The following is a 263897-nucleotide window of genomic DNA, read 5'->3' as shown; positions in this document are numbered from 1 at the left end:
TACACGATATGAAGTCAAATATGAAGACCAATCGTCAATACCCTAGATCGACAATTCTTCTCTCAAAATCTGCCGGACCATTGAAATCTGTCAACATCCCCTATAAATTTCAAAAAGCTTTCCAAATACCAGACAATTGTTCCAGTCTGCCCTGGAAAAATTCAACCATTACGCACTTCTAATTTCCTATTAAAACTGAACACTAGCAGATAGCGTATAATTCAGATGTACCACCTGAGTCATTTTAGACAGCTTCAATATACATCCAAAAATAAGATCCAAGAAGGTTGACTTTCTAGCCATATCTTTCTTCAAGATACTACTTAAATTCAAAATCCGTACTAGTTTAAAATATCGTCTGACAATTGACGGTTGCTCCATTATTTCTCTCATTAGTTGATAGATCAGATATATTGCAAAAAAAAAAAATTTAGTTTTCAAATATAAAAATAACAAATTTCTTGTTTTAAATTTTTACCTAATGATGCACTGGGGATGTTGACTTTTCCGTAAAAAAATTACAAAAAATAAAAAATTTAATTAAATTATTTCTATTTTTATTAATTAAAATTAAATTCAAATTTACAATCGAGTTTATTTGGGTGTTTTTTTTTAGAATTATTAATAAATTTTTACAGTCCTACTTTACTACTTACCTACATTATAATAAAATGGCCTTCGGAATGAAGTCATTAAACTCAACTTAAAGTAGACTTTATTGCCTTATAATCCTTAAACATCTATTTTGTTTTTTAATTTTCCTTATTTTTTAAAAGCTTTTTGAATATTTTTTTTCTCTCTCGTTTCTATATTCTTATACAATATAGCTATAAGACTAGAAAATCCAATATTGGCCTAAATGTTTATTACCAATCATTATATTTATTATAATTTTAGGTAATCAGACATATTTTACTTATTCTTCTTCTTTTAAATGAAATTTTATTAAACCGGTAGTATTATTTAAAAAATCTAATAATAGTTATCTTGACGCGGTTTTAGGTATTAATCGCTTTTTCATATAATAATAATAAAAATATCCTTTTTTCATAGAAAATACATACTAAAATACAAATATACTTAAATACCTTCTTATTATAAATGTATGTATGTGTGTATAGATTCTTTTGGTATACCCATTTGTTTCTGTTTCTTCTTTTTTGTGCTTTTCTTTTTAAATTATTGTATAGATATAGAGAATTAGATACCTTTAAGAGTAATCTAGGCGTATACTAAAAAACAAAAAAAAAAATTACAATAATAATTATTAAAATTATTATGTTAAAAAACAACGATTGACGTCGCTGCTTGTTAATAGGTAAGTAGGTAAAAGGAAACATTTTAATTAACTTAGTTAATTAAGCAATTAAAAGTCATATAGCGTATTAAACAAAAAATAATAAAAGTATATATATATATATGTATATGGCTTTGTTTTATTATACGTATTTATTTATTTTAATGTAATATAAAAATATATAAGTATATATTATTTATATAATAAAAATGTTGGAACAATTCTGAAATTTTTATTCAGTTCATAATTTCATTAAACAATATGAAAAATTTCGGAAAAATTTTAATCTATCTACTCAAGAAGCATTTGGTGAATGGTGGGTTTGTGAATTGAAAAATTCTTAGGGAAATTGAGGCTTTTATCAATATTTTCTTAAATTATAACATGTACTGGTGGAATATTCTTGTATAGTTTTTCCAAAATAGTTGCCCATTTGTTTGAGAGTGGATTCGCAAATTTTTAATTTTATATGAAATTTTATAGGGAAAGTCTCGAAAAAGACTGTCTGGTGAAATGACGATTGTGTTGGAGTGTAAGGCAACGAAAATGGGACTAACTATATATATTAAAAGTTTGCCGGTAACTATAAAAATGCGACTAACTATATATTTAATTTATTGATAAAAAATTTTTCATACCTTAGATTTTAGTGCAGGGTATATTAATTTGAATATTTTCTTAAATTATAACATGTACTGGTGGAATATTCTTGTATAGTTTTTCCAAAATAGTTGCCCATTTGTTTGAGAGTGGATTCGCAAATTTTTAATTTTATATGAAATTTTATAGGGAAAGTCTCGAAAAAGACTGTCTGGTGAAATGACGATTGTGTTGGAGTGTAAGGCAACGAAAATGGGACTAACTATATATATTAAAAGTTTGCCGGTAACTATAAAAATGCGACTAACTATATATTTAATTTATTGATAAAAAATTTTTCATACCTTAGATTTTAGTGCAGGGTATATTAATTTGAGTATGGTGTTCGTAACCACTTGAAGAAGTCATTTACGGTATAAATATATTTTATTCTTGTTCAGCCTAAAATGCTGTGTTGATTTAGTAATGTCCGCCCGTTCGTTCATCTATTCGATCGCATGATAACTCAAAAACCAATAATGTAAACACTATTAAACTCTTCACAAATTGTTTCTTTTCCACCATGGACAGCAATTGCTATTAGACCAATTTGAAGAACGGGTTCAGGTAGCTGCAAACAACTCAAAAAGATTATATTTTAAATATTTCAAAACCAATAATAAGAATATTGCTAAAACCAATTTTAGAAGAAAATTTTAATGAAGAGGTTTTTGCTGGTACGGGTAGCTGCCATATCTTTGTCCTATTATAATTCATAATAGATAGGGGTATAGGAATATAATTCAGTTGATTAAGGTTGATTAAATCGTTTTTATATGTTTTAAGTTTCTGTTTTTTGTTTGGTTACAACTTTATCACTATGTGCCAAGTGCCCCACATTAGAAACACACTAAACTAACTCATAAGATATTGCATATGTATCGAAAATAATTCAAACAAAAAATATGGGATTTTATTTCAATAAAATTATTTATTATATAGTCAAATTTATAATTTTTAATTAAAAATTCAACTCTAGAATAATCAGGTGTAATTATTTCATATAAATGAATATATTTTTTACGATATTATTATCATCCAATCGGGATTTTATATATTATATACGCACCCATATAAATTTTGTAAAATATAGAAATTAGATGAAAATTTTATAATCAGGAAGAAAAAGTATTTAATGTTTGAAAAAAGTTTTGTAAATATACAAATTTAATTTTTTGCTTATATGCACACATTCAGGTATGAAATCCTCAATTTCAAACAGTCAGTAATTTGTTGGAAAAAAAATGTTTACTACGTTTCTAAGAACATAAAAAAAATCTTAATCTTATAGAAAATGAATTTTATTTTTTGTTTTATAATATTTGTGCTAAGGCTTGCTTTATTATTTTTCTTTTCTCAAGAAAATCTGAACGCGGTGTTAAAAATAAGATTATAAACAGCGGTAAAACCTAATATTAAATTTAATAACAATAAACCCTCTAACCATGTAATTTATGACCTGCAGGGAATCATCATCCATTCATTTTTAATACTCTTTGGATTATTGTAACACTTAAAAATTCATATGATTATCTCAGTTAATCTTAAATACTTGTCTGTTGATTTGGTGGAGTAAGAGAATTTTTGTTTATATCTATATTTTTCGTTATAAAAGCTGCTGATTTTCAAATATTCGCGTGAATATTAAAGTTGAGTAATACATTTTGAAATATACAGAGAATCTTTTATAAAATAAAATTAAAGGGAAGAATTAAATAAGGCGACAGTCAATGTTCGTTTTAAAGACTATTTTTTTTTTGGAATATTAAAGGCAGTTTAAGCTCTTAAGTAAACGCAAATTCTACAATAACGTTTCCCTATTTGATTATAAAAAAAATCATAAAGAGTAAATACGTGTAGATCAAATTTAACTCGGATCCTTGCTTCAATAAATAAAATTATATAAGAAGAGAAAAATATGAAAACTAAATGAATTAATGGACAAACTATAATCATGAATTTTTCAAAAAATCTTTAATTTAGTTTCTTTTCTCAAGAGCTTTGAAAAAAATTGCAAAAGATTAATTGCATTTGTGCCCACTTTGGGAATATTGTGAATATTTAAAAAATGAAAAATTACTCAAATTAAATGTTAATTATTTTTAATTTAAATTCTAAAATTTAAATTAAATTCTAAAATTTCATGTTGATCTTAAAAATTGTAATTTCGAAGAGAAAAGAACATAATTTTCTATTACGAATAAGCAAAAATAATTGCATACTTTACGGCAAATTTCGTAATTTTTCTTCAATAATGTTATGCAATACAGCCGGTGATATAACTTAAAAATTTTTCACATGTAGTTCAACGCAATTTATAAAATATTGTAAAATTTTCTTAATTCAAGATTAAAATTTAATAAAAATAATTAATTTGTTATTATAATTTCTTATCAAATATTATTAAATTGCTTTTGAAATAGAAAAAAGTTTTTGTTCAAAATATTTTAGTTATAATTATTTTGTTATTGTAATTTTACAAGCAGATCTATTGCATTCAATTATAAGTCTATGTAATAATAATTTATAATATTGTTATTTATGTAAAATGTGAAAAATGCATTCATTCTCTTTATTTTAATGCAACAAATTAAAATTATAAATTTAGATATACTTTATTCTTATTTCATAATATTCGTTAAAAATTTACGATATTAAATTTTTTTTTCTGATTATCTTACAATTCTTATATAAGAAATTCTATATTCAATTAACATAGATTAATATAGAAATTTACACGTATATTTTTATAACATTTTATTGTTAAAAAGTATATATTATATACTGCAGATTATATGCATTATTTCTCAGAAATCCCGTATATTGATTCGTCTATAGAATTTTAAAAAGTTGTTATTGAATAAAAACGAGTTGATAAAAATATGCATACTTTCCATAATTCCATAATATTTTTAAAAAACAAATTTCACATGTTTGTATTTTGTAAGTTTTTTATTACATATATACTCGTATATGTATACATATATACTTATATTATCAATAATATTATAATAAAATGTTAAGTGTTTTTTACTTACATACTATTTTAATAATAATATGCAACATTTTTAAATTTTTTTTTTTGTTATATTCGATTTGTATGTATGTATGTGTATATGAAATAGAAAAACTGTATCTATATATATATATACATATATGTACATGAATTCTTTATATAACAAATTTTTACATAAAGAAGATTTTTCTTTATTTTATTTTATTTCTTTTGTGTATATAGATTTTACTGTTATACATACATACACATAAATAATTAGAGAAAAATCATATTTTTGTTTTTTTTTTTTTTTTTGTTGTGATTCAATTGAACCATGCTTTAATATTGTACGTATAATGTATGAATGTATGTATAACAGATAGTAGAAAGGATATTTTTTTGTAGTACACACAATTTATGTAGACAAGAAAGAGTTTTTTTTTTTCAAAAATTACCTTTATTTTTTTATTTATTTAATTGAACGTATATCAAAAGTTTATTCAATTAATGCGTAACTTTATTTAATTTATACAATATAAATATATGTATATATATATATATAAAATGAACAATGTATATAAAATAAATATTATTTAAATAAATTAAAACACCTAATTAAGCATTATAAATAAAGTCGGATTCGGTTTTGTGCACCATTTTTATGTATACAATCACTTTTTTTTTTTCATCATTTTTATTGTTTTTTCCTTGTAAGTGTTGACTTCTATGAATTCATCGTTTTTATATTTTCTGTTTTTGTATATAGTGGTCTTTGTCATCGTTTCTTCTTTCTGGTTATCGTCGGTTTTTGTATATATTAATATTGTTATCGTAATGTTATAGTTGTTGTTAATTTTTATTAGCTGAATTTGATACATTGCAGAGCATAAAGCATCCCATATAATATATAAATCCAGCGCGCTCATAAAATCACATATTTACATATATACATACATAAACGAATGTATAAATATTATTTCTCTTATATGCGTTTTTGATTTCATCTCTAATACTATATACTTATAATATAGATTATAATATTAATAATAATAATAATGATAATAATAATAATAATAAAAATGTATTTTATCAATTTCAATAAAAATTTGTCACTCATAAGAATAAGAATATATAGTATAATATTATATGCATATGTAACACACATACATACATATAATATGAAGTGGAAGAAGAAATTATATTATATATAAATATATTATGAAAATTATAATATAAAAGCAATATTATTATTTATCATAAGAAATGAAAAATAAAAATCCCTTTTTTTATCTCTCTCACTCTCTCTCTGTCTCTCGATTTTTCTTAATAAAAATTCCTATATTAAAGAAAAACAAAAATTCTCAAATTAAAAATTTCACTATATAGGAATTTCAAATATTAAAAATAAAATTCTCTTTAAAATTTTCTCAATTTCTCTTTAACATTTCGATTCTAATGCTTATATTATTTTATTCTCTTATTTTTAATACTCATGAAATGCGGTGCGATATATGTAAGTATTTTTTCAAGTATATACAATATTAAGTATTATACGAAATGATAATGGTGATGATGATGACAATGATGATGATGATGGGCATATTATATTGATTAGTGATTATTACTGCTGCTGTTGTTCATGTACACAAAAAAAAACAAAAAAAAAAAAACTATAAATTATGACATGCGCTTTTCTATGGAATTTGAGAAAAAAAAATATAAGAAGAGGAAAAAAAAATTTCCCATTATTTTTTTTTTTTCATTTTTTTTTTATTTGTTATTTTTTGTAATATATTTGTACTATACTTTAAAATGATAAAACATTTTGTATATATGGTAGGAATGTAAGTATAAAAAATGAAAAATGGAAAAATGAAAAAAAAAAAAAACAAAAGAGAAACTCATATAAAATATTTTTTTTTTTTTATTATTCTTTTCTTCTGTTTTATTTTATGAATTTTATTGTAGAAACGAAAGATGAAAAAAAAACACACAATACAAAGAGTATATACAACATACAATATGATAAAAGCATGGACGAATAGAAAAATGCGAAAAGTTCACAAAGAGGAACAAAAATAAAAAACGAAAATTTAGGAAGAACAAAAGGAAAAAATTATACGAATAAAAAAAAAAATAATATCATAAAAATATCATAAAATCAGAATTAAAGAAAAAAAGAAGTAAAACATAAAAAATAGAAGAACAAGATGAAGAAGAAGTAGAAGAAGTAGAAAACAACAAGAAGAAGTAAAGAAAGAAAAAGAAGGAATGTAAAAAAAAAAAAATAATAATAAAAAAAAATATGTGTACATTTTTCTCTATGTTTTGTACGTACATTACACTCGAAATCGATAGAAAAAGTGTATTTAACTAGAGAATTTTGTCCTTCAACAAAAAAAAAAAAACAAGAAAAGAAAATAAATGAAAGGAAAAATGTTTAGGAGAAAAAAAAAATCATAATATGAAAAGGAAAGAAATATTTAATTGTGTCGTAGAGTTATATGTTTTATAAAAAAAAAAGAAAACAATAAAAAATAGAAATAAAAATTAAAATAGAAAAAAAAAAATTGAATAAAAATGTAAAGAAAAAATTTCAATATATACATATATAAAAAAATTACATTTACATGTACTTACATTTCATGTATATGTATGTATGTATGTAAAATTTACATTTTGTTTACACATATGCATATATTTCAATCATACATACATACATATGTATATTAATGAAATGTACTTACACATGTTACATACGTAATTTAAGGGAAGCAATTTATTATTGTTATTATTATTTTTTTTTCTAAAATTTAATCATTAAAAATCAAGAAAATTTTATTTCTAAAATAAAATACAATAATAACAACAAAAAAAAATATTTTTTTTTTTTTTATTTATAAGAGAAGAAAAATATTATTGCATTTTCTTAAATAGTCAAATTTATAATCACATGTACATGATACTATGCTACAAACATATATACACAAATTTATTTATTATAGTAACACATTTTTTTTGTTGACACATATGCACATACATAGTGTGTGTAGTGTATATACGAATATAAAAGTACAATATGAGTACATATAGAGGTATGCAATATGAAATTGTAGATAGAATAAAGTTTCCAAAAATAAAGCAACATGAAAAAATTTAAAGAAAAAAAAAAAAACATAAAATGAAAATGGAAAAAAAATGTGAAGGTAAATTCTTTTATATTAAACTTTCAAATATAAGCATAAATACATACATACATACATGCATATAAAATAGTTTATTTCGTACACATATTAAAAAAGTAAGAAAAATAGAAATGATAAGAAAAGAAGAGAAAAGAGAAGAGAAAAAAAAAATTTTACGTTGGTTGTATTCTCTAGTGATTGTCCATTTTTTTCTTTTCTGATTTCATTCTTCTTCTCTTCTTTTTTTTATTTTTTTTTCCAAGAAAAAAATAAAAGTTCGAATTGAAAATTTTCTTGTCCTTACTTTGTTTTGTTTAATTTTTTTTTTCTGTTTTGTTTTTTTGTGTTTCTCTAATGTTCTTTAAAGACAGTATAAAAAAGAAGAAGAAAAAACAAAAAAAAAATACACAAAATTTTCTATTGTCTTCCTTCTTTTTTTCTCAATTTCTTTCTATACATTTATTTCTTCTTTTTGTTTTCGTTTTCTTTTCGAATTGAATTTGTCACAAAAGTTGTTCATATAACCCCAAAAAAAAAAAAATATCCATTCCCTTCTCTTCTCCCAAAAATATGTTTATACCCCAACCCAGTCTTCAATTACAAAGTACACATATATATACATATATAGAGACTACCTTTTTGTATCCCGTAAACAATTTTCTTTCCGAAAAATGTTCATTATTATGTAGATTTTAAATTTTAAAGACATATTTATTTGTAACCGAAATGAAAAGCACAAAAAAACAAAAAAAATGAAAAAAAATCTATCAGTTTATAGGGAATATTTTGTGATCCTTTCTTTCTTTCTATTTTTTTTATTCCTTTATTGTCCTTAACTTTAAATAAAATGAAAACAAAAAAAAAAAAAAAGAAGCAAGAAAAATTTGAAAAGAAAAAATGTAAAAATCATTCGATTTTTTTCTCTTTTTTTTTGTTATTATTATTATTGTTAAAAAAAAAAAGAGAAAAAAAAAATTTTTTTTTTTGTTTTTATTTTTCTTTGTCACATTAAGCTACAAAATTATAAGCCGTTAATTGAAAATGGTACTATCAGGAATTAATGTCAGTCAGTTACATTGTAAAAATGAGGTTTTAATCTTGATGCCGCTCTATTCAACTAATAAAAACAACAGAAAAACACAAAAAAAAAAAAAAAAATGAGCAAAAACAAAGTAGCAATAATAAAACAAGAGCACAAGATATTGGATTCTATATAACATAGAGAGGTTTGTAGCGATTTTATCATTGTTTTTTTTTTTTCGTTTCATTTTCCTACTTTTATTATTATTATTTTAAAATTTTTTTAATATTGAACGTATATCGGTTAAATCCTTCTTTTTCTAATATGTACAAATAGTATTTATATATATAGAATAAAATATATAGAATAAGAGGAATTTTAAGAGGGAACAAAGGAAGGTGGTATATCGCAGTTAAAAATATGAGAAAAATAAAACGAGAATAAAATGTGAGTAAATTATTTAGAGAAGAAAGGGTATGAAGAGAGGAGTGGAGAGGAAAAAAGGGTACGAGAATGGTCGTTCAGGAAATGAAACCATGAGAGGGAGAGGGGGAAGGGGTGGTAGGTAAAAAAGGGAAAAAAATGATGTTTTTATGATATGATACCATTGATAAGGATTTGATTTTTTTTTTGTCTTTTTCTGTAATAATTTTTCAATAAAAAATTGTTATATTTTTTTTTTTTTTTTGTTTTTTAATACTTTGTATTCATCCGATTTTCCTTTTCTAAATTTTCAATTTTTTTTAATGTTCTTTTTCGTTTTATTATTATTATTTTTTTTTTTGTAGTCCGTTAGTTACCTTTTATGTTGTCTTTTATTATTTTATTTCATTTTTATTTTTCTTTTTATAATTTTAATTGTATGTGATGTAAAATGTAGGTTATATTTAATTGTGTATTTTAATTGTTATACATTTATATAGGTTTGTAATCGCGTTATATATATATAAAATATGTGTTTGTTGTGTATGATTGGAATGAAATATGATTTTTATAAAAATTATATTACAAGTAAAATATTAACTGTTATACAAAATTATTATGGATTATACAATATTATAAATGTCTTTGTGCTTGCTTTACTCTTTCATTTATTTTTGTTTCTATTATATATAGGGTACATATTATGTATGATTGAAAAAAATACACCTAAAATATTTTAGAATCTAAAAAAAAACTCAAATAAGGGAGAAAAATATTTTTTTTTTCTTTTCTTTAATCGATATCCTGTATTTTTCTGTTTCTGTACTTTAACATGTAGAGGAAATACTATTATACATAAATTTTTGTTGTTACTCTTTTTATTTTTTCATTTTGTTTTTTTTTTTGTTTTTCGTTATTGTTGTTTTTTTATTCCTTTTCATTGTTTTCTCGTTTTCATTTTCATTTTTCGTATTCTTTTATTATTATTATTTTTGCTTTTTTAATATTTATTCATGAAGTGTGAAATTAAATAAACGTAACGAAAGACATATATACCTATATATATATATGTCCTATATGTCCCATATACCTATGTGTGCATGTATGTAGGCATGTATATATTTATGCATTCTTTAAAAAGAAGGAAATGGAAAGGATTCGTTGACTTTTTAGTATTAAAGTATTTATTTTGTATATACGTATATAATATATATATATATATATATATATATTACGTATGTATGTAGAAAGAAAAATAAAAATAAAGAAAATAGAAAATATAAAAAAAAAAATTTCTACTAAGAAAATTATTTTAAAATTTTCTATTATTATTATGAAATATGATGCGTAATTTGGACTCATTGTAAATCAACAAAAAAAAAACACATATATACATATACATACACATAATATAATATGTATGCATATGCATGTAAGTAGATTTATTTACGTGAATAAATATAGATATTTATATATAGGGAAAATATAGGAGAAAAAATATTGTTTTTGTTTTAAGCAATTAAATATTTTATAAGCTAAAGAACATAGTCATAATGTCATTAATTTATACATATATACGAGTATAAATACAAAATAAGATTATATTGATATATATGTATATATATGCACGTACATATGTTTATATAGGTAAGTATGTATATTTCTATATAAATAATTTAATTATACTGAATGTGATTTGGTTTTTGTTTAAACGCATTTTTATATTTTTTATATACACACATACTTATGTGCGATTTATATTGGTATTAAAATATTTTTAAAATTGCAATAATATTTTTGAAATATAATCAAATACAAGTGTATATACATATGTATGTTTGTGTATAATTTTTATTTGAACTTTGATATATAAACAGTACAAACAATAAAATAATAATTGAGTTAATAAGATTATTAAATTTAAAGTTTTTTTCTTTATAATAAATAAACAAAGAGACAATGGCAATTCATTAACATTCATCATAGCCTCCTCTCCCCACTTTGTTCGGTGATAATATTCTATTTTTAGATTAAATTCATATTAGATGAAATTCATTTAGGTATGAGCAATTTTGCTTTTTGTATAATAAAATTTTAATTTTAAGCAAGTAGTGCTAAAAAACAAATAATAATATACGTAATAATAGATGAAATTCATTGCTAACATGAAATTATAAGAGAAAAAAAAATTTATGCATATTTTTTAACCACTTAAATATTGTGGTATAACAGAATTGTATAATATGGTTTATTTTATATTATATACTTGTATACACTTTTATATTATTTATATTATTAAATTATTGGCGTGTGAATTATATTAATGGTTTATTACAGTTTTAAGCATCAAAAAAAAAAAAATCGTACTTAATATTAAATTTACGTAGTATAATAAAAATTTTATGTATTCTTTTTTATATGAATGCATAAATATAGCATTCTTGAATATAATATACCAGGGGTGGTGAAATTTGTGTCTCATAGAACTACGACAAATAAACAATTATTGAACAGGAAAATTAATATTTAAGTAGAAAATAAGATTTGAAGATTTAAAAAAAATTGAAAAATAATTTTACTTATTTCCTACATCCATTTATATGCAACATTATTGAAGACGGACCAGAAATGTCAGAATACATTAAACTGAAAAAAATCAGGTGTAAAAATGGAAATAAAAGAATATTAAGCTTTGCAAATTATGCACAACACAAGACCAATAATTAAAGTTAGGACAATTTTGCCAGAGTAAAAATATTCTAATTTAAAAAACGGCCGCCTTTACCGTCTGCTTTCTATTTTTACTTATATATTCTTGTAAGGCAATGTAATCTTCCTTAAAATATATGAAATCGTCCTCAATTAACCAACCAGCAACTTACTGAATTATTGCGAACAAATTTAATTAGTTTTACACCGAAATTTAAAGAATTAACTAAGAAATTTTTACGAAAAATAATTAAAAATTATAATTAATTTATGTATGTGTATGCATATATTTTTAGCACTTTTCCAAAAATTTTTTGAAAAAAAGTGCTTATTAGTTTCACTCTGTCCGTCCGTCCGTCCGTCCGTCTGTCCGTGTGTCTGTTTACAAAACTTCTACATTCTTAAAGATAGAAAGCTGAAATTTAATACGTACATAGATCTTTACAAGAAACTTTTTTTTGTAGAACAAAATTTTTACCTATCTCCCCTCCTCTAGAAGTTATACCCCCCAAAGCACTAAAAATGGCCTATTTTAACTATTTGTTGCAATGAAACCATAAGCATTTTTGAAATTTTGCAAACGTAGGAAGGCAGTGGCTTGCTTCCCCTACCGCGGTATACTATAGTTAAACTTTAGAAAAACAAAATGGCCGTTTAAATTTACCGTTATCTACAGTCCTTTTTTTCCAAATTTTTGATGTCGTTTTTCTTCTAGACCCCCGCCTGTAGAAGCTTGAAATTATAGGGGCTTTTAGACATTAACAAGTAGTTCATTTCCTTAGAAGAAAAGTTTTTTCCATCTCCACCCCCTTTCAAGTTATCGCCTCTTGAAATTTGTAAAATTTGCATTTTTGACACCTTATATTTCTGAAACCGCAAGCTTTTTCAAATTTCTATAAACGCAAAAAGTTAACGGTAAATTCCATGACATTAAAAAATATAATTATTTTTCTTAACTCACACAATTAACCCTTAAAATCGAGCATTATGTTAACTCCTGTTTATATTAATTTTTGCTTTATTTCAAAGACTGCATAAATGGTTCATCCTAAATATATGCAATCCTAGAAATAGCTTTGTATATGAATAAAAATAATTTTAATAGTGTGGTGGATATACATTGACTGTTTTTAAAAGCAGTATTTTCACTTGTTGAAGGGAAAAGTGCTACAATACAAACCATTGGTTTGACCCAACTTTATTTATTCTTGTAAATAAAATAAAGTTACATGAAATAAATCAAATTTGTTGTGTATGTGTTAAATTTATAGAAATGTTCTCAAGCTTGAGTAAACTCTCAAAATTTTATGAAGTCATACATAAAATTTTCGTTGTTGTCATAAATAATTGTGTGTGCTTAGTTAATGTGCCTGTCTTGAAAATTTTTAAAAAATCTGGTTGCGGGTCCTATTTAACTTATATGTGGGTAACCCCTGATGTATGCATATACTCATAAATGTTATACGTGTTGTATATAAAATATAATAATGATAATTTGAATAAAAAATTTAAAATTTTTTATATTATTTATAAAACTAGCTTCGTACACATGTTTATATTGTAATTTCATAGACAAATTTTATGATAATGACAAATTAGATTTTTGTTTTTTGATATATGTATAACAAAAGTATATTTAATTATAATTTAAAATAAAACTATAATATGGATAAAACCTTGGTGTGGAAAAATTATAAATCAAGGAAATGATTACATTTTTATTAATGTATATAAACAAAAAGAAAAAGAGAAAAAAATCAAAAGTAATAAGGAAAATAATTTTAACTTCATTTTATATATAATACGAGTGCCTTTATTTGATGAAATTTCCGAAATATTTCAAAAACCGTATTCATTCTTTTTACCGACCGTATTGTGTATAGAATAGGCTATGTGATGGCAACAAATTTTGCAGATCGAGTTTTCGGTGGGAATGCACTTCTCCATAGTAGGGAAGTGTAAGTAAACTATTTTTAGCAACTTATCGGTCCGTCGGTCTGTCGGTCTGTCGGTCTGTATGTGTACGCGTGTATCTCAAGTTCGGCTGAACCGATTTTAATGAAATTTTATATGCAAGTTTATTTCGACCATGGTACGGTTTGATCAACTTTTGGGATATATCAAGCCTCGGGAATTGCACTTTTTAGCGGGCCTGTTGTACATTTTTGACCATTTTGAAGAAAATATTCAACCGATTTACTTAAAATTTCATATATAACCTTTGCTCGACCGTTCGCGCAAATTCCTAACTTTTAGAAGAAATCAGGCATCAGCAACTGGACGTTTACTACGGGGTAAATATACATTTTTGCGTATATAAAGAAAAATAATCGACCGATTTCATTGAAATTTAATATTTAAATTCCTCGTATTAAAACAATGAACATATAAATTTTTTGGAAAGATCAGTTCTCGAAAACTGATCTGCGGGCCGTTTTTACATTTTTCACCATATCTACGGAACAAATTGATGGAATTTCTTGAAATTTGATATTTGAGTTCTGGTTGTGACCGAAACTAACTGGCGATCATTTCAGGGAATTCGGGTAGCACAAAACGAAATTCTACTAAGAGCCAAATTTACATATTTCTAGGTATGTTAACTATAAACTTACTAATGTCCTAAAAATTGGAAAGAAGTATTTAAAAGACATTTTTATAATATTCTGTAACACTTTCACTTAACTAGACAATACACATTACGGTCGGTTATGTGCTGACCACATCAGATTTTTTTTCTTGCTTTTGTTTTTATGTATTTTCTTTGAATATGAAATTATTATATATTGACATGGTTAAATACATGACATGAACTGAGTAAAACTGTAAATGTAATTAAATTTTACTACCACAAATATAACATCTGTCACATTAGACCTTTTATAATATGTAAATATACATACCTATATATAAATATGTACACTAAATGTATAGAGATTTAAAAGAGAAAGCGTATTTACCCAATAAGTATAATTTTTGCTATCATTACTTACCTACGTATATAGATGTATGTACATATGTACATGTAGTGCATAACAATGAGGTTTCGTCGACAAAAATTTATAGATTTAAATATAAAAAATGTACGCTGGACAAAATAGAGCAATATTGAATTTTTTTCTTTTGTTTCTGTATCAAAATAACAATGCTATAAAAATATTTTTTCTAAATATTTTTTTTATGTTTATAAAAAAAAAATTTTATCTGCAGAATTAAAAAACAAAAAATTGTCTTTTTTTTTTGTTTTATTCGTAATGTCATAAAAAAGAAGATATTGGAATTTAATAATTTATGAATTTTTAAAAACTGAAGAAAAAATTTTATAAAAAAGAAATTTGGTTTTGGTTTTGCTATAACTAAAAAATATTGAAAATTTAGTTGCGGACTAATCTCACCTTTTTGATAAGATTTCTCACAATATCTTTATTTACATATATGTATGTAGATATAGTCAAGAACAGATAGCGCAATTTTTTTAAAAAATTTTTCTAAATTGAATTTAAATTTTGTTTTTGGAATAATTACGAAAATTTCAAACCCATTCAATATTATTGAGCGTTGTTTTAAGATTTTTTTTTGTTACAACGCTCAATAATTATTACTCATTGGGAATAATAACATGAATTTTTGTTAATAAGTAGCTCGAATATGTACTTCTTTTTATTAAAAAAAAATTATGTTATAAATTGATAAATAAGTTACTAGTGGTCGGCTCAATGCGACTTTGAGTGACTCTATTTCTTAAGTTTAGGCAAAACGAAGTTTTAAATGTACAAAATTTATAAATTTTTTTAGATTTTTATGTTTGTTGTTGTTTTTCGTTTTTTTTTTTTTTGGCTGTTTCTTTGAATTATTTGTCTGATTCTTTGAATATCATGGCAAAAAGTGTATAAGTAACGAAATTATGAGAGAATTATTTCAATATTGTTATTTTTAGCGTATTTGCAATCAAATTGAAAAAAAAAAATAGGTTTGTTATTGCTCGTTAGTTTCTGAGTGTCATTCCGTCTGTCTTTCCGTTGGTACATTTCAAACAGTTCAAGACAGAAAAATGGAATTTTTTGGCAATATTTTTGAAAAATCTACTGCTTTGCAAGAAAAATTTTACCTTCTTCAAATGTTATAAAATTACAAAAAAAATCCCCTTTTTGATAAATAACGACTTGCTTTTTCTAATTTGAAATATCAAAATGGCCACTAAAATTTATCGTTATTTAAACCGCTTTTCTCTTCAAAATTTTTGACATAATTTTTCTTTTACACTATATTGATATAAATGAAAACATATAAAAAGTGTATTTCAGAAACACAAAATATTTTCCTCTTGTTTTTTCCTTTCGAAGATATCGCCTTCTCAAAATTAGAAAATTTCAATTTCCAATTCCTAATTTTTCAGAAATAATAAGTTTTTTCCTTTTTTCCGAATTTCTACAAAAACTTACGGTAAACGCTTATCATCAAAAAATATAAATTATCGTAATTTACCTTACTAGCCATTGAATTTGACAACTATGTTAACACTCCTTTGAATTTTTGTTTTCACCCTGAAATTATGCAATAATTAAATATTGTGTAACATAATCATAATTAGCACATTAATAAGAAAAATCGTAGTGAAAAATTATTTTTTAATAATTTTTTTAGTCTGAAGTTAATTTGTTCCATTTCTGTTTTAAATTTCCATTTCCACTTTTAAAATTTTAGCAAAATATTAATCAAGCAGACCATTGATTGAATAAAAATATAGATAAATAATAAATATTTTAGTGGTAATATCAATACCAATAAATTTTATATTTTCCTTAAGAGTCTTTAAACTTTTCTTTTCTATTGTAAATTTTATTTTTACCTACATATTCACAATAATTTCATTGACATAATAAATAAATAAATATAAATTTTTTTCAAAAATAATGTTAAACTTTGACAAGAAAATATATTCTTTTCGGAAAATCTTAAAACTTTTTTCTCTAAGAAAAAAATATTAATATTGAACGTGATTGTATTGACAGTTGATTCACAACAGATCTATGAAAGACAATATGCTAAGCATATACGAAAAAATTGCATATTTTAAAATGCAACTCACATAAAATCATTAGTAATAAGTAATATAAGAAAATAAGAATAGTTTTTCGAAATTACGATGAAAAAAGAGACATTTCATTTGTAAGAGGGTACAATGTGCAATGTAAGTGTGTATAATGTTGCTATATGTAAATATTGTAAAATTATAAAAAAAAAACGTTGATATTTTATATTGGGATTGTATAGAAAATTCATTCTTCCCTGATGATATCTTTGATATTTCCAATTTTATTATTTTCCCAATGAATTTTTATTTTCAATATTGAAGGTGATATTCCGTGTTTAATAAACAAATTGCTTAAAATTTCTTTTTGTTTGTTATAAAAGCATTATAGTTCAATTCTTTTAATAAAATTTTTATTATTTTAAAAGATTTTGTTGAAATACATTGCTTGGTTTTTTGTTTTATTCTCGTACAATTTCTTTTGAAATTTTTGAAAGTAATGGTGTACAAAAATATATTATGGTATGACTATGAATTAACAATGATTGACGAATATACAAAATAATATTTTCTATATATTTGCATGTATGTATTCAATTTGTTATGAAAATTTATATAAAAAAAACAAATAGCTTTCGGAAAAATATATAATAAATTTTTCCAGGAAAAATGTTCTTTTTAAAATAGAACGAGATCTGAATAAATTTTTAAGCGAAAAGAGTTTTTTTTTTTTTTTAAATAAAATTGAAATTTAATTTTAAAGTTTTGTCAATTTTGTGTTTTTTTTTTTCTCTTTCAATTCTTTGTTTTTCTTTTTTCTTAATTGTGTTTCTTTTAAATTAATAATCCATAAAAAGTTGGAGTCTTCTTTGAAATTTTTGAATTAAATGAATACAGTTGCCGTTTTCAATAAAATTAAAATATTTACTTATAATTTATGCTATTTAGCACTGAATTCAATTTAGTAAAATAATTTTAGACCGAAATTTTTGATAATTTTTGATGGAATTGTAAATATTAGAACGTCGAATGTGTTAATTAATCTTGAATTAATGTACTCGTACTCATTATATACCGGCATTAATGTACTTGAATCTTGAATACGCATAGCTCGTTTTCAAAGAGAAACGGAACTTTTATACAATAAATTCCTATATTAGATGTTAACAACATATATACAATAAAGGAACATTCCAATGTAGGGAATTCGAAGAATATATAATATTAACGAAATTTATATATATGATATATATCGAAAAATTAACGGGAGCCTATGGAATTTCAAAAAATAATTCAAGATTTACAAACCTTACATTTTTAATGCACTGAATGTATTCATTATTGAACCTTAGACACAAACCTTTTATTTTAATACTTTCCCGAAATCTTTAATATAAAACGTACTAAAATCAACAAATCTGCTTTTTTCTTTTCAAAATTAAATAAAAATAGAAAATTTAAACAAAAAAAAAAAACAAACAATACCAAAATATTGGCAAATTAAATATGCACGGAGAAAAAACATTTGTTACGATTTTAAATTAAAAGCAAATCGTATACACCACCACATCAGAATTCATATGCACTTCTTAAAACAATGCCGAATTTTTATGTATTGTTCTCAAAACATGTATGTATGTATGTCCTGAATTTTAATTCTGTTAATTAATTACACAATCATAAGTAAGGATATACTACTTTTTTTTTTTTCCAATATTTGTTCGCATTGAAAGTTAAATAAAAATTTAGATTGAAAAAAAAATGGAGGAAGAAAACAAAAAAAGAAATCAAATTAAATTGTCGATTTGCATACAGAAAGTATAGAAAAAAAAATTTGTTTTGAATTTATCGTTTTTCAGGAAAAGAGTGTTTTTTTTTTTTCTTTTGTGGAAATTTAAATTCATTGTGTATTAAGCGTTCAATTTAAATAAAAAGGAAGGCAATAGAAAAAAAAACATGCCTTTACATAGAAGTACTCGTATGAACGTATGTGTATTTGAGTAAATATAAGTAGATATATTCGTACATATATGTACAATCCTTTTGGGGACGCAGTATAGGTAAATTTAATTTTTTTTTTTAAATTTCATCAGGAAAAATCTATTTGATTTGTAAAAAATTTTTACCTTTTAGAATTGAAATTTTTGTATGGTTTTCTTAGGAAATCACAATTTTTCTATAAAGTATTATTAAAAAATGTTGGAAACAAGTTCACTATTTACTTCAATATCATTATTTGTATAGATATAGGTAAGGTATAGCTATATTGTAAGGTTCAGTGCTGTATAATATTTGAGTATTTCTATAACAAACTTTTTTATTACTGCTACCATTTGTTTTATAGCTATTATTTCATTCGAATTAACATTTACTGTGACATTGTTATGCTTAATTCGTTAAGATATTTGAGAAAAATTTCCTTTAAAAATGTGCATAAATTTTTCATAAAAATTGTTATACTCAAATAGTTCTCATTATTATTACGAAATTTTAATCATATTCTCTTATATCATATTAATAATATTCTATCATATGGCATACGTTTAGGATGAGAGCATTACTTAAAAGAGGTATTAACGTAATAATTAATAAATGTGTTAAATGGCTTAAATCAGGATAGTTACTCAAATGACTAATTAGGAGTTTGTTAGGAAGATTATATTACTCACTGTTACTTCTTTTCTTTTACAGGAATTGGAGAAGGTTACAATGGCGAAAAATTAAATGTTTTTGCTAAATTATGTTTGTCAACAAGACGTCACATTTTACCGCAAAACGCAACGTTTACTTAACTAATGTCGGATATTATTTGCTATTTCTCGATGATAAAATCATTTGTTTGTGAAATTTAATTTTTTCTTTTAATTATTTCAGTAAGTTGTCAAAAATTTGGATTTTTGGGGCTTTTAAGAACAACCATTTTAAAAATTAAGAATAAGCATAATGTGATATCTACGTTCTATAAGAACATGACTAAAGTGAAAACAAAGTTAATAGACTTTTATGGTTTTATAAAAAAATTTTTCAACATTTTTAGTAATATAAAATTTTTTGTCTTTATGATCTAGACTGCAAAGCAATTATAGTTCAAATTGTCTAAATTTTTTATTGAAAAAATTTCAAGCAACACAAACCCATATATACACTCCACATATTATAGTATACCCTGCATATAGGTCTAAAACTTGTATAACATAATAAACTAATGCATATAAACAGATTTTCTAATTGTATACCACAAAATAATTATACACTATAAAACTTATATATAACTTTTAATCTATAATATTATGAACTTATGGAAAATTAAAAGATAGGTCAAGTACACTAAATTAACCTATTAACACATATATATATATGTACATACATTCATATAATATTTATAAATTTTTGGTAAACTTTTTTGGTTTTATAAAAAAATTTTTTACCTTTAGTTATTGAAAAATAAATGAAAATAAACACAATGATGTGCACAAATACATAATATGAGTATATATATTTCATATATATATACATAATATATACATAATATATATATATATGGTATATATGATTCACTTTATTTTATTGTATACAATGAGAACAATGAGAGCATACGTGCTTATTGTAATTCACTTTAAATATGCATATATATATATATACATATACAAATGTATAAGTAGAATAAAAAAAAAGGAAAACAAGGAAACAATAAGACACCTGTTTGAGCAGATGCAAAAATAAAATTTTGTTTTCCGAAAGTTCATACACTCATACTGTGTTTTTTTTTTGTTTTTAATTAAAATCATTTTCTTAGAATCTTACAGGTAAAAAATTTTTAAAAAGTTTATTAAGTATAAATTATATGGAAATCCGACAAAAAAACATTGCCTTTTTATAAATCTATTTGTACTTTTTGTTTTCTTGGCAATTAATTAACATTATAATTATGCGTTTATAAGCATATGGAAGCAAAAATCTATCTTATTGTATTTGTTAAATTATTAGAGTATGGAAATATAATTTAAGTAACTCACATTTTCTATACAGAAATACCATTTTGGGTAGAAAAATTGATCGCCCACAAGTCACGCTTCACAGCTAGATAAGTGTTGCTTATACTAATAGAAAATCCAATAGGAAACTGGCGGTTGGTTTGCTATATAAATCACTAAACTTACTAATACAGAAGAATACCCAAAAAATACTAATTATTTGTAAAACTTGAAAACCACATCCTTCTTGCACTTACAATTCAAATACATATATTCCTATATTCATTTAATTAAAGTAAACACAAAAGACTTTTGGCATTTAAGGGCTTTCTTAGTATTAAGTAACTCAAGCCTTATTTCTTGAGTAAAATCTCTGAGTATTTACATGAGAAATAGTGTGTTGAAATATAGAGAAATAGTGAGTAAGGTGATAGTGATCTGGGCAAATCAAGTTTTATCTGCTAATAGTTATTATTTTCCGGATTATTTCCACCAGAAATGGGAACTATATTAATTTTTTACTGAGATGTGGTACAAACTTACACATTTCTTGATTTCTCAAAAATTTTAGCAATTCTTATAAGAAGTCTATTCAACTTTTTCCATAGTGGCGGACGGAAGTTTTTTCATAGTGGCGGCCAATTTGTTAAAGATTTCTTATATAATTTTTAAATTTGCTCTTTATAATGCCAGAATAACAATTAAAGTAGATAAAAGCAGTTAAAATTTCTAATAAATTTTTTTATAAAGGTAAAAAATTACGAAACTACTAAAGTAGTTTTCTGTGCAGTTTTTATATTGACTATTCCATTTATTACAATTTTATTTATTTAATTTTTTTTTTTTGTTTTGAACTTCACTGGGATTAAAAATGTAATTATGTTTTCAATAAAATATTATTAAAACCATTTATTGAAAATTTGTTTTTGGATTAGAAAAGAAAATTTGTTATAGTTTTTCTTTTTTGCTTTTTTTTTAATCTGAAAAAATCAATTTAAAAATTTTTAATCCATTTTTGATATCTATTGATGTATCTGGATGCATATACGTTATATTGTATTAACCCGTTGCTACACCAAATGAATTTGTTTCATATAAAAGTTCAGTTCAGTTGGTTATTGCTAAGTGCGCTTGCATGATGTACGTGAAAATAGTCAATTCATTGACACTCCGAACGACAAGCGACGGGATCATATTTGTCGCTTACTTACTTTTTGTTCTACTTTTTTGAGCCCAGTGAACTTAAAAAAGTTTTTTCGAAAACTTTACTTAACAAAAGAGTACAAACATAAAATGAAATATGATATTTTGAAGATAAGATAAGAAATGTGATATTCATTTGCCAAAATGCTTTAAAAATTTGTTAAAATCCGCCCGCCACTATGGAAAAAGCAGAAACAGTTTGCTTTGGTTATTTTTCAGAATTCAGAATAGTTTATTCAGATTACTCTTGATGAATAATCCAGCACTTGCTTCGAGAATATTTGAAATCGGTCACGAAAGGATCACCCTACAGTGTTGACTTCTTAGTGTTTCATAACTTCAGATTTTTGAAACGGGCTCAGTTGGAGATCGACATAACAAATGATAACACGCCATTTTGATCCATTTTATTTACAAAAAGTTACCTTTGCAAGTGTTCTTTCGAAACTTGGTTTATCAGTTATGTCAAAAATTTTTGAAATTAGTCTCAACTGCTTTAGGGAAGCTTCGACTTCCAAATAGAGGCACGTTTAAAAATTAACTAATAGCGATTCAAAATAATAATAAATTGTAGTTAGTATGTTCTCTTTTATGGATTTTGGCGGAAAATTGGTTAATGTACAAAGCAAAATATTTGAATTAAATGTACCACAATAACTTTTATAACAAAGATTGGTTAAGATTGCATTTTGTTGTACCTTGTATTTTGTTGTACTCACATAAATTCTATAGTTGTGTTAGTATGAATTGAATGTATGTAAATTTACAAATAAAATTTCTGTGAGAATATAATGCTTGTACATGAAATTAACGATTTTGCATCTTTACCAAATCTGAATTTTATATGGTTGAAAAATAGATATCATTTCTCTACCACAGCTTTTCATGTCCACCAACTCGAATTATTTGGAAGGAAACTTAAGATTGAACCTTTATTATTTAATGAATAGTTAAAATTTATCCTTGAAATGAAATAAGAAACATTAGAGCTTTCTTCAAAATATGTTGTGATGTGAGTAATGCTATTCATTCTCCATCTCGATGTACTCTAACACATTTGTATTTATATTGAATGAGGGGGTTTTCAATCATTGGACTTGTGTGATTTTATATGCAAATAATAATTTTACCACACTTTCATTTTCCATACTAACTTAACAGGCATTTGTTCTGTCCAAAAGTATTGCAATTTCAATTACTATTTTGTATTTTTAACTTGTGGTGTTTACGACAGTATGATTTTAAAATCACTTTAGAATTTACAATAAAGAGCTTACGTGCCGTCAAAAATATCAATTTAACGATATCAATTGATGGTCATCATATTATACATATTTACATACAAATTTACATGCATACACGTATGTTTATTAGATACCGTAATTCAATCCTGAATTTGACGCATACGTATGACCTGACAGTAATTTATTTATTTTTGAATTTATTTTCGAGAAAACAAATTCAAAATAGCTATACATAATAATTATTCTGTAATACAATTTAATTTTTTTTTATAAAAAAAATATTTAATTTTAACTTGAAATAAAATACAATAAATTTAAAAAAAAAAAATAACAAAAAATTTGACAAAGGATTTCAATTATTTCAGGAAAATTACCAATATAAAATATAAAATCATTTATCTATATTTTTACTGACCGCATTGCAAACAATATAAGGGAAATTCTATGATAGCATCGAATTTCATATGTCGAGTTTTTAATGGAAATAAATTTCTGCTTTGTGATGCGTAAATGTAAATAAATTATTTTTGGAAGGATAATCTGTCTATATCTGCTTGTCAATGAGCTTTTTTGAAGAAATAAGGTGGTAGCAATTGAACTTTTATCACGACCCAGCTTTATATTTTTCTTATCCTGTATGTATATGGACAAATATTGAACCGATTTCTTTGATATTTCGATTCTGACAGTTCAGAAAATTAACTAACAAATTTTTTATGAAATATACTCGAATACCGAACTCGAATATCGGACTCAAATATCGAACTTTCGTTAAATACCGATTTTACGTTTTTTAAAATTATCTAAAGAACTCATTAGCAAAATCAACAAATTATTAAACTTTAGTATTTAAATTCTGGTTGCCAACGAAACTAACTGATAAACTTTCCTGAGAAATGAGTTCTCATAAAGTGAGCTTTTACTAAGAACCAATATAACATTTTTCTAGTTATATTAATTTAAAAGATTACTAGTGTTATATAAGAAATTTGAAATAAATATTTTAAAAATATTTTCATACACTCTGAAGCAATTCTTTCGGCAACTTATAAAAAGCAAACAGATTAATTGAAATTTATGTTATTCATAAATTGCACGTGCCTATTGGTTATATTATATACACATTATATACATATATTACTATATATATGCATATATATCATAGTATAAGTTTATGTTGAAAAGTAAATGCGATTATTTTCAGATTACAAAATTTACTCAATTTCAATATATAAAATTTAATGAAATTTCATTTTAAAATTTATTTGTATATGTATATATATATGTATATATATCAGTAGATATATATTTTGAATTTTTGTATTATGTGAAAGAAACAATAATTGATTTTACCTAGCTACACAGAAATGAATTGTTTTCGAAATAAACAACTGTTTATATTTACATGCTTTTAGGCGTTATAAGTTAAATAAATTAACTACATAGAAAGTATTCATTATGTTTAACTGTAATTTTTTAAAAATACGGCAATACTTTTATTTATTTATGTCTATACATATTAATGTATATATATATTTACTTATATGTTTGAGTATTCATTAAAATGTAGACATAATATAGAACAATATAAGAAATGCTTAAAAGATATTTGAAAATCCTTATGATATATAAGAATTTTTATGATATATAAGAAATGTTAAAATTTTCAAATGATTTTTGCTTTATTTTTAATTACATGACATTTATTATTTTATTCTTATCGTTTTTTTTTAATTTTCATTTTTTTTTTGTATTTATAGTTTTTCTTTATTAGAAAGAGTTTTGTTAAATGAATTTAAGATTTTTGTGTTTTGAGGTTGAGTTAAAAAAAAAAAAAAATTTTTTCCTTTTTCAACTTTCTTTAGAAATAATAAAAACTATAAAAAAGAAGAAGAAATGAAAAATTATAAAAGACCAACAGAAAATTTCTTTATGCTATTCATGGTTTTTTTTTTTCATTTTTCTCTTGAAAACAACTAGCAAAAAAAAAAAGTATCCTTTGTTACTTTATGTATTATTGAAAGAGAATTCATCATATACTCGTAATAATAATTATTTATATATAGGATTAACAGCATAATTTTATAAAGAAAAATACCTGTATACTTTTGTATATATACAGTAAAATTCCTTTCGAGGCTTTGAATTTGTTTTTTGTTCGCCTTATAACAATTTCAAAGTACTATATATATATATACGTATATATATATATATAGGCTTAAAGGCAAAAATCCTTTGTGAAAAATTTTCAATAATAAAAATGAAAATATTTCAATCGGTCTTATATCTTTACAAGTTTTATTTAGATAAATTGAATCTATGAGTTGAAAGTTTTTTAAAAAATAATTGTAATACAGTGGATTTCTTAAGATTGCTTGTGTTTAATTTATTTAAAATGTTAAGAAATTTCGAAATTGTTTGGATAAATTGGATAACGCTAGGGATAAGAAGTGAGTTATTTAGGACCTGAATTTGCTTTTATTTTTATAAAAAATGCTTAGAGTCACCTACCAAAAGAAATTTGAGAAAATTTTTTTAATCTAAATATTTCATTATATAAGCTAATGTAATTAGAACTGTTATACAAGTGTTATACAATAATTTTTTTTTTCCTCCTGGGTACCAAGGCTCTTAAGCTACATTCACGTCGGTCCTTAGGATCTTTTGTGATTTTATAATGCCATCGGAATGTTGGATGGTTACATTCGGAATGTTATGCCTCTATTATACATTATATGCCGCTAAGTGCGAAGAAAATATTATCAAACCTTGTTCTATTGATTTTACAGTTGAATGCGTTAAAGACGTTTCACATGAAAATTAACACAAAATATCATATGATTTTGACATCATATTGACATAAGATCAAGTAATTGAAAATAATACACATAAATAATTTATATGTATGTATGTATATAATTATGTACATTGTATGGGAGCGTTGTAATAGCATTTGAGATTACTTTATAAAATCAATTTGTGTTAATTTGTGTTGTAGTTCTAAAGAACAGCTAAAAAGTAAAAATTTAATTTCACAATAATACAATGACACAATATCAAAATGAAAACCATAGAAGTTGTCACCAAATTCACCAATTAAATCCAAACTTATACACACATACACATATATTTATTTTCTTATCTTCAATTCATTTTATAAAATATGCAATTTTTAATAGAACAATTTTCACATACAAAAATTTTTTTTTCCGAGGACATGACAATTATTAATGTTCAAACGTAATGTATTTTGTGAGAAAAATCTTCTCAATTTCAATTTCTATTTCATTTTAAAATATAATTTGAAATCTTATATCATCCTGCAGTTTACAATTTTCTTAAAATTTTTTTCAAACACGTAATTAATATTAAAGTTTTTTCATTTTATTTTCTTTTAAATTATTTTTGTGTAATAGAAATTCGGAGTTATAACAAGAAATAATATTAAACTTTTAAACAAGATGGAAAAAAAAAGGATTCTGGACGGATGACATTATTTTTTTAATCCTAGTTCCATATTTTTTCATTTTGTAAAAAATTCAATAATACTTTTGAAGTTCTCTATATTAAAATACATACTAGATTCTATCTTCATAATAATATACTTAAACATTTACTTTTTCAATATTTGCCCATGAAAGTTTATCCATAAAATTTTTCCATAAAATAATTTTCTTCCTGTTCATGTTCGGTACGACCAAAAATATTCTACATTGAAAATTTTTTTAATAAAGAAAAAATTTGACTTTGAGTACCTCCTAAAAAATTTTCTGGTCGGTATAATAATCTTTGTTATGAAACTAAGTAGAAAAAAAAGGAAAATGAAAAAAACAAAAAAACATTTTGAAAAATGGACAAAATATCAAATGTTGTACATTATGTTCCATGGACTATACAATATCTGAGTATTGAAGTATGTGTGTGTGTAAATATACCTGTTACCATTTGAGAAAGAATATATACATCTATACATATAAATAGTTTGACTTTGGTTGAAATTTCAAAATTTTGTAAGAGATATAACATCCGGTTCATAATAATTTTGAAAATATAATTTTTTTTGCTTATGGGTTCAGGAACTTTGTTCTAAAAATATTTTACCGAAAACTCATTGTTTTTAATTATGGGAATGTGTAAAAGTATTATTTATTTAAAGGTTAAGCATTTTGTGATATACAAGTTATTCATTTAAATTGGAAGAGTTATTCAGTGAATTAGAAATTGCTTGCGGTAGCAACATGAATTGTTTTTGACAGGTCCGAGGTTGTAATACAAATTGTTTTCGACATTCCGATTAAAATAGAAGTTTCGCTTTAAGATAACTTTCTTCGACGTTTAAAAACTGAGAATTTCATATCAATGATAGGGTAAGAGCGCTTGAAATATGGACTGATTTTACTATCAGAATTCAGGATTGCTTGCACACGCTCATTATTAGAATTTCATATTTTATCCTATATATATAACCAAGCATTTAGATTTGTTGTGTGTCATGTTAAAAGTATTTTGTTTTTTGTCCAGAGGAAAAGTAATAATTTGTTTATCAGGGTGTATACTCTGTCAGTACAATGCAATCATTTGACTTCCATTCAAAGTAGTAAATGAATTAAATTATAGTAATAAATTGTGCTGCCGTCGTTTAATAGCTGATATATTTATTTCTATTAGATTTTCAGTAAATGATGACGTTTTTATTTGGAAAATTTTTTATTGCGACTAAATGGAAAAATCTCTTTTTTGCGAATAAATTTTTTTTACAAGTGTTAAATACCACCAGCAAACAAAGACAGGCGGACCAAAATCGCTGTCATGCTTGTTAATAGTGGATGTTCTTAACTCAATCGAAAAAGGTATCTGATCTGGTCATTACTTACTAAAACTAGTTAAACTGACTAACCATTAGTTTTGCTCTGTCGTGTTTTTGTGTCTATGCTCCGTGAACGAAGGCAGTTAAGTGGTGTTTTTGCACTTTCGGCTAAATTGAGAAGTTTCGGTCGTTTCAATATTTCTTTCTTCCTTACCCTCTCCTCCATAAGTCGCGAGGACTCAATATTCACATGCTATTCTAAACATACCCTATGTTTCATGGCACAGTTCCTTATTTGTTCACCTACCTCGTGGAAATCAATATGAATGTCAATATTACATACATGCCAGGAACCACCATATTATACGAAGAATCTTGCTCTGGAAAGTTGTATTTGTTTGATATGTCCCTGCTTGCCACAATCCGATAGCTGTACACTATTCTGCCATGTGGGCTTTAATAATTGGTTATATATCAACACTTTAGTTGTATCTAGCCAATTTTTAATCCTAGGAGCCAAATGTTTTCTCTATACTTGTTTTATTGTGATTAATTTATGTTTTATTTTTTTTTTGGATTTGATATGTGACCCAAGTTTTTATAATTTTTTGAAATAACAACCAGTCGGTAATTTGTCTTTCGTTTTAATAGATTAAAATTTTAAATAAAGCAAAAGTTGACAAATAGTTTTTGTTAAATAAAATTTAAAACCAATAGAATTTTTTACTTTGATAATAACATAAAGTTTACAATAGTTAACCAATTTTCTAATATAAAAGTTTTCGACAATGGACTTTATTTAAGTTGTAATTTTTTTGAATAGTATTATAGAGAACATATTTAGAAAGTTTTTCAAAGGACAACAATTTTGTTTTTTCTCTTAAGTTTTATTTATTTATTTATTTGCTTATTTAATTTAACTATATAATGTTAAATGTAATTCAAAAACATATCTTTATAACAAATTGCTTACTTATACTTATACGTGCCTGATCATATACACACACATTAATGTATGAAAATATACTCTTTATTAAGTATTAATCTGTTAAGTACCTAAATGAAAATGTTAAAGTATAAAATTTTTTTAAATCAAATTATCATTATTTGATTTAGTTGAGTTACCAATTTTAATAATTTTATATTTTGTTTATATTTCTATTTGAAATGCATAGTATGTAAACAAAATCCATTTAAGAAAATACAAGAGGTTCAAAAATGAGTGGACCCGTTATTCGTTTAAACTATTCAACAAATGTGGTAATAATCAAATTCGGCGACATTCTCTACTTTAATTTTGGCAGTTTAAGTAATTTTAGATTAGTTGGACTTAGTTGACCGAATTACTCAGTTTGAATTAGCTACCTTAATGAATAAAAAAATATACACACGTATGTTTATGTTTTATATTTGGTACCATGTTTCATATTTATTTTAATAAATTTTTATTACTTTTCTAATTTTATAAAATTCGTGTGGCTTTGAATGGGTTAATATTGCACCAGTAATTCATAATAAAGCCCGGTTTAGAATTTGATTTCAAAAATTTCTTTAGAAATTATTGTTGCTCTCTATTTTTAGCAATATTCGTTATAGAGCAGCCGTTGGTAAACTGTTGTCCATGGGAGGCATGCGACCAATTCAACTTCAATATACGGACCATCATTCTGCTTTCAAGAAAAAAAATATATTTGACTATTAAAATTTTTCAAAAAAAATTTTAAGAACTCAGTCATAGATAACAGATATAATGAAAAATGACAGACATAAAATTCCATACAAATTTATTGTTTGTCAAAACAAAACAATCAACAAAATCAGTTGAAAATGTCGTTTTTTCATACTCATACTTAAATAGTCCATATTCGCTCATAACCCGTAAATGCCGATGGCTGTTTTAACAAAAATTTATGCGAACTAAGGTAACAAAAAATTTATTCCAGTTAAACACAAATATAAAAAAGGTACAAAACGTGTGCGACATTAAATATATAAAAAAAAAAATAATCTATTTTTTACCTGTTTCTGCATAAAATTCTAATTTTAATTCTTAAGAAATTAAAATTTTTTTGTTAAATTTATTTTGACATTTCATTAATTATATTTTTGATGGCAGGCCGAAATGAACGGATGTAAAAAAACCATAATTTGTTTGGTTGCTTAGGATTCAACCAAACTTTTATCTTTAAATCATTTCCTTTATAAATTAAATACTCTTATATATACACAGTATAATATTTTCTAAATATATATTTGAAAATTGTTGGCGGACCACCCCAACTTATCAATTTATCACTTGAAAATAAAAAATTTTCATTATTTTTAACATTGAAGATCTTTGTAAGTGTAAAGTAAGAATTTTTTTTTTTAAATTTCCATTTAAAATATAAAAAGAAATCAAAAAGTAAAAATTCATTTTAAATATCATTATTTTTAGAGTTGAATTAAGGTTCTTAAAATCAGTTAAGAAACTCTCTTGAACAACATGAATATAAGTGTACATACGTATGTGCATAATATGAAATCCATTATTTTGAAAAGCATCATAGTATCAAAATCATTTATCTTATCTCTTTCTTTCATTTTATATTTTTTACTGCTCTTGCTGCTTGCATAAATTGTGTTGTGTGACGCACATTTCATCATTAAGTATGCAATATTTTCTTTGTTTTTTTCTTTTTTTAAATAAGTAAATTTCCTTATATTATACACTTTGTATATGCATGTTTGTATGTGTGAATGTATATAAATACTTCACTTTTCTTCAAGGAATTTACTTGTAAATTTTGTTTTTAAATAAATTTACGACAATTTTAGTATATATAAAGTTTGTTGCAAAAAAAAAAAAAAAATTTTTTTTTCGCATTTTTTTATTTGCATTCGCTATTATTTGTTGTATTTAAAATTCTTTTCGGAGTAGAAAAGAAAAAATGTGCTCAAGTTTGTACAAAATTATATTTAAACTTAATAAAAGAGGAAAAAAAAAATTCTAAATGTCGGAAATTCTCAACAAATTCAACATTGTTATAAAAGTAAAACGGAAAAAAAAAACGTTAATTTTCTTTATATAATTCGTTTTGTTTTCTATTTTCTTTATTACATAACATTTTTAATGTATTCATGTTTATGTTTTATAGTGTGAAGTTTTTCTTTTTGCATTTGAATTCCTGAACTTTATATATAAAGAATCCCCATTTTATTAGCATTAACACTATTGTGATTTTAAGTTTAAAGAAAGTTTTATTATGTTGTGTTTCTTCGTGCATTTTTACCGATCGCATTGCATACAGTAAGGGAGGTTTTGTGATGTTATCAAATTTTGTATTTTGAAAGTAAAATTTAGTACCACAATATGTTGAGTTCATGCTGTTGTGAACGAAATTAACAGGAAAATCTTGCAGTGAAATCGGATCACAGATATTGAAAGTCTGCTATACGAATCAAATTTGTATTTTTCTAAATAAATTAACTAAAGGCTATTTACTGCCTTTGATAGAATTTAATATTAATATTTAAAGGACATTTTAAAAATCTTATGTAACATTTCATTATTGTCGGAATTATGAAAGAGTCACAAAACAGCTCTTTTTGTATTTCGAGAAAAACACATTTGAAAAAAATACACACTTTGCAGATGCGTCAATTTGCAGATACGTGTAAAATTTACAAAGTTATTTTTCCGAAAATACTTACATTATAGTTACATGGGTTTTTTATAAAGTTAGTTTAGAAAATTCTGAATTTTTCTGTATATATAACACAAAACTTAACTCTCGTGACTCTTCCATTAAACCGACGATATTTAATAGTTGGTTATATGGTGTTCACATCAGATTTTTTTTGCATTTCAAATAAAAATGATTTTTTTTTTTGCTTTAATGCTTAAGAGGTGTTTATACGAGTATAAGTTTTACGTTCCTAGATATGTATGAGAAATAACAATGCAAAATGTCGAGTGCAAAATTTTTAATTAATTCATAATATTTTCAAAATATTTATGAAAAACAATTAAAGAAATTCACATATACATAGTAGTGAACATGCATCTTTTCTAAAATTTGATAATTTTAAATTTATTCAAATTTTATTAATTTAATTTGCTATCAAATTATGGTGAAAATTTTATTAATTGCAATATATAAGAAAATTCAATTGATTAAATGCGATTAAATTAAAACAAAAATATTTTTTTTTGTACTAATTTTGTTTATAATCTGCAAAATTTTAATTCAATTAAAAAATATAAATAAATTTTTATTTGAGGTAAAAAATCAATAAATCATTAAAATTCTTTTCATAATCACATCGAACCCCCGAAATAGTTTTCTAGATTTAATCAACAATCAATTAGTTTTCAGGAATCTAAAAATAAATTTTTATTTTTATTTTATAATTGTTTAGACATTGAATGTTTAAATGATTTGATTGATGAGAGATCTAATATACGATCAAAATTGATCAGCAGATTATTGATTATTCTTGACTGTTCTTCATATAGAATTTTATTTTAAGATAAAAGTCTAAAATGATTTTCATTTGAAAACAATCAGTTTATATATTGTTTATTATTAGTATATAAATATTATATGTATATGCATTTGCCTATAATACGAGGCTATTAAAATTTAATAGCTAATTTAATTGCGGTAATACAAACAACAAAGAAAATAATTGAAAAAATATTATCTATAAAATTTTTTTTTTTTTTTCACGCTGTCTGTTCGCCTGATTGTCCGAATAAAAATTTGGAATTTTATATACAAGCAGAGTTTTGCGAGAAACTTATTTCTTTATAAAAAATTTTTTTACCTTTTAGAATTTTTAGGACTTTGAAGAGTCAAGGTTCTATTTCTAAAAGGTAAAAATTTTGACTATTTTCGTTTTCAGTTTTAATATAATATTTAAATTTATAGTAAGAAATATTCGTATGGTTTAAGTATTTAATATAACGTATATAGTCTAAACCAGACTAGGTTTTAGACAGACTAAAATATTTTCTTTTTAAGTCCGCCAGAAAAACAATTTTTTAATCATTCTATATTCTTACAATCTTTTTTATTTTAAAATCGGCATTTAAGCCACATGTCTAAAAGCTTAAATTCAGTAAGATGTTTTATTAAATTCAACATTTAATTTATTAAAAGTCAATACTTTATTTGTTTTTGTAAATGAAAAAATTTTATTATTTATCTTGAAGTATTGCATTACAAGTTACATGGCTTTTCAGTTTCCAAATTTATGTGTAGTTTAAGGGACCTACGACTCGGTATGATATATTTTCAGAAAACGTTTCCCAATAAGTCTTGTCACATGTTAACCGTCAACTTTCAAATGTAGTCTGTCAGCTTCTAACTGTCACCTGTCGACTGTCAACTGTCAAAAGCAAATTTTCAAATGACATCTGTCATCTTTTAACTGTCATCTGTCAAATGTAGTCTGTCAACTGTCAAATGACACCTGTCACCCGTAAAATTTCACCTGTCTAATGTCAAATGTCAGCTGCCCTACAACTTCAACAGTAGTTTGGTCATATCTTAGAAAATATTGAAAACGCAGTGCTGATATTTTGCATAAATTAATATAGTAATACGGCAACCTAAATACATAGTCTGTCTCATAGTGAGCTATGAAATATTTACTCGCACATAGGATAACAAATTCGTATCATTCGAATATAGGTGGCAGCAAACGCGTGATCCTGCTGATAAAACCAAATATAATCATGAATCGCAGCAACTAAGACGCTGTATTAGAAAATACAAAGAGGATTCGGTTGCTGATTATGTTCAAAATTTGACGGCGTGTGAGAAAACCAATTACTCACTGTGGAGGGCAACAAAGAAAATGAAGCAACCTATCAAACATCTCGCTCCTATTAAAAACAAAGATGGAACGTGGGCAAAAACTGACAAGGACAAGGCAAATGCGTTTGCGGATCATTTGGCCGATATATTCTGCCCGCATGACAGCCGGAGCGTGTATGAAAATGAGGAATCTGCTTTTGTTGGGGATAGCGTGACTATTCCAATTGTCAGGGAAAGAGATGTTATAGAAGAAATTAGGGCTCTTAAACCTAGGAAGGCCCCAGGATTTGACCTAATAACGGCCGATATTTTGAAAGAATTACCCAAAAGGGGTATAACGATGCTTACGCGCCTAATAAATGCGTGTATAAGGTTCAATTACGTGCCTGAAATTTGGAAAGTTGCAGAGATAATCATGCACAAACCTGGCAAACCTATAGACAGGGCGACTTCTTATAGACCAATCTCTTTGTTGCCAATGATTTCAAAACTACTAGAGAAACTTTTATTGAGAAGACTCCAGCCTATAATTGAAAGTAAAAGGTTAATCCCGAATCATCAATTTGGTTTTCGCCGCAACCACTCAACCATAGATCAGATTCATAGAATAACTGACCTAATAGAAAATTCACTGAAAGAAAAAGCAGTATGTTCTATCATATTTTTGGACGTCGCCCAGGCCTTCGATAAGGTTTGGCATTGTGGATTAATAAAAGAAATGAGGCGATTACTACCAAGGCAGTATGTTGACCTGCTCGAATATTACCTGACTAATAGGGTATTTCGAGTTAAACAGGAAGAGGAGTACTCTTCGGTTAGGGATATCAAGTCGGGGGTACCACAGGGGAGTATATTGGGCCCGATATTATACTTGCTATACACGTGTGATATTCCTGAATCGGAAGGAGTGACAACAGCTATATTTGCTGATGATACAGCAGTTATCGCAATTGGACGAAATGAAAATGATTCTACACAAAAAGTGCAAAGGGCCAGTGATGAGATCTCAAAATGGACTAGAAAGTGGAATATAAAACTTAACGAGGTGAAATCAGTACAAGTAAATTTCACTAATAGGAAAATTGACAATTCATTTTCGGTTCAAATAAATGGGGTCTTGATTCCGTCCGCAAACAGGGCGAAGTATTTGGGAATGACGTTGGACGCGAAGCTCAGATGGAAGGAGCACATAAAGAAAAAGAGATCTCAATTAGAGGAGGAATACAGAAAGTTTGAATGGCTTTTGGGGAGGCGTTTTAAATTGTAAATATACAACAAAGTTTTGATATATAATCAAATATTTAAGCCTGTCTGGGCTTACGGTATTCAGTTATGGGGCTGCGCTGCGCAGACTCATATCCAATCTATACAAAGATTTCAAAATGGGGTATTACGGGACATTGTAAACGCCCCTTGGTATGTCCGTAATGCCGATATACACAGGGATCTCACGATCCTAAGTGTCACAGACGAAATTAAAAAGCAAGCAGCCAATTATAAAATGCGTTTATCCAATCATGTCAATATCGAGGCGGCTCGATTGGTTGACAATCAAAACTTTGTTAGGAGACTTAAACGTACGAGACCTCTCGAGTTAGTTTAGAGTTTTTTTATGTGGAACAATGAGTACTTAGTACGTTATTGTGCCAGATCAAAAGCTTGTAAATAATCAAAAAAGTTAGAGCAAAATTAATGGTTAGTCGTTCCGACTAGTTTTATAGTTTATTTTGAGGAGGGTGTGTTTTAGTGGATTAAAGTTCCACGCTACTGCTTTTCGTCTGGCAGTATCTTTCGAGATTTTTCACCCTTCCTCTCGGTAAAAAAAAAAAAAAAAAAAAAAAACATTCGTATGAGTATCACAAAGTTGACACGGTCAGCTCCATTTTTTCTCGTTTCATATAAAACTTTACAACTTGTAACTACAAAACTGAAATAATAAATTTGAAAAGTGAAATAACAGAGGAAAAACATTGTCCAGTTTTGTATGCAAAATTAAAACTCAAATTGCTTTTAAAGTAAAAACAATTATTATTATTACAATCTTAAGAAAATTTTATTCTTGGAAAAATTATAAAGTCTTTGTTTGATTTTCTAGATTTAAAATTGTATTTTTTATTATTGTGTTATATTTATTTTTTATTAATTGCACTTTTCAACACTATTAAGTTCATTTCTTTTAAAGTTTTTATCAACGTTACTTACACAAATCAAAAGAAAAAATAAAAATTAAATTAACAAAAATTCTTTTAATGTCAACATGAAAAATTCTTTTATATTTTATCAAATTTTCTTTATTAAAATGTCATGAGAATCACAAAAAAGTAACAAGAAAACAAAAGTAGTACGCAGTTGTCTTAAAAAACACAAACAATTTTTTTAATGGTTCCTTTTGTAAACTTTTAAATTTTATTTTGTTCACTTTCAAGGAAAATAAAACTTACGAGTATAATATACATAGCTGCTGACAAAAGCAAAAATAAAATATGAATAGAGTCACAAGTAATAAAAACTATAAAATTATTAATTTAATTTTTAATGTTTTGGAAATGCGATAAACGCAACACTTTATCTCTACCTTATTCAATTTAAATGTATTGGATGGGTGGGGGGAAAAAAAAGTAAAAGAGATTGGATTGACTTTCATTAAACAAGTTTTTATATTCAAAAATTTCGCCTTTGGGAAAATATTTTGTATATTCGTAAAAATGTTTATTAAAGAAATTTAAATAATTTTCTAGCAAATATTGCGATTTAAGGTAAAATGAAAAATATAATTATTATAGCAAATATAATGAAATTCATTGCTACCAGAAAATTATTGTCGTTCACATATTAGATTCAAAAATAAAAAATAAAGAATGTCAAATTTTATTCAAACAACTCATAAATTTGTTCAACAAAAAAAGAGTTTTTTCAACCAAATCACGGAGAGTTATAACTTGCACAAAAACCTACTGTATACAAAATTTTTTGATTCGGAATATAATTTTTAAAAGAAAGATTGAATTAATTGTCAATCCAATTCGATATTTTTGGATATTCCAAAACAAATTTTATAATATTAATGGAAAATAAATCCAAATCGTCATAAGCTTTAATAAATAATTTACTAAATAAATTCATTTTTCTTTCGGCAGAGAGTAAATTGTGGCACTCAATAAATCGCAACCATTCGTGACTTCTTGTAGAATCCTCACGCTCTAGCTTATAATATCCATGTTCCAAATATAAGATTGGAGATTCGCAATAGCATGAGCTCGGTTCCTTTCCATCCCCAATAACTCCGAGATTAACTTTGCGAGCGTGATGGAAGAAATACCTTCGCATGATAACATCGCTTCGTGACCGGCCAGTGAAGGTTGCATTTCGTCGCAAGCAAGCAGGCCAGCCTAGTCCCAACAGGAAAAGAACTATTGCACAGAATGACAACGGCTACACAAAGTCAGCTCTAAATCCCTTCCAAGCCAGCCCATCGGCAACCTCTCTGACCGCATATCCACTATGATGAGCGTAACTTTGTTTGCCGATACCAATTCTATAAGTACAGTAAGACAGCTCGTGAACAACTTAGATGTAAACTGAGCAGACTGGAGCACCTGCCACGTTGCTGTCCGTCAAACTATTCTACGATTACAATGCATCCAATTTTTCTGGATTATATGGTAAGATTTTTATGCATCCTTTCTAAGTTGACTCTTAGACTGATCTCTATTGCATGCATGTATATACCCAAATCCGCACCCGACTCCGTCGCGGACTCCTCCGAATAAGAAATCTGGAGCTCGACTCAAGTACTGCACCGAAGACTAACAATTAGTTAAATATGGCCATTAGAAAATATGATTATTTTTCTTATTTTAGTTAATTATCTGTCGAAATCGGCATTCTTCATCGGCAACGCTTCATTTTAATTCTAGTATTCATCCAAAATGTATGCAATAATTTATTTACCAGATAATATATTTTCAGTACAATTACTAAGAACAATTTAAATAGATGATTGGCATTAAAAAAAAGATATTTCTGCTTGTTTAGGCGATACTTTTTCTACTCAAAGAGTTGCTCCAAATTTATTATTTATAGTTTTTATTACAAAATAATTATTATATTTATTATATTTTTATTATTAAAATTTTATATATTTATTTTAAAATAATTTTCTTTAAAAAAAACAAGTAGCCATTTTCTCTTTAATATTTTGATATCACGTTGTTAAAATTACATGAAAAATATGATTATTAAAATTACAAGAAAAATTTTCCATAACAACAACTGATTATAATATTATTCTTCTTCATAAATAGGTATATACATATATAATAATATTGTAAATTATATTATATATAAATAGACATTAATAAATATCTTTGAAAACATTTTATATAATTATAATTATAAGTACATCTACACTTATACGAGTATATACCAAATTATGTATTATATATAATCATTCTCTCTTATTAGAATTTCAAAAAAGAAAAAGAAAACATATTATCAACCAGGAACCACTTAATAAATTTCAAAGAAAAAGAAAACCAAAATAAATAAGCGCCATCTACAACCCATAATATTATTTACTACCCAATTAAGTATTCTTAGGCGGAAACTACCTTAAAGTATGCAATAATTTCAAAACTGAAACGGAAATATGATAGGACATGACACAATTTTTCTTTACGTATACCTAGTTATATATATTTACAGAGTATACAGTAAGGGTATAACATGTACATAAATTTGTGTGTATTTTGTAAATATGCATACATAAATATATAAAAATTTATAATATTGCAAAATATTTTTAATTAACTATAAAAAATGTTGTGTAAATTTTGGTAATATTTTTTCTTGATTTTTGTTCCCCCACGTTTCTAATGATATCGAAATAATATTAAAGGTGTACCTACATATATATTGTAAGAAATTGAAGTGAAAAATAAAAGGAGGCAGAGTAAAATTAAAGAAGACGCTATAAAAGAAATCAAATTCATGCCATAACCATTTTGGGGGAAACCCAAAACATCATAATTTTCCTTAACGTATAATCGATTAACCACGCATACATGTGCTACTTTTTTTGTTTATTAAAAAATAATTCATATTTGTATTACACTGCCATTTTTATTTTATTTTCTATTTCAAGGACTCTCTCTTTTTTTTCGTATATGTTAAAAAAAAGGTCACAATAAAACGATTACATGTATGTAAATTCTCATTTTTTTTTCTTTTGCAATATCTCTAAACAATAATTATTGCAAATGTTTTAGGCAAAAAAAAAATAAAAATTTAATAAATAAAATTTTTATTTATTCAAGTTTTCATTCAATATGTATTTGAAAATGAAAACCGCTGCGTCATTTATTCGTATCAAATTTAAGTAGTTTTTATTCAACTCGGGTAACAAAGACAACATTTTTTTTTTTCCCATTTTTTTCATATTTTGTTTCTTATCATCTGTATTGCGTACAAAAAGGAAGGTATTGTTTTCGCAAAAAAATTTCACATATCGAAAGTTTTGCAGGATTGAATTTCTTTGTGTTGAAGAATCGGTGGAAAATAGGAGCTTTAGATGGGTGTTGACAATTTTCCGGCCTATTGATCTATATTATTCTAATAATCTCGATTACAACGCAGCTGTTTTTCACTAAAATTTATTCATGTTTGAATTTATGTTAAAAATTTGATAAATTGAAAAATGTCTGAGTTATATATTGTTCCAGAAATTGAATTTTCATCCCAGCCTAATCTTTACGATAGAATTATTAAAAAAAGTTGAAATAATGTTTTATGGCGGCACATAATATGAGAATAGAATTAAACAATTATATATAGATTTTTTTTCTTTTTCACTTCTAAAAGAAATGTAGTTTTGTTGCTTATAGCATTATGGGAGGTATGTCTGAGTTTTATGTAGTGATTGGGTTTCTATAGGAGTCACATACTATATAGTTTTCTTTAATATTAAATATATAATTTTTAAAAACGAAAAATTAATTTTTGTTGATTCAAAATGAAATATTATGGGTATTTTGTAATTTTTATAGTGTCCTAACTAGGGTTGGAGCCCAGTTAAATGACAGGTACCGTAACCACTGCAACATTGATCAAATTAAGCATTTATGTAAGGCAATAATTATCACATCATGATAAAGATAATTAATAATATTTTCGAGAAGAAATGGGATTACAAAAACTGTCCTTTACACGGCTAAGTAATTAATGCTTTTTTGAAATTTCAAATAAGAATGCCGAAAATAATTTAAAAATTTTGTGTCCCAGTCTTTATTTCTCAACTAGTAACAATGCATATTAAGTATTTTCCGAAAATTACACATTGCGGTCGGTTATGTACTGATCACTTTAGAATTTTTTAAATATTTTGTTGTTATTTTTACCTTTTATACAGAAATTAACTATATATAGTTTACTAAGAGAATAAATATATTTGTATATATTTATGTACTATGTAAATGATGATGATACAAATACTTTTAATATGTATACATTATGAATACATATTAAAAAATCAAAAAGAAAATAAAAAAAAATAAAAGGAAAAATTAAAATATGCTGGGTGTGTTCAAAATATAGTAAAACTAGGTCTTTTTTTTATTATAAAAAGTACAAGTAAAAAATTTGAATAAAGTGTGGTTAACAAAAAAGGATGAACAATATTTTAACTGTTTTAAAATAATGCGATTTCATATTTTGTCTTTTTTCTTTTTCTTTTTTATTTTTTTGAATAATATAAAATGTAAATTTGGTTTTGCTGTTCTTTATGTTTTTTGATTTATGTAAAAATTATGTTTACATATTGTATAAGAATATAATAAAGTGAATATAAATTAAAATTCAAAAAAAAAAACTATAACAATTTTAATTTAAATTAATTTAATAAATGTACCTACATTAACCATTAATTACTGGTGAAGGGGAAGGGGGGTGCGAACAAAGAAAGTTTTAAATATTATTTTAAATTATGTTAATTTCAAAATGAAAAATTAAAGTTAAATAAAATTAAATAGAAAATAATAAAATTTTGTATAATTTATTTAATTGTTAACTAAACATTTCTATACTTATATTTCATTAGAATTTTAAATTACGCTCTTCTTTTTCGTTTTACAATTTTCTAACATTCTATTAAATAAAATAGTTTAGCGGGAGCTGATGTATAACAATAATAACCCATTATTATGGATAGTTAAAATTTTTGAATGCATTTAGAGGAGAATTAAACATAGGAAAATTTTACTTGATTTATTTTAAATGTTAAATTTTATTGAGATGGCAATTATTAGAGGACCCCGTGGTTTACTGATAAATAGAAAGTTTTACTTTCAACGTTCTTTTACATGTTATGTTTTGCGTTACCTTGCGTGTTACGAAATATGTATTTTTTTGCATGTGTTTTAAATCCATTTAACGCGTTTTAAAGGCAAATTTTTGGGAGATAGAGGAAAATATTGCATGTGTTAACTTTCAGATATCATTGTAGCGCATAAAAAAAAAAAAAAATTTATAACACAAATTTTCGAGAAATTTTAATATTTTTTTTAAATTTCAAAAAAAAAAAAAAACAAAAATTCTGACTTTGGCTTACTTTATCTCGAAAACTATGGCTCAAATCAAATTAATTGTAAGATCGAAAATCAAAAACACTGAATCGTCTGTAAAAGCAACACCCAATGCTTACCTTCTTTAATAATTTACTGTTATAACTTTAATCGATCAAAGAATCATCCCTGAAATTATTTGCCACTTTATGCGAAACACTCTGAATGTCCACATGGGGCTGAAGTTATTTTTATTTTTGGATTAATTGGAATGGGGAAAATCCGTGACTGCGAAATTAATTTTTCTTAACTAGGAAAGGAAGAGAAAATAACGTAATGGTTACATAACTACCAAATAGTCTTGTAGGTTCTGAAGAAAAGTTAAGAAAATATTATAAAAACCAAACAAATACATGAAGTATTTTTGATACTAAAGGCACGCCGTTGTGGAGTGTCAGTTCTGGAAAATTACCTAGATTAATAAAAGTTATCTCTATGAAGTTTTTCTCTAGGCCACCGAAAATGATTTTCGGCCTATTGCTGAGTGTATCCTCTGCTGATTGAAGTCGATCTATATTGGATAGTCGAGTTAATTCAAAATCTATTATTCGAATTTTGTACAAAATATCATATGTTTAGTTATTGAAGCTGCTCATAAGTGTAAAACATACGTTTACAGGTTTAACAGCTTTCTACATTTAGTCGTAATTACATTATTACAGCCAATCAAAAAGTGTAGAAAAAAGTCAGACAAACATACAACACTAGGCTTTTATTATAATAAATAAAATTTTTTAGGCGTCTTAGAGACAAGACAATGAACAATTTTATATTCTAGTCACACACAATTCACAAGTGATAAAATATTCATTTTTACATTTTTGATAAAAACTATTCTGTTAAACTTAAAATTTAATTTTAAATAATTTCACATAAGCTGTTTTTAGATGTACACAATTTTATATTTGAAAAAATATACAAGAACCTCTAGAAATAAGGAAGAATATATTTACTTAAAATTAGTACTTGTTTTATAACTTGATAAAAAAAAATTTCAGTTCCACATAGTTTTGTTAATTTATTCGAAATTTATTCGTTCTTCATATACAACTTCACTCTCTATTTTGCTTCTAATTTTATGGGTTAAGAAAATTCTTCTTACAATTATAAGTTTAATAACTTTCAGGAAATAACTGCTGTATACAATTAATAAAATTTAACTTTTGCTCACTATAGCTGTACATAAAAAAATTACGATTTATTAAAAAATTTTGTTAACTCAATTTTATTTGACTTTTAATTATTTAAAGTCAACCCAATCAACTTTTCCCCTTTATGTAGCTGGTAACTGTGTGTATATATAGTTAAAATTTATAATATTTATATAATGTGAATGTACCGGGAATAGTGGTATTGTTAACTACAATTTTAATAATCCAAAAGGTATTTCATTTTCAATCAACATACAAATTTATGTATATATAAAAATTTTTTGGTGCAAATAGTTTTTACCAAAAAAAAAATATGCAAATATTTTGTAGGAGCCAATGAGAAAAAAAAAGGATAATAATCAAAATTATATTCAAGGTTTCTTTGTATATTTTGTTAAAATGTTTAACATGCATGTCTATTTACGTTTATACATACAAAATTTACGTAAATGTAAATTGAGTTGTTTAAAATGTATATTGATATATACGCATGGGTATACATATATATATATATATTTGATTTAAATATTGTGTCGTTTAAGGATTGCATAAAAATCCTCTTAAAAAATTTTTTTCAACTACATACATATATAACAGTTTCAGTGCTAAGACACGCGTACACAAAAATATGAAATGAAAAAAAAAAAAAATTGTTTTTTAAAGTTGTAAAAAAGCCCCCTCAAAAAATGAAGAAAAAAAAAGGTATAAAAAAATAAGAAATAAAAAAGCAAATGAAGAAAAAAAAATTTTTAAACTTAGGAAAATTTTTGTTTAGTTAATCGACTTTTACACTGTTCTGAATAAAAAACTTAAAAAAACAGAGAAGAAAGATTTTTTTGTTTTGGCAAGTAAACAAAATTGTTTATTTACTTTTTAAAGTTTATAGTATTTTAAACATTTGCTTTACATACATACATACATACATATAAGGACCCTTGATGCAAAAATCATTTCTAAAAGTAACTTCAAGTAGAAAAATTTGAAATCTTAATTAAACCTTTTAAATATTTGCTAAATTTCAGTTGGTATTCATAAGAAAATGGTTAGAAAAAAATTATGTACCCATGATAATGGAAGTGGTTTAGTTGTTTTTTAAGGTATAATTAAATTTCTCACATACATATGCAGAAATTCAATATATCACAGCAAATTTCAAAAATTCTTATCTTCTTATTCTTTCTTTTTCTGCTTGCACATTGTTAGACGTATGCGGTCACATGATGTTTGATATTAATTCGTGGTAGGTGTTTCTGTTGCAAGCTGTATGAAATCGTTCTTCAATATTTTTAATTCCAGTCCAATTTTTTATGTTACGAAACCACGATAGTTATTTTCTTCCTACTTGTCTTCTTCCCTCTATTTTACCTTGTATTATGAGTTTTAGCAGGTCGTATTTATCACCTCGTACGTCATGACCAAAGTGGGACAATTTTTGAGATTTAATGGTCCCAAAAAATTTCCCTCTTGTGTTTGCTCGTCGGAGAACTTCTTCGTTCGTAATGTGATCTATTCACAATATTTTTAATATTTTTCGGTAGGTCCACAATTTAAAAGCTGTCTCTTATTTTCATAGTCGATGCCTCTGCACAATTACAGACCACAGATAGCATTTCGAGAATCTTAATAGAAGATTTATGTTGATATCTCTACAGCAGAATATTTGTTTGAATTTCATGAAGGTATTTCTTGCCATTTTAATCCGGCATTTGATTTCTTTTTCGCTATTCCAATCTTTATGCAAGCAGTATCTTAGGTATTTGAATGAGAATACCCTTTTAATTGGACGTCAACTTGAGGAACTGTTTATGTCTATGAGTAGAATTCGGCTCTTGCTAACTACCATAACTTTTGTTTTGGACACATTCATTTTTAATCCAAATATTTTATTTTTTTAATATCCTTATAAAGCTTTTGAATTAGTTTTACACTTCTCTTCTGATTGTAAAAACTAGGCTTTCAAATATTTAATTAAATTAACATTAGAATTGTGTATATCAGCTACCAGAACCCGTTATTCAATTTTTTTCAATAACAATAGAAGCCATCTAAGGTAGAAAAGAGACAATTTGTGAAAATTGAGTGGTGTTTGTTTTATTCATTTGTAAGTTATCAGACTATGAGAGGAAATGTCGGACGGTCGAATAGACATGTATGAGTACGTATAATGGTTAAAAATTCAATACCAATTAGTTAATATACTCTTCATTAATGATTTCAGCGAAATTCGTTTCTGTTCTTTTAATAATATTTTTTCTTATCACTTCAACATAAATTTTCTTGAAGGTTTACTGTTTACTATTAAACTCAAATTTTAAAAATTGTCACAAACTTGTATATCTTACATACTCTTTCAAATTTTAATTATGCAAAAAAAAAATCTTTAAAAACCCCTCAAAGATTTTGTAAAATATTGTTTGAGCTTAAAACAAAATTGTTAAAATTTATGTAAAAAAAAAATTATATATAGTATGTAATTTTTCAAAAAAAAAAAAACAACAAAAGACAAGAAAAAAAGAAGTTAAAGCAAACACTGAATTTTAAATTTAATTTTTAATGGAGACTGATGAGAGTTAAGGACATACTTTTATGCTAAATTGTTAAAAATAAAAAGTTTTGAAAGAAGTAGATTTCCTTTTTGTAAAATGAGTTGAACTTAACTTTGAAAATATATTTAATGGATTTGTTGGAGAGTTGTTGTAGAACAATATCATAAAAAATTAGATTTTAAACTTGAAGAGTTTAAGTAAGTAAGATATTTGGGATGCACAATTGATTTTGTTAAAATATTAAGAATAAAATTCTTTTTCCGATATTTTTGCCTTTTTGCGGGATTTTAAAAACCATTAACTTAATTTCACCTTGACATTTTTAACTCATTTACTTGTCATTTTCAAGTAGTTATTAAAGAAGCGCGTTGAGAGGTAATTTTTTTTTTTTTTTGGAAAATATTGAAATGCCTTTAAAATCTTTCTCCCCTAATTGGTTCAGATTTAAAATTTATTGGGTAGCGACAAGAATTTATTCTTGAATGATGCTAAAATTACTAATTCTATCCGGTTACTAAAAATATAAAAAAATTATTGAATTATTGCATTTGCAAGAAAGGGAAAACTTTGAGAACGTATTTTTAATATTTTAAAATGTCAAATTTTCTGGATTATATTTGTCGGCAGAGCTACCAAAAGTTAAGTTTTATCTTCAAAATGAAGGTTTTTTTGGTCATATTTTTTGTACAAAACTTCAAAAATAAGATTTTTAAAATTTTTTAATTTTACATACAAAAACATCTTGAAAAGGTTTTTTAATGTTAATGAAGTTTTTCAGAATTGTAATTTTTTTACACTTTTCTTCATATTTTACAATGTTTACAGGAAAACATTTTCACTAGAAAGTAAATTTAACAGGCAACGCACTGTAATGTTATTTCCATGACAGAAAATTCTTGATATTCTATACTGCAATTAATTCAGTACTTATCAAGTTGCCATAATAACTAAATGCGTCTACGACTCATGAAATTATAATGTCATTGTGCATGTCATTTATAATTTGTTTTTGATGTCTAATTCAGTTCAAATTAAAATCGTGATATTTTGGCTTCCTACTTTTTTTTTTTCAATTTAACATCAATTTAAAAAATATCGAAGGGTTGGTGAAGATTTTTGTTTTTGATTGAATCTTCAAAATGAAGATCGACTGATATATTTGGCAGCACTGTGTTCTGAATAGTACATATATTGGTTTGGTTCAATATTTTATTTACTTTATCGTAAATTATTCTGTAAAATTCTTATTTTTTTTTTAATTTGAATTCGTGTTGAATTTCAATTTGTAAAAGAATTTTCAATTACTCATAAAAAATTTTATTCTTTTAGGAAAATATTTAATAAATTAATTTCATTATCATTTTATATTTCAGTTATTTCCGATACAAAAATTTAGATAACAAAGCTGTTAAGGTAAAAAGATTCCTTTAAAGCAAAAAAAAACAAAAAACGAAGAAAAAAAGAAGAACAAAACTCATTGCCTGAAACATTTTAGCTTTAAGACAAGAATTTTTTATTTAATTATGGTAAAAATTCAATTGACCAAAAAATATAAATTATTTTTATTTCAATAATAATTAGCTAATAAACATTATTTTCTCTTTCGAAAATTTCTGTAATGTAAAAAAGAATAGAAATTTATGTAAAGTGAAATTTTTCAGATGTTAAAAGCGTTTTACGTTTTACGTTTTTTTTTTGTGTCTTTCTTTTTTAAATAAAGATTTTTATCATATTCAATTGTTAAAATTACAGACTTTTTCCTCTAGGCTATACCGAATCTTGGAAATTTTATTTTTCATTTGTTATTTTCTTATTTTTCTTTCGTTTTTTTGTATTTTTTGTATTTTTTCTTTATAATGTACAATAAGATTATTTCTTTATATATAAAAATGAAATGAGATGAAAATATAAAAAAAAAGAGAATTTGAAATCTTCTTCATATAAGAGGTTTATATAATACTTAAAAGTGTACTTAAGGCTCTTTAATGAACTTTATTGTATACGTAATACATAAAATATTATAAAGAAATAGTTATTCTAGAGGGTGTTGCCTTTAAGAGGTTTTCGTATTTTTTTTTGTTCTTCATTATATTGTCTTTTTAAGCGGGTTGCATTTAAATGATTTCTACTGTATTTCTACTTAATAAAAATGTATATATTTTATGTATGTTATAATATGTACATGTATGTATGTATGTATGTATGCCTACATGTAAAAGACATTAATTCATTTTATATTTAAATATACATATTATATTATATAATAAATTTAAATTAAAACCAATGGTTGGTAAAGTAGCACATTTCCTTTAAACAAATCAAAATACTATATTAAAAATATTGCATACATTTAGGATCAGAACAAAAATTAAAAAATTCGCGACTGTTCATATAAACTGGTAAAATTAATTATTTCATATGTCGTTTCATTTGATGACACATTTACAGTTAATTTTTCAAAATTTACTGAAGTTTTGAAAACGTTTAGCATTTCGGAAAAAAAAAATTTGATGTAGCTTTCTTTCTTTTTAAGTATTGTATTGCTTATATGACGACGCTATTAGGATTACATTCGGGTTGAACGGACGAAAAGGGAAGTAGAAAATTTTCTTTCAGTAAATTAAATTATTTATTAATGTCTGCAAACTGTTAAAATTTCGATTTACAAGCTTACTGTATAAAAGAGAAAAGCTGCTGAAATCTGCAAAAATAAAAATTGAATTGAAAACAAAAAAAGGAATTTAGGACAACAGTTAACAATTTTAAAATTTGACTACGTATTCTGTTTTTGAGCAGATAAGAAGCAAGTTGCAATTTTTTTCATATTCCAAAAATTTAAAAATCATTTACATTCCTGACGCATTAATTTCTCATCTAGAAGTTTGAGAGACTATAATTTTCCTACGCAAAGAAAAATAGTAAAAATTTCCTAGCACGAAGACGAACGTACGAATGAACACATTGGAATTATTAAGAATAAATTTTTTCCTAAGTTTCTTGGAAACACGCTATAAAAAGATTTCGCTTCATTTTTTTTTTTCAAAAATATTATGTTAAACAAAAAAAAAGTTTATGTTTATTTAAATTTAAACACATTAAGTAAGCAAAATGTGTTTATATAACTTGTTAGTACGGGTCTTTATTTATACCAATAAAATTTTATGCCATTCATTTTTACAGCTCAAAATGTGGTGTTGAATATTATGTATTTGTCGAATAATATACAGACAGTGATTGTAAATTTAAAAATATAAAATAAACTAAGTACCCACGGTTTTATTATGTTAATAAAATGATAGTGAAGAACTAAGGAAATGGTTTTAAAATTTTAATTAATATTTTATACTATTAATAAAACTAGGTGTTTTGGAGAAAGTGTGTTAGATAGATTTTATTAGTAGTGCACGTTATCACTTTAGAGAATAAATTATTTTGTATATACTTAAAATTAAACTTAAAATTTTTAGAGAAACGCAGCTCTTGAAGCGCAATTCTTTTTACTCATATGAAATTATCTTGTTCCGCAAATAATGAAAAAATAAAGTTTGTAGAATAGCACGTTTTCCTTCAGAGCTTAGAGCTCATATTGAGCCCTTGGAAACTTGAGTTTTTACATTAAATAAATCTTCTTATTGCATACTTTCAGGGGAAAATAAAAAATTAAAACAAATATTAACCCTAAAAATAAGGCTAATTAATTAAATCAAAATAATTTTATTATCACAGATAGCTCACATAGTTACACTGATATAAAAATACATTTTTGTATATATAAGAAGGAATTCGCAATCTTTCTCAGCTTCTGCATTCTTAAAAGTTCTACGCTATTATTTAACAAATCATGGTTTCACCTTTACATATTGCTCGAAACGAAAAAAAATATCAAATATGATTTTTTCTAATTAGCACTCAAAGTTAAGTTCAATTATGTTCCTCCAGACAAAAATTTTATTGACTAAGACAGTAGCAAATATCATCGCCGTCACAATAATTATGAAATTTTTTTTGTGATTTCAATCAGAAAGTTTTTCTCGTTGATTTTCTCTTAATAAAATTTAGAATAATTTTCGGTTATATGTGGATATTGAAATGATTTTGGCAGGACGTATTAATAAAATAAAGTAATCGTTTCATTCCTCTTGTCAATAATCTTCTTCATATATTTGTATATTTATGAAATAAAATATTTTCTAAGAAAAGCAGTAAAGTATTTACGTGTATATTTATATTAGACGCAAATGTGTGGAATGGTAAGAAAGAGTAAATTTCAATAAAATATCAATGATTTTCTAGAGAAATCTAAGGTGTTAAATTTTTATGAAATAAGAATCGAAAATTGTTTAATTGTTAGAATTTTATGTTACTATAATGCCTATAGTTGGTATATGTCAGAAAATATTAGAGAAATATGCAATGAGTAATTTTAGTAATAGGAAATGCAAAATATTTATTGAAGGTTAACAAATAATGATGCTTCTCTCATAAATTTTTACTTGTCTCCAAAATTTTTAGCCACTTAAAGCCGTAAAAATGTTATTTTTTGACTATTAGTTCCGTAAACTGGTTTTTCTACTGCTATACAGCACAATTGAAAATTAAAAAAAAAAACAAAATAGCCTTTAAAATTTTTACCTAAATTATTTTATTTAATTACCTAAAACATGTTTTCTTCAAATATTTGACGTCGTTTTTCTTCTAGACCGCAACATGTAGAGGCATGAAATTTTAGCATCTTCGTAAAATGAAAATTTTTCTCCATTTTCCTCTTTCCCTCTTCATAAAATCAAAATATAATTATTTTTCTTGATTCACGCAATTAATCCTTGAATTCTACCATTCTGTTAACGCTTCTTTTAATTTTTTTTCTCATCCTATATGTATGCAACATTTTGATAAATATTGATATTTTAATGAAAGTAATTAAAACAGCTAGTAGATTGTTTTTTAACAAAAAAAAATTTTTTTTTCAATTGTTCAAGGAAAAAGAGCTACTTTACAAAAAATTGATTTCTCCCAAATTTATTTAAGCAAAAATCTATTACACATTTTTATGTGAAAATTGACTTCAAATATCAACTATTCAAAAATGGAAAAATTCAATATTAACTTAAGACTTTCATAAAATCAAATCGAAATATTGTTAAAAGGCTAGAAAATTTGAAATTTGTTTATTTCAAATATGAATTTATTAAAATCTTGGCAATTTAATCAAAGTAGTCGAACTCATGTGACTTGATTTTAAAATTTGATGCACCCTTATTTCATGGTTATATGATTTATGTTTGATATATCGGAATCAAATCGTATAGATTAATACAAAAAATCCAAAATAATATTTTATAAAACACAATTTACAATTTTTTTTTTTTATAACACTCTAATTAAAATTCTGTAAAATTATTTATTAAGCAAAAACAAGAAAATTAATATTAGAATTTTCACTTTCATTTTCTTTTAAAAATTACAAAATGTGTCAGAAAAAAATGTTATCAAAATCATTTAGAAAAAAATACAATTATTTATACTATAATGAATAATTTACATTTCTTTCTCATTTAACAATATAACAGTTTTATTTCTGAAAAGATTCTTTGTGTTCTTAACATTTAATCTGTTAAAAAGAGCATTTTTAGCAAATTAAATGTTAAAAAATAACATTTTTTTCTTTTCTTATTTTTTTTCAAGTAAAATATCGATTTGACTGAAAAACTGGGTACTATATATGTATATACATATATATATATATGTATATAATTTATATTTTCTTATTTCTATTCAGTTATACTAACATTAAAATGTTTTATTGTATTAAAAATATACAACTATTTTCGAATAGCTTTCATGCCATAAATTTTCTTTAATTTTTTATTTGAATTTTTTTTTTTTTGTTTTGCTTCTTCTATTAAAGTCAATCATGTAAAACAAAATTAATGGTAAATTCTTACCATATACCCATATACTTACAATAAAAATTTATTCTTACATAATTGACTTAACGAATTTCAAAGAAAAAAATACAAGTACATTCGTGTGTGTGTACTTAAATTGATTCAAGTATTTTTGTAGAAAAAATCAAAAAAAAAATGAAAGCATTCCTGATAAATTTTTTTTTTATTTTCTCGAATTTTAAAACAAAAAAAAAAAAGTGAGATGTGAAATGAACGAATCATTTTGTCTGATTAACTCTCCAAGCATAATATATGAAAATCACCCCCCTCCCACTCCCCAACTTCCATTATTAAAACGTGAATTCAATTATAAATATTTAATATTCTTTTTTTCAATTTTGTTGTTTTTTTTATAATTGATCTTTATTGGGATTATTTTACAATAAAAATACTATGTAAAATAAAACAAAAGAAAAAATTTTAAAATTCTATGCTATTAAACAATTTAATTTACATTGGAATCTTTTACGTTTACTTGTTTGCTTGTTCGTTTGTTTGTTTTATTTTCCTATAATGCGCTATGTCTTAAAATTGTTTTCTGGAAAATTTTCAAAGAATCGTTGTATATTTTAACAGGAATATGACATTTACATTTTTTTTGTTTTTATTTTTATTTCGAATATATTTACAAAAAAAAAAAATATCATTGAATTTCATTAATACTTTATATAAATAAATTTTATGTATGTAAATCAAAACATTTTTAATGTTCCCTAAATAGTAGTATATATTATGTAAATGTGTATATATATTTGTATGTACATAATTTAGAAGGATTATTTTATTTACCTATGTAATATGTACACATACATATACATATAGATGCGGGTATATTGAAAGGAAGAAAGTTTACTATAGAAACTGAATTTGTTTTTTTTTGGTTTTTTTCTTTAATAATTTATTTTGCTAGCATTAAATGTTTAAAAAGACGAATATATTATCATAAAAAGGTATTTGAATATAAATAAATACATAAGTATTTATATATAATATGTACTTATACACACTGTGAAAAAATTACTTGAAAATATATGAGACAAAAAGTCGATTCTCGAGAAATCGAGAAAAATACGAAAATATGCAGTCAAACACGCTTAATATCAAACTTGTTTAATATTACAACTCGATTAAATTTATAAAATTTTTGACAAGAAACATCTTCATATACTTTTACATATATTCGAACTCGGTTAATAGAAAACTTGCTTAATAAAGAAACTCTCTTAAAATCACGTAATTCTTGACATTAAAATTTCAAACTTCATTCAATTTCGCCGGCTTAGAATCACAAATTCTTGAACATTTTTCATTGTGATGTAAAACGTGTTTGACCGTATTGATTATTGAAATTTCTTCTGCTATATGAATTTTTTTTTGTATTATAAGTAATTTGTGCTGTTTTGCAGTAGTTTTTTGTAGAAATTTAATTTATTTTTGGTTTGTTGTATAAGATTCTACAAGAAACAAAAAGATTTTTAATTAATTCTGTTTAAGATTACTTTTATGGAAGAATTACTGCAAAAATAATAATAATATTTTAGACAATTCATTGTGAATTTTTGATTGTGAATTTCTATATTTTTAACAAATATTTTTTTAAGCTATCTGACATTGTTAATTTTATTAGTTTTAATTACAAATAGTAAAGTCGGCTACGTAATAAATAAAATAATTCGCAATACGTTTATTTTATAATATTCAGTAAGAGTGGATTAAAACCTGATTTTAAAGGAATTTTTCTGTTAAATAAAGAGTAAATTTACTGCAAAATTGAAAAAAATTAAATTTATTTTTCTTCGAAAAAAATACTATTAGTCTAACATTTAAATTACTTATTGTAAAATCATTGGATTTGAGAGTGAAAATTACTCTTTTGAGGTGAAAACTATTCTTTTAAGATGCGCTGAAGACATTGGCTTTTCGTAGAGTACACTTTTGACTAATGAATGATAATTTTAAAAGTAATTTTATAATTTTGTGTTTACTTCATTTTACAATATATTAGAATATATCCAAAGTCTAATATATTTTTAATTATTTAATCGAGTAAACATTCTAAATTCGTTGAATTTTTCATTTAATTATTGACGGCAAATAAATTCTTCTAATAAAATATTGAAGTAATTGCAAACCAAAAATTTTTTTCAGTGTATATACATTTATAATGTGTAATTAAATGTTTTATTAAATACTATACTTATTAAGAATATAAATGTATAAAATTTTTTACTTATATCTGGTGATTCTCTTTTAAGGCGAATTAAATGGGAAATAAAATATTTTTGAGTAATAATATACTTTCTTATATATTTGACGTACGTATTCATGAATATAAATTAATATACATATTAGATGTATAAATACATAAATATATTTAGATTATATAAACATAAAAAGAAAATCCGTTTCCATAAAATACCACTCAATAACCATTTCAACAATAACAACAATAAGAACAAGAAAACATAAAGAAAATAAGAAAAATTTGCTACCTCATTTGATACCATTGCAATTACAAAAATAAAATTAAATTGTTAAATTTACCATTCAAAGTTCATTTTTCAGATTTAATATATACATATGTACGTATGTAAACATATGTATAGATATGTAAAAGAATATTATTACAAAAAAAAACAAATGTTTTTTATTCAGTTCGTATCTATAGCAATGTTACAAATAGCATTCGAATAAAGTTCTCATTAATTTTCAGGATTAAAAAAACTATGAGCAACACAATTTTGATAAGTACCTTTTTTGTTACCAAAATATTAAAAAAAAATTAAGAAATTTTTCATACCATAAAAACTGCATAATTAATTTGTTCCAATTTCATTTTTTTTAAACAGAATTTTAAATAAATTACAATTTTTCCATAATACTAGAATAAAATATAAAAAAACGCTTACTATCCAGGGATATTGGACAAGAATTTTTGATTGTGTAATCAGTTTGTTATTTATTTAATTCTAATTAATCAAGAAAACGAAATTTTGATATTCCTTCTTCCCTTTGAATCTCTAGTGTTTAATTTGTAACAGGTATTGATCATTTCATCAATTTTCCAAGAAATTTTTAAAATAAAAATTTGCATTTGAAATTAAATTTATTATAAAGTGTGTTGATTAAGTTGTATTGTATATCTTGACTTTAATTATTGAACGATATCGCGCCGAAACATATGCAATTTTTTCGGTTTTTTTAATAACAAGGAATTTTATAAAAACATTGGTAGCTACACTTTCTCTACTATAAAAAAATTAATTTGATTTGAATTTTTGCTGAATTTATATTAATAATCACCCTTACTCGTAACACTAAAATACTCGGAAATACTACAAATTTCATATTGTGAATTCCAAAGTAGTAGAATTTTATACCGAAATTCGTTATAGAGTAATTATGAATCACACTCGTAATGAAAATAAATGTCAAAATTCTACCAATGAAATTTTCAAATGTAGTAAGCCAGTATTCAAGAGTGGTCGGTTAATTTTGTTAAGTTTTTGTTTATTTGTTTCAAATTTCCGTTTATCATCCAAATTAAATGGATTATAAGACACTTTCTTTCCAATTGCAGATTTCTTTCACGGTTTTCTTCTTCTTCTAGAACAATTACAGCGAAGCAAATGTGCGTATTTTAAAGTTTTTTTTTTTTGATTGTCTATTGTTTTGAAATGCCTTGTCTTTTTTGACGCTTAATAGTAATATTGACACTTGACAGCTGTTATAATAATATCGATTTTGACACTCCGAAAAATAATGTTGCCATTGCAGATACATAATCTCTACGAGTAAGATTTATAATTACTCAAAAGTCTACGAGCGTAACTTAATTTTAAATTCGTAGCGAGTGAGATTCAAAACAAGAATGAATTTCATTTTCAAATATGAGTTAATATGCCCGTGTATCAAATCAAATAGAATATTGAATTGAATATTGTAATAAAAGGTTGAATTTAAAAAATATGATTTAATTTTAATGCAACTCTAGCTCCTACATAGATTAGACAGAATGAAACGTTCTTATATATTTTGTATGTTTATCCAATTTTTAATAATCAATCTAAAAATGGTTTTCTTCTAAGACATTAGCCATTAAAATTCTACTATGAATAAAGTTTCAATAATATTTCATTCGATTTTAACAATTCCACATTAAGAGTTTGTGGAATTGTTAAAATCGAAACTATTAAAACTTTGTATTGACCAAAAGTCTCTACAGAATTTCTTCGTACATATATATAATAACCTTTTCATGAATTAGATTTGCACAACAATTTCAAAAAAAATAACCCTTTTAAAAAATTCAATTGCTTTTAATATTTAAATGCATAATGTTGTTCTCCCTATTAATATTTTATAAACAACAATTGAAATTTTCGGACATTCAAAGTACATTATTTTATTTAGAAATCATATTATACTCTTATACTTTCTAAACAGCATTTAAAAGATATTCGTAACAGTAAAGTACCAATTAAATCAACCTGCAAAGTATACAGAACGCTTTGCATAATAATTGATATATGATTTATTTAAAAATATAATTACTCGTATGTCGTATTAAATACATTGTTTTGTATAGGATTAAGCAACCGAATTCTAATTTGAATATAATCCTAATTTTTGGAAACGAAAACTTAAGCTTAATCTTGAAAATATCAAAAACAATAAAATTTGACGATTTTTACATGCAGTTCTTTAACTTTGGCGTAAATGTGAATTTACATTGGAAATGTAGTGTGTTGTCTTTTTGTTCTTAGCTCTAAAAAACATTTATAAGAGGTTAAAATTAAAAGCCTCACAATTATGTACTGCATCATTAAGGAACCTTATAATTACTCTAAATGTGTTTGTTGCTACGAAATTTGAACCCCTGGGTTTCTATCATATTTTCACGATGTTTTGCTCTAAAAATTAAAAAAAAAACATTTTCAAATAAGAAACACGTAAACTTTTCCAAATTTTTATTAACCCTTCATACAATTTTTTAGGGCAAATGTAAACAAAATCCGGCAATTGGGAAAATCAAATATAAAATGTTCCATTAAGTGTCAATATATTTTGTATGATAAATAAAAGGCAAACGCAATTAATTTTGAAAATAAGTGCAACAGACACCTTCGATTTATTGAACAATGTTTAGATTCACTATAATTTTCATTTACCCCACACTTTGCTCTAACAGTTCATATAAATGAGAATGTACTGTATAAAACAAAATTATAAACAATTCTTTATTAAATACAATAATAATGAGTAAATCAAATGTTTTATTTTTTAAAAATAAAATAGCACTGTAGTAAATGTAACAATAAACGAACACATTCTATTGCCAAATATTATTACGTTTTCATGTATTCTCTTATGTGTTTGATTTAAGTAATTATTTTGTAATCCATAATGACGCTGTTGTGAACTTAAGTACTTGTTCATGATATTAAATTTCTCAAGAATAATAATTATTATAATATTATAGAGAAATTTTTGCTACACACTCAATTTCTCTGTACAATGAGAAATTCTTATTGCACAAAATATAGCAAAGAATGATTATTATAAAAAAAATATATGAAAATAATATTGTATCCTTTGTATATGTATATGTATAACATAAAATTACAGAACAAAATGAATATCTATATATGTATGTATATATGTAAATATTGAGGATGTATAATATGTACTTTTCATAAATGATGAAATACTAGAATACTAAATTTTCAAGCCGCACTTCATTAAAGAGGAAACAAGAAAATGAAAATGAAAAAAATAAAAAAACAAAAAAATAAAAAATGAAAAATACCAGTTGAACAAGTTAACTCTTGGATATTGTAAGGCAGAAAGGTAAAAAATTATATACACACATACATAATATATAAGTTAATTGCTAGTATTCAAATTACATTATACATAGTAATTAGGATTTGAATAAAGAAGAAGAAGAAATAGAAGAAGAAAAAAAAAAAAGGACGTAACGTAATTATTTAGAAACAAATAGCACAAAAATCTAATTAAATCTCAGGTTATCTAAATGCTTCGTATTGCAAAATATAATATTTTATATGGTTTTAAAATTGTATATTGAAAAAACTGAAAGAACTCTAGAGACGTCATGTAAAATGTTTCAAAATATTTTGTACAAAAAGTATAAAGAGGAAAAAATTCAATTAATTTACGTAAGTACATCAATTATAGCATTTCAGGACTTAAATGAAAATGTTTATTTTTATGAAGGAAGGCAAAACAAAAAAGAAAAGAATATTTTATAAATTAAGATTTGAAATAATAAGAATTTGAATAAGAAAATCTATTTTTATAAACGTATACACTCAATTTTGTTTTAAACTCGTATACAATTAGAATTCCTAACAATTTGGAAGCAATAATTGCTATTAAATTGTCCTCTTCTCTACATTGTAACAACTGTAGAAATAAATTTTATAACAATTTTAAGGTAGCATTGGCTATTGGAATAAAATTTTTCTTATACTCTTAAAGAGTATTTACCTTTATTATATAGATCGAAAACAGCAGTCAAAGCAAGTGTCTTAGAACTTTACTTTTAATCTTTCTGAAAATTATGCTATATTTTGGCCTTTTTTAGTGATTTTCGAGAAGTTTTTTTAGAGATAAAGTAAGTTCGAAATGCCTACGTTACATACCTTCAGTTTTTCGACGAGTAATAACTTTGACTTTATTTTCGATTTTAAATTTTTCTGTTGACTCAGTCCTCTCTGAATTACAAGATTGCTTTCTTGAATTTTAGATCCCATAACACTTGTCTTGTGTATAGATAACATGGAAGCGCATTTTTTATTAGTGCACTGTAACAATAAAGTGACAAAATTAGTATTGGTATTTTGTAACAACATGGGGACAGGATAACACGTACTTAGAACCATTTTTAGCTGGATTTATTATGTCCTAGATTAAATACAAGCATACATATCCTTGAGACTATCCTTTCAAAAAATTCGAGAACTTTGCGAGGATAAATTCTTCGTAGTCCCTGCGCTGCCAGAATAAAGTCCCCCAGAAACTTTTTTCTATCATAGAATAAAGCTCAACATTGCAGGAATTCTGTAAGTAATCTAACCTACCCATGGTGAAAAAACACATCATCATGATCTTCCCATAAAGTTCCTGGTTATAGTTGCACAGAAACTCTTTGGACTACCGCATCCACAACACCTAAAGCCGGAAATGCTGCCAGTACTTCTACCTTCTTATGGTGAAAAAAGACATCCCCATGACCCTCCAGTAATGGTTTTTATTATAGTCGCCCAGAAGCTCTTTGGATATGTAAAATAGACCGCAAACGATTCCCCCACAGTTCCAATCTACCACTTTCAATAGCTTTTCTAAGTTCCTTCACGACCATTTGCGGGTCTATTTTCTATTCAAATTTCCTTATTTTCTATTTAATTGAATGCATCGTTCTATATTTTGTTATCAAATAAAATAACCTGACATTGACACATGAAACTTCCATCAAATTTTATTCAAATCAAACGAAATTCATGCAAAATATTTTATTTACAAACCCCCACTGAAATTTAAATATTTTAGTTCAACTGAGCTCACACCACAATATAAAAATTCAACTTTTTCAATGAATAGTTTTTAAACATGTAGACTTTTACAACAATTAAAGGGATAATTAGTATTGACTAAAAATAGAGAGAGAGCGAAGATGAAGAAAAATATTCTATAGAAGAGTTAGAAAACTTAATATTTAAAAGGCACGTTTTAATAAGCACAATATAAAAAAAAAATTTTTTTAATACAAAACCAAATATGAAAGTATCAGGTTAGAAATGAAAGAATTAAAAAAGCTACACAATTTTCAATAAAAGTTTGTCTTGAATATCCTCTCTCTCTAAAAACAGAAACAAAAATTACTTTCTTCTCTATTTTTTCTACTTCTTCTTATTTTAACCTAATTTCAACCATTTAAGAAAAGTAGACAAATTCTTTTTAATTCAAATCTATATAACCTTTGTTCTGTTTAAGATCTGTGTAATCATTCGGGAAAACAAATACACATACATAATATGGAATAAATACAAAATATTATAATAATGGTGTGTAGAGAGAGAGAAAGAGAGAGAGTGGGAGAGGGAGAGGGGGGGGGGGGGTTAAGAAAAAATTACAATACTACATTTTATTTCAATACAAATTCTTATCGCAATTATTTGTAATAAGGAATGTTTCTTGAGACAAGAGAAAGAGAAAAAACAAAATTCCTTCTTTCTTTCTTTCTTTCGTTCTTCTTCTATTTTTTTGATTTTTGTTTTTGAAATTCTTCTTTATTGAAGTTTAAAGTTTGACGGCAGATAGGGAAATGATGAAGTATTGAAAAACTTTTTTGTTATAAAAGTTTCACTAACACTATAGAGTTTTTTTTTTATTTATTTAAGGAGTTTCATGAAAACCAAACTTTACACTACAATTTTATTAAAAAAAAAAAAAAAACAGAACAAAAAATCTAGTACTCTTTTAATTAGTTAGAATTTATTTTTTCTCGCCAAACTTTTTTTTAATTTTCCTGTAATGGTACTTTGACCTTTTTATTAGCTATTCTCACAATTTCCATCAAAATTTTGTAAAAAAAATAAAATTTTTAAGCTTGAAAATTGAAAATTTTTTAGGAATCATAAATTTTATCCTCTCATTTCCTCTCGTTCTTCCTCAAAAACAAATTTTTAACCAAATTGAAAAATTTAATACCACATAGTGCGGTACAAAGTATTTTCCTCCTTTTCAATTTCATATTTGGTTTTCTTAAAGTTAAGCTTAGTCTCTTTGTGGTTTACGAGTAACATAATGAAAAATGGTCTTTTAAAGGTCTCTCATTTCTATTCAAAATGAAAAATTCCGGTTTTTTTTCCATTTCTAAAAATTCTCTACAATTTTTAAAATCGATAGTTTCAGTTTCGATTAAACTACTTTAAAATTACGCAATCCAACATACCATATGTGCACATATACAGAATTTCTAATAAAGGGGAGACCACATAAAAACTATTTTTTTAAGCTTTGACTATTGCAAAAGCAAAAACAGGATATTTGTAATCGATTATGTCATCTAAATACAACGTTGAATACACAAACAAAAAAAAAAATGTTTGTATGTAAAATTTTAGTTAAAATATTCTAGGCTGCCTGTTTTAGTTAAAGCCTACAAAAAAAATAAACAAATTTTGTTTTATTAAAGCAGAAAAAAACAGTACAAACATATTTATTCACATTTCTACAAATATTTTTAATATATGCATATATGTTTGTATAATAATATAGTGTTTTGTCTATTACGTCTATAACTTCAATTGACAGGGTCGTAATAATAAAAATAAAAGAACGGGATTTATAATTTATATGGGCTGGTGTGAGGAAAAAAAAAATTTAACACGCAACACAAAAACATTAGATGGGGTAAATACATTTATCATAATTTGAACAAAGAAGGAATTGGAATGGTCTTCTTACCAGTAAAATTTTAATCAAAATATACAAATGCAAGAGATACACAAATTTTGTGAAAGTGTATGGGTTAATACATAATAAATAACATTAATTAGAAAAATGTCTTTTAAATACAATCGACAACACAGCTTAATTCTAAAACTACATTTAAAATTTTTTAAGATTAGCATTAAAATCAAACCTATATAGAAAATGATCACAATGTAAGATTAATTAGTTATCAAATTGTCAAGTAAAATGTTAGTGAAATTTTTGTTATTGAACCCTTACGTTTACGAGTAAAACTTAAAAGTTTTTTAAGTTTTATTAAAATTTTAATAATATTTTAATAGAGCTTTGCCTCTTACACCATATAACAAACTGTTTTACAACCTGATTATGTATCTCGCCTTTTCTAATGGCATTATATGTCATTTTACGATCCAATAAGATCATTTATTTTTATTATTCAACTTATTTTTCAATATTTTTTCTTAAAATGGATATAAATTAATATTGTATGTGGATTTTGTGAAAAACTAAGCACGGAATACGAAAAAATTCTTCCTACTTGAAAATTACATTAGGCGAACATATACTATAATCACTCACATTCTTCTTGCTCAGCAATTTAAAAAACGAAATGCAATAGTCAAGTCCTTAATAAGTACTCGTATTTTTCAATATTGTATTAAGTAATTATTACAAAAGTAGAAATATTTTTGCCATGTGAAAATTAAAATCAATTCTTTTTAATAAAATACGAATACTTGTCTTATCACAAACACTTAAACGAATAACACTTCTTATTAATTTGGTATTAGCTATCATATTTTAAGAATAAATTATTCTACATGCCGAAATAGAAAAAAATCCTTAACACGCCACTGAGTTTAAGAATAACACTATCAAAGAAACAAAAACAAATCTTAGATATTTATAATTGTATGTGTGTATGTATGCAGTAGATAAAAGAAATATAAAAATCTTAATTAATCTATTAGGAACGATAAATAAAATCTATAATATCTTTTGAAATTCCTTTTCTTTTTTCTTCTTTCATTTTCAATATAAAACCAAGAATTATCAAAGATTATCATACAATCCTTGGTTTCTTTAGTGATCATAGAGAGAATTTAAGGCCAAAATAATAAAGGAGAAGACATATTCAAAAAACATACAAAAACAAAAAAAAAAGAGAGACGAGAAGAAAACAACAAGAAAACGAAAAAATAATAACAATAATAAACAAAAGTGAATTTATAATATAGATTATGTTGCTAGTCTACTGACATACATTAAAGTATGTAAGTATATGTGTTAGCACACTGTTCTATACTTGTTAAACACATCAAAAAAATATGCTGATGTTTAAATGCTTATGTAAAAATAAAAAAAAAACAAAAAAAAAGAATAAAATACAAAAAACGAAAGAAAAAAAAAAAAAAAATGAAATAGAAAAAAAAATTTGTATTTCTTGTATATTTTATTAAACTCTTAGGAAATATAAATAGGAACAAAAGAATTTTCAAACTAATTCTGAATAACAGGAAAAAAAAAATTTTGAAGGAAACAGAAATGCGAAAATAACAAAAAAAAAAAAATAAATTTTCAAGGATAAATTCGAATATTATTGATTTCACTTTTGATTTTAATTCAAATAAAATGCAATAATTTCCAAATACAAACAAAATGAAAAACCTAATCAATATGCCCGATTTTTTGACATTCTCGAATAGTTGTTAACAATTTAAAAATAAAATAGAAAGGCACAATAAAATCGAAAACGATTTCATCTACATTGTTTGTTAATAATAAAATGTTTGGTTTTATTGTAGATGAATTTCCAAAGTGAAACAAGAATTCTCTATTGGAAAATCAAAAAATTGAAAAATTTAATAATGTGTTTTATTTAAGATTGTATTTAGATTTATTAAATTTGAAAATTATGAACTAATTTTTCAATTAAATGATTTTCCTATTTTAAAAATAAAAATTTGATGAGATTTAGAGGCAATTAACATTTTGTGTGACATTCGAAAAGATGAAGCTTTCGATATGGTCGGTATGAAAATTCGTGTCGTAAATGCATTATAGTAAATGGAAACAGGTTGGTAAGAAGAGGTAGTCGTAGAGTAGGGAGGGGGGGAGAGAGGGGCGGTTGAAGTCGTATCGAAATCAATAGGAATATTCAAATAGATAAAAAGTCGCTAATTTAATTATTACGTGATAATCTTACCCAACAATTTCAAATTTGAAGACAACAAAAAATTTCGATTTTGATGAAGATTCTTTAGACAAGAAACCAAGATTTCTGAATTAATGTATAAAAGTTAATGAATAAAAGTTGAACAGGCCATTGAAATCTTCTAAGAAATGATAAATTTTAAATGTTGTCGCCTTCTCCTTCTTAGTTATGGCCTCTCAAAATTAGCATAATTTAATTTTCAACGGCAAATATTTCCGAAACAGTTAGCTATTCGAAATTTTTATAATAGAAAAAATCTAGCGGTTATCAAAAAAAAAAAAATGTAGTTAATTATCTTGGCTCACCTAGTTAGTCATTAAAAACGGCCATTATATTGATACTTCTATTTTTCTTTTCATTTCGTCTTAAAAGTATGCAAAAATCATAAAATATATTTTGCTTTATTAATGAAAATATTTATTTTTGTTATAAAAAATGGTGTTTTTTAAAATGTTTTCGCGTGTTGAAGGAAATGTGCTCTTCGATAAACTAATTATTTGATTCGAATATATTTTTTTTACAGCACAGGAAGTTATTCTATGTTATTCTAAGTTATGTACAGAAGCCACTCCTGGACTTAATTCTAATATTTATTATCTTCGGGTTTGTTTTTCAGGAAAAAAATATATTCATATTGTAGGAACTTCATGACCGAATTCTGTTAAATTTTAACAACCCATTTTATTTGAACTTACCTTTGGCTGATAATTTTTCCAAAAGCGACATCTACAAACCATAACTTTCGCAATTTCTTAATTCGCGAATATTATATACGAATATCTTTTATACCTTTTGTATTAAAAATAAAGATTCAAAAAAATTAATTTCAAAAAAAATTTTTACTAAAAATTTCCATATTAGTAAACAGGATCTATAGAATTATAAAAAATATTTTTTATAAAGAACTTCATTGTGAATTGAATTTAAAATGAAAAAAAAGTTTAATCTTATTCAACCAAACAAACAAAACCAAAAAAAAAAAAAATTTCATAAATATTTTTTTGCTAATGCATTTTTTTTTTTGCGGTCTTGAAAAGTTTGAAAATATTTTCTGCGAAAAAAAAAATTCTATAGTGTATTTTTGTGTAAAGAAGAGGAGAGAAAGTGTCACTAATTCAATAACGAAAATTGGAACTAAATTGGCTGAATAACAAAGAAAGGTTATGATAACCGTCAGACAACTGATAATAAATTAAAGTAATGGAATGAAAGGTTAAAGGTTAGGTTCAATACTTTAATTTATTATCAGTTATGACTTTATTCTGAAAGCTTTTCTTAAGTAAGAGTGAGACGGCCATTTTCACAATTATTTTGAAATTGTTTTAATACAAATTATTTTTCTGATTAAAATTTTAATTTTCACTGTTGGAAATGGTAAAGTTTTCAAGTTGTCTGTATAACCTTATAATGTAACGTAAGACATAATCATAAAGATAGTAGACTCGAAGTAAGATAAATTTGTACAGAGTACTTTTAATGATTCAACTTGTTTGAAAAATCAAACCTTCTTTCACAACTCACGGGTCGATTTTATGTCAGAAATTAAAATTTTATTTTATTTCTAAAATAAAATTTTCTGCTAATCCTTATTACCGATATTCAAATTACTTTCTAGTTAAAAACTTTCTATATATATTAATTGGCAGTCGCGAACTCTAAAACAAAAATCTATTTAATTTACTTTTTCCTATTTGTTATTCTATGTTATTTTATCCAAGTATATTGAAAACTAAAATTTTGAAAGTTAAATGATTATTATTTATTTTGGGATATGGTTTTTATGATGTTTCTCTATATTCACATATGTACGTACATATGTAATATGTTTCATATTCGGCGTGGTAAAATAGAAATACCGCAAAAACATCCGAAAATTTAAATAAATAGAAAAAAAAAACAAATAATATATGAATGGTTATGTTGAGATAAAAACAACTTTATTTAAACGTAATATCCGGGAAAATAGAACACACGTTATGTAAGAGAGAAGCCGCAACATACATAATATTAAAAAGAATAGTTTTGAAAACAATAGGGCGGCGTCTATAAAAGAACAGCGAAAATTTTTAAAACAAATTTTTTTTTTTCAACCATTGAAATTTTATATAGGTACAAGGCTAATTTAAATAGCAAAAAAACTAAAATAATATAAAAAGGGTAAAAAGGATGAAAATAACAGAAAATTTAAAATATTAAAAAAATAAAAAACTTTTTTATACGGTTTTAAACTTTAAGTTGTTTATTTTTTTTTTAATCACTCAATTTGTTAGTCACACGGTCGTCCAATAATCTCATTATCAGAAAGTAATATTTTCAATATTTTACTGTGGGGCCCTGTAATTTAGAAAATTTTCTAGTAGTTTTATTGTTATATTGATTTTTTTTCATTATTAATTTCAACCGTATTGTGTTCTATATCACCTTTACTCATTAATTTATTTAACAATTTGTCATCAAGTCACTTGAATTTAATTAACACCAAATCTAATTTTTCAACACATTTTCACTCTACCACAACTTCTATATTTTCTTTAAATGGACGAATTTCAATTAATTTAATTTTTTTTTTTCAAAATTAATTTAATGGTTAATTTTTAAATGTTTACTCTTACTCTTATTCCTCCATTTAATCACCACAGTTTACTAACAATACTGCCATTTGTAAAAATGACACTTGAAATTGAAATGCGCTTTTTAATAAACAATTAATTTTATTCTAATTTGCTGTACTGAAAAGAGAAAGAAAATATTGCATTTAATAGCTGTTATATATAAAAAAAAAACAAAATTTGTGGAAAAAAACAAGTGATGAAATACAATTGAATAATTTTATGAAAAAAAAAAATCCATTAAAAGTTATTGTTGTTTTCCAAAGTTTTTTTTTTCCACCATTATGTCAAAGTAGTTAACGACAAAAATATAAAGGTAAGTGAGATAATTAACGATAAATATTATAAACTTTTTCTTCTCTTATTTCATTTTCCTAGAAATATTATGGAAATCTTTCATTTCGTAAATGCTTTAAACGATATGAACATTTAAAATACGGGAAAGAATAGCAAAAAAAAAAAAAAAACTCAATTTGAATTATTTTAATAAATTATTTTTATTTTTTATTTTTATTTGTACATAATGGTAATCGGGAATATCAATGTGATAGCTAGGTAAGATGCGTAAGATTATGTTAAAAAGCCCATAAGGAATATTTTAAAAAAATTCATCAAAAAAATGTTAGAGAATATTGGGAAGAAGAAGATATGAAATACGGGGCAAATTTGTTACACTTACGAGTATGACATGTAAATGTAAAAAATTGTATTTTCGTAATATAAACGAAAAATATAAGGTGCGCTGTCGCGAATAATGTCAAAATGACTAGTTTACATTTAGTTGAAATTGAAAATTTTCAACAATCGGTGTCGGTTGAAATACGTGACACCAAATTTTATTAATTAAATGTAAATTATGCATTTCAGAATTAATATATTTACTGAAATTCTTGATGTTATGTAATTGATATCTATGACATGTTTGGATTTCATTGTAAATTTCTCAAAGCTAACAAATAGTATAGTCTTATTTAAATAGCATTAATATAAAAAACAAAAGCTACTTAAGTCTCAATATTAAGTTATTTTACAGGTAGATATATTAGAGTAATTTATTATTTAACATAGGTTTGAATTTTAATTTTAATTATTAATGGAAATATTCCGATTTAGAGTTTGTTTTTGACGTATAAGAAGTGTACGTTTCTATATTACAAAAACAAGCTCAGCTCAATATTATTTGAGCTGTGCTTGTTGTAAAATGCGGTAATTACCGTAAAATTTTGTAAAATCTGAAATAAAGTTTTTGTAATCTTATTCAGCATGACAGCATATCATTTTTTTACTCACGTGAGAATAATATAAATGAAATGTATTTTGATAATATAATTTTCGATTAATCAAAAATGTGAAATTTAGCCAACCCTGTTTTGAAAATGAACTAAATTTTGAAAAGGATTAATCTAATAGAGAACATCAATCTCAAATCTAATTAGTATAGCATGACAATTTGAGCTTGAAAAGTGATGCAATCATGTAAAGTGTTAAATTTAATTTAGAAATTATAATTAAAATTTCTACTATTATATTGCGGAATGTAATTCACTTTCTTTACTCACTTTTGTATCATAATTAATTTTATTTTTCATTCAAGAGTTACTCATTTTTCAGTTATACCCTTTTCATCTATTTTATAATATATCAAGCAATAATTTTTAGAAAGCCTGTAAACTAGTTGCAAAACAAAGCGATTTAATAGAAGTGAAAATTAGATCATTCAAATGCTCACTTATACTTATCTTTCGCCAAGCCATTAATACAAATACATGATCCAGAATGAGACAAAGACCTGAATAAACTGAAGAAAAATAAAATGTTAAAAAATGCTCTTCTCTACAATACGAAAAATTTAATACGTAAAGAATAAAGCAAAATCATTAATGCATTTAATTAAATTAAATCAAATAAAATAAAATTCAATAAAATAAAAAAAAAAAAAAATCACCACAATTATGACATGATAATTTAAATTTAATCTTGTTGATAATCTGACATTGATAAAAAATATACAAAGTTATAAATTTCATTAATTTTAATGTTGACCGGAAATAATATTATCAGATAAGTTAATAAAATTAATAAGAACTTGAATAATTGTTATTTGGAAATAAAATTTCACTGTTACGGTTCACCCACCATTTATCACTTTTCGAAATTGTTCAAAATTTGCATACGTGTTCATTGATATTTAATTATATTATTTTTGAAATTTATTTAACCTGTGTGGAATCAAATTTACCTGAATTTCAAAAATTTTTTATGTAAAGTTGTACGTGGGCCAAACCGTATTTTATAAAAAATTTGCTCTTGTATGGCATGGGTCAAAGTTCGATATTGCTTTGTACGGAAAGTATAACACCTGAGAGGGTTTTAAAGTCTTAAATTATAAAGCACTAAAATTGAGTGTTAAATTAAAAAAAATTATTATAATAAAATGTAAGCTCTGTAAAATGCAAAAATAAAATGTAAACTCTATATTTGTACATTATGTATGTTAGTGCAAGTGGAGGTAGGAAATTTTCTTACCATTCTGTTATAAAAAAAGTCGAAATTTGTGCATTTTTCGAAGTGTTCATTGGCGGATCCGAATGTATATATGTATTATATAGCTTTACACTTAAACAATATATAAACTTACGTTAATATTATATTTCCTGAAGTAGAAGGCGACGACATGACGTGCATTGATCTTCAGTAAACGAAGTTTAAAGACTAACTAATTGCAGTATTTTTTTTTGTTTTTTTTACAACAACATCAACCAAGTACATATTTTGCAAATTCAATCTGGCAATGGTCAACATGTATAACAGAATTGTTATATACGTGGAGCATTACAATTTTCAAAAAAAGTGATAATATTTTGCACGGAGATTAAAACTTTATTGAACAAAAAAAATGTAAGTTTTTCCATAGAGAAACTTCTACATAATACTTAAAATTTGTTATATGGGTCATCCTAATAATTAAAAATTAAATCAAAGTGTTATATGGGGCAAACTCAATAATAAAAATCTCGATCTCCAAAACTATAACACATAGGTCAAATTCGATTAGAGCATACAATTAAAGAGTATAAGATTACAATGCGTAACTCCAAAATCACCAAAGTGGCGGGTGGCCAAAATATGATTGGGGCGACGATATACGCATAGAGTAATAAATAATAACAACAAGTTAAAATCAATTTTTTATCACCAAAATTTATACATGATGACAACAATAAAAAAAAAAATTTTTTTTTCCCAGTTCCCCCTCTTTTTTTAAAAGTTTTCCATAAAATTTTCGTGTGTTTGTGCCCGTTTTTTTTTTTTTTTTTTATAAATAAATAATATCGACTATTAATAATATTATTGAAATTCATACGGTGTATACAACTTTTGGTTTATTATTTCATAAAGAGTAAAATCACGTTTTATCATCACAACATAATATGGTCGATATCCGTATATTCCATTCCATTCTCAGATATATACTCTTACCTACATTTATATATATGTTTAGTATAACAGTTTGACTAAATTTTTTAGGTACAAATTATATTGTGTGTATCTTTTGTTATGGTTACATTGGTCACATAAACATATGTACATACAAAATGTGTGTTATATTATAAATAAGTATGTATGAGAGAGTATATTTTTGATTTGTCTCATTATATTATTTACAATTTTTGACATAAAATATTTTAGTTGTTTCTCTCTCATTCTAAACTTATTTTAACAATAATATTAACCACATATGTAAGTCTATATGTACCTCCGTAAAAAAAGAAGTATAGACTCTCTCAAGAGCCTTATTTATCGTTATTAAAATTTCATTTTTGTTATAATAAAATTCGAAATATAATTTTTTTTTTTTTTGAGAGAAATAACTTTGTAAATATGACTGTGTCCAAAAAAAAAAAAAATTTCTTGTTCTTTTTAATTTTACCAAAAAAAAAAAAAAACAAGGCTCACTCATACGGTATATATGGCATATTTCTGGGGAGTATAAAAAGAAATTTAAAATAAAATAAAAGTTTGAAAAAGTTTTCTTCTATTTTTTTTCCTATATGTTGTTAAGAGGAATAACAACAACAACAAGACGAAAAAACGAAAATCATTGCTGTCTACTATACTTTATTGGTTTCTCTCATATATGGGGATACTCAGAAAACTTTAACCTTGATACAATCCTTTAGGATTTTGATGATATTATAATTTTATTAGTGTAAATCAATTCAGGAAACAAATAAAAGAAGAATTATTGAACACATTATTAAAAGTTTTGATAAGTTTTAGAGTGTAGGAGTTCCTAGAGAAAAAAAAAAAAATTTTTTTTTTTATTTTCCTTGACATTTTTCCTATTAAAATCAATTTACCATATTGGATTTGAGGTTAAAGTTATATTACTTATGAAAATATATGCCATCATTAGGGAATAAGTACTTTTTTTTTTTTGAATTTTGTTTCATATAAGTAGGTAAATAATATAGGTACGTAGAATGAAAAATATGGCTGAATTTTTTTGGAGGATCTTCAAAATATTTTAATAAATTTTAATATTTTTTGGAAATTTTTGTAAAAAAATATTTTATAAGTGTTAATTTTTTAATATTACTCGTAACTTCAATTATTTTTTTAGACTCTTCTAGAATATAATCAGAAATAAGCTGGCCATTTACAATTAGTACAATTATTATTAATTCAAAATGGCTTAATGTCCTTAAGAAAATTTTCTCATAATTAATTAATAAATTGCAAATTCTACTCATTAAAAAATACATAAAGAATATAAAACACACATTTCATATCATTATACTCGTATAACAAAATCTTATATAACATTAAAAAAATCCGGTATTGATCGGACAATAAAATATAAAAACAAAATTTAATTACATTTTTACTCGAATTTTTTTCGAAATTTAATTTTTTTTTCTTTTCCAATATTTGCAAAAAATCTTTAAAGAAAATAAAAAAAAAACAAAAACAAACCTGTCAACTCGTATTACTTAAAGTCATTTCAAGACATACACATACATATACGAATACTCTCTGTACTTCCAATGAATTTCAATTTTACAGACATATTCAAGAAATAATTGAAATATTTTTCTACTGAAAATTTTTCAACACTTTCTATTCTTAGTGTAATGTGTACGTATATACAATAATGTTCCTTATAAAGAAGTATATATACTTGTTTTTCTTGGTGATTTTCTTTTTAACTTATTACATGTGTTTTTTATATAGCATATAAATTTATTATATGCTTGTATATAATAGAAATATATAAGTATATAGAGAAGAAGCCATTCACATGAAATGAATATTAAAAAAAAAAAATGAATAGAGAAAAAAAATTTGAAATTGAAAGCATTGATATTTCACCTATAGGGTAACAATTGTATGAATATCAAAAAAAAATTCGATTATTAGATTTTTAAAGTCTTCGGTTAAGTATTTTTATGATACTAGAAAATATATTATTTGTGTTTAGTATGGGTATGCTGTATTAAAATTTATGCATGCAATAAAAATTGCATATTTCTAAGGGATATATAAAAAAATTTGTGAAATCGTTAATACTATTATGAAATTTGACTGTTAATTGAGTGTGTTTTAAAAAAAATAATTATGTGATAGCAAAACACTTACTGTTACAATTTTACTTTTGTAGACATTTCGAGTCCTCAAAATTGAATAGATATTTGGGAGGGAAAATGAAGTGGAAAAAAAAATTTCTTTTGATACAATAAATTATTTGTTAATTTCCAGAAGCTTTTTAAATTTTGAACTAAAAGCTACTTTTCATGCTTATTTTGTCAACTGCTCCCTTACTTTTGCGAAATTTTAAAAATGTGTGTAGTTCCGACACAATTAATTATTAAAAAATTTTAATTTTAAGTTTTAGAGAGTATGCAACTTATGCAAGTGGGGGAGGTAAGGAAAAATTTACTTCTAATAAAGAAATATTTGCATATAAAATTTCAACTTATTACCTTCAAGGGCGTAGAAGTTTTGTATACAGATACTGGGACGAACAATTATACGAACGGATGGCATAAAACCTTTTATTTTCAGGAAATGCTAAAAATATGGATTTCTTGAAATTATAATTAAGTAAAATGAAAAGTGTTATAGCTCAAAATTAGTTAAAATTTTTTTAATAAATAATAGTTTTCCTAGCAGACTACGTAATTACGGAATTTCTAAATATTCTAATTGGCCGTGTTTAATAAATTTCAAGAATATTATCGTAAAGGTATTCTTGAATATTGTGAGGCAAAAGTTTATGCTGTTAAGTAAGTAATTAAATATTTTTTCAAAAAATAAACTTTATAAGAATAATGGTAATTACGGGCTCATTAGAGCTCGTTGCAAAACCAAGTTTTCAAACTTTTATATTTCGTCTTTAATAAACCTTCAAAAATTTAATATTTTAAGAAAAACAAGAATTTAAATGTTATACAAAATTTTCTATATAAGACTTGAACATATTTATAGCACAGCACACTACCCACAGTTATGACGTCACACTATAAGCTAAAACATCACAAAATCTGAACCACTAATTTGCACCTATATACAATCTGCATACATATTAAATACTTATATATAAAAACTCTGTGATTTTACTATTTTTATTTATTTAAGTATGTGTACATCAAAGATTAAAAACTATATGAGGAAGAATTGAATTTCAAGTATATGAAAGAAAAAGTTTTATTTGAAATCAACTTATTTCATTTTATATCCTTTTTATATTATGAACAATTTTTAATAACTCTTAATGTCAAAGATAAAGGAATAAATTAACTTTAATTTAAATTAAATGCTGTACACAAACACATATAATTATAAATATATACTGACATACATGTGTATATTTTCTGATATTCTTATATGATTTTTCTTTACTTCTCATAATATTAACTAAAGGCAATTTTCAATTAATACAGAAGTATGTTTGTATATGTATAGTAGAATCACTACATGTTATACAGTATGTACCTTAATATAATATAGATACTTGTATATACTAAAAGAGAATCCAGAAAAAATACAAAAAAAAAAACGAGAAAAAATAAAGTTGACCGTGTCAACTCTGTGATACCCATAAGAATTTGTTATCCTATGTGCGAATAAATATTCAAAAACTGACTTTGGGACAGACTATGATTTTAAGTTGCCGTATTATTATATTAATTTATGGAAAATTTCAGTACTGTGTTTTCAATATTTTCAAAGATATGGCCAAATTACTATTGAAGTTGTATGGCAGCTACCAGAAAGAGCAAAGCAATTGCAACAAATTTTATCAAACACATTGGCCCTACTAATATATTATTTATTTGTGCTAAATTTCAACATCCCAGATTTTATAGTTTCCAAGATATAATCAAATAAATTTTGAAGTTGTATGGCAGCTAAACGAACCAGTACCCCGATCATATCCAATTTAAAAAGAGTTCTGCTATTTACTATAATAAATCATTTGTAAAAATTTGGGACAATTTAGCTCAATTAGTTTTTGAGTTATCGTTGGAACGGACGGACAGACAAAGCTAAATCAACTCAGAATTCGACGCTGATCGAAAACATACACTTGATTCTGTATCTGAGAGCATTCTCACTTGATTTCTTATCGTTACAAAGGGTAAGCCAAATTTAGTATACCCTTCGAACATACGTTCATACGTGTATAAAAAAATAATTATATAGTTAATTTATATATTTTTATCTTTTATTTTATATATATTTTATATAAATTTCTAAATTTCAGACACATCATTAACAGAATTGTATATGTAGGTACTATGAAATTTTATTAAAGTATCCCGTAAGGTGAATTCGATTATAGTTTTAATTTTAAAATTTTCTAAATGGTAGCTAAGAATATACGAGTATAGGCAGTATAGGTTCATATATAAATTACATAATTAATGCATATTTACTAATATGATATTAATTGGATTTTTGGGTCCCTAGAATAAACATTTGTTTTTTTATTTAAAATATTCTAAAAATTTAAATTTATTTATTGACAAAATTTTCGTAGTTTTGTTTTTTTTTAACAAGTACACAGCAAAATACTTTGAACCTTATTAAATACTTGGATTTTTTTTTAATTCCTTTGAAGAATTTTGCAAATGGCGATTCCATAAATTTAATACCTATATAGATAAAATTAAAATTTATAATTTATATGTATACAAATATAATATTTTAAAATTTACGCGTATAATTAATATGCAATAAATTCTTTTCAAAAGAAATGAATAAATTACAATGAATTACGGGCATTTTTTTGTGTCTTTTGTTATAAATTGTTATAATATTTCTGTTAATATATTCTTATATGTATGTATGTATGTAAGTTTTATTATATTTTATATAAAAATGTAAGTACACATATATTTATAGGAGAACGCTAGTAAAAATAATAATTACCAATGAAAATCAAGTTTTGGGGCTTTTAACAAAAATGAATGAAAGAAAAAAAAATAAAAAAAATTTGTGCATTTCCATAAAAAAACAATATCTGATGTGTTCAGCACATAACCGACCGAAATGTATTAGGTCTAGTTTAGTGAAATTGTTACAGAAGACTTTTAGCATACTAATAAGTTTTAAATTGATTTAACTAGAAAAATGTGAATTTGCGTCTTAGTAGAGTTTCGCTTTGTGCCCTTCAAATTCTCTAAAAAGTTCAATATCAAATTTCAAGAAAGTCCATCAATCTGTTCCGTACATATGATAAAAAACGTAAAATCGACCTCAAGGTTGGCTTACGAATCCTGACCTTTCAAGGAAATTTTAAGGAAATGGGTTGATTATTTCTCTTTTCCTCCCGGAAAATGGTCCACTTCCCGAAACCTGAACATATTCCAAAATTAATCCTTGATAATCAGTTAAGCTGAATTTGAGATACGCACCAAAAATTCGACATTCAAAATTTGGTGTTATTACAAAGCCTCCCTTAGGCAAATGTTTGTAACCACATTTCCTAATAATCCATTTTTATATTATTTTAGAATAAACATGTTCATGTGTCGATAATCGGTTACTATCCTTATAACCATCTCGCAATTGGCTCTATTGAAAGATAACGAATGGGTCTACAACGAACTCTTATGATTTAGATAGAAGCTTTTTTGAGACTTAGAAATTTGTCTGTACAAAAACTTCCAAAGAGTGAATATAACTCCTGAAACGGAAACTCTCGTCAGTGATCGTGCATTCTGAACCGCGACAATACATAGCAGACATGAGAAATGCTAAATATAAGAATGAGCTCTTCGTTATTCTGGAGCAATCTCTGAATCTAGTATAGTAGAAAAATGTGACATAGAACCCACTCAATTGGCCAATTTTCGTTTCAGGAATTCACTCCCTGTAATTTGTATATTTTATGTTAAATTTTATAAAAATTCAACGCGCATAAGAAAATAAAAACATTCCACCTTTTGTCGATTTGTCTGTCCGTCAGTTTTTCTATTTCAATTTAACTTCTTGGTTTCAATTATTGTGGTACACATCTCTTATACAGTAATAGTATATTTCGGTATCTTGCATTATAGCCAGTCTATACAAACAATTGAGTTTTTATAAAATTTTCATTCTTTTCTGCAACTCTTTTAATCGAGTCTACAATTCAAGCAAATTTTATACACATATACTAATATATACGAACTGTTAAGTATAACTTATACCACAGTCGGAAATTTCGTCATACCTTTGTATCTCACTTGGTAGAGCGTCCACCTAGAAAGTAGTTGGTCACTAGTTCAAGTCCAATATGGGGCGAAAAATTTTTTAATTTTTTCTGCCTGTAACTCGTTCCGTTGATTACGTCATCCATCTGTTCTGTAGTTTTATGAAGAAATTTCCATTGAGTTAATATTACACCAAAGTTTTTTTTAGGCGGTAACACTGATTAAAAATCTAATTGAAATCGGAAATACGATATACATATTATATTCTGCTCTTGTCTTATATACATTCATACATATATATCGTTATATGCATTACACCGAGTATAATAAAATAATAAATGAATTTTATACAAAAAAAAAAGTCTTATTAAAATATTTATGCTTTATCATTTTCATAAAATAATAGCTGCTTATATAATAGAAAAATTAAAAAAAAAATGACTAAAATTATAATTTTTACCCCTACAGCTATAACAATACTATAATAATAATGATGCCGAAAATATAAAAATAATAAAAATGAATTTTATATAATAAAAATTTATGCTATTCTGAACGAGCAATTCATTAAAGAACAATTAAGAAATCGATATAATAAATTTATTTTTTGACAATACACACATACACACAGACTTTTTTTTTCGTTCATTCGATATTATGCTTGCTATTATATATACTATGTATTATATAGCTCCGGTACATTTTGAATTACATCCGTTTCCTAGCTCATTTCCTGTCAAATAAAAAAAAAAAGGAAAAATTTTCAGTGTCAATTTTTAACTTAATTTAAGTGCTTTTTATTATTTTTATGCATTATAAAAAATAATAATAATGTATATGTATGTATGTATATGATAATATTAAAAAACGATTGTATTCTAATGTTTCTGCATATATGTATGTATGTGAAATATCAGTTTACATTATTATTTGTGAAATGTAGATGAAATGTGTAGATTTATAAAATAAATAAAGGATAACATTGATATTATAGAATTTGTAATTTCAAAACATGTTTTTTTAAGAGTTTCGGATATCGCACAGATGTATTAAATTTGTAAATATTTTAATATGCATATGCATATATATACACACATAAGTAAAGTTGACAATATAAAAATTTTTAATAAAATTTAATAGATTTTTGTCTGATAATGATTTACTTTAATATATAAATCAAAAAAAAACTATTTATATTTTGATCTTTAGTGTATATTGTACATTAAAATTGTAAACAGGGTGATTTTTTAAAAAGTTTGGAAAATTGGAAATTAATAAAGCTTTTGTTTAGAAGTAGATGTTAAATGGTTTCCGAATTAGCGGGTTTTTAATAAAATTTTTTTGTAATTATGCCCTTATTCACAACATATATTATGCCCTAAAGCGGATCTGGACTATAAAGAAATCAATGTGAAAGCGTCTTGAAAGCCTTACTTAATTATGGGTCTCAATTAGTATAATATTAACAATTTACTCGTCTCAAGTAACAAAAAGAATAAATTTAAAAAAAAAATTAATTTATTTTTTTTTAAATTTCCGGAATCTCATTTTATGTATAATTTGTTATTGTGCATTCCGAAATCTTATTCGAAAAACAAATCAATAAAAAGTAACTAATATGTCTTGCGATTCAGGTATAGTGAGATCATATAGATATTCCTTAATAAACTATTTTTGTTTCTCTAAACTATAAACTTTTTATACTTATGGCCCTATTTTTTTTTATACTTGATCAGATTTACTTTAAATATTAATAATTTTAATCAAGTTTTTACCGCCAAATTATTATTTATTTACCAATTTTTGTATTTAATTGATATCAATTCTTTTTTCCAAAGCAGGAGGTTCCAATAGAAGAAATTTTAATAAAAAAGCAATAATTGTTAATTACAACATTTTTTATACGTGATTCTTTTATAATAATCTGTAGACATTCCTTTTCTATGCTAACAATCCAATACAGTTTTCCGTAACATAAAAAATAAATTTATCATCAATTAATATCCGAATTTGTGTTATTTCGGCATTTTTAAATTGAAACAAACATAGCTTCTTCAAAATTCTTTATTTTCCTTTAACAAAATTATATATGTACTTCAGGTTGCCCCTCTATTGCGTTTTAACGCCCTTCTCTTCAAATATATATACAAAATATTTACGAAAATAAAATTTATTAGAAAATTTTTATTTATTTAATGAAAAATTTGAAATAATTGAGTCAAATTAATCGAGAAATTTTTAATTGTTAACTTTGATTAAAAAATCTCTGTCTTAAACGTTATTCTCTTTACAGAATCACCCTATACATACACATGTTCAGTTGAATCAAACATATTTATTTTATGTTTTTCTTATAACGAATTACACATTAATAATATTATTCCAAAGTATTCCAAAAAAATATGAAAAAAAAAATTTTTATTCAATTTGTTTCGGTTGGTAAGGGATTCTTGGAAGTATTTTTTGTATCCATATTTAAAGGAGTGCGTATAAATGTGTTTGTGTACTTTTATACCATCTATTTATTATAACGGTAAGAGTTACAGTTATCTAACATATTTGTTTTTTTTTTTTTTGCATACAATTTAAAAAAGTATACATAGAATGTCCTTTTTTTTCTCTGAGAGTATCCTTTATTTGAAATTATCCTTTTACCTAACCATTTGATACAGTTGTAAAGAATGAAAAAAAAAACCTTAAATTAAACGAACTAAAAATGTTGTTTTTTTTTTTTAATTTTTTTTTTTTTTTTTTGTGTAGTAGTAGTCTTTTTTATCTTTTTTATTTTTAACTTTATTTACTGAAAAATAATCTGGGTTTTAGTTTTAAACTTTAAAATATCCTTAAAACATATTATGTTGGGGATGATAAAAAAATAAATAAAAAAAAGATCAAAATTCTGGAGAAAAAAGAGAACATTTAGGCTCTTATATAATACGTTTAGTTATTACAAGGGTTTCTTTTTTTTTTTTTTTGTTAAGTACAATATTGTTATTCAACTTTTATGGCATAGATTTTTAAGACACATTTAAAATTTTACATTTCATTCAAGCAATTATTATTCTTATTACTGAAATTTTTATTATGTGGTTTGAAAAATAGGCAAGCAAAAAAAAAATACAAAAAGCAGAGCTATTAAACATTTTGGCATTTAAAACAAAAATATAATTACATAGATACATTTACTTTGCAGCTTAGCTTAGACTATTCACTTTTATGTGTAAGGATTAAGAATAGAGACCGAAATTTATGAAGAAAATAACACTGATAAAATGTATTTAAAGTGTGAACGGCAAAATATTGTGCAGAGTGGGAATTCAATAGAAAATTGTTTGAAGAAAATGTTGGTTATCAACTTTTGAGGTCGATCAGATCTTAGCGGCTACATTTTAATATAGTGGGCCGATTTTATGTTTTCAACTACTTTTGGAAGAAAATAATTAGTAGATTTTTATGAAATTTTATGTTTTATCTCTCTATGACTAGAAATTTTCTTACCGACCAAATTTGAATATAGCGAATAGATACGAGTATATAGTGAACATGTATGTATATATAGAGAAGAATAAAATAAACAATACATAGATAAACTTTTAGGCGTATTAGCAATACCCAGAAAATTTTCACAAAACACGAGGCCTTAGAACCAAAACTTTTACTTCTAGCTCATTTTGCTTTTTAGACATGATCTAAGAATAAATTAACAGAATTTCTTGTCAACAAAACAAATTGAGAAATATTCTAGTTTTTATAGAATTGGAAACAAATAGAAAATAGACCTTTGCTAAAAACCAACTTAATACTTTTCGAAGTATAATTTAACTAGAAGATTGCCGGTTTTCATCAAATTTAAAATAAGTGTTTAAAGGATATTTTCACTTTGTTTTGTTGTTCTTCCGTCCAACTAATTAGAAATAATTGGAAGTTATTTCTTAAAATTATTACAATTTGCAATAAGTAGTGTTCCGAACTGATCCGATTTTTTATTCCATGCACCTTCAGGAAAGGTATATTAACTTTAGTATGGAGTTTATTTAGTACTTAAAAGAGTCGTCTCCGACATGGACAATTATATATATTAGTGTTCAGAGCACGTCATTATGAATACATTTATGTAAGTTTCTACAACCATTTCCGATAATTAAGACGAGGGTAGTGCATTTTTCTTAAAATATCGAAATATAAAGTTTGGAGCGAACACAATACCTATAATATGCTATTCACTTTTTCAAGTTCTCACAATAAAAGTATTTCTAAAGCAAAAATTTTTTTTTACTCATCATTAGGTTTCATGTGTATTATTTAAGGGAATAAATTCTGTTCCCATTAAAACACAACCTAATGTAAGTTTTTCTTCATTTTTGTGTATTTTCGAGCTTATCAAGCGCAAACCGCGTAAGCGACAATAGAATTACTTTTGTTAGGTTGTTGAATTTTTCACAATTTTGTCCTTTTTATATTCTGACTGAAAACTTTTATACTGAGACTTTTAAAATAGCGAATTTCACAACAAAATTAATACAAAACCGCAATGTAACTGGAACAATGTATTTAAAAAAAAATCCGCAAAATAGTTAATCTTTTCATTTTTTTTTGTTCTGAAACAGATTTTTATAAAATGGTGAACCTTTTAAGTATTTGGTGGTTAAGAGAAAATATTTTAATTCCAATTCTTGTTGATCATTTGTGTAAATGATGAAAAATTTTGTAAATCGAACGAGAAAACATTAAAAAAAAAATTAACTTCAGAAAAAGAAGAAAAAAGTCACAATGTGCTGGTGGTGCATAAAGAGCTTTACTATTTTTTCCTCACATTTTTTAAGTCCTTTGCTCAGTATAAGCTATTTTCAGGAAATGCTCTCAAAGAGGAATTCTTATTGAACATATTTAAATTTAAAATTTAAATTTCTTATTTAAAAGTAGTGAAACTGGCAAATTGAGTTCTCAATTTTAGTGTTCACTTCCCATTTACGTTTCGGTTTTAAATTTAATTAATTTTAGACTTAATCTTAAACACCTTTAGTGAAAGTTTTCTTTTATTTTTCATTATTAGAGACAATAAATGAAATTTTAAAAAGATTATTGAAATCAAAACTGACTTACATGGCTTCATCAATGAAAGACACCATATGATATTCATTGATATTTGTAAATGTAAGGGAAACTCGGTTTTTAAGTGGAATAATTGCATAATTTGAAGAGAGACATGATTTTAAACGATTTTTAGACATATTTCTAAGTTATTTAATAAAAAAATTTCGTATAAAATAACATTTCCAGTTCTCTATCTTTTTCAATAATTGGTAAACCAGAACATGGTTGACCTAACCAAATCACAGTTAGAAATCGCAGTAGACAAAGTTGCCATCTATTTTAAAATTGGAAAAAGATCCAATGTTACGTCACTTAAAAAATTAACGTTTCTCAAAAATGAAAAGTTAAAATTTTTTCATTTTCAAAAAGTCACGTGATTCCAAAATCTGAACAGATTATAGGTAATGTAGACATACATACGAAAGCCCTAGTTTTTAAATTATATTTAATAATGTGCCTGACTTTCACAGGCAAGGTGTTATACTTAAAATTCCAAAAATTAAAAAAAGTAATCGAAATTTGCTTTAAGCCTCTGTAACTCTGAACCTGTTGAGCTTTAAACGTCATTTTCGTATAAAAGTTTTGTCTATTCATGAGTACCTATATAATGGTATATAGATTTGTAGATTTGTATAACGGGAGCAACAATGCACCGCGACCAAGCGTAAAGATCTATTGCGCGTCCTCACCCGAGTGCGGGGTATGCCCTACAACACACACTCGAGACCCACCCTCCTGATGAACTCAAGCAACTTGTGAGGACCAGAAGACCGTAACTCCGCCTCCGTTAGAGCAAAGCTTCCCAGCACCTCCCCCCTCCTATGAGCAAGAGCATCACACTCCCCCAGGAGGTGCACCGAGATCTCTCCATACTCCCCACAGAATTTGCAAGTATCCTCATTTTCCAGGCCCAGCCGACTGAGGTATCCCCTAAGCCTGCAGTGACCCGTCAAAATGCCGGTGAGGACTCTCACCTGGTTCTTGCTCATCTCTATAATTTTCTTAAATCGCTTCTGGTCATAATCTCCCAGGAGCTCCTTGGCTTGCCGAAGCCGCGGAAGACTTCTCCAGCGCTCCGACCCCCTTTTTTTCTGATTCCTTCCTTAATTCCCAACGAATAGTATGTGGTCCGCTTCCGCAGAAGGGCTCCGGCCCAAGAGGAGGTGTGTTTTCCCCCTTCCTTAGAAGCGCATCAGCGACCTCATTTCCTTCCACGCCCACATGGCCCGGCACCCAACACAGTGTGACCTGGTTGCATCTGCCTAACTCATTGAGCTTCCCAAGACAGCCCCATACTGCCGCGGAGGATACTGAAAACGAGTTCAGCGCTCCGATCGCAGCCCGGCTATGCAATGGTATATAACAATGTGCTTTGATACGAGACTCTGTATATACAATAACAAGATTGTTTTAGCGGTCATACCTTCTGAGTCATAAGAAAAATGTAAAAATCGGGCTGTGTCCATATTACGAAGACTCACAGCTCGAGAAGGAGTGGAAAATAAAGGAAATGCACTGAATTTTTAATTCTTTAAAAATTTAAATTCATCTACATATCTGTTCCACCGTCTATTCTTGTAATAATTCAAAAAAAAACATTATATCATACCTAATTTTTTAGAATAATTTATGAAAATAAATTCCACAGCACAATTTAATTGAAGCACAAATTCACAACAACTTTAAAACTAACTTGCCTTACATTTGAGTCAAATGTCAACAAAATATTGTCAAGCTGCAATTGCTGAATACAACATGAACTCTATTTCATATCTAAAGCAAGAACAGAATGAACTAAATAAAAAAACTGTTCTCAATAAAGTTGTGTTAATTTACATAACATTTTTGAATGGCAATTAATTGAAAAATGTTAAAATTAAAGGTATTAAAACAGACTGCACGGTTCAAGTTTCTCACATTTATTTAACCCGAAATATTTTGATAAAAATGAAAATAGTAGCAATATTAAAATACTGCATGAGCTTGTCGACAAAATGCCGGAAAATTTATATGAATTTTAAACTTAGCATACTAAATTTAAAAATCTTTTCATATAAAAGTGAAGCAAATAGAAACCATGTAAGAAAACCTCAATAAGGCTTTTCTGTTTTATTTTCTGCTAAAATGAGCTAAACAAAAAAAAAATGTATTAAAAATGTTGAATAGTAACAAAAGATTATTTTTGCATTTTTTTTGTTTTTTTTTTTTTTGCTTTCTAAACAATTTTTTTTCTTCTTCTGTAATTTCTATTCAGTTTTTTTTTGAACATCTGTAAACGTTATGTAAATGTTTTTTAATAATTTATTCTTATAAATGTACACATTCTATCTCTCTCTCTCTCTCCATATATACATATACATATATGTATATACAACATTCGATATAATTACATGAATACTTATTTACTTACCTAAACAGTTTTAAAAATAATTTAAGCGAATCTTTCGAGTTCATGGCCATATGTTAGTCATTATTGCGCTAAAATGAATAAATAGACTGACAATGTAGTCTAAACAGAGAGAGAGAGAGAGAGAAGAAAAAAAACAGAAACAGAACAAAATTAAAATTAAAAATAAAGATAAATATGACGCAATGTCTACAATAGATACAATAAAAATTAGGTACATATTTATATTGAATAACACGCCTAAAAGTATACTTTTATTTGAACAAAATATTCATTTACATAAACATATATGTATGTATGTATATTGTATAAATACATTTATGTACGCTTGAGGACACACTAATAAAAAATGGATTAAGGAGTTTTTTTTTTTTTTTTTTTTTAATTCTTCCTTTTATTGTTAGATAAGTAGAACATTATTCTTATTCGATACCACAAACTCAAAAATGGAAATAAGGAATAATTTTTTACACCAAAATTTAAAAATGAAAAAAAAAATTATTCACCATAAAATACCAGGCATATGAGGCATACTAACATTTAATTTTTTTTTTCGTACCTTGATTATAAGAAATCTTCACTTTGAATAAAAAAAAACTTAAGAAATTCAAAAGTCTTTTGATTTTATTTCCCTCATGGATTTATACATATAAATTTCATAAGTTATTTTTTCATGATATACTCGTAGATTAGTAAGGATTAAGATGAGTTGAAAAGAGGAAGAAAATAAAAATATGCATCGACAATTGGGATTTTGTCATACTCGGCATAATATAGATTTCCACAACAATAAAAAACAATAAAAATGTTAAAAAGATGACAAAGTCATAAGAATTCAAATTTTTGGAAAGAAGAGCTTATTTCAGCAGAATAAGCTTGATTTGTTTAATCTTTTCATTAAACTAAATTATATAGGCGCTTGGAAAGCAGATACCCTCGAAAAAAATTCACATCCATGATTAATATTCAAAGACGTCATTTTATATACTTATTTGACATAAGGAACTCAAAACAAATAAAATTATCAATGACCCGAATTGCTTAATTTAAACAGATAAAGATAGGGACTTTGTATTCGTCCTTTTTACAAGTGCTTTTTACAAACTTTGCAATTATTCTGAAACTTTTACCTTTTGGTAAATAATTTTTTTATGTTAATTGTCAAAGAACAAATATAAGGGATCTGAGTAGCCTTGCAAAGATTACATTTGTATAAATACAGTATAAATTATTGAGACGGTTGCTTCGTAGCACTTATTGTGATTTAATGATAATTATTTGAATTGTCCCAATAGAAACTCCTCTTAATAATGTACGTATTTTTTATTACATGGCTGTAAATAACTTTTTTATGTGCAAATTTTTTAATAGATTTTGTGGTTATGTCAAAGGTATGAATATTTTCGGTTGGATACGCTTAATCTATTCAAAGTTACACATCATTACATCTCATGTCATACGACAATTTGTAATGCGCACAAAAGACGATTAGACCTAGGTCTTTTCGCATATTTCACTATTAAATCACAAACTTATATGAATTTAAGTAAAAATCTCGGATCCGTTCTCTTTTGATTACTTTTCATAAAAATAACCGTAATTTTTACTGTATTAAATATTGTGTGTATTAAGCAATCACTTTATATATACTTTACATATTTGCATACATGTATGCGTTATGAAAAGCTTAAATGAACAATATATCAGAATTTATTATATTTTTTGACTAAAACCACCACATTTAACAAATAAACATATAGGTATTTAATATAATTTTATTTTATTTTTAGTTTTATTTTTATTTTTGCCTAAAAGTATGCAATATTTTTAAATCATATTAATTTTTCTTAAAATTCGAATAAAATTTAGCTATTTCACAAGAATCACAAACAGCTAGCTTTAATTCAAACCAACAATATTCTTAACAATTTTGCTTCCTTTTTCAAAGCTTTGAAACCGCAAAAAGAAAAATGGGACATTTCTTTAAAAAAAATTTGTAACTATACTTACATATTAAACACATATTAAAGCTACTTGGGAAATTTAATTTTTTAAAATTCAAACATTTTTCGTAAAAATATAAAATTCTTATTTTAAACGTAAAAAATACAAAATTCAAATACCCTACGTAAATATTCATTAGTTTCCATATACATACTCCTAAATACGTGCACATACATATGTACGTGGATACATTGTACATTTATAAAATAATAATAAATGACCAAACAATATGAATTTGGCATAATGATCGAAATAAACGTGAAAATATACATGTTATACAATAAATGTAACTCAATTGATTTAAAAAGAAAATATATGTAACTGAATATGCAAGTATAAAAACATGTAAATTAAATGTATGTACATTTAATCACATATGTATGCACATCATATGTCCACCTACAAAACAAAAACAAAAAAACAACTTCTCTTATATTTTTATCAGTCTTATATATAAAAATAACCAAAAGTATTTATATATATATATATATATATAAAATTATTTATAAAAATTTCTGTTATACTTTAATTTAATCTCTTGGAGATATCCCATTTTATAAATAAAAGGCAGACATATTATACTTAAGTTCCTTTATACAAAAACCAATTTACATACAATACAATTTATTGTATATATACATACTTATATATGTATGTATAGTATAAAACTTAAAGATTATAATATTACAAGTGGTAAGTATATGTATATAATATATAGAAATTATTATGTACATACACATATTTGATGTATATTTGAATAAGATTATATAAAAATAAAGAAAAATAAGAAACGAACAACAATAACACCATTCTTCATATTATATATATGGATGTATGTGTATATATGTATATATATCATATTGTATATATATATATATATATATATAATTAGTACGGTTCTTTCATTGTTAATTTTTTTTTTTTAAAGCACATTAATGTGCCATAATTATACATAATTATTAAATATGCTTTTGTGCAACACATGGTAAGATATAAGATTTTCTTTTTTCTTTGTTTTCATTATTATTATTTTTCTCTTTCTATACAATTATTATTATTATTGAGTCTTTTACTTTTTCTTTCATTTTAATTTACAACATAAAGAGAACAAAAAAAAAAAATATATAAGATCATTATTAAAATCACCAAGAACACTCAACAAGTAGTTTTTTTTTCAAGTTTTTTAAATTGCAAAACTGTTCAGTTTAAGACCAATATATATATGTTTGTATATACCAATATATATATATATATATATATATAAACATAATATAAAATGATGTAATAACATTCTCATAATTGTATAAATTTTGTCTAGAAAATATAAAAATAAAACTATAAAAGAAAAAAAAAATTTAATTTTAAATTTAAAAAAATTAAAATAATATGAAATTGAATGATAGAAAGAGAGAGAGAGATATATATATATAAATGGAGAGAAAGAGAGAGTAGAAAAGAATTGAGATATATGAAATTAGTTGCAAGCGGGATATTTATTACATTCGCTGTTAGAATTTATATTATATTTAATAAATTTTATTTGAAAAATTGAGTACATTATATTATATGTATACTTATATATCATATATAGTATATATACTATAAGAATATACCATTCATACAAACACGTAATTTTAACAAATTCTTTTTTTTTGTTGCCTTTTTTATTTTCTTAATCTCAACCTCTTCCACTCTCTGTATGTGTTCTTCTATATATATATATATATATATTCAAGTAAGACATATTATATACCAAATATAATGTAGGTTATATTCAACTTGGGTTATTTATTTTGAATTCATAAATTTTCATCAAAAAAAAAAAAAAAAAATCAACATACTCGCACTTACTCATTCACTCAATTTCGTGTATATATATATATATATATATATATATATATATATATCTATATATATATATATAGATTAAAATAATATATAAAGTTCATATCATACTCGTAGAAATATAATATAAGCTATTATAATTTTTTATTAAAAAATACTTGGGGTAGTCTGGTAGTATACCTTAGGTTTTTTTTTTTTTTTTTATATAATCAATATAAATGTTTGCATGTTTTATACTTAAGTTATTTTATTTTTATTATTTTTATTACTATTTTCATTTATATTTTTTCTCTATATTTTTCTTATCGTTTTCATTACAATTTTATTACTTCTTTTTTTTTTTTTTGTTTTTAAGTGTTGTTGTTTGTAGCCGTTTTGTTAGTGTTTACATAGAATGTACATTAGAATGATTTACGTAGTTGTATGTACTTGTTAGATATATATATATATATATTCATATATATCAATATATATCTATATATATATGTTAAGTAATATAAAATAGCATTACTATGTATATGAATTTATTCAGAATTACATTATTATACGTATATAAAATTATAATATTGTAATAATGTATATATATATATATATATATAATTTTCGTATATTAAATATATGATATAAAGTAAGAAAAATGATAACTATGCGATAATAAAAGAAATTTTGAAAAACAGAACAAAAAAAAAACGAAAACGAATATTAATATTATTAATAATACGCAGGATTCTCTTTATAAAGGACAAAAAACAAAACCGAAAAAAAAAAAACATAAAATAAAATAAAAAATAAAATAAAGCAATAATAAAGATAAAAACCGAAAACAACAAAGCAAAAAAAAAAATATACTAAACATTCAAATACTTCATTTGGAAAAATCAAGAGAGGAAATTATTTTAAGAGAAAATTTCTATATTTTTTACTTGTTCTTCTTCTTTTTTTATTATGCTAAAAAAACTATGCGTATTCTTTTTCAAAAAAAAAAAAATACTCGTATAACCGACTAAATAAATCTCATATAAAAAAAAATATTGTAAAGTAATTAATATAAAAATTGTGTGCTTTTACATATAGTTATACTCGTATAACACTATACAATCATTTTTTATTATCAATATTATTGTATTTTCGAAAATATTAAAAAAAAAAATAGTGAAGGTATTTGAACGATTTATGTTCTGTTAACAAATTTATATTTATTATTTTTCACAATATTATTTATACATATGATTGTGCGAATGTGTGTGTGTGTGTGTGTCCGTGTGCACTTTATATACAATATGAAATAGCCATAATACATTGTTATCATTCTCATATATGTATATATACAGTAATAAATATGTATAACATAAGAGTTAATGTATAGAAAAGTAGATGTTAATGCAATTGAAATGAAATTTGATAAGTGATATAAAAAGATTCTGTTATACTTTATTAAATTTTCGAATTTTTTGTTTTCTTACTTTTTGTTCTCTCTTTCAATAGAAAATTAAGATGATATTATGCAAGTAATAAACAAATAAACAAACAAAAAGAAAAGAAAAATTAAATCTAACTGTAATGTTTTTTCGATGCATTATTGGTTTTATTGTTGTTGTGTAATGAGACGAACTGTTCTAATATTTTCAAGAATTATCTAAATTTTTTTTTTTTATTTTAAAAATATATTTATAAAATTTTATCATTGAATATTATTATAATCAGAAAAATGTCCAATTTATTTATAATAGTTTTTGTTTTTTGTCTTAATTTTACTATTTTTAAATTGTGATTCTCTATTTATTTATTTAAATTCGAAAATAAGCATCGAGAAAATTAGTAATAAAATTGAATATCTTCTATAATATAATGGTATAATTTTGTCATTTTTGTATATTATAATAGTATAATAGTATAATAAAGAAAACATTGAACTTGATTTAATATTTCGTAAATGGGTGTAGTCTTTAAGTAATAAGATAAATTGTTTACAATATTATATACCGTAAAAAAGAGCAAAGGCATTGATCAAATATGGTAATTGTGTCATTGAACATAAGTTAATTATGTGGTAAAAATATTCGATATTTACAAATCTAGTACGCAGAACTCTGATATTTATTTTAAAATCTTTAAAATTTGTTGAACAATTTTGAATACTTTTATTATTAAAGATGTACCCTTGCTTGTTTTGAGCCCATATTAAAATTTTATAAACAATTTACTTTTTTATCTTTATGGAAATTCGGAAAGTTTTGCAGTTTCGGAAAAATAAGAAGTCGAATGTATAAATTTTGATAATATAGTAAAGTCAACAATAAAATTTATGTTAAAAATTTTGATTCGAAGAAATCATTCATTCTTTAATTAGTTTTATAAATGTTAAAATTATAGACTTATAGAATGAAGCTTGTATTTTTGTGCGTTTGTGTAATTAAAAAATGCTTGTGGTCTCACCTTTAAAGAGGCAAATAGATTTTTCGCAAAGATATAAAATTTGCTTATAAAATTTCAGCTTTCTATTCTAAAGGGTGTAAAAGTTTTGATCTGTAAACAGACCAATAAATCGACATATTAACAAATGGACAGAGTTAAGCCATTAAGCATTCATTTTTCTTATTTTGTTGTAAAGGTGCTCAAAATTTTTAAATTATCTTAGCTCAATGAAAATAACACAACGAAACAGACGGATTTTCTAATTATACCTGCATCAATGGCGTGTTTTTAGAGTTTCATAAATAAGATAAAATTGGATAGTTTCACATACTAGTCCTGCCGCAATGATTTGCTTGCAGTAATTAATTTTCCTCCAACAGCTTAAATTATTTAAAAATACTTTAAAAAAAATTAAACATATTCTATTTACTTTATCCTCTTTCAATGTTGCATACTTTTAGGAGAAAAAAAAATTAGCATGCTGCTGTACTTAGTAAATTGACATGTTATGAAAACGTCAGAATTTAATATCTTACCGTACAAATGAAAAAAAATAACAAAGAAACTAATTTAAAATCATTTCAACAAGTAAAGGCTTTTTGGACTCTAAAATTTTTTCCTGTTTTGACACAGTAAGTTACCAAAAACTATTATTTTAAAGTCTTTGAAATGCTTCAACTTTTAGAGGAAATAAGAAAATTTTTAAATTAATAAGTTTTACTAAATTTAATAGCATTTAGTCATAATAAAATAATGAAAGTAACCGTAACAAATTTTTAATGCTCGTAATGAATACTTGATACTTAATAGCATATTTCATTTATAATGAATTTTAACTAAACTGCATTAAAATAATTAAAATTTTGTCTCGTAATATTAATTTCAAAATATACTTGTATACAAATATTCATTATTTTTAAATATTATATGTTAAAATAATATCTAAATAATATAACAACAAAAATAAAATTTTATATATAATTACATAAGCTTCTCTATTATAAAAGTTCATATAATTTCATTTATTTAATGTCCTTATAGTTTATTATAATAATTATTATTTATATATATAATGAATTACAATATTAAGAGTATTAAAATTTTATTTTACTAATATATATATATATATATATATATATATAAACATACATTATTTAAAATATAAATAATATGCAATAATATTAAAAATAGATTTATTAATTAAAATACTTAAAACCCATAATATAATAACAAAATAAATATATTGTAGTTATTATAGTATATAAAGATAATATGTAAATATATTTTGAAAATTTTTCTAAAATAATAGAAATATAATAGTATTTTCTATATATATATATACATAATATATATATACTATTATTAATTGTCATAATCTCTTGTACTACTACTATTATTTTTATTATAAATATAAATATGTAATAATAATAATAATATTTTAATAAATATTTCTTTCAATATACATACGTGCATTTATGTATATATATATATATATATATTAATTATATAATTCAATATTGATATATATGCATAATTATTTCAAACTAATATATTGTATGTATTTATATATGTACACATAATATATAATGTGAATATCCTTTTTTTCCAATAATAAAAAATTCGATTATTCTCGATTCTATATATATATATATATATATATATATATATGTACGTATCATAAAACTTTAATTTTGAATTTAAACACATATTATATTAAACATTAATTTCAATTCGAATATCGGTAAATCGTTTTATATCTTTTATGTATGTATATATATTATATATGTATTATAAAATTTTGTATTCATACAATGTTATACTATATAATAACATGATATAGATATAATATGACATTCTTATATATTAAAATGTTATACAATATTTTATATTATAATATTGTATATTGTAAAATTACTATACTATAATATTCAAATATTTATTATCTTATATTTCCGGTAGAGTATTATTATTATTACAGTTTGTATATGATTTGTTAAAAGGAAAAAATTAAATCATATGAATCGAAAAATATTAACTTAAGAAATTGATCTCAATTTATTATTGGTTACAAAAATCATTTCAATAATAGAATATTAATATTATAACAGTACACACACTTGCATATACATAATATACTATTAACAATAATAGTACAAATTTTTTTAGAATACAAAAAAAAAATATTTTGTCTTTTTTTTTCCGATATTATTTAAATACCAGAAAATTTATTAACATTATTTAATTTGTACTGAAAAAAGATAACAAAAAACCAAAAACCAAAAAAAAAAAAAAAAAAACAAATTCTTTATTTTAATAAAAATCTCAACAAAAAAAAACAAAATAACAACAAACAAGTTGAGAAAATCAAAAAATCAGAAAAAAAAAACAAAAGCGTACAAATTTCAGATTCAATTTAAGATAAATTTAATTTTCTTCAAATCTAAGATAAAAAACGAGAAAAAAAGAAAATCGATATTTTTCATATATATCTATATATATATATATATACATGTACCGTTAGAAAATAAGAAGATAATCGAAAAGAGTATAAAAACCGAAATTCTTTTTATCTCAATATTCTCGCATGTTTTTTATATTCAAATAAATAAAATTGAGAAAAATTGTTAAGAGAGAATTTTATTATTATTTTCGCTCTTCTTTTTTTTTATTCTTTCTTTGTATAACAAAAATTTTCTCTTTAACTCATTTACTCATTTAAAAATTTTTTGAAAATTTCCCAATGTAGCATGAGGAATTTTTTCTGTTTTTTTTTTTTTTTTATTTTTTTTTTCTCTCTTACATGAAAATGTTTGTATGTCAAATGGAAAAATGAGAAAAAAAGAAATTTTCTTTTTGTTTTTTTTTCTTTCTTATTTTATTGTTGTTGTTTTTGTATTTAATACACAAATTCCATAATACTATTATATACAATTTTTGTTTTTTTTTTTGTTTGTTCTTGTTTTTCTTATTATTTTGCGAAATATCCGAATAATATACAAAATATTTTCTCTGAAGAAAAACTTTTTTTTTTTTTCAAAGTTAGTTATTTTGTGAAATTCGTTCAGATAAAATAATTTTTGTGTATGGTCTTCGGTTATGTTTACATTTAAAAAAAAATTCAAAACAAAAAAAAAAAAAAAATTTTAAGTGTTATTAGTTTGCTATACAATTATTCCATGTACATATATAAAAAAAAAATAAATAAATAAATAAAATATAAAAAAAATAATAATATTAAAATTAATGAAAAATTATTTTTAAATTAAAATTGCAAAGTAAATATAATATAATTAAAATATAAAATATTTATTAATGCAAAACGGCATATAAAAGCAACAATTTTTAAAGCATTTAATGATGAATTTTTGCATATTCAACTGCCCCCCGCCCCCTCTCCCTTCTTTAATTTCATATCCTTTTTAATTAATTTTTATTTTTATTCCTATATTGTATTTAATTTTTATTATTTTTAATATTTTTGTGAAAAAAACATATATATATATTTTGTCGGTCACAAAATAAGCAAAACCAAGAAGAATAAAAATTTGTAAAACAAAAAAAAAATTTCAACATTTATTAAACTTAAAAAAAAAAAAAATAATTAAATAATTTTTTTTTTCTGTTTTCCACTTACCCCCATATATTCTTGTATATTTTCCCCCCCCCACTTTACACTATACAAAAAAGAAAATAAAAAAAAAATAATCCGAAAGCACAAAAATTATGAAAAATTTGAATGAAAAAAAAAAAATAATGTAAAAAAAATATTTTGTAAATTCATTAAATACTAAATAAATATTTACTCAAAATTAAATAAAGAAAAAATTAAACAAAAAAAAGAAATTGAATAAAATTATTGTAGTATTTTTAATTATTAAAAAGTTCATACATTCAAAATGAAAAATTAAAAAAAGAAGGAAAAAAAAAATAGCAAATGAGAAAAAAATAAATGCATTCAATTTAAAATAAGGAAAAAAGAGAAAGAAAATTATTCAAAAAAAAAAAAAAATTCTTTTATTTCATTAAGTAAATAAAAAAAAATAAATGAATAAAATTGAAAATAATTTTTAATTTCATGCACTACAATTCTATAATTAAATATTATTAATAAAACATTTAAAAGAGGAAAAAAATAAAAACAAAACAACAAAAAAATAAAAAATTAAATAAAAACCAAATACAAAAGTAAAACCAAATTAATAATTCAAAAAAAAAAAAAAAATATAAACAAATAAAAAAGAAAAATTATTTTTAAAAATCTACAACAACAATAACAACAAAATTACTGAAAATAATAATAACAGTAATTATTATTTAACGTGCCAGAAAGTAAAAAATCAAAAAATAATAATAATAATAATATAAAAACCGGATTGTCAGACAAAAAAAAACAAGAAAAATAAAAATATTTTATTCGAAATATGGGCCACTGTAAGTGGCACTAATAATAATAAAACCCATATGTAAAATTATTATAACTCTTCTATAACCCTTCTATTATAACTCTTCCATCTGTAATAATAAAAATAATAACAGTATTGAAAATCAAATAACAAATAAATAGAGTAAAATAATAAGTAAAAATAATAATAAAATAAAATAAAATGCAAAAATAATGAAGAAAAAAAAAATTCGATATTAAAATTCAAGAATAATTCAAGAAAAAAATAGGATTCTTATATAGGATAATCAAAAACATACAAATTGAATATGTTTGAATTTATATATGTTTTATATACATATAGTTATACAAAATAGAGGAAGAGATAATAATATGGAGAATTATAACCATCATAGGATTATTATGTTTTATGAATAAAATTTTTGAAAAAAAAAAAAATTTTTACAACCAAGTAGGTAAAACCATACACTTCATTTTTTTAATATTCTAATTTTTTTTTTTTTAAATATATCTATTTACATAAATATTATTACTATATAGGCATATATATGCACATGATTAATATTAAAAGAAAATTTTACATACATATATTTTATATAATACGTTATGTATGGAGAAACACGCATAGTTTTCCTCTTTTTCTCATTTTTTCTCATTTTTTTCGTCATTATACTATCAAAACATGTACATAATATAAGTACGTGATTGTATATATACATATATATTTCATAAATAATATATCCGTCATATATCTACGATTTTCACTTAATATATATGTACATGTGAAATGTTTTGTTATATTATTAAAACATGTTTGCATATAGTCACATATGTATGTACGAGTACATGCTTAAGGATATTATTTTATGGTATGCAATATATTTACAATTTTCTATACGAAATAATTACAAACATATATATGTGTGAATAAAATATGCATATGTTATATTTAGTATAAAAATTCTAATATATGAGAAAAAAAAATTAAAATAATATAAAAAATTTAAGAAAATAAAAAAAAAAAAAATAAAATTACTATTATACGTGTATGTATAAAAGAAATGGAAATAAAAAAAAAAACACGTACTATATTTAAATGTACATATATATACATGTGGTGCATGTATATATGCACATTGATAACAATAATAATTATAATATAATATTTGAGTATATTTTGTATGTGCAATATTATAAGATTACACGAGAACAAAATAATAAGAATGACAAAAAAAAAGAGCATAAGGTGGACATTTTCATTTCAATTTTCTGTTATATTATTTTTCTTTTCCTGATGCATTTATAATATAATAAATTAAATATATATATATATATATACATACATATAATAATGGGATATTCACAATCACATTTTTTGAAAAAAAAAAAAAATAAAACAAAAAAAATTGAAAAAATTTTCTCTTATAAATTTATCTAAAATATCACAATAGAATATAACACAATATTATATATGAGTAGAATAAGATAGAAAACAATAGAACAAAAAAAAAAATTGAAAAAGTGTACTCATAGTAGCCTTATACTTTAAATACATGCGCTTTATTATTAAAAAAAAAAAAATTTGTATTTTTTTTTTTTTTTTGTAGCCTGATCGTGTACAAATTTTCATAAATCTTACACACAAACATTTCTCATTTATACGATATTATTGTGTACAGAACATATTTTTAAAATGTTAAAAAAAAAAAAAAAAAGTAAATTGTTTTATTTTTTTTCTATTTTTTTTTTATGTTGTTTGCTTCAATCTCTTCTAATTCAATTCTTTTTTTTATTTTTTTATATGAAAAATTCTTCTCTTCTCTGAAACATCATTTTGTCTTAACATTTTTTGTGTGTTTGTAGAAAAAAAATGGAAAAATATTATATTTTTTAATAATAATAACAATAATAATAATAATAAGTAAAAAAATGAAGAAGAAACAAAAAAAAACATAAAAACACGAGCACATAAATTTCATTTTTTCGTTTTTGTTTTCGGTTTTTTTTTTTTGTTAGCCCAAAATATAATAACCTGTTTGTTTGTATATATAAGTAGTATGTCTGTTAAAAAACAAAAAAAAAAACAAAAATGTTTATAAACCATTTAAGATGAAAAGATGAAAATTTTTCTATTGAATTTAAAATATATATATATATATATATATATATATATATGTATACCTATATGTAAAGGGAAAATATGTGTTATCGATATAACAACAATAACAATAAACCACGCGCTCTTTCCTCTTTCAATATAAAATAGAGTAAAACAACCGATAGCACATACAAACGAAAAAAAAACGAAACAAAACAAAAATATAAAAAAAAAATTGAAAATTTAATTTAATAGAACAAAAACAGAAAAACAGAAAAAAAACAAAAACAATAAATAAACAAGAAAAATTTGATTTTTTTTTTTTGTTCTTCTTCCTCTTTTCTCTTCTCTTGTTGTTTGCTTATTTATTCGTTTGTTTGTTTGTTCGCTTGTTTGCTAGTTTGTTTGTTTGTTTGTTTCTATGTTGCCTATCCTTTTCTCATTCCTTTCTCATTGACATTCGGAATTATTGTTTGGCAACCTTATAATATTTTCGGTTGATTGAAATTTTTGCTAACTTTTTGACAGTTTTTCTAACTTTGGTATTTTAAGAAATTTATAACACAAAACAAAAAAAAAAAATATTATACACACACTTTTTATTCTATACACACACGCACATAATATACACTCTTTTTTTTTTCAATTCAATAACGAAAAAAAAATAAAAAAAATAATAAAATAATATTTTTTATGTAAATGAAGAAAAACATTAGTAAAATATTTATTTTATATTAAAAAGAAATATGTTATTCTTTTATTGAAAATATTTGAAAAATATTTGAATGAATAGAAAAAAAAAAAAAAAGAATGATTGTTTGTTGGGTTGTGATGGGTTGGTTATTTGATTGGTTGCTGTTATTATTATTCTTTTGCGATGATGCCTGAGATGCCTTTTTTTTTTCGTCTAATTTTTTATTTTTTATTTGACTGAATTAAACGGAATGAATCCTTTTATATATTTTATATTTATTGTTGTTGTTTTTATTATCTTTAAATTTTCTTCAATTTTCTTCTTCTTCTTATTATTATTATTATTATTTTAATATCAAAATATATTTATACATGTATTTTGTGTGTACATAAAAAAAAAATTTTGTTAAAAATGTCAAACAACATCTGTTAATACTTACTTATGTCGATTAATTTTTCGAGAAGAAGAAAAATATACAATAATAATGGAAAAATATCGAAACAACAAAACAATAGAAGAAATTCGATTAAATCAAAAATATTCTCAAAATTAAGGTATATTGGCTGTAATGAGAGAATTATTAGAGAAAAATTGTTTGAAATAGAAAATTTCTATTTCTCTTCCATCAAAAACATGTTAATTTAGTAATTAATTTTCAAAAACATTAGATATTTAGAATTTCTGTTATACAAAATATTTTAATAAAAATAATGAAAATTTTTAACATTTTTTCTCTCAAAATATTTTTAAAATTCTCAAAATTTTATTTATTCTTTAAAATTTTTAAAATTAAAAATTAACTTCTATATATGTAAGGGCTAGAACAGTGTTCATAAATAATATAAATAATATTTTAAGTGATACATTCGCCCTCTATATCAAAAATGTTCTTTTCTTCTCTTAAGATTCTCTTCATATTCATATACATAAACGAGTATATAATAAATTATGATGTAAAATTAAAATATTTTTTTATTACAATGTTATATACATATTATATATATCTAAATATAATATTTACCTGTTCAATTCCAATAGCATTTCCAATAACAAATCAATATTCAAAATCATTTCCAGTTCATTTACATTATAAAGCAAAAGTCATTAAAATTTTCAAAATCATTACGTTGTAAAATAAGTGATTTTAGAAAAAAAAAACAAAATATGTACGTACACCTTTGTAATATTAGTACACTTCCTTTTGAGTACATACACATTTATTTCATATTTATGAATATATATGTATGTATATATGTATATACAAATATGTACAAGAAAATTTGAATTCAAATCAATTGCGAATCAAAAAGATGTAAAATTAAAATTTAATGTCAAATTTTTCGGGTTGAATTTTAATTATCGTGATAAAAATTGAGAAAGAAGAATTTTTATTTCAATTTTTTTTTTTTTGCAATGTAAACAGAAAATGATTTAAAAATTTAAATTAAATTCAGTAGAAATTTAAGAAGTAAGTAATAGCTATAATATTTAAGAATAGGCGAACGGATTAACACACGACCTATTGTTTTGTAATATAGTATAGTGGCCCGGTTATTAATATAAATCGCATTCTAGTTGTTGCAGTTATATATGAAAATTTTTATAATTAAAATGTGATCCCAACTATTTTTCATGATATTAAATGCCCTATTATTGCACTTGTTTCTTATATGTGCAGTTTTAAGTATTGTAACTTCAATAGTTTCTAAGATATGAAAATATATATATGCCGGATCTAATATACAAAGTAAAATTTTTTCCAACTCTTTCTGTTACATGTTTTCCAAAAAATTTTTCCATTCTATTTGCAACGAAATTGTTCCTGAATATACAAATATTGCGAAATAAAAAGTTGAAAGTTCAATTTCAGGCTTTAATTTTATTCTTGCAAATAGATTAGATTCTTACATTCTGCATGATAAAGTTACACGATTCTATGACTTACTATGCGCAATTTATTAGGTACCGGGCACACTGTTTGATAACGACGTAGAGTGCAAAGTAATTCAGAATCCCGCCCCTTATGTATTTATAAGTTTTGAAAACGTATGGCACCTTCCAAAGCCATTGCTTTACATTGAAATGAAGAAGGGTTTTGAAATTTACTATTATAAACAATTTACGATTATTTTATGAAATTGGTTCAATTATTTTTTGAGTTATAGGACCGAACAAACGGACGGAGACATGGCTTAATTCGCTTAAAACTCTGTTTTTATAGACAAATGACGTAACTGCCAGGCCTATATATCATTATTACTGAGTTTGCAGCATTATAAAACCAAACAGTAAATTTAGAATTACAATACAATTCCATTTTAATTCTCATTTTAATCAAACCCCCTAAAAATATGCAATTTTCATTAATTATTGTAAATTAACAATTGTTACTTATTAAAGATCGTAAATTAATTAAAGCAATTCAAATTAATAAAAATGTTGATTTTAAAAACAAAAATTAAAAATTCTAAAAATTCATTATTAATTAATATTACAAAAGAATATCAATAATTAAGTTGTGTATTATAGTAATCAATATGAAATATTTTCATTTACATTAAATTTAAAACCTATATACATAATATACATATATTGTATTAACAACTAACGATTTATAATTTATTTGTCATTTAAAATAATATTTAATTTCTCTCATTTAATTTTTACATTCATTTTATTTTTATATTATTGCGGGAATTGTTTTTATATAATAACAATATAAATATAATTTCATTTTAAATTCGAAATGATTAAATTGGAAAATTATAAAGAATTTTATTCAATGTTTTCAATCAACCGAACATTTATTTTTTAATTAAAATTCATATGTAAATATATATGTATATATACACATTTGTGCATTATACAAATATTAAGAGTAAATATATACACATATTTATAAATGCATTCATGCAAAATAATCGGATTTTTTAATACATTACTCTGTTTCATCCCCACCATAAAATCCTATTAAAAAAATATATATTGAAATATAACAATATATAAGTAATTAAATAACTTAAATACACATAATACGGAATTAAATTACACGTTATGGCAATTCTTGATAAATATATTTTATTAAGATGCAATTTTAATACGCATACATGCACATAAAATACATATACATGTATGTGTTGTATAAAGAGAAAGATTTACGAATATAAAAATGTTGTTAACAGTTTCTCTTATACAAGATTATTATTATTTTTTTTTTTTGCTGATTTACTTGAAAATATTGATAAATGTTAAAATTACAAATTAAATATTATAATTTCTTCACATCCTCTCTCTCTCTCTCTCTCCCTTAAATATTTTTATTTGAATAAAAAATTTAATTTTATAATATGCAAAAATAAAAAGTAAATTTAATGTCAACAAGGTTATGTAATTTAAATTTAAATTAAAATATTTTACATTTTATTACAATAAAAAATTTTTTTTTATTAAAACAATTTTTCTCTTTTGACCTTGAATTACCAAAAATAGTAAAAATGTAAATTAACACAGCAGCGCTTGTATCCCAAAAATGTTAAACAGAAAAATATTAATGTAAATTTTTAGTTTTACACCATGAGTTTAGGATTTTGTCGCTAGGAAATTTTCTAAAATTGTTTTGGTAAAGAAAATATTTTGCTTTATTTTTAGGGTATAACAATCCGATTTTTCCTCAATGGAAATTTGAAAACAAAAAAGTTTTTTTATCATCTTTACTCTCTTAATGACATAGAAATGTCAGTGTCAAATATGTAAAAAAATATGTAACACTATATGATTTATAGAAATTTGGAATTTATTGTGGTGTATGAATTATGAGGTCAGAGGTCCGAGGTCCTATTCATTTTTCCCCAAAAAGTCAACTATACAGTGTATTTTATACAGTACTGCCTTGACATAATGTAATACCTATGTGTAGATTTTTATGTGTATGAAAAAAAAATTTTCCGCACTAACCGCTCTCAGAACCGGTTTAAGAGCTAGAGGCTCTAAAAGGGAAAACGTTTTTTTTTCTGGCTTTATCCAAAATAGGCTTTAACTTCAGCTGTGTGAGACATAACACTTCTTCAAACATTCGCTGGAAAGCCTTTAAAATACAACATCCAGCAAACACACAATCATACAACGAACTTAACTGTCAAACGCGGGCAACTGTTTAAAAAGTGAATTTTTGAAAAGTTTTTCAATTTTTTTTAAACAACGGCCCTTTTTAAAGTCATGTAATATTATAGCTTTTTAAAATTTCCTTTGAAATGAATTGCCCATTTTCCAAGATTTCTGCCTACATGCCAACCGTAGTCGTAACTTTGCTAATGAAAAAGAAATTGCTTTTTGATTCTTGCAGAATCTTCATAAAGAAATTTATTAATTTGTAAAAGTTCAAAACGTGAAAAAAAAATTTCTAGGTTTCGAGTTCTCGGCTAATTCAAATTTTTTGGATGGGGTCCATTCTCATTACATGAAAACCACATCATCTTTCACACTTCATTACTTTTATTCTTACGCCTATACCAAATTTCTTTTTTTCGGAATTCGGCACTGATTTCTTATAAAGTTTCTGCTAATACAATTGTAAAACTGGAAGAAACCTTCTAAAGGATACTCTTCGCATAACATTCGTTAGGTTTTTGAAAGAAAAATGGCTTGGTAGGGAAATCCTTCTTCTTATTTCTTCCATTTCAGTTACAGAATAAATACAAAAGAAAAGATTGCAGTTCCTATTAAGTAGATTGTCCATCAATGAGCTTCCATAATAATTTCCTAATTTATGGCAACACACACACACATTTTAATTTTAATATATAAAATTAATTATACAATCTATTTTTACTTTAACGTGCTTCACAAAATTATTGTGGTAATTCTAATACACAAGAAAACCAGCCCAAAACCACATTGAATAATTGAAAAAAATTTCAAATTTCCCCCAAAAATATTTCATAAAAATTCAGCATTATTTCAATTACTAGGTGTGTAGTTAATTAACTGACTAAGAAGAATGAACAAAATAATAAAGAATTTTGTAATTGACAATTTTATTAACCATAACAAGATTTTGATGAATTTTCAGTGATTTTGTACCAAAAATACATGGCTCTTAACATTTAATTACATTAAAAAGGACATAAAAATATTGTGATTTCATATTTTTTTTTTATATTGCTGACCAAAAACGCGTACCTCCTACAAATATTTAATTTACTTGAATATTTTTTTAATATAACTTACAAATTGTTTTAATTTTTTTAATTGCTATATGCTTGGATCGTAAGCAGGAATATTGGAGCTTTGATATAGTCACAATAAAAACATGGACAAAGAATGAGATTAAAAAAAAAACTTTATAAAAAACACTTTCAAAAGTTTAAAAAATGGTGATAGTAAGATATTTTGCAATTTGATGAAAGCTCCTAATAGCAGTTTTTACTGATTTTATTAAGAATTGGAATGGAAAAACGCAATTTGTAAAATTTAGATTTCATTTAGTTTTTCATGTGATATTAAATTTTGCTTACGAACCTTGTTAAGTTTAGTTAATTTTAACTAAAATGGATTAAATTTCAAAGATATTTTCTATACTAATTTGATCACTTAAGAATTTCTCCAATTTGAAGCAATATTTTGCCGAATTATAACAGATTTCAATGCAAAAAATTCAAATATTTTAACATCTAAGTTTTAGACAAAGTTGAACTAGCAAGACCTGTTGACATTATATTTTATTATATTCACTAAAGTTAATTCCATATATAGAATTTTTTTATTACAATATTTCCATATTCACAAACAATTGTTAATTGGACACAATTTACAACAAAAATGATTTATATACGAGTGTAGTACAATAAAATAAATTTGGATCAAACCAAAGTTTTGGTAATGTAGCACTTTTCCCTTCAACAAGTGAAACTACTGCTCTTAAAAAAAATCTAGTTTTGTACTACAATCTTACATTATTAAAATTACCTTCATTCATATTTCAATATATTTCAAATATTGCATAAATTTAGGATGAGTGCTGTTTGTAATCTTTTCAATAAAACTACAAAAAATTTAAAGAGACCTTAACATAATGCTTGAGTTAAAAAAAATAATTATATTTTTAATGGCATAGCATTTACCGTTAGCTTTCTGCCTTTACAGAAATTCGGAAAAGCATGCAGTTACGGGAATATAAGGTGCTAAAAATTCAAATTTTAGAATTTTCGAGAGGTGATAACTTGATAGAGGCTGGAGGTAGAAAAAAATTTTCTTCTAACGAAATCAACTATTTATGAATATCTAAAAGCCATAAAATTTCAGACTCCCATAACCTCACGTTTTAAAGAAAAACGACATCAGAAATTTGTAAAAAACGGATTAACGGCATATGGTTAACAGCCATTTTGTTTATGTAAAGTTTAAATATCATATGCCGTGATAGTAGAAGCCAGCCACTGCTTTTCTACGCTTGCAGAATATAAAATATGTTTCTGGTTGTGCTACAATAATTATTAAAAAAATGGCATTTTTAGAGTTTTGGAAGGGGCACAACTTTTAAAGGGAGGGGGGAGGTAGGTAAAAACTTTCTTCTACAGAAATAAGTTTCTTGTAAAGGTTTATGTACATATGAAGATTTAGGTTTCAATCTTCCAGGGTTTAAAAGTTTTGTTAATACGTCCATGGACACACGGACTAATAAGCATTGTTTTTCAAAAATTTTTTTGGAAAAGTTTTAAGAAAGAAACAAAAATTATAAATTGAAAATAATCACTATATAAAACCAAAAAAAAATCTTACATGCATACATACTCGTACTAGCACACAAATTTTAAATGACAATATAAAATTCATTTTGAAGAAAGAAAAACTGAAATGGCTATTGTGTATTTTATGACATTTTATGTTACTCTCCTAAATTTTTCTTTTAGATAGAATGAAAACCGACAATAAAAAAAAAAACAAAAAAAAAATCTAACCATTAATATTTTCAAAAATTTATTTAAAAAAAAAAAAAAAAAATTCTCAATTTTTTATTACACCCTTCAACATCACTCTATTTTTGTATTCATTGTAAAGGATTCATAATAATATTATGTCTGTCCTTTATGTATATATACAAAATATATATGATGTACTTACACGCGCAAGGATGAGAATCCTGTATATCGTATATATATATATAGATATATATATATATATATATATATATATATATATATATATATATATATATATATATATATAAAATGTAAGAGAAACTTAATTTATATTGTACACATGACATATTTATATAAAAACATAAAACATATTATGTTTGTGAATTTGTGCATTATAAAATGTTTTTAGTGAACACTAAAAAATTTTTTAATTTCGAATAGTTACCAACCAGTTTATTCTTTATTTTATTGCAAAAGATATGAGATATCCTTTTATACAAAGACAAATTATATTTTTACTTTTTTTTTTCGATTTTTTTTTTTTGTGGTAAAATAATTTATATGTGACATATAACATTTTACCAATGGATGACAGTATTAATTCTGATCCTTTTATTTAATTTTAGTGTCTCCTTTTGTATAAAAAATTTTTTTTCTTTGCCCTTCTTCTACTTTTTTTTTTTCGTTTATTTTTTTTCTCTCTGTTTTTTTCTTTTTATATTTTTGTTATTTTTAATTATTTTACTTTATTGACTACTACAATCGACCTGGTATCCTTATAAATTTAATAAATTTCCTTTCCTTTTTTTTTTGTTATTTTGTTTTGTGTTGTTATGAAATAAAATTCTTTCAGATGGAACAAGATAATTTATATTAAGTAAAGTATTAAAGTTATAGATGTAGTGTTATACGTATACGGTACGTATGTATGTTTGTATTCATACATGCATTAGAGAATTAAATAAGAAAAAAGAAAATAAAATAAAAAGTAAAATTTTTTTTTTTCAAAAATATTTTAAAATTGTATTTGTAATTGCAAAAAAAAAATCTTTATTAAATATTTTTTGCCATTTTTATCTTTAGCTCCTGCTTTTTACTTTAATTTTATAAATTGTTAGTTGTACCTATGTATATAAGGACTCCTCCTTATATACGAATTAAGAGTAATACGCTAGTACGAGTAGCACACTTAATTTTCAAATGTTCTCTAACAACAAAATATTCTTCTACACAGTTATATAAGTACTCTTTCTTTTTTTTTTTTTGCTCTTTTGTATGTACCTTTTTAATATTTTTCATTAAACTTTTATTATGCACATGAATTTTAAATTATTGATTACTGCTATATAGAGGTATATATGTTTATAGAGAGAGAGAGAGAGGGAGAGAGAATGAGAAAGAGCGGATGAATTGATTTTAATATATTAAATATTTATGATAAAATATGTACGACGTTTGTGTATCTTCTCGTATTTATATAAGAGTATGAGAGAATGAGCGGAACGAATAAATATAGAGGAGCAAAAAAAAAAATATTATAATTTAAAAAAAAAAAAAACAAAAATAAATACGAAAGATTACTTACGGTACTTACGGTACTCAGCAAAGGTTCTCCATTGGAAATATTAAAAAAATTTAATAAGAAAAGATGAAAATTCGATGTAAAGTAAATGATGGGTTTAAAATATTAAAGTATATACATATATATATATATATATAGTGTACCCTTTTTTTCATCTTATTTCTCTCTTTCTCGCTCTCGCTCTGTCACTCTGTTTTCAATTTATGTGTATAAACACTGAAGATCATATTGTACAAAAAAGACCATAGAATAAATCATCCCATTTAATTTCTTGTTGAACCAAGAACCAAAAAATGAAAAAAAAAAAAAAAAACGTGAAAAAAAATAAAAAGAGCGCAAAAAATTAAATCGCATTAGAATTTTATTAAAAGTCTTGGAAAATTTTTAAGTACATACAGTACGGTACCATATAAATTTTACAAAAAAAAAAAATAAAAAAAAAATGTACGAAAACAAAAAAAAAATTAATAATAATGAAGTGCGACACAATTTATCTTGTCCATAATATGGAAAAAAAAACGGGTAAAGTTGGTACAGAAAAAAAAAAAAAAAATAGTGTACATTGAAATTGACATTTCTCTGTTCTTTTTTTCCTCCCTTTTTTTTAATTTTTTTGTTTCTGTGTGCTCTCCTTGTACCAGATTGTAAAAATTATGTTTGGTATGCAAAAACTTTTACGTTGCATGGATCAGTGAACAAGGAAAAAAAAAATTATGTAGATGATTTACAAAAAAAAAATTTTTTTCTTTTTAAAGAAAACTTTTATTTTATTTAAATTTTTTCTTTGTTCCTCTCTCTCTCTCTCTCTCTCTCTGTGTTTCACTTGTTTTGAAATTTTTTCTTAATGAATCATTACATTACTTACATAAAAGAGTACTTGAGTGTTTTTTTTTTTTTGTTTTTTAAGAAATACTTATGTACATTTGGAATATATTATTTAATTTTAAAGTATGTAGTTTTAAAGTGTATTATAAAAAGTTTTTTTTCTTTCGCCTGCCATTTCAGAATTTTTTTCTCTTTTTTGTAATTATTTATAATACTTTTAAAATGTTGTGACTTAATTTTTTTGTTTTTTTTTTTTGCTCTCTTAAAATTTATTTTGTAAATGATCAACTTACTTTGTAAATTTTTGGATAGTAGGTAAGAGTGGAGCAGGAAACAGACTCTACCGGCGACTCGATATTTTCTTAATTAGCACAATTTTATTAAAATTATTTCGTAAGATTCTGATTAATTTGCAAATTATGGTGGTACTTGAGTTCGCTATCATTAATTTCTTTCCATTTTAAATAATCATTTTGAATTTTTGATATTTCTCTTTAAGTCTTGTATACGGTATATCAAAACGATAAATTCTCTCTGAAGATGAAAATGGTCTCAGGCATTGAAAGAGATAACAGAGAGAAATGTTTTGTTTTTTACGAACAACTGCGATTGTGACTAATAATTATATTAATATATTAAAAGTTATATTGTAATATTGTAGCTATGCAGTCAGCGTTTCCATATTACCGCAATTTATTTGATTTTTCAGATTTTTCAACTGGATGACTGGATTTTTTATCTAAAATTTCAGATTTTGTTTTCTCAAGTGAAAAATCTGACAAATCACTTTGAATTTCTTGTTTTGCAAATTATTATCACTCAAATGGTAATTGAGTATTTCAAAAATTAATAATATAAAAAAATTTATTTTATATTAATTGACACCTAAGTGACTTTGAAGCTATGTATAATAATTATTTTATTCTGAATTACACACCAATTGTCTTCTTGTCTAAGCGAATGCTGATTAAAGCTGTTTTTTTTTTGTCAGATTTTATACTAGTTTTGTTGTTCTATCTTGCCAGCCAAATTTTTCAAATTTTTTAGCAAAATTTTCCAAAATTTCTCTAAAATCAATATGGTAACACTGGCGGCAGTATATCAAATTAAAAAAAAAATAAAATTGTTGATTAAATTGTAGAGAAAATTATTTGTTATACAGTAAAAAAAATTCTGTTGATTTATTCAGGTCAGGATACTGAAAACTTTACACTTTAATTTCACGCTTTCTTTCTCTTTCTCTTTAAGTTTATATTATAATTGAGAGGATACACAATTAATTGTATATATAGTTTTTAACAAAAGTTAAACAGAGTATAACAGTGAATTTGAACTTAAATTATTCTAAAACTCAATTAAATATTTTACTTTTGTATAAATTTAAATTTCTACTTAATTCTTCATCTTAAAATTTATTAATTCTTAATTTAAAATATTGTCCTTGATCAAATGCAGTTTTTTTTCTTCGAACTTCCCAAATATTCCCCCTACTATAATTTTGTTTTCTTCCTTAAATGACATTCAGTACCAACATAAAGACAAAAATCAATAGCTTAAACTTTGTTTTCTTTTCTAAAATAAATTTCCTAAGGTCGAGATTTAAATATAAATGTGTGTGTGTGTAAAAAAAAGACATGCATGTAAAATAACATTTTTAAGAAACATTAATGTTTGCCCTAAATTCTTAAACCTATTGCTATTATAGGGGGCAAATCTATGATTTTATTTCTTTGCTATTTTTTTTTTTTACATATGTAAAAACATTTAATTGATGGTCATAACATTATCAAAAAGGCCATTAAGGTCAATTCAAGTGTTATCTAAATAAAATCAAAAAACATTAAAATACCAAAAAAGAACAAAGGAAAAGAAAAAGGAATAAAAATTTTTTTTTTTACAAAATTTCAGTTGTTAAAAATGTTAATTTTTTTTTCTTGTAATTTTTATTTTCTCTTTTTATTTTTTTATCATTTTTTTACAACATAATTTTTACAATTTTTCTATTATAAGAAAAAACAAAATAAACTTAAAGGCAAATATTATCCTTGAAAACAATATCGGAACGGAACGGAAGAAAAATATATGTTTTGAATAGGTTTCCGTCTTTTTTCTGATTTTTCTGATTTTTTTTGTAAAGTAGAGACATAGCGATAAAAAGCATTCAATTTTCATTGAAGTTCATTTCTTGGTAACACCATCGTTTAATAATAAAAAAAAAATATTTTCTCTTTTTTTTTTGGTATTCATCATTGGAATCGCATTTTAAATTTAAAATATGGCAAAAACCTTAAAGCGATTAAATCAATGAATAAAAATAATATTAAATCGGTTCCTATATATACACACATATGTATATTCGTGTGTATATAAGAATATATTTTAGGCAATGTAATAAATCAAAGAATGTGTTAAATTGATCACATTTTTAACAACTTGTCTTGAATAAGTTAGGATTTTCTTCAGATATAGACGTCATTATAAATTCCGGTAACGCCTATTTATTTTTAACCTAAATATATAAAATTAAATTTTTATATAGAAACTGTTATACGGCGACGAATATAGTATATTATATATAAGGAGTATGCTTAACATAACTATGCGTCTGTATTAAAACACAAAAAATCAAAATTTCTATGAAAGATTACGAGGGAAAATTTAAACAAAAAAAAATTTAATCTAATTTTAAGATTAAATGCAATAAAGTATCCAATATTTCATTCCAAATTTTCATGGATATACCCACACATACACACAAATAAATATTGAATATAGAAATTTGAGAATTTTTTTTTTTTTTTTTTGGAAAAATAATTGATTGTCTTTGGTAATTTTTATAAATTTATTATTAAAATTTTTTTTTGTTTTTAAAACTGCAACCAAATAACATTAAAGAAATTTATTATTTTTATACATTTTTTTTTTGTTATACGTATGTATATAAATAAAGTCAATTATATGTATTATAAATTAAAGTATAATAATAAATTAAAATATCAATGATTATTTATGAGATTCAAATACTTAGTTATGAAATATACAAGATTTATGAATTTCAGCAAAAAATTATATAAAATTTAAAATCTTGGTAAAATAAATCAAAGTTTAAAGTATGAAGGTTATTGACACCAAAAAATAATATTATAGAATTAAAAAAAAATTTATGAAAAAATTTTTTATTCCGCCATTTATTTAATCTTTTGCTCTGCGTTGTTTATTATTGTTAAAGAGTTGATGGAATTATTATGTAAAAATTTTTAAGTACGCAGAGTAGAACAAGAATACAATTTTGAAATTATTTGAAATTATTTTATTATATATATATAATTTTTATTTAATTTAACCCTTTACACTATGAAGTCACCTCTGACGTGACAAAAATATTTTTCTCTAAAACTCTGAAGTCACCTCTGGCGTGACAAAAATATTTTTCTCTAAAACTCTGAAGTCACCTCTGGCGTGAAAAAACAGTTATTCATTCATGCGCAATTCAATTATTGTTAGTATTGAGTGTAATCTCCAAGTAATTATCTTCATACCTAACATATGATATCAAAACCAGAAAAATTAAATCAGAGTTGGCCGAGAACAAATTAGAAAAACAATTATAGTGCAAAGGGTTAAAGTAAATTTGTAGCTAATGAGAAATTAAGAAATTCGCCTGCTTATAATCTCTTCATATTACAAAATATATATTATTTTGGACATTGTAATTATTACGTTATATAATAAATTAAACGACAAAGTATAACACTATACTTAAATTAAATATATGATTTGTTTAAATATTGATTAAATATTTGATTTGTTCTTCAATCGTTATGAAAATTGAGAAAATTGGATCTATCTTAAATTGATTTGAACAAATGCAAATCATATGACTAAATCAAAAAACCCATACGTTTGTTTTACATTCTCTTCGATTCTCATTTTGATTCTCTTTACAAACTACATATTTAAGAAAATTCAGTTTTTCTCTCGAAGTCGCTGACAGAAATGTCAAAAATTTCACTGACAATTGAATTTTATTGTGTTTGATTTTAAAATAATCATTTATTTTAATTAGCATTATTAATTATTTAAATAATTTCAAAAAAATATACTTAATGACTTTCACTAATAATTAATTAATGAAATTAAAATTTAGTTAATGAAATTGTAAATTTCATCAATTTTTGAAGTAATAAAATATTTTGATATGAAGAGTTGACAGTTATACTTAAAGCTTATATTTCTAATTTTTACATTGTTTTTTACAAAGTATTTTTGCTAAAAACTTGAAATTCATCGCTAATCAATCGACTACTAAAGGAATTAAATTTGGTTATTTGAAGCCGAAAGCAATCTAGGAAATTATAAGGCTTAACGTATAAAAAAAGTGTAAAATACACTACAAGAAAAGTAACTCGGATGTTACATAAGTGCATTAGACGCATATATCTGTGTACATATAAAAATTGTAGAAATTCAGAATTTTCCCAGGATATTACTAGGATATCTTAGAGGTCAATGTCCTTAGAAAACAAAAAACTCTTGGCAAAGCTTCTCTTCTTAGCAATTAGCTTTCTTATTTTGATAATTCTTGATTTGTTCTTCAATCGTTATGAAAATTGAGAAAATTGGATCTATCTTAAATTGATTTGAACAAATGCAAATCATATGACTAAATCAAAAAACCCATACGTTTGTTTTACATACACTTTAACCAATTTTTATGCGATAGCAGAATAAATTTTGCTGGCTTGAACTAGAGAGAATCTCTAATTACCATGAACAATGAATCAAATTACAAAATTCAAAATCTACTCCCAATATACAAACGTTCTATTGAACAAAATGCACGAGAAGATGACCAACTAAACTTTGGAAAACCAAATAAAAAATTTTTAGGGGAAAGAAAAATAATTCCAAATTGAAATAAAAATTCCCTTATTCTCCGAATCCAAAAAAAAAATATTTTTTTTTTCCTTTTTTTTTTTATTAAATTATTGAAATACCGATGATATTTTGTCATATGTTCTTTCTAACTCAATTTAATTAAAAAAACAAATGTATATAAAAAGTTATTCCATTTTTTTTTTTGGGTAGACTTGTACATGTATAGGAACATGTATAGGAACATGTACATGGGAATCTATTATATAAAAAATGAAGGAAAATTTAAATTGGACTTAAAGAAATTTAGAGATAAATAAAAAATAAGATATAATTAACTGTTAACTTTTAACCGAGTACGTGACTTATTTTTGCTTTTTTTTTCTGGATAAAATTGACCCTCTTTTTTTTGGTTAACACGTTTCTAACAAAGAAATAAAAAATTATCTTGTGTAAACTGTGAAATTGATAATACTAACTTGTTATTTTGATACTATTAAAAGTAATTTGAACGTATATACAAACATACATCCATATATGGTAGTGTAATGTGGTGTATGTGGTGTTGGTATACTCGTATTAAATAGATATAAAAGATAAATATAATGTTTATTATACTGAGAAAATCATAATAAACTAAAATATTCTTACCGTTGTTAAAATGCCTTAATTGTATATAATGTGGATAATAAGTTAAAGATGGTAGTAATAACTGTAAAAATTTACTTTAATTTACATACACATACTCGTATGTAGTGTGAATATTAATTTTATATTTTCTAGTGTATAACGATTACATTTTATTGACTTGCACCTTTAACTCTTTTCGAATTATATTCTCCATCAATACGTGTGCAGAAATTATTAAAGTAAAAATATTAATTTAGTCGTACATTTTAAGAATTACATAATGATTTTTCTTAAATTTCGATTGGTCTTTAGAATATTCGATGAGGGAATTATGTTAATTTACTCAGACAGTGTTTTAAAAATATGGCAATATTTATTGATTTAATTTGAACCTGGTAATGAAAATTCGAAATGTAAATTGCTTTTTGGCATTTCACTTTATTTCACAGTAAATAATAGTAATTATTAAATGTCGGTCTGTCCGTCCGTCCATCCGTGGACATGTTTACAAAACTTCTACACCCTTGAAGATAGAAAGCTGAAATTTAATACGTACATAGATCTTTACTAGAAACTTATTTCCGTAGAAGAAAATTTTCACGTAACTCTCCCCCTCTAAAAGTTATACCCCAAGCACCCAAAACCCTAAAAATTTTTTGTTTTTTAATTTAGCAGCTTTCAGACAATAATAAATAGTTCATTTCGTTAAAAGAAAATCTTTTTCCATCTCCACCCCTCATCGCCTCTTGAAATTTGTAAAATATGAATTTGTTGGCGTCAGCCTTATATTCCCGGAACCACTTTTTCAAATTTCTATAAACGCAAGAAGCTAACGGCAAATTCCGTAACATTAAAAAATATAATTATTTTTCTTAACTCACGCAATTAATTATTAAAATCGAGCATTATGTTAAGCCCCCCTTAAATTAATTTTTGCTTTATTTCAAAGACTGCATAAATCGTTCATCCTGAATGTATGCAATCTTTAATAAAATAGTTTCGTATATGAATGAAAATAATTTTAATAGTGTGGTAGGTATACATAGACTATATTTAAAAGCAGTATTTTCACTTGTTGAAGGGAAAAGTGCTACAGTACAAACCATTCGTTTGATCCAACTTTATTATTTCTTCCTTTGATCATTCACCTTGGGAACATAGGGCTTCAACAAATCCTTTGATTTGCACTCTGTTTTGGGCTAAATATTTTATTTCAGACCAGCATTTTCCATTTGATTCGACCTCCTTACTAACCCACTTCCAATCTAAAAGCTACCTGGCTACCGTATTAATCGGACTCTATAACGTGTATCCCAACCACGTTATAGAGTCCGAATAGGCTTCTGTCCCAATAGGCTTCTGCTCCATAATTGCTTATAGTTCATTGTTTGTTATTGTTCTGGGCCAAAATATTCCAAATATTCTTAAGCATCTGTTGATATATGCCTGCACTTTGTTGATATACGCCATGTTTGGCAGCCACGTTTCACAGCAGTACAGTAGTACCGATTTTACACATGTTATTTGTTTTAATTATACAAAATTGTAATGATTTACAAAATTGAATAATATTGTATTTTCTTAATTGTAAATAAAATCGAATGACATAAAGTCAAAATGACAGATCCGATCAGATAATTTGAGCCGGAAGTGTGAACAATCATCAAACATTATTGCAGATTTATTCGTATAGATTTTGTTCGACAAAACAACTAACTATTCCTTTTAAAACTAATACACTTATTTGTTATACGTTGTTAAAGTTTTATAATCAAATTCATTTAACAATTTAAAAATAATTTGTTAATGAATTTGATTTGTACGACAGGACAATTTTCTATAATTAAATTACAAAAATAAATTTATTTAAATATGTTTTCCTGATTTTTATATTGAAAAATTTAATTATTCTCATTATGTCCCACTCTGTTTTATCTTTAATTTTCTGTATCACAATAAAAACAAAAAGAGAGAAGATAGAAGAAAAATTCGTGATTACTGATAGTTGAAACTTATTGGTCATGTTCCTTTTTTTTCCTGTTTTCCTCAGATTTTCTGATATCACATAATATTTTAATTATTAGGGGATCGAAGGGACTTCAAATAAATTGTGTTGATTATTGAAAAATCTCTGATGGAAAATGAAATTGAGGGAGAAAAAAAAACTTTAATTTTAAAATTAAGGAACTGAGAAAGAGAAAGAGAGAGAGAGAGTGAGGGAAATTATTATGGAATGTGAAGTATTTTTTTTTAGTAACGCGGAATGAAAAGGTTTTAATGAAGAAGTAGAAGTTTTCTCTTTTTTTTTCGTAATTTTTCTATGTAGATAAAACTTTTTTAAAGGATAGTATAATTTCCTTTAACCTTAATAAGATATTGTCAGATTGTATTTATTTTGGAAAGCAAAATGAGTAAAAATTAGTTTAATGAAAGTGTTGCACGAAAATAATTTTCAGTGGTAAAAAAAATCACTTAAATTTAAAATTAAATTTTAAGTTTAAATTACTGGAAATCGGTTTCATTCGGAGTCATGGCAGTCAGGTTATTGGGCATTCAGTTTAAAACCATTTATACCGCTAGGCTATCATTTAATTGTGAAAATCTCGGAAATCATTACACATTAAGTATACTTATACCTAAGCTATACCCGTTCTTTTGATAAATCTAAATTTGTTCCATGATAATGAACAGGTTCAGCAGTAATTATTGTAATTAACTCAACATTCTTTATCGAATATTTTGGTAGATTTTATTTAAATTTATACATTTTATTTGTGACGACTTAAATGGCGCTGTGTGTCTGCTAATATATTTAATACTTGTGATTTATGAATGATATATATTAATTGGAGGCCGGCTTACAAGAAGCACAAAACAACCTCTTAATCACAGAAAATCTAGAACAGCTACTTGCAAAATTAATAAGCCTGACATGGTTTGAACACATAAACGGCTGGTCTTGAACTAGACACTAGAAAGAGGTATTTTATTTGTATAGAATAAATTCGCAACACGAATCATACTCGTCGCAACATGTTAGAAAACTCGTTACAATTATATTTTGTCGCTGATCTAGAATTTGGCTTATGCTTAATTTTGTTTGTACAATACGTATTACAATTTTACACTAGTTCACATAACAAAATATGGAAAAAAATATTTGACAATTCCGATCTCGTTCACAAAATTACAATGCAATAGAAAAATTTTCTAGATGCTTTGCGTTCTGAATAATTTTGACCATCATCATATTTAAGAAACATATTATTTTAGCCATAAGGACTTCAACACGGACCCTTATAAATATAAAAAAAAATTTTCTCTCGTTGAATTTGAGCTAATGCGGAAAGATTTAAATTATGATTTTTCGGAAAAAGGTAAATTGAATTTTAATGAACACTATGTAATATTGTATACTATGTGGGTAAGTAAATAATGTGTAAAAGCATAAGTAAACAAATTCTTGGAACAAAATCTTATTTATAGAAATTTTCATTTACAATTCACTTGCTTTAATTTTTTTTTTTTAAATTGAGAACTTAAGTACATATACGAGTACATTTTCCTTTCTTTATTTTTTTTTTTGGTATTTCTGACATTCACATTTTTGGCTTTTATACCTGCCCACATTATATTTACATATTTGGTACAAAAAATTTACATATATGTACGTATACCACATGATATCCGATTATTCCAAATATCATTAAAATGTTTCCATATTGAATTAGTTTATCGTGCATGAATATAAAAAAAAAAAAACAGAAAATACTAAAAATTGATAATAAAAAGAACGGAAAATATAAAGTGAAAATAAAATTACAAATACATATACAAACATAAAATATATATATATATATATATAAATTAGTATACTCGATATAAATAGGAATCATCCTCACCAAGGATAAAAAAAAAATATTTTTGAAAGATGAAGTATGAAAGAAAACTAAATGTAAACGAACACAAAAATTAATTTCATCATATCTGAAATATTTGATTAGTTTAAATGTTGATAATAAAGAAATGTTATAAACATACATACAGACACATGACATACGTCAAATTGACTTTTTAAAATTAAAATATGGTAGCTCAATCAAATACATTGTATACAAAGTGCTATTAATTTTATTACAATTCTGGCAACTAATCTATATAAATATTTTGACTTATTCTAATAAATCTTGAAAGACATTGGACGTTCCAACATAAAGAAACTTACCAAATCCTACAGGATATTTATTTGATTTCTTATTAATTATGTCGACTAGTCTAGTGATGTTCTTTGAGTGTTTAACAAATTCTAGATTGTGTAGTGTTGCTTGATGACATCAAAATTAGAATAACGTTGCGCTTCTTATTTAAGACTGTTTGTTGTTAATTTAGACCGATTTAAATAGTTTGAATATGATATGTGAATTCGAATTCATGAGTATTTAGAAATTCTAAATTTAGGAATTTTCTCGAAACATAAATTTTAACTCATTTAACAATATGAATTTAAAAGCATTTAACTATGATTATGCGTCTAGACTCTAAATAGAAGAATTTTTGAATGATTTGAATTATTTTGAAATTTTTTAGTATAATAAATTAATCAATGGCTTGTTCTAACTTGGAATTTGCTATGAGATGCGATTCAGGGAATTTTTTTTTGTCCTTTTTTGAGAAATATTCATATGGTTGTTACGTGAAGCTCATTTTGTATTCCGCATGCGAATTTTATATAAAAAAAATCAAAAAACGGCTTGTGCGCTTTGATGTACAAATTGTATTGGATCTTGGCTCAGTCCCTATAAACTGCCTTCATATATAAAAATAGGTTGTTGTTGTTCATTTATTTCAAGTCCTTTTATTTTTTGCATAGTAATTGCAGAAAGTTACGATTTTTTCACCAAATCGTCTTGAATTTTATTATCGATACCCCCAATTTTCGACACAATACTCTTCTAAAAACTACATACATATAAGAAATTTAAATTTTATATTATACATTATCTTTTTTATATTTTTTTAAATGGTTTTTGATATTGCAAGGATATCGTACTATGGATTTTTCAGAGTATATACGAAACTTATAAAATCATTATACATAAAGCAATCAATATATATGTACATACATAAATCCCTTATTCTATATTAAATTATTGCACTTTAAAAAAAGATGATGAAGAATAATATATATATGTATATACAGTAGCTATCAATGTATTGATATTTTATTTTAAATTTTCATTAAAAAAGGATGAATTTTTATTAAAAATCTAAAAGCTTTATTTTATTATTTGCATACTTACTGCACAGATGAGAAAAAAAAAATGATAAAGCATCTTTAAATTTTAATATAAATTGAACAAAGAACGTGCAATTCTTCAATATTTTTACTGTAATATATAAATATAGCTATATATACACATACACATACAAAATACTAGTTTATATAAGTTCAAAATTTAAACATTTTAGAATTATTAAATTCATAAATAAAACAAAAATTTCGATGGTAAATCGATTTTCAATATTTTTTAAATAAATTTAATCTAAAATAGTAGTTTTTTTTAAATATTGTGGTTTTAGCTTTGTAGTATTATACGCTCTGAATTATTAAATACATGGAATCTATTTAACTCCCAGATTGCCTAAATTTAATCAAAAACACTTATTGTCATATTATACGCTCATGCAACTCACCCGCCTTTACGTTTAAGTGAAAGTTGTATAGAAAATATTATGTGGAGGTTTTAGAATGAAATAGCCAGAATTTTTTTTGGACTGCATATTTGTAGATATTAATCGATTACGGGCTGATATTCTGTATCAGATTAATTTTAAATTTTTATATTAGAGAATCAATCAATTAAATCTCAGAAATGAACGTTATTGTGAGAATCAAAATTATGGTGGGAAAATCAGTCTCAAACGAAATGAATAGGAGTTTCATTCGGAGTCGATGTCGGATTTGGAAAAGTAACCAGAGCGCAAAGTGTAAATGGAATCGAATTCGGAGTCGGATTTGGAATTTCGAAGTTGGAATTAAAATCGAATCAGAATCTAAAATATTGAATTAAATTTCGTCTCAATTCAACGTTAACTTTTATACAAATTATTTCTCTTCTCTCTCTCTGTAAATTCGAAATTATGCCGTAACGTAACGTAAGCCGTATAATAGTATAACTGTAATAATAAGATATTGTGCTTACATAAATTAATAAAACTAATATACGATAATTTTTGAAGCTTTAATTTTATCGTATTCATATTCATGTACATATATTTCAATTAACCACTATAATTTATTGGTAAAATTTGAGCCCCTATATTTGCACATCAATATACCCTTCTGTATTTTATATTATTGTTACGAGTATTCAATATCTTCATACACAATTTGATTAATATCTATTTACTTATATGCCAATAGCTTTTATTGAAAAATCGTAAATAATTGCAATCAAATTTTTATTGATTATTGTTTTTTTTTTTTTTTTTTTGATGGACTTTTATTTAAAACTATTTTAATCTCAAATACTTTTAAAACATGCCGTTAACAGACTCAAATATTTTATTTAACATTCTTCATGTAGAACTGAATATATACATATACTCAATGATTCAAAAGCATTTTGTACGAATATATTTATGACAATCAATTCGATGTACAAGCATTCATATATCTACGAGTATTGCTATATATATACTCGTATATATATTGGTATATACATACTCGTATATACATACACTTGTTTGTATATGAATAGATTTAAATTCTTTAAAACTTTTGAAAATGATAAAACAATTTTTAAAGTACCTTATATGACATTATTCTGTTAGCAGGGAAGTTTTTTTAATATGCATATATATATATATATATATAAGATAGAGAATATTGGTATATATTGAATAGAAATTAACTCAGCAGGACATCGCCGTAAAATGTGGTTTTATGATAAAATAAATTTATTTTATATAATTTTTATTACCGCATATTTTTGTTATTTTTTTGTTTTTGTTGGTGTCTGCTCTCGTTATTCCTTTGTCATCTTTTAGCATCAAGCACGCATTTATTTAAATCTATAATATTATTTTATTAGCAATATAGACATAAAATATACACAGAAACAAATGTGTAGATAATTTTATAATTTAAAACTTTACAAGAATATAGAATTTGTAATTATTTTTAAATATGGATAAGAACAAAATATCATTATTCTATTATCACTAGGTCTTGTTATCGGGATTGTTTTATATATATATATATAATTTAAAACGATTATAAAAGAATTAATTACAATTTTTTATTCATGAACTTTTTAAGGAAAAATTTATGGCATTATTTCTTTTATACATTTAAGATTTTAAACAATAATTCGCTTAATAGATTAATTAATCATAACAGTCAGCTAGCTTATTATAATTTGCATATTAGTGGAAGCAAAAAAAAAAAATTTACAAGAATTTTTTGTACTTATTCAAAATTTTGATTTGCTCTTCAAAATTTACAAATTTTTAGAATTTTTAATAAGTTCCTTTTCATACAAAATTCGTATGAAATTTTATTTTGACATGAATATATTTTTTTTAGAATGAAAATCCCACATCATCTTTTTCCAAGTATTTATTTGAATTTAGTTGGAAGACAAGTATAAGTGAAAGCAAAAAAATATTAAAAAGAAAAATATTTATTTTGTTTCCATATTTAATCTTTAATATTGATCTAAAATGTTTAAAGCGAAGATTATTGAATAAAAACATGAAATTTTAGTGTAGAGTGAATTTTAAAATTTTAAGAAATAATAACAGAATTTTTAAGATTATATAAGGAGATTATGTACTTAGGCAGAATAGGACTCCCATTAATTCAGAATATAGTTCTAAGGTATTGAGAAACTGATTTTATATAGCATTTTCGAATCATGTTGCTTTACTTCAAAACTCAACAAAATAATTGTACCAAAGTTCTAAATATATTTGACAACCATAAGTGGAAAAATTTATTTGTATATTTTTAATAACACTCTGAATGCTGCGAACCAAAGGTATGTGCGATAGCAATGTCATAGCGACTTTATCAACTGTAAATATGTCCACATTCTATACCCGTACTACCGTATGTTCGAAGAGTTTTAAAAATTTACCATATCGTTTGTAATACTAAAAAATAATGACCTAAGATATACACATAATATGGTCCGTCTATTCCAACGATAATTCACAAAATAATTGAGGTAAGATGCGGTTACCACATGAGATTTTCACAAATGATTTATAAAAATAAATACCGGAGCCTTATTTGAATTGGTAGCTACCCTACAACTTCAACAACTGCCATAAAAAGTTACTTTGCAATATCTTAGAAATTAATGAAGCTCTAATATCAAAAATCTCTACAAACAAATATATTATTAGGACTATTATGATTAGTAAAAATCATTTGCATTTCTTAAATCCTTGTAGTAGCTGTTATACAACTTCAATAGTTATTTTGTCATATCTATTTGAAACTATAGAAATTATTATACTGAAATTTTGCACAAATTAAAATCTTAATACGATAGCCATTAATTCTGTGCGAAAGTGTGTTCGAACGGTATTGCTAATTCATCAATAGGACAGCAAGTTCGTACTGGTATCACAGTTTTTACATAATCAACTCTGTTTTCCTCGTTATACCCGTACGAACGTATGTTCGAAGGGTATACTAAATTTGCCTTACCGTTTGTAACGCTAAGAAATAACGGTCTTAGATATAGACTCAAGTGTATGTTTTTGATCAGCGTCAAATTCTGAGTTGATTTAGCTTTGTCTGTCCGTCCGTCCGTCCGTCCGTCCCAACGATAACTCAAAAACTAATTGAGCTAAGTTCACCAAATTTTCACAAATGATTTATTGTAGTCAGTGCCAGAACCCTATTTAAATTGGACATGATCGGGGTACCGGTTCGGGTAGCTGCCATACAACTTCAAAATTTATTTGGCTATATCTCAGAAACTATAAAAGTTATGGTATTGAAATTTCACACAAACGAAAATATTAGTAGGGCCATTATGCCCCATAAAAGTCGTTGAAATTACTTGGCTCCTTCTGGTACCTGCCATACAACTTCAAAAGTTATTTAACTATATCTCAGAAACTATAAAAGCTGTGATATTGAGATTTCACACAAGTGAATATGTTAGTAGGGCCGATGTGTCTGGTAAAAGTCGATGAAATTACTTGGCTCCTTCTGGTACCTGCCATACAACTTCAAAAGTTATTTGACTATATCTCAGAAACTATAAAAGCTGTGATATTGAGATTTCACACAAGTGAGTATATTAGTAGGGCCGATGTGCTTGATAAAATTCGCTAAAATTTCTTGGCTCTTTCTGGTAGCTGCCATACAACATCAATAGTAGTTTGGCACAACCAGTATTTTGAATAACACATAGTACTGAAATTTTGCATAAATTAATATGGTAATACGGCAACTTAAAGTCATAGTCTGCCCCATAGTTAGTTATGGCACATTAGTTATTCGCACATAGGATAACAAATTCGTACGGGTATCACAGAGTTGACAAGGTCAACTCTATTTTTTTCTCGTTTTTGTCATAAAATTAATATTGGCGCATATACACACACGTAATTTATGTTCTTCAGATTAATGAAAATTTATTCATTTGGAATTTATATATACACATATATATATATATATATATATATATATATATATATATATATATATATATATATAATTTTAAACACGTCATTACTCTATTAAACATTTGTGACAACACTTAAAATCAACTGACTCCTTTAAAAAATATTCATCAAATTAATTTTGTATAACACAATAAAAAAAAGCTAATCTTATATTTTATGTCAAAATATTGTATAATATAAATAGTGGTTACATAACATACAAAAGCCCTATTCTATTGTTATATAACATTTGAAAATCTTTAATAATAAATCATAAAATTCACTACTATTCACTATTATATTATACAATTTTATGTTTATATAATATTTTGGTTTGTTTAAATTTATGTATATAAGTTTTCCAAATTCTAAAAACTATATACAAGGGTACATTAGAATTTTACAAAAGAAAATGTATACCAGATTCTTGATGTTCATATTCCTATATGTATAACAAATAAATGTATTTTATACAAAAATATATACAAAACTATTATATAATATTTGAAAAGGAAAAACTTATCAAACGAAAACCAGTTGTTGCGCCTGAAAACATGCAATTTTTTTGTTTTTTTTTGCTTCAGACAAAAAAAATAAACGAAATATTTTATTATTATTGTTATTATATAGGTACTTTTTGTATATACAAATAACATGCATACATACATACATAAACATTATATTTTATTATACGGATCAAATAATTTTTTTTTTCGCTTTAAGTGAAAAAACGAAAAAAACCGAAACAATAAAATACAAAAAGTTTAAAAGATTCTCTACATGGGGGCGAAAAATATTGCTTTTGGTTTTTTTTTTGCTTTGTCTCCTGCCATTTTGTCATTTTCCTATATAAAAAAAAAATTTACAAACATTTATACTTAAATACAAAAATTTACCGTTAGAATGCAATAAAACTTTAAATATAAAACTACAAAGTATAATTTTGTATGTATAGCCAAAAGTGTATATTGTATATAAATTTTCAATTTTGAAAAAAAAAAGCAAAAAGAAAGAGAGAAATGATTACAAAGAATTTTTGCCATTTAGATTTTTTTTTGTATAAAAAAATTGTTTTTTTTTTTTTTTGTCAATACATTAAAGACCGCTGCATTTGTAATTTTTTCGTTTCAATGGAGATTAATTACAACCTTTTAGTATGACATTTTTTTACAATTTTCATTAAATTTTTTGGCATAAGCTATTATATTTTTTTTTTTTATTGTTATTCTCTCTTTTTTTCGTTCAACTTTTACAAAATGTTAAAAAATATTAACAGTTGAATTTTGAAATGAGCAAAACAACAAGAACATAGAAACAGAGAGAGAGAAAAAAAAAATAATTTTTATTTTCTCATTTTTAATTGAAGTTTTTATTATTCTGTTACTTTCTTTGTGTGACATGTTCTCTCGCGTTGTATATTTTGTGTGACATTTTTCACCGTTTTTTTTGTTCATAAGGGAAAATAATAATATTTTTGCAATAGGTTGCTTGTCAGTTTATTATTTTTATGTCAATATTATTTTAATAATAATTATAATAATTTATTTTTTTTTTTTTTGCCATTTTTTCATTACTTGTGGTATACGCGACGGCATTTCATTTCATTACATTTCATGTCAAAATATTTATTATTATTTTTTTTTTTTTTCGTTTTGGTTTTTTAACTGTTGTTACTGTTATTTTATAATTTTTGTTTACATGTATGTTTTTGTATTTTATAAGGCGTATAATATTTTCAATATATTATGTAGGTATGGATATAAATTTGTGGTTATGAGGTTAATTATTTTCCTTAATAAATTATTAATTATGGGGGAAAAACAAAACAAAAAACAGACAAAAAAAGAGAGGACAAGATATCCCAAAACAATTTTTATTTTTTTTTTTTTTGGTTTTAAAAGTATGAATAAATAAACGTAATATTTAAAAAAAAAAACAAGAAAGCAAACTACGCATTCAACGTGCCCTATGGTGAAGAAAAAAAGTAAAAAAAGAGTAAAAAAAGAGTAAAAGAGAGTAAAAGAAAAAAAAAGTATAAATATAGGGATTTAATTTAAATTTATTATTGTTATTAATTTAAAAGGAAAAGTATATTAATGGGAGATTGATGGGAAATTTTTTATCTGATTCTATCTCCTCTCTCTATCTCTATCTTTCTCTCTCTTTCTTTCCTTCTGTTATGTTCAGTAGTTATAACCGTTTTAAAGCTGCTATTTTTAAGGGTAAAAACAAAAACAAAACAGAAAAAAAAAGTATTAAAGGTACCCTTAAATTTTAATTTTTTATATAAAAGTCTGCGTGTGGTTGATGGTATCGTTTTATTATATTCTACCTCTGGAATATTTAAGAAAATTTACATATATTTCTTTAATTTGAATTGCATATTATGTAGATCCGTATTAAAAAGTAAAATTATTTTATTAAATTTAAAATAGAAGTGGTAAATTTCAATAAGAGAGTAGTCGATTTAAAAAACAATGTAATAAATAAATCAATGATTAAATAATATTAAATGATTCCAAGTTACTAAATGAAAATTAATTGATGTATAACATTAGGTCTTTTAAGTGGGTAAGAGTAGCAAATAATTCTGCTGAGAAAGTAAGATTAGAAATTCTGATATAACAATCAAAAAGAGAGAACACTAAATAGCATTATAGACAGTGTTATGATTGAAAGAAGGTATAGATTATTACTCAAATGACTAAATGTAGTTTCCTTGCTCCCTTTTCATCACTAAATTTCTCCATTGTAGGGAAGCGTAAAAAAACTACTTTTAGCTATTGTGCCAGTCTGTGTTCGGAAACTGAGCATTAAGAGTGAGCCGTATTTATATTTTTATGAAATTATTCAAAAGATTAACTTGCAATTTTATGTAAAAGTGTAGTCTAACAACACCAGAACCAAATTTATATATTTCTAGTTAAGCCAACTAAAAGCTTACAAGCGCTTTTAAATTATGAAACAAGTGCATTTCCATAATCTTGTTCAATACTTCCCAAACCATATAATATACTTCGAAATTATGGTGTATTTGACTTAATTGCAGTGATTTTTAGAATTTAGTTTCAGATCATTTATAATGTATAACAGTTCAGATCAGTGTATAAACGAAAATTTTTGAAAAATTTATTAAATTGATTTAAAAAATCACTTTTGTCACGAGAATCTAATTTATTTATAATCATATAAAATATAACACCTGAGTATGTATGTATTTCAATGCGTATAAAGTGGTTAAATGGGATTGATTCATATACTAAAAATTATGATTTAAAAATTTGTTAAAGTAGACTAACAATCTTCAACAAGAATTGCTTTAAAACAAGGCACTTCACTCTCTTTTGTGAAATTCAATTGATTTTTAAAAATATATCGACTTGCTTTATAGTTATAATATAAAATAATATTCCATATAATAAAAAACTATAACATAAAAATTTTTAAGTAGTTTATATTTCAATTTTATATAGAAAATTATCATTCAGCCGACATTTTTTACAGCCGATATCAGCCAAATATTATTTTTAAGCGCAGACAATAATAAAATTTTACGAAAGAAACGAAAAATACGAGTATCATAAATTATAACATAAATTTTTTATTTATAGTTATAGAATTTCTTAAAAGGATATATGGGTTCTTCTATAAAATATTATAACAGTAACAATAATTCTAAGTATCCCAAAATTTTAAGCGTTTTGTAATAAAAACTAACCACGGTGACCACAAGTAATTTTCTTCTCATATATAGAGAAAACATTAAGATTATTTTAATCTTTTTTTTTAATTTGTAGAAAAAAATTTCTTGTATTTATAAAAATTCAAATTACGTGAACAAATTTTAGGATTACCATTTGTCTTTTTATTCAAGAACTTATTTGCAATTTTAGTTTTCCCTTAAAATTTTTGTTTGTTTTTATCCCAGATTTTAATTGATTTTTACTATATTTTTTAAAAGTAGGCAGTACATAATGTGGACTATAATAGAGAGCAATGTGAAGAGCAATTTGTTGGCAATTTCTTCATTTCTCTGTAGTTCAGTTGGTAGAGCTTCCGCCTAGAAAGCGGAAGATGACTGTTTTGAGTCCAGTTCGAGGTGAAAATTTTTTTTAATTTTTCAGCCTTTAACTCGTTTTTTCTTTCTTTCAAGTCATTTCCATTATTTATTCTTATAAGAATTAATTATTTTAGTTTATATTGTTGTAATAAATTAGCATTATAAATCTTATTCGAAAGACAGGAAAACTACTGTCAGGCATGTTATTTTATGCCCGGACGATAGTTCAAAATATTCATTTTTCAGCAACAATTATGAACGGAAGATAGATAATGTTTCCATACAGGCCTTTGATGAGTAATTTATATGTGTTGCATTTACTTACAATCTATTACAAGATCTTGTATAGAATGTCAGCACGTGTCGATTTTCATTGTTGCACAAAAGACCACACTCGCTAAAAATGTGCTAAATACCACAGCAAAATTTCACTTTTATTTCTGCCATTTTATGAATTTTGTTACTCTGGCCTCACATTTCCAATTGTTAATAGTCAAAAATCAGGCGATTACAAGACTTTTTCTGAAAATTTTCTCTTCTATTTTTTACATTTTCAATAAAAATTTTAATTTTTGTAATTTATTAGTGAAAATAATTGCAATATAAATTCAAGGAAGTACCTAGTTAGAGTGAGACAATGATTTTATGAAGGCACTCGTATTGCCGCAATTTACTAAATTTTTATAATTTTACTTATTAAGATACTGAAGAATTGAAAAACCCTTAATACTCGTAATAGCAACAACAATATTTAATAAGCTCTTGAAATTCTTCTCCTATAGTATTATTAATTTGTTTTAAAAAAAAATTATCAACAAGCAAAATTATTACAGAATAATTGAAACAAATTTTAAATACTTATACAATAAAGAGTTTAACTACTAATTTACTTAAGTATTATTAATAAATATTATAAAAAATATTAAATTTGAAAATTTCTTTTATAAAAATATTTTCTTATATTTTTATTTAAAACAAAAACAAGAAAAAAAAATGAATAATTAAGTAAATTTCCTTGAATGTTATTCGTGCTTAAATATTTTCATCTAACTTGACTGATTTATATATATACATATACTGTTATATATGTGAGTATAACATGAGTCTCTTAGTTTATAAGAGAAAAATCTTACGTGCTCTTATATAAGTATGTATGTGTAGAATAAGTTTATTTGAATTTATGATTAACTATCCCTAATTTCAAGCTTCAGAAAATCTAACATAATATTTATTATTAGAGAAATGAAAAAATTTAATAGCGCTTTTATTGTTATCACAAGAACAGAAATTCTCTCTTTTTCTCTCATATTATTTTATTTTTGTTATTTTTTTGTTTTTAGTATAATGATGTAGAAAATTGTAAATATTTCTTACCGTAAATATTCTTAAAATTATAATGATGGATGAATTTATAAAATATCAGCATGTACTAGAAATTTTATACAGTTACTCAAGCTAATGTTATCGTATATGAATATGTAGTAGTATACATATATCGACGGCTATAACTAAATATACAAGATGATTCGATAATCAGTAGCAAAGCATGTACAATCATTTAGAATGCAACAAGTATGAAAAAATTTCATTAAAGTCTAGGAGTTCTAACATAGGAGTTAAAATTTTAAAAATTTTCATTATTCATTATTTCTCAAAATTCCAACAAAGTAAGAGAAAATTGAAAAAAAAAAAATTATTTTCGAAAATTCATAACGCATACCATTCAAAGAGTCCACGCTTTCAAGAATTATCCACTTTGCTACACCATTTTAAAGGTTACATTTTATTTAAAACCCTTCGAATTCTTAGAGTAAGCAAAGACTTTCTTAAAGCGTTAAGATCTAATGCTCAATTTTTAACAAAAAACAAAAGGAAATTTTACCCATTTTCACAAAATTCATGAGACAATTACTTAATAATGGGTCACTCTGTATTAAAAATTTTTCTAAAAAAAAAACAAAAAAATAAAAAAAAAAAGGTACTTTTCGAAAATTTATTTAGAATTCCTTTTTCATTTTATTTATTTTAAACTTAATGTAGGTAATGTTCTTCAAAAAAGATGTCCTGCAGGGCATTTAAAATTTCATTTAACAAATTATAAGGACAAAAATTTGCTTACTGAAAAATTAAAATGAAAATAAAATATAAAATGCGTAGCCAAAATAATTAAAAAGTTTTCAAAAATTTTAAGGTACACAATATATATGTATATATATATGTATATATATTATGTCTGTGTATTTGTATGTATAATGAAAATACATTTAAAAAAATATCAATTTTAACCTATAATCTACAAATTTTATCCCACCAACAAACCAACCAAACAATATGCGTTATGTACATATATATATATATATAGATATATAAAGGTCTAAATCTAAAAAGATAAAAGAAAATTATTTCACTAAAAAAAAAAAAAAAAAAAAAAAAAAAAAAAAAAAAAAAAAAAAAAAAAAAAAAGAGTCACTTTGTCCTTGTAATAAATTGAATTTTAATTTTAATGAAATACTTATGCCGTAACGGAGAATTTTTTTTTTTTGTTAAGTTTCTTTTATTCTTTTTCTATAAGATTATGTTAGGGTAAGAGAGAAGGCGAAAAATAACCCTTTTTTTTTTCTTCTTTGTTTCTTATCTACAATAATTCAAGGTTTATGTTTTTGCTATGATGTATTAAAGATATTTTGATTACGCGCATATAGTGTTATTATTTTTGTGGAGTGGGGGAGGAAATTATCTAAAATATATTTTATGATTCTTATTGTCATAAAATTATCTGCGGTTATATGCCGAATAAAATGTATGTAATCTGCATAGTATAAGTAGTATAGAGAAATATAACAATAATAATAAAATGTTATAAAATTTTTTATGGTTATTTAGTGAAGAAATTTACTTAAATATAATGAAATTTTTTCAATATTTTATGTAAATATTTTAAAGAGAATTGTAAGATTAATAAAAAAAATAGGTATTCACATATAAAACCTATTATGTAAGAGTAAAACTGGACCCGGGAAGTGTGATAGAAATTTTACACATTTTATTTATTGAAAAAATATAGCGATTTGTATTACTAATTAACGATATAATGTGTATTTGTTTATCTTCATTATTAATTTCTTATTAGAATAAATATTGGATCGTGGCAGAAATATTAAAAAATTTTTCTCCGCGAACTGGAGTCGAACCAGTGACATACCGCCTTTTTAGGCGGACGATCTACCAACTGATCTGCAGAGGTATGAATTACCGACAAATTGTTCTTCCACATTTCTTTATACTGTAATAAACATAGTTACCAAACATTGTTTACATGCAATCTTCTATTTGATACACACAATCCCAAGAACAAATAAATAGATATTGTGCCTATTACACAATTAATATTAAGAATTAGCATTTCTAAAAATTTTTTCTCTGATGGAATTTTTCTTCTCTAATGAAAATTTCTTCTCAGTTGATAGAGCGTTCGTCTTAAAATCTGTATATCACTGATTCGAATCCAGTTCGAGGAGATAAATATTTTTATAAAATTTTTTTGCCTTGACTCGTTTCTTGGATTATTTCATCTATCTGTTCTGTAGTAATATAAGAAAATTTCCATTAGTTATAAAAATTTGAAATTAAAAATTTGCATGCACCTAAAAGTATGCAAATTTAACGAATTGTTACAAAAACATTTAACTTGTTGTCAATTATGCATTGCATGTTCTATTTGAATATCATATTAATTAAATAATTATAAATATGTACAAAAATCCCTGAAAATGAAGAGCTCTAAAAAAAACGTGGAATAGTATATCATATTTGAAAAATGTTCCAAAAAACTCTAGCCAATACGCCTAAATATATGCAATTTTACAATTAATAAGTAAAATTTTTTATCTCATTGCCCCCGATATGTATATTTAGATGTTAATAAACAAAATGGCTACTGCAAATTAAATTATTAAAATCTATGTATAATATTTGGAGTGATTATGAAAAAAAAAAATATATAAAAACTTCCCTGCTAATATGATTTTAAATTATAAAAAAAATTAAGTAATAAAGCTACCACGAATATGAAACAAAAATCCCTATAATATTTAGAATACACAAGGTTTTTTTTTCTATGTTCAACAGAAATACAATTGTAGGCAAAAACCTGAAAAACGAACTAAAAATACCATTTTTTGCGTTTTTTTGTTTGATCATCAGAAATTCTGATTCAAAGGATTTTAAAACCAAATAAACATGCAATTGTATAATTAGTTTCAATAAGAGCCCTACATAGCTTTCTTTTTTTTTGTTTGTTTGTTTCTCAAAATCATATTACAAAATTTATTACCATTTTTACATTGAATTAAAAAGTAACTGAAACATTCGTATGTGAAAGCAAAAAAAAAAAAAATTTTTTTTATAGCAACAAAAAATACTTTTTTTTTACGACTTTGTGTCGCGAATTTTCATAATAAATTAAAAATTATGGTACACGTATAACCCTTAAATATATTGAGTTTGTAGTGTTTTTACTTGTAGATATGTAAATATTCAATTATGTGTGTGCCATTGTATATTTGAATAAATATTGTTCATGTACAAGTATTAAAATTTTTTTCTAATATACGCGAAACGATGAATTTAATAGACCAAATTTCTTTCCAAATTATGAAAAATTGATGAAGGTTGTTTTATTTAATTTTCTTAAGTTAATTAGCTTAGAACTTAGATGGTTAACCTAAATTGCATACATCTTTAAAAAAAAAGCACCTGGTTTGGAACTATTTCCAATAATTATGAAATTATGTCGCCCTTGTATACAAAATTTAACTACAATTCATTACAATTCTTAAAAATCACCTACAAACACAGAAAACGAAAAAAAACTGACCTCAACAATATTTTAACAAAAGATTGAGGTTTAAAAAAAAATTCAAGAAAAATTTTTAATTTTTTTTATAAAAGAAACTTTGCCTAACATTTTTTTATAGTTTAAGAAATTTTTTTTATAGTTCTCTTACAGTAAAACTCCGACCCTTCAGTAATTTTCTCTTCACAAGTTAAAGCGTGCAATTTTAAGTTTTTAATTGACTCAATCACCACGTTTTTTATTTTTTGCAATCAATATATTAAATCCCCAAAATTTCAGGTGTGCTATATAAGATATCTAGTCAATTGATTAAAGTTGAAAAGAGATATATAAAGTAAATAAAGCGCTAGGTGAGTTTTTTGGATAATCTAATGTTTAAAGATGTCCTTGTGACTCTGATTCTGATCTGAGTTGACGGAAAATGGGACGAAGAGAAATTATGATATATGAATAAAAAAGTATGGTGCGATTCCAGAGGAAGGTTTCCCCATCAAATCACTTTATGACACCGTAAACTGTTATAGTTATGTTTACTCTAACACTTTTGAAAATGTGTATATTCTAAAAAGGCAAAAACGAACTTTAATAGTAAAATTTTATGCAATTTTTGTAAGTCATTCAGGGAACGAGGTTCCAAGTAGTTTTTTCAAATGAAAAAAAAAAAACTTTCTTTAATCCCCAAAAAACACTTCAGTTGCGACACTTTATTTATCAAAGCTAATTTTTTTCCGGGCAAGATCTTTTAAGAACAAATGAGAGCTAACAAAAAATAAAATTTCACTTCTCATTTTCTGTATTACACATCGTTTCTCAAAACAAATTGCAAAAACAAATTTTTTTTTCTGAAACTCATACATTTTCTAACTTATTAGCATTATTAGTAAACTCGCTAAGTAATTTTGATGCGATTTTGTTTGAAGCCATTTTGAGCCAATAATATTTTCCGAATTAGCTCAATATTGTCTGCTTTGTGAACATACTGTTCTGCTTTGCCACTACTAATGTACATATCGCAAATTTCCGAGAACAATGTCATAAGTCATAATATAGAGTCGCAAACTTGCTTTTATTACTATTGCAATTTAATATAGGAAGGCTTTCTGTAACAAAATAATACAGAAAATTTGTTCATATACTTGTATAATAGTGTTAGAGCAACGATTTTTTAGCTTTCGATAGTAATTTACACTTTGCATTCTGCAATAAATACTTTAAATTCAGTAAGTCAAAGTTATAATTTCGAGTTGTGTCTCTATTTTTCCTAATGTGCTAAACGTATATGAGATTATTAAGAGAGTCTACTGCATTTCTTTCAATTTGATTCTTATTATACTTTCTAATATAAAAAATAAAATAAAAAATTGAACAAAATAGCAGAAAAAAAAACCAAAACGAAAAATTGATGATGTCACAAACATATGTACAAACAAAAGAACAAAAAAAAAAACAAAATAAAAAATATTAAGAAAACTTAACCTGTCCGTGAACACAGCCATAAAAAGCATATTTTTTGTATTTTTTGTTGAATTTTTTTTAGAAAAAAAAAAAAACTCTTGTTGATTTAACAGATTAAAATATAATTTATTAGTCTAGGAGTTTTTTTTTTGTTTCTTTTCTACAAAATTTAATTATGAGGTTTTTTTGGTTTATTTTTCCCCTTTTATAATTAAATTAAAGTTTTATACTCTATGGCAAAAGTTTGAAAATAAATTAAAAAAAATAAAAAATTTTCTTCGAACTTTTATTAAAAGAAGGAAAAACTTCTTATTCCACTTAATTCATTTATTTAAAATAAATTTGTATTTACTTCTAATTTGAACATAAAATTCTACAAAATGTCCTAGATATTACAGAATAAAAACATTACAGTAATTGACGTGATAATTTAATTTTTTATAAGATTTTGTCCGACAACTAATTTAAAGAACTACGAAATTTAAAAATGTTTTTTTAATAAAATTTTGTAATAAACCAATGAAATTTACCCTATGAATTATAGCGAATTTACAATATTCTGGTCTGGACATGCACAGGTTGAATCAAGAACTTGCTCAATATAGAAAGCAGATATCAAAATATGAAATACAATACAATAAATTTACATTATTGAATTGCTGGTTCAAGTGAGTGCAGGAATATGGAAATTCAGCGGTATTACAATGAGCTTATCTGGCTTATCTCCTTTATAGTTGCGCCAATTTAACCACTGCACCAATGGTCAGATAAATAATTTTACGATTTTCGACATCAAATTTAAGTCACGAATTAGAGTCTCGTATTTTTTTTATTCCGACAATTTCTTCTGAGTGTCGGTCTTCTAGTCTGTGTTCGTCTATGCAGTTCTGTATTTCATTTCTGACTGAGCCATTTTACATATTTATATTACATACATATAAAATAAATAACGAAAAAAACCAGATATTCACAATATTGAGAAAACTTCAAAAACAATTTACTCTAATGAACCGTGTTTACACTTTCGAGGACACTGGATATTTTATTGATATTCAACAATAATACGTTGTCCACTTGATTCCATATAACAAAATTTTATTCATAAAATTTATTTGATCCTTTAAACAGGAGCAATTCAAACGAAATGTGCATTTTGAATAAAAAATATTTTATTAAATAGTGCTGATGTCGAAATGAAAAGAAATTTATGATAACCTATAAATAATTGTAAATTTTACAGTTTTACCACTTTTGCGTTTTCGTTTTAAGCATAAAATGCATTCAACGCTTTTATTTCATAAATATGAATTTAATAACGTTATATAACGTTAACATTTTAATACATTGTAGAGAATTTGAAGTATTTTATTGCTTTAATTAAAATCTTTTCAGCGTTAAATTGAAATTTATTTTTTAATTTTTCATGGAAAACAATTGTAAAAGAAAATCATAAATTTTGTAAATGAAGTATAAAAGTTCGAGAAAAAATTATACTTTGTCGTTAATCGTTATTTTACACCTTAGTGAATTATATATTAACTTTAGTATGGGATTTGGAACTACTTGAAGGAGTCGCGTGCTATGAACAGCATAAAATTCTTCATTGATTAAGGTAGGCCGGCTCTTCCCTCAAATCACACGGAAATTCAAAAACGAATGGAGAAAAATCACTAAACTTCGACAAATTTTTCTTTTTACCATTAACAGCTGCTAGAGTACGAGCAAATTCAACGAAAAGGGGGCAGCTGCCACTGAAATTCAATATATTATTTTAAAGATTTCAATGAAATGACTGCATTAGTTCAGGTAACTGCTGCACTACTCGAATTAATGTAAAGTTAATGTTAAATATTTGAATGTGTTGAATATTTAAATATGGGTATAATTCAGTCGGTAAAGTTCGACCAAAATGTTTTTACTTGTTTTTGATTAAAAAAGTAGGGGCATCAAAAATATTAAAAATGGCGGAACTAAAATTAGTAGAATTAAAACCTTAGCAATTTTCTTTTGTAATAATTGAAACAACTTAAGCAGTAAACTAAATCTATTAAGATCAATTAAACCGGATCTTAAGCGTCTCAACATCTGTATTTTCGGCATTACATGAGCCCCATTTAACTTCTACTGAAAAATTATTCTTTTATCAAAAAATATAACCTTATCATAGCTGAATTAACCAGCATTTCTATTCAAATTTTAATACCAGCATAAATGCCAACAACCTTACAAAATTTCTTCTTTTCTCTTTTACTTTCTGCTCCCCTTTTGTACCCAAATAAACCTATAATCTAAGCATTCAGTCGTTTTTCAATTCAATACAAGCTGTTTGAAAAAAATGTTTAATAATAAATTCGGTAATGAGTGTAACGCACTCATTTTATTTCAAAAACTCCGAGCAAAGTATTTAAATGTATATTTGACTATTTCTCGCCTATTCCTTGGTGGCCTTCGCCAGCGTTAATTTTATATATCAACTGATATATATTCGCTAGGATAATGTTCATTGTAGATTGTAAAGAAGGGGTAATAGTGCACCGCGACAAGAAAAAAAAAGATCTATTGTGTCTCCTCCACCTGGGTGCGGCACAAAGCTCTACAACACCCTCTCGAGACCTCCTCTTGACCAATTCGAGCAACTTCGATGGGCCGGTAGACCGCAGCTCCGCCGGTGTGACCACTTAGTTCTCCAATACCTCCCTTCTCATGCGGGCAAGGGCCCCGCATTTCACCAGAAGCTGCGCCTAGAGCTACTCATCCTGCTCGCAAAACCTGAAAATACCTTCACTTTCTAGGCCAAGCCTTCTAAGGTGAGACGTAATGCAACAATGCTCCGTCAAGATCTCGGTGAGAATTCTCACCTGATAGGATAATGTTCATACTCCGGATTCTATGCTAGAAAAAGTATTCAGTTGGTGGTAATAATATTCGTTTAACAAAATAATTAAAATGGATTTTCGCCATAACTAGTGTGCTCTGTGATGAAATAAAATATTTCATTAACTTACATTGTCGTCCTTTCTTTGAATATCAAAAATTTATCATCTCTTATAAATTATAAGGTAAATTCATTCACGTTTTACCACATTAATTAAACGAAATCCTAAGTTCAAGTCAAATTTCTTATACATCATTTTATACACATACTAAAAATATCCTGAGAATTAACCTTTAAAACGAAAATTTCTTGATTCAAAATCAAACATAAATAAAATATAAACAATTTAAGCAATAAAATCAACCATTGTCATATTATTCCTCAAAGCAACTTACGTTCTCTTATAAACAAAATGAGAATTTCATTTGATGTCACTATAAAAAACAATCAATCGCATCTTTATTATTTTTTATTTGTATACTTTTTCCTTAATGTTGACTTTGAATAAGAACATGAATGATTTTAACATTTTATGTATGGACACAAAAAAAAAAAAACAAAAACATGCAAAATATTTTTACAAGTTTTGTAAGTTCGTGAGTAAGAGTAGATGCCTTTATACAAATAAATAAATAAATAAAAAGAAAAGGAAAACATACGCACGTAAAAGGAAATTTTTCTTTATAAATAATTTATAACATAAAATGATGTAGCGTAACCTCCATCCTCTGCCACATCTCCTTCCTTCAACTACACACACGAGTATTCTTCAATAATTCACTTTTAATTTTACTTTCATTTCATTTTTTTTTTTAACATATTTTCCATTTTAACAGCGATATTTGGCCGATATAAGAAAATTTTGATTTACTAAGTCTTAATACCTTCATCTCAATATATGTGAGTATTTACTTAGTTTATATATACTTTCTCTTAGTCAAGTGACATTGACATAAAGGTACAGTTATATAAAGATTAATTAGGGACAAGATTTTTTTGGTTTTATATAAATTTGTTAAAATTTAAAATAAAAGTAAAATGGTAAATAAAAGCATTTTATTGTGATCAAGAAAAGAAAAAAGAAAGGGAATGAAGTTCTGGCCTCTTAAAAAAACAGACGCTCGAGTAAACGAAAATTTTAAGTTAGAAAATTTAATTTAAGTATGCAAGCCTTTTGAATTTTACATAATGTAATGACAAAAATTTTATAGATTTCTCTTTTTTTTTTATAATTTGAAATATGGGCATTTGAATTTTTGGTTTAATCGACCCACCTCTCTTTTTTTTCACATTTTTAAAATAAAATCAAAAAAATATTTCTTATTTCAATAAGAAAAACTCATCAATTATAGTTTACCTTTTTTTTTAGGTTTCATTTGCAATTCTCTTTAGGATTTATGTAACCAAATTGTATACATGGAAAATTCTAGTACAAACTTAAGAAAAGGAATATTTTAAACAATGAAGCCCATTTGTTAAACATTGGGCCATTATTTAATTAAATGGTAACCGATGAATTGTTTACCATTTTACATAAATTACACGTTTTTGTATATATAAACGGTTTGTGTAGCTTGTATTTACAATCAATATATATGTTTGAATATGTAAAATCAGTATCGCCCATTCCGGAATAAATTAATACTATCTATATAGATTGCACTAAATTAAATAAAAATTAAAATAAATTTGTTATATTAGAACACAAATTGCTTTCCTTAATCATTCAATCAATCAGCCTATAATTCAACGAAACAATTGACTGTTTTCATTATTTATGTAATTTGGTCATAATTTTGTGAAAAAATACTGATTTTAAGGTAGGTACTTGTATTTGGCATGGAGCAAACGGATTGGAAAGATCACAATAAAGAAATCCATAAAAAATATGACATAAATTTTTCGACATCGTGCCGTTTTAACATTTACAAATTTTTCTTGAAAAGCCCTATAACTCTTTTTCCAGAAAATTCTTGGAAGTTAACGTTGTAAAACACCTGATCTTAAATTAATTTTTGAAAGAACAAACCTCAGCTTCCCCTAAAAAATAAATATACATAAATACATACAAATTTGTAATAGAAACATTTCAGACAAATTTTTTTAAACCATAGAATGCAAGCAACAATAAAAGCAGCTCCATAGTAGCTCGCAAGGCAACAACGTGTTACACAAATTTTAAGTTAAATTGTTCAACTAGATTTCTATTTCCTAATAAATTTCCGTTATCATCCGAAATTTTAATAAAAATGGAGATATTCACGAAAAATCTCGAAGTTGTACATAAGTTTTGTAAAATTAACGATTGATTAGAGAAACAAATTTGAAAAATTTAATAAATTTTTGGCAGAATTTACTCATCAAAAATTTTAAAAATTGAAATAGCAGTTTATTTGACAATTGACGCTTTGGTTCCATTAATGGAGAAAAAGCACCTACCACTACTGGTTTCATTTTAAACTTCTAAATGCATTTTTACAAATATTTATCAAATTAAAATTTTATAAAACAAATAATTTGAATAAAATTTTTCAACCCTCGTCAAAAAGAAAAAGAGAAGCATAAGCATTTTTGTACCTGACCTTCTGGACTTCTCATAATTTTAATTGCATATAAAAGAGAACCAATTCAAATTGGACACTGTCTGAAAAGTAAAATGACTACAAAAATACACCAAAAAATTTTTAGCAATTAAATTCATGGCATTTTGTAGAAGACAAAACGTCTGGACAATTTATTTTTTTTGGTTTTAAAATTTTTTTTAATAAATTACGATGTGTGTATGTTTGTTTCTAGTAATAAAATCAAAAAATATTAGTTTTGTAATTATTTCTGTGCCATCAAATTTTAATAATGTTGAACTTTCTTAAAATAGAACTAATAATCTTCGAGAAGAACTGGTATTAAAATTAATCTTTTGTAGTTCATTTTACATAGTCGGCTTCTTATAATGAAAAATATTTCTCTAAAATAAGTTTATTTGCCGGTTAAAATAAGAAACACTCTTTTTTAGTGTCAAGTGTTGCTATTATAGTTGTCATAATATTGAGGCCAATTTTGAGGCCCAACGAGATGATGCAAGTAAGAAGTTTGAAATACCAATAACAATGAGTTAGAATTCTTAAAAGAAAAGTTGAAAAATATTTCCCTACAGGTGGTACGAACCGCGACCGTTTTGGGATTGGCAAAATATCAGAAAAATCAAGAAATTTGATTAAATTTTGTAAAATTAATTTTAAAAATCTTGACAAACCTTATTTACTTGCTTATTAAAGTTTTCAAATTTCAAATTTTGTATTGAAAATAAGCTCAATTTTATCAATTCTCACCAATTCAATTGCATTTGATCTTTTGCGTTAAACACATTCTTTCTTCAAAAACTTTTTTTATATTTGCATAATTGAAATTTGGAAAAAAAGAAAAAACAAAAATTCAATTTCAAATATCTTCAGACTTACGTCACAGAACCTAAAAAAAACAAAAATACAAAAAATATTTAACAGAATTAGAAAATATGAAAAAAAAACTTACTAGAAAATTCTACATAAATTTTATTTGCATATTTTAGTGAAATTTAGTTTTTATAACTTATGACGTTATCTTGCTCAATGTACGCTATGTTAATATCTACCATACAAACACACACAAACAAATTTACGTATCATTTCAATCTTATTTTTTATATGTATGTACTTAAATATGTATAAAATTTGTGAGTTCACTTGAGACTCACGTAGTTATTAAATTTAACAAACTGGAAAATAACTTATAATGATTCAAATAAACATACGTATGTATGTACATGTGTATTTATGAATGTATATGTAAATATGTGTAGTAATTTGAGCATAAGACAGAAATTTTAAAATGCAAAAAAAAAAACATAAAAAGCTTTCAAATACAAATTTCTCTCTTTTATAGTTTTAACATTTTTGAAAGATGAAAGAGCATTGCAGTACATTTATTTTTGCAACTAAAAATTATTTAAAAATTTGAAAATATTTCAATTTTATATAGAATGTTTTTTTAAACACCGTAGAACCTGACATTTTAGAGAATTACAAAAAATGCTCATTTTAATCAATTTTTTTTATTTCCCGATTTCGCCGCATCATTTTATGTTTGAAAATTATTTTGGGTATACAAAAAGGCCACCCTAACTTTCGAGAACTACATTTAATATTAAGATTTTTAATGTATTATTTTGTTACTTACTGTCCAGTGTTACTGGTTTATCAACTGAAATCTAGTGATTTCACATAGGCCTTCAAAAAGTATTGAAAAGATGTGAAGGCACAATACCTATTGAAAGCTGCATTTCTCAAAATCAGCTTATTGAAAAATTTCCGTTTGAAAAAGGAGATGACAATGATGTGCAAAGAAAGACAAACGGAAATTTTCCTAGCTAAAAAAACTCGTTAAGGCAAAAATTGAAAAATAAAAACTTCATCGCCGAAGACGTCTTTCCTCGAATTGGATCATCGAAAAATTCAATAACTATCCGGAAAGAAGCCTCAGATAAAGCTTCATATTTTCCTCCATTATCTGTAGCATAAATAGAAGACTCCGTTCGTAATTGAACAAAAAATTAATTTTTAAAATTATTTCAGATTAAATGAATTCTATATATATACATAATACATACATAAATTTTCAAATATGTACCGCACTTCTTCAACTCAAAAACTTTCCACAAAGTATATAGCAATATATACTCGTACCCATACTTAATCTCAAACCCTCCAAGCAATTTAGTTATATTTAAATTTTCTTAAAAACCGACATATACACTATATATTTTAAAACTTTTTACAAATTTATTACCAAAAATTAAAAAATAACAAGAGTGTAAATAAAGAGGCATTTTTCAGGCCAGGCTGTGTAATTGTCCAGTTAAACAACTTGAAATGAAAATATTGACTTACTATACTTGTATACATAAATAGTCTTTACTTTAAATTAAATTAGTGTACTGTAACGTAATGAGTGAATCAAAATATTTATGATTCTATAATCACTGTAGGAATATATAAGAGTATATATAAATATATATATATATATATGCACGATATATATATACATAATTTTAATAAATAAATACGCTAATCATCAAAGTCCTTAACTCACTATATAGACGATAAAAATTTTTTTATTTTTTTAATAAAGAAATTTTTGCGTTTCAAGTGGAAAACATCTTCAGATTAAGCTTATAAGATTTTCAAGAAATTAGTATTGTACAAACTGTATATATTTATACATAGTTATAATAATAATATGAATTAATATTTATATAACGCCTCTTATGTATATATACACAAACATACATATATATAATTATATTTATTTATTTTATATTGATAAATAAAAAGAAAATCTGGACTGATTTTGTATTTTTTTTTTTCCTATTTATATTTTTGTTTTATATTATTTATGTATTTAAATAAATACAGGATGTTTCACATAATTGAAATTTTTTCAGTGACACTTTATCTCAATCGTAATGTAACTAAACTTGGACTCAATGATGATCTATAAAGGATTTCAATCACAGTGACATTTTATTTATATTATCGACTTTGAAAGTCAACTACTTTTGTCTAGGCTTAAAATTCAAAAACCTATGGGACAAATATCTATTGAGTGACAATATTGAGAATCAATTTATTAAGAACTCAATTTAAAAGTGGTCGACTTCTATAATTGAGCTCTAACTATTTTTCATTTGTAGTTTTAAAAACTTTTCACAAAACAAAATATATCTCATAAGTTAACTAGCGCGTAGTGCTTGTGTCAAAATGTTCTCATACTCACATAATTTGAATCAAGTAATATAAATGAGCTAGACACCTGCGCAACTTACTGGAATTTTGTTTTGACAATGCGTTGGGACATTTTTTTTCCGAATGTCAAATTGATCTGATTATTGTCAATGTATGTAAAGCGCGAACTTTGAATTTAACATTTATAAATAATTTTGACATTAAGTGTCAGATTGCGTCAGATTCGATTACATATCGAACACATAATTTACGCGCGCCACTTGTGGTAGATCCCATTTGGGTAAATTTCTAATTAAAGATTTACGAAGTTATCAATATCTCATTTTATTCAAAATTCTAAAAATGTGTATTAGATAAAATTTTTGTTACCCAGTTTTTATCAACAAACTGTAAGGCGAAAGCGTATCATATTTTTACAACCACATGATTTTTTACTTGAAATTGATTAATATTTCTTGTAAACTTATATGCAAATCACTCTGTATACATACTTAACACACTATGTGAATACAAAACAGACTAGTCGAATAAATTCTTGTAAGCATATATGGATTGTAATTTAGAATTAGATGATATACATTTTCAAAATTTAATATACTCAATTTGAAAGTTGTATCATTATAATGCCAATATAAACAGCCTTATATACAAGTATATATATGTACATACTTCTTGTATATTATATATATATATACAATTATTGTTACTGATGATGTAGATTATTGAGATCTAAAACATATTTTGCTTTCATAACACGAAACGTCAACGTAACACATTATCATAATAATATTAGATTCTAAATCAACCTTAAGATTTTCCAGAGTAGCTACAAAATTTTATGTACATACTATTATATACAATTCGTATATTTGTATAAATAAAATGTAAATTAAGTTTTCTTAAAGTTCTTAAGAAGTTTTCATTTTTATTTTGAATTGTTTTTTTTTTTTTTTTTGTTTAAGAATCATTATAATATACAAAATGAAAATAAGAAAAAAAATAAAAAAAAAAAGGATAAAATTTCTTTCCTTTTTTTTCTATTTATTTTTAACCAAAACAACTTTAAGCATTTGAATATCGTAAAAGGATATGCTTTTACGTGCACACATATCTACATATTATATATACATCTACATATGTATATAAATATAAATATAGATTTTCTTAATAGTTGTATATACTTCATAATAAATTATGTACTTTAGACAAGTACTATACATTAGCAACTGATTACAATTATATCCAACGTTATTACTCGAAGTGATTTTTAATTTCTGCTAATGTAAAAGGAAAAAGTATGAGATTTTAGTTGTATATAATATTATAATTGTACACACACAGAATAGTACACAATAGAGAATAGAGTATGTACATGCACAGGCCCGGTACTTATTGGCGCCCTGTGCGATTTAGCAAACATAGCAAATTGCTCGTAATAATTACTTTCTTGTAGTTCTACTATGTTCAGTGCAAAATTCAGTCGTGAAATTTGGGCTTAGAATTAAAGTTTCAGCTTTTGGTTTTGCAATGCTTGCGTCATGTTACCATGTCATGTTATCAAGTTAATTTCACTGTAAATAGAAAGACCAAAATTTTTAGAAAACTTGTAATAGGAAAAATTTTTATTTTTTATAATTTGTTTTTTTTCTTTTTAAGGACGCCCTTTGCAAATACTTACTTTGCAAATATGGTAGACGCGGTGCTGAACATGCATTATGTACATAAATACATTATTTTATTTTTTAACAAAGATGTAAGTTAACAAAAACAAAATATTTATAACAATTTTTTAATATTTACTCTATGAATATACCCAAAACATTAGCTGCAAGAGATGAAAATTGACTGATACTGAGCACATACTTGATCATACTACACATAGTATGACGTATACTTGAATTATGTGATATTTAGGAAACTGTCAAAAAATTATATTTATGGTTAAAATTTTTCTATTTATAGATTTCATTTAGATGCAAAATGAATGAATTCTGTACAAAAAAAAAAACAAAAACAAACAATTTTTTTTGATTGATTAATGTTGGATTATTGTCGAATGTTAAGGCTTTATTATGTATTAAGAATATATATTTTTTTTTGAAACTCATATGTGTATGTGAGATTTAAAATTCATTCGGTAATAAGATTTGATTTTATAGAAAAAAAAAGCGAATTTTCTATTTTAATTGATTTGCATTATAAGAAAAGCCGAGATTTGTTTGATTACGCGCTCAAATGTCCTCCCAAAATTCGCCCCCGTTCCAATGAAAAAAGTGAATATATTTAAAATATAAAAAGAAGTGAATAAAATGTAAAAAGAAGTGAATATATTTAAAATATTTTTTAAATTACTTTCTTTTGTAAATTGATAATAAATGAATTTTTTAGCAGATTTCGAATAAATCTGAAAAAAATATTGTGCTTATTAGTTTTATTTTTTCCGCCCGTTCTCCCAGATGTCTTTCTAGAAATCTTATGCAAAATTTATCATTTGTACACAATTTGATCTCTCTCATAAATCAAATATTTTTACCTAATTTAACCGCTCCCGTGTATTATATTATACCAGCTTTTAAACGGCATGCTGTAGGAGAAGAAATTTTGAACAGCTTCTAGATATTGATAAATAAAATAATCCTCTCTTAGTAATTAGCAAATTTTCAACATTTGAGAACACAAAGTATGTATGTGCATAAACAAAAAAAAAAAAAACCAAATTTGAAGAAAAAAATAATTTCATTCAAAAATGTTCAAATTTATACGAACAACTGCTTCGTTCCGAATTATATTTTCCTTAAATCTGTACTTAATTCGGATTATTATTGCTTAAAAAAAAAAACAAACTAGAAATTAGGGTTGACGTCCAATAATTGTCAATTCAAAATGTTAGTCAATCGAAAAGTAATTCAGGTTATTAGATAGGAAATGCGCAAGTAATTTTCCCTAAAGATGCCTACAGTGATCTCGGCATTAGTTTTGGGGTTGAAATTGAAAATTCGAAATTGTTTTTTTAATTTTGTATACATTTACTAAGTTAAAGTCTAACATTGGACCTTATGAAAATTAAATTTGAAGGTCGACTTCAGAGTTCGACTGCGCAATTAGATTAAGATTTGAAATTGAATATTTGGTAAAATCTAAATCGGTGTCAAAAGTCACAAAATCTTAAGATAAACATCGCATGTTAAAAAAACAATATTATTTATTCATTCTATGACCTGGTATGAATTTGACACCTGCCAATCTGCAATTTAATATAAAATAATCTATTCATTCACTTACATTTTTCCAAAAATATTCTGTTGAACGCCGTTGGTATAAAAAAAAGCCTGCTCTTGCGTATAGGTACTTTAAAACGCTTCTAATCCAACAATTTCCTAAAATTACAAATAAAGAATATAAAAATCTTAATTAATATTTTCTAAAATTTATCAAAAATGAGGGTCAATTATTTAACGAGAAAGTATGAAAAATATTTTTCACAAGACTACAATAATCACTAACTTGTAATATACCTAAATTTTCTTAACATTACTTAAGCTCAACATTTGAAAACCTTGAGAAGGAATCGAAAAAAAATTTTTATGTAAATTTTAGTATGAGCTTGTATGAGCTTATAAGTTTGTAATTTTCAAAAAAGTTCATAATTAGAAAACCTTAAAATAACACAAACATGCAAACAATTTTAATCATCTTGGGGTAGCAAACATTTACTTGGGAATAAACTAAAACGGTATATGCATAGACTCCCGTACACATACATTTATACATGCATACCTTAAGTATTTGATGAATGATAATTTTACTTTTTAATTTCAAAAAAAAAAAATCAACTTTTCTAAATTATGTACGTATTATTATTATTATGGCAGAGGGAATACATGAGTTATACGTAATCAAAAGCAACACAGAAAGAAAAAACAAAAAACTTTTTAAAACGATTTACGTACTTTTCCATTTTCCTATCTAATTTTCAAAAAATTTTCAATAAAAAAGCAGAAACAAAATACTTATAACTTAACATTGTTTTATAATAATAATTTTTTTTTTTACTTTTCGACATCAGAACTCCCTGTTCCACTTTCATCAGTCTCGTTTGTAATAAGAAGGAGAAAGGAGGAAAAATTCTCTTTCTTCCTCTTGTTATTATTAAAGGAACTAATAGGAAGCATGTAACTGGAAACGAATATGATCAAAAATATTTTATGAAATTGCGTTACAAACAATGGTTGTAAAAACGCGCGTTAAAAGCATCGCATATACGACAAAAAATAATAAAAGAAAAAAAAATCTAACTTTTCTTCCTTTTTTTTTCTTTTTACTTATATTTTTATGGTAGTATTTGTTTTTTTTTTTTTGTGTTCTATATCGTTATGTACTTATCGTAATTTTTTTTTTGGCATACAGATTTGAGTTTTATGTGCAGTAATATCGCGCTAAAATGAACATATAAGACAAAACATAAAGCCATAAAAACTACTCAATAATTTTTGGAAAAAAAAAAAGTCTCAAATCTTTTTTTTCTCTGTGTTTTTTTTTCTCTGTATTTTTGGAATTTCGGAATTTGGATAGGATTATTTGACTATAGACAACTCAGTTGTGATTCTAATTGTAAGATTTAGAAGACTTTTTTCTTTATATGGATTTGTTCAAATGGATATGGAAAAGTTAAGAACAAAAAAAAAAGTATCATTTTAGAATCTATTTTAAATTCAAATAAGCTTATAAAAATATTATTTTTTTTCTACTCTTTTGATAGTATATTATATAAAATTTATATATAATATTGTGTACATTTGAAATAACAGGCTTATATATTTTTTTTATATAAATTGAAATAATATTTAATTTGTTATAGTGATGTAAAAATATTATATATGTCCTGGCTTTGTAAAGGATTCAATTATGAGAAATTGAATTGTAAGATATCGAAGATGTGAAGATGAAATATAATTCACTGCAATATTTGTGAATGTGATTTTAAAACACTGATTGGGTAATATTGTATAATATGGTATTCAATATTATTGGATTGAGAATAATTGAGCGGCATGTTAATGCAATGGGCTTATAAACTTAAAGAAAAAATTACAATTTATTAAATAATTTTCTGCCATTTTCTTATTCTACAATTTTGATTCTAAATATTTATGCAAAAACGTAATATTAAAAAGATTAAAACGATCATACATATTATTGAAATTGGATCAACAAAAATTGTTCTCAAATCTTCAAATAGAACTTTCTAATGAATAACTTACAAATTTAAACATAAACTGCAGGCTTATGTGGGAATGACCAGGTGTAAGAAAAAAATTTGCGACATTTTCGCTAAATCAAATGAAATTACATTTTATAGCAATTTCTCAAGACCAAAGAAAGCCATTAAATTAGATATGGGAGGAACAATGTTGATCTATTTTTCCCTATGATGCCATATTCAAACGAAAATTTTTGTTTAAATTTAAAGAAAAGTTAAAGAAACAATATGTTTTATAGTTTAACAATCCGCTTACCCGTGCATTCGCCAATTCATTTGCCTGTTTACAAGACTTCCACACTCTTTAAGATAAAAGTTTGAATTTTTATACGGGAAATTTATTCACCAGAAACTTATGTCTCCGGAATGAAAATATTTACCCTTTTTCTTTCTTTTTATAAAAATAATTTCTATTTCTTAGTATTAATTGTGTCGAAACCATAAATATTTTCTAAATCCAGTAAACACAGAAAAGTATGCGTTATTAATTTGATGAGTTATTAAGTATAGCAAGCGCCAATTGAAAAAATGTTATGAAAACGTTCTTAATTTTAGTCCAGTAGATGGCGAACAAACAGATAGACAGCATTAAATAAAAAAATTTATTTTTTTTTAAACCAGAACATTAATGACGTATAGAAATTTATGGTTACATCCCTTGTCAACGGTACTGTCACATATATGTCATTTCGATGTCAATCCAATATATTTTTTTTTTGATTATTTTGTATACTCGCATTTCATTTTATTACTGAAAAAGACCTTTTAATAATTTTAATTTATACGTGAATATTTTAACCCAAATATCATGAAATACAATATAGACTTATTAATATAACCAAGTGATTATGAAGGAGAAATTATTGTGTTAATAAAGCTTAAAAACTCGCAAATTCAACGTATTTATGCAAATTTTAACCATTGAATATACAAAAACAATTATATGTGTTTGTGTAATTGTGACAAAAAGTATAATCACGAATGAACGTTCCATACAATCATCATATCCTCTTTAAATTTTATCAAAAAAGAATATAAAAAAAAAAATTATTGCAATATTGAAACGCAATTGGAAATTTTAAACTTAAAATTAAGTGAAAATTTTTAATGAAAATAAGTGAGAAAGTGAAAATCCTCTTAATAAAAGCCATAGTAAAGATTTTCGATAAAAAATTATTTTAATTTTTATTTTTCGTAAAATGTTTATCTTCATTGTTGAAATTGCATATATAAGCCTTTTATTTTAACAGTTTCTCTTTCCTTTCTCACAATGTGACAAATATATGACTGCATTAAATTGTTCATATTTTACAATAACAAAAATTACAATTGCATATTAAGTGTATATGAAAAGAGTGAAAAAAAATTTTTATTTGCAGTAGTTTTCAAGCAAATGCTGCATTATCTTCGAAACATTTTAAAAATTTTTAAATTAATTAACATTGAAAATGTTGAGTACATACTATAAAAGCAAAAATACTCAAAAATGCATTTCAATATTATTCATGCAATTCACATAGTTTCAAATATAAAAAGAATTTCTGAAATTAAATTTTTCTCTAAAGTGTTCACTTTTGTTTCTTATTAAAAATAAATGTGTTTGTGCAGCTTATTTCTTTCTTACGATTATAATTTTTCTATAATGTATAAAATTTAAGGAAACTTAATCTTATATAATTACAATTATATTGTTATACTATATTGTTTAAGTGAGAAATTATTCAGTAAATTCACAAGAAATGCAGAATTTCTGTAAACAAGATTGCTTTGCAATTTGTTTCACTTAAATTATACAATTTTTCCTAAAAAGTTAACAAAATCTTCGAGTAAGAATGCATTATAAATATTATGTTATATAAATAAAAAATTGTAAGTTAACAAACTACTTATCCTAACAATATGAAAGCTCATAAAAACACACACTTCAGTATAAGATCTTTGAAAACACTACTTTACACTAAAACTTCATGCAATTTACATTTTTTTTTTAAAATAATTACTAAGTAATTAGACTAAAACGAATCCAAAAAAACCCCGCAAGAATAAATAAGAAATATTTTTTATTTTCTATTTTTCGTGTTTTCTTTCTAAAACACTTTCCTTGTAAATATATTATTTAAATATGAACAAATAAGAATATATAAATATGAACTTGATTTTTTCATGGTATCCCCCAATAAATATGCAATTTTACTAAAATTCGTAAAACCATTAAAAATCGTTTATTAATTTAAAACAATTAAAATTTGAGGCTATTGTTATCTTAATATATCTCTGTAAGATTCTTAATATCACTTTTTCAGCCGTATCGGACCGAGGCACTTAGGCCCTTCTCATGTCGAGAGGCAGTATCCAATGAGTACACTCATCAGTAGCCTTAAAAATTGGTCGACTACTTTGGCCTGCTCTCGCCTTCTCGGTCCCAGGGGACATATAATTTTTTTGGAAGCACGGATAATATCTGAAATGGTCGCCCCTAGCTCGCTTTCTTTGTCATTCAGGCCGGCAGTATCATCGTCCCTAGAACCATAAAGCATGGTTCGAGCCAAATAAAAAATGTCGCCATTCCCCTCCGGGCAAGACCATTAGCTCTTTCTTTTCCGTCTATGCCGCAAGGTCCTGGAACCCACACTAGGGTGAACTTGTTATATTCAGCTAGGATGCTAAAACATCAATGCATTCCTTTAGCATTTGGATCTAACTACACACTCCAGAGCTCACAATTCAATAGCATGTGTTTTGTGATATTTACGTCCTCACACACAACACTTATCAAAGCAATAAAACTATCTTCATTTTCTTATACGAGTAACAAATCACAGAATATGCTCGATATTCTTTGAGTATAGATAACAAAAATCATATTCCATATGATTACTTTTCAAAACCCGACTTAACATTATTTTCAAATTTCTAGTTTCATTTATATTGATTTTACTGTCTCAAATAATGAGAATACAGAAAGATTAATAAGATTATTATGGTTTGGTACCTATATGGAAGAAAAATACAAAAATTTTCACTTTTTGGTTTAGTTATCAAAAATTTATAATCCATGTTTGTATGTGCTATAAAAAATTGATCTAATAGAAAATAATAAAAGTGAATAAAAGAATAAAAGAATAAAAATCTAAAAAAAAATTTTACATATTTTTTTCATTTAAATAAAAATTTATTTTTACATATGTGTATGAAAAATAAAGCAATTGGCAAACATAAAGTTAAATTATTATTTTGACGTTAACAAATGTTATCAATTTGCAAGCGGTCTCTTGAATTAAAAAGTTGAAACTTCATTTGTCATATTATATGTATATGTCACCTGTACGAAAACAAATTTTATGAGAATTTTATTAAAAGGTAGCAAATAAATTTTTATTAAATGCGCTATTTGAGATTTGAAAAATTGAAGAAATTTTTATGTTTTTTAATTTAATAAAAAAAAAATCTAAAAAAAAGGAAAAAAATCCAGGAATTGGAATAGAAAATTTTGAAATGCATGTGTGTATGTGCTTTTGTATGAAATGGATAATTTTACACTATTTTGAGTCCATATGATAATAGAGTAACATTAGGCAAGTGCTTTTTTAGACAAAACGTTGTAATTTTCTAAAAATGAACAAAATCAAATTGGGATTACCCAAATTATCCTACTTGCAATTCACTTTCTATACGCCTGACTTCTAAAAGAAAATTTCAACAAACCTGTATATTATCATCTTTAGCTCAATTAATTTTATCTGACATTATTATTTTTCCAAATATTTAAAATTAGCTTTTGGAATTGAATGGCAGCTTAACGAAAGGAAGCCTTACTTAATTTGATACGAATATCTCTATTAGTTTTTGAACTAATTAAAACAACCTCTTTGAATTGTATAGCAGATACCCGAACCCGTTATCCGAATTACTTCAATTACAATAGCAGCCGTCCTAGGCAGAAAAGAAACAACTTGTGAAAGTTTGATTTCTTGTATTTTACTCGCCAAGAACAAAGAGAGTAACTATCATATATTTGTATAATGTAATTTTCGAGTGAGAAAAATGATTCCGTATTACATATCTCGTTTTTTTTTTTAAATATATATACTAAATTTATTCAATTTGTCTTTGAAAATACGACGTTCTGTCGATGATTCGGGAAAAATTCAAAATCCTATTGAAAAAATGCGTAATCTTGTTGGAAAAATTAAATATCAATTTGAAAAACGGAGAATTCTAATTTGAATTAGGCTGCAAATTTTAAATTAAAATATTTTTTAAATTTTAATTATTTCTTAATTCTATCAAAATTTTTACTTTCAATAAGTTTCTTAAATTATTAAAGTAAATTTATATGAAAAATTTTTAACAGTGTAAAATTTGCAATAAAACAAATACACGTACGAGAATTAAACATTCATAAAATATTCATATACGCGGTAATTATTCATAATACAAATACTTATACCTGTACATATATTTAATACTGAGAAAGTACAACAGTGTCATATATAGCTGCTTGAACTTTTTGTAAATAATTACTTTAGAAAAAACACTTATTTGGCAAGAAAAGATTAATTAAGTATAAAGACCTCAACAAAAAATTTTTACTATTTTATCTCTAAAGGTTATACGACGCAAGCTATCTTCAACTTTATTTTATATTTAGTATATGTACATACATATACGAGTATACATAAATATTCCAACGCCTTATTTTTGGCAAAAAATTTACAACAATATTATTTTAACGTTCAGAGTATTTTGTGTATTTTGTAAAAGAAAAATAAATGTTATAATATACACACATACATACGTATACATACAAAGTTAATAGAATGATACAAAATTTACTTTTGCCAACTTTTTGGTTTTAATAAACTGCAATATCATGCAACAATGAATATCTTCTTCTTCATATTCTCCTCACCATAAAAATCGTTTCATTTATAACAATATAAAAAAATATTATCCTAGTATATGTACGAGCATTATAAAAAAGTAAGAAATATTATAGAGATTAACTGCACACAGAAAATGCAACACTAATAAAGCATAGTTTCGAAATAATTTTATTTCGCGACCCGATTTTCAACTAAAGAAAAATTTTAAAATTTTCTTTGTTTATGAATAAATTTTAAAATTTTAGAATTTTCATAAGAATTATCATGCCATAAAAATATATTTAGTAACGTTGCTCATTAAATGATCACACACTGCAATTGAAGTAGAAACACAATCGATTGTTTAAGCATTTCTTTATAAAAACACAATAAAAGAAAATTTTCATTGAACCGAAAAAAATCTTTAGTAAAATTCAGATCACGGAAACTATGAAAAATTTTCGTACCATTTACTCATTTACTGCTATGAATTTGAATTTTATACGAACAAAATCACAGATTAACTGCATAGTAAGTTCGCAATAATAATGAAAAATATTGCATTCAAATACCTCATCACACTAAATTAAAATTTTCCTAGTAATTAATGACAATTAAACTTTATTTATTTTAATTTTTATAGTAATAAATAATTATCACTTTACACACTTTACGCGAGAGTTTCTATATAGGCAATGAAAATCTAAAACATTTCTGCAGTGTTGCAGAGAGCTTCTGAGTGAACAACGAAAATTGTACACTGGTGGATGAAGTAAAAGTTCTTTACATAATATAGGATATGGCTAAACGTTGTATACTTGTGCTTAAAAAGCATATGACGCCAAACATTTCGACATTTCAGAACCACTGCCATATACTGTTTAATTTAGCACTTTTCCAAAAAAAAAGTTGAAAAAAAGTTCTCATTAGTTTTACTCTGTCCGTCTGTGAGTTCTATTTACAAAAACTTCTAGACCCTCAACCTAGAACAAAAATTTTACCTAATTCCCCTTTTAAAAGTAATAGCCCTTTAAAGTTTCAAACAATAAATATTTCTCAAAATCTACAAACGCAAGAAATTTGCAACTAACTTCTTCCATCGCGCCACTTCATAATTGAATATTAAAAAGACAAAATGACTGCTAAAATTTACCGTTATCTAAAGCGCTTTTTTCAAATTTTTGATATCCATTTTCTTTCAGACCGTAGATTAGAAAAGTCCGAAATTTTAGGAGCTTTTAGATATACTTATTTCATTAGAAGAAAATTTTTTGTACTTCCACCTCCTCTCAAAATATCGCCGCTCAAAATTTGTAAAATTCAAGTTTTCGACACCTTATACGTTCGAAACGGTAACTTTTCCCAAATTTCTATAAATGCAGAAAGTTAGTAGTAAAATGTCATGCCATGAAAAAATATAATCACCTTCATCCTAAATATATGCAATCTTTGAAATATTTTGGTCACAAGTAAAAGTAATTTATATAATACTCGTAGATTGTGTAATTGTGAAGGGAAAAGTGCTACTTTACAAACAATTATTTTCATCCAACTTTATTTATACATGTGCTAATGTTAAAATGAACGCAACAACTGCTCTAATGCATATTTTTGATTGTGCTTAATTGTTTAGGCAAAAGTAGCTATACATAAACATTATATACGTGCATATGTATATATAAACGTATGTGAATAAATAATAAATAAATAAATTGCTCTTTACTTAACATGATTTTCAAATACTGTTAAAATGTTAATACCGTATATACACACTAACTTCTAAATGTACATATCATGTGAACTATATATGTATATGCTTTCAAAATATGCAATTTAACATGTTTATACATGAGTCAAATCGATAAAAATATTATAAAAAAAAACCAAAAGAAGATTTTTCTTGTTTTTTTGTTTTCTTTTATTGACGTAACAGTTTGCTTGGCACTATATACGATTATGGCTTGTATATTCTTATACAGATATTATTCATACATATTAAATATAACAGACAAATGTATATATATATATGTATGTATATGGAAATTCAAACATAAAATTAATAGTGGTAATATATCTGAATTACTCAAAAATGCGCCAAATATAGAATATTTTTGCTATTTTATTTTTTTACATACTGTTAACGTAGTAATTTGCACAAAAAGGGAAGAAAAATTATCCGCTATTACACACTATATAACATACAATACAAATAAATGCATACATGTTCATGTATATTTTTAGTATAACTTACCATACATACATTTATACATTTATTTTAGAAAATAGTGAAAATTTTTCTTCATTACAAAAACACATACGTTTATTATGACACAAGAAAAAAGAGAAATAGCACCGTGAAAAATGGTAAATTCTAAAGTATTTTTCTGCAAAATATTATTAAGTTCAGAATATACAAATACGAGTTCTATATATATTTGTATATACTTATGAATATGCATATTATATTAATATGCAAGAATAATATTTCAACACGAAATACATTTATATGTACATACGTATATAATATTATATGAACCTTAAAACGCGATGGAGCTAACGAAATTCTTACGTTATAATAAATATATATAACATTATCATACTATATATAATAATATAATACTTTCATTTCAAACAAATAGAAATTCATATAACACTTCTTCATTTTGGTTTTATGTTTGTATATACATATGTATAAGTGTATAACATATTAAGGGAAGATGTGAATTCGAGATGTGAAAATTTCCACGTGAGTAGTAATAAATTAATAACGTAAATGTTATACGTATATGTATGTATAAAGATGAATGATATTTTTAACAGGTTTCCTCTAAAATCTAAAATTATTATTGACAATTAATTAAAGTAAATTTTTATTATCGAAAATTTAAAAAAAAAAAAAAAAAAAGTAACACAAGAAAAATTTGAAAAGGAAACCGTTTTATTTGAACATTTCAACATTATTATTACTCGTACCCTTACATTATATAACATGTATAATAGCAACCATAAATATTTATATTTTGTATATATATTTGAGAACAATTCACATATATACAAACTTATACATGTATGTCTTTTATTGATAAATCGATTGTTATATTGACAGAGAATGAAATTCAATAATGAAAAATTATTTTAGTAATCAAAACTCTAAATTTGGATTGTATAACAGAATTTGATTGTTCTAATGTGTGGTTATAAAGAGAAAAAGAGACTTCGAAAGAAAAAATATTAAAATTGATTTATGAGAGTTAGCGGTACATAATTTATTCGAATGTAAAATTGTTTTATATTTTTTCTAATAAAATAAAAGAATATATATGTATATACATATGTAATTGAATCATAAAAAATATGTATTTTCTGTATAGGTACTTACATATAGTTTTATTATATATTACACACTCAATAATTGTTAATATTTTTGCAATTTTCTATAAATATTTTTGGGTACCTACTTAAAAAAAACTTTATTATTTCTCATAATATAAGATGTTATAAAAGATTTTAGTATAGATTTCTCTATAAAAAATTATAGAATTCTATAAAATAGTTGATTTTGTTATATTTTAATTAAATAATAATTTTTATTATATTAATCAATAAACTATAATCGAATTCATATTGAATATTTCATTGATTATTTAAAGAATGTTAGGGATAAAATATTTTTTTATGTAATTCATCATTTGATGAGTCTTAATAATAAAGTCTTAATAACTTAGGGCAGGGAAAACTTTATTTAAGTACATTCTTACTTGTTTTATTTATATATAGATTTTTCAATTTTCTTGCAAAGGGTTTTTTTTTTTGGAAATCGTCTTTTATATATACGTTGTTGTTGTCATCTCGGGACCTATTCTTTCCATTGGCTTCCACTAAAATCAATAGATGTCAAACTTCTCATTCAGTATAAAATTTTTAGGTATAAAAAATTTATAGGATTTTTAAATTTCTGCCAGATTTATATGGTTTTCGCTTTCACGCTTTTCATGATTTGAAATCTTTCTGCATAGCTATAGTCGAACAGTAATTAATTACTTCCTCACAGTATTGTTCTAACGAGAGCTTTTCGTGTGGTTCTTCTCTAAAATAATTTTAAAAAATTTAGTAAAATATTATATAATTTTGTTTTGTTTCAGTATTGTATTCTATAACTTTTACTTCCACCTTTTTGAATAAAATTTTAAAACAGAATTATTATTTATTTTTGAGAATTTCATCTACTTGACGCGATCGCTTTATTTCAATTTCGCATTTGGGATCACAACTACCATATAACTGATGTATTCTACCAGTCTCCCAACTTTGTAAATATCAAATATTTAGTTCGATTAATATTAAGATAAATGTCATGTTTTCCTCACTCCATTTATTGAATTTAAATCAAAATATTAAAGTATGCACAGTTCTTAAAACCTAATTCAACTCCCTAATTAAGCTTAGAAACGTTTATGCATCTTTCAATACCAGAAAAACGTTGGTATCTTAACTTTCAACATGAATTCATAATTAATTTGTGATTCAATAACGAATAACCAATGGCTATATTCAAAAAGATGATGTCTTTCACAATGCAACATTAAAACCAATTCAATTTATCCAACATTTGTGAATTTTTCGTTATGAACTATATATAAGTGTATGTATACAGTAAAATAAACTGTGGCACTTTGTTCGTACATACATATACAAAATTTATACAGTGAGTTTCTTTACTGTGGTGTGGTCATTTTGTATATTTTAAGTTAAAATAAAATTTTTCAGATTTTTATGCTTTTCAATTTGCGACACATAAATTGGTAGTATGTCAGCGTGCATTTGCTATAGAATAAAATTCTACTTGTCACATTACATAACCACTTTAAGTGTGAGTTTCAAAACAAAGTCATCACGTATTCAAATTTATCACTATAATATGACTAAGATATATAGATGCAAATAAAACTCTATTTATCAACATGATCAAATCGTGAAATATAACAGTTAAAAATTTAACAGTTAACTAGTTAAAAATTTAATGCACCATTAATATACATTGGAAATAATCCTGTTTGTAAAATTTTAGTTCGATTAGTTATAATGCAATATTTGACAAAATGTGTGATAACACAAACTAACTTCTTTAATGCGAACTTCCTATATTTAAAACCTAAATTTTCGTTTAAATAGAACTTATTTATTTGTGTTACTATAAAATTCCAACATTCTCTTTTTTGCATTAACACTTCAAATATTGTTCATACATTTTGTTTGATCTCATACAAATTGTTCCAAACTGCTGAATGTAAGGTGTTCGTTTGTAAATTATGTTCGATGAAAATAATAGAATGCCAAACTAAAATCCTCACCAAACAAAATCCATGAATAATTAAGTTTGATGATTAAGTGCTGATCAAATGATGAAAATTTTATTGTAGATTATTTGTATACAATATTAACAAATCTATATAATTTTAAATTAGCGTTAAAAATATTAAAAGATCTTTATTAATTTTAAAATAAATATACAACAAAGCCATTATTTATATATGTATGTATAATAATAAGGATTATGCTATAAAATCCACCGCGAATATTATATTTCCTTACATAATATGCATATATCTTATATACTATACATATACATTTAATTATAATGTAAATAAAATTATAAATAAATTAAATATATACTTTCTTCTCATTACATATAATTTATTATAGAATACATAAGTATAATATTATGTAAATTGTAACAAGATCCATGCCATAATATTAGAGGAAGTACACTTCTTAATATGCACAAAATTTTTTATTATAAATTATATATCAATTTATTAATGGGAAAAAATAAAGCATTAAAGAGCGTATGTTGACATTAAATATGAAACAAAATATCAATATGTATACAAGGTGAACCTGTAATGTGGTATAATATCACGGGGGCAGAAAGATGGGACAATTTTATGAAAATAATCGTTTCTGGAGTTAAATCGCAAATGAATATTTAATCTCCAAATTATCCAGTTATAAATTTGTGGGTTCGACAAAAAGGTATATTGATTTAAATGGACACAACTTCCAAAATTAATATGCACATGTAACAAATATTACCCAGGAAATTGTCCGTTTTACAACCGAATTATTTCTGAAACAGGGCATCGTTCAAAAAAAATTTTTAAGAGGTAATTTTAAAACCTTTTCAAAATCCTTGAAATTATTGACGAAAAAAAAAAAAAGACTTCGGTAATTATTCTGAAATTGGCCACTTTCTGAAAAATTCGGTATTCTTGACATTTTTTTGACATTTGTTTGACAATAACGCTTTTTAAGTAAAGCTTCGCACTGCTTTTTAAATAAAGAGCTGTTTTCAGCTTTCCATTAATTTTTTTAAGTCAGTTAATAATTATGGAAGTTATAGCCATTTAAGTCGATACCCCTTTTTCTCGAAACCAAAAATTTTCAACTGGGTTTGGTGGGGGGGGAGGGGTTTAATGTTCATTTACGGCTCAACCCCAGGAACGATTTATTTTCATAAAATTGCCCCACCTTTCTGCTCCCGAGAGATTATACCACGTTACAAGTACACCCTGTATACATAATATTTTACCTTATATAATAAATATTATATAATTAAACTCATTCATTGACTTTAACATAGTATTACATAATATATTATACAAAAGGATACCAAAAACAGGAAAATTTTCTATATGATAAAGAAAAATTTCTATTGCAAAAATTTCAATATAATTTTCATCAGCAATTTATACAATGAATTAGTTAATAAAGTAACTTAATATAACATAATATGTATATATATCTATATGTTAATATATATGTATATATTATATATATATATATAAATTTTATATGTGCAAAGAAATAATTTCCAGGTAAATTTAATTCATTATCTATTGTATATACTGAAAAAATTTGAAAAATTTTCCTTTATATATTTCATAAAATTTCATCAATATTCAAAGAAAAAAGAATCTCCCTTAAGACTTAATTAAATTTGAGTTAAAATTATTAACTTTCGCATGCGTAGACAATAAAAAAATTATTAATAAATCAAAATCCCTTAAAATTTCATAATAATTTTTTTTTTCGTTTTATTGAAATTTCACAAATTTTTCAGAATATAAAGAATTTGAATACAATTCATCCCCATTTATTAACACTTTTCCATTAAAATTTTTGAAAATAAGGGCTTATTAATTTCACTCTGTCCGTCCGTGGACATGTTAACAAAACTTTTACACCTTTCAAGGTAGAAAGCTAAAATTTAACACGTATATAGATCTTTACTATAAACTTATTTCCACAGAACAAAATTTTTACTTATCTCCCTCCCTCCAAAAGTTATAGCCCCTAAAACCCCTAAATAACTATTTATTACAGCGAAACAAAAAGAAATTTTGCATACCATACTTGAACTTTAAAAAAACAAAATGGTTGTTAAAATTTACCGTTATCTAAATACCGTTTTTCCAAAATTTTTGATATCGTTTTTCTACTAGACCGAAAGGTTTTACTAGTTTTTAAACACTGATAACTAGCTCATCAAGTTATCGCCTTTCGAAATTTGTAAATTTCGAATTTTTAGAACCTGTCCGAAACAGTATGCTTTTCCGAATTTCTATAAATGCAGAAAGCTAACGGTAAATACCATGTCATTTAAAAAATATAATTATTTTTCCCTTAAAATCGAGCATTATGTTAACATTTGTTTAAATATACTGCTTTGTTTCAAAGACTGCATAAATTGTTCATCCTAATTGTATGCAATCCTTGAAATAGTTGCGTATATGAATAAAAGTAATTTTTATAGCGTAATAAGTATACATAGATTGTTTTTTAAATTAATATTTTCACATGTTGAACAGAAAATTGTTAAATTACAGACCATTAGTTTGACACAACTCTACTACATTAATACATACAAGGTTTATTAAAATTTAATAAAGTCTAAATACTTCTATGTAATATGATTCTTACAACTAAGGAAACTAAAGTATTAATAAATTTATATAAGACGAATCCAAAACTTGCTTCGAGTTAAGAGAAAAGATGAAGGTACACAAACAATTTTCTTAACTGAAACAAAATTCGGTATACCGACTTTAATGATTTTATTAAAATTTTCCAAATGAGAAATTGAATTCCTTGAAATTTCAAAAAAAAAAACAATTTTTCTTAATCAGGATAATTTTTTGTTTGTTTTTTGTTCTTTGAAAAGAAAATGGAAAAGAAGAGCGAAATCAAACGTTTATTCAATAAATTTTCATAAAAAAAAAAAATTTTAAAATCTTCTCTTGCAAAATTCAACATTTTTATTAAATATTTGCGGTCAGGGTCATTTTCCAAATTTTTTTTAGAAAATCCCATTCAAATTAATGGAAGAAACAAAATTGTAAATATTTTTTACCTTTCATGCAATTTTCTTTTTTTTTTTTTTTGGAAATTTTTCTTTTAAAACTTATTATTGATTTTATGTACAATTTTTTTTTTATTTTCACATTATTATTTTTGCATTATTAAATTCTTAGAAAGCAGACAAAAAATTAATAAATTTTTTGTTAAAAAAAAAAAATGATTTTTTTCTTATTAATTTTCAGCCATTTTCATTTCACATACTTCCTTCCTATATGTATGTATGTTTGTGTGTTTATGAGTGAAAATTAATTTAAACTTTAAAATTTTGAAAATTTTTATAATTGAAAAATGCCAAAAAAAAATTTACAAAAATAAATGTAAAAGTTTTTTTTAAATTGGAATCTTTAAAAGAGAATTCGAGTTAAAATTCGTGATAAGTAAAAGCACTTTACTAAAAAAACAATTTTTTTTTATAATTAAATCAATAGTAATAGTGTATTTTTAAATCAGAAGTGTTTTGTTTATCATAATATGCTTATTTTTAATTTTTATACATAATTATTTCAATTAAGAACACTTGTACTTTAAAAAGTGTGTTCTCGATTTTTTTTATTACACTAATTAATTACCACTACATTGTTCGAGAAATACTATTTTACTTTATTATATTTTTTCCTTTGAATTTATATTTTTAAAATAAAATTAAAAGCAAATCCTTTAATTCTCAAATTAATGGAAATCAAATTTTGCAAGTACCATTTACATGTGTTTTTTGTGAAAAAAACAAAATTAATTTTTCCATTGATCTCTTACATATAGTTTATATGCTGTGACTTCCAAAATGTAGTGAAAGCATATAATTTACAATGTATTTCATTCCAAAATGTACATTAACATTTCTTGATATTGTGCACTATTCTAAAATGTATCGAATACGCAGTCAAAACTTAAAATAAGAGCAGAACGTGGAGCAACAAAATTGAAACTCCTTCTTTTTATACAATACAGTTTTTACGACGGTAATTTAGGACCATATTTAAACTGTATTAAAACTTTTTATACTGCATTTTGGAAGTCACTGATTTTTAATGAAAACTTTCAGTAAATATTGTACATACATATACATATATATGTATATGATCTTACGTATACCTATAATATGAGATATTAGTAAACTTGTTGTGAAATTATGGTTTCTAAAGTAGCACAATTTACCATTAATTATTTATTTGTCACGCAATAACAAAAAATATATTGCGTATGAAAGCAAAAAAACAAGAAATCTGGGTCCAAAAAAAGTGGGAAAAATGAATATAAATAGGACACATTCGAAGACGATCAACAACTTGAACAGTATGCCAAGCCCTCAACTACAGCTTTCAAGTAAGAAAAAATATTTAATGGAAGATCAAAGCAAATTTTATATGAGATAATTCTTACGAGTAAAGTAAAATAACAAACCTTCGAATTGGTTAAATATGGTGAGAAATAAAATGAAAAATAATTAAAATGGAAAATAAAATAGAAAAAGAAAACAAAATCAGCAAACTGTCACCAAATTTGGAGAATTTAACAATTTATCGTTTTGAACGAAAAATAAAATGAAAACTTGAAAGATAGTCGGCGCTCAAAGGGTCGTTGGAAGGAGGGAGAGGGGTTTTCGTTTAGTTGTAATAAAAACAGAAACACAAACGTACGAACAAACTATGTCAAACTATTAAGAAAATTTTTTGCAAATTTTAATAAAAATGTGCCAAAAAAAAAAGAATTCATGGAATTTTCCGTTTCAACTGTACACAATAGTTAAGTTAAAAACACTTAATTTATTAATATTATCTTAAATCTTCAAACTAAAATTTTTTAAATTAAAAAGTAGATTTTTATTAGTTGATGGAAAGACGACAAGAAGTAGGACAAGAAAACAAAAACAAATATGTATTTATTTCGACTTCTTAGTCCATATTTTGTACTCATACCCTACATAAATATTTTAAAATAAAATTGGGTCCGTAATATAGATAAAAAATTTAAAAATATCACATTTTTTTAAGGAGATTTAAAAAAAAATTGTAATTAATATTATATAGAAAAATAAAATGCAAAATCATCTAAGTATATAAATTAGATAAGGTTGAGTGTGTAATTAAATTATTTCGGAATAAATTTCGGAGTTAAGGTAAATTTACGTATTTACCTTAAGCATTCATCCAATTGTTACAAAAAAAAAAATAGTAAAAAATTTTTTGTTTACAAGTATAACAAAATTTTGTATAAAGTTTGACATAAGTCTAACATAAAATTTCCATGTATGACAAAATCTACGATAAACTCTGGTGGTTGTTTACATATCAGGTTGAAATTTCTTCTAAATTTCCAAAGTCACCGTTTTATTTTTGAAAAATCTGACAGTAAATTGAGAATAGAATTATTTCTATTATTTGTCGTCAGAGAAAGTCTGTTGTACATGTAACGTATAATATGTAAACAGTACCTAGCATGCAAACAGTGTTTGACGTAAAACTTTCTTTTGCAAGTAAAGTAGAAATTACACAATTTTAACTGATTTTCTATTAATAAATTATCAATTTTAAGTTGAAAATAGAACAAGAATGATTGTCCGCGGCGAAGTGTAAAATTCGTATAGTATACTGCACATATTTAAATCAAGAATCCCAGATTCAAGCCGGTATTAAAATAACCTAAATTTCCATTGTACCGCCGCCGGTTTTTTTTTTCAACATGATTTGTTTCAATGTACGTGTGACGTTATTTGTAAAATACTGAACAGTTTATTTGGCCTTTCCGCTATTTTCTAGGTTAACAACGAAAATTATCAGCTACCGTGGCCGTTCGCCACTTTGAAGTATATTTACTAAAATGAAATATGTATATCAACATATTATTTATTTTAGTTGCCATGTTTTTAAACAAATTTTTAATGCCAGTTAATAGAACTTCAAGAAGAAAAAAAAATTATAATTAATTCAAAATTTGACAATGTAATTATACGCATGCAAAGTTTTATAGATTTCCTTTGCAAATTTCTTTATTGATTTAATTAAAATCTCATTCAGTACACCTTAAATTTTTATTTAGCACATTGAAAACAAAGTTAAAGAGTGTCATTTAATTTTTGTATTAAATGTAATTTTTCAGTGAAAAGAGAATTTTTCCTATATATGTCAATTTCTTTTGAAAGGTGACAAGTTTGACAAGTTTGAAAAATTATAAATAAAAAAAAAAACATGTTATTGAGAAAATGAGAATTCTAATTTGAAATGTGGGGTATGTATGCACATACAGAATGTGAATTACTTTTTGTGTAAAATATTTTGACATTTAATTGAAAATTATCTCACAAAACATGGTCCAACATACTGCTGTATACGGAATAGAATACGAGTAACATTTTTAAAATAATAGATTGCGTCAGTTTCCCCATCAAATCTATATAATTATTATACCTATCACTTGTATATATAATGTAAAATAAACCCATATATGTATAGTTAATAATATTTTTAAAAAATACTCACCATATATACCTGTATTAAGTTTCCATTTTTGAATTAAATAAGCTTTATGATGGCTTAACCTTTTTCCTTAATACTCTTTTTTTATTTTTGTTCATTCGGTTGAAATAAATATTATTTTATCCTTGAACCTAAAACAAAAAAAATTAAGGTAAATAACATAAAAAGACACAAAAAAAACAATTACCACCACACTAGGGGTGTAATTTTGAAAGATCATCGTTCTATCTTTTAATAAAAAATAATGTAATTGTATAATTTTTAATAAAAAAAAAAAGAATGTATAACACACCACAAATGTGTACATGTTTGTGACAAGTTACTTTTTTTTTTGTTGTACAAAATTACCCCATGTATACATACGTATATGTACATAACATACCTTCACATTATGTCTTGTCCGTTGACCCACCCGAAAATTAATTCTATAAAAATTATTCTTATCTTAAAATAAAACAAAAAATGTAGCCTTGAAAAACTATCAAATAATAATAATTAATTGGTTTATAAATTTATGAATTTTAGTTTTTTACTTTAATTTAATTTTATACTATCTAAATTCCAAACCAATGGCTCTGAAACTAAACTAGTTGTGAAATCGTTTCCACATCAAGTAAAATTGGATTATTTAGTTCGAATCATAATTTCAACTTAATCTAGTCAAACACAAATTAAATAGTCACACAGTCAACTGCAAATCAAAGGGCATAAAACTTCATTGAGTTAAATCAAACCTAAATACCTAAATCAAACTAGTTTTGTTTGAACACATAACATAATCAAACAAAATTGTATGAAAAAACGGAATCTAATCAAATTTGACTTCAGATTTTTCGGTAAATGACAGAAATGACAATTGAAAAACTAAAATTTTTCATATGTTTGAATTGCGATTAGTTAGTTTTTAAAGATACAGAAGTTAATAAAGAAACATTATTTCCTTAAATTAAGTTTGATTTGCAAGTTGTACAAGATTTCTCTGTTTGTAAACACTGGTTATCACTTGATTTAGCATTTTCTTTGTTAACCTTTAAAACTTTGAGAATTTTTTAAAAATTTAATGTCGAAATACAACAATGCTTACATGCCAATACCACAGAACGCCACCCGATTTTTTTGAATCAAGCAGTTCGAATATCTGTTTCAACCAAAATTTAAGAGAAAAATGAAGTTATTTTACTTAAAATGAGATTATTTCGCTTATTAAACTAGTGAATCTCTTTATAAAATCAACATTATACAATCAACTTTTTGTGTTTCCCATCAAGAATTCTTCCAACCAGATTTATTAAAATTCAAATTCCTCAATAATATGCGCATCCTTAGAATCCTTAGAAATTTTACGTTATTTGAAATTAAATTAGTTGAATCAATACTATTCTCTTCAATACATCTTCATGTACAAATACCAAATTTAAAAAAAAAAAACTTAATTAATTTACACATTTATAACATTTTATCAAAAGGCACGTTAAATAAATATTTATATATTAACTTAAAGTGTACATAGAAATTTATTTTAGTTGGAATACACTTTAGATACGTGGACATAACATACCTATACAACCTACATGCAATTTAAATAAAAAAAAAACCTTGCAATCCGCATGTACATGAACAAACAAAACTTAAATGTTTGCATACACACGTAATTCAATAAGGTGAAGTTTACAATAATATATAAACACACATGTACAAACAATATGTAAAAACAAAATTAAATTGTAAGACAAAATGAACTATTCACCACAATACAAACCAATAAAGTAACTAGTATAATGTGTTTTTAACTGTGGTAACAATTAGTGGCCGTGATACGTGAACAAATTTTGTATTTGTTTTGAAAATAATGAACTTTTAATTTAACAAATTCATTGCGAATTATGCATGTGAATTAATGTGAATTCGTTTACTTATGGTAATTCTTTAGTCATACTTGTATGAAACATACCGTAAAACTTATATTTTTCGCCTTTAAAGTTTCTACGATAATTTTTCATTCAAAATTTCTTCTAAATATTAAATTTTTTTTATATACATACATAGTTGTGTGTTGGTTTAATTTAATATTATACAATTTTATATGTTATGAGATTTTTAATTAAATTTTCCAAAAATTTTTTCTTAAATTAATTTTTTATTCTTTCATATATTCATTAATTATATTTTGTGCTTTAATATCAACAACTATAAATGACCTTATGTCGAAGATAATTGTCTAGAGAAAAGTTTTATATTAAATTAGGGAAAATAATATTACAACTATAATTGAAATTCTTTCTTCAATTAAATATTATTGTGTTTGTATATATGTACATATATAAATTTTATTATCAAAATATTGGCTGATTAATCTAATAATATTGGCTTGCTTAAAATGACGCATTGGAAGACATTTTGCATTTTAAATATTTGAGGTTTTTAGATTTATTATAATATTTCCAATTTGAGTTAAGTGGCGACTGAGATATAGTAAATTTGCATTTCAACATAATTTTTATACAGTTTTCCTATATAGACATACTCGGAATGCACAATTCTCTTTTATACACACATCCATTCATTCAAAAACGGCAACATTATTTTCTGTTTATTTTGACATTTTAAACCATGTCACATGATGTACTTAACTGTATATCCTGTCCAGTATTATCAAACATAAGATAAAAGCATCATAAGACACGATACGTAAAATACACTCGTCTAAGTGTACAATTTTTTTTTTTTTTTTTTTTTTGTTAACATTTCAAGGGCCACTTGATTAAAATGTCAACAAATATCATGTTTTTGCTTGTTTACATACATACATATATTCATTATATTCTTAACTTTAGTCTCATATATTATAACAAGTGTGTATACATACATGCATATAACGTATATATATTTCGTTACATAGCGTTTAGAAAATTGTAACTAACTAGCTTTTGTTTTTCATTTTTATAAATCATCCTTCAAACTATACTGACACTTAAAAATTAAACTTTATTTTTCTTCACATATTTTTTTTTTATCAAATGATTTGATTTTACAAGCTTCTCTCCTATATTGTATTGTACTCGTATGTATGTAAGTCAGTATGTTCGTATGTTTATAATTTCTTTAGAATGAAATGGTTGTTTTAATATTATTTACTTCAAAAGATTTGAAGGCTATATTTTAGCTACTTGTGCACATATTGTGATTGAAACTTTTTATTTATAAGAAATTAATCCAAGTAGAAAAACTTTGAAAAAAAAATTCACCCACACTCTGTTCTACTGTATATTGTATAATAAGATTACCTGATGGATCTTTAAAAGAAAAACAAAATAAATTGTTTCATTGCTAATTCAGGTATACAAAATAAATCACCAATAATTTTTAATAGTTCAATTTTAAAAATTTTAAAATTTAACTACAACTTTTTGAAAATTGTAAAATAAATTTATTTTCCATACCAAATTTAAACGTGCATTGAAAACTTTTTTTTTTTTTAAATTTTTTAAACTTATTTCCTTAGTTAATTCAAACGCAACGATGTGAAAAACATCAGGAAATTTTATGACAAAAACTAAAAGCTCTTAAATGTAATCACTGGCTCGAATAATTTGGAATTCTTTTAGAAAAGTTCAAAGTTTGAACGGAATCAATTTCAGGCTTTTAACAACAAAAATTAATTTTTTTTCTTAACCAGCAAGTTTTTAAATTAAATTTGAGGATTTAAATTAAGACAGCCTGGAAAGGGGATATCGGGAGCAGGAGATAATGATTATATCAGATAGCCGGGCTGCGATCGGAGCGCTCAATTCGTTTTCAGTATCCTCCACGGCAGTATGGGGCTGTCTTGAGAAGTTCAACGAGTTGGGCAGACGAAACCAGGTTCCCTTCTGCAGAATCGGGACACATACAACCGTTGACAATTAAGGAAGGAATCAGGAAGAAGGCGGTCAGAGCGCTGGAGAATGTAGGGATGTGCCAATTGTAGGTATGGTCGAGAATCAGGTGAGAGTCCTTACTGACGTCTTGTCGGGTCACTTCAGACTTAAGGGACACCTCAGTCGACTGAGCCTGGAAAGTGAGGATACTTGGAGATTATCTGTAGGGCGAATGAGGAGACCTCGGTGCAACTTTTGGGGGGAGTGTGTTGCTCTTGCTCATCGGAGGGGAGAGGTGCTGGAGGGTTTTGCTTTAACGACAGCTGAGTTACGGTTTTTCGGTCCTCACAAGTTTTTGAGCTCATCAGGGGGGTGGGTCTCGAGCGTTATGTTGTAGGGCATTCTCTGCACTCGACGGGGGCGCACAATAGATCCTTATACGTGGTCGCGGTGCACTGTTACCCCCATTATACAGATCTACAAAATAGTGTACTCGTAAATTAAAAGTTAAAGAACATACAAAGTAATTTTTAAATAGTATTTAATAGAAACAAATTTGATAAGTTTTTTTTGGCGGATGCCTTACACTTTAGATTATACAAACTAGAATTATTGTTACGCTAAGCATTTCGAATAACATCTCCTTGAGAATATGATAAAATCCTTGTTTACCCGTTGTTTAAACGTTGATCTCTCTCCAAATCACTTTACTTATAATATTGTCCGAATTAAACCCGACTTTTCTGGATTATATACTTAAATATTTTAACAAATAAAATATTTGCAAAGCGAAGACTATTGGAAACCCTAAATTTATATTACATATTTATTGCATGTATGTGTATTTATATTTTATTTCATATATATATATATACAAACATAATGTGTACAAACATGTATATAAATTAATAATCAAAGAATAAAAGAAGGGGTAAGGTGCTCTTCACATTTTTTACTTACATACTCGTATATACTAAAATAAAAAAAAAATTCATTTCGTTTAGATCTTGTTGTAAATCTTCAAAAGCAGGAGAAAAAAAAAACATAAAGTAAAATAACAATAAAAAAGAAAGTGAAAATTTTTGAATTAAAAGAAAATAAACTAAGGACACTCATATAAATAACATATAAAGTCAACGACATAATTTCGGTACGAAAAACAAAAACAGAAAATAAAAAATGAGAAAAATTCATAAAAGAACAATAAGAGAAAAAGAGAAAAAAAGCAGCATAGCAAAGAAAAATATTTTAGAAAATTTATTATTCAAGGTAAAGAGCATTTTGAAGTGTTTAATCATATAAGTTTTTCTCCCCAGCATTAATTTATATTTTTCACTTACGTCAGGGAGAAAAATGAAAAACAAAAAAACTTTTTCTTTTTTTTTAATTTTCTTGTGGCCAATGAGGAACAAAAACAACAAAAAAAAATTTTTTATTTGTGAAAAAATTTTCCAAGTGTAAAAAGAAAATCTACAATTTGATCAATTATAAAAATAAATAAATCAATCGATTATTTTTCCAAAAAACAAAAAAAATTATATTTGAAAGGTTATAAATAAAAATTTTTATGCATATAAACGCTCAGCGAATTAGTGGCCTACTTGCAAAAATGAAATTTCGAGTAAATTGCAATTGAAATGATAAAAATTTAATTTTTAAGAAAATTTTTAAAAGGCAAAAGCAAACTAATGTCAAAATAGAGTGAAAAGATGAGTAAACTAAGTATTTTCAAAGTATAAAACAGTTCCTTAGACCATTACAGCTCTATTGAACATAATAACTCATTTTTACAAAAATGTTGAATAGGCCACTAATGCACTGATCGCCTCATATATGAAAATAGAAAAATTATTTTATTTTAAATTTTTTCCTATACAAATTTTCAATATTAAAATCATTCAAATTTTATTAGAAAATGCGGACATCGTGTAGGTACATAAGAATTTCATTGTAAATTTTTTCTGATGATTACACTTTTGAATTTTATAATTACAAAAATATTTTGATTTTATTGTATGTACTTAAATCAAGACAAATTTTTATTTTTATAGTGCGGCAATTCGCTTCATTCGCCCACATTAAATTTATAATGTGTTTATGAAAATTTTATAAATCATTTGTATGATTGTTGCGGTTTATAATATTTGTAAAAGTTTATTTTTATAACATTTTATGTTCTTAATAATGGAATAAGTCAACTATATTTAAATTTTTAAATTAATTACATTAAAAAATATTATTACAATGTGATTATTATTAGTTTATTTGTTATTATTATTGATCTAAGTGCATAATATTAATGATTTTTCAGAATATTGTGAATCACAAATCAATTACTCAAATAATTTGGAAAAAATAAAAATGAGGAACACTTAAGTGAACGCAATAATTTTATAAGTATTAATCGCCTACTAATTTTATTTTATTAATTGAACAAAGGAACTGCATAAGATTCTTAAAACGTTCTTTGAACACTTATATTAAATTTTACAGAAAGTAATAACTTTCAAGATAATCAATTTTTAAAATTGTAAATTTGGTATTTCGAAGGGATTAATTGAATCGATACGCTTAAAAAATCGGCAATTCAATTGCTTTAAAAAATTCTGGTTTTGAACCAAACTAATCCAGTCAGTTTGGGTCACAACCAGAACTGAATTAATTTGGTCCACAATCAAAATTAACCTTCCATTAACAAAACGTTCGCTGGTTCATTGCTAAATTCAAATAAAATCTCAAACTTAAACGAAATCTATTACGATTATTATCTACAGTAGGCAAAAATACAACATCGGTTAGTATATAGTATAAATTTAATTTATAGTTCCTATATTACTTTAAAAAGCTAAGTGGTTCGATAATTTTCTTAAAATTAGTCAAAAATGTTTCATAGTTTAAGTTCATTTGCTGAGGTGGAATATAACCCCAAAGTTTTATCAATCCGTCGCATATGGCCAAATCAAACTTAAATAATATTTTCATTAAGCAAAATTGAGATATACGAGTAAACAGACAGACAGTCTAACTGATAGCCAGACCGTCTAAAAGGTTATTTCGCCGAAAAATTGACATGCAAAATTCGACTCTATCACAATATAACCCCTCCTATTTTCTGAGATTCAAGGATATATATAATATTTGACGGTTTTCAGAAAAACTGAAATAAATTCCCAAAAGATTCAAAGCAATTTTTGAGCACTAGAACAATATCTAAGACCCACTGAATCAATATTGTAATTCAGTAGTCTTAAAATAAGATTGTTTTCTTGGATTGGAAAACAAGTTTTCTCCCGCATATAATGGCACAATTTTTAAAATAATATTCGACATATTTTTTTTCATTTCATTCTCTACCAGCCTTCACATCACACTCACCAAAAATACAATATTGTTCAATTTGTAAATTTTAAAATTTTATATATATGTATATACAAGCCTTCATACATGTCCCAATATATAAAAAAATATTGTTTATATATACATAAACATATGCAATCCTACATTAAATGTAAAATATATTGTTGGCAATTATGTAAAAAAAACAAAATTGAAAAACGATCTCGTTTCATAAATTTACAATTTCCAAACAAACATCAGATAAACTTGCCTTTTTTTTCAGAGGGATTATTTTTCATGTAAAGTACTTATTGTACTCGTACAAGTAGTTGTATATATACAAGTAAAAAATAATGTAGAATTAAAAAGTAAGACATTTTTAGTTCCAGGAGGCAAAAAAAAATTGAAATTGATTTTCAATTTTGTGTAAAATATGCTCTGCCTCCCATAAGAGCATTTCTTATATTGTGTACTATAAAATACCAAAAAAATACATTATATATGTACACATTTATAGATATATTGCTCTTGTGTGTGTTATAGAATTACGTTATCTGTATATCTGTATGTATGTACCTATATAATATCGTAAAGTTCATTTTTATTTCATAGATTTTTGAATTTCTATAGAAAAAAATCATGTTCTTCTGAATGCATTTTTTCAAACAAGTTCTAGTGTCCACCGTTTATATTACATTACACCATATACAAACATTGAGAAGGGTTCACTACATTCACAAGGTTTTAATACAAAAATACATGGAAAGAATAATGAAATAGTTGCAATACAATGTTTATAGTTTGACTATTTCAACTTTAATCTTATAGACCATAAATTAGTAAATTAAAAATTATTTTCATTAAAATTGTAAATTTTCTAAAAATAAAATAAGAAATTAAATATCATCCAGAATTCAAAAACACGTTGTGAATAATAATTAAAAAAAAAAAACAAAAACATGGCGGAAGGCATTTAAAAAATTTTTCTACAATGCAGTTAAAAATATACCATAAGAGGTTGGACTATGTATATAAGAAATATAAATTTTTTCAATAAAATTTCTTACAATGTGATTATAGAGAAAATATAGAAAAATGTTCTCTTATACATATACAGTTCAGGTAGACAAGGATTTTTTAGTTTTGGAACTCTTTTATTTCTTATTTGTATTCCGTATAATGCTCAAGCGGACACACATCAAACTGTATGATTGTATGCAATTAAGCAATTGTCAACAGTTTTCAATTTTTTATTGTGCGCACAGTTAACTTGCAACAAAGATTCGAATCACAATTTTCACTAAAACCCCAAAAGTTAACATGTTTTTAACATATTAAACTAACACTTGCACATTCCTTACGAATAAAATCGATTCTTAACGATAATTTTCTGCTTTACTTATCAACCAAAGCGTATCAAACGTGTTGCATTCAGATTTTAATTTTTTTTATTTCTGTTTTTCTTTTAAACGGCTCCGACCAATAAAAATTAACTCAAATCACTTTCTTTTCTGTTATAGATCCTTTTCAAATTTTGGCCATCTTTAAATCGCATGTCGAAAATTTTGGCACAAAACTCTTATTACTTTAGTAAAGTCCATATTCCATCACAACCGTTCTGCTCCATACTGCTTTATTTAAAATGAATAGAGCATTTTTATTCAAACTAAATCACACCTCTAATTTAATATTATATAGTACATAAAAGAAAAACGTATAACACTTTTTATTACTTTACTTAATATACCATATAAAATGTAAAAAAAAAAAAGTAATTAAAAGAAAAAAAGAAGTAGGAATAAATTTTACGTTAAATTTAATTTTTTTTTGTTCTCTTCATTTCTATTTTTGTGAATTCATACAAATAAAAGTGAAGTTTAAGAAACAAAGTTAACGGAAAAAAGTAATTAATACTTGAATATATAAAATAAAAGTGTAAATTAAAAAATTTGATGGCATATATAAAATAAAAATGGGGCATAGTTTAAGACAATTTAACCATTATAGAACACGAAAAAGCATTAATTTTTGTATAAGAGAACGGATAAAGATTATCCTTGTAAGAAATTATTATGCAAGAAGGATATACATACATATACATACATGTGCATATGTAGGTATTTGTATATTTGTGCTCCCATATAAAATATTTTTTTATATTAGTATGCATATATGTATATATTATATCCACTATATACCCATATATATTTTGTCCTTCAAATTAGTAAAATACCCTTTTGTACAAGTAAGCTAACTTTTTATTTATACAAAACTTTTACATGTATGCATATACATACATACATTATGTGTTATATTAGATGTTCTAATAAAGTAAACGACCAAAAATAGCGGCATTTTTTTTTCTCAAATTATACAATTAGAAAATTATACACAATATATCATAAATAATACCTTAATGTACGTGACAAGAAATAAATAAAATTAATAAGTAATATAAAAAATATATGTACAATATCTGATATACATATAATACTAGTTAATCTGATGAAATTCTACAGTGGGTTTGTAAATTCATAGATAGAATTTATTTTGTATAACAAAAATTTTAAAATTAAATTAAAAAAAAATAATTATAAATTTTGAATAAAAATTAGTATATTGTAAGTCGTTTATATGAAAAAACAATTAAAAAATTCAACTATATGAATTACAATGTAACTTGAAGTCAATAATATTAGTGTTCTATCAAAATTTGACTTTGCAATATTCAATATTTCCCTAACCAAACTGTGTTTGGTTGAATTCATGTTCAGAGTTCTTACCAACTGAGAATTTCACCACGATAGAATTTTAAAAAGTAGTACTACCAATAAAGACGTTTATTTGCAACAAATGTCAAAACAAATATGTCAAAATAAAAGTAAACAACCAGTTTGCGCCAAAGTACATAGCATTAATCTTTTTTTTTCGTGGCAGAGCTTTCGCAGAATTTCAAACTAAAATGAACTGATTTATACAAATTAGTAATACAGCAATACTGCGAGTACAGTTCTAACTTAGAACAGTGGACCTATTTGAAACAGTGTTCAAACTATAACACATTTCAAAAATCTTCCAATTTCTTCATTTTATAGTACTTGCAGCGCCGAATCTGTCATATATGCTAAGTAAGCATATGCAATGAGCGCCAGAAAATAGGGGCGTATTTATTATATGCAATATTCAATGTTTGTTGTATATTGTTCATTGTTTGGAAAGCGGTAGGCCACACTTCTTGAGAACCGCGTAGGGCATCGAACAGCCTGAGTATTTGTAAATCATTTCTTTTAAAGTTTCCGTGAATACATAGAGTAAAATCAAGATAAATTTGGTCAAAAGTATTTAAGGCAAAATTAAGAAAAATTTCAAAAAAGTTGCAGTTATTTCGTTTAAAACATACACTTTTCCCAATATGGTATTCAGAAAATTATCATACCACATTTGTAAAGATTTGTCATCTTTATCAAAATCAATGTAAATGCAAAAGTTTCATACATATACATAATTGACTAAATCTAAAGTTATTGAATTTGTTGAATCTTTATTTAATATCCTTTTTTAATTTTAATATTTTATTTAATACTATATGGTTATCGGTCATCTCTTGATACTTTATACAGTTACTGTAATTCTTCTGTTAACTACATGTACATACATTATATAATATTTATGCACATTAATAGCATAAACAGTAGACTCTCTACAATATGAATTAGAATAAAATAAAAGCGCGTTTATAATATTGTGTGAATGAGAGACTGTACGGACTAAAAACAAAAAGTAGTGTATTTTATTATTAATTTTCACTTCTTGACATTGAAAGTAAATATCGAATGATTTTTCGAATTACCCATTACAAGTGGGTGTAGTTTGTGTATACGGCTCCTAAATGATGCTTGCAAGAAACGTAATTTTTTATTTTATTTCAGCAGATAATCAGCAAAATGTAGATTTAACTAATTATGTTATTTAGGTTTAGTCTCCTATAGTCAAAGTTACGGATTGATTAGTAATCAATAACTAATTTTTTTAATAATGGAATAAATTAAGTTCTAAGAATGGACTAATTTTTAGAAGACGCAGCCCATTTCTTTATTTGAAACTATACTTGGTACTAACATTAAACGAAAGTCATTTTGTTTGATTAACAATTAAATATTTTCAGCACATTTCGAGATCCATACACATATGAAAATGCACCATCTATTGCATTATTTGTTCTTTGCATCCTGAAATTCTTTTGAATAAATTTAAAAATTTTCTGGGTCGCAATATGAGTAAAAATATGATCACGTAACTGAGATTATAAAATAATATTTTTTTCTTTCATTAAACTGAGCGTTCATTATAAATCTAGTCTCAATATTCAAAAGAGAGTATATACGGCAATATAACTGAGAGTCTGCTGTATACGTTATTTTACACAATTCAATCGTACATTAAGATTAAAATAAAAGGAATATAGAAGTTTCATTTTCTGTATTTTAAATGTGAACAAATGGTATTCACTATTAACCTACATAAATATATACACATATACAACACATATACATAAAATATATGTGGGAAGAAAAGTTATTAATTTCACTTTAAATATTATGTAACACATTTCATTATTTAAATAATATTATATATATAAATAATGTAAGAAACTAATAAATAATACTTAACTAAAAATATAAAGAAAATTTTTCTTAATAAAATGTTAAGATGAAGAAAACTATAAATTATCAAATATATATTTACAAGGTACCTACATGTTTTGTTCACCTATAAACTTTCGGTAATTAAAAGAAACTAAAAGTTTCGAATTGTTGTTGAGAAATTTCTTATAAAAATACATAAACGTGAAATACGTAGGTATATAGCTATACATAATGCCTTCAATGCTATCAGAATTTATCTTCAATTTACTATATTTGATTTTTGATGTGCTATAAAGCATCCCTTTGTATAACAGCCCCCATACAAGTTTTGTCAAAAAAATTTTAATAAATTGCCTTTGAAAAAATTACGTAACATTTATATATGTATGCACATACCTATATGTACGTGGTTATGAACGCAACTATCGGATATTTAAGAGCAATCGAACTTAATGAATTGTTTGAAATAAATGCAATTTTTACGTCGAAAATTTTACGGTAATTAATATTACGCCCGCCTTTAGGAGAATTTTCATTTCTATAATGATACTTGGAAAATGATATCAAATTATCTATCGGTCGTCCCCACCGGTACCGATCATGATGCTTGGAAACAAATATCAAATTATCTTACCAATCGCCCTCGCTGTAGGCAATTTTTAAGTAGGATATTCCAAGGCTCTATATTGCATCCGTTGCTTTTCTTTATGAAAATAAATAATCCTTAATTCGTTTACGACATTTTATTTCAAAGGTAAATCCTTTCAACAACTTTCTAATCGAATTGAGTTTTAATAATTTAATAAATTAAATCATTACCATAGTTTATTTTGAAGTTTTAATTGATAGACAATATTTCACCAACACCTTGTACTCACTTATAAAGTTTTAATTGTTATACCTACACATATCGGTAATTATTTAAAATAACTTAGAAACTAACTAAGAAAATTCAATATTTTCATTATTAAAATTATAAAACTTTTATACATATTGTACAATTGATACAATACTATATGTTATACGCATCGGATACAATACTATTAAGTTATACGGGTACAATACTGTATATTTACTGTATGTTTAACGCATCAATAAATTATATACATCGATTATCTAAATATTGCATTAATATTAAAATTAAGTGAACTATTTTTGAACACATTTGCGTATACATAATATTGAATACATACACATAACTTAATTTCCTATTTTGAAATTGGAATACTTAAATTACTTAACAATGTGGAGTGAGAGAAATAATGTGATACTACTTGTACAATGAGTCATTACTATTTATACGATGATTGAATTTAAATAAGTAAATCCCAAGAGAGTAAGAAGTAAAAACCATCTTGACGCATGATTGTTAATATGCATTGCGGACATCAGTTAAATCTTTATAGAAAAACGTAAATAAACTACTTGTCAGTTTGCTAATCTATCATCTGTGTACTTCGATATTTCAATTTTTAACAGATTTTACAGAAATAACAGAGTTTGACTTCGATTTAAAATTTAATATTTGAGTTCGATGTCGAAACGAAACTAAGTAACAAGCTTTTGATTGAAAATCAAAATACAATGCGATCTAGTAAGGACGAAATGCACACTTTCATGGAGGTGTATTAATTAGAAGTTTACAAGTTTTGCATTAAATTGTACATAATATATCCAGCTCGAGTGAATATAATAAAAACACGGATAATTCATTCTATTGAACAAGTTCTTCAAATATTTTTTTCTAATATTGCTCTAAGAGCGACTGAGTCGGTTAACGATGTGTCGTTGTCTGCACCCAATTAGTTTAATTTTATACTTTGTCGGCTAACTTTAGAAAATTTAAGTTTTTTTTCAATATAAAAAGTCCCGTTACAATGAGAAAAAGAAAAAGAATGAAATGAAAAATAAAATAGTTTTATATAATTTTTTCATCATTTTGGGGTCCTATCAAAATTACTGCTCTTACTGTAAGACAGTCAATGGTAAAATTTGTATGTTCATTCGCTTTGAAAATTAATAAAATTGAGTGTTCACTAGAGCAGACTTCTACTGTATTATATGTATATAAAATAAGAGAGGTTATAATATTAATATATAGTAAGTATATCTAAGTATTTTGCACATATTATTCTTCAGGTCAGCTTAATGAAATAAGAGGACTACATACACGTTTACATAATGCACCAAGTAGTCCGGTTGAAATTTATTTAAAATTTAATACGTAATGTATCGAAAAAGCTTATCACTTTATAATCACAAACTTAAAAATAATCTCTTAAAAGTAGTCAATACATACATATAAGTATATAATTATGTATATTCAAAAATAAAACGGATTAAAATATTATAGAACCGAACGGAACATGCATTAAATTTTCTACATTTGCTAATATATAAATTATGTAATAACATAGTCTAAATTAACAATATTAAGTATACATTCAAAATTTCTAAAATATTAATGCTATAATCTACAAAATTTACACACATTCAAAACAAATGTACGCTATAAACAGGTAAAAACATTACGTGTATACATATACATAGAGATATACAGTGCAAACCGCCTATATTCGCACAAAACATTTCGTAAAAATTTGTGAGTATAAGACAATAAAACAAAGTCTGAATAAAACTCAATACCATAAAAAAGCACTTAGGTATATGATAAATTATTATTACAATATTTGCCGCAGAAAATTCGAATTTACAATCTTTGACTATAAATATTGCATATAAACTATTATAACAGCAAAGTTTTATTAAACTACTCGTACTTACCGCTTTGAGAAAAAGTAGTGATCCCGATATACGACTATAAACGACTATACATTCTTCACTAAAAATATGTCGAAATTGTTAAACTTAACTGAATTGTGACTATAAACAGTAATGATCATAAGCGGCCTGCACTGTATATTAAAATTGTTTTATTGATAACCTGTTTTCCTCTTTCAGTTTCATTAAATACCAAATACTTTTGCTCTACATACAAACCACATTAAAAACTTATTTAAACATTGTATATAAATATGTAAATCTAAGAAGATTCTATTATTATTTATCATTCAAAACAATTCATAAAAATTTTAATAAACATAATTTTTTTTCTCTTTCTTTTCAGTTACGATTTTACTCTCAAAAATAGCTATTTGGAATAATATTGGAGAAAAATTGAAAAAAAAAACAAATACTCATAAATTATAGGAAAAAGCAAGAAAATAAAAAATTGAAGAAAAGAAGCTATGGAACTAAACAAAATGGTGATTTATAAAACGATTAATAATAATAAATTTAAAAATTTAACACAACATGGAGAGTATAACATTATGTATACAGGATAAAATATAAAGAATTTGAAAAATTTACTTAAATTAATTCCATAAAAAATAAACAAAAATTTTGGTTAAATACACGAAAAAAAGGAAAAACATTTAAAAAAATTTTAAAAATCAAAGAAAAACAAAACGAAAACAACGTATAAAGCAAACAAAACCAAAAATAATAATTAAAAAATTAATGCTGAAAATTTAACAAGAAAAATTCAAGTATAACACACAATATTCATATATAATCTAAATGTAAATTAGTTTTAAAAAATAATAGTTATAATGTAGTCAAACAAATAAAAGAAAAAGCATAGTTATATTTTCTATTTCAGTAGTGTTAAAAGACATTAAAAAATAAAAAAAAATATATAAGTTCTTTTCATTCTTCTTAATTAAATTTAGCAAAAAAAAAATTTATAATTAAAAAAAAAATGTAAAAAATGTATGAAAATTTTTAAACAAAAATAAAAGTTTTACAGGTCGGAATAAACGGGTAACAAAATAAAAAAAATATTAATAAAAACGATTCCGTAGCGTCACAAATGACACACTGGCGGAGAAAATCAAAACTAAATATATGACAAACACTATAAATATCGCATTTAATTAAATAAATACACAATCTCTTTCTCTCGGTATACAGTTTCATTTGATATTAAAAATAAAAAACACAGAATTTGAGAAAATTTAATGTAAAATTTAATAATTAACAATAAATAAATAATATATAATTTAATTAAATATATATTTAAAATTTAAACTATAATTACAATTTATTTTAATTTAAAAAAAAAAATGTTTTTTGATAATTAAATTTTTTTTAGATAATGTTATTGTGAATAAAAATAATTGTATATAGAATATAAAATTTAAAATTAATTAGCTATTAAATTTATTTAATTATTAATTAAAATAAAATTATTATTAAAATTAAAAATTAAAAAAATTATTAAATTAAATAAATAAAATGTTGATGAAATAATAATATTTACTATATATGTATTTATATATATATATATATTTATAATTCTATCATAAATTATGAAATTATTATATTACATAAGCTATTTACTTTCTAACAGGATAAAATCATAATTTTCGGGACCAAAACTATATATATATATATTTAACAAAAAAAAATAAATAAATAAAAGTAAAATACAAAAAAGAAACTGTTAACAGAAATTAAAAATAATATTTCAACTATTTAAAACAAATTAAATCAAAATTAATAATTATATGTATAAAAACAAATATAAATAAATAAATAATAATTAAAAATATATTAATGAATGTATTAAAATAAACCAATACAAAAAACAAATTATATAGAAAAGAATAGAAATTATAAAAATTTAAATTTAAATATAAAATTTATTTTGAATATTGTGAATTTAAATTTTGAAAACGAAAAAATTACAAAATAAAATTTATTAAAGCAGAAAAAAAAATCTCTATTTCTAAAATCTATTTTAAGAACTTTAAAATTTAATTATTAATTGAATGACTCAATTTATTTTATTCAATTTCGAAAAATCTGAATTGCAAACAGGTATTCTAACATATTGACCCATTTGACAATAAACAAAGGTAAACAAAAATAAAAATAAAATATTTTTATAAAATTATTTTTATAATAATGTGTGTGTGTGTGTGTGCAATAAACAATTACAATAATACAATAATGTCAATTTTAATAAATGTCAATATTATTTTTGTTTTCTTTATTTTTTGTTTTTTTGTCATACCATATAATATGTAAATATTATGAGAAGAATGTAAATAACAGTACATGACAATACTTATAATACGGGTATTTGTGTACATTTACACATGTGAAAGAAAAACTTCCCTATCTTTTAATTGATTTTGTTTACCACATTTCGTAAAAATATATTTTGCCCAGTATAGATTATATAAAGTTAAAAACATATACATATATTTTTTATATTATATACGTTCGAGTATACACCATATAACAATCCATATAAACGGATATAATGTAGTTGTATCAAAAAGAGTATGTAATGTGTATGTGCTACATAAATGTTGAAATTTGACAAATTTATTGCAATTTTCATTTTCATAACAAACACACACACGCATTTACATCATATTATATGAATTTTAAAAGAATTCTCAAATGAAATGTTGAAATGTACTCAATATTATTATATACATATATGGTCTGTATATCATTTTGAACTATTCAACAAGATTCTCACCATATTGTAATGAATATAACATGTATATTGATAAACTTATACTTACATAATATACTGATATACTTGCAAAGAGAATACTTAGAATTTAAACGCAGTTTTTAATTAAAATCACCAACTTATCAAGTTGGTCAAATTGAATTTTGCAAATCAAAAATTTAAAATAAGTGAAGAGGATTTAATGCTTATATGCACTTCAACATTTAGAATTGAAATTAAATTTGAGAATGTCAAGTTTGTATGTATATGTATAGAATTATTGAAATTCTTCAGATTTATACAATAAGACATGTATGTATGTATATGTATGTATTTAATTTTATATAACATATTATAATTGTTATATTAATAATTAAATTTTTAAAGAACATTGTAGGTTCTACAAAGTCTTAAATAAATCCAATATAATAGGGCGCAGACTAGTATGGATACTCAAATGAGAATAAGTTCTCGCTTTTTTAAATTCCTATAATATAGCAAAATCAACCGCTGAATTTTTTGGAGATATCTGAAAACATTAATCTTCTGCATAAATTGGTAAATTATACGCAACACATACCATTTTATTCAGTTTTTTTTTTCTTTCTGAAAATTTCGGTTTTTAGAAATTACTCCTTTAAACGCCCATAATTCCCGACAAAAAAAAAATTTCTGTAAAATACTTTAAAACAAAACTTTTGTCAATAACAATTTTCGTTATTTTGTTGCATAAGTTGAGGATGAGAAAAAAAATAATTAGAATTTGTGGTGTTAAATATTAAAATGTTTTGTTAGGCTCCTGTCTTTAAAGATGACGATTTTTCAAAAATACGTACAGGCAAACGAATTGATGCACTAAACAGACAAAGTAAACTTAGTAAGCATATTTCCTCGAGATGCCCGAAACAGTGATATAGACTATTATATAAAATTATTGAAGTAACCGTTTTTGATTTGATTGTATAACACTTTATAATTTTCTGCATTACTCTGATTTCTATAGAAATATTTTTTTAAAAATTATATTGTATTCATTTTTATAAGCAAAAACTTCAAAAATATTTTAATATCTTTAATTTTTCGCTCGTTCTATATAATAAATATTGTCATTTCCTAAGGTCGCATCATTTCAATACAGGCAATTTATATAATATATAGTATTATTATATATCAGTAAATAGCGACTTATACAAAAAATTCAAATTAATTTTAGCCTATTATGGGGCTAAAAATTGTCTTAAAATAAAAAAAAAAAAATTAAAGTTTTTCAATTCTTATATATAAAGAAAACCCTCATAAATTACAAAAATATTCAATATTAAAATATTTTACAATTTCTAAAAATATATGCAATTAATAAATACATATATATGTATATATATATATATATATATATATATATATATATATATATATATATATATATATATATATATATATATATATATATATATATTGTTGTTAATGTACAATAACATTAAAAATGTTATTAATGTTTGTATATATAGAATTTTCCAAAGAACACAAAATATCGATTAATTACCAGCTATATATTGCTATTATTGTAACAATAACAATATACGTGAACCCTTAGAGCTCTAGAGCATGCTATTATATATATTACAATATAAAAATTCTATAAATATAATTGCTAAAAATTATCACCCGCTAAGAGTAAATTATTTTTTTTTTCTTTTATTTTTACTTTTATTTGATTTTGAAGTATGTATATATATATACATATATATATTGAACGTTGATACTTTTACCAAGAAAATTGGAATTTATCTTAATTTTGATTTTATTGCTTTGATTTAATTAAAAATAATATACGCAATCAAAAAACGTGTCGTGTTCATTTCTCAGTTGATTTCTTCAATATTAAGATTTATAATTGGTTTTTTATATATATATCCAATATTAATATATATATATTAACGTACATAGTTTATGTTATATTCAAATTATTTTCATTAAATGGTAGTATATATAGAATATATATTATAAATTACAATTATTTATAATATCGTTTAATAGATTCTTGAAATTTTCATTATACTTATAATGTATAATGACCCTAAAGTGTTTATTACCTTATTCAAAAATGCATATATAGAGTGAATTGTAATTCATTTCAGTTAAATTTTATAATATATTATTATAAAGAATATATACATATACACGCAATTATATATATTCAATTGAATGTATGTAATAAACAAAATAATAATCTATAGTATGAAAAACAGATTTGTACATAATTTTCACATGTCAATACACACGTACATGTATATATTATGAAATGTTTGAGTTAAACTCGTATATAACTTTAAATATAAATTGCAATGCATAATACGCAATGCAAAATCTTATGTAAAATTGTAAATTGTAATATGGAAATAGAATAAAACTGATTGCAATTTTCTAAGAGAAATAACCCATAGGGTATAAAATCTTTTATGTTCATCAAACAGAGATAACATCCTTTTCATCTTATCACAAGTATACACATATTATTGATAATTGTTTTCAATGACCGTATATATAGCTATAAACAGCGTACTTATAATATTTTTTGAAGGAATTTAATTGATTTGCTTCCAGTCTTTTAATTAATATTATCGACGAAATTTTTGGTATATTGCACATTAAAATACTATACTTTGTGTATATACTTATTTTTATGCATTTGTTTATATAAGAAGGAGTATACTGGGTGATTTATCTAGCATAACGAACGCAATACTATCGTTTAGAGAGAAAAATAAAAAAATTTTGTTCAGAAGTTGCTGTTAAATTTCGACATTTTTCAAGGTACAGAGATTTTGAGAATAATTATTAATCAAATTTTTATTAGCGTTGTGGAGTTTCCAAAGAAAAAATTTAAAATGGTTAATAAAAACAACAATTAATTCGATTTCATATTTTATATAGTCTTGTAATACCAAGCATTCTAATTTTAGAACGTTTTGTATTCCGAAAGTATTTCAGAAATCGATCAAAAATTTTAACCATTTCTTATTTTCTAAACGCACACTTTAATAATATTGCACTTATTATTGAATCACCCTATATATAAATTCTTAAATATTGAGGAAAAAATAATGGTGCCATTCACAATATTAAAAAACTGTGTATAACAAAAACTTTTGTTTCTAATCGAATACTCGTAAACATGATAATTTCCACAATTAAGTTCTAACGTTTATTTGTTTTCCTCAACAAGTGCACTTAATGAATTTATCCGCACACCTGTAAACCGTGTAATATATAAACGTAACCTCTTGCAACTGTAATATGTATAGTTTGTATAGCCTCATAAAGTAAACGTCATCGAAAATATTGTGCTCTAAGTAACTAAAATAAAAAAAAAAATTTTGAATAAACAATTTTAAATTATAGCTTAAAGTAAAAAATGTTTAAAATAATGGTGATTTTATTTTCTTTCTATCATTTGGAATTATTTTAAACCAATCTATATATAGATCCCATTCTAATTTCAAAAACTCTTATGTTATTCTTAAATTTTTTCTTAAATAAACTATTTTCGTTTTTTTCGTACACACATTATTATTGGAATTTGTTCATAAAAATATTCTCAAATTAGAATAAATAAACTTATAAAAAAATTCCATTCCATTTGAATTTATTTATAAAAAAATAAATTTCTTTCCCATAAATTTTATTAAAATGTACACAATAAAATCTTTTTAAATTTTTGATAGTAAAAAAATAAACTAACTTATTAGATCAAAATATTGGTTTGGAAAGCAGCACATTTCAGCTATATCAAAATTGCATACTTTTAGGGGGAACGGCAAATATGTATAAGAAAAGGAGTTTTATGACCGAATTCTTCGCTTATTTATATTAGTTTAACTAAATAATTACCGTAAGTGTTTTACTTGTATAAACACTTGGAAAAGCTTGCGATTTGCGGTGAAATATGCCGAAAATTCAAATTTTGCTAATTTCCAGATTCTGTAAATTTGAACGGAAGGGAAGTGGAAATAGTTTTTGTCCTCACAATAAATTAACTAAAAAACAATTTATTAGTTTTCATAAACCATTTAAATCTCAAACTTCTACAACGTACCACCAGAATGATCGCTGCTTCAACTTTGACTGTCATATTATCATTGCAATGTCGTTTCACAATAAAAGAAATAGGTCAATATTTTTCTACCATTGCGAAACACTTGGGATTTCTTTGCAATAAATTGTCAAAAAATTTAGACTTCTATAGAATGAGATAGATAAAAATTTTCTTATACAGAGAAATAAGTTTCTCCCCAAAGTTTGGCTCTATCTTTATATAAAATTTTAGCTTTCTGTCTTAAAGAGAGTAGAAATTTTGTAGCCACATAGGCAGATGGACGGACAGAGTGTCACCCTAATAACTTTTTTTCAATTTTGTTGAAGAAGTACTGAAAAGACGACAAAATGACGTTTACATGTGTTGACTCCGTGATATAACAAATATTTTCCATAAGATTTTTAAAAATGTTTACAAAAGGATTCACAGATCCTCATGGCTAACATTTTCTTGGCTAACAACTATTAAACATTCTAGCCCTTACGTTAACCCATTGTTCATACAATTCTTATTAAACTTTTCAAATACATGTTATGTATCGAATCAAATTGGGTTTTGAAGGAGTAGATCTTACCGCATTCCAAAATTTCTAATGTAATACTTGTTCATTCCCTAGCATACTATATACCAAATTGATGAATATTACTATATATAATTAATTATAATTAATAATAAAATTAATCATTTTTTAATTAGAAAATTAAAATTTCATTCTTTCATTAAAAAAATGTTAAGCGGATGAGAGTAAAGGAAATATAGTTTTGATTAATAAAAATATTTTTATTTATTAAATCATTTAAAAATCTAAACAAATAATTTATACTGTTAATCAAATAACCTGTTATTATATACTAAAGGTGCTGTACAAACTTTAATCAAAAAAAAATAAAACTTATTTCCTTTGAATTTCATTTTACAAAACTAATATAAATAATAAAACAATCATAACGGAACAATGACAGCACGTGATAAATAAAAAATAAAACACGAACAACAATCGGCTTTTGTTGTTTATTCCGGAAGGTTGTATCACCGCCCAACAATTATTTATGAATTTTTTTTTTTGATTTTGATTTTGTTTTATAAAATTAAAGGAGATTTCAATTTATGTTTAACAATTATTATTAAAATGAAAAAACATTCAATTTTATCGGAAACTAAAAAAAAGAACGAAAATTAAACGAAAATCAAGTTAATAGAAAAAATCAATTAAAAAATTTCGTTTTCCTAGAAAATTCACAAACAAAACTGAAAATGAACATTTTTTTCGAGGAATTCTACAATAATATTTTGACAGAGCGTTATAGACAAGTTAACGTTTGACTATATGAAGGTTTTCTAAAATTAAATTAACAGCAAATATTCATTATTAGGTTAAGTATAATCTGAATAAAGAGATTTTGGTGAACAATGAGAATAAAGTATTTTTAATGAAAAAGCATTTATTCGTAACTGTTAATTGTACGTATTCCTAGAATTATGCAATGAGCTACTGTAAAAAAGGCGAACATTAATTTCAAATTTCATTACCAATGTCGTATTTCAAATAAAATACTTTAATTAAATTAGACTACATCAGTTTAATTTAAAAAAATAATATACCCTGGCCTAGCTCAAGTATATGAACCAACTCTGGTATTTTTGAGCACCATATACTCGACTATGATTCATCCTTGAATACACTGTATTTTATGTAATGAAAAAACCTTGACAAAATCCTTGCTTTTTAAAATTAATATTAATTATTATAAATATTTTTTTTATAAAATTATATAATAATATTGAAATTTTATTAAAAATAAGAATAATGACAGTTGCTCAACCTTATTTTACCTCATTGTTAATTTTATTTTAATTTAAAGTTAACGTCCTTGTCCTTTATCATATTATAGTAAACTAGAAATCGAAAAACAAAAACGTAATTTCTCATACGGGATAATAAAAATTCTTAGCAATCAAATAAATTTCTTCAAAAATAAAATTTATAATTCTATTGCAACAACTTAAGTCGAAATTACTAGTTTCGAATAAATCAACTTAAAAGAATTACAAGCTATATTTTAAAATATTTGAACGACTGTAACTCCTTTCGAGTTTTTTGAATTTCAGTCAACATTTTCCATTAAATATCCCATTTTTGGTTTAATTTGGAGAAACTGGGACGAACGGACGGACAAACAAAGCTAAATCAACTCAGAATTCGACGCTGATCAAAAACATGCACTTGAGTCTATATCTAAGACTGTTATTTCTTAGCGTTACAAACGGTAAGACAAATTTAGTATACCCTTCGAACATACGTTCGTACGGGTTTAACGAGATATGCAACACCGTATAATTCTTGTTACTAGAAAGTAGAAATATATGATAGTTACTCATTTTCTTCCCGAATAAAATAACGAGAAGATCAGGCCCTTAATTGCCAAAGAGTTTTTCTTATTTGTCATAGAAGACTTCTTTTCGAAATTTAATAAATTAAACTGGAGAAGTAATTGTGTCCAAGCCTTGTAAGCCTGTAGGCATGACATAATTAATATATTGAAAAAAACTTACAACTCTACCGTAAACATGCAAAAAAAAATTTAAAACAAAAACAAAATTTTTTAAATAGCTTTACAAAATTTTGCGTAAAATATTTTCCAGATATTGTACATGTAATAACGTAAATTCACCTTAAATACGAAATATCTAATAAAATATTAATATTTATACGTTTCTACATTATACTTACATGCCATGGTTTTTGACACAACATTTTATAATCATACAACTTAATCGTAAACTCTCCAAACCCTCTTAATTAAATATCTTGTAATTATAATATATAAAATGTACAATAAGCAATCGATACTCGATAAAAATTTGAATGTGAAAATTACATGCCTTGTATACATACACGTAGTAAACGTCATGTCAAATAAATGCAAAGATAACAACACTATATTAACGTATATAATAAACATATTTATTTATCCTTTCTGTAGAAAGGTAAGTAAGAAATTTTTTTTTTGTAATAACAGGGTAAGGACATAATAAACATAAAAATACACATATTATGTGGGCATATCTAGCAAAAAAATTTTACCTTATGTATAAAATTAAATACTGGTATATCTACATATATATTTTATAAGAGGTCTACGAATTCCTAATATTATATTTAATTATAGTGTTGAAGAATAAATGGTTATAGAAGAAAAGTGTTGAAAAAAAAAGAAACGTTAAACTGTTATTATCCAAAATGAATAATCTATTGAATTTATAAAAATGTATGTGTGTGTTTATTTAAATATTCATATGAAATTAAAGCCGAGTCACTATATTTAAGTTAATAACTACATACTTGTCTCATACAATATAACATAATCAAAAGTGTTAGACATCACTAAATATTTAATTGTTATCACTGTATATAATAATTTCACATAAATACTAAAACGTGTATAATATAAATCAAATTCACATGTCAAATTTATATTTAAATATAAGGAATTAATCACTTTCCGTTAAGAAAAGCTTTATTGATTGTAATGAAATATCGCCCGACAATTCCTTAATACAGTGTGATTGAGGGTGAATATTAACAATAATACTCGTGGTTGTTCTAGATACTAAGTCGAATGAAAACGATTGTGAAAATCAAATTCAAGTGAATTAGAAACTGGATTTCTGAATTTCATTTTAGAAATTGAGTAATTGAGTAAACCAGTCGTTGGCAAAGTGAGGCTTATGGGTAGCATGCGGCCCATTAAACTTCAAAATATGGCGCATCATATTTATTGGCGCATGCGAAACTCGAGTGGTCCATACTCATACTCACATAGTACATATTTGCCTATAATCCACAAAAAGTTTGCCGACGGCTGGAGTAAACAATTTTTTGACATAAAAATTCATTATAATTGTAATTTGATAAAAACTTTAAACAACTTGAAAAATCAAACAATTTAATATTCAGATTTGGTGTAGTGGTATAAAGCGTACCAGTAATAGGGCGACCGGAGTTCGATTCACCATGAAAGTTAATAATTGTTTTTATAGAACAGAAGTACTGTGAGTTATAAATAAATTATTACATATATGTGTATACATTTAACCCTAAATGAACCCAACTTTATTAAAAAAGTATATTTCACTTTTAATTCACAAAAATCTAAAAATGTGTATTCAATTCATTTTTTTCTATATACGAATTCGGAATGCAGAAGACTTAACTTTCATGTTCGAAATTTGAACTCATGTTTTTTTTTACTCTTGAATAAAATGAGTGAAAATAGAAATTTAATGAGTCAAGTGAAACCTGAAGCAAAGAAGTTTAAATCTTGCAAAACTTTGTGCACACTCAAAATAAGCTGCAAATTTTTACTAAATTGTGCTTTCCATTAATACACCCATAAACACAAAAGAAATGGATGCCCATTACAAATCACATTAGAATTCAGATTGATTTTTCTTTCTTTTGTTCTTCATTTAATTTAAACATTGATAGCCAGCCAAGATAATGCCCCTATAAATATTTTTAAATTTATTTTCGATTTTCATTATATTTTGCAGACTATTTTGATATTTTTAATATATTAAAAATATTTTTATATCTGCCACACCTACTACGGATATTCTTGTATAATTAGAGAACTGAAAAAAAGTTTTAATTATTGCACAAATGTAAACACTTAAGTTATTTAATAATTTCAACCATTTGTTATTTTTAGATCAAATAAAAATGTTAAATATAAACAAACCCAGCCAAGAAAGCAACCACACTTTGTACACCAATGATTAAATTTTCCGTTTTGGTTTTTCATGCGTTTATTTTATCAAATTTTATTTTTTCTTTTTGTTAATTATATTGTGGTATCGGAAGTAATAAAAATTAGTAATTATATATGTGAATAAAATATTATCTTAAATTTAAATGTTAATAGCCTATTCATGTATGGTTATTTTATTAACTGGCATAAAATATTTAACTTACATTTTATATACACGGTTTCTATTTTCTATATACCAAAAATAAATGTGAAAATGATAAAAAAATTTAATGACAAAACCAGGAAATGTACTTAGAATTAAACGCTATTATTCTAGGTCTAATTCATCCGAACAACGAAAAGTTGTTAAATAAAAAATTTTTCTGGAGCTCAAATTGTTATTGTACATATTTCTAAAAAAAACGTCTGTGTCCGAACACTAAAGAAAAATTGAAGAAGAAAATTATTTTTCAAAAACAAAGCTTTTCCCTCTCACTGAATCGACACTCCTGCTGGTTAATGTTGCCTATAATGAGAGAACAAAAAAAAACCAAATTTTGTTTTCATGATTGTATAACTTCAAAAAGATTTCTGGAACTAAGAACATTATAGGCAACATAGTGGGGGTATGAATGTCTGGTTGTATACAGTGATTGCGCGATCAACTTGGTGAGGGTTGCACAGCGCTTGTGTGGTGGCCGGCGATGGAGAAGGCATATAACCGCACCAAGATAAATAGGGTTCAAAGAAGAGCGTGTATTGGTATTACTGGGTCATTGAGTTGGACCCCCACAGATGCCTTGAATATGTTTCTTTATTTGTTTCCGGCGGAATTACATATCGTTAAACAGGCGACCAGCTGTGCCGTAACACTCAGGGAGATTATGTGCTAGAATCCTAGGGTCACGGTAGTATTCTTGAGTTGCTTTTTCCAGGAATAACCTATGTGATTACAGACTATTGTATTCCAATATTGAGCTTCGAAAAAAAAAGGTTTGTTTCGAGCTTCTCTCTCGTGGCTATTGGAAGGGAGTTGACTTCTTTGGCCAGTTTTGAAGTGGCTTCATTCGTCAAATGCTCAAAGAACGAGAACGGGGTGATGATAAAATAAATGAGGGATTTTATCGATGATAAAATTTTCTCCCCGACACATGGTTTGTCTCAATCGTATCGGCCTCCTCATACATCAAGTGTCTTTTAGACCGAAGGTTTCGCCACACTGAGGGCATGCGAGATCTTAGGGGTCTCCCTGTTATAGCTATTAATGTTACAATAGTGACCGATAGCAAATTCTGTGGAGAAGTCTACATATTACACTGGCCGTTGGGGGAGCATGTTTGTAGCATCCATCAATACAAAGTGTAGCAGTTGCCGGAAAATAGAGAAAAGTGAAACTATTTTTCACTTTCACTGGAAGTATCCGGCTCTTCCCGGAACCAGAGAGGTCACGTGTGGCAGAGTAAACGTAACGGAACTGAACGAGATATCGAACATCGATATCGCGAATTCAGATATATTCGGGGATTTAATTATAGCAAAACGGCACATTTGTATTAATTGAAATGCGGGCGGGCCACACGTCAACCAACCAACCAACAATTCGTACATAAATAGTTCTACAAAGCTCTTACAATTCTGTTCAATATAAATTTACGAATGTATTTTTAAAAAACATTACAAAAAAATAAATTTTGAAATAATCCCAGCTCTATCACCGTATACAGGTAAAAAAATACTGAGCACATGCCTGTCTAATTAAAATTATTTTTCTTTTTGGTTCTTTTTCTTTTGTTCCTAAGTGTCTGTTCACATACCCACAGTCTACTATTTTATACATATATAATTACGTTATCTACACATTATCTTACACATTATTTGGAATAATAATACACAAACTAACGTATAGTATGTGGATCAAAGCCAAAAAAAAAAAAAATATTTTTTTTTTTGTTTTCTTTGATCTTATTGAATTATTAATAAATGTAATGGCGCTCTTTTAGACTTTTTCAGACCTTAATCACATATATTATGTGTATTTAGTAAAATTGTGGGCAAAGTTCCATATTACATTAAAAAGGATACAATATATATATATGTATATTTTTATATCCTAAGGATTATAATATTATATACGTATATTAAAACAATGAACCAGTTTCTTACACTCTTATAATTAAATAATTGAAACTTTTTGTGTGTCTTTTTTTTGTTCATCAAAAAAGATAAAAATAAATGAAGGACGAATATTTTCATTTTTTTTTTTTTAATGTAAAATTCTCTCGCCTTAAAATGCAACCAAACAAGAAAAGGGTTTAACAAATTTCTGTTTTTTTGTTTTCTTGTTAATAACAACTTCTAAATTATACCACATATTTACTTATATATTTTAACAGCATAATATTAAACATAATTATAATATGTACCTATGTGTGAAATCTACATAAATATATATATATATACACAACAATAAAATAACTTTTTTTAAGATTTGAAATTTAAAAATTCTCTTAAATTCATTAAAATTATGTGTTGTGTTTTGTTGTGTAAATATTAACAGGAAATTTTACACTGCGCGCTGTTAAAGAATTAAAAGGAATTGCCTTAAGTGATTTGTTTTTTTTTTTTTATAATAAAATTTCCATACTTATATAATTTAATAAATAAATTGCTTTATAATGATTTGCTTAAATTAAACTTAAATCTTCAAATATTGATTTCAAATTGAATAGTAAAATAAAATTGCGGTATTTATATTAAAAGCTGCGAGGCAATAAGAAAATTTTCTTAATTTTCTGAAAGAATTTATAATTTGTATAATAGGAAAATAAATTATTTAATTTGTTTAATTTTTATATATGCATAATGTGTGTTTTTATTTGAACACGCATTTACATTCATTTATTTTGAGAGAAAAAATAAAATTTCAAAAATTTTCTTCAATAATTTCGAAAAATATTTTGATTAAGCAATCTGCTCGATTCTTACACTCAAAAATTTAATAGTCTTACAAAATTTTACATATATTTCGATAAAAGCTAGGCGAATCTTAAATACTTACTTAATTAATTTTAAAATTAATTCTCTCTATTTAAAACATGTAGCCGGGAAAATATGGAAGATTCAACTATTGCTACTATATAAGTAATCCAAAAGATCATATAAAATTATAACATTACATTATTGAAACAAATGCTTAGTACTCCTGTTTTACAAAATATGAGTTTGAGCAATTAAATTTCGATTTAAAAATCCTTACATATCGCAGACTGAATCTATTACATGACGACTCTATATGCAATTGCAGAAGGGCTTATATAATAAACTTACTGTATAGACTTAAAAAACAAGTTACTTATGTACATTCAAAAATAAAAGTAAAAATCTATGAGTGTAGTTGAAAAATTCAAATTTTACAAAATTGTCGCATTAAATAAAGTGTATTGTTTGTTGAATATTTGACATTTAATTTACACAACAGAATAAAAAAATCAAAAACATTGAAATACTGAAAACCGTGAAGGTTATTATAGAAAAGTGAAGGCTTACAGAATAATATAACAATTTTTTGGAAACAGACCTAATTTATGCTACTCATAAAATCGAAAGGAACTCAGAACAATTGATATTTGAATTTTTACAGAAAAAAGCACAACATCCCCTATAAATATGCAATCTAAATTCTTGCACACTTTTCAATTGTTTTTGTTCTTAATTTTAAATATTTTAATCTCTTAAATATTCTATTTTAATTTTGATATTTTCTTTCTTTAACAGATTCATAAAAAAACTAAAGCAATATTACGTTAGACGAGAATTAAAATAGTTACTTAGATACAAACAAAATCGGAAAAATTCAAAATTTTATTACGAAAAAAAAAACCAAATAAAACCAAAAAAAAAGAGAAACCAGAAACAAAAAAAAAAAAACATCAAATATGGACGACTTGAATTATGTATCTTCATTATCGATCACGAATAACAGTGGCATTTATGAAAATGCTAGCATAAAAACAGATGATTTTTTAGCATTATTCACATCGACTGCTAGCAGTATTCCATCCCATCAAACTTTTAGTAGTCTAACAACTACAACTACTAATTATGATATAAATAAAAAAACAAATCGTTTTATTAGTAATTTTACAACTTCAACAGCAACAGCAATACATCAATTATTATCATTTCCAACACCACCATCACCATTAGCATCATCACCATCTTTTACTTCATCATTATCTGCAATATCAGCAGTATCAACATCATCGCATTTAACAACACCATTAGATGAAATTACTGATTTGGGAAATTCTTTAAGTGATATTAATTCAACAGTGTTACCAAATAATGAAACTTTATTTCATTTTAATTTTAAAAATAATACACAAATATTTAATACAAATTATAATTTAATAAATGATTCAAATGTCACAACAATACGATTTAACGGTACTTATCCAAGTGGATATACGTTAACGCACATAATCATAGCATCAATTATAGTTACAATATTAATGATAATAATAGTAGTTGGTAATATGTTAGTAATAATTGCAATTGCAACTGAAAAATCATTGAAAAATATACAAAATTGGTTTATAGCATCATTAGCTGTAGCTGATTTTTTCTTAGGTCTTGTTATAATGCCATTTTCATTAGCTAACGAATTAATGGGCTATTGGATATTTGGTGATTGGTGGTGTGATATACATTCAGCAATGGATGTATTATTATGTACAGCATCAATTATGAATTTATGTTTAATATCATTAGATCGATATTGGAGTATAACAAAAGCTGTCGAATATTTAAAATCAAGAACACCAGCTAGAGCGGCTGTTATGATTGCAGCTGTATGGATTATGTCCGGTTTAATATGTATACCACCATTATTAGGATGGAAAGTTAAACAACCAGAAGGGCAAGATTTACCACAATGTCAGGTAAGAATAAATTGATTTTTTTTTTTTTGTTTTTTCTAAATTTCACTTTTATTTTGATTATATTTTTATACATATAGCAACGAACAAACACTTAACTTAAGTTTGTCACGATTTTTCCTATATACAATAAAATTTCTTTTCAATATTTTATGTGACTCTAATTGCCGCCACTCTTGCCTTATGTGAATAAAAACAAAATTAAACTAATCAATAACTTATCATTCAATATTTTCGAGAACTACTCGTATACTCGTAATAACAAAAGAAAAACGTGCGATAATGGACAAAGGCAATTAATCAATCTTTCAATATTTTATGTGACAATCAAAAACAAACAATAATTTCATTTGCACAAACAATATAACCTCATAATTTATAAAAAATTGTGATCCAGAATGATATTGTTTTATCAATTTACATTTAATTTACCTTAAGTGATTAATGTGCCTATTTTACAACCTTTTGATACAATTGCTATGATTTTCTTAATATTCTGTAGATAAAATTTCATAAATTTGGATTTTATTCAAGAGATTTTTTTTGAAAATAATAGGCTAGTTTGTTAGCAATTTTTTAAAAATTTTATGCAAATTTTTCAAAAAAAAAAAACGTTTGAGAAAGAAATCGGCAGAAAAAATTTGTGGAGAGAAATTTATTGAGTGCCAATTAGAAAAAGCAAAATTCAGTCAAATCAATGATTTGTAAAGTGTGCTACTTTTAAAAAAATATTTTATATTTTAAATTACTTTCATTCATGTACCACATTTTGCAAACTATTGCATACTTTTAGGGTGTACAAAAAAAATCAAAAATGACGTTAACATAATGGTCGAATTCGAGGGTTAATTGCGTGAGTCAAGAAAAATAATTATATTTTTTGAAGGTATGGCATCTATCGTCAGTTTTATTAGCATTTATAAAAATTTGAAAAGGCTCACAGCATTGGAAATATAAGTTGCCTAAAATTCATACATTATTAATTTCGAGCGGTAATAACTTAAAAGGGAATGGAGGGGGGAAAACATATTATTCCAACTAATAAACTTCTTATTAATAACTAAAGGCTGCTAAAATTTAAGATTCCTGCAGCCTACCTTTTCAAAGAAGAAAAACATCAAAAAATTCTAAAACGGGTTTCAGATAACGATTAAATAGCCACATTGTCATTTCTATGTTCAACTATGTTTTGCCGCGATGGAAAAAGCCAGAAACTATTTTGAAAAAAATTTCTGGTTGCGTTACTATAAGTAATGGAAATATGGAATTTTTAGGAATTTATAAGGGTTATAACTTTAAAAGTGAAAGGGAGAAAGACATAGGTAAAAACTTTCTTCTACCGAAATAAATTTCTAGTTCAAAATCTATTTGTATGTAAAATTTCAGCTCTTTTTTTCAAAGGGTGTAGAAGTTTTGTAAATAAATCCATGGATAGACGGGCGGGCGGACAGAATGAAACTAATAAGCGCCTTTTCTATTAAAAAAAAAATTCTTGGAAAAGTGACGATAGCGTTTGTTTTAAAATCTCATGTGATTAAAGTCTTCAGCTGTAAAGATTTACAAAAATTTATTGAAATTTTATTTTCAGTTGTTGTTTATTTTTATTGGCAGGCTTTCTGCTGTCAATTTACTTGAAAGCTTTTTTTGTAAATTATAAACAGCAATAATGCGGCTTTAAAATTTTGTATGAAAAGCGCTTGTGTACGTGTCTAAATTTATTAATAACTGCTTTCCCTTACTATTCTCAAGTTTCAAATGACACGAAATCACCTAACGAATATTATCAAATTATATCGGAATTTTTTAATCCTTTCTTTGTCCTGCCGTTTAAAATTTTTTTAAAAAGACCACATATTTAAATTTAAAAACTACTCAAATTTCATTTTCATATTAACTTTTATTTTATAATAAATTTTATATTAAAAAATTTAATAAAAACATTTAAACTTTCTGAAGACCAGTACTGCCTAAGAATATTTTAAAATGTTTACATAAAAAATAAAGAAAAATTTCAATGATATTTGAAATTTTTCAAATAAATTTTAGCGCAATTTCTGAAGTGTACAACTTTTTCAAGCCAATTTTACTTAAACAAAGTTAATATCCTTTATAGTGTATATATAGAATTTATGAGAAAAAGAAAAAATAGAAAAAAAAGAGATCCTTATAAATTATAGACAGAAAGCATAAATATTAATAATTCTTTAATTTTCTATAAAATTGAATTTGAATAGTACTTTTAATTCGTTCATATTTCAAGAGAAAATTTTAATGGTAAAAGAGAATGCTTCAGTAACAAGTGGATACTTTAGGAATTCTTAACGTTATCTTTGAGTTTTTTTTTCTCTGCCTTATTTTTTTTTTTTTATTCTGTACAATTCAGGATGTTCTCTTCTTTTAGCCCGTTGTATAAATTTAATTGTTTATCGATTTTTGCTTTTTTTTCATCCTTTCTTTTTTTGTATTTTAAACTTTTTCTTGTTTTTAATTTCAATCAATTGAATTACCCTTAGTTTTTTTTTTATTTGTTTGTTTCTAATTTAAAAAACAAAAAAAAAAGGTTCTCTTTATAAGTTAAATTATTCAATTAACATCCAAAAGGAAGATGACATCAATTGATAATCATTTGAATTTAATGTTGAATTTCCATTCAATATTCAAATTGATTTTTAAAGGATTTTTTTTTCCCAACATTTTCATTTTCATTTTTTGTTTTTGTAGTGCGCGCAGATGAGACAATTTTAACTACATTTTTATATTTGATACTATATTTGTGTACATGTACAAATTGAGTTGAATTTTTAGGGTCACATTGGAATAAGAAAAAAAGCAACTTTAGTTTATGTAAAAATTTTATTATAGTTAAGCAAATTTTCATTTGGTTCTCATTTTAATATTCTCCTTAAAAATCAAACTTGCCCGTGTATTTTTAATTATTCATTTTAATTACATTTTAAAACCTAATTGGAATTGGAATCTTTATATTGATTCATATAATATTTAAATAGATAATTAAATAAAATTTTTTGTTGATTTAATGAAATGAGAAATAAATCAGGGCGAATATTTAGGAGAAGTTTAAAAAAAAATTTTGAAATATTAAAATTTATCGAAAATTTTTAAAATTTTTTGTAATTTTAATCTTTTGTGAATGTAGAATAACATAAACTGAATCAGCTTCTTTTTCGAAACAAAGCATATATCATTGTTTTTATTATCCTGCATAAGGACAATGAAAATGCAAATAGATTGTTATAGGACTATCCCCGTATATGCAAAAGCAAAAAAGAAAATAGGAAAAATTACTTTAGCCTAAAATTATTCATGTATATTAAAAGATCGTGAGACAAGAAACTTTGATTTTTGATTGATGATCGTTTTCGTAAGTTAGAAAAGACAAAAAGAACATTTAAACTATACTTTTCTTCTGCACGTTTTTAAAAACTTGAAAGGCTCTTGTAATTTTGGATTATTCATGTTTCGTATAAAAATATCATTTCTGTAAGATCCTAAGCGGAAATACTTAGAGCCGTGAATGCAGAAGCAAAAGTATCATGATCCTATACATAAGCTATGATTATATACATTAGTCATGACATCATAAAATATGAATTTATTTAGAAAAGAAGCCCATTTGAGAAAATTTCCGAAAATATTTTCGTTTTTATATGATTGTAATAATTAAAAAGATAAATTCAAAATATTCGTAAATATGCTCTCCTGTCTCTATCAATACGACAACCAAAATAGTGATGCATTCTCACTAATGAGAAATGTAAGACTTTTATTAATAGAATTTCGAAGCATGTACTGTTTGGTACTCAGTGCAATGACAGTGTGCAATGACAGTGAAATTGGGTTCTTTCAAACATTTCGTCGAAACTCTTGACATAAGAATACAAGCATTGATTGGTTCGGAACAATTAGATAAGAAATTCTTATTACTTATACTGCAAACACAGTCTTATATTTTCTTGAAAAAGAAGTGAGAAGCAAAATTTGTATTGACACTATATAACATCCAGCTTATAGCGATGGTGAAGTACAAAGACACGCTATGTAACAAATGTTTTAAAATGCGTTTCTTTACAATAATACTAATTTCAAATGGTCCTCTCTGTCTGGTATCGACTTCAGTGCCATACGTGTACTCCCCAGTAAATCCTATAACCCCTGTCCCCAATTTTTAATTTATTACTTAGCATATCTTTGCGTTTCACCATCGATATTATCTTTATGTATATAGCGAACAAGACTTTATAACACAAAAATTTATATGTATGTACTCTTCGAAATATTAAATTTATGCACAACATCCTTGAATGGGAACCCAAAATTTTGAAAATTATTCAATTTTGTACACACATTATGTAAATTATATGGTTACATACAAATCACAAAATTATGTTCTACAAAATACCTACATACATATATTTCATGTGTAAGTTCACATATTTTATAAATTAAATATTTAGGTTTATACAATTATTCATATAATGTACATACTTATACATACATAATGTGGTTGTATTCAAAAACCATTTGAGTACAAATGTATGTAACGGAATAATTATCTCATTTATTATAATCAATAATAATCTTATATAGATGACCCTAAAACAAGACAAGTGCAAAGTTACTTAAAATAAAACAAAAAAATATTTTTTATTATATAATTGGGTATGGTAAATTTAAAAGCATAGTGTCTATAATCCCGTTTGAAAAATAGTTTTATGTTGTGTAAAAATATAAGTATAAGAGGAAATTAATATGTATGTATGGGTACGTGTGTGAAAATGTTATAAAATTATACAAATAGTTACCATTTATAAAATATAATTCGGAAAATTTTTAATAAATATTAAAATATTAGGGTAGTAACATGAAAAAGGGGCTAAAAGTAAAGTCGACTTTTTGGAGCCCTTTCATATAGACTCTAGGAGTCCATAAGAGCCAGAATATGATAATTGACAAGATTTCACATGTTAATAGAATGATAGTCCTGTTACTAAACTACTTAACTCTAACTACTTAGGAGTTTCCTGGTAACTATAGTAAGTATATTTTCGTGACCGTAACAAAATTTGATCAGAATAGTTAGACGCTTCATTACCAAACTCCCTTGTGTAAAATTTGAAAGTTATTCATACTTTTCAAAATATAATCAAATTATTATTTGAGTAGTTTGATAGATCTCAAACCAGTTCTAAAATTGTAATCACATAAGTTATGAAAATTTAGATACCCCTTACAACTCAATTTTGGATTGTCGCTGAGACAGAGGGGACGAGCAGGCATTATTAAATTGATTCAGAAATCGACACAGATCAAAAAAGTCTACGTCTTAAATTTTTATTTTTAAGTATGAAAATTAATCTATAAAATACTTCTAAAAGCAAGAGAAGTAACTTAACCCTCCTTAAAACTTTTACTTGTAAAAAGTTTGAGGAGAGCAATCGCTATAATGAATCCAAATCACTTACAAATTGTTTGTTTGAAGTCTTGCATAATGAGCCATTTAAAATGCTATCATCGTCAAACTCTTTACTCAATAGGAAAAGTGTCAATTATTCACCTATTGTATCACCTATCACAAAAATATTCCTGCGTTTTTATTTTCATTTAAAAATCAAACGCTTAACAAATCAGCCATTACCAACTAAGGATAATTTAAAAAGCAGTCTTAAATAATACAACAACGTTTCTGCAATTGTGCTAAAAACATACAAACAATAACAAAAATTCAACAAAAATAAGTTCACAATCAAACTATAAGAATTTTCACTTATCGCAATGTACCCACTTTTACACTTTAAATCTCATAAATTCTTTACTCAATTTTCAAATGAAAGAATAAACTGAATGTAGGCACTTCAACAAACACTTAAGTATACTTTTCATATTCGTATATGTAGAGTACGTATATATATATGTATGTCGTATATGTATATGTTTGGAGTACAAATATTTAAAATACTTTTATAAATGAAAAACTAATCTCCTGTTAAAAATTAAAAGATTTAAAGCACGTTAAAATTGAATTAAAATATGGAAAATTTATAAAATGCATTTTACATTTTGTGTGCTTCATGTGTCTGCATGGATGCATTTCCATTTTAATTAAAAATATTTATTTGAATATTAACCCCAAACAAACTTAACGCTTCTACGTAATTTAATTTAATTTAATAATATCTTTTATATGGAACTAAAACTAATTCACATTATACGGCAGACTTAATATTTAGCATTTAATAATTTAAAATCAATTATAGTAAGAGTTAGAAAAACATTTTAATTTCATTAGGTTTTTTTTTCAGATATTCAAAAAATATTTAATTATACCCGTACGAACGTATGTTCGAAGGGTATACTAAATTTGCCTTACCGTTTGTAACGCTAAGAAATAACGGTCTAAGATATAAACTCAAATGTATGTTTTCGATCAGCGTCGAATTCTGAGTTGATTTAGCTTTGTCTGTCTGTCCGTTCGTCCCAGCGATAACTCAAAAACGAATTGAGCTAAGTGCACCAAATTTTGCCATATAACTTCAAAATTTATTAAGCTATATCTCAGAAACTATAAAAGCTGTGGTATTGAAATTTCACAGAAATGAATACATTAGTAGGGCCAAAGTGTTCAATAAAAGTCGTTGAAATAACTTGGCTCCTTCTGGTAACTGCCATCCAACTTCAAAAGTTATTTGGCTATATCTTAAAAACTATAAAACCTGTGGTATTGTTCACACAAAATTTAAATTTCACACAAGCAAATATATTAGTAGGGCCAATGTGTTTGATAAAATTCAATAAAATTGCTTGGCTCTTTCTGGTAATTGCCATAAAACTTCCATAGTAGTTTGGCACACACAGTACTGAAGTGAACTTAAAGCCATAGTATGTCCCATAGTCAATTAAGGCATATTTATTCGCACATAGGATAACTAATTCGTAAGGGTATCACAGAGTTGACAAGGTCAACTCTATTTTTTCTCGTTTTATTTTAAAAGTTTAGAGGTTTTTTTTATTGTTTGTTATATAAATAGTTTAATTATATGAAAAATATAGAACAGAAATAAAATTAAACAATTGCATTGAAATAAAAATTCTATTGGTTTTAAATGAAATTCACGGAAAATTTTAACAGAAACAAGTAAAATTGAAGTTAAGTGCAAATAAATTCAAGTGAATTTATTTGACTCTAATAAAACCATTATAAAAAAAATTATTAGAAAAACTTTACCCAATCAGTGTGGGTTCACCTGTACCCGCTATTACTCCAAGAACTAATTCAAACTAATCCAAATTTCGAATTTATCAAATTTATCAAAAAGCGAGAAACATTTTGTCCTTAATGGATATATAAGAATTTGTCTAGTCACTGCAGACTTTTCAAAAACATTTCAAAATATATAAATTCATTATATACTTATCACCTTGGTACATAAGTAAGAATGACGTCCATCGAGACCTGAAAGTGGAATCAGTTAAAAGTGAAATTAGGAAATTGGCACGAAGTCACGAAAGAAGGCTACATCAACATGTTAATGTCTCAAATGTATTTGAACTCAAATGTATTTTTGGTACAATATATCTAGTGTTAAAATAAATATTTTTTAGCTTTAGAAAATTCTTTAAAAAATCTGAATCTGGAAATTGAAGACACTTGCAGATGGGGAAACCTCAGTATACCTTCTGGGAGAGTGTATTGCCCTCTTTCGCAGGAGAACGAAAATTACTGGGGGGACTCTGTTATCACGGCGGCGAAATTGTGTCTTCCTGACCTCACAAATTACCCGAGCTCATCAGAGCGGTGAATCTTGTGTGGGTATATACCGCACTCAGGGACGAAGAGGGCATAATAGGTCCTTGAAGGGGGTTGCGGTGCAATTTAAAATTGTATCGATAACACTTTTAAAATCGTGGGATACGAGTGATACAAGTGATGAATTGCACTTTCAACGATATTTAATTTACATTCAACTATATTGTTCAATATACGTTATATGATTCTTCGTAATACGTGAGCATACTGAATACAACTAAGCCCGCTCCTAAAGTACTCCTCACTGAGAGTCACTATTAATTTGTTTCAAATTGTACTAGTACGATTATTATTAAATGCATTGTATCCACTTACTTTTTGCATTTCAGTATATGCGATTTTCAACATCAGCCGACTTATATTATTTTATCTTGGTCTTACCGTAAATAATCGTATACTATTTCATAACAATCGTATACTAATATTCGAATTTATTAAAAACTTATCAATAACATAAATTTTAAACTAATTGAAAATAATGAATAATTATTGTGAAAATTTAATTTTCATTCTTAAACCCAATTACATTCACATTTAAATATTATTATCGTATATATATATAAAATTACGATTTATTCTTTAAAGTATATTTTCTTTAAAAATTAATTTTATTTAAATCTCGCGAATCTTATACACTTTTAAAAATTTAATATTCATTCAAGGCCAATTATAATTCCATAAAATATAATAATAATATAATATACTTTACAAAATATATATTTATTTGACCAACAACACAAAAATATATATATATATATAAGAATTCAAATTCAACACCATTATTGCATATTAAAATTTTAAATTGCTGCAAAATTACTCTATAAGTTTGGAATTTATTTTTTTAGTTTCAAATAAATTATATGGCAATCAGATAAATTGCAAGATTATATTATTTTTCTTGAATTTTTTTATTTTTTCAATTCCACTTAACATATGTCCCAAAAGAATTGTAATATTTTCTTATACAATTTACATATAGGTATGTTTGTATATACCTCTTTAATATTTTAGAGAAATTTTTAAATTTTTCTTACATAGAATAGCTTTCTGATTATTCTATAATTGTATTCTACTCATAAATATTTCTTATATATATATATGTATATGTATATATATTCAAAATAAAGAGACAGATCCTCGCACCATCTTCAGTAAAACAAGAAAAAATAAAATTTTATTTTTCTTTTATTGTTATTTTTTTTTTCGCAAAGGAGGGAAGTCAAATTAAATTATAATGATTCTTATTATTAAGGTGAAACCAAAATATTTTTTTGATTTTCGTCTTTTTTGATTTTCTTTTTTTTTTTTTTGCATTTGTAATAATCTGTATACTACGGGGAGATAGATTATTTTCAACCAACTTTTTAACTTCTTTATAGTCTTGGCAAATTTTCAATTTTTTAAAAAATTATTTAAAAAAAAAATTTAAAGATAGAAAATCTATATAAAGAAATTCTTAATATAGAAAAACCCTATTTCTTCTTTTTCTTTTTGTTTTATAAATCATGCAGTCTTAATACTTTATAATTTTTTTCTAACAGTATATATGCCGCAATTTAATTCCATTTATATTGAAGAGATTGCATTACTTTGCCAAAAAAAAAAAAATAACACATTTTAAACGTCACGAAATTTTGGTCGTTCATGAGAACTTTATAAAAAATTTATTAAATTAAATCTATGGGTTTGATAAACAGCACATTTCCGTCTAATAAAAAAATTTAATACTAGAACTTGTGTTTATAAAACAATTTTGTCTAAAATATGCTCTAAATAATTAAAGTGTTGTAATATTGAAACAATTTTCTTATTAATAGAAGAGCTTCATTCAATCAGTATGTGTTCCAGGTAATTTTGCATACATTTAGGAGAAAATTTTAATTTATAACAACTTTTCTAAAAACTTAGGTACTGATTAATTCAGTTACATAATGATAATACTTAATGATGAATAACCGAGCAATTGTTGCTAAATTTTTTGCTTTTGCAGAAGTTCGTAATTTGTAGGGGTAGGGGAGAAATCGGAGACAGAAATTTGACGTATTTCAAATATTGTAGAATAGTAGCTTGTGGAAGGGTACTAGCCGTCCGGCATCGCAATTATCTTGAGAAAGGGGAGCATTCGGGAACTGCTGTCTTGGGAATATCTCGAGCTTTATAGTATGAACAGGGATATTATAGACGGGAGGTTGGTGGGCTGCATTGCTGGGAAATACCCTCCTGCTCTCTTCAATTTCCTTCGAATCTACGAATTTTCAAACTCATGGAGGTTAAATAAATAAAAATAAATTTCATTTTTCTGAATTAAACTGCTAAAATTTTAGTTTGGCGCTAACATCTTTTGTGTATGTGAAAAACTGCATTGAAATTTAGTAAAAATCCCGTTTTAAGTATAATGATTATTTTGAAAATGAAACAAAACAGTATGATTTTCACCCTTTTGCAGAATTTGCAAATCGTCTGTGACTTGGACACAATAATTTGTCAAAATTTTCATTTGCGTAAATTCAACAAGCCATAATAACATAAAGGAGTCGGAGGGGGGGGAGGGGAGGGGGGGAATTATATAAGAATTTTCATCTGCAACAATAAGTTTTTTCATTAAGTTCTAGCTATTATCAGCTTCCTACCTTCAAATATATAGAAATTTTAGAATGGTAGACAGACGATTAGAATGAAACTGAATAAATTTTTTTTGTGTTAAAGAATTTTAAAAAAATGAGGTTAGATAATTTTGTAATATGAGAAAAAAATCAAGAAATATATTTTTATAATATTAAAATTAAAAAAAAAAATTGAAAAATATGTAAAATGTATTTTTAATATTTATAATTAGCGTTATACACCCTCATCATCTTGAATTAAATATATATTTATATACAACCAAATACACCTACATATATGTCAACAGAAAAACTAAAAACAGGTGGTGTTTTTCGAAGAGTCAAAATACTTGTAAAATTTTCAAAATTTTCATTGAAATCCTTAATTTATTCTTGATTACTACTTTTAAAATTTCCAATGCATTCCATATGTATATTTGTGTATATGTAAAGTATAGTAATTAGAAGCAAGATATAAAAAAACGGAAGGTGGCTTTTATTTTAATGGTGATTATACAAAAAATTCCTTCATTCTTTCAGGAATTTGAAAACACTCGAAATTAAAAAAAATTCTTTAAAATTATTTTTTAGAAGTTTTTCAATAAAATTTGTTTTTTTTTTTTTGTAGTAAAATCTAGAATTTTGGATTGAAAAATATTTTATTGAAAGAAATAATATTTTTACACCTTTTTTGAATCGAACAACTCAATTTCCTTATAAATTTCATTAGCTTGTTCGTTACAATTGCAGTTGTGGCTTTTCATGAAATAGTTGTGAGAAAATTTGTCCATTACCAATACGAGATATGTACATATAAATTCAAACTACTAAATAATATTTTATTTCACTTAATTTGGTACAATCTTCAAGATTGAATCCTAATCGACCATTTTATTTGAATTCTCAACCGAATTCGGCCAAAATTTTCCATTTCGGAACTCTCAATATTAGTAAAGAAAAACTTTACTTACAAATTTGAGAGAAAAATTGTCTGACACTCTTTGAGTTGAGTAAAAATTGTGGTGCATACCTTAAATTGGAACGGAAAATTTGAAATTTGGTCAATTTATTCCCTGTCACATGTATTGTAACTTAGAGACAACTTTATACATTTCTACCATTAATATAGGGGATATAGAATATCCTTACAAAATAGCTTTAAAAATCACGTTTGAGCAATATGCTCTTCGATATTTCGATTACGTTCTACTTTTATGTAAAATAATTGTATACCGAGTTGAATAGTTCAAAGGAAACTTTTATAAACAATATTTAAAAATTTCCAAAGCATATTTGTTTGCCTCTTCTTCATTATTAAAGTGAACATTTTTAACGGGCTCTTTCTATTGTTCTCTAAAATAATTAAATACACAAAAAAATGAATGGAAACGTTAAAAAATTTACTGAAACTCATACAAAAATTAAATAATTAAAATTATGCACTATAAATTTTTTTAAAAAAACAAAAATTCTCAGAATGAACCTAGCCCCTTCAAGAATATTATATACAAAAAATAATGTACAGCTGTTGAAACCCTCCAATATTCCTTCTTTTTTTGTTTTATTTTAATTAAATTAATGTGAACAAGAAAATATTAAAATATTTTACCTGAGTATTTGAACTGTGCCAAAAGTTTTTTACTGTCCCATTTAAAAATTTTTTGTTTTTAATTTTATAAGTAGACACAAGGTCACAATTTAATACAGAAAAACGTAGACATCTCCTTAGAGAAACCTTCTTATTGAAACTTGTTAGTAATTCTTGAATAAAATTTAAGAAGTTGTGTCCCGTCAAAACTTTTTGTGAAACTTAAAATCACTTATGTTTATTAAACATTAAACTTATTTTTTTTTTGTGTATTATTGTCTTAGAATTTAAATTTTATTTTCGCTTCGCCTACTCTAGTTGTTTTTTGTCAAAATACCAAAAAGGATATTATTTATAATAAATAAAATTTTATATAATATTATATTCACCTATACAAATGCTTTATAACGTGTATCACATGAATGTTCATAATGGCTTAAGATTAGGTGGGTACGTTATCTTTTATTGCATTGCTGTCATTATTTTATGAAAAGTTGAGCGATGTACAGAAAAATTCTGAATTCGTAGTTACCTACGAATACAGATATTTTATTTTAAGAAAAATTTTAAGACTTAGGCCGTTTCCCAGTAGATATCTACACGTACAACTGACGTTACTCATGAATTCCTACATAACATGACGTACTCGTCATAAATTCCAATATGCGTTGCCAACGCAACTGAAAATTATTTTAGTTATGTTTTTACATTTCTTTCAAGGCTGATGCATAAGTAATTACCGACCGTATTGTGTATACAATAGGTAGTTTATGTGATGGCAACAAATTTTGCATATCGAGTTTTCGGTGGGAATGCGCTTCTCCATGGTAGGGAAATGTAAATAAACTATTTTTATCAACCTGGCGGTCTGTCGGTCTGTGTGTGCAGTACCTCCAATTCGGCTGAACCGATTTTGATGAAATTTTACATGTAAGTTTATTTTGACCATGACAAGGATAGATCAACTTTTACGATATATCAGGCCTCGGGAACTGAACTTTTTAGCGGGCCTGTTTTACATAATTAACCATTTTGAAAAAAATATTGAACCGATTTAGCAACTAGACGTTTACTACGGGCCAAATATACATTTTTGCGTATATAAAGAGAAATAATAAACCGATTTCATTGAAATTTAATATTTAAATTCTTCGTACTAAAACAATGAACATATAATTTTTTTGGAAAGATCAGAGCTCGAAAACTAATCTGCGGGCCGATTTTACATTTTTCACCATATCTACGGAACGAATCGATGGAATCTCTTGAAATTTGATATTTGAGTTCTGGTTGTTACCGAAACTAACTGGCGTACATTTCAGAGAATTCTGGTAGCTTAAAGCGAAATCCTACTAAGAGCCAAATTTACATTTTTCTAGGTATGTTAACTATAAGCTTACTAATGTCCTAAAAATTGGAAAGAAGTATTTAACAGACATTTTTATAATATTCTGTAACATTTTCACTTAACTAGACAATACACATTGCGGTCGGTTATGTCGGATTTTTTTTTATATGTCGCGTTTACCAAAATACCTAGAGCTAAACGCATTTGATTTTCAACCAAAACCATCATCACCCGAACGACCATATACATTTAAAGAAATTTCAACATGAATACATTAAGCAAACTGAGATACGAAACAAAAATTCCACAGTTCAAAATTTAGACATCTTTAATTCAATGTTGCTCAAAAGAATTTAAACGCTTTTACCATTTTCGTAAATAAAATTACAACTTAAAAATTTTAACGACATTAAATAATATTAAGCATAACAGTTATTTAAAATAAACTTCAAAATAAAATTCAAATGAATTTCAAAATCTAAATTTAGAATTTGAAAATTACCTTAAATTAATTTTTCCTACTTACATACAAACATTAACATTAAAATTTAAATTCCACGAAAAATAATTTTTGAAGGACACCAAATGGAAAAAAAAAAATAGAAATATTAAAAATTTTTTATAATTTGTAATGAACTTAATTTTTAATATGAATTTGAACTTAAAAGTCATAAAATTTTATAATAATAAATTTTTAATATTAAAATTCCATTAAATATTTTATATTACATTTATACGTATAACTTGTAAGGAGTCTAATTTCTAATTCAAACCAAATGTATTTTTAAATGTTGTAAGTGGGTTTTTCTTTGAAATTTATTTTCAATTTTTTTTAATACTGACTACTCAAACGAATGAAAAGGAAAAAAAAATGAAAGATCTTACCTTTTCATAAAAGAAAATTCAATAATGTCTTAATAACATGAAAGTATTTTAATTACTTTTATGGAAGACCCACAAATACCTTTAACAACAAATCTACAGTTTCTCTACGTAACAATTTCATATATAACGAGGCAATTCAAGACATAAAAGAATAACAATAATATTTTTTATCAATTTAATAATCAAAAAATCACTTAAACGTACTGTGTTGGGGTACTAGATACTTAGAAATGTAGCTTATTAAATTTTTCTTGTATTAAAATAGTTTACGTACTCGAAAAATAATTTTACTGCCTTAAGATTTTTACTATATGAAAATTTGGTAGAACTCAAGCGGAACCGAACATTGGCAAATGCGTTTACATAATTTTTAATAATAAATATAAAAAAAATTTTATTTACAACTACATTTATATCAACTCATTTTTAATAAACAAAGTAATATTTTTCCATTCCACAAAAATTTAAAAACAAAAACTCACTAACGGTAACACTTATACCTTAATCTAATAATTATTAATATTACTTAGATATTTTTGTTTATCTATTTAAAACAATTTCTTTCTGTCTTTTTCTGTTATTATTATTACCGCCGACGATCAATGAGAACGGCAATTACAACGTAATCAGCTGATGTCGGTGAAACAATGCTCAATGGAAAAGACAAAAGTCAACGACCTGTTTAAAATAAGCACAGAATATATTGGTGAAAAGCGATTCCACAATATGACTTATTGCTTTGCTACTTCCAATATTTACTTTACCACTTTTGTAACATCAATTAAAGTGAAAAAAAAAATATTTTCAATAACAATTGTTTGTTACACAGAGCAAAAAAACCGATTCGGCAACTTATTTTTATTAATTTGCAAATATACCTATTAAAAACTCATTAATACATTTATTTAATTTAAATACATTCATTTGACACATTTGTTTATATACAAAAGGTCATCTCTGCTTTTGATTCTTTATAATTTGTAAAACAGCTTAACAAACAAATTTGTTCCAGTTTCACTATGTTCCGCTTGTCAAATTTCCAACTAAAACGACTAAATTAAAATATAATTTAATTCAACTGAACCGAAAATTTGTTTTTGTAATACGTAATCGTTATACGTTAGTTGTCGTTCTCACTCAGCGTCGAGGGTTACTCTCACATGTCAAATAATAGAATAATAAAGTATGGACATTAATGCTTTTCCTATTTGTAATTGCAAATTCTAAGTTTGTACTTTATTTTAAAATTTATAAAACTTTAAAAATTTATAAAAGTTTTATAAATTATAAAAGAGAACGTTAAATTAGCTGTCAAATTTGACATTTAAAAATACTACGGTAAAAACTCTAAAATTTTAATTAAAAATTTGTACGGCAAATTTAAAAATGTTAAATTATTCTGACATCCTACTTTCCCAGAACATCATCATGGCTAATGATAACGTCAAACACGCTAATAATTTTTTTTTTGCAAATGACAGTCAGATGGAAACAAAGCATGTTGGTGTTTTACAATTTATAAATAAAAATATCTTTTTTCTTCCCTGCTTTCTTTTTCTACATCAAATTTAGTAATTTTTAACAATTACTTTTTGCAAATGCAGTAGCACATTAATAAATGCTATCAAAGAATGACAATTATTTGAGTTTGAAACAAAAACTAGAATTTATAACGCTATCGTCGAAAAGTATTGTAATTCATATAATTTTTGCAAATTGCGTGTAAACTAAGTTCTGAGAAATGGTCTCATATTATATACAATTTCTCGTTTGATTTTCTAAATTGAAAAATGACATTAAATATGCAATTCTGTCAAGATGCCAAAATCATTTTTCAATTTACTACATAACCTAAAATTATTTTTCCCAAATAATATGCTATTATATAAATACCTATAATTTTTTATTAAATCATTTGACTTAATCATTAAATACATAATTCTATTACTACTCATATGTAATTTTAATTAAAATAAATTGAAAAATTAACAAGACCAAATTCGACTACAAAAACATTAATTATAATGTCAACCATATGCTATACATACTATTTTAATTGGAACAAATTAAACACATAATTTCAATTTAATTGTCAAATCATCCACAATATAAAAATTTATAGTATTTATTTAAAATTATTTTTATTATAGCTATAGTCTAATATAATAAATTTTAAATTTTCATTTAAATTAAGATTTTTTTTTTGTCTTATTATTTGAAGTCATTTGAATTTTCCGAATAATATAAGAAAAAAGTCATTTCGAATATTTTAACACACTCTAATTTTTTCTTGTCCTTTATTTGTATATGTATGAATGTATATGTAGGATCAGAATTATAAGAAATTATTATAGATTGTTAATGGGAATAACTTTTTGAAAATATTCTGTAATAAAATTAATAGTTACAACCATCTTAACAACAAATAATAAGAAAAAGATAAAACAGAAACAGAACAACAAATGAATAACTTTTTCCCTTTGCCTTTTTTTTTTTTCTCTTTGAAATAAAATTTTTCTATACATACATTTATATAAATCTTTGTCAAATATTTCGACATACTCATATCGTCGGCTGAGAAATAAAACAGTGTATAAAAAAAGGTATAGTTTTGAGTAAATCGCGTTTAAAGTTTTTTGCAAAATGAAAATGAAGTTTCGACTGTAAAATCTTCCGGTCGTCATCTTTGACTGTACTGAAAAGTTATGTTAAACATTTTTGGGGGAATAAATAGTTTATTTGCATAAATTTGATTAAATAAATTTTTATAGATCTTAGAAAATTAGAGGTTTGAAATTTCTTGGTACTTCTTACACTATTTTATTTTTGGTAGAAATTGTATGAAAAAAATTATACACTGTTTCATTTTAATATTTTTGTATGGTATACACCATTTCATTTTTATTTATACGTTATTTTATTTTGTAAAAAATTAATATAATTTGAGGAACAAAATTAACATTACATACTTTAACTCAACGTATGAAAATATAAACAGATATTTTTATCGATATTAATGTAACATGAAAAGTCGTAAACAGAAATAAATAATATTAACATAAAAGATAATTCAAATGTACATTATTTCTACTTGAAATTTTGAAACTTAGTTTTAAAAATTAATTATAGCTCTTCAATCTCGTCTTCTGAATAGCTTGGTTCGTTTAATTTAGATAAATTATTTTTAGATGAAGCTTTTTCTGCCAAGTTTTGACAAAATGCTACTGAATGCTTCTAACTAAGATTGATTGATCATGTTCTCATATTGCGCACATAAAACGAGTAATTAAATTTTGTATTAAAGATTCTTTTATAAGTATGCTAGCCAACTTTTATGTGTATTTTATAATGCTAAGTTAAGCTTTTTTGCAAACGCTTTTACCATACAATATATAACAAGGCGTAAAATTTTTCCGAGACATTCGCGGTCGTTTTCTTGTATGTACTTTGTGTGTGAAAGTATGTTTTATAAATAACCTTTTCTTTCCATAATCACCCAGCTTTCAATACGAATTATAACTATTAATTCTTGCATCTTAAGGAAATTTTTCAACGCAATTTTGTTGGCAGTTGCAAATTTCGTTGTAACGTTCTTTTACTTTGAATTCTTTCTTTTTTAATTTTTTTATTGCTTTTTTACATTTTCACTTAGATTAGTACTTTCTAAAATTTTTTCGAGTAGTGTTTCCGGTGGTGTAGATGTAATGGTTTCATTATCAAACGTTTAGTCTATAAAACATTCTGTAAGATTTTCTGGTTCCGCTTCACCCGTTTCAGATGCTGAACTCTTGCTAGGTTCATAATTGTCATCAGAACCAGAAGAAAAGTCTGTAATAGAATTTTCTGGTGACTTCTCGAAAAATGTTACAACTTCTTCATCATTAAAATTTTTATTCATTTTCTTTTTACGTAACACAACAAAATTATTTTAATTATTGTGAGTATAAAATTCTTCCTTAAATTATTAATTATTTGCTTCACTTATTAAAAAAGTTATAACTTTAAGTTCTGTACTGATCAACAGACTCCAACAGAATACTTATTTGTTAAAAATATTTGTCTTATACATGAAGATGCATATAGAATTAAACAAAATTAAACAAGTATAATGTACATATGTACGTTTGTTTTGTACGCTGTTTTATTGCATTGTTAGTCAGGGAAGACGATTAAAAATTCAAAATTAAAGTAGTGTATAAGACAATATGAAACAGTGTATCAAATTCTTACACCGTTTTACTTTTCAATTTATTGCAAAAATTTTTTTTATTAAAATTTAAAAAGCGTGTAAAAGTAACATACACTTTTTTATTTGGTATTGAAATTAACAACTGAATGATAAATTTTCTACCAAAATAGTGTAAGAATTCATTACGTTATTTTAAATTTTGTAAAAAGTTACGGTTTGGCAATAAAACAAAGTAAACGCATTTTACGCTATTTTGTTATTAATTAGTTTCTAAAAATGCTTTATACAATATTTTCGTTTTTATTTAAAAAGTATGTTAGAATGAAAAGATAGAGAAATATAAAGTAACTCAACTTATAGAATCGACTATGGAGAATCCAATGGTGATAAAATCGGATAACGACGTATAAATGTTATACGCTGTTTTCTTTCTCAGCCGACGATATATAAGTTTCTAATATACCTTAACCATTGAAAAGAGAAATTTTCTTTCAACAGAATTCGAATATTAAAATAATTTCAAATTATCTTAGGCCCCCAAAAATATATTTTATATTATGATTGCATTATGTTTGTATTTTTTTTTTTTTTTTGCTTGTACCTATCACACATAATAAACATATGTTAACATGTGTCATTAAATGTATACCCACCATAATATCCCGTACATACATACATATACAAATAAATTATATGAAAAATTTCTGAAAAGAAGAAAAAACTTTCTTATATAATAGGATTCAATTGTAAATTTTAATGTAATCGACAAAAACTACAATCCCTACTGATTAAGGCAAATCAATTTGATGAGAGTTTGGTTGGTTTTCGTTGGTTTGATGTACTGTGGTATGGTGTAGCGTATGTATGGTGTATATGAAAAATTTTCAGCACAAAATTATGTCTTATGTTCCCAAAAATCTTTTCCTTTTTTGTTGTTGTGAATTTTGTTATTTTTGTTTTTACTTTTTTTTGACATATTATTTTCTTTAATATGATATTCATTTCTTTTTATTATTATTTTTTTGTTTTTCTTTCTCTATGATTTTCTTCATAATTTTGATACAATTCTAATTTGTTGAATGGCAACCTTGGTAAACATTAAACTTTTTTCTTTCTTTTTCATTTTTCTCTCTTTTTTTTTTGTTTCTTTTGAGAACCCTTAATGTTATTTCCAAAACTTTATAACATATTATTATAAGTATGGGAATGTATGTATGTATGTATTTAATATATATATTATAAAATAGGACTACAAACATTTATACAAATTCTTATATTTTTTTTTATCCTTTCATGTATAATAGTTCAAGTTCTGTTCTATCTGTATAACAAAAATTTTCTTTTACATTTGCTTTTGCTCCTTAGAAAATTGTACAAAAATTTTTCTCTATTTTTGACTGAGACATTGGAGAAGAGAGGAAAAGAACTGAGGGAAGGCAAGAGTGAAAATTACGAATAGGAAAAAAAAAATTTTTTTTTCTTCTTTTTAGAATTTCATACACATATGTGTATCTTTTGCTCTCTTATATACATATACGTGTGTACCAATGAGTATGTTATATGCATATGTGCATATATTTATATTTTATTAAGAGAATATTGCTGAATTCATAACAATAATTATAAAAGTTTCTTTAAACCACAAGGGTTTCACTTATTTACATCATTTTTTTTTCTATTTCTTTTTTTTGTATAAATTATTATCAACTGTCTTAATTTTCTTAAGCAATTTTTTATTCGAATTTTTTTTTTTTTGTTATATTTTTGCTCTTGATCTTTTTTCTTGTTTTTTCTTTTCTTGTAGTGTGTGTTTTTTATTTCTAATATTTTCTTATTATTTTCTTGTTTTTCTTTTATTGTTACAGTTAAGCGAAGACATCGGTTACGTTTTATATTCTGCTTTAGGATCATTTTACATTCCTAGTTGTATAATGGTATTTGTTTATATTCGAATATATTTCGCTGCCAAAGCACGTGCAAGAAGAGGGATCAAGAAACAACCACGAAAATTACCAAATGAACAAGTAAGTTAAAAACATTTATATATGTATATATACAATTAAAAAAAATATATATATATTTCTATTTTATTTTATTATATAAAATACATTTATTTAAGAATATGTATTTTTTGAAATGAAATTAATTGAAACTATTTATTTTGGACAATAAACAGAAGAAGAAGGAGTACAAGAAAAAGACCTTTTTCTGTTTTAGTAAAAAGAATCATTTAACAAAATAAAATTCAATTCAATTCTATGTACATATAAAAATATAACATTTTTAACAAAACCATATGGCAATAATAAACATGAAAAATAGAAAAATAAAAATTAAAATAAATAAAGTTTTAACAACAGCACGAACATTTTAAAATTCCCCATTAAAATATCCATATTATATACATTTATATATATATATGTATGTACATATGTATATGTTCTATTTTAACCCAACATCCTGTTAACCTTTTAAGAAAAAACAGCTACCCATACATTATATGTGAATATCGGGAAACCAAAATAATACTCGTATACTATACTAATGTACTATGTAAAAATAAATACCCACTTATAGAATAGATCAAAATATTTCATCAGACTATTATATAGAATATAATATAGATAGAAAAAAAAGGATAACTTTACTTCGTATACACAATTTCATAGTTAAAATTTAGATAAACCGTATACCGTAATTTAAAATAGTTAAAGACAATGTCTCGGATCAAATAATCAGATTAGCGGCCATATAATAAAAAAAATTTAAATAATAATATTATAAAAAAAAAACTCTATGAAATTTCGATTTATTTTTCTATTGTATTTTCTGTTTTTCTATTTTAATGGATTCAAAACATTTAATTACTTTTTCACTAATCCTCAAAAACTTAACGTACATAATTTTACACCATGTATTCATATTTATTAGTTGTTTACATAATAAAATTTATGGTGAAGCAAGGTATACAAACAAAATAAGCATTGAGTCATAAAATTCTAGGTTTTTTTTTTACCATAAAATTTTTATTTATTTTAAACTATTAATTTATATTTTGGTGTATTAATTATTATAATATGAGTTATATGTAATAATAATAAAAAAAAATCTGATGTGGTCAGCACATAACCGACCGCAATGTGTATTGTCTAGTTAAGTGAAAGTGTTACAGAATATTATAAAAATGTCTGTTAAATACTTCTTTCCAATTTTTAGGACATTAGTAAGCTTATAGTTAGCATACCTAGAAAAATGTAAATTTGGCTCTTAGTAGAGTTTCGCTTTGTGCTACCCGAATTCCCTGAAATGCTCGCCATTTAGTTTCGGTAACAATCAGAACTCAAATATCAAATTTCAAGAAACTCCATCAATTCGTTCCGTAGATATGGTGAAAAATGTAAAATCGGCCCGCAGATCAGTTTTCGAGCCCTGATCTTTCCAAAAAATTTACATGTTCATTGTTTTAATACAAGGAATTCAAATATTAAATTTCAATGAAATCGGTTGATTATTTCTCTTTATATACACAAAAATGTTTGTTTGTTTGTTTGTTTGTTTATTTGTAATCTCAATGAGCTGATGAGCTCGCATAGAGTTTATAATACATATTTTGTATTATATTTGGCCCGTAGTAAACGTCCAGTTGCTGACGCCTGATTTCTTCCAAAAGTTAGGAGGTTTCATCGCCGGTAGAGCAAAACTTATATATGAAATTTCAAGTAAATCGGTTGAATATGTTCTTCAATATGCTCAAAAATGTAAAACAGGCCCGCTAAAAGGTGCAGTTCCCGAGGCCTGATATATACCAAAAGTTGATCGATCCGTGCCATGGTGGAAATAAACTTACATATAAAATTTCATCAAAATCGGTTCAGCCGAACTTGAAATACACGCGTGCACACACAGACCGACAGACCGACAGACCGACAGACCGACAGACCGACAGGTTGCTAAAAATAGTTTATTTACACTTCCCTACTATGGAGAAGTACGTTCCCACCGAAAACTCGATATGCAAAATTTGTTGCCATCACATAACCTACCTATTGTTTACACAATACGGTCGGTAATTAATGGACTAACAAAATATAAAATTCAGTCATTTTTAAACTAAGTACACTTATACCTCGTAATTAAATTTACATAATTTTGAGAAGCTGTAATGAGTACGGAGCCGCTTTGCTAACGAAAAATTAATAATAGTTTTTATAATTTGGAAATTTTTGCCTATGAAATGTTCACGCGTTCACAGCAGGCAATTTGAGTAAACAATAAATTCAAACAAGTAAAAACGTTTCAGTCGGTATGAACCGATTGAATTATACCCTGCACCTTTCATTGTTGTATAGCAATTACTCAAACCTGTGAAACCATTCTATAGAAACTTCACGGATATGTCTGACCTATTACTGAACACACAACTACCAAGTTTCATGAATCTGACTTTATTTTTTTTTCCAAATATTTAAAATTAGCTTTTGGAGTTGTATGGCAGGTACCCGAACCTGCCAAGCAATTCCACTAAAACTTCAGAAATATCTTTGACCTATAATTGGACACACAACTGCCAAGTTTCATGAACCTGACTTTATTATTTTGCCGATTATAAAAAATTTGCTTTTGGAGTTGTATGGCAGCCACCCGAACCGGTGCAGCTATCTCATTAGAATTTTTAGAGCATATGTAGAATATAATTGGACACATGTATACAAAATTTTATATTTGCACCTTTATTAGTTTTTGAAATAATTAAAATAAACTCTTTCAGTTGTATGGCAGCTTCCCGAACCCGTTGTCCGAATTGGTCCAATAACAATAGGGTTCGTCCTTGGCACAAAAGAAGCAACTTGTGAAAGTGTGGTGTCGATCGCATTATTCGTTTTTGAGTTATCGTGCGATCGGACGGACGGACGGACATGTCTAAATCAACGCAGAATTTTACGCTGAGCAAGAATATATATATATGTCCATACCGCAGATGACTCCTTCAAGTAGTTACAAACTCCATACCAAAGTTAATATGCCCTTCACGAAGTGCAGGGTATAAAAAGAACAGAAATAATAACTGAACATATAATAAACAACTCTCTCTTTCTTAATTGTTTATAAATAAAATTTTTATTAACGTTTATTTTACTTTTGCCGGAATTTTTTATTACAAATTTGAAGCAAAAATATTTATGAAAATTGAAATTGTGTGAGAAATTTTTTTTAATACTATTTGCAAAACGTAACGTAATACATCAGTAAAAAAATGAAACCTTCACACGTCAACAAATCATTACTCAATGTATTACAACTCAATTTTATAATTAATATTATCGAAAAATTTAAAATCAGCTCTATAAACAAATTTTCCAACATAAAGTTTACACTTTCATAATTTGCTTTCCAATTAAATTTTTTTTTAAAACTAGCTAAACCGCTGACGTTTTGTTGCTGTTCAGATGTGGGATTTTTGTTTTTCATTTATTTTTTCGCCGTATACGCATTCCAAGAAGATTTTTCGAAGCTACAATGAGCCGTGTCTGCTCATGTGTGCCACACACTTGCAACAACGTATCGCGACTATGGTAATTTCAAAAGTGATTTCCACCGACAACGAAATCACCGCATAAAACTTTATTGAACACGTTTTTTTTCTTTCACGCCCCTATCTTTCTTTCACAAATCTTCTTCCGGATCTGCGGCCTTACAGGGCTGATTCCTAAATACCTCTCGCATTAATATCCCCCACCCCATATATAAGTACATTTGGCGAATTTCAATTTTTGTCAAAGCTTAAAAGAACTCAAAAATTGATTTTTTTCCTGCATCTTTCATACTGACGAGTTTCTCAAATATTTTTTTTTAGAAACCAACCAGCTTTTTTTCCTATAACAGCTTGTCAAAGTTTCACGGTGATCGAAAGTAATAGTACAAAATAGTGCGTAAAAGACACGTAAATATACTTCTATTAATTTCTGTTTGTACAGGGGATAATTACTTTTTATAAGACCTTAAGTTAAAATTTTTTTGTTTGATTTGCTCCTTCTCCTAAACTATTCAATTGGTCCGCAGTCTTTATACAAACGCAGCAATTTTTTTTTATTTATTCCAAAGATTCTTCGCTCCATGATCAATACAATTAATTGAAACAATATACGAGGAAATTTTTACGTAGGTCAATATAGTGCAATTGATAGCAATATTTTTATTTTCGAAACCTGTCGAGATGAGAAATATCTTCAATAATTTTTTTTATTCAATACCTCCATAATTTATATACGTATACCTAATGCCCCCTTTAAATTCTTATTTATATAAAGTTTTATTTATCGGCCTCAAACCCCCCCCCCCCTCCCGCTTTTTTTGATTAAGTTACAGTTCGACGAAAGAAAAACTATTTGTTTTGTTTGTTTCCTGCGCTATTTTACTTAAAAAAAAAGATACATTTAATATTTACAGGTGAATGGATTTTATATTTTACTTTATCAAGATTACCAAAAAAAAAATAAGTGTACTTAATATTTATGGGGCTTTTTTTTGTGTTATTCCCTATATATTATATTGCCATTATTTTATATACATATGGAAAATTTATGACAAAGGTGTATGTGCGCAATAACCTAGCATTCCAAAATATACCTTAGTATATTATTTACTAAAGTAAACCCCTTATTAATTATGGCCAAGAACCAAAATATTTTTCACCTTAGGGAATAAAGCTTACATGTACAGAAAAAAGTAAGAAAATATTTCAAATTATAAGAAAAGAGCCATAAAACATTAAAGAGAGTATATGGAGATTGTCTACTCCTTTCTCTCTTTTTTCTCTTTTTTCTTGTGGTTTTTTTTGCTAAAACAATTATATAAGTATGATGGCGTAAAAAAAATTAGCTGAGAGCAATAGATTCCCTAAGGCCTGCTCTGTACAAACAGTATGCACATGTATAACTATATGTATGTACGTAGAACATATTTATATATCATATTTACATACATACACACATGTGTTTATAACACAGGAAGGATTTTTTAAAAAGCTATTTGAGTGTTAATATTCCATTTCTTTGTGTGAAAAAAAAAATTTATATTTTTCTGGTTAAAAATAAAAAAATAGCAAAAAAATACGAAAAAGAAAAAGGAAAATTTTTATTTTTTATTTTTCTTGTTTTTGTTTTTTCTTTGCACAAGTAAGGGTTGAAATGGTTTAATGAACTACACTTATACAACATAGGAAAAAAAAGGAAAGCACTTAAATTTGATATGTGTGATTTTTATATCCTATAACGTTATCTGTTTATCAACGCTTAAGGCTTAATAAATATTTTTATACACACATACATTTGAATTTTAATGGTAATGAAAAAAAAAAATATTTTTGTTGTCAGTTTTCAGTGTGTTGTTTGTTGTTGTTGTTTTTGTTTAGAAGAATTAAAAATTCAACTTGTATAAAATTTCATCTAACTTGACTAGACTTAAATATTATACACGAGTATAAGCTCCTGGTAATATTTTCATTATTTAAATTATTAATTTTTAAATTATTATAGTTAATTACTTTTTAATTATACTTGATGATATTAAAAAAAAAATTTTTACACATTAAAACAAAAATTCAACCTACATATCAAATTTCCTTCCATATCGCGTCAAATCTAAAATAATTTAAGAAATTTCATCTATCATAAATTTAAAGTTTTTTCTTATTTCATATACAAATTTAGTTGTATATGAAATAATGTTAGTGCGTAGGGTCATGCGGGGTAAATTTAAAAAAACACGAAAAAATACACTAGCAATACTAGAAAGGGATCGCTTTCATTACTAAAAAATCTGAAATATAATTTATTAGTATATATGTATGTAATTCATTAGAACATGTCTAAACCATAATACTGTAAAATTCGGTAGAACTAAAAGTTTCTTAGGAATAAAGGATAAGAGAATATAACATACATACAGATTGTCTCGTATCTAAGTGAACTGTTATATACCATTGCATAGGCCCTAATGATTAAACAAAATATTTGTTTGGAGACGACGTTCACAACTCAATAGTTTCCGACTTATAGGAGGGGATTTAAACTCAATCCCGTCTGACTTTTTTATAACTCCGTGTCTTGTCAGAAAGGCGTATCACTTAAAATACGAGTATGATTTGGAAACCTCTGAATAGCGACTTTCTCATTGACATGTACACATCTTTAGTTGAAAAAATTGCAATTTTAACTTTTCATTCGAGTTTAATTCTACTTCGATTTCATACCATTTATATGTGAAAATAAACTAATTTAACAGAATTTGAGACTTTTGAGAAGTTTTGAGGTTTTTTAAACTCAGGCAACAACAGAAAATCCTAACTATTAAAACAATTAACACAAAAATCAATAGTCAAAACTTTACATTTAATATAGGTTAAATTTTAGTTTTAAAATATTAATTTTCCAAAATCATTGCATTTGCCCCCCCATTTTCCTACAATGCACATTTTATAATAAAAATATTTGTAATAGAAAATACTTATATCTTGTAGTTTACGTTATCATATTTCCGTTCATATTTTTTAATAAATTTCAAGATTATGATTTTGAAAATTTTAAAATCTTATCTTAATTAAAAATTTATTTTTTAAATATTTTCAAGCATTCTGTAAAATTTTATATTATGTAGATACTTTCATACATATGTACACTATAATTTCTCATTTACTAATGCTTTATGTTTAAATGTATAGTAAACAAATACATACATACGTACAATAATATAGTTAGACAGTCGAAGAAAAATATAGTTCGCGGACCAATTGTAAATTATTGTAACTCTCTTTTATTACATAAAATTTCGCTCTAAACCTATAGTAACTGACAAAGGAGAGTTTTTGAAAAATTAAGAAAAATTTAAAAATTGTTGGGCCACAACTTTTAGCAACAAGCACAGCTACATTTCGAAATTTTATTTTATTTTATTCGAAAATTGTCCCAAAAAAATTCGAAAATTTACGACAATAAAAAGTAGTAATAATGCAATTTAATAGGTTTTTAAATGTGAAAATGTAATTACAAAAGTTCGAAGATTGGAAGTGTGTTTCAAAATGACAGTTGTTCCGTAATATTATAAACAGAGTTATTACTTATAATTGTCATATTTTAACTTGACAGTTACAGTTTTTTTTGCGAATATTATTATTGTGAAAATATTTGACTTCCTTAGTTTGACTTTGTCAACTTAACGCGTTTTTGCTTTAAGCCACATAGCAGTATGTCCCAGTATACTTTGTCCCATTGAATGAAGAGTTAATTTTCGTGATTAATTTAGTAATTAAAGCAGTAGCTGTCATTCAATTCTCAGCAAACTGAAATTCCCTTTAATAATTTGTTTTAGTAATTTTGTAATTAAGATTGTTGAGCTCTGCCATATCATGCAAATGTATGAATAAGACATATAAATCCGAATGTTAACATATATTATGTACGTATGTATGTACAGAATTCAAAAATAAGAATTGTATATACAAACAAAATAATTATTTTGATTTCTCCTTTTTTCATATTTCTTGTTTTTAATTAAACAAAACTTTTCAAAAATTTTGTGATTTCAAAAGTTGAAAAACATGACTTCCAACTTCAATAATTTCTCATAACTTCAAAAAAAAATTTTTAAGTATGTCAATATTATGCTTAAATATACATAAACATTATACATACAAAAATATTATATTTTAGAATTACAATTCGTTCGTATACCGTATTAAGAAAATTTTACTTTTATAGAAAATTTTAAAAAATATTTTGTAGTTGGCAGCGATTTAATATAGAAAACAAACAAAATAAAATACGAACAAAAAATAAACAATAAATTTTATTTCAAAAAATTTTTGCAGTCACTCAAATCCTTCAATTATTTTATATTTTCATATTTATATGCGAAATATTCCAAGAATTCACACTCCACTAAAAACAAAAGCATAAAATTAACTTGAAAAAAAAAAATGTCAAGAAATGATTTTCAAGTTCTCTCAAATGTATAAAAGTTCCTATTGCAAGAGCTTCTTACTGATATCAAGTTAAATATGTAGAAAATAAAATATGTATTGTATATGTTATGGAGCATGATGTCATCATCATACTTTAGAAAATACGCGCTGTTATAAAATAAAGGATAAAGTCCGGGTAAATTGAAAATTTATCTCAATCTGCAATATTGTTAGCAATAGTATGTACATATTATATTATGCTTATATTTGTATTATATGTGTATATACATTTAAGTATTTAATCTACATAAATATTTTAGCTACGAAACAAAATGTTGACGTATAATATTTAAATATGTTCATACACATGTATGCATACCCAGTATTTAGTGTAATAACTAGAGTTTAAATAATATGCTTGTAAGAGTTGTGTATAAGAAAAAAATTTACATGCCGGCACAATAATTGCGATTAAACTAGGACATTTTTTTTAATTCATCATTTTAATAGATTTGTTTTTTATGTAATCACAATTTTTATGAGTCTCCCCATTGAATTCGATTTGAAAATTCTGGACAGTTACCAGCCGCATTGCATATTGTATACATTGTCGTAGTGTTATACTGTTTTACTGTTGTACTATGATGACACTAAATTCGAGATGTTGAATTTTAAACGGAAATACATTTCTTCGTAACAGAGAAGGGTAGAGAAATTATTTTGAGCAAGATGTCGGTCTGTCAATCTGCCTCTACATTCATGTGGCTCAATTTCAACAGAATCGATTGTAATAACAACTATTTAATTCGGCTATGTGACGAAGTATATTCGGCTTTTGAAGTACAGATTGAATTTTCGAGGTTATCAGATCTTAATAACTAGACTGAAACTATATATGGATCAAATTTTCATTTTTTTCTAAAAAATCTAAAGAACTTATATTCTTAAGCATAATTTCTTCACATTTATCACTTGAGTTTTTTTTTCAAACTTTTCATTGAAATTGGAAATCAATCTCTATTTTAAGAACCGAATAAACATTTGCCTAATCTCTATTATCTGAGTAAATTAATTAATTGTTTAACTTTCATAGAATTCGAAAAATATGTTTAAAGGACATTTTCATAATATTGTGTAATACTTTAAGGAAATGGAAGTATATTGTAACTTTTATATTATTCACCTAAAATACAAAATGAAGACTTAATGATGATTTTCAATGCGATATCAAAATTCTGTTTGAAAAATTTTCAAATTGGCCTTATTTTTCCGGCGATCAAACAAAAATTTTAAGATTTTTAAAAATTACATAATCATTTTTGTTATTTAAACAAAAATAATATGAGCCCTCACGAAATTTTTAATATTACAAAAATTTATATATATAGACTAAGGTTAGAAATTAATAATTTTTATTATAACCCATTAATCTTTGATTAATTACAGCATTATTTTGAGAACATTAAATAACTTATGTAATTTATTTTCCTCGATATTTCGTGCTACCGTTTTTTCCTCTTCTTTTCCTAATTTACAAAACTGAATTCGTAGATAGATGAAAAATAACAAATATCTTCTTAAAATTATTTGAGACTTTAAAATTCACCAACATTTTATATATTTTTCTTTAATAATATATAAAAGAGGAAAAGTATGTAGAAGAGAAAAATTTTAAATAGAAAAGCACCTGAAGCAATAAATAAAGCATATAAATAGTTATTCACAATATTAAGATAAAGAAAAATAGACACACACACACACATACATGCTTAAAGGAAATTTTTAAATGCAACTTGTAGTTTATTAATTATAGTTTCACTTTGGGTGCATCTAAAACAAAAAAAATATTAAAAATTAAAAAGAATTTTATTTCAACTGTTTTGTTAAATGAAAAGCAAAGAAAACACGAAATGAAGAAAAACTTTTCAAAAAAATTTTCCTATTCTTTTTTTTTTTGAAATATTAGAAAATTAAAAGAAATAATAATTTATAGACATACACACACACATACAGCATATACGAGCATAAATAGTACCACATGCAAAAGTACAATTTCTTATTCTTTATTTTATAATTGCCTTTTGAATATTGTTTTAAAAATTCAAAAGAAATAAAATTTTCATATGATTTTAAAAATTTAATTTAAAATTATAATTTGAATTTTAAGTAAATAAAATAGAAATGCAGTAGATATACGTTATTGTTTACATTTATATAACAATGCGCAAAATATTAATTTATGCACATAGAAAATTTATTAAAGAAAAAAATTTCTTAGAAAAATTTTTATACATACTAACCCTTATGATTTTTTTTCTGTTCAGAATTTTTCCATTTTCTTGTTTTTGTCTGAATTTTGGAAATTTTATTGTTCAAATTTTAATTACTGATATTGTTGATCTATAATTTCCTTAACTTTAAATTTTTCACTTTTTCCTCAAAATCCTTCTAAATATATTTTGAAATTTATTGTTCTACAATTGATTTTAATAAAAATTTTCAAAGAACTTTGAAAATTTTATGACATTTAATTATTCTTTTTCAATTTTGATTGTCATTTCATTTGATTCAGTAAAATTTTTGATTATAAATTCAAATCTATAGAAAATTAAAAATTCATAGTTGTTTCTACGCAATACAAACATCTGATTCCTATTTTAAAGAGAAGAACAGTTCGTATGAGGTTAATGCTACAACTAGATAATCTGCATTTATTGGTTTGGAGATATTGGCTTTTAAAGATACAAAATTTAGCAACAACAATTATCATGAAGATATCTGGTTTTGAAAATCTCATTTTCAGATATTTAAGAACACTGTTAAGCTTAGATATTGGAGGCAGATGAAAGAACATTCGATTTTTTGATACCTAGATCAATTATTTAAAACTATAAAATTTTCGAGTTATCTAGTTGTAGTATTTACTTCACGAGTTAACTGTTCGTACTCTTTTCTGCCCTTTAATATTAAGAATAATCCACTAATCTCTTCACAAAATTTACTTTAATTTTTTTTTTGTTTACCTTGAGCAATTTGTTTTCAGTTTCTTATATTTAAATTTCTTTCTTGTCATCAGCAATACTCTATTGTATCATTCCATCATACTTGAACTTTATATTTCTCGACAATGTTTCCTATACATCGAACTCCTTTATATAAAGAAATGTTCGTGTTAGATGCTTGTTCCTTTTCTTTAATTGCAATCGACTTTATTAGATTCACATAATTATGAAATTCTAGAACTAGACGTTCAATATAAATTTTATATCCTTTTTTTTTTCTAGTGAGTTTTAATTCAACGTGCATTTAAGACTAATTTTATATTGTTCCTCAAATTTTCGTTGCATTTGTTCTAGCTTAAAGAGATGACTGGAAAGTGTTTATCCATTCGAATAAAACCTGACTTCTTTCTCTGCAATGAATTAATATTCGTTTAGCACTGTTTCAGTATGCTTATATGGGATACTGTTTATATGAGACGTTCACCAACACCCAACACTCAGTTTTTTATTATTCCACTTTGTCATTTTATCCTTTGGTAGTTCTTTAATCGAAAACAATTTTACATTACACAATTTTAACATTCATGTATCCTAGAATATAATTAAAAATCATCTTACTAATTAAAAAATTAGTCATTTTTTAACTTACAGTAACAGAAATTTAACAACAAATTTTAGATCACATCAAAAATGAGGCAAAACATGACTCGGCATTGTTATTTTTTCATTATGCACATATTTTATGTACCTTACCTGTACATTATGTACATACCTCAGGCGTACCTTCATTCAATTGTTTCCAATATATGAAAATTTCAAAATGCAGATTCTGGGTACGTACGTATATTACCTTAAGCAAAGCCATTCAATTATATAATTTTCACGAAAGATAAATATTTTCTTTCAACAAGTTTTCGCTCTTTCGCAGCACGAAATCTTTATTTTTGCTCTTTTCTTTGCTCTTTTTTTTTCTCTTTATTTTGTTTTTGTTTTTTTTTTTTGTTCCTTATAGATCATAATAGAGACATCTTTGAGGCAATAATCAACAATATACCGAACTGCTGCAATTGGAATAAATTATTACTTAATTTTTTTCCAGTTCCCCTACTACACAAAAGAAAATTTCATATATGCATTTCATTTAACAAAAAAAAAAAGAAAACTATATACAAGAGAGAAAGAGTATAGAGTAGAGCAATACTCATATTATATGTACCACTTTGCATATGTATATTTGTTCATATGTTAATACACTTACAGAAATTTTCTTTAAAAAATTTTATTCAATTTTTGTTTTTCCGTTTTTCGCTTTTTTTGTACTCTTTTGTACCTTTTACTAACGTAAATTACATCTTCGGCACAGAATAAATTTAAATATTTACTTATTTAAAAAGGTTTCCTTTTTGGAAATTATCATGTGGCTTAATAAAAGAGATAAAAGATCTTATATATCCTAAATCTAATAACTCTTTCCTGCTGTTTTTTTATACTAAAAAAAAAAATTCGCTTTTCCTTGCTTTGTGTTCAGTATAGTGGGTGTTTTTATTTTGTTGTTGTTATTTCTTATTAAATTAGTTTCTTGTTGTTTTTCTTTTCTGAAATAAAATCATTTTTGCAAACAGTAAAATAAAAATCTTCAAAGTGGAACTTATAGTTTACATATTATACTTTAACTTCCTCCCATATGTACATATGTATGTATGTATGTAGTACAATTGTGCATATGTATAAGCATATGTGTACATAGGTTCGTTCAGTTTTTTTAGTTTTTAGTATTAAGCAATACCATTTTTTTTTCAAGAGTCAACTAAATTTTTATTCTTGTATTTAAGTGGGCTATTTACACTGTAAAATTCTTCTTTATTTCAAGTTGAATAGGAAATTTTGTTCTTTTTTTCTTCTTGAATATTGCCTTTTAAGAGTGTACATATACAGTCGAATGCACGTTATTGCATCCCGCCTAAATGCAAAACCAGGTTAAAAGTGTAAAAAATTTTATATCAAATATTTTCAATCGCACAATTGTTTTCCAACCCGCCTAAAGGCAGAACCCGGTCAAAAGTGTAAAGAGTGTGCATCAAATATTTAGAACAGCAATTCTTAACACTTCTCATTTCATTTGTTTTTTTAACAATCTGTCAATATTTAATTCTGTTGCTAATTTGAGCTATGTTTTTGTAATGAGCTATGAATTATTTAAAATTTAATTTTAATTATTTAAAAATTTAAAACCGTACCTGTTAAATGCAATTATTTTGCATTTATAAGGCGACCCACTTAATTGCAAAAATTTTACATTAATCCGGCGCTCTCATTTTTGCCAAAACATTTTGACAGCAAGAATTTTTCTTTTTTTTTTAGTTCCAAAATTATTCGGGTCCGACTGTATATATGAAAAGAGAAGAGTTTTTCTTGCCAATAATTTAAAAATTTTCACTTGTTGAATTCTAAACACAACCGAACCAAACAAAACGAAAAAAAAAGGCATTCCGCAATTATTTATAAAAAAAAAAAGGAAAAATCTTATAAGAATTTAAAAAAAAAATTTTACTAAAATTTTCTATTTATTTTTAATAGTAGTGGTGTGCACTTGACTAAAAGTTCTCAATTTAAAAAATAAATAAAAAAATTATTTTAGTTTTTTTTTTTTTTGCAAATTTGAGGACTTTTAGTTATTTAGTAAAAATTTTGATTCCTAAAAAAATTTTTTTGTGTCTTGCGAACATTAATACTAGTAAAAAAAAATAATTTTTTAAAATTACACTTAACAAATTTCAGTAAAAGTACCATACCAGCGATATTTAAGGAAATTCTTTTGTTGGATCCGGTCCAACAAAAATTTTTTTATTTGTTTTTTTGCCCAAAAAGTTTGTAAATTAATAAAATTATAAAAATTAAGTTTAAATTATTTTCTAATTTTAAGAAAAAAAAATAAGCAACTATACTTAAAAAAAATGTCAAGAGTTGAGCATAAGTTGTTTGTAATGAGCTTAAATTACATACTTGACAAAAATCATAAAAAACAGAGCACCTCATAAGTTTTTTATTATAATAATTTTTTTGTCCTTTACATTTACTGTCTACGACCTTTATTTCTAAAAACTAGTACGAATTGATTTTCAAAGTAAATTTTTGGGCAATCCTTTAACGTGAAATTTTGAGTCTATTAATAATAAAATAGTCGAATATATTGGTTGTAAATGGGAGAGAAATATGAACTTCCTTAAATTTTGAGTTATAAGAGTAAAAATAAAATTTAATAAATTTAAATCGTCAATTTGATCATAACTTTAGATTTTTACTTTAAATTAAGTACTTGCTCCTAATTTTGAGTGTTTAACTTCTCATAGCCTCAGCTGGAATTTAAAGTCCAAATTTTAAATCAAGTTTGTTATGCGGATTATGTATATTAGAGAAAACCTGTAAATTTTATAAAAAATACAGTCAATGGACTGTGATTGTTCAGTTTAAACCAAAGATTAAAGTTGTGTAAAAGCCATGGTTAGTAAAGTAGCACATTCTCCTTCAACAAGGGAAAAAATTGCTTTTAAAATTAATTTACTACATTTTTAAAACTACTTTCATCCATATACCAGAATATTTTCAAGATTGCATATATTTGGGATGAGGCAAAAAAAAAATTGAAAGAGGCGTTGACATAATGGTCGAATTCAATTGTTAATTGCGTCAGTTAAGAAAAATAATTATATATTTTGATGGCATGGTATTTGCCATAGTAGCTTTTGGCATTTATAGAAATTTGAGAAAGCTTGCAGTTTTTGAGTTATCAGGATAGCTTACAGGATATATAAGGTGCCGAAAATCAAATTTTACAAATTTCGTGGGGTGGTTTTAAAAAAATTTTAAATTTTACAAATCTCGGAGTAGATTAGAAAAATACATTACTCTTCTAAAAAAAAATTTCCTTTTTCTTAACAATTCATTAAAAAAAACCTCTCTTATTACATAATAATATTATTTATTTTATTATATAAAAATTATGCGACTATTATTATATTTGATAAGAGCGAAATATTTTTTGAAGTGGAATTAGTTTTCTACGCCCCATACACTTACTAAAATATTTAGATAAATGATACATAAGTGTTTTGATGTCAAAATAACAGTAAATAAATATTAATATAAATTTATCAGAATGAATTTTTAGATTTGAAGACTTCAAAAATTATATTATTTCACTTATATTCCTAAGTTTTTCTTAAAATAGATACACTCCATTGTGTACATTATACTTATAAGGCGTATATCCTTTAACATACATACGTACATAATATACATTTAACTACGTACCATATATACATTCCAATATAAATTTTACGATATTTCTTTCTTATATTCACATCTACATAAGATCATTTTATGCTATGTGTATATGGCAAATAATTGCACTATAAAGAAATTTCAACAGAAAAAGGATCCCACTTAAAAGAAGTATAGAAAATATAAGAGTATTTAAGAAATTTTTGCTTTCATAAAAGCTTTTAAGGAAACAGAAAGAAAAAATCAGGCACTTAGTCTGTATGTATAATATTGAGAAAAGAATAGTCGAAAGTTTTTGATGACAATAAAAAGTAAACGTTCTTATAGAAATCCATAAACGATATAACATGCAATTTTGATTACTATGACCGTAATAAATGAAACTATTATTACACTCTTATATATATGAGAGTATATCAAACATCTAAATATACTTATGCTTTTAAGACGACTGTCCTTCAAAACAAATCATTTTTGATAAATAAATTGAAATATTATACCGAGTTTCTTATGATGACATCCGAGAAAAACCATTAGCTGTCAATGAATTAAATTTTCTAGGTTTAAAAAAAATATTAGAAAAGTGAATTTGTGTTTACCTGGAAGAGTTGTATAAGAACAAAATAATTAGGGTTGACAAATTGATACCCCTCAAAGCATTACTCAAGATGAAAATCGTAAAATTTAAACAGTTATTTCTAATCCGAAATGAGCGTTTTAAGCTTTGAAGAGAAAAAATTAAATAAAAATTGAAAATTTATAAGAAAACAGAGCGTTGGAGGCATAAAAGTAAAACAATTTTGTTAACATATTGAAAGCTGTAGGCAAACTAGTTGACGAACATTTTGATTTCGTCAAATGTAAACGTAAAAATATGACTGTACTGTTGAAGCTTGTTAATAAACTAAATGTGCTTGCTTTAATATATGGAAAGATTTAAGAACAAACAATGAAAATTTAAAATTTTTTTAAAATGCATTAAACACTTATGCGATATATTAGATAATAAAGTGTTCGAATAACAGATCGATATGTCATTTGGAATTTTATTTACGAGCATTCTTATTTATCTACGTTTGGGTGTTGTCCATTCGCTTTAAAATTATAGTGGAATATATTTTTTATATATTGCGAAATTTATAAAGATTTTTAGTAGCAGTTTGCTGTAAAAAGCATTCCGTTTTTATTGGTGGAACTGCTAAAGATCTTCTGTCAAATCGACAGCCCAAAAATTGTTTTCTGCTTTTATATTCATAATCTCATATAGTAGAGAACTCATTATTTGAGACTCATTAGAGAGACATTATTGAGATTACAACAGAGTTTCAGTTGGCAGCACTGCTTTAGTTATTTAGTGCGAATTCAGTATATTTCTTATTATTAAAATTACAGTTAATTCACTTTTTTCAAAAACCGCCTCATTTGTATGGGAGCTTTCATATTTATTAGCAATCCCAGAGTATCCGTTTATTTTGTTCATAGTAACGTAGCTTTGTTCTTTAAAGGATTAATTCCGAAAATTTATTATGAACAAGAGCCTCTCTGGACGCATAACTTAATTACCCTTACAAAACCGGTACAGTAATCTGTAAATTTCTTAAACAAAGAAAACTTTTATTATTCTAAATTATTAACATTTAAATTAAGATAAAATTTAAAAATAATAACATTAAATTAAAATTTTCAATATCATGCAATTACATTTGGTCTTTGTAAAAACCACAATTCTTTACAATACTTAAAATTTTAAAAGATTCTCTTCTGAAATATGCGGCGGAACAATAAATTTTTATGAAACATTTTAATTTGTCTTATATACACATGTTTTAAAACAGCTTTGCCTTCCTCTTGTGGTTTTGTTCCTACATACATAATACAAAAAACATGAAATCCTCATAAAACATTCATTTTGTTTTTTTCATTTAATAAAACTATGCATTTATGTACGTACACATAAAATGTAAAATTAAAGAACCATATACGAAACTATATGTACGTATAAAAGAAACGAACTTCATAATCATCGAAGCGAAAATCTCATGGTTCAACCTTTCCTTTATCATAATATATCCTTAACTCTTTTATATCATAAATTTTTTAATGTTAAAAAGACTCTCCCACATTTTTACTTAAATTAAACGAAAAATAACTAAGAATTTCAGAATTTTATTAACTGAGTACAAACATATAAATATGTACGTATGCATTATACATATGTGGCCTATATATATCTGTGTTTATTTATTATTAATATATATGTATATATATATGTGAATCTATGTACCATTAGTAAACATAAATCATCTAGTGAATATTTAAAATTAATTTGATAAGATCTTATCTTACGAATTAAAATTATGTAAATTTTTGATAACTGTATTTTCCTAAGAATTAACCATTATACAAATACCATTAAATATTACAGATATACAAATATTATATGTATATATATATATATATATATATATATAGATATAATAAATTTAGCGGTATTTTGAAAATCTATAAATTATTATGAAATAAAATTTTTTTATATATATATATATATATACATGTATATACAATATACATAAACCTATACTTATGTATATATTTATACATACAAACATAATAATGCGGAATTTTAGTACCCGCATAAAAACAATAAAATACATTTGAAAATTTTTCAATGGAATCATACGGATTATGTTAAATATTCGAGAAAATTATGATAGAGGGATGCCAGACGCAAAAAAAAATAAAAACAAATAATAAATTTTCAATTTTAAAACAAAACATGTAGAATTGTAGAAATGTTTATGAATTAATTATTATTTTTCTGTTATATAAAACAGTAGCATCATATAATTGAAATTGATAAAATAGGGAACCACTTTATAGAGAAATACGCATGACAAGGATTATTACAGTTGAATTGTGTTCATATATTCACAAAAAAAAAATTTTTACGCTAACATGACCCGACCCGTTTATAATTAGTAATTCGTATTTCGCCCGTATGAACATCATTTTTTTTGGGACGCGGGCTGTCATTTTGCATGCTAAAAAAAATTTTTCGATATTCAAAATCAAAATGTTCTTGATAAGGCATAAAATTGTAAATTTGAAATTGCGTTAGCAACTATATTTAATTTATAATTTAACAAATTAGAAGAAGGAACAACATATTTATGGAAAATATGTCATATACTAGAAATACAATGTCAACACTAACGCCATTAATAGAAAGAGCAAACTAAACTTTAATTGGCACGAAAAGTAAAATTCTCTTTTAAGTTTGGCAATTCGTTCTGTTAAGTATCAAAACTCCAATAAGTAAAAAATTAAATTTTGGTTGAAATAAGCCTGATGAGAAGTTAAAGCCCTGTGGCGAAACTCCCTAAACATGAGCTAAAAAGTTTCACAAGAACTGTCGCAAAATCACAATAAGCTTTACGATATATTACATATTCTTGCTAGACTTTTGCATTTTGGTCACTCTATTCAATTGTTTTGCTACGTCTACATCTCATTTAACAATGCAAATTTTTTTTTATATGCAATTTGATACTGAACATTAAATAATATTGTCGTTGTTCTGAATTTTGAATAAAATGAATTCGATTTCAAAATTGCAAAATTACTATAATTGAAATTATAAGTGTTATGAGTTTTACTTCAATTGAATTCTATATTGTTTTAGTTGGAAACAGTTAAAATCTCTAAAAATGTTATTATGACATTTTATTGATAGTGGCTCTCATATATCAAAATCAAATGCTGAAATACAATTACAATTGTTGCATATTATATGAAAAGTTTGCCTTTGACATATTAAAAGTTTAAAATTTTAGAGAACTTAAACACAAAAATTTTACTGCTCGGAAATATAAAATAAAAAATCTGATTTAAACAGCCCGATTTCTTTGCAAAGTTTCCCAGTTTATTTGTTAACAAACAGAAGTTAAATATAAAATTATCCAGAAATTATATATAAAATTTCGGGAAAATTCGCTGCTTATTTTTTAGAAAATAGTCAAAAACGTAAAATTGCTCCATAGTAAAGCTTCAGTTCCCGGTATTCTCAAAATAAACTTAAATTTAAATTTTTGTGAGCCGATTCAACCGAACATGAGTTATTGATCTATCTGACAAGCAGACAGACAGATCAACAGACATCTCTTCAAAAATAATTTATTTATGCTTTCTCAGCATGGAGAAATGCATTTTCATGTCGAAAGCTCTACACGCGATATTTGATACCATCACATAAACTCCCTTATTGTATGCAGTGCAGTCGGTGAAAAAATGCAGTGCAGTCGGTCTTCAGATCGTTTTTGACGTTTAAATTTCGCATCATCCATGCTTTTATAATATAACACAGCTGGAATCAGGTTTGTGATATCGCTGCGTCTATACTGAATTTATGACGACCGCGTGCCAAATTCTGCTTATATTTAAGAACATGCTTTAATTCTATTAATGCTAGGCTCTGACGGAACACACGTTATCTTCACTACCAAACTTTGTTTTTATTCATTCTTCTTCAGAATATAATAAAGCAAACTACTATTATTCTTGAATATAATTAACCCAAGTAAAAAAATTAACCCTCAACACCGCCTCTAAATGTTTTTTATATTAATGAATGTGACTTAATAAAACAAAATATTTAAATAAAGAATTTCTTATTTTTCAATTATGAAAACTGGTTATGTAAAGTCATTTCGGGTTTAACCATATTATTCTTAACCAGAACAACAAAAATCATATAAATTTCACTATTCAACAAAAAATTTAACTTTGAAAATATTTCATTATTCTTACAATCAAAAGATTCAATCCCAAAAAAAATTTTGATTTTATTTTATTTTATTTGTAGTTATTTTTGGTTTTCTTTTTGTAATATTTTCAAATTTAAGTTTTCTCAGATGATTTCTTCGAACTACAACTTGAAAATCCCTCAAACGAGTTCTACGTTCATTTCATTCAAAAAGAAAGTTTTTTAAAACAAAATAAAAACCTCAAAACTAAAAGTTCAATATATTTTATCGGGAATAACGTAAAATGCTTTATTATATAAATCGACGAAATATAATTATATAAAATTCTTTATATAATTCCAACAAGCAAAAAGAAAAAAGCAGAAAAACATTTATAACTGACCCTCTTAAGCTAAAAATTGCATGTATAACGTAAAAAATTAAAAATATCTTACGAAAGGTAAAAATAAACATAAAATTTTCACTGTAATAAAATTCAAGAATTTTTCATTTTCCTTTGAGTTTTTCCTTTAGAATATTTTCAACAAAATTAGATAAAAATTTGCTTACATTAGTTTGATTTTGGCCGTCTCTTCCTGTGTCTCTCATATTCATGAATCTTTGCGAGAAATATATTTCTGTAGAAGAAAATGTTGTTTTACCAAACAGATTTTAAATGTTGATACCCTTCAAAACATCTTAAAAATACAAGTTTTTAGTAGACTTTTGTGTCGAAGACAAATAAATTTTTTAAATTTCACAAACGCAGAAAAAAAATTTTTTGTTTCTTCTTCCATTACGGAACAGAATACACAAAATTAGCCATTACTTAATTGCGCGCTAAATTTGTCTTAATTATCAGATCTCAATCATCGTGTTTTTCTTGGACGGAAAATATGTCAAAGTTCTAGATTTACACAAGCTTTTTTCTACTCCCATCATCTTCCAAATTCTGAATTTTCTAAATTTCAAAAATTTCAATATGCGGCTCTCCATTTTTTCCGAAACTGTAGATTTTTCCAAATTTCCCAATAAAAGCACGATAAACATTCTTTCATTGAAAAGTAAAATGATTTTTCATAACTCAAATATCATTAGCAGTCGAATACTGTCATTATCTTAATGCTTCTTTTAATTTTACGTTTTCATCCTGAAAGTATGCAATAATTATTATATATAACAATTTTGATATATTATTGTGAATCTGATTGTGACAGAGGATTGTTTTTTAAAATGAATGAAATTTTCTCTTATTCAAGGGAAATGTGCTACTAAAAAACCAAATACTTTTATTTTATATTTATTTTCATATATACATCTACACATGTATACAAAAATGTGTATGCCTTACGGACTATAAACATCAATTAAAATTTTCAAATTTTAATACAATTATATACAAACACACAAACATATAAATAAACAATGGTAAACTCGAATGAATATTATGAATTTTTAATTTACTTCTTGAGAATACCTTTTTGTTTTTTTTTATTTTTTTGTAATTTTTTATTTCTACTGAAAATTAATGAATAACTGCTTTAAGGGATTTTCAATATAATTTCATAAAAACAAAAAAAAAATAATAATATTCTGATTGTAGCGAAATATTATAAATATAGCAACCATATACAAACACACAATTTTTTCCTCATTAAAATATGAAAGAATGGAAGGCACCTATGTATACCTATACCTATACCTAACTATAAGGGAAGAACAATTTGTTCGGAATAAGATTTATAGAACAATAAAAAGCATTATTTTGAATTAAAAATATACAAGATAGATTTTTAAACAAAAGTTCAGCTTTTTTGTTTTGCCGTTCTTTGTTTCAGGCGAACTTTAAAATAAATTATAAAGAGAAAAATTGAATATAATAAAAAAAAAAAATTTCGCAAATAACCTGAGCTAATGATTTTGTAAATAAAATAACAAACAGACAGAATAATTAACGGTGATATGATTTACCGTATAAAAAATTGAAAAATATGGTACTCAAACACATAAAATATTTGCGATTAAGATAAATACAGTAGAAATTGGTTATTTTTGAATAAAATTGGAGTTTAAGTGAAAAATTGATTATAATGAATGTTTCTACTTAATTGCTAAAACAGCACAGAACGGATCGACCCAGAACAACAGCGGATCGATATAATCAACTGTACAATATTTTGTGTATAATATCACACACACATGGAAAAATAATGTCAAAAAAAACCGCCAGGATAGCAATTTAGACCATTTAAATATGCCTCCACTATATGAAATCTGATATTTCGGCGCGCACAGTCGTCCATGCTCTATTTTCAACTTAAGTGACAATTTTCAGTTTTAAGTAAATGTCAGACTATGAATAGCTTTATCTCAATAAATAAAAACGGCTAACAATTAACTATCAAACGGTTTGAAAACTAACAATTTTTACGTGCCATTGAAGTTGCTGTAGAAACGTGATGTTGCTTACTAATGTTAGTTTGAAAGAGTATGTGATTAAAATTTTTTAAGAAAATGTTGTATATTTTAATGCAATTTTTTACCGGAAACATCATTTGACGTCTGTGAATTTTTAAAATTGTATGTCAAGAAAAATCTAATGAAATCTTTAAAGAAAAATGTAAAACACATAACCAACTCCGGGGTTAAGTACATAAACGCCGAATATTAAAACTCAAATAAAATAAAAAATAAATTATTGCTGTAACAGTTTCATATACAGAAAATAATAAAAATCTTTTATTTTTCCTGGCCCCTTTAGTGTTCGTAATAATTGAATTCCAGTGTAGATGTTTACATCATAATATTATATAAAGGAATAAAAAATACTTTGATAATGCATGAAAAAATACAAACATTACAAAGCAAATACATAGATGCAGAAAATACGAGAAAAACTGCAATTTATCTCATGAATATACTCAAACAGAGATGTTTTGTAAACAGAAAAGTTCTAAACAACCCCAGGCATGACATTTCAGGCATTTTCATTTATATACAAAATAAAAAACACATTCTTCATTGCATTTTTATTTTTACATACTTACATTTGTTTATTTATTATTACTTTTGATGAACCAACTTTTTGTGTTATTTGACATCATCACAAAATATAAAAATTTAAATAAATAGAAATTATATGCATATATATATATGTATATAGAACATAAAAAAATCAAACAGATTTAACAGAAAACATGAACAGATAGAATCGGTGTTGAACAAACACTAGACTTTTCATTAATTAAATTGTAAAAATTTTGAAATTCCTGTTTTTCATCTTACAATTTCCTTCAAACAAATAACTTCCAATTTCTCATTTGATTTATATACACATATATATATATACATAGAAATATTTCAATATTGAAGCTTACTTCATTCAGTAAATTTGACATTACCTCAACAACGTCTTTTATTTGAGAGGAAAATAAAAACTGATTTAATTTGCAGATATGCCATAAAAGAGCTACAATCAGGAGCTACAGCTCCGCGATCTGGCAACTTACAATCGGGACTATTCTATTCAATATTAAGTTATACTTAAATTTGCTATTAATTATTTTGAAAGCACTTAAATATATCTCACGTCCGCTAATGTTATCAAAACTGAGAAACCCGTCTTTGTATAATATATTTGTAGGAAATCCGTAAGGAAATTAATAGTTTTACTTGCTTTCATGTATACCAAATCCAATTTTTGTAATATAAATTGGTTCGCTATACTCTATGTAGGGTTATACCTCCGCGTGGGATAGTATGGATACAGATTATTGCGTAAAGAGTTTTTTTTTGAAACAAATTTTCTAATACAACAAACAATAAGAACATATGGTGAAATTCTACGAATAATTCGATGAATATGATCGGCCAATTTCAGTTTGCTCACGGTTACTAATCTCAAGTAGCAAAAATTTTCAATAAAATTAATTTTTATAGATTTATTTATATAAAAAATTTGTTGATCTAATTGCCAAATAACAAAATTTTCATTTTATTTATGTTTAACAATATAGTCTATGCTTCGTGATCCATTCTTCAATTTTTATAAGATTACCAGTAATTTGATTCCTCAATTGTTCCAAAATTAATGAAGCATATTTTATAATACCATCGTCTGTAAATAATATTATAACGATCCAGAAAAGTTTAAGCTACTTAGGGTCATCTACGTATATTTTAAAAAAAACAAAACCCTGTGAAATATTTTTTTTTTATCATTGAACTGTCTCTAAACGATTCCCAAATTTCAAAACCTATATATTCTACCAATTAAATACGAAGTACGTGGTCCTTGTATTTGAATTATGGCCCTTTCCTAGTATGTCAAAGATTTGACGATCATGTCAATCACGTCAATCGTTTGATTTAGCAAATGACAATCACCTGTAATTTGAGCAATTTTCAAACAAATCACTTATGCATTATCCTTTAAAAACATGCGAAAAAAAAACTAAAATGACAATCAATTGCGTTAGCAACATATGTTGGGATTTATGACGCTAGCGTCATGATGCCTTGGGATTCATGACTAACGTCAGTTGCATGCATTTGACGATACTGGGAAAGGCCTTATATTTAAAAGATAAGATGCAAAATGTTGTTATTGAGCATAAGAAAATCCAAGCGGCTTTTAACCACAGTTTCTTTATTTTATTCTCATTATTTGATTCACATTTTATACACAGTCTCATTATTTTAAAAAGCTAGAAAATGGGGCAATAATTTGAAATATCTGAAGTGTTATCCGATTTATGAATGGGCGAGACTTTTGAGATACTTTGGGACAAAAGTAATTTGAAAGCACTTATTGATTAATAAATGTTAGAATCCCTAATTAAATAATTTCGATTGACCTTGCATAAAAGTTGCATAAAAGCTTTTACAAGAATCTCTGTATCTAATCTTAATTGAAGAGAAGCAAGTCGATAGCAATTAAAATTATTTATCTCAATTGGCTTAAACTATTTAAAATGATTGATTCTATTAACCATCCGAATATATAGCTGAAAAAGGATATTTTTAAAGGAATTAATTAACAATTGAATTAAAATCAATTATAATTTTTATAATCATAAAATTTTTTCCAAAATAATTGTATAAGAAGAAAATTTCATTAAAATTTTTAAGAAGCAAAAATTTTCTATACGTACAAATTTTCAACAAATTGCACTTACAATTTCCTTCATGTTAATTTTAAGAACTCAAACGAAAATTTTCAATGTTAATTTAAAATTTCCTTATATTTTTTTGTTCCGTATATTTTTGGTGCGTATAAAGATCAATTTCCAAATTTTTGTTACAATATCTACAAACTAATTTTTCAATTTATTAATTTTTTTATTAACGACATATTGTCGGTATATTTTTCTTTCATTTTTTTCACCAATTTTTTACTCTTTATACAATCAATTTACCATCCAAAAAACCATAAAGTTTTATTTTATTTTTTTTTCTTCTGTTTTTGTTTTGTTTCTTCATTTAATGAGTTTAAAACTTTCTTCAACTAATTTAGTAGAAATTTCTTATCAAATAGAAAATTGAATCATTAAGATGATTTTAAAGCATCAATACTAATTAATAATATGATTTTCCAGAACATAAAAAAAAAATGAAAAAAAAAAACAAACAAAAAAAAAACTTTTCATTCCCTTTTTTTTTTTTATTTTGTATTTTCGAAATTTTTGTTGAAAAATCCAATTATTAATTTTCTTCATGGTTTATTTAATAAAAAATAACTTATTAAATGTTTTACTTCTTCATGAACGAAATGAAATTTAAGAAAAAAAAAATCGATTATAGAAGAATTGACTGAAATATATTTGCATTTATTCTACATATATACTATACTTATGCGTACATACATACGATATACACGATTAAAAATTTTGGTATAACATTAATACAGTTTTCCTTAATGTCGAAAATATTTTAATATTCGCGTCATCATGTGGAAAATTGTATAAAAATTTCAAATAGAAAGCGTCAAAATCGCGAAATCTAATAAATTCTTTGATAGATCAGGACAATGCCAGCGATGAGATTGATTTAGGAATTCCTCCCCTCCGACCGCCGGACCATCCAGTATCTCACTTAAACTACCCCGGTTCCAAAAAAATACCTGGATTGCATGTGAGCTTTCAAACATTGAAAATGTCCCAACAAAACTATCTGTACCTCTTGACAGTCGGAGCACGATAGTCACATAGAATATGTATGATCTACACAAAAGAAATGATTTGTTGATGCCAACTCCACAAATACGAGTACGCAGCTCCAAACCAGTTTCGATGTAACCTGAGCCAATTGGAGCACCAACAACACCTTCCTGCGGTCTGAGAGCACATTAGATGGTGCGATTTTATATCCCTTTTCTAAGTTTACTCAAAGGCAAATCCCTGTGCAATACTATTAAATATAAGAATAATAATTAAGATTAAATAATTAGATAAAAGAAGTGCAATCAACTCTCTTTTTTTGTTTTTTCTTATAAATTTAATAATTATTGCATAATTATGTGTTTGTATACTATTTAATAGGGAAATTCGTAATCATTCCTTTAACAAGCCCCGTAATAACTCCTTTAATACAATAAATCTTATAATAGTAGGCTTGCACAAAAAAAAATTATTAAATTTTCTACTTAAATTTTTCATAGTGTAAAGTACCTAACCATCAATATTGTATACCTATATACAAATTAATACCAACAAACACATTCATTTCAAAAATTTTACATATAAAAAAAAAAAAGTAACTTCCTTCAATCTGGAAATTTCCTTTTATACTTTCCCTTTTCACAGTATGCCTGTGTAAATAAAGGCTTTTTTAATGAATCAGTTCAGTGGATATACGCAATGTAGAGAAAACAAAATAATTTCAGAATAAAAGAAAAAAATAATTATAAATACCTATTTAACGTTTCTGTTTTCATTTAATTTTGTTTTTTCTGTTTTCTTATTTTTTCGCTATAATTTGACTACTAATATTTTAAATTTTCAACTTTAAATTGAATTTTCTAAAAGAGTTTCTATACATACATAAGTATATATTTATTTATGTACGTATATACACAAGTATAATATTATTTTTGAAAATTTAATAATAATTTAATAGCCTAATTGTTATTAAATATAGAAAAGATGAAAAACAAAAGGAAATTATTAGTTAAATATACATATACAAAATAAATATAGCTTGTAGAAAGCAATTTTGACCAAGTACGTATATTATTAAATAATAATAAAAAATTGCATAGCTTCAGGCGTAATATAATAGAATTACTGCAAAATCATGAAAATATTAAAGATTATTATGAATAATATAATAATAATAATAATCTACGTTATAAGCTGCTTTAAAAAAAAACAACATTATTATCATATTAACGGTGAAAAAATATATACTTATATATCCATATATATCCATATACATATACATTTATACGAGTACACACAATTTTAATATTCGTGTACGTTAATGCGTGTACATACTTTTTCCTTTATTTTATTGTTATATTTTAATAATAACAATAATATGTTTGTAGGCATTGAAATATCAAGAAAAAAGAAAAAGAAAAACAAGAAATCTACGTGTATATAAGAGAAATGCTATTAATCATTTTCAGTCTTATATAATAATGAGCGAAAATTTTTAAACGAATTAAAGAAGAAAGTTAATTAGCAATGTTGTAATTGGATTGTTATTTATGTATAATTCATTTACGAAAAAAAAAAAATTATATATAAGTACAATATTATATAAAAATTAATCAAATTTAAAGAGAAGAAATTTTGCTTTCCGGCAATAATAATATTATTAAATAAAATTTTAATATTTTAAATTTAATATTGTAAATAAATATGAGCATAAATTCAAAAATAATTTTTATTATGTTTTTTGAATTTAATTTAAAATCAAAATATACAAAATAAAGTAATTATTTAATTTAAAAATAAAATTATTTGAAATAAATAATTTATGAAATAATTTCAAATTTATATTTTATTAAAATATTTAAAAAAAAAAAAAATCTTATTTAAGCAGCACATAATTGACGGCATTATTATAGTCTTTCATAAAATTATGAACAGTTCCATTCAATATTTAATCCAAATCATATGAAAGATAGAATGCAGGATTTAGTTATTGTAAAAATGTAAATTTGGTTAATGGTGGAGGTTATTTTCCGTGATCAAATTTCCCTGTAATATTTGCCAAGTTAATTCCGTTTATAACCAGAATCCAAATATTGAATTTCAAGATATTCCTTCAATTAGTTGCTGAGATATGATCAAATATATATAATCGGATAAAAAAGAATAAAACCCTTAGTGAAAGTTATTGTTCCGAGCCCTCATATTCTTGGAAATTTTGCCCGTTAATTGTTTTGATAACCAAATTTTAAATATGAATTTTCAAGTAAATTCGTTAATTATTTCTCTGTATACGAGCAAAAATATAAATTCGGCACGTAGTAAAAGTCCACATGCTGACACTTCATTTTCTTAGAAAATTAAGTGATTTATTGTAAAAAAATTGTGAAGAAAAAAGGAAAAAAGTGGTTATTTTTTTTAAAATAGTCAAAAATGTAAAATCGGCCCGTAGTAATGATCCAGCTCCCGAGGAGTGACATATCTCAAAAGTTGATCAAACCGTTTCATTCTCGAAATAATTTCAAAGTTTTTGTGAAAATCGGACAAGTCGAACTTAAGATACAGATTTGCACAGAGAGATTGACAGACAGGCAGATATCTCTCTAAAAATACTACCATGAAGAAACAAATTTCCGCTGAAAACTCGCCATGTGAAATTTGATGCCATCATATGCAATGCGGTCGGTAAAAAAAAGTAATTTATTGTATATTGAACTTGTATTAGTTTATTAAAACAAAGACAATTAGATGTTTACTATACGACTGAGTTATTCGGACCAGTTTTAATATTTAATATAAAATATATGCATTTATTCTGTACACATTACAATTGAATATGTGTATTTCACGCTACGGAACATTAGTTTTTTTTGAGATTTTTACATGTAAGCCTTTAACATAATACAGAACTATCACTATTTTATTCCGGTGATGCGCAGTACTCGACTCCAACAGTAGTTTTTACTTAGTGATTGATATTTGCCTTAAGTATTGATATATACCATACTATACCATAGTTGGGCCATAATGTACATAATATTTATTCTATAAAATACTCGGGAGTTATGTATAAATTCCGAGGTTACTGAAATTTTGAAGAGAAGCACTTTGTTCTTAGACACTTATTGGAATCCCTTATGCACTATTAAGATGCTTAAGCATTAACACAGCTGTGAATTTATCAAATAAATAGGCGTAATATATTCTTGATGACTACATAAACAGACCTCGAATTCAAATCGAAATATTGCGTTAACTCGTGTTTTTCTTTAATTTTTCAACTTATCCATAAGTAGTCTTGATCATTATATACAATATAATATTGATTTTAAATGTTCACAATTATGTTTGCTTAATATCTTAATCCCATATTTCAATAAATTTTCACAGCACGCCGTAATAGATTTGAATTTAAAATTTAATTTGATTTTGAATAACTTTTTATTGCAGTAATATTTCCCTAAGTGCACTACAAACTTGAAGATTGTAATTATCAGCCAAGCAAAATATTGTATACATACATACATACATATATTGAAATACAAACCTGTGTAGTGCCATTATATATAAAATTTTAATGCTGCTGTACAAATACACTCAGTTTATCGCATTTCTTTTGAAATATTGTAATGTTGTGGTAAAATACAAAGCCCTGCAAACATATTTTCTTTTGATTTTATTTTGTGAACTTGAAATTTATTGCAATTACTTCAGAATTTTAATCAATTTGTGTTTTCTTTTTTAAGTAAAAATTATAAAGAAATTTTTAATGATTTTAACAGCACGACATTTAAATTTAATTCAAATTCAAAAACAACCTTTAAAATTGATTTTATAAATTACACTTTCGAAGAAGAAAATTTAAAGTTCATGTCTTAAGCATTCAAATTAGAACTATGAAATTTAATTTGACTTTTTGAATTTTAATTGCAATAGAATTGCCATACTATACAATTAGATAGATGGTTTGTATTATTAATTTTATTTTTGGCCGGGCAATTTTAGTCGGAGAATATTCCGGTTTACAATACGACTTTTGAAAACAAATCTTGCTGCAAGGCAAAAGTCGTTGTGTAAACACAGGTAATGAATAGTTCACAGTAACGAAATGTCAATTGAAAATTTAAAAATTTGACATTTAAAAAAGTGTAATACGTCAATAATTATTTGGAAAAATCTGGGTCCGAACTCTTTTTATCACTTTTTAGTTTTCCTAATCGAAATTCATTCATATATTAGAAAATAAAATTAAAAATTATTCTTCGATTCTTTGCATGTTATATTTCGAATTGACTGTATGTTTTCTGAGTCAAATTGACATAGATCTGACAAAAGTCATTAAAAGTGATATTTTATATATGAAAACGTAGAAAAAATTTTTAATTTTTTTTTTGTCAAGAAAAAATCTTTTTATTAAAAAATATTAATAATGCATTTTTAAAAAATTTTATTTTCTTATAGGTTACTAGTTTTTCGAAAACTTCGGGTAAAAGTACAGTACCAATGCCTAGCGGGTCTAGTGCAGCAGCTTATAAACAAAAACAACAAATAGCTACAATAGAAACACCAACGGGAGGACAAAATAATGAACCACCTAATGTACCTATACCAGTAGTTACATGCGAATTAGCATCAGATATATCAACAAGTGATCCAGCTGAAATAGAAGTACATCAATATTCAAATAATAAAGAAACATTAAGACTAAGTACGATAACATCACAAAATTCTCAAAATCCATCACTTCATGCGAATATTAGTAGTCATAATAATAATAATAGCGGTAATTGTTGTAATTCAACAATATCAGCACAATCATCAACAATAACAATAACAACAACAACAGTTGTTTTAACATCACCAACAAATAAATTAGGAAACGAATTAAAAGTATCACCAATACAAAGTAGAGCAAGAGCATTATCATTTGGTGTCGATACAGATATGGTTAGTGAATTTGACCCATCCAGTTCTGATTCAGGTGTTATTAGTCGATGTGCTGTTGTAAAACCATTAAAATTTCGTTTATGTCAACCGATATTTGGACGTAAAAAGAATCAAAGAAATGATGATGTAAAAGGTATTAAAAATAATTATGTTACAACAACAAATAAATCAAATGAAATCATTTCCCCAGCAGAATCAGAACCAGTTATACCAAAAGTTCAAAAACCACGTGATCCTGAAAAAGAGAAACGTCGTATAGCTAGAAAAAAGGAAAAACGTGCAACACTTATATTAGGATTAATAATGGGTAGTTTTATAGCATGTTGGTTACCATTTTTCCTTTTATATATATTAACACCAGCTTGTTCTCAATGTGAAATACCACAATCAGCATTTGCTGTTGCATTTTGGTTAGGTTATATGAATTCAGCTCTTAATCCTGCCATATATACAATATTCAATAAAGATTTTCGAAGAGCATTTCGTAGAATATTGTTTAAGTGATGTTTGGCATATGTGTGCTGCTATCAGTGCGTCAGAAAAAGTATTGAAAATGCTACTGAACGTGCTATGAGCGGTGCACCAATGGGTTATGGTACAGCATATTGGAAACGTTAATAACTATAAAAATTAAAATTATAACTATAAAAATTAGCAAGAAACTACTTGAACAAAAAAAAATTTAAAATTAAAAATTAAAAAAATGAGAAAAATTGAAAAAAAAAAACAAAATAATAACAATATATTGGGTCGAAAAAACAACAACAACAAAATCGTTCCGTTTTATTTTTATTATTACATAACACCAAATTCTTATGTCACAATACATGTATTTCATAAAAAATTAATTAATTTTTAAAAATTAAAAATTAAAAATCAAAAAAAAAATTGAAAATAATTAAAAAAACGTACACAGAAATGTGATTTATTTTTTTATAATCATTATTAATCAAATTATTATTATTATTATTATTAAATATTTTCATTTCATAATTATTATTAAAATTTCTTTTGGCAAGAAGCATTCAGTTTGTTAAAGTAAAAAATTAAAAATTAAAAAAAAAAAAGCATATTATTATAAAAGAAAACAAAAAGCATAAAAATATTCTTTAAGAAATCTTAATGAAGATTCTCTACCCACCGATGTACTCTTAAAAAGTTTTGAAACTATGTGTTGTTTAAAGTTGTTCAAAAAATTTGTCTTGCCTTATATGTAATAAATTATCTTAAGTGTTTATGAAACCTGATTAACAATTAGACGAATTTTATATATTTTTATATCACATTAATTCAAAACTTGATGTTTAAATAAAAAACTAAAAAAAAAAAATATAAAGAAAAGAAAAAATTAAATAATGAGAAGTAAAAATATTGGTTTGCTAATTAAAAACAAAATTACATACATACATACTATATGAAAAAACAAAATTATGTAAAATTTAGAAAGAATCAACAAAATATTTAAAAAAAATGCGTGCCTAGTATAAACCTACATAAGCGCATAATATATAGAGACACCTTTAAGGCCGCATAGGTGATGAAACTTGAGAATTAAGGCAAAAGATTATCTCAAAAAAAAAGAATATTATAATTACATACTTATATATGTATATGTATGTATATATATATAACTAAACATATATTCTAAGAAAAATGTTAAACAACCCAACTTAAGAAGGATTTCTCTATATACACATAAAAGCGAAAATGGGAAATAATTAAAATTTATAATTCAGTAGTTGAACATTTAATAAGATTTATTTAAGAATACAAAAATATAACACCAAGGTCGTTTCACATAATATACTATTAAAAAAGAAGAAAAACAAAAAATGAAAAAAAAAAAACAAAACGAAAAAATTTAATGTGTAAAAATTTCATTTTGTTCCTCAACACTAACTCAAACTACTCCGAAACTTATTAATTAAAAAAAATTATAATTTTTCATACACACACACACTCACACCCATGCATATTAAATATTTTTTAAATGTTAATTATATTTTCTCAAATTTATTTAAATAAAATCTCATTATATTAATTTAATTAAATAAATTTATTTTAATATTTTATAATTAAATTTTGTTAATTATTATTAATTTAATAATTATAATATCTTGTTTAATTATTAATAATGATTTTATGTCAACTCAATTTCTGTTCATTTTCAATTCAGTTCATTTGAAATTGAATGAATTTATTATGTCATTTATTATGTCAACAACTAATGCGAACTTATGTAAAATATAGGAGACAAAAGTGAAAATTATTCTATAATAAAATATAGAACCGCTTGTCATAAACTTGCTGATCTAAGGAAAATTTCTGTTTTTCCAAATATTTTAGTAGTATTTATTTTTATTCTATTGAAAGTTCAAAAAGTATTTCAATTTTGAAAAACAAAAACGAACGTCAGTTTTGCATATGTTCGCATTGTGGTGTCAAATGTGTAAACTATTTAGTCTTATTCTACTTGACGCGTCACATTTGTAACTGTCACATTTTTTTCTTTGGCCAGACGAAGCGAGTTTCGAAATTTTTTGATATTTTTAAATAAACTAGTGGAAGAAAAATGTGTCAATAAAAAAAAGTAAATTAGCTAAAAAACAGGTATGTTTGAGCTTATTTTTGTTTGCAGATGAAAGTGATGAAAAAATCAAGAAAATTCATTTTTTATTAACTCGATTTAAAATTTGAAATTGCTGCCGAATATAGTTACTTTTACACTGTAATTAAAAAAAATTAATATTTATTGACATAAAAATATCTAATCATACATCAACAACAAAATATACGCGACTAAATGTAATAAAATAAAATTTGACATTTTTTAATAATGCGTCTAGTTTTCAGTAGAATAACGTACTCAACGCCTTTTGTGACAAATAGTGAGGCGCGCGTCTATTAGAACTTTAAATTTGTCACTTCAGCCATACTTTTATGTGCGACGCGTCTGGTAGAAGAAGGCTGATTGATATTCATGTGATAGTCTTTTCATTATTTATGTATGTTAAGTTCAAAGTTAAAGTTGATAAAATTGAAAGTAAGTTGAAAGCTTTTTTCAAATATTTTTTTAATTTAATTAAGAGCTTTTGGTAGAAACATATTTTTTGTTTACCGGTAAAACTAAGTGTCTATAAGAATCATAAAGATATTAATGAATATTTATAAAAAAAAATAAAGCAAAAATGTTTAAACTTAATCGTATTTAAACATCTGCAAAAGATCTACACATATTCATTAATAGAAAATCATAAAAAATGTGTCACAAAACTTTAATTTACCTTTTTTATTTCCCATTCTTAATTAGAGCGCATACCGGGAATTGCTAATGTTATTCAAATTTTACACCTGCAACGTGTGTTAATTTATAAATTGAATATGTTCTACTTTCACTTTTAAAATACAATATTTTAAAAATACCTGTAAGTATCCCACCTTAAATTTCACATATTTTGCAAATAGAATTCATTCGTGTAAAACCCACTAGACTTTAAATGTCATAAAATTTCTCTTTGCAAATAATAAAACCGAAAATATATCAAATGCACTTTCATTTAAAAATTATTCGGATCATGAATTAACATTAATCTTAATTTTAATCTTGATATTGATTTTAATGACATTATAAAAATTGCATTTCCAAGTATCAAATTTATACAACATACATAATGTCAAACTAATAAATTAATGCATACGTTTAAAATGTACAATATATTCATATTTTCGGTAATATCAATTTTAATTTCTAAAGAAAATGTCAACTTACCGTTTTTAATTCTTATTCTCACTGCAAAATTTGATATTTTGCAGGAATTTGTAAAATTTTTTTTAACAAGCGTTCTGTCTATTTATTTTAAGCTGTCAGTTTTGTATCTACTAATAATTTTTAAAGGAATTACCAAAAATTTGATCATTTTTATTAGAACACACCCTTAAATTCGTAAAATATCTAATTTAAAAAGCTTGAGATTTTACTAACAAAAACTACAACCATTTTATTATGGTCTTAAACCAAAGCAAAGAAATTTTGAATATCTGAAATTTAATATTAATAAACCATAAAACAAAAACAAAGTCAAAAGAGAAAACCGGAACATATCAAAATATTTAAAGTAAAATCAATAAAATCATAAACATGTATAAAAGATAATTGAATCTATTACATAAAAAAAACAACCATCTTTAAACGGTTAATAAATAATTGAAGAAAAAACTTTTGAAACAAATATTTACTTTTGTACACCAAAAAAAGGGAAAACAAAAATTAAAATTTTGGTCTTAGGATCCTGTTGTACTATAATACTCGTAACATTAAAGAAAAACAAAATATTAAACGATTTTTACATGACTTATCAAGAAAATCTGAAATTCACTAAAAGAAGCTATACCAAATCATCATCATCAAAAGGACCATCAACTAACGAGGATAATTGGCAAAAAATTTTGATTAAATAATAATTATATTTTGGTAGAGAATAAAATCCGTACACAATATTGAATTTTGAATATTCGTAATCATCTAGGATATAAAGCAGATATGTGAAATCTTTGCAGGATCAAGGTCTCATTGAAAATTGGAAATAAATGCGTAGACCGGAGTACTTCGGAAAATGCCTGAATAAAAACTTTTCAAATCGAAACCAGTTCTGCCAACCATTTGCTAAGAAGCAGCATTTTGAAAGAATAGTTCCAAAACAAATGTTGAAATGTTTTAGAAAACGTGTCTAAAAATAGTTTAGAAAAGCTAATGTAGGGTATTGTTGAAATTACAAAATTGGCATTTCAAGATTTTTAAGATTATTTTTTTTCTGGTTTATCCAAATTTAATTTAGTCATATAAGGTTTTTTAGAAGAAGGAGTTCGGAAACAAATTTGAAAATTGTAATTTGAATAGATTTGAAAACCTACCTATGAATTATTTTAATGTTGACTAACCAGATTCGATGATTTGTATTACATAATTATATTAAAAACAAAAATTCTTTTAGATTTTAAATATCCCAGAAACATTTTTTGATAAACAAAAACTCAAATAGTGAAGTACCAACTAATTAACGTATAAGATGTTCGATACAACAAGCAATAAAGCAACAAACAAAAATTTTAGATAATGTTTTGGAAATCTGAAATGTGGATTTCTGAATGAATCTCCCCATACATGATTGCTGTTACAAATTTTTTTCAACTTGGATTTCGTGAGGGTCTCACAAAGATGCCGCTGTAGTTTAAATTTGTAAATGAAATTGTGTGACATACTGCTTCCTAAACTTTATATTTTAATATTTTGCGTTTCAAATATTTTGCAGTACTATTAAATTTTTGCTATTGTTCAGTATTAGATTTGTATTCATAATATTTTGTTGTAAATTTTTTAAAAACAAAAGCTATACTTTAATTGCCATACAATTACGATAATTCGTAATAGTTAACAATTAAAATTATTTCAGAACTCTTTTATGAATATATTTTTTAAAGTATTTTTGTTTTATAAAAATTAATCACCTCAAATTTTAATTATTTTTCAGCAATAATCAGTATTTCCAGCTATTTTATTTAAATTAAAATTTTGATATAGTCTCCTAACTTCTATATAGACCGGCTTTACTTGAGGTTTACAAGAAATTCTCATATTATAGAATCTGTTAAAATTTTTAAATGAAAGTTAACTTTATATTCGTTTTAATTAAAAATATTCATTGGCCGATTTAAAATCGAAAACGTGTATAGAATGTAAAAGGTTTTTTTATAGTGTCCATTCCTTATTTATAAAATTTATTTGTTTCAAAAAAATTTTTAATTAATTTATTTATTATTTATTCATATTGTAATATATACGTTTTATATTCGCTTTTAAATGAATCTAAATTAAAAATATTTTATATCTTATTTCATATACAATATAGAGATGCATGTTATTATATAAAATTACATTTTGTTATACTGTAAATATTATATAGATTTATTTATATATATATATATACATAGTGCTAGAGTGCTCTAAAAATAGTAAATGAATTAAGTAATAATATAATATAATATATAATAGTTAATATAATTATAATAAGTAATAACAATTAACAGATCCCACAGAATATAATGTATAGTGAAATAAAATTTTTAAAATACTTAATATATTACACCAATAAATTCGGATATATGGTCAGTAATTTGGCGAGATATAGACGCAATTTTTAAATTTATTAATGATATGTGGGCTGATCATATATTGCTTATATATAACTTATGAAAAATGTACAATCATTTTATAATTAATATTTATAATTTTATTAAATGAAAAAAAAATTAAAGAAAGTTTCTCAAATACATAATATATAATAAGTACATATATACATATTCTATATATACATATATATATAAAATATATAAAATATCGTTACCTATAATATATATATTTCATTTATACCACGTATGTATATGTAAGAAAAGTGCAATTTCTTAGAATCTTAATAACAAACACATCCTGTATATAATGTATAATATTTAAAGTTAAAAAATTTAATTAAATTAAATATGAAATTAATAAATATTATTGTATGAAAGTAATTTAAAAATTAAAATTAATTGCTGTTAAAAAAAAAGAGAAAAAATTAATTTAAGCTTGTGTAGAACTATGAAAAAAAAATTTAATGTGAATTTTCCTCGCACGTAAAAAGCAATTTGAAGTATAGATATGTATATGTATGTAATAAAAGCATATATTTAGGTAACGATGTAACGTAAATTTTATATATTATATATATATATATATGTATACGTATAATGTGTATGTAAGAATATAACATAATAACTGATAACATTGAAAAAAAAAACTTACTTCCCACCGCGGACATTACAAGAAAATAATACGAGTACACAAACATACATGCATATACCTAAATAATGAGAATAGAAAGCCGTGTATAACAAAATAAACCGGTGAAAAAAATTATTTTTTTTTTGTTTAATTTTTTTTTCCTTACTCTTTAAAAAAATTTTTTTTGTTAGGGATTTATGTAGGTGTCTGTCTGTAATATAATATGTATCTAATTTACATAAAAATTTAATTATAAAAAACAGAAAAATAAATAATAATATTATTCAATATATATATATATATATATATATATATGTATGTATAAACAATAAATATTTTTATGAATTTATGGGGCGGCGACTGAAAGAACAGTTATTTATTTAATTTTTTTCAAAAATATTTTTATTATTTTACAATATTAAAATTTTATGTTTTGTGTAAAAGAAGGAATGCGATACACATAATGAGGAATGGGGAATGGCATACAGATATTTGACATTAATATATATATAAACAAAAAGCAATATTACTGTTAAAAAATATATATGTATGTATATAAGTATATATAAAATGGTATAGGAGCACAAGCTCAAAATTTTAATGCTACATCCTAGTTTTTGGTATGGAAATAGAAAATTGTATATTGTTTAAAAAAAACTTTTAAGAAACCAAATACTTAATGTTAACAAAAAAAATTTTTATTCAAAATATGTCAAGGCTTGACGTATTGAACTAAATCGGATTGTCAAATCGAGTTGCTATTGAAAAAAATATTTTAATCAGTTTGTTAAATACTTGTGATTTTTGTTGAATTCACTTTTAAATTTCAAGCTCATTTTGATAACAAAAGAAATATTCGCATAAAGGGGGGGACTTGATTTACATTTAAATGAATTTTTACGGTAAATATTGTTATCACTTTAATTTAGTAATTTATTTCTTTCAATATAAAAAAAAGCCCCATTAATATAAAAAAATATTCATTGAATCCCCTCAAAACCTTAAAATAAAATTCAAATCAAAGCCCCTAAAACTAAAAATTATTATGACGTATGTATAACCAGATGTAAAATTATAAGCAGCTAAAATTGCTCTTCGAAATTTAAATATTTGTTCATTTAGCAATTGCGTACATATTTTTAAGTTTAATAATTATTTTTGACTTAATTGGTGTTTTTTTACTTTACATACAAACACATATACATACTTTATATTTTATTTATATATTGGAATATATTTACTATTTACATGTGCTATTAAAATTTAAAAAATATTTGTTCTTTGTGGACCCTATGAGATCGGAATTGTAGCACGTAATACTATATTAATACACAATCCAGCTTGTAAGTCCCAATTGCTGAATTGGACAATGTTAAATTCCGCTCATAATTCCGTTGTGAGGGGCAGTCTTCTGTACATTTATCGAAACCATATACTATATTTTTCACAACCTCTTAACTATCAGCTATACATAGTACATAACAGCGTTATTATACACATAAATATGCAGCGCCGGATTAACTATATATGCAAAGTAAGCATATGCAATGGACACCGGAAAACAAGGTCGCAATTATTGCACACAATGTGAAATGTTTATTGCATATTATTCATTGCTTTGAAAGGGAGGGAGGCACTTTTTGAAAACCTCGTAGGGCACCAAACAAGTCAGAAAGGGCCAGTAATTATGTATATAATTCAGTAAAGTCAGAAAGTCAGTAATTATGTATATAATGTGCATAATTTACAGTGTACTTGTATTACTATTTATTCCCTTATATTACATTACACGTACTTACGTTAAATATACATATGTAAAATTAAATTGAAAATTTTAATGCAATTATGTTTTTTGTTCATTTAATATTATTATTGTTTCATATTACATATACTAAAAAATTTTATTTCCAAAAAAAAAAAACAAAATTTTTTTTATTTTTTACTACCCTCAAGTAATTAACATTTTTCAACCGATGTAGAAGTTTTAGTATAATAACAAATATAACAAAAATTTATAATTGCTAAAATGCAATTATTATTAAAAATAAAATTCATAAATTTGTTAATTGGAATATTTTGTTTTTTTTTTTTCTTATAATCCTTTAGAATTAAATTAATATCCTTACAAAAAATATATTAATATTTTATTATTTTTCAATTTTTATATTAAAAATAGAAAGGGCAATATAGAATAGCTGATATTATTTAAGTAATTAATAATTATAAAAAAATGTGTGATTATTTTTTTTTTTTAAATAATAAATTTAGTTATTTTATTAGATTTTCCAAATAAATCGAGTAATTACAAATTAAAGAATTTCCAAATAAATCCAATAATTAAATTAATTAAAATAAAACTCATAACACACATTAATTTTGTGAAAATTTCCCAATAATTGAGATTTCCAAAACTGAAATTTCACTTTTTCAATACAAGTTTTTCAAGTTGGTCTCACCTAGTTTTGACAAAATTCAAAAATCTTATTATAAACCCGAATCATTTGTATGAATTGGTTTAATACAGCGGCGGATCAACCATATGTTCAAAATAATCATATGCAATGAGCGCTGGAAAACAGGGGCGCAATTATTATGCACAAAGTACAATATTTTGTTTCATACTGTTCATTGTTTTGAAATCAGAGGGCGCACTTTTTAAGGGCCTGGTTTAATACACATACTTATTTACGATAATAATTTACTGTTTATTTTTCTAAGTTTTTAATATCGAATATTATGAATATTTGAAAATTACTTATATAATATATATTAGCATTGTAAAATATATTAGGTTATAAATAATGAATTTATAGTGATCTAACCATGGTTTGAACCCGAGACCATTTGGCTAAAGGACCGGTGCCATAACCACTGCACCTATGGTCAAGCATTATTAACTATATTTCATAAAAAATTGAGTTACAACGTTTTAAAAAATTTTCACAGAATTAATTTTTCGATTTTTTTTTATAGATAAAACAACAATAATTTATTTCAATTACTTTTTTATAGTACGAGTAAAACCTAAAATTATATGATCAATAAAAGAATTGAGTGCGAGAGACAGAGTCGTAATTTAGAAAGAGAGTGTTGACACATTCATCCGATTTTAAACATAGTAAATTTTCTTATTCTTTTTACTTACGGAATTTTTTTTTGTAATTAAAAACGCTTTATTAATTGCTTCCAATTTTAAAAATTTGTCAGTACATAGAATTTATTAAAAAATATTATGTATGTATATGTCAATAATTATTAAAAAACAAAATAAAAAAAAATAAGAATAGAAAAAATAAACTAGAAATTCATTTACAAAAACAAAAACAAAATGAAAAATTTATATTAAAAAATTATCAACACATTCTTCATTATTAAATTTAATAAAACTATTTAAGCATATATTGTATTTGTAAATTTATATAAGTTAATTAAAATTATTATAAAATATTCAATTAAAAAATTATATAGCTGTAAATTAAATTAATTTTCGCCAAAAAAAAACTAATAATAACATACATACATACATAATTAAATATTAAATAATAATAATAATAATTTAATAAATTAATAATACAAAAAATACACAAAACCAAAAAAAAAGTGAAAAATAATTAAATAAAAAAAACATGAAAACAATCTTTTACAAGTATAATTTATTTTCCAAGTAATTATTAAAAAAAATATATATATATATATATATATATATATATTAGATAATAAATACATATATGAAATAAGTTATATAAATTACCTACATACATAAAAATTAATTAAATTTAATATAATACAAAAAAAATTTCTCCAAAACTTACCAAATTTTTTAAATCTACATATAATTATATAATATACTTTTTTATACTCCAAAAAAAAAATAAATAAATAAATAGTAGGTATTACATAAATTGCAACATTATGTAAGCATATATACATGCATTATGTATGTATATATACATTATGTAGATAAAATATGTATATATATAAATATTTTAATAATTTTATATGTATAATATTTTTTTTCAAATAAATTAAATGTGTTTATGATGTAATAACGTTATTTAAGTGATAAGAGAAAAAACATAATAAAATAAAAACGAAAATGTACATTTTAAGTTTATAATGTTGGTAATAGTTGAAAATAATATAAAAAATATAATATACATACTTGCAATATAAAAATGTTTTCCATATTAAAAAAAAAACAGCACATCATCAAGAATATGTACATAAATTTCATATATATTTTAATATATTATTATATATAGAGTGTTTCCATTCTAAGTACACTGTTATATTTACCATTTTACTTATAATCAGTATAAAACTTTAATATTTACAGTTCAAAAGATTTCAAAATACATACTAGGAGGTTTAAAGACAATTTCGACTTTTGTTTGCCAATTTTTGTTTGACAATTTATTTGACATTTGTTTTTTACTTTTAACTAGTTTTATCTAAGACTTTCCCATAACAGTTTTATAATTTGTTATGAAACTTTTATAGTATATTTAAATTTTATTCCAAAATATAAGATAAAGTTGAATTTAGTAAATATAATTAGAGTCGAATTATATTTGCAAATTCAAATATCTACTGAGATACGCAACTTATAAAACCCATTTCTGAGTAGGATGGAAGCATGGATTCAACATAACTTATTGAAACATATTGCAAAAAATTTATTGACGTAATAAATAAAATTGCTGACTTGTTTGGGTCAATAAAATGGTATATATATAAAAGGTGTACTACTTAGAACTAGAAACATTCTATGTATATACTAGTATATTAGTGTAAATACAGTACATAAAAGTATATAATTTATTTTAAACCATATATATATGGTTATATATATACATATATATGTATATATATATAAATATATATATACATATACATACATATATACATATATATGTATCTATATAATATATAGATATATATAAATATATATATATATATATATATATATATATATATATATATATATATATATATATATATATATATATATATATATATATATATTTATTAATATATATATATATATATATATTACAGCCCTATATATATATATGTATATATATTCATCTATATACATAAATATATATATGAAAATATATATATATGAGTTTTATAACAAATATATATGTTTCATATTGCGAAAATTCAAAAAACGTATTCTCCTTTTTTTTTAATAGTTCACTTTACATCATGTATATAAATATGTATATATATATATAAATATCATATATTATAATGACATTATCCTATTATGAGCAAACAATATCTTCTCAAATATATAAATGAATTCCTATATATTATATTTTATGATAATATTGTACATAAAATGCAACACACAAAAATATTTTATTGTTTCTCTTATATAACAACTTTTCCTATATACACTTTTTTATTTTGTTTTTTTTTTTTTTTTGTTTATTTACAAAAAATATTTAATTACAATTTTAGAATTTTAGAAAACTTATTTATAAGAAAAAGAACAACAATTCTCTTTTTGTTTATATAAATTAAAGAATTTTGAAGCTTGTAAGTATGTAAATGGACATATATATATATACGAAATGACCCCACTATAATAAATAACACTCGATTACGAATGAGCAAACTATAATAATAACAATATACGAATGAGCAAACTGTAACGAAAATAAATTAAATATAATAACGTACATATCCCAAAAGTATACTCAAATACAAAAATTTGTTGCCTTTAAATTTTAATATGTATGTGTGTATGTATAGTACAACAGAATATGTATGTGTGTATGTATAGTACAATGCATGTAGTTGTGATTTTTTAAGTTCTTAAGTTTTTAAATTTAAAGGAAAACAAAGAAAAATTGCAAATTTGCTTGTAAATTCTCTAACTCAATTAATCAAATGCCACTGTTTGATCTTTTGAATAAAATTTCATTTAAATATCAGCTGAGCTTGGTCCATTCGAAGAATCGAATTTAAAATTAACAAATCAAACAGTGTTAATTAACATTCATAAATATATTTCAAAATTTCAATTAATGACGGATAGTCAGTATAAACAACACATTTTACGGCCATCTTGCAGTAGACATTCAGTGACAAAATTAATTAAATATCATTCAATAACTTAATTAACTAAGTTGAACAATTTGAAAGCTTTTTTCATATGTCAGTCGCTTTATGTTATGATGGCAAAAAGAACTAAGTCGATTTGATGTTCACAAATCATAATGGGTCTTTCATATTACTGCGATAGCGACAGTTTTCGGAACACTGCGATAGCGACAGAATTTCGGAAAATTGAATATTTATTGCTAAAAAATGCGATGACAATTGAATGAAAAACATATAATATAACAGCTTCAAAATAAAAATTTAAAAAAAGTAAAAAAAAAATTAAACAAAAGCAAATTATGCTCTCGATCATATTACTGTCGCTGCCAATGTAATTGCGACAAAGAAATTTATGTGATACCTCGTACAACTCTCACTTCTTCTATAATATTTTTATATTTTAAAAATTATTATATACTTATAAATTTTATTCGAAAAATATACTTTTCTCGTAAAGTTTTTATAGTAACATCCCAAATATTATTGATTTTTCTTAAATCACCTTTACTATATATACTACTATATTCCAAAACAGTAAGAATTAAAAGAATGAGAATAATTAATCTATTAAAAGTTTTTATAGGTGTACAATTACAATTAATGAAGAAAATTTGTTATTCAAACAGTTTTAATAAATCCGAAGTATCTATACTACTTACATGCATAATAATGTGATAATGTGTAATGGACAGTTCATTTAGATAATGTGTGTTACTGTTATGATAATAGCAGGAAATTAAAAATAGAAAATGCTAATACATATATACATACATATTATAAATAAATAAAATACAGCAAATAATTGTAATAAAAGAAATTCTTTTAGTACAGTTTTCATTTCAAATACACAAATTTTTATAATTACGAGTATATTATTAAGATTTACGTACGTATTTTATTTGCAGAAATTACATAACTTTTGTCAATATTCTGCACAAATCAATTATCAGTTTAATCATTTCTCTTTTTTTTATAAATTTTTTTGACAAATGATCTACTTAAAAATATACTTGTTACTAATATACTACATTTGTTTTCGTTTATTTAATTTAGTAACAAAAGTGATACTTTTTCCCACCAAATTTTCGAAAATACTTTTTTCGAAATTCAAATTTTAAAATATTTCGTAATATTTAAAATCTTTATAAATTGATATATGTAAATATATTTAATTCTTTTTATATAATGCATTTTATATACGCATTAATATTGTTCCTATATATAATAACAATGAAAAATACTATACGCTTAACACTAACATAATATTGTTATATTATAATATAAAAGTTATATTGTATTAATTTCTGAGAAATATTTTTTTAAACTTTAAACTAAGAGCTGTTATTCAAACTTCAAAAATTATTTGTAGCATAGCTGCTACCCTTATTCTTAAATTTTAATTCTAATAAAAAAATATATTATTAACTTTTTTTGCTGGAATTTTCAATTTCAAGTATTTATTATTCACTGATCGCTCGGAGTTTCATAAATTATATTTAATATAAAAAATTAATTTATCGAAAAAAAAAAAATTAATTGTCATTACGTTTATTGTTTATAAAAAGTAAAATTTTTTGAAAATTTCGGTTCTAAATGTTTAATCGTCGGGGATCAATCGTATAACAATTATGCTGTTGTTTTAGTTCATATTATGTTAAATAATAGTAAGAATTTGTAATTTCTCAAAAAAAAAAAAATGCTATAGAAGTTTAAGCATGCTACGATTTTCGAACGTGTTTATTTTATACGAAAAAATTTATCGAACAATTTGTAGTTTTATCGAACAATTTGTAGTTTTATCGAACATGCTTGATATAAAACATGTTCGAATGAAGTATAAACTGAATTCCCGACAATCCTCTATATGTTGCGCACGAAATATATTATGAATAAATAAAATATCGTCTTTATTTTAATATAATTTTTTATTAATATCGATAATTTAATTGAAATAAATATATTTGTATTTTTTTTTTGGATATGTACGTTCATAATATTACTTTTTCCTTACAAGCTCTTTATTAATTTTAATTTTTTAAAATATATAATTTAAAATATAATATTATTAATTAAATAACTAAAGGTTTATTATATTTAAATTTGTAATTAAATATTTTGTAATTTTATTTCACAAAATGTAAAGAGAAAATTAATTCTCAAAAAAAAAAAAAATAATACCAAAATATCGTCATATTGCTCAAATTAACAATAACAAATAAAATAGTGGGACTAAAAAGAGACAATTTTCACTCTATTTTTCTATTTTTCTCATTAATTCTTTCTCTTCATTTTAACTATTTTAAAAGCGGATGTCTTCCACACTAAAAACTAAGAAAGGATTTTCATAAAACCAAAAAAAAACCAATTCAAAAAATAAATGAATTGATAAAAAAAAAACAAAAAAAAAAAACACAATTAAATATAATTGCGAAGTCTATAATACGTCGCTTCTAATCTAATGTGGCTTTTCCATTTAAATTAAAAAAAAAATGAAATAAAAGCGAATGTCTTCCACACTCCTTAAAAAAAAGAATATTAGATAATTACAGAAGCTTAAAAAACTAAAAAAAAAATGAATAAGTAAAATAAATGTTTAACTGTAAAATAAAAACAAATCAAAAATTAAAATATCTTTAAATTCCTAATAACAAACAAACAAAAATTAATAAAATTTAAATTATTTTAAATTAATTAATAACCACAAAGAACTAAAACTTAACTTAAAATTTAATAAAAAAAAAAATATATTTTAAAATTAAAACTAAAAAAAAATTACTTAAAAAATATTTATATAAAAAATTTCATTAGTTTAAAAGAAAATTAAAAATTTGGTCATTTTCCAGTATGTCAAAGATTTGACAATTATGCTTAATTTTTCATAATGATAATTATCTGAAATTAAGCAATTTTTCTAATTGACATCTTAGAATTCAATTTGACGCCTATTTTAGAAAATTTTATTTATGCAAGAAAATGACAAACAATAAAAATAAAAGTTATTGTCAATTGCGTTGGCAATGTATATGACGTTTATAAAAATTCATGACAAACGTCAATTGTAAGCATTTGTCATACTGAAAAATGTCTAAATTATATAACTAATAAATATTCTCTAAAAATTTATTAATTTTTGAAATTAATTTTTTTCCCTTCTCCTTCTTATTTACCGTTCTTTTGAAATACTTTCTATTAATTTTCTTCTCAAATCATAAACATTGTAAATATTATAAATATACATAATATTCTTAAATTTAGAATTAACATCCTAAAAAAACAAATACATTAACACATATAAATATAAATCAAAAAAAAAAAAAGGAAAATGTGAATATTAAAACCATTAAAATTTATATTAGAAAACTATGATATTGTAACATAGGTTTCGTTAATATTGCAACGCCCTGTAGGTTATTAAAATTAAAAATTTAAATAAAATGTTAATTAAGTAGTAATTAAATAATAATATTAAATATGAATAAATTTAAAAATTTTATTCTATTTGTTATAATTACTAAGTCAATGGGATACAAAATTTCTCAAGAAAAACAAAAAATAAATAAATAAATAAAATTAAAAGCAAAAAAAAAAATATAAAAATTATTAAAAAAAAATCGTTAAATTTGAATAACTTTTATTAATTATTATTGCAATTATGAATGTTGTAGTCTAATAAAATATTTTTAAAAAATTATATAATATATACTTACTTACATATATTACATTGGTAATAAATTACACTAATAAATTATTATATTTATATTTTTTTTTAATTCTCCATATTATATTTTTAAAAATAATGATTTTTAATTCTGGCAACACCGTACATTTTCCTTTACTTTTATTTTTAAAGACTCATTTTTATTAATATTAAATGATCTCCGTGATATATTTAAACACTGAATTAAATTAAGTAAATTGACAATGATTCTACCTTTGTAACAACCGGGGGACAATTATTAGATTTTCAGCTTCGAATTTAAGCTAGATTATTCAAATATAAATATAAGACAAAAGATTATTAAGAAAAGAGGGGGCTTATTCAGATATCCAAATCACTATAAGTGATAATTATATTTATTCTAGAAAGTTTGAATGTTTATTATTTTAAACACAAACCAATGCAAACAAATGATTTGTGTCTACAATAAAAGTTATTACAATACAATAACAATTAAACTTCTCTTTAGAATCAGTCAGCAACTATAAGTCGAATTATGTTTGAGCTCTTATTTTTGTATATTTTTTTTTGGTTTATACTTTATTTCGCTTAATTTTCAATAAATAAATATTAAATGCTAAATTTATGCATTCTTGTTTATTTTTTTAAATTATCAAATATATTCAGCAATTTCAACTGTAATAAACTGACATAAACATATTAACAATAACTAGATATGTGCATTAATACCGCTATATTCCATTTTTAAAGTCAGTTATAAACTTTCAATTTCATTCAAAAGTTAATCTGTTTAATATTAAATTTGTTTAACTATTATTCAGTAATTGAAATATATTTAAGAGCGCTGTTAACGAAAGCACATTAGAACTGGATTCAAATTTTTCGGTTTTTTCAAATTCAGCATTACAAATATGATTGCTGAATAAAATTGACATTAAATCGGCACTTCGGTGTTTCACTTATGATTTATATCCTCTTGATTCCCCACCCCCGCTTGAATAACATTTTTGACTTTCACAGTCAAATTTCCAAACGATAATAAAAAATTTACAGTTTGATTCAAATATTAATAAAAATTTATAATTCACGCAATATAATCATAATGATTTTTTTAATAAAATAATTTATGAAAATTTAATATGTACGAGATTTGTGAACAATTTAAAAAAATAATATATATATATGTTTTAAAATTAATAAAATAAATAATATTAAAAATTGATATTAAAAATTACTCGAAACTTCTAAATTTTCGAATTTATTTATTATTATTATTATTTCTTTTATTTATTTAATAATCCCTTACAACGAATGTGTGGTGCTATCATTTAAAATAACATGAAAAAAAAAAACTAATATAAGGCAATTAAAAAATTTATATGAAAAAAAAATTTATAAAAATTTTTATTTATTTTTTCAGTTTTTGTAAAACTTAATCTTTCCTTAATTGAAACAAAATTTTTTTAAAAATTTCAATAAAATAATTTAATTATATAATAAAATATAATATCATATATATATACAAATAAGTAAACATAAAACAACAAAAATAATAAAAATAGAGAAAATTACAAAGCAACAAAAAACAAGTGGTTTCACAAAATTTCTTATTTTTTTTCCACGAACACATTAACTATCAGGATTCAAATACATATATGTATGTATATATAACTTTGTACTGAAAATAAATATGTACTTACACATGATTGTCGCTCTTAAAATACAGATCCAACTTTAATTTTGGCAATAAAATTTTAGCATTATTTGAATCTATATAGCCAAGATTATTTAAATTTTTTAAACAATATTAGGGCTGCTTTAATTTTTAACTAACTTTTGGACTAAAACACAAAGGAATATAAAATAAGATTTGCACCTAGTCTAACTGAAAAAGTTTTCTGTTATCTGTCAACAATAAAAACATGTCAAAACAGAAAAACTTAAACTTAAAACTTAGATTTTTTATATGTTAAAGGTTCCCAAGTTGCAATTTTTAAACTGCATTCTAAAAAATTTATTTTATGCTTTGCCTGAAATTTAATAGTTTTTTAACTTTTCCTTACATTTTTGTGAAAGCATTTAAGCATACTTTACATTTTAATTTTTTTTTCATATTATTTTAATTAAAATAACTTCAGTAAACAGCTTTTTATTTCCAAAATTACCTTGTACGAAGATACTATTCACATATGTATAGAGTTCCTATGAATTAGCTCGAGTAAATTCAATACACTTAAGTGCACGATTTCATATATAAATGCCCAAAATTTATTCGGCATTTTAACTAGTTTAAGTATAACTTTTTTTTCCAAAACTGGCAACATTTTTAAAAAAAACAATTTTTTTTTTTGACTATAACTCAGGTAAGTACAAGGTTTTTATATATATATATAGAAAATGCTGAAGTTAATGTTAAATAAAAAAATATATATATTTTCATTTATTTTAATAAATTATGCACGTTAAACA

General features: G+C 24.6%; 1 protein-coding gene and 1 long non-coding RNA gene across 3 annotated transcripts; both read left to right on the top strand.

Moving 5' to 3' along the window:
• Positions 1-94124: 94124 nt before the first annotated feature.
• On the top strand, positions 94125-177946 carry LOC129614335 (uncharacterized). Its single transcript, XR_008697374.1, has 2 exons — positions 94125-94245; positions 177106-177946. It is a non-coding gene; the product is annotated as an uncharacterized LOC129614335 (long non-coding RNA).
• A 469-nt stretch (positions 177947-178415) lies between these two features.
• Positions 178416-245426, top strand: LOC129614334 (alpha-2C adrenergic receptor). 2 transcript variants are annotated; one of them, XM_055528893.1, is made up of 5 exons: positions 178416-178900; positions 192133-193298; positions 213599-213757; positions 244333-244951; positions 245012-245426. In XM_055528893.1, the coding sequence occupies exons 2-5, from the start codon at positions 192294-192296 to the stop codon at positions 245320-245322; spliced, it is 2094 nt and encodes a 697-aa protein (XP_055384868.1). In that variant the 5' UTR covers positions 178416-178900; positions 192133-192293; the 3' UTR covers positions 245323-245426. The 2 variants fall into 2 exon arrangements, with proteins under 2 accessions (XP_055384868.1, XP_055384867.1); XM_055528892.1 differs by having other exon boundaries at positions 244333-245426.
• Positions 245427-263897: the final 18471 nt, after the last annotated feature.

This window comes from Condylostylus longicornis, unplaced genomic scaffold, assembly GCF_029603195.1.
Source record: "Condylostylus longicornis isolate FDR11 unplaced genomic scaffold, ASM2960319v2 ptg000107l, whole genome shotgun sequence".
Lineage (NCBI taxonomy): Eukaryota > Metazoa > Arthropoda > Insecta > Diptera > Dolichopodidae > Condylostylus > Condylostylus longicornis.
This window is presented reverse-complemented; position numbering and strand designations above follow the sequence as displayed.

Coding starts and splice junctions, on each gene's coding strand:
- LOC129614334 (XM_055528892.1), top strand. CDS start 192,294: ATGGACGACTTGAATTATGTATCTTCATTATCGATCACGAATAACAGT. Junction 193,299..213,598: donor AAGATTTACCACAATGTCAG/GTAAGAATAAAT, acceptor TTATTGTTACAG/TTAAGCGAAGACATCGGTTA. Junction 213,758..244,332: donor GAAAATTACCAAATGAACAA/GTAAGTTAAAAA, acceptor ATTTTCTTATAG/GTTACTAGTTTTTCGAAAAC.